The following is a 208,620-nucleotide window of genomic DNA, read 5'->3' on the forward strand; positions in this document are numbered from 1 at the left end:
AATCTTTTTGAAACTTTTTTTCCATAAACTTTCATCACTTTTGAATAAAGAAATGTTTAAAACCTCACATCTGCCATTTCAGGCAGGCGTGAGACTGAAAGATCAGCTCAATCTAACATGATTACAATTGGTCCCAGGTACTACCTGACTGCGATGGAGAGGTGGAAAGACGAGTGGGGGTGGCGGTGGGGGGCAGACACAAAGTATAAGAGAAGCAGTGCGATGATAAGTGAGCTGTACCATGTGGTAGTAGAGCACTAATCACAGTCTCCGGCTGAAGGAACACACAGGCACCTCACAGGTTATTGAAAGATAATGGGATTCTCGGTGCAACAGACACACAGCTAAAGACTAAGATGAAGTTTGAAGATAAATAATGCAAAATCCCCTTTCTCTTCTCCTGAATCTATGCCTGTGAGTCTCTGAATGCCGGCTTATACACTGATACTAAATGAAATGAAGTATTAGTCAATAAAGGATAAGAAGTAAACATAGATCTTGAAAAAGACGAACGTACGTAAAGGAATTTAATGTATTTTAGTGACATTCATTACTGTGTCATCTGGACTTGGTACTTGAGAAAGACTTCAAGGCAGCAAACCGTGTAAATGAATTTTAAGTGTGAATTTGCCGCTTTGCTCCACATTTGTCTAAATGCTCATTCTGGATGAGTTGTTTCCCATTCGTATGTTCTAATTATTAGAGTAACATATGCCATTTTTTTCCAAAAATGATCAATACTCAAAATTTGATACTGAAAGAGTTGGTGTGCAATGTTTATAAATTAATAGATATTGTCGCCTTCTTAAAATAATCAAGTCATTTTTTTGAAGTTTTTCAGAAAACACAAAAAATTGGAGTAAAAACATCATAAAAAGTTGTTTTCGCCCCAAAAAAACTGAAAAAAATGACATAGGCAAATATTTTAAGAGGGTTACGACATTATAGTGGTTTGGATTGAATCTATTGATTGATATTGATCTATCTATTTTGTGAATTTCTCCTGGAGATTGATAAAGTATCTATCTATCTATCTATCTATCTATCTATCTATCTATCTATCTATCTATCTATCTATCTATCTATCTATCTATCTGTCTATCTATCTATCTATCTGTCTATCTATCTATCTATATCTATCTATCTATCTATCTGTCTATCTATCTATCTATCTGTCTATCTATCTATCTATCTATCTATCTATCTATCTATCTATCTGTCTATCTATCTATCTATATCTATCTATCTATCTGTCTATCTATCTATCTATCTATCTATCTATCTATCTATCTATCTATCTATCTGTCTATTGTAAATTATGTGTTGTACTGTCGATCCTCAAAGTAAAGATTAATGAGAAAACGTCCATGTAAAAAAAATTATGCCCAACCAAGCACAAGTTAATTTAAATGAACAAAAGTTTTCAATAAGAAATAATCACATCAGTATTTTCTTTTACATTTCAGGCAGGCCACTCCTGTTGACCCTCCCGTTCTAAGAAAACACTTGGTTCCATCCAGCCATCACCAACTCACCCTGTTAGCTGTCACTCATTCTCTGCTTCAGTGACCCCTGTCTGGCCAGTGTCACTTTATGGAGGGGTTACTCACAATCACGTTTCCATTTGTTTATTTATCTTTTTGTCTTGCTTTGTTTTCTTGTCTGCCTTGTCTGTTTCTCTTACACACCACTGTGATGTCTTGTCTTTGACATGTCACCTTGGAACACTTTGTGCAGAAGTGTCTCTGAATTGTAAGGTGTTGAGCTCTTTGTTTCCACTGAGTTGCAGTAAACTTCGTGTAAACTTTTTTTTATCAACTCTTCTTTTCTGAACTCATCTATTGTTGTGCAACTTTAACATCCTTCATTCAGAGCATTGAAAGGAAATATTGAGAAATTATGAAACAGTGAGTCAAGAGAGGTTGTTCCTCAATGTTATTGTAGTTTGATTGCGAAGAGGAATTGTTTAGCCTCTTGAACAGTATGACAGAGCTCATTCTGACGAAATGTTATTTTATATTTGTGTTCATATTCATTGCATATGGACGAAGTTTGCCTAAAAGGGTGTCTGCCAGAAAGCCTTATCTAAAATTCAATGACCACCTGTTCCCTGCTAATTCAAGTACTTGATCCTGGTCCATTGTACCTATGAAAGGTTTAACCTTTTCAACTGGCAGATACTTCAATATAGGTTATTCTTTTTTAGTTCTGAGCTACTACAGGATCCCCCAACTTACATCCCATAAGTTTCTCTAAAGTGACAACATACATAGTTTTTAATTCTATTTGCCACACTGACGACATGCAAATCTATCTCCCAACTAAACCAAATGACAAAAACAGCCAACAAACTCTACATAATTGTTAAAATTAAAAGCTGGATGACTGACAGCTTTCTCAAGCTTGATCTTACCAAATCTGGGGTGAAATAGATGCGGGTCTCCACTATAAGAATATGGAGTTCGAGTATAATTCTGCCACTTGTACCTGCAATGTCACTCTCTCAGTTACAAAATATGGAAAATAAATTAATTGACAATGGAAAGGATTCTTCTGCCTGCTCATAGTAAGAAAGTAAGCATTTCTTTCTTCCTACAATAGATCTGGACTACGTGTTGTCTGCTCTTGATTTGAATGCATCTTTTTAAATCACCTTCAGATTGTTCCTTTAACCTGCTTATTTTTGTTATCAGGGCCATGGCTGTTCTGTCCCTACATCACTCTTACAGTTCTCCTCAGCAAGCAACTGTTTTCATGAAAAGGCTATGAAAAACGAGTGTACAACTTATGTGTCACACAAGTCACAGACTGGCAGAATTAGCAACTGGCTGATAGAAATAGAGGAAATCAAATCTGAGCTAAACAGAGAAGGAACACGGTTGACTTGATATACATACATAACATGTTGAAGACACAAATAAGCAATGCCTTGCTAACAAGTGTGACATGCAACTTAATTAGAGGATATAATAGTATGCTCATCTTGTGTTTATAGATTGTTAAAAAATACATTCTTGCAGCTTTCAATTACAACTTGTCTCAACAGTTCCAGTTATTTTAGGGCCAACAAAGGATGACCACCAGACTTACTTTTTCTGTTTTTATAACTTCTCACTCATATCACAGATTATTTTTTATGTCTACTGGTACAGTGAGTCACAAAATGTGCATAGCATGAACTGAATTCAAATTCACACTCTACTGGACATCCCAGCCAGCTTGACACTTAACATGCCCGTGCTGAATTTGTGTCAATCTAAACTAAACGATGGTCCATCATTTTTGGCTGAATATGAATGGTGACACTGAAGATAACTAAAGATATTGTTTTCAAACTAGAGCTGCACAAAAATAATTTTATTGACCACAATCAAATATCTATTTATGATTATCGCTTGTTAAACTGTTATGGGAGTGTGTGTTTCTCTACAGGTTGCATTATGCAATGGAGGATGTTTCAGCCTCCTGTCTGGCTCACACTGAAGATTGTTTATATTTAAGCCATCCTATTCCTCACACATTAGATATATGATGCTGACTGGAATACTAATTGTTCTGAAATAACAGAAATAACTCATTTTAATATCTGAGAGGCTGTGTGAAAGTTTATTAAAAGAAAAGGTGTCATCTAATCACAGCCTTAATGATAAAGGAAACTATTTTCCTTTCCCAAATTTGCTTCATTTATGTCATGAGAGCAAAATGAAGGGCAAAATAAATCAATGTGTGGATGCTGATGAACTCCGTCTTTTTTGTGTTCATCTGAGGAAATCCAGTGTGAAGAGGCACTAGCAAATTCAATTCTTTTCAAAGTAACAAAGTTAGACCAAGAAGCAAACAAAAAATAATTCAACTTAGATGTTCCTGAAGTGTTCCCTGCAATACTCTCACTGATTTGACCTTTTGAGAAAATATTGTTCCACTTCATTTTAAAGAGACGGGTATTTTCCTCACAAAAGTTATCAACTTTACATTTCAATAAAAAGCAATCATAAAGCATACCGAATGATTTCCAGGTTGATATTAAAGGCTTCAACAGCTGACTTGGTGGAAGTCCAAACTGGCTTGAAGTATTGAACATGACAGCACAGTGAAAGCAAGTAATCACAGCATTACACACTCAATTCAGTTCACACCAGATATTCACTGCTGACTGTGGGACTACCCAAGACTTCATTGAGACTGTGGAAAGACTTCACATGGGCATGCATAGATGATTTAAAGATCTCACGGGTAGTAAAGAGACATTTCCAATTCTCTACTCTAGTTCAGTGGGGATGTGAGGTCTAAATGAAATCATCTCCTATTTCCAGATATTCAATAGTCCACTGTCAATGATGTCATCAATCTGAATGAGAACTTCCCTATGGTTGCAAACTGCAAGGAGAAGTAGACACCAGTGCTCATGAGGAAGATACATGATAACAACTGAGTAAATTTGGGAAAGAAAATTGTTTCCCTTATCACAAAGGCTGTGATTAAATTACACCTGCTTTTGTTTGGAGTCACTCTACATTGTCTGAAAAAATAACACTAAGTTTTTTTGTAAAAGCTACATTCATCTAATATGCATCCAGATACTTGCTGAACAGTTCCCATCAGACTATCCAGCGTGCAACCCAGGAGCCTGAAACATTTACCCGTTTAACAATTAAACAAGAGATTAACACAATTATACATTTGATAATGTTCAATAAAAATCATACTCCAGTATTTGATACTGATACTGCATCATCGACCCAATGTCAAGCTGAGAAAAGTGCTGAGCATTTATATCTACTTCCATGTCCTCATGTTTGTGTGGAGGTCTCAAGCTGGCACACTTCCTTCTGCAAGAAAAGAGAATGATTTTCAACACAGCATGCATCTGTAGACACATTTAAAACTGAGAAATCAAACCATCTGGTTTGAGAGAAGAAATTAGTGACTGTCCCTTGGATCTACCATTGTTAAGCCTAAGTTTCCAGTATTACTCCATAAAATCCTGTAACTGCATGTATCAACAACCAAATCCAATTCAGTTGAAGTAACTAACCAGTAGACATTATAACCTTTAGATTTTGTTAAACTATCCATACTTGTCATTCAGCATAATCTTAGTGCTGAAGTACAAAAAAAAAAAAATCAAAAACGAAATGCGTGAATCATTCACAATTATTTTGGTCAAATGACGGAATTTAGAGTAAGGGAATTTGAAGAATTCCCAATTCTCTTTATAATGTAATAGTGTAATAGCACCTGCTGTCGGTCTCAGTCGTTTATTTGTTTTCCAAATGACAAATTTGGTAACCTACAAGACACCGAAATCCAGTTGCGCACGACTTTGTGACATCAATGAAGACGAAGGATCCTGAAAAAAGTCTCCAGCGTTGGTATGACGACAGTCGACACCAGCGAGTAGACTATAAAAGATGAGACGCAACGTTATCTCCTCATACCTCTAGACTTGGCCTTTACGGGTCACCGACCGCTGCGAGAGACTGAGAGCAACTATCATCCGTGTCGGTAGAGCGGTCAGCCTGGAGAAGAGGAGAATTTGGAAACTTCAACGGTGAGCCTGACGCACTTAAAGATAAACATTTGCACAATTTTATCGTATATGTGTGAATCGAATTCCCTTCATTGGAGATTTTTTTTCATTTCAGCCTCTTAAGTTCTTTCTTTAAAATGAGTTTGATACGCTGCCACTGCTGAGATATGATTCCAGTATTTATGAAAACTGCGTCTTCATGTTGCGCTAAATCATGTTGCGCTAACAAATGTCTGCAGATGTATTTAAGTAATCACATAGCCAAAGAGTAAGTTTATTTTCCATTATTTGTTTTCAAAACTTTCATTCCAAAAGCGTTTCTTCGATCGACCACAATCATTTTCTCCAACAGACCACAAACTACATTACAATGAAGTCGGCAAGTCTGCTCCTCTTGGTTTGTGTTGTGGTCTGCAACTTGATGATGTCCAGGGGACAGGGCATCCCTGCAGAGGATGAGACGGATCCGAGGTCCATAGACGACATCATCCTACAGAAAGCAGAGAGTCTTCTGTTACGGTCTATTCTCACTAAGATGCAGGAGGAAGACGGCAGAGATGGTGCGTAAAATGTTGGACATATTTCCAGGCAACCCTATTACGATTTATTCGACTTTGACAAAAGTAGTGATCAAACATTCGATATGCAATTTTATAACTGCATCATATTTACTTTGCGAGATTTCAGCTATGGTAGAGTGGCCGTCTAGCAACCGAAGGGTCGCTGGTTCGATCCTCATTTCCCCATGTCTAAGTATCCTTGAGCAAGATACTGAACCCCTAATTGCTCCTTGTGGATGGATTTCAGCTATTTTTTTAAATTACATTTTCTAAAAGGAAAACGTTGATTAGAGACGGTTTAAATGGACTTTGCATTGATGTTCTACAACAAGTTTGGAGCCTCTATTTTTTGTAGTTACGGTTTAGTTATAAATAAAGATAATACCACAAACGTACAAAGATAACCAAACACTAACTGTTTAAAACGATTCAAGCGGCCGCGACCACTAATGGCACAAATTTGTGCGCACTTGACGCAGGAATACAAAAACATTTTTTGCAGAAAAGTGATTCGGAGCAACTTGACGTAATAAAAGTTTTTTTTCCCTCTTTCTCCAGGAGGAATTTCCTTTCAGCGAGAGTGGATGACAAAACGACAGCATCCTGGTAAACGCTACCACGAGGATTTGGAGAAGCGGCAGCATCCGGGGAGGAGAGAAGAGGACGAGGACGAGCAGTACTTCGATGTTCAAAAAAGACAGCACCCCGGTAAACGCGAAGATGAGATGCACTCGTTCATGGAGCTCCAGAAAAGGCAGCACCCGGGAAAACGGTCCGCGACGGGACAACTTTCTGAAAACCCCATATTACTCATGAGCGAACTTTCGAAACGGCAGCACCCAGGCAAGCGCTATTTGGTGTTGCACAGCAAACGCCAGCACCCAGGTAAGCGGCATCCTGAGGATGTGGATGGCAGTGAGGACTGGGATAATGACGAAGAGGAAGACTTCCCGGAGTTGGAAAAGCGCCAGCACCCCGGGAAACGGTTTTGGGATAATTCGAATCCGGATATAGGCACAAACAGTCCATGTGATGTATTGGAGCCTACGAGCTGCGCCAAGACCAGTCTGCTGCTCGATTTTTTTGACAACATTAACATGGGTCACGCGGAGGAGAAGAGACAACACCCGGGTAAAAGATTTGCACCAGAAGATGATTTAGTAGTGGAAGGAGAGTAAAGTAATGGGGCTCTAGAGTGTGTGTGCGTGCGTGTGTACTGCTGTATTGTAAACAAATAAATGTGTAAATTCAGTGAAGAATTATTAAAAATGAAAAAATACGTACATCATTTAACCTTTTGTCCCACAGTTTTAAACAGTTATAGCACCATAATCTCAACATGTATCTGCTGTTTGTTTATTTTGAGAGCTTATTCGTAATTGTCCTCTCAACACTTGGACTGTAGGCTTTAATTGGAGTGGGTGCCCTGTGTTGATCTACCATGAATTATTATAATGATCATTATTTTGCCATTAGTTAACTGGGCTGTTGATAAGGACTCTGAGGATGAAAGCGTTAACCGCCTCTGTGAGGCATCACACGCTTGCCACTACATGCATGATCTATGAAAGTCTTCTTTGACAAATTTGTGTTTTATTCTTTTCTACGTATGTACATTATAATAAACACCATGCAAATATAGTTTGTCATTGCTTATTTTTCAATTGCATGGATTTTCCCCCCCAAATTTAACATGAGTTTTGTCAATATTTTGTTGAACAATAAAATGCATTGGTAAAAGTGTATGGTTTGCATTAGTTGCACTATAAACTGTCGCCTCACTCTAACCAGCTCTAATTAGTGTGTTATCCAACAAAGCAAATACTCTGCCTCTACCTTATCTGGAATCATTAATGACATTCAGTAGCAGACAGAGTGACAGGTACCCTCTTTTCTGCTTAATTAGGCTCATTCCATTACAGCCTTGGGACCAGCTGTCTGCAGACTGGATCGATATGTAAATAGCATCAAACAAGTGAGTTGAAGCTAGAGACCAAAGGTAGAGATGCCACCCACATACACGACTTTTAAGTCCAGCTATGCTGCTTGGGCTTTCCATTAAGCAGGAAAATGAGTAACATAAAGATAATCCAAAATGATGAAAAACAATCATGCTATTTGAAATGGAAAATAAGCAAAAGACAGGAGATATAATTTGAATAATTCACTGTTAGATCTTTTTTTTATAAAGTGTATTGTACACAACCGTGATAATCGGTGATCATCTCAGATCCAGTACACATATATGCGCATTTTGGTAAATATCACTGACTCTGTGCAGGATTCAAACCTTTTGGATCATGAACCCTTAAAATAAAGCTACTTATTAAAACTCATTCTATGAACTTGAGTTTTGAACAGCTCAAACACAAAGATTGTTTTCTCTCATTTGACTCTTTTGTTTAAAGGAGGCCAGAAAAAGTAAAACTGTAAGGGAGTTCTCAATAATTTCATCATGATAGAATGGCTATTTTTCTTCATTGATGAAGACTGCACAACTAATCTACAGGACAAACCTGCTGTAGGGTCAATTTGGCGCAAGTTACCTGTATTCTCCATGCATGGCATATCTTTCCATTTTATATCAAGTAAGGCACACAGGTTTCACAGAAGTGCTAAAATTCATTGCAAATATATTTGTAGTATCTCCTAATTTTTCAAGTGGACAATGAGGTAATTAAATATCTATGCAACTACTACAGATTATGAAGTCAGAATAATAATTAGAATCAGAATACTATATCGTCTTCATACTCAAGTTACAACGGAATTAAAAAGACAACTCTCTGGTTAGAATACAGTCATAGAATATATATATAGAAAAAATTGCTGTTGTGAATAGGTGTGCAGTCATGGGTATACGAGGTGTACAACATGGGACTGAGCACACAGCCCTGATGGGGCCCCAGTGCTCACTGTCAGGGCTGAGGAGTGATGGGGCCCCAGTCTGACAGACTGAAGACAGTCAGTGAGCAGGTGCGGTGCTGCAGGTGTGCTCGCTGATACCCAGACTGTGCAGTTTCAACAACAGTCTACTTGGGATCAGTGTATTAAAAGCACAACTGAAGTCCACAAACAACATTTTTGCATAAGTACCTGGTTGTTCCAGATGTTTACACACTGTGTGGAGGGCTGTGTTAATGCCGTCACCTGTAGACCTGTTGGCTCAATATGCGAGTTGGTGCTGATCAAGGCTGGGAGGCAGTGAAGATTTTATGTGCCTCAGCACCAGTCGTTCAAAGCACTTTATCACAATTGAAGTAAGAGCCACAGATCTGTAGTCATTGTAGTCAGTCTGCTGACTGATTGCCTCTTGGGCATGGGTACAATATCGGCAGATTTTAAGCAGCAGGGGACTGTGCAGGCAGCCAGTGACAGGTTAAAAATGGTAATAAAAACCTCTGCTAGCTGGTCCGCACAGCCCCTCAATACCCTAAACTGGATGCCATCGGGACCAGCAGCCTTTGATGGGTACACATCCCGGAGTACCCTCCAGACCTTGTCTGTGCTCACAGTGAGGGCCAGGTTGTCAGCCCTTGCTACAGACCTAGCAAAGACCTGATTTAGCTCCTCTGTTAGGTTTATGTTGATGTTGGTGGTGGAATCATTGGAGGTATTTATGTTCACTAAGTCCCGGATCTAGGTTTCCCCTTTGTGAAGTGCTCCTCGATCTTCCTTCCACATGCTGTCTTTGCTCCCTTAATGCCCTTTTTCAGGTTGGATCTGGCTGAGTTGAAGAGTAACGCTTCCCCAGACCTCAAGGCAGAATCACGATCCCCGAACAACTGCTTCACCTCACTGTTAATCCACTGATTTTTTTTAAATTTTGTCTGACCTTCTACACTGTGACATTATCCATACATAAAAATTTTAAAAATTCGGTAAGGATGGGCCCACAGTGAAACTGTAATGCGTATTACTGAACACATTTGAAAGCACTGTGACCTTAAAGAATTCTTGCACAAATTTGTGCCCTGGTGACAGTTGCCAATCCCCTCCTCATATCTATCTTTGCATTTACACTCTTAAACTATCTTTGGGCTGTGCATGACAACGCTCGTTTTTTTTAAAAGTCAGTGTGAAGAATTTTCAATCATCATTATACCATACGAAGCAGCAATAGAAAACAGACAAACATAAAGCACAGGAAAATGCATACAAGCTTTATTGGCAGTGCCCACCGAGTGTTACTGTTTGATTTTTGTACTACTGTTCCTCCTCCCTTCCCGTACATACTGAATGTTCGTCACATGACCAGGCAGGGCTACTGCAGCTGGTGTTGTCGAGCTGTCAAAAAAGAATCCAAACAGTGAACAATATAGATATTTTTCGAATCATTTGTAAGTACTACTAACCCATTGTGGTGATTATTCTTCAGGTCTCACGTTATTTACCCCGGGTTTTTTTTTAAAAAGAAAACAATAACTGAGAAACGGTGGCTAAAGAAAGCGAGAACCGTTATTAGCATTCTCAAGCTAACATCGCATCTCTTCACTGCGACCAACCAACATTAGCCTTATATCAGATATCTCAGGCGTTTGAAAGCTAATTCATATAATTTTTGCACCAAATGAGTAACTGGTTCCTTGTAGTCACTTTTTTTTATTTACGTTAGTTCTGCATTGACTTGTATATTCTTTTGGTCGATTGTTCGATAACACGTTTACGTTTAACTAATGGTAATGTTAACAGACAAGTTGAAAAATAAAACTGAAATAGGACTGCTGTTTAATTAATGTGCATATGGCCTTAGAAACTTGTGTTGTGTTAAAATCTGTGTAAAATGAAAGTTCTTGTAAACTTTTATATGAATGTTAAATATAAAACACGAATGTAAATATAATAATCTTGTTAGACACACACTACAATCATGCTGATAACCTTTTAAAGTATTAGTCTTTTACATGTTACTGCAAACTTTGATGCAGGCTATTATCATTGGCATTCGTCCGTTCTCTCCTCATGCACGTTACAGTTTGCATGACCAGTTTGGCATACATATCTCATAGTGTATCCTCATTGGATGTTCTTTGTTTGTCTGTATCCCAGGAATTTCTGTGGTATGATGGAACTAATATGGTGGGGTTTCCTATCCCCATAACATGAGGAGTGAAGCAGGATCCTTCCACCTCGCATTTCTCTTGAAAATTACAGCCAACCACTGCCATGGCCTCTAGCTATCCGCCCCCTTTTGAAGGCACTAATGAGGTGAAGGAGGGTTTTCTTTGCCCTTTGTGCCTAAAGGACTTACAGTCATTCTACCAACTCCAAGATCACTATGAAGAGGAGCACTCAGGGGATGATCGCCATGTTAGAGGACAGTTGAAAAGTGAGTCCCCTTTTTTGTGCTTTGCGCAATTTGAGTATAGATGTAAGGACATTGCCGTGTTCGATCTGGGGAGAATGCCACTAGGATGAATTTGATCCACCTCCTACTTTAACTTCTCATAAAGGGACAGTTAATAAAATAGGAAAATGTCATGGTTTTAAGAGGAGGTATTTGGAAAACATCCCTCTAATTCGTGTGTAATTTTTCAGATTGATATTGAAACTGTAGACTAGTGGATGACCTAGTAGGTTCGATGCTCACTCTGTAAATGCGAGAAGTCAAGTGAGCTGTGGATTTTATTTTATTTTTTCTACATTTTTCATGTTTTAATATTTTTCCTAATTTCTTGGTGCAAAGGTTTGGTTCAGAAGGCCAAGAAAGCCAAAGACAAGTTACTGAAGAGGGATGGAGATGATAGACCTGATACCGGCAGTTATGAATCATTCTACTATGGGGGAGTTGACCCATACATGTGGGAGCCTCAGGAGCTGGGTAAGATTGGAAGAAGGAACTGTAAATTGCAATAAATCTGTCACTTTTTTGGGCTTTTTTCAGCACATTTAAATGAAAACAAAACAAAGAATTGTCTGAATGTTTTCTAGGTAGCAGCTGAATAACTCTTTGGGTTGCTGTTCTTTTTTGTATCAAAGGAGCAACTAGAAGTCACCTGGACTTGTTCAAAAAACACCGGGCAGCCAGAATTGATCATTATGTTATAGAGGTCAACAAGCTCATCATCAGACTGGAAAAGGTGTGCTTACATCAGCAAGAGCCATTTAAATCATGTTATTCTCCCCACAGTTGATAAAATTGGCCCTGAACTGGTCTGAACTGCTAAACCATTCACGATGAAATTTGTCGTTTCAGTTGACGTCCTTTGACAGGATGAGCTCGGATGCAGCCAAAATCAGAGGTTTGTGTGCAGTTCTTCTTGTATGGTCAAACTGTAAATATTAGTTCATTATGATAAGTTCAAGTGTTCTCTTTTATAGCCATTGAGAAGTCAGTTGTGTCCTGGGTGAATGACTCGGATGTCCCATTCTGTCCTGACTGTGGAAACAAGTTCAACATTCGGAACCGGCGGCATCACTGCCGTCTCTGTGGCTCAATCATGTGTAGGAAGTGCATGGAATTTGTCCCCTTACCTCTGGCCCGTATGTATGGACAGAAGTCTTGCAAACTGCTAGAAATCATGTCATGTCAAGTAGAAAGACTATGGATTTTAATTTTCATGAATTTATTTCCAGAAAAGCTTATTAATGGGACAAGAGAGGCCCTGTGTGTACATGGAAGCCCTGGTCAGTCCCAGTCTCCCCCTGCAGGGGGTGGCAGTGGAATGGGCTCCAGGAGGGGTAGCCTCAGCAGCCTGAGTAGTGTCACCTCCATGCTGGAGGAGAAGGACGATGAGAAAATTCGTTGTTGTCACCACTGTATGGACACGCTGTTGAAGAGACAGCAGAAGCTGGAAGAAAAAGACTTTGTGCCTGATATAGTGAAACTTTATGAGGTTGGTAATGAAACAGAATAGAAATTATTTTGGAGGATTCACGAGTCGCCTCCTGGTCTGATGAATTTACTCTGCCTTATCCTTCCTGTCATTCTGTGGGTTTTTTTGGTGTTTCCTGTAGTTCACTCATACTCATAACTTGTCTTCCTGTCAGAGACTAAGGATGTGCATGGAGAAGGTGGATGAAAAGGCTCCAGAATACATCAGAATGGCTGAGTCCCTAAAGTAAGTCTAACTTAAGAGTCGTTACATAAGTATTGCTTTTGTCATTTTTATGCCTCCGAGCCAGGGAAAGGCAGCATGATACTTCAATCACACATTGGATTTCTGTAAATTTGGTCCAAATGCTCACTTTGACAAGGTCCCAGTGACCTCAAAACATTACATACGATATAATATAATTAGTTAAAATAAACATGGATGTAAACTGCAAGTATTTCTAGACTTCTGTTTTCATCCTACCCACCCGCAACCCTTAACAGATAAGCTGTATAAAAAATGGATAGATGGATGGAATATTGGCTCACAATCATTATGAAAACAAGATAATCATGATGAAATTATTATTGTGCCACAATTTTTCTTGTCATAAATCTAGCATTAATGATAAAATATTTGAAGATCAATGAAAGTTACTCTTACAAGTTCGACACATGGATTTCCAAAATCTGTTAAGTAAAGTAATCACGGTCTCAATGTTAAGCAAAACAATTGTGGTAATTATCTTTGTTGTAACTGAGCAGCCCTTTTGAAGGCTGTGATTGGTAATGCTATTGAACTCTACTGGGTTATAATCAGGGTTTTTTTCCTAATACTAAAACTGTCACATCTGTCTGTTTTCATAGTGCCGGAGAAACCACATACAATCTTGACACAGCGGGCGGACTGAGACTTGAAGTACAGAAATACTACGAACTAATTGATGCTCTGAGGTATGACTGTTTAAAATTCTGTCAAATATGGAGCTCTTAAATATGAAACTTAGTTGTTTTTCATTTTCAGCAAGAGGATTTTGACACTGGGATTGAAAGATGATCCACAACCTCATCCCAGGACACTGCAGTTACAGAGGATGATCCGCTACACAGCCACATTGTTTGTCCAGGTGAGTTCTGGTCCTGACATGTTCCAGCACTAAAAACTCATCTGTTTTTCCTGATGTCACCCATACCTGGTGTTCCAATTGTAGGAGAAGCTGTTGGGGCTCATGTCTTTACCAACCAAGGAGAAATATAAAGAGCTGAAAGAAAACAGAAAACAGGAACAAGAGAAGAGACTCCAACAGGAGAGACTGGTGAGATGGCTCACAGATTGTTGAGCTTTCATTTGTGGAAAGAGTTGCTTAAGTTGAGTGTGTCTTTCCCTGTTCAACAGGCAGCCCAGGAGGCCCTGAAGAAGAGGCAGGAGTCTGAAAGGAACCGTCCACTTGCCAGCACCAACGGACAGCTGCCACAAGCCGTTAGAGCGCCACGAATGACCAAAGCAGGTGGTTGGTTGCCTTCAGCTGACTCTGTCCATACACGTAGTGAGCTGGAAGACCCCCTCCTGCAGCAGATCGAGAACATTCAATCATTTCTTCGTCAGGCACGGGAGGCCCAGAAGACAGATGAGGTGGCAATGCTAGAGGAGAATTTGCGTCAGCTGCAGGATGAATATGACCAGCAGCAGACGAGCCTGGCCATCGCACTTTCCCAGAAGCTGGCTGAGGAGGAGAACTTGCAGCAGGGGGAGCTTCATCGCCTGGAGGCCCGTGAAAGGAAGGAGAGGGAGCACAAGGGCCATGCTGTAGGCCTCGCCCAGCCTCCTGTCACTTGGGAGAGAACTCTGGATATCAGTCCAGCAGGTGTTTTTTTGGAAGCAGAAGAAACTGAAGAGGACTTGATCCCCAAAGCTGAGAGGAGCCCTTCATCTGTCAAAGAATTCCCTGCTCTCACCAGCCAGGAGTTGTCACCTCCACGGCTGAGGAGCTTAGGGGGACATGTCACCCCCCCTGGTGGAGAAGAACAGAACAGCGCTGCCCTGAACCCTTTTGATGAAGGGGAGTCAACTCCAATTGAGGAGGATCCATCCAATCCTTTCGCTGAGGACATAAAGAGGGAACACAAAGAAATAACCAATGGAAAGAAAGAATACAACCCTTTTGATGAAGAAGGAGAAGCTGTGAACGATGGCGAGCAGGAGACTGAGACTGTCCCTGGCAACCCATTTGAGGAGGAGGATGACACAGACACAGGGAACCCTTTCATGGAGGCATCTGGGAGTCCTCCAGGCACCTCAACCAATCCCTTCGAGGGGGAAGATGATGAGGTTTTGCCAGATGTGGAGATGATTGAGGAAGAACTGTTGCTGCAACAGATTGACAACATCAGGGCCTATATTTTTGACGCCAAGCTAAGTGGCCGGCTCGATGAGGTAGAGCTGCTGTCTGAGAACCTGAGAGAGCTACAGCACACACTACAGGAACAGAAGAAGAAACAACATTGACCCCCTCCCCTCAAATTCTCCCTCGCCACCTGCGGATATAAAGTTTTGCATGGCTAGCTCTTAGCCTGCTTTGCTGTAGTTTGGTTGAGGCCTTTGGCACCACAGAAACATGAGATTACTTCCAAAATGAATCACTAGTGTCAACCCCCTTTCACGTCCTCCAGTCTCACTAAACCAATGGTCTTGTACAGGGATGCAAGATTCTGGAAGCAGCACACCGGCAGAACTGGCACCACAAATACATGTGCACAGATACGAGTGACCATACTGAACAATAGATGACAAGAGAATGCCGCTTCAACGATTTTTAATGGAACTATTGTTGTAGATGGTTGTTGATTGTCTTGGGAAAGACAAGATGTTTGATGTTATTCTCTTTGTGAACTTAAAGGGATGGTTCACTGAAAAAGGAAAATTCTGTCGTTATCTACTCACCTTCATGCTGATGGAGGGTCAGATGACTTTTTTTAGTTCATAATACACTGCTTGAATTTCACTGGAAAAGGTTTTGCAGTAATCTCCATAACTATTGAAATGAATATGACCAATTTGCAAACGTTAAAGAATACAAAAACCTATAAAATGCTTCCATATTGCTCGTCTGAAGTGATGCAAGTATCCTGAAGGCTCAATATGCAAAATTGGTTTGGGAAAACCTGACAGAGGCCATGTTTCTAGCCTGTAGCTCCCAGGGATAATGTCTTGTTTTTAGTGAGGGTGAGTAGTTCATAAAAAAAAAATCATTTTGGGGTTAATTGTCCCTTCCATACAAACTTAACTTAGATTGAACAAATGTGAGCAACTGTTTCAACATCAAGAGTTGATTGAAAATAATTTCAGGGGTTTTCCAGCCAAATGATCCCACTGATATTACAGCCACCTTCAAAATTTCTTACCAAAGAATGGAATGTTTATCAGTAATTACACAGTTAGGACCATATTTGGGTCGCCTACTCTTTGATCATGAAATAAATAGATAATGTTTAATAACATACTCAGAATACAGTTGCAGTCATATCGCAGAGCCTAACTGATGGGGGTCTCTGAGTGGAATTAAGGCACATTACAACAAATCCGTTCATATTCTCAGTAACACTGGCTGTACTTCTGTGATGGCATGCTCATTTATCAAACTGTTAATAACTGCATTTGTAATGTCCATGACCAGTTTTAGGACAGTATTTGTTCTCACAGTGGTTGACTTCTGTTTCAATGAACGTGTCTGTTTTAGTATTGTTAATTTTTCTGTGTCGTTTAGATCAACTCAGCAGATTCTGGCCGTTTTTATGTTTTCTCGTCTATCTCGTCATGGTTGGCCTCAGCATGGTTGCATCTTCAATTTTTATTACAAAAACAGACAAACAAACAAAAAAAACCTGAAACGGAAATGCTTTAGTATGCCAAGTGAACAAAAGATGTTTTCCACATTTTACTGTGCAACCCTGATAAGTTTTATTGTTTACCGTGGCACTACTGATCCAACTGAGCACTCTGTGTTGAGCTAGTGTCTTCCTGCTTCTGATATCATCCCTGCACTCTTGTTATACGCTGTGAGCCAAGACCTGTATAGGACTGTCAGTGGTTTCAGACAAAGTAAATCCAACAAGCTTGTCCACCATGTTGCACAATGCTTATACTAACTTTGTTTTTGCGATGCATTTGGCTGTAAACTTTAGTAAATAAATACAATGCCAGAATTTATTTGAGTTAGGGCTGAACAATTTTGAAAAAAAAAGAGGTGTAATTGCACTTATTTTGACTGATACCCCATTTTCATTCAGAGTATTTCAGAATATTTGAAGGAATTATCATTCTTGAGTCATAATTCACATTTTAACAGAAAAAAAATATTGAAAAAATAAAGGGATCTTGCAGGGATCCGTACCAAACCAAGAGACTGTAAAATACAACTGCATGCTGGGTTATCGCTGGAGCACAAGAGTGTTTCCTCTAGAATGGTATTTTAACACGTTGGTTTCAAATATTGCTTTGTGATTTTTATATATTTTTCAGCCCTTAACTTAAATCCCTGTGTACACTGAAATGATCCATACTGGTAATAGATCAACTACATCTTTAGGTCAAAGCAACATTATGACAGAACTTGTCAAACACTAATAGAATGCCAGCAAGTATTATGATTCAGTGCTGCTAAATCATCACATGAATAGTCCTCGTGTTGGCTGTCCATCTTAACATCCATTTTTCTTTTCATAGACAGAACATTGTTTTGTGTCATCAGCTGTTTTAACTGCTTACCTGTGATGTTCACAGCATATTTGAAGCTAAACAGGACACTAAACATTTTATGGCTAAGTGAATAAATATGCAGAGCTTCATGTGTTTGCTGTTGTTTTTAGCTTTGAATGTCAGTGAAATTACCAACACTTTGGACACACAACAACTTACTAACATTTGAAGTCTGTCTGAGCACCAATAAAAAAGTTGTCTACAGTAACATTTTTGTGTTTGCCATTCTTTTTTTAAATCCTGACAGGGTGTCTACTACGTTTAAACCATTAGTGTCCAATGAATACATGCAGATTATGGTTATTTAAAATATACTTGTAGAGCCTGATGATGGGCTATCACCGAAACGTCGCAAATAAAAGATACGAGGCAGGTTACTGCAGATGGTAAATATTTTTTATTTGGATATGAAAATTGCAACATTAAGTTCAGGGTTGACACTTTAACTCATATTCAAATAGGTTGCATCAATTACAAATAAACATGAAAACAAGCCAAATTAATCTACCATCTGAAGTCTGTGTCATGTGTCCTTTACATCCTGTTGCTTCAAGGTGGAACTGGTTTCAGGTGATCAATACAAACTTAACAAGAAATCACAAAATGATATTGTCCAAAGAAGTCAACAATGCTTCTCAGCAACTCACTCCTGTGCTGCTTTCATCTGGGTGTGATATTTGCCCGTCAACTCTTTTGGTAGACGGGTGGTTCCAGGACAGGGTACCTGACCCTCCACCTCACAGATACACTCTCTCAGACAGTACTTCTTTGGCCCAAAGTTGGCAGGGTTGGATGTCTGCATCTTGGCTTGTGCTTCTTCCTGTAATATGGCCCTGGACAAAGAAGAAGTAAATACAATGTGAAGAGTTAGTCCGATCACTATGGAAATTGTGAACTGGATAGAGTATATCATCTGAGATTTGTACATCGAAATTACTGGACTAAGGTGTTGGCGTTACATTTCATCAAGTTGTAATATAGCAAAAATATAGAGATTTTGCATAATGTAGAAATAAATATCTTACTCTGTTTTGCCAAGAATCTTCTTTACATGTTGTGAAATCTGTTTGTGGTCCTTCCCTTCCACATCCACCAGTACTTGCTCCCCATCTTCTGCAGGATCAAGAGGCAGATGAGATCAACTCAGCCCTGCCACAATACTGATAACATTGATAATATCTAATGTGTTAAGTAGCAGAGCAAATGTACAAACCCAGGTAGAACTTCAAAAATGGAGATGGTGTCATATTTTTGAACATCATTATTTGGACCCAGGGGTTTTTGTACTGAATCTGGGGGATATTGAAGAATACAAATTTTCTGGAAAGCAGGGAGAGGGTGGGAGAGGGATAGAAAGAAATTAAGAATTCTGGCACGACAAAGCTGATCAAAGATGCCTGAAGCTTAAAAAAAAAAAGTTGATTTGAACTGAAAGTTTAATTTGACCCAAACGCTTATTTTTTCAAAAAGTCTACAAATAACATCGGGGATTGATTTGGAATGACTGACTCACAAGACCCGGAAGCTAAGAAGAACTTCCTATTCCGATATTATTTAAATCGAATTCATAACACATTAGCAACCAAAAGATGTGGGTTACATTTTTGTTGCAGCTTAACTAATACAACCAAGACCGCACTAAGGTTTTGAAAATATATATAATAATAATATAGATAATAATATATAATCATTTTTGTGTAGGTCAAACAGTAATGTACTCAGTCCAGCAGCGCTAGCTCCTATTAGCTCTGACCTTGCTCCATCGCTCAGCTCTCCGTGGGTGTTGTAATTCACCGTCATGATCTTCACCCTGTTTTTAAAGACGATATCGCCTTTCTGGAGGTATTCCAGTGTTCTCCTGATCGGAAACCTTCCTTTCATAGGCATTGTAAAGTCCTTAATTAGTTACAAAATACCATTTGAAAATAAAACTGTGCTGCAAGTCTAACGAAAGCACACGTTGTCGCGCTTAGATGACGTCGTGGTCTTCAATCGAGCGACATGGTATTTGTATTCTTAAAAGAATAATGGCCTTTTTTCCACAAGTTTCCTGTGAAACATCTTTAAACTGTTTAAGAATGCACAAAAAAATGAGCTGAATATTTGCTTACAGTGTATTTTTCCTATTGAAGTTTGGAAAATGATTCTTAAATGACACATCGGTTTATCAAATTCAGGCAATTTTTTTAATGAATGGAGAATATAAGTGCCAGCATCCATGAAGCAAAAGCATGTCCCCATAGCCATCTTTACAGAGGCATCAACTTTCATGACATCAGGACAGCATTTGAGAGGACTTTGATGATGATGTAGCATCCTAGTGAAAGACAAGACATTTCATGAATAAGGAAAAGGTGTGTGCATGACAGACAAAGCCTCAGTTATGCCACATGTGATGAATAATTGTTTATTTCTTTTACAATGTGAGGCTTTAGAGAAGCCAGCCTCAGAGACTGGAATGCTGATACAGGAACTCAGTCATACATTTGTTTTACATCTTCATCTGTGTGAGGTAGAAATGTAACATTGAGACAAACTTGAGCAAAACGTGAATAATGTTGAATCACTCAAACTTAATGATTGGAGACATTTTACATAGGAAAAAACAAATTTCTGAATAACAATGTTATTTTATATAACATTTGAACTATAAGATACTCAAACCATAAAGCTGGAAAAAAAATCTGATCAAATATCTTCCAAGTTGAGCTGTTGATATTAAATATCTTAAAGCACATTTAAATCAATATTTTTCATACAGCATTTAATAAAATGCAATTAAGCAACTTCTTCATGCACTGCAATGCACTATAAAAAGGAAAACAATGCTCCTTATTAGGGTAGACAGCGACAAGATTATAAAACCGCTTAAAAAGAACATGCACTCATTTTAATGAAATTACATGTACAAATGGCATTTCATACCAGTGATTTATAAACAGTCCTTATGGGTTTTACCCCAATTACCATTACCACTGACAGTTATTTCACAAGACATACTCACTGATCACTTCAAAGCCATAATACAAATGGGTAAGCCAATGCATCCCCTCATGTGGTCTTCAAGTCTCCAACATTCTCGAGACCTCGGTAATCTCTTTTCTTTAAAACCAGGGAAACCTGCCCAAAATGGACCTTAAGTACACTTTGTATGCAACGAGCAAAATTTGTTCAAAACAAATTGTAGTTTTTAGAAAACACACAAAAACATAAATTTTTAGTCAGCATGAACTCAGTGGAACATCACAAAAGCTGATTGATGTGCATTTAGCAGAGTACAAATGCGGGAAATAGTACAAACTTGTAGCATAGCTACACAAAAGTAACAGTTTTGAACCAAAATATTCCTTTAAAGAAATAAGTGCCCTCCATAAATACACACAAAATGCAGACAGACTATCATGATATACTGTAGATGAGACAAAAAGAAACACCAAATAATTGATTGTCATAAAGGGAAAAGTGATGAGGTGATTGCACAGGAAATTTTTTCAAGATACGCCAGAAATATGTGTACCAAAACATAAAAATATTGACAATCTCTGAAATGTCAAATAAGGAAAAGGGACAGAGTGAAACTAAGAGACTTTAATGAGCCCTGTGAATACAGGGTGAGGTTTGATACCATTAGACCGATGTTATGCTTCCAGCAGTTTGATTAACTGAAAGTAAAGAGTTGTATGTTCAGGTTTTACACTTCTATGAAAACCCTAATTTTCTGATTATGGACTACATTTCTTCCCCATCATCCTCCATCTCATACCAGCAACAACCTGAGTGCCGAATTATGTTTGTAATAAACATTAAGGTATGGTGAAACTTAAATAAGCATAAAACAATTTTAAAGGCTACGGTCAGAAGTTAAAGTTGACATTTTATTAGTTTGTATCTCTAGAATGACAAGAGGAGATGAGCAAAGAATCCTGTTTCACTAACCAAATTCTGGCTGAAACTCAAGATTACATCCACCAAAGACTCCAAATGTTTTCCCGGCTTTTCAATGCCAGATTGATCTGCCAAGGATTCCTGAATGATTTTGCATCATGCATTGTAAGAACACAAGGGGACACTGCAGGATTCTGGACAGGGGTCTGACTGAAAAAAAAAAAAAGTACCTGAAGAGAAAACCCAGTCTTTTTTAATTGACAGTTCTGGAGGGATGAGGTGTCATTCTGTGGGGTCAGATTCCTGACTGTTGTACTCAGCCGTCTCCATCTTCAGGATGTAGGGAATGATGCTGTCAATAGAAACGTTACCTATTAAGCCAGTGAAGAAGAGCTCCTCTGTGATGTTTGAGTTCATGAGGCGCAGAGCTGGGAGACGAGTCAGGATACGAGTCAGCCTGGAACAGCAAACGTACTCAAGTCATCTTGGTATTTAATAGCTTGTTTTTAGGAAATAAGATGGTTTAAATATCTGTCAGAATATCTCTGTTATCAAGGTGCAGAAACTTAGGAACTGAATGATTAAATACCCTACATATAGGCAGAAATCCCTTTGTTAATGTACCTGTAGGTGTCGTCTGGATATGTTTTTTGTACATAGTCCTGCAGCTCCATCAGGGCTTTCTCCTGGAACTTCTCAATCTGTCCACTGCTGTCGACACCTGGATGATCTGATGAGTCAAACTCACAAAAGTCAATCTCCAAAATACAATACTGGTCTTTTGTATTGTCCTCATTTCATTTAAGAGCTAAATTGTCTGTCATCAACTCACCGGGACTGAACAACACTATAGCCTTCAGGTAGGCATATTCGTAGCTGTCGGTCTCGAACCTTGTCATGCTGTTGCAGAACTCCTGGAGCTTCCAGATGTGCTCCATCACCAGCTTCACCCTCTCTCCGGACAACTTGTCTAAGATAGAGGACAATCCACAATAGTTCTACTTTATTTTATTTAAACAATTCTACTAATTAGAGAGAAAATTCTTCTCCTCTTGCTATATCAGCTGGCACCACATCATCTATAACCTCAGAAACCTCAGAAGCAGCTGTAGACCCAGACATATAACTGGATAGCTTTTCTTCCATTGACTTTCATGAACTTAGTACAATAATTTCCTCCTCTAAACCATCCACCTGTCTTCTAGATCCCATCCCAACTAAGCTGCTTAAAGACTCTCTACCCCTTGCTAGTGCCTCTCTCTTAGATATGATCAATGTATCACTGTTATCTGGTTACATCCCACAGTCCTTTAAAGTAGCAGTAATTAAACCTTGTCTCAAAAAATCAACCCTGGATCCAGAAGTTTTGGCCAACTACAGACCAATATCAAATCTTCCTTTTCTCTCCAAAATTCTGGAGAAAGCAGTTGCTAAACAGCTCTGTGACTTTCTCCACAGCAACAGCTTATTAGAGGATTTCCAGTCAGGTTTCAGGATTCATCATAGCACAGAAACAGCACTCGTCAAAGTTACCAATGACCCCCTACTAGCATTAGATGAGGGACTGGTCTCTGTGCTGGTCTTATTAGATCTTAGTGCAGCTTTTGATACCATTGACCACCATATCCTATTACAGAATTTAGAACATTTCATTGGCATTAAAGGAACCGCACTAAACTGGTTTAGGTCACATTTACTGGGTTGATCTTGTACTTGCTAATGATTATTCCTGTGAAACCACTACTGTCAGGTATGGTGTTCCACAAGGGTCTGTGCTTGGACCAGTCCTCTTCAATCAGTATTTGCTTCCACTAGGTCACATAATAAGGAAACACTAATTTTCACTGTTATGCAGATGACACACAGCTGTACTTATCATTGCCTCCACATGCAATAAATCAGCTGACTAATAAGTCCCTAAAGACTCTCCAGCTGGTCCAAAACACTGCTGCTCCCATAGCGACTAGAACTGGTAGAAGAAACCATGTCTCTCATGTACTGGCTTCTCTGCTTTGGCTCCCTGTTAAATTCAGAACAGAATTCAAAATTCTCCTTCTAACATACAAAGTCCTCAACAATCAGGCACCTTCATATCTGACAGAGCTCCTAGTCCCCTATTATCCAGCTAGAACCCTTCGCTCCCAGGTTGCAGGGTTACTTTTTAGAATGGGAGTCAGAGCCTTCAGCTATCAGGCTCCCCTCCTGTGGACCTGTCTCCCAGTTTTGGTCCGGGATGCAGACACCCTCTCTACCTTTAAGAGCAGACTTAAGACCTTCATTTTTGATCAGGCTTATAGTTAGGGCTGCTTAGGCTGGCCCTTAGTTATGCTGCTATAGGCTTGGACTGCTGGGGGATGCACCATTATCTGTCTTTGTCTCTGCCCCGCTCTCCTGCTCTCTTTCCCCCCAGATGGTCAAAGCAGAAGGCCGTCCCCATTGAGCCTGGATCTGCTCGATGTTCCTGCCTGTTAAAAGGAAGGTTTTCATCACTGCTTTTGCAGGATGTGCTTGCTCATGGAGAATTGTTGGGTGTAAATTCATTGAAGGAGTGTGGTCCTAGACCTGCTCTATTTGTAAAGTTTCATGAGATAACTTTTGTTGTGATTTGGTGCTATACTAATAAAATTGACTTGACTAAGTAAATTTAAAAAAAATACAATATCTTCTCATTCTCTTCATTTCCTTTGTCTGCACTAGTTTTCATTGAGAGATCATAAGAAGAGGTGTGGTTGAGCTGTATTTGGTAAAATGAGTACCACTTATACCTTTTTCCTTATTTTACATACTCTTGTATATGCAGGTTTTTTTTTTTGAAGCCATGTAAACTCACCCAAAAAAACAAACTGGTAAAGCAGACTGACTGAAACTTTTTGTTTTCCTGACATCATTTAACACCAGAGATCTGCACACCATGTCAAGCTCATGAACCCTAACAAACTAGCCTTTTTTGGCGCATGAATCCCTTAGCCATCAACCTATTCAACAAGACTAAGAACCAAAAAAAGGACTGGCTTTCCTGTTGAGGTTACTGTTGTAATCTAACCGACCTCCCATAATTTCTACTGGCTTTGAAACCAGTTCATGCTAACCTGTTTTGTTCTCCTGCTTTTCCACTTTATTAGCACAAGGTTTGACACAGAACCCTACTGCCTTGTCTGTAACACCATTTCTGTTGAGGAAAGACTTGAGTCCACTTAAGTGATGTTATTACACCAGCGTAACATCATTTCACAGCACCTGTGACCTCATGTATGACACACAGATAATGCAGTACCACATTGAGTCAGTCAGTATGCAATCACAGTCTAATCAGCAAAGCAATGAAAACATTCAACCCCAGTGATTTTTTTTATTTCTAGCATATTCTGTTGAGACAGCAACAACAAATCACATTTCTTCAACTCTTTTTTTTTTCTTTGTGTCCTACTGTGAAATGACGAGGGCTGGGGTCCATACCATCCTGTATGCTGCTCTGAAGGTGGTTAATGATGGCAGCGAGAATGGTCGACATGTTCATCACATGAGCACACTGAGCAAGACCCAGAGTGAATAGCTCATTCCAGCAAGCCCGTACCAAACTGGTGTTTGCCTCCTGACTGAGAGACAGACACAGACACAGAGAGAGACAGAGAGAGAGAGAGAACAACAAGACACATGCCCATTCATTACTGTTCACAAGCACATACTGTATGAGCTTGCAGCATTATCTCTCAAGGGTCCAACTGGAGTGTGAGTTCTCACCCAAGAGCAGAGAAGGCAGGGATGGAGCGTGCCCAGTGCATTGACAGGAAGAGAAGTCTGGATGCTGACTCACAGATGTAGTGTACATTCAGATATTCAGGCATGGGGCTGGGCATGGTCAGCTAGGAAGAGGTGGAGAACAAGCCACTCAAACACTGGCTGCATCATTTGACAGACATTTTTTTTTTTATATTTTACAAAAATCGTGTGATTTTGTGATTCAGTTTCCTTTCATAATGCACAATTGAGTCAATCTTAACTATAATTATAAGTTGAATTCATCAAATACGTTTATCATTTGGGATGGTCGTTGTATAAGTCACCTATACCCACCTTAAAGCTGACATGGCAGTCTGTGAGCAGTGGCCCTTCCACCTCAATGATTGGGGTCTCCTGGTCACGACCAATCAGCTGAATGGTTGTTCCACTCACACAATGAGACTTGTCTGCCAGACCAACTCCTATTTCAGGAGGATTGAGGACTTTGGCCAGGGTGTCAAAGGCACTGTGAACAACACACACATATACGAGATTTTTGAAAATCTGTCTACTTTTTGTGTCTATATCTTCATTATGAAAGTATTGTATCATATTACAATCATAAGAGGGGGAATAAATAATTAATAACACCGCATACTACATACTACAATCCAAAACTTGAAAATGTCTTGAGTAACAAGTTAAAAAAAAAAAAAGTTTAATCTGTAACAATTTCATAATGTTTATAAGGTAACATTATTTAATACAGTCCACAGCATTCAGTTTTCTTTGGTGACTACTCTAAAAATTCTTTGAGTTTTTGTGTATAATTTTAAAGCACAAAAGGAATTCTATTTATTAGAAGCTGTAGAAAATATCATACAATACAATTAACAACATCGCCATCTTTTGTAGTCATTGTCAATCTCAGGCCACTCCTTTTTTAACTACTCATGAATACAGTTACAGCTCAAGTGTCAGTGTTAAAATACGATATAGCCACAGACTTTGTGTACACCTAGAGAAATTATGTAATATCCACAAGGGGGCAGACTGGGACCGAGTCAGAACTATCTGTCAGCTGCTTAAGAACATCCAGTGTTATAAAATGTAAAAAGAAATCCTAACTACATTTGAGGAACTGACTATAATCCTGATATTGAGACCACAGCTGTAAGCAACAGCACCCATCTCCCGTCTCTTCATACATTCATATTCATCCTTGTGAAGCAGCATGAACATCATACAAATGCGCGAATTGTGCAAAAACTGCAAAAGTTTTCTGCTGATGTTATTTTCCAACACTTCCTCAACAAGTCATGTGCTGAGGGATAGTGTCTGGTGAAGTGGAGTAGTGTTAACTTCTCAGTACATGCATTTCTCACAACCAGTGCTCTTAAGACAAGACTTATGAGGTTTCATCACGTGCAGGTAATTGCGCCTTTTGGAGTTCTGTTATTATCAGCTTTACAGATGAATGTAATCAGTTTCACATAAACTACAGCTTACGAGGCCACTAATGTTACATGGTCAGGAAATCATGAAAGACCTGTTCATTAGAGTCAGCTGACTGACCGTGTTATGTCACTGGCATTTTGCTCCTGGTGTTGGCTGTCTGAGGTATCACCGTTGTTCAGGTTTTCTTTTAGTGAATCACTCAGGTTGGCCAGTGATGTCACCACACTGGCAAGTGTCCTCAAATCTCCCTGCCCAGAATCCATCTGAAGACAAATGAAGAAGGGCAGATTACAGAATAGAACAAGAAATGAATGATCCAAAAAAGAGATTTGCCCTTCCACAACAATAAGCAAAATATTTAACAGCCTTGCAATGAAAGAGCATCAAGGCCTTCCAACATCTTTGCCTGAAAGAAGGAGACAGACAGCAGCAGAACAATCATGTGCTAAGTGTCCTGTACCTTTGACTCAGTGGCCAGCAGTAAAGTTCCATCAGTCTGCATGACAGGCTGCTGGATGTTCACCAGCATCCCCTGGTCCAGTAGGCTGGATCTACAAATGACAAAGTACATCACTGAAAACTACCTCACTAAACATGATATCATTAGACCTGGATCAAGACGTGGAGCCTAACCTGGAGCCATCTGTCTCTGTGTCAGAGATAAAGGTCGGTGTGGCGATGAGTGGACTGTTAAGGTCTTTGCGAATGTAGATCTTTTGGGTTGAGGCAGCACAATTGGCATGCTTCTCTCTGGGCACTACATCGATGGGCTTCCTCTCACTCTGTACAGCTGAAGACAAACAGCAGACAACTTGTTAAAAAGGCGGCAGAGCCAAGGCAGTGTTCTTATAATAAAATATTTTTATGTCAAGGCGAGTCCATAATTGAACTGATAAAATTAGGCCAACAAGTGTCTGCCACACACAGTCTGCCTCAAGGCAAAACAAAGGCCCAATCACCCCAGCCCTGCAAACTCTGTAGAGGTCTTATATATCAGACATCGCAACCAATGAATACAAAATTATAGTGACAATGGTGCCAAATAAAAAAAAACCCTCCTACCTTTTCTCAGTTGCATTTGTGGCAGACAACTTGTATTCTCTATTTTCTAATGTTATAAATTCATTATTATAAGGTGAGTGATTAAAAGCATAAAAAGCTTCATGCATGAAATGTGCAAAGATTTGATCTTACATCACATAAGTCTGCTGCCCGTACATGAGTTTACTGGGGTGCCTCCTTATCCTAATTGTACAATCCTGAAAAACGGATGTATTAACATGGTTTGTAAAAAAAAAGGGCACTGACCACAACCTCGGGGTTTGAACTATACACCTGTAGATGCTGGTCAATTTTGTCCTGTGTTATTTGACCAGCGCACCGAGGTCATTACTGTAAAAGTTACTGTTAAATGTAGCCCGGTGTTTACTTAAAGAATAATGCTTTATAATATGACAATAATTACATCCCATCACATCAGATAAATAATATTTTAATTATGGAACTGAATAAAATTTAATAGCTTGTTATCCAAAACAAACATGTAAGAAATCAAATGAATGTAACTCTGCTTTTTCATGGGAATAGACTCATAAAACGATAAAATCCTTAATAAGAAATGTTTGTAAATGTCAACACACTTTATGTCTACATAAATTCTGACTCACACTCAGTCTTCATCCCCATCTTAAGGCATTTCTTCAACCTGCAAAACTGACAGCGATTGCGGTGGTGTTTGTTGATGATGCAGTCCTGTTTACTGCGGCAGCTGTAGGTCAGGTTCTTCCTCACACTCCGTTTAAAGAAACCTTTACATCCCTCACAACTGACTGCTCCATAGTGACGCCCTGAACACAGAGGGGGTTGATCAGAGGGTGCTGGGGTGTATCTGACACAGTTGACACACAACATACTGTTAGATTTGTGATCAATCAAGCACCTGAAGCCTTGTCTCCACACACCACACAGTACTCAACTGGCTGGGTACGACTCAAATCCCCTGATTGCCCAAGCAACCGCTCCATTGACACTGGATCTGTGACAATCTGAAAAGCAAAGTAAAGCAAACACCCTCAATAATGTGTTTGATCTCACTCTCTGACAATTAGAATAAATAGAGACATTTTGCAGATGATGTCATTGCACATCATTATGCAATAGGAGGGATAATGTACCTGTATCCTTCCTGGCATCAGATGGTCTGCAGAGGTAAAGATGAGCTGCTTGGTGTTCTGGCTGTCTGGTGAGGCCAGAATAACCTTGTCTGCCCCTGAGCTGTCAGCTGTGGTCAGAATGAACTGCTGCTTGGGAACGCTGGACGGGTTCATTGCTGTCACTATCCGAATCTTCTGACCTGTCTGCTGGTCAGTTACAATCTGAGGAGAGGTAGAAATGACAGATAGAAACAGAGACTGGCACAAATCCAGGCCAAAAAAATAAATACAAAAAAACTGACACTTAACGTGGGAGACCCAAGTCGCATTTTGTAAAAAATTGTGTTCACAGCTGGTCTAGTAAAGGGGAACAGCATTAACATGTAACAGCAGGGTCAAGTTTTTTGATATCAGCTATTGTTGAGAGTACAACATGCACCTGTATCTGATGTGGTGTAGTGGCAGGCTCATTGGAAATGACCTGAAAGCGCTGTGGTGACTCACTCATGGCTGAGTCCGATGGAGAGGATGACACCTACAGGTGGAAACACATGTCGACCTTCTTAAAAATTGATAAACCTGAAACACAAATACATTATACTTGCATCCATGAACAATACACAGAAAAGCTCATACAAATTTGACTTTCAGAGGGCACAGAGAATAATATCTACTGAGGAAAGGTAATGACAGCATAAATTGTCTTAGTGAGGTCATCACAAGTCACCAGTGACAGTTTCAGTCTTAACAGGATTGAAATTGAGAGACTGCAAAAGCCATATGGGTAACAACCATCAAATCATTTAGTGACTCCTTGTGTCATGACTCATATGGAGCAGCGGCTGGGTGTCAAAAGTTGGCTTTTCCTTTGGCCCTTTTGTACACATACTTCAACACTCCGGAATTATTTTTTTTTCTATACTAATAAAAATAAATCCTAGTCAAATGAAAATTATATTACATATTACGACACAAATCTTGAGGTTTAGTGGTCAGCTCTGTGGCATCTTCACATACTCAAAACAGTTCCATAATCTTAAAAAAACATATCTTCATGTTGGCATTGTTTACCTCAAAGTATATTTACAACATTGAAAGGTGTAAACCTTGAAAATTTTCTTCTCAGTATTGAAATGTGGCACGAAATAACACATTTTTTGAAGCTCAATAGTAGCGAAGCCATTCAGTCAGTAAGGTAAAGTCTCCCTGTTCAATACCCAGACCTACCTATGCATGTAGGCATTTTAATCTTGTTTCTCCACTCCTGTATTCAGTTCTTTTCCTCCTTTTAATTTGGGTTAATTAAGTCTGCATGTAATTATGGCAACAAATGAAGGTAATGTCATATATATATATATATATATATATATATATATATATATATATATATATATATATATATATATATATATATATATTTTTTTTTTATATATATATATATATAAAAATATATTTTTATATATATATATATATAAAAATATATTTTATATATATATATATATATATATATATATATATATATATATATATATATATATATATATATATATATATATATATATATATATATATATATATGACAAGCAAGACTATTGACCCTAAACACTTCATGCACACTCACCTCTGCCTCATGTTCAAAATCCCCTTTCTGCTGAGAGAGCAGATTCAGGTTGGTCGTCATGATGATATAAGGTCATTAGTGAGGTCTGTCAGACATTAACCCGCCACAAAGGTGCACACTGTCACGAAAGAGAAGAGTCACACTCAGACATTCACACCATTATAAATACTATATTGCTGCATTGCAGAGGATGCATTAGGTTTTAATTATCATTTAATTCTTTTTTCGGACTTCATTTGTTATTGTATTTATTTAGACAAGGACAGTGCACACTACAACATTAACCTTGTATAGAAAAATCTTTAATGAAACCACACATTATTTGTGATAGAAACTTGTATATAATTTATCTCACACTCCTTTGTATTATTTTGCTCTATGCATCTCTTTAATTTCCACTGTGCATGCCTTGACCTTGTGGAGTTGTCTTGAAACCGCAACGAGACTCAGCTGTCTGACCCACACGGATAAAGAGGGAGTCAGAAACTGCTGAAAACTTGAACTAAAGACTGAAAGAGGAAGATAAGTACAAGGCCTACGTGATCACTGAAATATCAATATGTTCCACACCTTAAAAGGACTAAAATGAGGTGCTTATGCAAATTGCTCTCCCCCTTCCCTTAGCTGACAACTTTTTGTAACCAGGAAACACCTCAAACGAATAAATAGCAAGAGGCACTGGACTGAACCTCAGAGCGGGTGCAGACTTTGTAACTGAGGTTTCAACTCTGAGCGCTCTCCTTGCAAGAATACAGAAGAACTCTTGTCTGAGTATTCATTGTGTTTGTCTGATTGTTTCTTACAGAGTGTTAGTCTGAACCTGACAATTTTGTTAACATATTTCCATTCCAAGGCAGCACGGTGGTGCAGTGGTTAACACCGTTGCCTCACAGCAAGAAGGTTCCGGGTTCGAGTCCCGGCTCAGGCACAGGATCTTTCTGTGTGGAGTTTGCATGTTCTCCCTGTCCCTGTGTGGGTTCTCTCTGGGTACTCTGGCTTCTTCCCACCATCCAAAGACATGCAATTGGCGACGAGGCTGATTGATACTCTAAATTGACCGTAGGTGTGAATGTAAATGGTTGTGAACCTAAGGCTGCTGGGATAGGCTCCAGCCCCCCGCAACCCTTAATAGGAACAAGCAGAAGACAGTGGATGGATGGATGGATTTCCATTCGATCCATATCCTGTTAAGGTGTTAACCTTAACAGGATATCGCAGGGCCAACACATATAGACAGACAACCATTCACACTCTCAGCCACACCTACGGTCAATTTAGAGTATCAATCAGCCTAGTCCTCATTTGTATGTGTTTGGAGGAAGTGGCTGGGTGTCGGTGATACGGTTGCAAGAAGCTGGAGTACCCAGAGAGAACCCACACAGGCACAGGGAGAACATGCAAACTCCACACAGAAAGATCCCGTGCTCGAACTCTGAACCTTCTTGCTGTGAGGTGACAGTGCAAACCACTGCACCACTGTGCCGCCTTGTTAGCATATTTACTATTTGTTTATTCTATTTAAAATGACAAAGGGTATCACTAGTTCTTAAGTATGTGATTTTTACACAAAAAAATTAACAGGATAATGGCTTTAATTTTGTAGACAGGATCATGTTCTGTTTAAGACTTGATTTTGGCCTGCATTGCATCACGCATTCTGTTATTTATACATTTTTATCAATATTTATCTTAAAGTGCTATTACAAAAAACTCCGAAAAAACACATTAAGAACATTTGACGGTCAAAAATCGGTACTAACTTACAACATGAAAACATTTTTTTTCACAGTATAGGGTTGCCAAATGTTTCGCAAACGATGTTTTCACTACATGTTTGAAAAGTGCAGAAAAATGCATGAAGCATGACAGAAATAATTCAAAGTGACGTAAGTGCATGTGAAGTCCTGATTACTGGATCATGACCTTTACAGCATCAGGGTCTCAGACGTCAAATGTACATCAAGGAAAGTAAACCGTTTCCCATATAATTAGGCATCCAACGGTGGAAATCTCAGTCCATGAACCCCTCTGTACCGCGTATTTGAGAACCCGTAATTGTCCCTGACCAATATTCGAGACACTATGAATCTGAATCCACCAACAATAACCTTGTTTCACTCAACATCTCTGACTATGGCGTTTTGTCTTACGAATAATAAGAAAGATAAACTTGGCCACTAACAAATTCCTGCAACCGTATCACCGACACTCTAGCATCCCTAGCACATCAAAGCAGGGACGGGATATTGGGCTTCGTTTGTTTCGTGATTGGTATCACAATTTGTCAATCAAATCACATTATTGGTAACAACACACACAAAATGGAGAATTTGGCGATCGGCCAATTTCGCGAGAGGCTAGTTTCCAACAATAAATATCTTTCTGTTTGAGCCTGGTCATCCCCTGACAGCACAGTTAGCTACTACCTACGTGCTTAAAGACCATGTGAAATTACACTTCGACGAATAAGCTCAAGTAATTTCTACCCAACCCTGTCAACGGGATGGCAAAGGTAAAAGGGTCGAGTTCATCAGAATAGCTGCTGCAGCTAGCTTTGAACTAGTAAAGGCAATCAGAGCAGCCGTAGCAAGCATTGTGAGACCGCATGTCCCCTCGGCCCAGTCATTCTAACAGTCGTATCATATCAAATAACATATCAATAACTGGTAATAGATATAACACATGACGGTGTCGCTGAACAGTGGTGTTGGTGCCCAGTTCCCTAGCTGCTGAGGTTGTGCAGGAAGAGAGCTTCGTATCGGCTAGCTAAGCTAGCCGGGAGATTAGCAGCGCTCTTTTATCATCCAGTATCTCAGAGCGCTTTCTATGGTTTTCATTTCAGGACCGAGACTTACCTCAGAGGAAGAGCGATCGCAGATTTCAGGCTGTCTGCTAATTTATAAAATGTTTTTTTTTTAATGTTTTTTTCTTCTGTTAAAGGTCATAGTTCGTGACCCCGCACCGACAGCGCGTTGATGTTTTTTTTTTTTCTTCTTCCTCCCGTGTCCCCGCGCGGCTCCAACACATCCATGCCCTACCCCGGCTCGAGCCAGACAGGGCTGACGTCATGATGTCTGCCTGTTCAGGCACTTTTGTTGACAGGTTATTTATGTTTTCTCACGTTTACACTGTAAAATACAATTACAGAGATCCTCGAGAGCATCGTTTTCACTATGTTACCTGCTGTATTTATTACATCATGTCGGACAATGGGATATGGTTAACGGTTTGCTTTAATTATTAAGTTTGCTAAATGTAATGTTTATAATATAAATTTGTATATAATATAAATATAATTGTAATTAACTAGCAGCATTTAGGTAATCATTAAAAATACATGCATGTTTTTATTCAATCTGAAAACAGATGCATTTTAATCAAAATTTGTGCTGACATGAGTCCTCTGGTCAAGATATCAACAACACCTATGGCTTACAAAACAAATAAGGTTAACCCCTAATATATATATATATATATATATATATATATATATATATATATATATATATATATATATATATATATATATATTAGGACAACTAATAATTATTTGGAAAAAGGCTACCTCAGTACTACCATCAGCAAAAACTTTGTGGTTGTTTGACAGACAATTATTAGGGCCCAAGCACATGTTAAATTTACATCCATGTATGTCCATTTAAAAACATTAATGGTACTGTAAAAGTTATTTTGTGCGCACTTGTGACCCATAACGACAATTGTAGTGCAGCATGTTGCAACATGAGGGACTGTGGCAGCAGGAGTTCCCGGCACCATTCTCGCCCAGGGCACCACTTAAGTCAGAACCGCCACTGCAGGACTGCATATGGGGTGGCGCAAAACGGCAGTGTCACACCCATTCATTGCAACCCCGCGGACATTTTCTGTCCTCTATCCGTAAAATGTCATCGGTAGTTTGTCCTCTTTTCTTTCGATTTACAGGCTCCGGTTTCATAATACAGTAGGCCTCAACCTCTGCTTCTTTCGTTATAAATCGTTGTATGTTCGTCATCATTTTTCCGATCCTATAGTTAAAGCTTGATTAGGGCTCGAGACAAGAGTATCCTCAGTGACATTACCAAATTCAGGAGAAAATACTGTGAAACTTAAAAAACAACAACAACATCGGTCCAATTTAACAACAGAGGAATCGAAGTCAATGCAAATATCAGAGTCATATAATATAAAACGATTAAACGGTGGAGTGAATTCTTGGCACCCGTTTCTGTATCGCTACCAACCTCACATGGTTCCGCCACCGTACAGTTGGGGGAGTATGTGGGCTACTGCTGAATCGACCGTTTCATTTGCGCAACTGCATATCTCTCTTCAGTGACGGACAGGGACCAGATCGCAGCATCACCGCATCGGCACCGAAGATCTCCTCCCGCATCGCTGAACTTTGAGTTTGAAGGAGCAGGAAATGAGAGAGGGGTGCCTCTAGCCGTGGAGACCCAAGGAGCATCGCCGCGTAAAGGAGGCGATTTATAGCTGCTACAGCTGTCTTCAGTGCTGCGTTGGAGGTTGGTCATGGTCATCCGAGGAATGTGGTTATGTAAACCACGATTTGGAAAGCGAGGGAGCCGGCTGTGGATATTGTCTATTGTGTGTGCGGTAACAACGAGCGCAGCACTGTTGGCTTTGTTCTTTGTGGACTTCCTCGAGGCATGGGTCACTTCCATGGGCATGAACAGGGTGGTAGAGCCGCACGCTGGCAACATCCCCCCTCAGAGCGTCCCTCCGACCAGAACAGAAGAATTTCTGCTCATGCCCAGCCCGCTTGTATGTCAACGTGCCAAGCCTTACCTCATCACCATGGTTACCTCTGCCTGCGCCAATCAGAGGGCCCGCCAAGCCATTAGGGACACCTGGGGTGGGGAGGTGGAGGTGAGGGGCCTTAGAGTTATGACCCTCTTCATAGTGGGTGTGGCCTCTGACCCTGGACTGGCCAAACTACTGATAGTGGAGGCCAGAGAGCGAGGTGACCTGATTCAGGGGCGTTTTCTGGACACCTACTCCAACCTCACCCTTAAGACATTATCCATGTTGGGCTGGGCCCGCCGCTTCTGCCCGCAGGCTCACTTCATGGCCAAAGTGGATGACGACGTCCTTTTCAATCCCAGCACCCTTCTGAACTTCCTCAACAAAAGCCGAAACCCCTATGAACAAGGAGACTTGTACCTCGGTAGGGTGCATCTCCATGTGGCTCCAGACCGTGACCCTGACAGCAAGCACTACCTCCCTGCAGGGGCCTACCCTCCATCTGTCTTTCCAGACTACTGCAGTGGTACAGCCTATGTTTTGTCCCGCTCTGCATTGCTCAAAATATCCCTGGCAGCTACTGCATTACCTTTATCCACCCCCCTTCCCCCTGAGGATGTGTTTGTGGGTCTGTGTGCCCGAGCAGCTGGGGTACTGCCTGAGCACTGCCCCCTCTTCTCTGGTGGCCCAGGTGTGCCATATGGACGTTGCTGCTATCAGGCCATGATATCCATTCACCACATCACACCCAGGGAGATGCTGCATTACTGGGCTGACATCCACTTATCACCTCCCTGTTCCTGGGTGAGCTTGCGTGCTTCTCTAGGGGTGTGCAAAGTCAGGGCAATGCTGGGGTCTGCCCTGGGACTGGAACAGGGATTGTGAGTGCTAGTAAGTGGGTCTGTACCTCTCCTCAGTACTGTGAACAGCACAAGTGCTCTTCGGGCAATGAAAAGAAAAACCACTATTTTTATAGTATTTATTTTCTTAAACACATATGTGTTTAACAGTCTGTTATGTAGAGAAAAAGTCATAAAGATTTGTCACTCTCCTTTCCTTCAACTGTTTCATTATTACAGCTGACGCATAATATTAGAACAAGGAAATACACATTGGAAACTACATTTCTAGTCACACACAAAGTAGGATATCTGCAGGCTGCTATCTTAACATATTTAACCGGCTTCAAATGTAGATGACATCTGAATAAGATCCAAAAAAAAGTACAATATATTGTATATCTTATCCGCCAGTGCAGGATGTATGACAGAAGTTTTTTCTTCAACAGGAAAGCTGAAATTTCACACAAATGTGCACTATACAGTCGGCTCTCTTTTGAGGCTGAATTATTCTGCTCTTTCACATCACAAGACATCAAATTAATAACAATAAACTGGATGTGCTACACAGCTATAATAAAAATGAACAATAGTGTTTGTAATCTGTGTGTAATAGTGACATGAACCATTAGGTAGAGTGAATGATAACTTTGTGTTGATTTGATTGGACTGGATTTGGTCTCTGCAAAGCCAAACTGAGATGTTTTACAATTAAATAATTAAGCCTCAGGTGGTGCTGTTACAGCTATAACAAAGAGAAAGGTGTTTAAACTCAGGAAATATGTGTATATTGAATAATGTCCCCAATAAACCAGTCACTATTTTACCCTTTGTTCAGATTTTGTGCTATGGTTTACTTTCACACCCTTTCATGATGGGTCATTTTGGGTTTCTTCACATTGCCTGGCCAAATGACATTACTAACAGCTCAATGTGGCTGTGCACAAGGAAATGAATGTGAAGGAACATGTAACTGGTCATGTTAAAAATTACACAGTTGTGTCCTTCCTGACTTGAGTCAGTGCACACCTTTCACATTTTTCAAGTCTGAGAAGTAATCTCTACAATTCTTGCTAAATAATATAATTTGATCCATTTGAGTAAACCTCTTAAGGATAACAACCTTAACATACACACATGAATAATCACACTGAGTCTCACATCAAGACACACTCATCAGAGCGTCCACAAAGATTAAAATTTCAGCCTTAGCACCTCTGGAAAAGGAGTGAAATCCCACAGAGGAGCCTTCATAGTTACGCTATCATGTGATATGGTAATTTAATTCAGTTTAACAATGTCACACACTTGTTAGATCTTACATGATCCAATACACACACATACATATATATACATATAAATATATATATATATACACACATATATATGTGTATATATGTATACTGTATACATACATACTGTATATATACATACATATATATATACACACATCTACATACACATAATATATATACATACATATATGAATTCTGGCTTTTTAAAGGTCTTTTTCACTGACTTCATATCCATATGTGAGAGGAGCAGTGTAAATGCTATGACTCTTGGTATCAGTGTTTGGTTTATCTAAAAAAATAAATAGGGAAGGGTACAGGTAGGACATTCATAGCAAGAAGGCTCCGGGTTCGAGCCCTGGCTCAAGCATAGGGTCTTTGTGTTGTTTGCATGTTCTCCCTGTGCCTGCGTGGGTTCTCTCTGGTACTCCAGCTTCTCCCACAGCCCAAAGACACACAAATGGGGACTAGACTAATTGAATATTTTATGTGGCTGTGAGTGTGAATGGTTGTCTGTTTATATGTGTTGGCCTGCGATGGACTGGCGACCCATCCAGGGTGAACCCTGCCTCTCCCTTGAAAGCAGTAAAAAATAGATGGATGGAATATGTACATTATGCAGCCCTGATTCATGACCGTTTCACAGAATCAAACCAAAATATTTACAAGTAAGAAGTCACAGCATTATCTTTAGAGCTGATATTTCCAAGTACTCATACATTTAGCAGGCTGTGCCAACATCACATTATAATGCGAGATATTCCATCCATTCTGTGAACTCCTGAAAATGTATCAGCATAATTGAGAATGTTTTGCATTTGAGCAGAATATCAAATAATACGACAGAAATTAGGAACTGGTTTTGTTTATTTTTAGAACATATTCCTATAAAACATTCGATAGCCACTTGAGCCAGAGAAAGTATGTTTGAAAAGATGAAAAATCAAGCAACAACATCAGAGAAAAAGCTGCGAAACACAAATCCTTGCCGAGAGGCAGCACACATTTGTGCATCCACCCATGTAGAGAGGAAGTGCTTCAGGCTGCAGGCATTCAATAATGTTGCTCTGCTGCCACAGCACTGAACATTGATTATTGATGAGTGTCACTCATCAATAATCAACTCCTCATTGGTTGACTACATCTAGAATCCCTGCAGGACTAGATCTGTCCATGCAATATGTCATTTACATGAAGTTCAAAAGAAACTGCCACGCAATGTCACTCTTTAGTGGCAGCACCATGGATCCTCCTCTTCTACTTTATGAATCTGTCCAGAGCCGATTTCTGGCCAGCTATTGCTGCCTTCTTTTTCGCCCTCTCATTTCTCTCTTCTTCCATCTTCATTTTGTCCTCAACAGTTTTTACTACTATAGCCTGTAAACAACATACAACATGAGCCACAGCTGATATAGCAGTGGGATTGTTATGATATTGGCAAGACTCTGGCGCTCTTACCCTCTGGTCCCCATGGGCCACTTGCTTCTTTCTCCTTTCGATACTGCCAGCAGAACTACGACCTTTCTTTTTGTACTTGGGGATGAATCTTGTTTTAGCAAGTGGGTCAAAGCCCTGAGAAGACAAAAACAACAGTGAGACGGCCAAGTAAGCACAAGTATTTCAAAATGTATGGATCCACATCTTGATGTACATTAATAAGATGTTTCCACAAACTGACCAGAGCTTGGACTCTGTCTTGATGTCTTTGTTTGAAGGTGGCCTGGTCAACTTTTCCCAGTTCTGTAGGATCCAGGCTGATGAGGTCTGGCTGGATCTTGTCCAGCAAGGCTTTAACCTCCCATTCCTGCCTCTGTTTTGCACTGCGGTATGGATTTGCATCCAGACCATCAAAATTAGGCTCACCCGCACCTGTGGATGTATAGGAAAGAAGGAAGGATTGATAGGAGAATGCACAGATTACTAAAAAACAAAGCATACAAACACATGGTGGCAGCTCAGGAAACAAACACCACACAAAGCTGAACCCCTACTTTCCACAAAAGTATTCAATAACAAAATTTGTCTACTTTTAAATATGTACTCCAAGTGCAATTTGACATCAGGTCAGACCTGGTACAAGCATGCTGCTGAATCCATCTCCATGTCCAACCCCAAGGACATCCTCAAAGGGACAGAAGTTCAGCCCCCACACTGACCCGTGAACTCTGTGAGCCATGTAGGGTTTAATCACTGGAGAGTTCCACACATCCCTGTACACCTGCAGGAGATTGCATAAACACAAATTAATAAGGTTACAAATACATAACGATGAGAACAAACTCTACTGTATTACCAGTCAAGGAAACATGTCAATCATAATATGGAGAAACATAATGTAAATATCTTTGCTGAATGAGTGAGTAACTTGTGACATTTAAGCTTTTTTTTAAATTTGTTTTTCTTAACCCCCTGTTGAATAACACTTTATTTTAAAAATCTTTTCCATCATTTTCTTTTCTCCATTTTTTTTTTTTTACTCAATGATGTCATTTTCCTGTATCATAATGGTGAGAAAATGGGTAATTATAAAAGGGAGACGAGCAGAGCATCATAACCTAGGTTCGTGAGTGGAGGTCTTCCCTTTAGAATGGCAGATAAAGTGTCACTGAGTAGAGCTATAACACAAACACCCAGCAATTGAACAAGGTAAATATTTGTATACATTTTACAACTGTATATTTTTACAAAAGCTAAGTAAAAATAACCTCTTAAGTCATTCTTAGGAAATGACTGACCTCTAAAATAAGTGTTGTTGCGAGTATTCTGTGGAATTTGCCTTTTCAGTTGCAATCAATGTGTCATTAATTGTAGATACAAGGCCGTATTATGGCTTTAAAAAAAAATAAAAATTCTGAAGTCAAATCACTTGTCATGCAATGCGGAGGTTCTAAAGACCTGGACGATATCCCCAGTGGCAGCAGACAGCAGCCCCCTCTGGCTCAAAGACAGACAGGAGGCTCCAGCAGGGAGGAAGTAGGACTTGAGTGGCTTGAAGGCTCTAATATCATACACCTTTAGCTTTTTATCCATGCCTGATGTAACCATGTAGCTGTGAAAACAGGACAACCATAACAAATGTGCTCTCTAGTGGACATTGAGGAAACTGCAGGTCACTGGTCATACCAGAAAACAAATGGTCACCTTCTTGAAATAGTTGCCTAAGTCATTTTTTAACAGGTTTTTTTTGTTGTTGCCTGAATGAAATTGTCATGTTTTAGTTCCAGTTTTTTGTGTTTTCTGAAAAACTTCAAAAAAATTACTTGGTGATTATGGAAGTGATGAAATTCAAACCATAAATCTAAAGATAATTTAAGACTTCATTCTGTCATTTTTCAATTCACTGCTCCACCTGAGAATGCTAGCCTTATGATACTGAATATTTGTTATATGTACACACACTTTATGAAAACTATCAAAAGTACAATGTAGTCGTCAAATAATAAAAACACCCCAATATGCACACGTTGCTCCTTCGGATACTGTCCTACATTATATGTTAATGGATAAGCGAGACTCACGTGCCCGTCTTGTCCACAGTTACAGAACGCACGCCACCTTGGTGACACAGCATCTTGACAAGAGCTTCTTTCTGGTTGGGTGACCACATGGTGACAGTGCCATTCGGGTGGCCAAGGCAGATGATGGCATTGTGCGGGTTCTGGCACATCACATTGAGGCGGCCAGTCTTGGTGCAGATGGCTGCTACCTCTTTACCTACAGACACATCGAGGTACTGCAGGAAACCTGTGGCACTCTGAACACAGAAGCAAAAACATGAGGCTCTAACCACAGTATATCACTGCAGTGCAAAAGCTGGATTCATACCAGATAAAGTGTCGTTGTTGTGGTAATATAATTAGCATAAACATTAAAATCACCATGTTTAAAACCTAAAAATGTTTTGAACCCACCGCCGTGGCGAGCAAAAAGTGGTAGGGGAGGAACTGCATACTGAGGACATCGTTGAATTTGCGGATGCAGTGAAGCTCGATTCCATTAGAGTCATAGATGTGCAGCCACTTCTTTTGAGCCGCTGCAAACATGGTTTCACTGTGGAGCCATCTGAAATACAATGTTTGTTTACAGGAAGGATTGCACAGTTGCTGATCAGAGGGAGATAACTGTTCAGCACCAAAGTCTGGGCTTTAAGGGATGGACCACAATGAAAGTTTGTCTTACTTGATGTCATTAACGGTCTCCATGACATTTATCTCACACATCAGCTGTTTGGTTTTCCAGTCTATACAAGCAACATGGCCTCTCCTCCCACCAAGCAACAGGTGACTGAATGAAAGAACACACCACATACATAAAAATATCTTTAATTTATATAACTTCTTTAACAGACCTTTTCTAAGTATGATTACAAACCAGAGGACACCCAAGAAAAACACAGGAGATAAAAGAAATATGATGATGGAGAGTATATGGCACTGACCTTCCAGTCTTGCTGTAATCTACTCGATATGGTCCAAACTGAGACAGTTTCAGATTGAAATACTGAGGAGGAAGTGGGAGAGAGGAAAACACACATGAATAAAACTAACATTCTGAGTGACTATAAGACACTTCTTTAAATGAAATTAATGTATCTGAAACATTTGCCGTGGTACAAAGCAGTTGGGTGTGCACCTTCCCTTAGAATATGTAAAAATAGAAGTGCTTGCATCATTTACTGCTTACCTTGAAAACAGACCCCCTGTAATGTCCCTGACAATTCTCCACACTTTTTTCCCACCTTTGAATCTGTATTGATCTAATTTGGTCTAACCAGACCCCAATTAATGAAAGTCTGTTGTAAGTGGGACTTACATTCATGGGTTTCATAAGGGTAAAGTCTTTTTGTTTTTGTCTCTTCTTAAAGAAGAGACAGAAATTAAAGATCCTATTAGAAGTGTGAATTTAAGCCCTCATAAAAATGAACAGAAAATGAAGATTTGCCTTTTTATTTTTTAAATCACCATTATTAATATTTCATAGCACAACACACAAATTAGCTTTTGTGTATTGGTTATAGAGAACTTTTTGCTCAATAAAGCATGAAAGAGGTGACGTGGTATTTAAAGGAATTTCTGATCAATAAGTTAAATAATTATGACATCACATATTAACAATCTGAAACTATATCAAACAGGATTAAAAAGCATCTTGCATGCTTAACGATTAAATTGTGCTTGAAGAGAACTTGGAAAGGGAATGAATTTTAACAGACCTGCAGAAACCCTGAAATAAGATATCAGAAGAGGCTCCCCTCTTGTCCATAAATTTCCTCACCTTTGCTCCTGATGTTATATCCACAGCATCAGCAATATCTTCCTGTGAGATAGTACATGTGTCTTCACCTTCATCTCCTTCTAGAAACCTGAGATAAGGAGGTTAAAAAGACTTTTTTTCCCCCAACATAACAAGCAAACACATTGACAAAAAGAAGCTACTGTTTTGAATAAGGTACCCTGCATCCTCTGGGAGTAGAAGGTCAAAGCGGGCAGCTTGTTTTTGAGCCATATCTGAGGCTTCCTCTGTGCGAGTGATCATATCTCTCAGTTTGTAATGCTGGCGCCAAGACTATTTCAAGAAGAAAAAAGAAATTAAGCTAAAGAAAGTTAACTCAATTACCTTTCCAGAAATGCCAAACAATTAATATTGGTACACTTACCTTTTTGACTTTTCCTTTCCTCTTAAACTTCTGCACCCTGTCGTTTGGAATAGGAGCAGGCCCAGGAAAGGGGTCCACTTTCTGAGGTTGAATGAACAATGATCAAAGAAAATACATTGGTTTTACAAAATTAGGAGGCCAAAAGAGACTGATTGTATATAAATAATGAAGCAGCAAATTTGAAATTCTGGTACTGCGATATATTGAGGGATAGTTTTGCCTGATGGTCAGATGCCTATCACAAGAATTTAAAAGCTAATATCAGCAAATTCACTTGATTTTTTAAATAAGTCTTAAAACAGGCCATGATAAATGCAGCAATATTTTCTTCCTATTTTTTTAAAAATACATATATTCAAAGGGGGCTGCATGGTGGTGCAGTGGTTGCACTGTCGCCTCACAACAAGAAGGTTCTGGGTTTGAGTCCCGGTTCGGGCATGGGATCTTTCTGTGTAGAGTCTGCATGTTCTCCCTGTGCCTGCGTGGGTTCTCTCTGGGTAATCTGGCTTCCTCCCACAGTCCAAAGACATGCAAATGGGGACTAAGCAGATTGATACTCTAAATTGACTGTAGGTATGAATGTGAGTGTGAATGGTTGTCTGTCTACATGTGTTGGCCCTGCGATGGACTGGCGACCTGTCCAGGGTGAACCCCACCTCTCGCCTGTAGCCGCTGGAAAAGGCTCCAGCCCCCCTGCAACCCTTAACAGGAATAAGTGGAAGACAATGGATGGATGGATGGATATATTCAAAGGCCTGATCAGTGATGCTGTCAGCTGAGTAAGATAATTAGAGATGTTGATATTTATTTGTCTGTGGGTTGTCATCAGATGCTCAAATCAACTTCATGCCTCTACCAGTTTGACATAGCATACTAACATAGAGGCACTGTGGTGAAAAAAAAAAAACTTAATACCATGAATGTGCACAAAATGTAAAATGTTAATGTTAGATATTTTGATAGTTTAATGTACGTTTATGGATATCATTATGAACTTTTATAATCCTAAAGCATGGTTAAGAGAAACTAATTTTCCTTTTAATACCAACCCTCTGGAAGATCCCCAAGGCCTCTATGGAGTCCCAATACCCTACCCTTTCCTACAGGATTTCAACGATTATAAAGTACAATGTCAGTAGAGCGAGCGTTTACAGGAGTAAACGTGAAATGTAATGCTGAGCACACCAACGCCTAAATGAGCTTACCCCAGATATTAATATCTTTCCATCTGCGGGTCCATCTTCTCGCTTTCTCTTCTTTGCTTGTTGTGTTTTTCTTATCTTCTGCTGTGGGGCAGCTTTAGTCTTTCTTTCAGCTTTATTTCCATCTTTCTCTTCACCTTTCTGCTCCTGCCAGTATCGACCTGGAGGCTATCAGAAAGTAGCAGGTTAGCAGGAGCGAGTATCTGTGCGTACCAATAGCTCTCTCTTCTGTGCTGCTACTACTGCCAAAGCTAAACGTCAATTTGTGCCTGTCGGCCCTATATTTTATACCATAGCGGACAACATCAGATGATTAACAATATTGTAAAAAATAGAATATTACGTATTTTTCGTACCTTTTTCTTCTTCCCCACGTGTGAATCATTTACCACCAGTTCTACGGGCGCAGCCATTTTCCTTGTGTACGTTTTTCTGTTCCGGGAGCTCGCGTACGTGACTTTGTTTTTATTTTTTTATATTGATTTTAATTTAGTATTTTCAACACTTATGTAAAAGTCTGGATCTTATAAAAAATATTACTTCAAACAAGAAAATATTGTAGAAATTTTAAAGGGGCCTACAGCTTTGTGTGTGCCCATTGTATGTTTTCTGACGACTTTTATTTTGAAGGCAACATATTGTGGTGGAAGTGAGTTCCCTCAACATTACGACACTAGATTGCGGATAGAATTTATCACATGGATGAGTAAAGAAACATTTAGACAATGTTATCATGTTGCAAGATTAGTAACAAATTTAACAGCGCCAGCTAGCTTTTTAATTACTTTTAGATAACAGTTTGGGCATGCTGCTAATCAATGAAACGACTGTTAGGATACAAACAGAAAGAAAGAAATTGTTGATTGATATGACGAATAAATGTTAGCATCTTAACAAGCTGCCAGCATGTGTGCATGCAGCTAATATGTTAACATATTAAAATACTAATATAACTCCTTCCAAGTCAATCACGTACAAGCAGTTCTTCATAAAAGGGAAATTATTCCTCATAATTAATCATCATAGTGCCATCAACTTTGCAGTGACAACTAAAATACAATATATAAAAATAAATAATAACAATAACAATCAATAATACATTAACATAAAGCATTCTCATAGAGAGCAATATGACATCACAAACCCAACATACTTAAGGCTACCTCTGCTAACACTTGCTTCAAAAAATGTTACAGAAGTTATACATCGCATTTCCAACAAAAGTTTACAATGAATAACCATCCTTCCATTGTACTGTATAATAATTCGTTATTTTTAAACTCAAAACAAAAGTAGAATAAGTATATACAAACCAATAACTTGATTGAATTTAATTCCTTTAGGAAGTCAGGTTATACAAATTAAAATTGGCTGTACAAATAACCTGAACTGAAACTGTTATCACTGGCAGTACTCATACTACTAGTTAGTATTATATGTGCCTGAGCTTGTGACACTTCGAAGCACATATCGAGTCTTCCTCTAAATGTCATTTTTTGAGTTTCTTTGCATGACATGACTTGGTAGAGTGTTCCTCTATGCAAATGCTTCTAGGAATTTGTCCCATTTTTGTATCTTTTTTTTCCTTTTTTATTTTTCTTTCTTTCTTCTCCAACTCCCTCCCAAGACTCTGAAAAGTATTTTCCCCACACACATGGGGAGAAGGGAGCAAGGAGGGGGAATTCATTGACATCCTGTTTTTATTCACCAGAAGAGAACTGTAGATACAAATTGACAGCAGAGACAAAGGGTTTTTTTTTTATCTTCTTGCTGAAAAACTGTGAAATGCATCAATCATGTTTGCCACTATAAACATGTCTCTGCCTGTGCATACTGATAAATGAAGCAGCATTTACATGTACTGTGAATGCACAAACAAGAATAAAGACCCATGGGAGTCGAGGGAGGCTGGACTTTCAAATCACTTCTGGGACTCGCACGCATTGAAAAAGGGGTTAGTGTTATGCAACAAGTGGAGAGAGGAGGAAGAGATTGCTGTTCGGAGAAAATCCTAGAAGAGGAGAAAACAATCAGATAGTAGCAGGGATAAAGGTATGTTTGATCTGATATCCAGGTTTTCTATATGAATCTGAGAGCTAGTGTATTTTAGGTAACAGGGTTCATTATTTGTTAAACATATAATGCAGAACTGATGAGAAATAGATTGCATTTCTAAATTTGTGTAATTTTTTTAAAAATTCCCATTCCATGTCTTAACCACTGCTCTCTCTTTTTTGGTGCAACCTAACTATTTGTGTACATCAATGTCCTTTAAAACTATTTGTCATTTCAAATACTTCACTTGCAATTGGAGGAAAAAAACAGTTATATCTCTGGGAACTGCAGAGAAATTGAAGTTATGATAACATTTTAACTACAGTTGTCTGGAATGATACATCCATTGTGCATTCATTATTACATTTGCCTATAACACATGAGAATTTTATGAACACAGAAGCAAGCGCAGTGTTAGCTCACACCCTAAGATGCAGATCATGTTGGAGGAGGTATGTAAAGATGCATTACATAAGACATCAGGCATTAGAAGCAGTCACTTTCATGACTGTGAACAATGTTATTTTCTGTTCCTGTTCCTTTTTTCTTTTCCCACAACCAAACTGCTTCACCTGATGATCACATATTTCTTTTTTTGTTTTTGTTTTTGAAAGATGGACATGAGTTCCCTTCGTCCAGAGCTGTTTGATTTCCATGGAGTCTCAATGACCCACTACTTCACAGAAAACTGGGAGAATGTTCAAAAATTTCAGGCCAGGCCAGATGATATACTGATTGCTACATACCCCAAAGCAGGTCAGAACGCAACCCTGTTGTGTGTCTTGAATAGGTTTACTGTACAGATGTGAGGGGACATGATCTGGGTTCTCTTTCATCCAGGGACCACATGGGTCTCCTACATCCTGGATCTGCTTCTTTTTGGCCACACATCCCCAGAGCGTCAGACTTCTTGCCCTATCTATGAAAGAGTCCCTTTCTTGGAGATCACGACCCCAGATTTGATGACAGGTTTGTTTTAATTGGTCAAATATACCTTATAATCTGGATGGATGAGATTGTATGTTAGGGTGGAGTAACTGGAGTTACCTCTTAAATTGGAGTACATTTTCCTCATTATTATATTCCAAAATATCTCATTACTATTGGTTTAATCAGTTTGAGTATTTAAGAAACAATTTATCTTCTTCACCTTCTCTCAGGTAAAGATCTGGTGGACAAGCTACCCACCTCTCCTCGACTCATTAAAACTCATTTTCCAGTCCAGTTTGTGCCAAAGTCCTTTTGGGAGCAAAACTGCAGGGTAAGCATATGTTTTATTAACATTATCTGAAGAGGACAAACCCTGTGACGGACTCGTGACCCATCCAGGGTGAACCCCGCCTCTCCCTCAATGTCAGCTGGGATAGGCTCCAGCCACCCCGCTACCCTTAATAGATAAGGGGTATAGAAAATGGATGGATGGATGGATGAATAGCACAAGTGACTTCAGCAGTATGGATGTGTCATGAAAAAAGAAAAGGAAACTCCTTTTTAATGTCTTTATGAATCTGGCATGGTCATATTAAACCTTTAAAAATCTCAAATGCTGTTCAGCACCAAGCTTTCATCATGGAGTCAAAAAGTTGGACCAAATGGCCTGTATTACACAAATACGACTCTTCCCACAAGCAACATCGTGAATTAAAGGGGTTTTTAAAAAAATTTTTTTTTTTTTAGATATACAGTATATGTTGACATCTTTATAACTGATTTGGTTCATATTCAGAAACGTCACTATTATCTATATCAAAACAAGTTTCTATGACAATCACATTACGTACATTTTGAAAAACATGTAAGCATTGTTTATTTGAAAGAGTTACTTTGTTTTTGCATCACAAACATTTTAAAAGCTCATTTATCTACGGCTTCGCTTCTTCGTCATTAATAACAGATGATAACCACAAAAGAAGAGCCTTGAAGAAAACTGGCCATCAGACCAAAACAGTGTATATTTACAGAATGATGAATATTTGCAGATCCTAATTACTTGCCTACATTATTTTGTTTTCTTTTGGAAGTGCAATAATAATAAAAATGATTTAAACTATAGCTGTGATTAAACAGGGTTACAAAATGATGCTATTTGTTGGCTTTATGTATGTCTGTAAGCCACAGCACTTTATCCAGGTGGAAGAGAGAGTGTTTTGAAGTTTTCCAACCTCAAAAAAGCATTTCAATCTAAGCCATTTCTGTAGGAGAGATTCACGAACCCTATACCCTAGGCTATACATATGGCCCTGTGCTCAAAAAAAATGTTTATGAAAGACCAAACAATCTTTTAGTCACTCTGATCTCTTGTATAGTATGTCTCAGTAACATTGGCTCTCATATAACCTGAGGTGTTTTCTTCCACAGATTGTGTATGTGGCTCGCAATGCCAAAGACAACGTGGTGTCTTTTTTCCACTTTGATCGTATGAACATGATTGAGCCAGACCCTGGAGACTGGAACAGCTACCTCCAGAGATTCATGCAGGGAAAGAGTATGTAAAGTATGCTCTACATTCTTATCTTTTTTCTCATTGGAACTGAGATGCACAGATTTCCTTCACTCCTCTGTTGTCTTATCATCCCAGTGGTGTATGGATCCTGGTATAATCATGTGAACATCTGGTGGAAAAAGAAACAGACTTATTCAAAACTTCATTACATGTTTTACGAAGATCTAATTGAGGTAAAATGGGTTTTTGTGGGTTGTATATGTTTGTATTTATGCTGTTATAAGGTCATCATAGTTGTTCATTGTGTTTCTAGGAAACTGGAAGAGAAATAGACAAACTCTGTTGCTTTCTTGGTTTGTCTCCTTCTGCCAACGTGAAGAAAATAATCACAGATAAAGTGCAATTTGATGATATGAAACAGAATGACATGACCAACCACTGTGCACTCTCATTTATGGATTTCAAAATTTCTCCCTTCATGAGAAAAGGTACAAAATGACAATGACAAAATGTGCATGAAAAAAAGGATAAAATACTAAAGTGATTTTTTTGTTGTTCTACAGGAAAAGTTGGTGACTGGAAGAATCACTTCACTGTGGCTCAGAATGAACAGTTTGATGAGGACTACAAGAAAAAGATGAGTGACCCCTCTCTTCAGTTTCGCACGGAGATTTGACTGTAATTTCTTTGTACCATTCTGACATGTCTAAGAAGAAAATAGAAAAAAACCTGAGCCAACAACCAAAAAGAAGGGCAACCAACCTTGCAATATTTTTTGAAGAGGATGAGGTCAAGCGACGATATAACATTTGGAATGAATTTACAGGATAAGAATGATGAGCTCTATTGTATTATAATTCTACATTTAGCCAAGTTTTTTTTATCCAAAAGAAGGAAGTCCTGAAATCATCCCCAAAATTTAGTGTTTTCTTGAATGACTTCAAATTATATATGTAATCCTTGAACCTATTAGAGGGACCAAAGCCTCAAAAGATATACAGTAGCTTACATGTTGTTGAATTTTTCGTTTTTTTTTTTTTTTTTTTTTTTTAGATTTTTTGTTTATTTGTACTTTAATTCACACAATAAAAACATTGCTTTTTATTTTTGTGAATTGTGTTTCCTGACACACTGCACCATTCTGCAGATAACTCTGCTAAGCTTACTACAATTCTCTTTCATGTATGTATTTTTTGCAGTGTAGTTCACCAAGAAATTTGTGTCATTTGTATCTTTATTTGAATTAATAATGTAGAAAGAATGCATGTGTTTGCTGTTTATTCATTCAGCAGGTTTATGTCTCTCACTGTCAATTTGTAATTTTTTTATTTAAAAGTTGACTTCTGCTTCTTAAGACCAGCCTTTGGCTTTCCAGCGCTCTAAGATATTGACATGAGCTGCTGACAAACTCACAAACACTAGTCTACATTGATCATTTTTAAACTTGACTGTAAGACTTGTTTTTGTTGTAATAAAAAAAAGAAACTCTTTCAACACATCCCATTTCTTTTTTTTAGAAAAAGTAAATCAAATCACATTGACATTTTCAGGACAAATATTTGTAATGATTTAGAATATTTTTCATTACGAACAAATTATCAGGTTTGTAAAAAGTACAAAAAATGAGTGAAAAAAAATCCTTGAACTGTCTGTTAATGTAATAGAGATTTAAAAAAAAGATTAAAGTAAGACACGAGTTAAGAAACCTGTTTTAGACTGTGCTGAATATGGAAACCTGTGCATCAGTTTCTGAGCTCAAGCGTCCATTCCATGCTGTTGATCATCTCTGTAACACACCAACACTTCCTACAGCAGCAGAGGAAGAAACACTAATGGTTTTACAATCCAGGTTTTTTTTTCACTTGTCTGTGATGATATGAAGCTGGTTAGAGGCGTTGAGATGCAGGGAGACGTCTTGGGCCTCATCCAACAGATGCACTGATATAGAGTCAGCATGTGGATGTTTACTCCCTCAATTCAACAAATCTATCAGGGTTTTTTTTCCTTGGAAAATAAAATTTTGAATTAAAAAAAATGAAAAAATTCACTCTGCTGGAAGGGTATGCTTAAGGGTATTGTAGCGCCATCTTTATGAGTTGAATGGAACCAAATCAAATCATTGGCTGCTTCAAGTCAACACTCAAAGTGTGCAGATGTCAGCATGAAAGAAAACTCTAAATGAGCAAATAGACCAAAAGGATAGCCTCTGGTAGCAAAAAAGCAGACAGTGCTGGATGAAGCACACTTGGCCTAAATGGATCTGCAGAGCCTCAAAAAAGTGAGTTCAACTTGTGTCAAAAGGTAAAATATGAATATCTTCATTCTAAGTTTTCAAAGGACTGTTTTTAAGCACTACATGTTTATTTGTGTCTTTCCATCACTTGGACAGTAGCAGCAGGAGGCCTCTGCACAACAGAACACTTAAAAGATGGAGCAACTGGAGGCCCAGAATAAGGCTCTAACTGAGCTAATGAAATTAAAGAAGCAAAGATGGGCACATGGAAATGAGAAGTTGCTGGAAGAAATTGAATTGCTGAAGGAGTTATAATAGAAGCTAGAAAGGAAGGAACTGCAGGATTAAGTAATTATTGTTACAAAGTAGGGTGAGCCAATGGATACTGCAGATGTTACAAGAACAACCAAGAAACAAGTAATAAAATGTCATTATCCATGCTAAGAGAAGAAAGGAGGAGGGAAAGTCCTCATGTCACACCATTTTATTTCTCTTCATTCCCTGTTTGTTGTTGTTGAGTGGAGCACTGTTATGAACAGAATTTCCCTTGGGGATGAAGAAAGTATTCTGATTCTGATATAGCGTGTCCAACAACGTTCTCTGATAGGCAGCTGGCCTGCCAATCACACACAGTACCTTCCCCTAGACAAAATCTAGGAGGTGGAACTTGATGTGGTTTCCTCTGTCATCACACAGAAGAGCGACACATTTCCTGGATGCCCAGTGCAGATAAAACTTATTGTATACAGAATTCACTTCTCCCACTGCTGTTGGCACACTGTTTATGATTTATTTTGATATCCATCGTCCTCTGTTTTTAGAAAATAACAAATCAGTAGAGTGCTGTAGCTCAGTGGGCCCGGTGGTTAGACATGCGGAGTAAAGGTCGGCATTTTTTTCTCTCCTTCAGATCATGCGCGGGGTTACATGCTGTTTCTTCGATTACATACATGTTGGCCAATATAGGTTTTTGTCTTAGTCAATTTTTGCAATGGAGCTAGTGTGTGTAGGGCTTTGATACTTTTTTGTGGCCCTGCGCTCTTCACAATTACTCTGCATGAACTGGTTCTATCATTTTGATTTTTAGAAGTGTCTCTTTCATTCCTCTTTTGAGCTCAGAATGTCTACTATGTCTGTAATATAATTTGGTCTGAGCATGCATGAAACTCCAGCTAGCTTGCACTTTTGTTTTAAAATACTGGAAGTTAGTGCTGAAATTTTTTCATAAAAGAAATGATGACAGAATTGAAAAGACATAAGGATATTTATGGAAAAGAAGAGGAGCAACCTTATCTACTGCTAGTCAGTGTTACATATGCTGTTAGCAACAGCATTTTACTCAGCTGATGTGGTTGGTAAAGTGCCTGTTAAGCTGTTTGAGTGGACTTCACTCTTTACATGCTCCCATTAGGTGACATAATCCGGAAGCACTCGATCAACTTCCACTGTTATGCAGATGACACACAACTTTACTTGTTGATGGAGCCAGACGACACAAGCCAGTTTACTCATCTGCAAGACTGCCTGAAAGACATTAAATCCTGGATGTCCTCTAACTTCTTAATGCTCAATTCAGATAAAACTGAGGTAATCATTTTTGGACCTAAACACCACAGGGACACACTCTTGAATGGGATCTCTACTCTAGATGGCATCACCCTAACTCTGAGTACAACTGCAAGGAACCTTGGGGTCATTTTTGACCAGGACCTTTCCTTCAGCTCCCACGTAAAGCATGTGACTAGGACCGCCTTCTTCCATCTGCGAAGTATCGCTAAGATTAGGAATATCCTTTCCCAGAGTGATGCTGAAAAACTGGTGCATGCATTTATCACTTCTCGGCTGGACTACTGCAACTCTCTCCTGTCAGGATGTCCTAAATACTCCCTAAAGAGTCTCCAGCTGGTCCAGAACGCTGCAGCGAGGGTTTTGATGGGAGTTAAGAAGAGAGAACACATCTCTCCCACTTTAGCTTCTCTCCACTGGCTTCCTGAAGGATCTAGAATCGACTTCAAAGTCCTTCTGCTGACTTATAAGGCTCTCAATGATAAAGCTCCATCCTATTTGAAAGAGCTCATTAGTCCCTACTGTCCGACCAGAGCACTCCGCTCCCAGAATGCAGGTCTTTTAGTGATTCCCAGTATCAATAAAAACAGACTGGGAGGTAGAGCCTTTAGTTACCGGGCTCCTCTTCTGTGGAACCAGCTCTCTCCATGGGTCAGAGAGGCAGACACTTTAACTACGTTTAAGTCCAGGCTTAAGACCTTCCTCTATGACAGAGCCTTCAGTTAGGACTGGTTCAGGTAGCTCTGAACCATTGATAGCTATGCTGCTACAGGCTTAGACTGCTGGGGGACACATCAGGTTACATGGAGCCCTTCCCTCCTCTCCTCTCCTCTCCTCTCCCCCTCTCTCCTCCTCGCACATTTTTGGAACTGTCATTACCATTACTTGTTGCACTTTGTAGTTTGGCCTTGGTGTCTCGCAGTCTCTCTGTGTTTCCACAGATCCACCAGAGCCCCAACCGCCGCCTGCATCGCCCCCCCCCCCCCCCCCTCTTATTCCCTACTGTTACACCGGCCTGCGCTCCCCTTCCATGAACCAGTCTGCCATCCAGTCCCCCATCAAGCTGGCTTGCTCTCCCTGCCTCCCCTTCCAGAAGCTTCCTTCTTCAACTGTTATTAACATTTCCGTGTTTCTCACATTCTGCATTGTAAACTGTTTTCTTGTCTGTAACAACATCTACTGCACGTCTGTCCGTCCTGGGTGAGGGATCCCTCCTCTGTTGCTCACCCTGAGGTTTCTCAGATTTTTCCCTGTTAAAAGGGTTTTCTATGGAGTTTTTCCTCAGTCGATGTGAGGGTCTAAGGGCAGAGGATGTTGTTATGATGCCATGTGAAGCCCTTTGAGACAAACTGTTTGTGAAAACAGGCTATACAAATAAAATTGCCTTGCCTTGCCTTCAGCTGGACAGACAGCCGCAACTGCACATTTGCCAATGCGCTGCCTATGGTGGATTACTGACTATGTTGATGCCACTGGCAGAGAGACAACAATTTTTTTATTACTTTATGATGGAGGGAAACCGACTGGGTTGGTGGCACGGTGGTGCAGTGGTTAGCACTGCCACCTCACAGCAAGAAGGTTCCGGGTTTGAGCCCCAGCTCGGGCATGGGGTCTTCCTGTGTGGAGTTTGCATGTTCTCCCTGTGCCTGCATGGGTTCTCTCTGGGTACTCCAGTTCTCCAACTCCACAGTACTGTATTGCAATTTGTTGGTTACAATTTTGGTTATTTTCAATTTTTATTTGTACATAATGGAGAGGAAAGACCCAGTGGTGCAGTGGTTAGCACTGTCACCTCACAGCAAGAAGGTTCTGGGTTCGAGTCCAAGTATCTTTCTGTGTGGAGTTTGCATGTTCTCCCTGTGCCTGTGTGGTTCTCTCCAGGTACTCCGGCTTCTTCCCACCGTCCAAAGACAAACAAATGGGGACGAGGCTGATTAATACTCTAAACTGACTGTAGATGTGGCTGTGAGTGTGAATGGTTGTTTGTCTATATGTGTTGGCTCTGTGATGGACTGGTGACCTGTCCAGGGTGAACCTCGCCTCTCGTCTGAAAGTCACTGGGATAGGCTCCAGCTGGAGCCATTGATAAGCACAAACTATATTTGCCAGCGAGAAAGAAGACACACACACACACACACACACACACACACACACACACACACACACACATATATATATATATATATATATATATATATATATACACACGTATGTATGTTTATAATTGCATTTGACAAAATATTTAGTATACTATATCACAAGAGTATGTCTAGGGAGAGGGACAAGGTCCACCCCCCCCCCCCCCAACTCATGGTCTTCCACACTGACGTTGCTGTCATAACTTCAGCTAACAATATTGGACCCACATTCGAGGGACACAAAGAAAGACAGACACTGACAGAGTGACACTGAGACATTAATTTGAGGCGAGTACATGCCTAGTGATCCGGTCAAGGCAGCTTCCTGACTGATGTTAATGATCTATTATTATATTACAATAAGATTAAATGAAGCCTATCATATGAGAGATGGCCAGTGCCGGCTAATGCATTAAAATGTAACAATACATACCTTAATTTCAGCTTTTTTCTCGCGAGCGAACCTCGGATTCACTGCAAATGAAAGGGGCTCAAATGTGGAAATATGCTGTATGACACTATTGGAAGTTTCATAACCAATATATTACCTTCTTAAAATATGCGCCTGCGTAATTTTTAACATTTCTTTAGCCTGAATCAAGTCCGTATTGTGTTTCGTCTTCATTTTTTTTTTTTTTTTTTTGTGTTTCAGGAAAAAAAAATGGACAAAGGGTGACTGTTTCAAGAGGGCGGCACGGTGGCGATCTATACAATGTTCTGTGTGGTTAGCACTGTAGTGTCACAGCAAGAAAGTTACGGGTTCAAGTCTGTCTGTGTGGAGTTTGCATGTTCTCCCTGTGCCTGCGTGGGGTCTCTCCGGATACCCCGGCTTCCACTCCAAAGACATCAAGAGGGGACGAGGATAGTCGGATACTCTAAACTCACCGTAGCGGTGTAGCTGTGAGAGGACGGGCTGTGTGTTTACATGTGCTGGACTTGTGACTCGCTTCCAGAGTGAACACCGCCTCTCGCCCGAAAGCTGCTGGGATAGGCTCCAGAGGGCGACGATATGGTATGGAACTGTGGGCCTTTCCGCATTCTTATGTTACAGCGGGAGTGTATAGGAGAGTTAGAGCTCATTAACAGCACTGGCCATTGGCCGCACATGTCCTAAAAAAACAACGACAAAAATCTGTGGCGACCTGTTCAATCTTCTGTGTGGAGAAGGATCATCAAGGTAAGAAAAGGCTTTTGTATTTTGTGCAGCTCCGACTTTGGGTTGTTTATACTGCTTTTACTACAACATCGTTTCAACTTATGGCCTGACAAAGGTCGCTTTTACAGTTTGACAAGAAAGCTGACGGTTCCCTCCAATGGACCTATTTTCATGCAGGAAGTTGTACAATGAAACAATATTTCCCAATTTTGGCTGTATTCTGTAAATACTCCTGACACAAACCTTGTGCCACTGACTCAGCAGGGTGAGAGGAAGTGTGCCGTACACGATTTTGACCTTTAATATTTCCCACTTTTAAAATATTTTTTTAACTATGTTGTGTAGATAATCACCACAGTAACAGCACTTTTCTGATGTCATACACCTAGAGATAACATTCTATTCTATAAATGTTTGTTTACCTGCCTGGATTAATAGTTGAACCACAAAGGAACACCTCCTTGACAACCTGGAGAGTATTTGAGTCGGAGAGTGGACCAGAAAGGGAGGGTAACAGTAAATCTTTTCATTTTGTTTTGTTTTTTATTACTTATAAAAGAGCAAAGGTTAAAGGTAAAGGTTTCATAGGTGTTTTTGTTACTTTACTGTTTAACAAATCAATAAAACATAAATACCATTGTTCTCACTATTTCAGTGTGTGTTTTATTAATGGGGGTGGGGAATATATATTCCAATTACAACATAATGTTGTTGAATCTTCTGAATTGTTGTTTTTTTCTCTCTGTAAGTCAGCATCTGTCCTTTTTTCCTGCTGTTTTTTTCAGCTGCATTGGCATGTTTTTGTTCAGAAAAGAACAAATACTATTGATAAGCCATATCCATTACTCTTTTTTCTTAAGTTTATCTCTTATCTGACTTGGCTAGATATTGACTTTGAGTTTAACCAAGATGGAGCTACCACCGCGAGCAACATTGTATGACTTCCATGGTGTCTCCATGACCAAATACTTCACTGGAAATTGGGAAAATTTACAGAACTTCAAAGCGAGACCAGATGACATTGTTGTAGCTACGTATCCTAAAGCAGGTGAGGACATAACAGTAAAGACACCCTTTTTAATTTGTTATGTTGATAACCTTTCTATCTTGATAGAAGCCTTCATGTATTCATTTTTTTTTTTACCTTAGGAACCACTTGGGTCTCTTACATCTTGGATCTTCTATACTTCAGGCAGACACGTCCAGAGCGTCAGACTTCTATCCCTCTACGCACTAGAGTGCCATTTCTGGAGATCAGCGTTCCTGGTTTCCCAACAGGTGGTTTTATGTGATCACTTAATTTTATTCACCTATCAGTTCCTTGAGTTTAACAGTGAGAAATCAAGTTTCTTTTTTGTCTGCATGAACAGGGTTAGGGGTTGCATGCAAACACTCACTCACTAATCCTTGTCTTCATAAAGGAACGGAAGTGGTTGACCAGCTCCCCAACACTCCTCGTCTTATTAAAACTCATCTGCCCGTCCAGTTTTTACCCAAGTCATTCTGGGAGCAGAACTGCAGGGTAATAGCTACGCACTGTAAATACACATCCTGTAATTATTCACCTTAACCAGAGGATGTGACAGAGAGAGATTGCGTTTTCTCTGTGTAGGTAGTCTACATGGCTCGTAATGCCAAGGACAGTGCTGTGTCTTACTTCCACTTTGGCCGGATGAATGTAATACAGCCAGAACCAGGAGACTGGAGCACCTTTCTTCAAAACTTCATGGAGGGAAAGGGTGATTTTAAATGAGTCTTTTTGTAATGGAGGTTTATTCCCCTTCAACTCCTGTCTAAATGATTTTCCGCCTGTGTCTTCAGTGGTGTTTGGATCCTGGTATGACCATGTGAATGGCTGGTGGGAGAAGAAACAGACACATTCAAAAATTCACTTTATTTTCTATGAAGATCTGATAGAGGTGAGTTGAGAAATGTGTCTGTGTTTACGTGTCTTTTCGTTGGATGATGAGTATTTTGTTATTAAGGGGACAACTCATTAAATTGGAGTGTTCTTCAATGCTAATCTTGCTACTCAGCAGCCGTGTTGATAACAGCCTGGGCAGTCATATTTAGCTAATAATACAACATTAATTGATGTAAATTCTCTCCGGGCACTCCGGCTTCCTCCCACTGTCCAAAGACATGTAGGAGGGGACTAGGTTAATCGGATACTGTTAATCGGATGTTTGCCTATATTTTTTGTTGGCCCTGCGATGGACTGGTGACCCATCCAGGGTGCTTTTATGCCATTTACAAAGCCCAAGCTTTTTATGAAAACCAGAACAGGCAACTAGTGAACTATAAATATATTAGATTAAAGTCACTGTCTGTACCTTTGATGTCTGCAGGACTGTGGACGAGAGATAGACCGACTCTGTTCCTACCTTGGTTTGTCTCCCTCAGCAGAGGAGAAGAGGAGAGTTCTAACTGAAGTCACATTTGAAAATATGAAACAAAACAAACTGACCAACTTTTCCAATGTCCAATATATGAATCACAATGTGTCACCATTCATGAGAAAAGGTACAGTTATCATATATCAGCTTAAACCAGCGATCAGCAATCTTTTTATGAATTCTAAATATGAGTTTTCTGTCTGTTAAGGCAAAGTTGGTGACTGGAAGAACCATTTCACTGTGGCTCAGAATGAACAGTTCGATGAGGATTACAAGCAGAGGATGAAGAATCCCACTCTGGAGTTTCGTACTGAACTTTAATGAGGTCCTCAACTATTAATATTAGTGTGTTAGCTATAATCTTAACTGTTGATCCATAGATAGGGGATTACTTTTAATCATTTTTTGTTTGTGTCATTGCTGAATCATATTTTGATGAACTTTGAAGGACTTGCTCTATACTGTTGCCATCTAGAAGCAAGAGTTAAGAGTTAACGCAATGTGCAACCTGTACTTCAAAGTATAATAGCTTAGTGATATGTCACCCAAAAAGGTTTTTTTTGGGCTTTTTTTTTTTCCTGTTCAAGCACTCACAAACAGGCATCTTGAGCTCACAAAGACATTTGTCCTTCCTGCATTACTGCGGTGTATATTTTTTCACTCTCATAAAAGTTTTTGTGGTTTTATTGAGGGGCTGCACAGTGGTGCAGTGGTTAGCACTGTGGCCTCACAGTAAGAAGGTTCCGGGTTCGAGTCCCGACTTGGGCGCAGGATCTTTCTGTGTGGAGGCTGCATGTTCTCCCTGTTCCTGCGTAGGTTCTCTCTGGGTACTCTGGCTTCCTCCCACGGTCCAAAGACATGCAATTTGGGGACAAGGCTGATTGATACTCTAAATTGACCGTAGGTATGAATGTGAGTGTGAATGGTTGTTCGTCTCTGGCGACCTGTCCAGGGTGTACCCTGCCTCTCGTCCGTAGATGCTGGGATAGGCTCCAGCGACCCTTGCTAGTAAGGACTAAGCGGAAGATGACGATGGTTTTATTGAGAATAGATATGGTTTATTCACTTGAGAGTATGTACTCAGATATTTTTTGACTGTTGACTGCTGCTGTCAGTTGTAATTTGCCATCAGCTTCAAGCTAAATACACATGGCTGACTCTTTCTGCATTCTGGAAGAAGTAATGCAGAAGGGAAACATGTCTTTGTCATCTCAAGCACTTACTTTTGAGCGTTTCAAAGGTAAAAAGCTTTGCATTATTTCTTGGAATGCCTTTTCTTAAGTCCCAGAAATACCCAGTGTAGCATGGAACTACCTCTCCAAACAGGACATATAGGTTGGGCGCCAGACAGGAGAATCCAAGACTCAACAGTCAATTTCTATTTCCTAATAATCCATAGGGAGAGGAACCCCGGCAGTTCGTTTCAAACTACAAAATTCCCCATAGAATCAATTGCACAGTTCCAGTATAAAAAAAAAACCCACAACCCAATTTAAGTAACACAAAGTTCTTTTTAGTCCATTCACCCGCAAAACATTATTTAAATAAAGCAATCAATCAGGCAAAACATCACCATAATATATAACTCAAAATATCAACAGTTCGTTTAGAAACAAATCAGGCCATAAATCAACATAAATATACGGGTTATTAATTAAAGTCTCTTTTTAACAGTTCAAAAAAAGTCCAGGTCTGCCAGAGTATGACAGGAGGAGGGAAGGAGAGGGGGGGAGGAAATCAGTCCAGGTTCATGAAAGTTGTGCGGTTGTGGGTGTGCGGGTGTATGTGGGTGTGTGTGTGTGTGGGGGGGGGGGGGATGGAGAGAATCCGGTTCTGTTTGGTCAGGTCAGAATGAAGTGTCTACTCCTGTTCCAGGAGAGTGAGGGGGGTTGTCAGATCGGGAGGTTGTGAGGCCAGACCGGGTGAAGCCAGGAGAGATGATAGTAAAGGGGGGAAAACTTATCTGGAACGGGCTAGTGTCACCACACCGAGGTCCTCCAACCCAGAAATGACCAGGGTTGTCCGAGCAAGAGTTGTCCACCTGCTCCTGGGATTCCCCTGTTTCGTGGGTCTTGGTATCCACCTCCAGAGCTTAATCACTGTTCTTAAATTACCACTTTCCACTTGTATATTTTTTTCCTTCTTTTCCTCTTTCTCTCACTTCACCTGTAGAGCTTCTTCACTCTCCCTTCACTGCCTCCTTTGTTATCATTTCCCTCCTTTTTTTTTTAGTGCACAGGTGGAGCTTAAGTTACTTCCACTTCCTCCTTCCCCATGCAACCTTTTCCAACACACAACGCCCTCTGCTACACCAGCATATCAAATGATTGGCTATTAATCCTTCAGAATTGTGCTATCTGTTCCTTATAGAAACCCTCATCCTTATAATAATGTCAAACATTAAGAATAATTAAAGGTATACGGACAATAATTGGATTTCACGTACTCATTTTTATTTGGATCCAAACATGAAATGCTTCAAGAATTAAAAGAACAAAAGTTCAGTGGGCAAAATAAACAGATCTAATGCTGAATTTCTATACTTTGACTGATCACTGGAGGGGGCACGTTGAATGTTTTTTCTATGGCACGTACTGTTTTGTGAAGGGGACGTCAGTAAGGATGCTAGAGGTATGACTGGCCATGAAGCAAGGGAGGTAACAGCAAGTACAAATACAGTGAAATGTTACAGTCATTGGAATGTAGACAACACAAGGCCATTGTTCTGGAAATATTAAACACTTCAAGCGTTTCACATCACTGGAAGGTACTGAAAGTCACCTGGGGACAACTGGAAAACAAGTCATCCTGGGATACATTGATTGAACAGAGACATAAATGCAAAGGTTTTATTCCAAAACAATGTTTATCCACCTTTGAAGATTCTTGAAAAGTATCTCTCAGTTTTTCATGACAGCCTCCCAAGATAACATTCCAGTAACCATTCATAAACACAAAATATTATTGATATCTAATGTTGGAAGAAAACCTGTCAAATTCAAGACAGGAGGGACTTGTTGGGATATTTTCAAGGTAACCAAGTTGAGTTATTAATAGTCAAGTTCCACTTGTGTTTTGTATGTTTTTAAACTCATACCTTCATTATTTAATAACTAAAAATAAAATCCTGCAGACCCATGGCCATTTATTAAACATTTAGCGACACCTGCATCAATATTCCAATCCTGAGCACAGCCCAGAATGGTCTTAACAAAGCCTGCCATAGCTCTACATGTCATAAAAATAACAGCCTGCACAGTTCATACTTCCCGATTGTCTTTCACAGTAACAAGTAGAACTATGTTTGAAATATACCTTTATTCATGAAACATCAAAAAATACAGTATTTACATTGTTGCTTAAACATCATATATTTGAAAGATGCTTTCCTCGAGTAGTAAAATACTTCAGTCTAGTGCTCAGGCATACAGTTAAGTGCTTTGTTATTGAGTTCAGTCAAGTCTTGAGTTCATGCCAAGCCAGGTTTTTTTCTTTTGTGGTGCTGCCCTGCAAATGTGTTATTTAATTAAACATTATATCAATGCATTTGATAGATATAGGGCCTTGACTATATTCTTAAAAATTAAATCAAGTAAAAATGCAGTCAGCAGCTTCAGTTGTTCATAACAGAATGAGCTGCATCAACCTCAAAGGTGAATACAGCTGAGAGCACCAACAGAAATTTTACTTGCAAGCACACTATCATGTCATCCCTGTGTCAGCTGTGTCTCTGGCTGTTGTTGACTGACGACCTCTTTATGTAATCAGCTTCACATTTACTGTACGTACAAAGCAGACTGGACAACAACAGCAACATCAGCAGCATATTTAGAGCTTAGAAGTAGTAATCCATAACTGAGTCACAATGACACCGGTGAGACGCTATTGATAGTTAACCCAAATAATGGTTTTATAAAAAGAACATCAAAGTTACATGGCACATCTTTACATCACAAAGCAAAATGAAAGATGGAAGACAGCGAATAATGTTTATGATAGCAATGAATTTCACTGTTGTAGATAAGAAGACACAGGAAATACAGATTATGGGACCTACAGGACCTTAGGGACACATTTTTTTCTTTTAGCTATTTTTTTTATTTGATCTAAATACATTTTCTAAATTATGGGAATTTGATCTTTAATGCCACAAGCAGATACTGTCTGAAAAGCCACTTTTAGGACTGAAATGTATGTTTTTCCCTTGTATGTATATGTTCTGTTAAGGAACTATGACTGAATATCCCCAGTTTTACTCTCAGAGTAAAAGGTACACTAACATTACATCTGTTCCAGAAATTATTGAACCCTTTAACAATGTAAAAGGCAACTAGGTGATATTGTTTTAGTTCATCACCCAGAGATGCTTTTGACATTTTCCCTCTTTCAAAAATAACACGTCTATGCACTTCAGGGATCAAATTTTCCCAATAGCTTTTGAAGTTATGCTTTTTAGCACAATTCTCGGTTAGGAATTGTATTGATGAGTGGGTGTTTGATGTGTTGTCATTGGTCCACATGTCAGGATTAGTTTCATAAGTCAATAATTTCACTGCTGACACTGGCAGAGTCATCATGACGGCTGACTTCCAGGTAACTCCGTGACCCAACAGGCCTTCCAGCCATCCCCTGTACCCTCTCTGAGTCTGGTGTGATAAACGGCCGTGTGTCGTCCACTCCATCCTCCCCAAGATACCCTGTTGATGTTCTGGAGGGACGGAGTGACACAGGGCAGGACACTGATGAAGGGACACTTCCTACCGCACTCCCAGCCCACCTGTGGCCCTGATGGGAGGGTGTGGGGGGAGCAGTCACCTGTCTACTAGGTACACTACTGAGAACACTGCCCCCCAAAGGCATGGAGGACTCTGTTGCAGCCTCACTGCTCTCAGAAAGCTGAGGATCACTATTCCTGCGCAGCCATGGACCCTGGCTGACCCCTGAGCCCGGGGAGGGGGATTGTGACATTTGATTCAAAGGATGAAATAGGCTACCACCTTCAAGCAGATGCTCTCTGTGCAGAGCATTGTCAATACTGCGGGTCAGGTTAATAGGAGATGGGGGCCGTAGATCAAACTCGTATAGAGATAGGGAAGTGTCTCTATCCGGATCCAGACTGCCACTCAGTGAGCGCTGAGGAGGCCGGCCTACCACCTGCAGTCTCAATAGGGAACCCGTGGAACCATCAGATATGCCACGTTCTGCAGAGTGGCCCCTATGATTGGATACCCGGTTGCTGTCTTTGATGGAGCGTGACTGGGTAATGTCTTGTTCATGATTCTGGTTCCTGATGAGACTTTTGCTGATGTCTGCTCCAGGACGCTCCTGACCAGTCCAGTTGTTAGGGACCTCCCCTGGACCTCCTCCTCCAACTCCATTACTATCAGACTTCCGACAGGGCTTCCCTCTCAGGCTCTGGACTATTTTGGACCAGCAGGTATGTCTATGCGAGGAGCCTACAGACTGGCCTGGAGATGGCAGGTCTCCTGTTGCTCTGCCATCTCCTGCTCCACCCTCCTCCCGTCCTCTGCAACTTTGAGGCTTCCAAAATACCCAAGAACTCAGGAGTAAGAGGGAGAACCCCCAGGCCAGTTCCAGGAGCCTGGCCCAGAAGTGAACCAGCCACCATCCCCAGTTGAAGCTCATCCAGTCCCCTAAAAGTCCATACAGCCAAAGGGTGGCATGAAGATGTAGCCCACAGCACAGTGCTCCCAGAACTGCACACACTGCCAGTACTCGCCCCAAAATCACCCTAGTCCTCCTGCTCCCTACCCAAGCCTTTCTCCTGATGTCCTCAGCAACTCCAGGGTGAGGAATGGGAGGGCATCGTATGCGTGGAAAGACATAGCAGATGAATCCTAGACAGAGACCCACACCCCAGCAAATGGACAAGACCTGCAGGGTGACAGGCACCACAGGTGAGAGGGCTGGGGATAGCAGGTCAGCCGCTAGCAGTAGAGTACACTGCAGCACAGCCAAAACAGCCACAAGGGGAGGACGCTCCAAAGTAGAAGGTAAAACACTTACCCCCGCCACCCTCAAGGCCAGCAGTGCCAGGGCAGCCTGTGCCCACACCAGCATATGTACAGGCAAGTTGTAGAGGGCTGTAACTGCAGGCCGAGGGAGAATTTTACGAGTTCCATAGGGGTCAATAAGAAAGAGAACTGACCTAAGGCTTCCAGCCAGAAACAAAAGTGCATTAGCTAATGCAAGAGCCCCCCGGTGAGGACAATTTGTGCTGGGGGACAGGGTGATGCCTAGTGCAGCTCCAGCAAATAAGAGGAGGAAGAGGCAAGCTGATCCATAGACATGTAGCTCCCAGGCAAAAGCCAGTGTCCTACTCAGGTCACCCCAGTAGAGAAGTGTGCCATTGATGGGGGGTTTGGCACTGGGAGGGAGAGTTGGATTAGAAGTGGAGTGAGGAGCTTGGTGAGGTTGTCCCAGGAGAATGGAATGATTCCTCTGACCAATACCAGGCTGATATGTGGGGCTAAACCTTGTGAGGGCAGCAGGTATGTCACTGGTAGGAAGCAAAGAGGAAATACCTGGAGACAGAGAGAGAAAAAAAAATTGGTTTTCAAATTTTAAAATATGTATGATGACAAAATACAGATAAAAAAAATAATTTCCTCTGACCCATTTATCCCAGAGCAACCATGCTAAGGTACACGACCTGCTATTTTGAAGCCACTAGAGGGGTGTAGCTCACCATCACTATAATGAACTAGAACCGTCTGGCCCTCTCAGATAATCATAGTAACATAATCTGATCTGCAGTGACATGTTGCTGCAGGTTTAAATATGATTTCTAAATAGGAAAACATCTAACCAAATTATGGCTGTGTGAATAAGATTAGTGAGAACTACAGGCTTTAAAATATAAAAAATACAGGCACCCATTTTGTAACAGCATACAAGACCAAAAAAATTTTTTAAAAATTAAATGCACTGTCAGTCATCTTGACATTAGTATTTAATAAGAAAGTTTAATTGTGTAAGACATACACAAACATCTCAATATTACATGAGTGACAAGCATTGCCATCTAATCATGGTAAAAGACACATTAGAAATGCTGAGCAAAACAGCTTTGGATAATGTAGTTATTGTGTGTGTTAACTGGCTTAGCTTATGTAATTAAGAGTTACATAACACTGTGCAGTGTCACAATGTAGTATTGCAGGATTATCTAAAATGTAACTGCTTCAATGGACAAGACAACATTATGACAAAATGGCGTCTCGCTCTTGCTGTCGTTTTCTGTCATGTTTGTTCAAGGCACACCACTTTTTGCCAGGAAACACCCTGCAGCATTACAATCATTGGACCATTCATCACTGATGCTTTGTGAGCTAACCAACTGTAAAGATAACCAGCATGTAAAATGATACCATACTAAAAGTGATAGCATTGTGTGAATTGTATGTCTTAGTGGCTGATGGGGAACTATCCATTCCTTTTCTACTGCTTATCCTGTTAAGGGTCACCGGGGGGCTGGAGCCTATCCCAGCTGTTTTCGGACGAGAGCTGGGGTTCACCCTGGACGAGTCACCAGTCCATCGCAGAGCCAACATATATAGACAGACAACCATCCGCTCTCACAGCCACACCTACAGTCAGTTTAGAGTATCCAATCAGCCTCGTCCCCTCTTTCATGTTCTCCACTGCACCACTGTGCCACCAATGGAGAACTAAGACACACTTCAAGATTAGGGGTTCTGATCTAGATTTTATTTCTAAAGAAATAAAGTGTGCACACACACGTGCCCGTGCATACACACACACATTTAGCTTGATGGATGGATGAACACCACGATCAGCTGTATAACACTAAAACCATCAGCCTTATGGAGGACTTAAAGTATACCCTCACCCTGTAGAACACCCCCATAAAGCTGACACACTGACTAATGACTCACTATAACATGTATTTTACTCCCCGGCTCTGTCCTTATCTTCTCCTTCCTATGATTCAACAACACAATTTGCTTTTAGCTTCATATGGGCGTGCAGGGCATAAAGATCCCAGACCCACTTCTCTATTTGTATAAAGGTATGTTTTACTTCCGTCCTTCATTTTTTTCCTCTTACAAGCTAGATCGAGACACATTCCAGATGTGCTGATCACACTGCACAGCTGGATACACTTAACTTACCTCTTCCCTTGAGTTTCCTTAAAACACACACAAACTACTTACATTGCAGGCCAGTGTACATGTGGCAATGAACTAAAAAAAAAAAAATTCTACTCAAGCCAATAGGAAATGCAATTATGGCCATATACAAAAGAGGATGGATATAAGAGTATAGTATCAAACTGGTTCTTTCATGAATGGAGACAGTTTATCCTCTCAATGAGCTGCTAAAGAGTCTACTTGAAGGCTTTAAATGGGGCAGGAGGGCCTGAATGTTTCAAAGTCATTAAGATGTTGTTCTCGTGGTATCTAAGAGACCAGTTCATGTGCCCCATGTGTCATGCTTTCCCTTTTCCATCTACTTTTCTCTCCTCTCCTCCCCTCCCTTCATCCCTCTCTCTATGCATCTGGTTTTCATTACCATCACACTCCCTGCATTTCTATGCCTGTACCTTTCCTCTACCACACTTCCATGCAATCAGTCACTTTTTCAGACCCTACTTTCCTCTTGTCTATACTTTTTGTATGGCTCTGATTCTTAACCCCTCAAATTCAACCCACCCTCTGAACTCAACTCATATTTTCTTCACTCTGTGTGTCTTCCCCACTCAGCTACCACACTGCTTTCCACAGAAATGTGTCACCATTTCCGCCATGTTTAAAAATTATTCCTGTAAGTATGTCCCAGCTCCATTTACAATCATCAGTCAAAAGGTACAGCTTCTCAATTAAGGTGACCTTCACTTACTTGTTTGTGCTGACTGTACAGTTGGGCTAGCTGTATTTCTTCCCAGTGGTGCAGTCTTGTTGTGTTGATTTGCTATTTTGTATGATGTTTTCACAGCCTTCCCTGTAGTCGTAGTAGTAGTAGTAGTAGTAGTAGTAGTAAGTGTACTAGCTGTATTCATCACTGCCATTTTCTCTGTCATGTTGGTTGAATGCGACCTGTTCTGGATGCCGTCTGCAACTGGTAGTCCTCCTGATGGAGGCTGTTTTGCAGTGGAGCCAACTGTGGTAGATGTGGATTCAGGTATTGTAGCAGCAGCTGAATCTTGCTTTGGAGAGACTCTGGTTGTCTTTGCTGTAAGTTTGCCTAAATATTAGTTGAAAAAACATATTTGTGAGATTAGTATGCAAAGCTTTGGACCTGGTAAGCATCAACAAAATTCTAGATTCTCACCTTTTAATACTGTAGCATGAGGTGTTTCCTGTGTTCCTAAAGGAGACAGTGTTGATTGCGATGATGTTGAGATTTTGTTGAGTGTTGTCAGTGCAATCACTTGGGGCTTTAAAGTCTGACTGTGAACTGGTGAAGCATTAGCATCAGATGTGGATGCTAAACCTTCAGAGATCATGGTCCGTTCCTGTGGTCGATATTGAGCCATTTCATCAGTAACTGTTGGTAGAGGAACAGGTTGTTCCTCCATGACTGTTGGAGAACTACCCGACCCCCACCACTGTCGATCACCATCATCTGGCTCTTTAAAAGATTTCTCCTCTGGATTGCTTGCTGTTGTTGGTTTATCACCCCCAGGAGCAGCAACAGCAGTGGAGGGTAAAGTGGGCAGAGGTGGAGTTGAGCCTTTTGTAGCAAAAGCCCTGCTAAGACTAGCTGTGTCAGTCCTGGGCCTGGAGACAGTTGGTTGAGTTAAAATTGGACCACTGCTTTGATTCTGAAAAGAAAAGGCTGATATAGTAGGAGTCAACTGTGCACTTGGATGAGCCATTTTTTGTCCCTGCTGCACTGAATTTGTGGTTGTCAGCTGATCCTTGATGGTAACTTTGATAGGCACATCACTTCGTCCTCTGGGGGGTAAAGAGGGCCAGAATCTGACAGGTTGCTTGGTTGGTTGAGCTGAATTATTAGGTAGCTCTGGAGGGGAGAGGGAAGAGGCGCTGATGATGATCTGGGCATCTGACCAGTGGAGGGAGAAGATGAGGAAGCTTAAAAAAAGAAGGGATATGGAAGCCATGGTCTGCCTCTGAGTGGTGAGCAGTGCCTCACACCTTGAGTGTTATAACATCTTTCCACTGTGTTTCTGTTGACAGAAAAAACAGGAATTTTAAAGTTTCTTCAAACAGACTGAACAAGCTCAGACATAAAAGTCATTGTAAACAGCACAGCAAAACCCATGTATGTTCATCCAAACCATACAAAAAAACCTTTTAACATCAATATTTGATGCTGGTTGTATTTATTGCATCAATGTTAGAAAATAATATTCCAAGGAATAGCCTATTAAAAAGCTGAGAAGTTCTAATTGCAGGCTTATTCTGCTGATTCAGAGGACAGGTCAACAAAACTCTCCCGGGGTTTTACCGCCATGTTACAGAAGGACACAAAGGGGCGAGTACGGTGTATGGTTTCAGAAGACACTGCACATATGCTGACACACACACAGACAAACAAAAAGGCAAGAGTTCAGCTTGTAATTTATACACACTGATCTTTGCAAAACCAAAAGGAGTCACAGATGGTTTCATTCAGTGGCAGATGGACACTTTTTTTCCCAAGACTCTCTCCCAATTTATGTTCTTTGGATGAGTCCCAAACATACCCATGAGTCCCAATCGCTCACTTTTCAGAAGTCTATAGTTATTTGTTCCAAGCAGGAGAACTTCACTCACATTTCTATTGGTTCAGTTTAAGTCATGGATGCCAGGAGCTGACAGCTGTAGCAAAGAGTCGAGTGATGCCCAGTGACATGGAGACCCCCACCCCCGCTCTTCCTTGAAGATTACACAATCCTATCCAGCCAAACAGATGTCCTTAACATGTGCATCCCTCTTATTAAAACACCCTATTCCGGACACTATTTTGCCTGTGACTTACATATAACTCTCATGTTCACATTGGCCTCTATCTATGACTCACAGTGGGAGATGCCCCCAAGAAGATGAGTCAGGTTCATAGTGAAACTTCAGCCTGAAACATTAGGAGGAAAAATCCCAAAACAGAAATCAGTGCCTGCAGAATACATTTTAGTTTATGACTCAACTCGGCCTCATTCACAGCTGTTATTTGTTCTCTGAGGAATAACTGCAGCTGCACTCAACGGTTGGCATGTAAATTTCATGCTCATGAACACTTGTAGCATGGCTATGTGAGTAATCTGTGCGTCTTTGGAAAGAAATGTGTGAGCATGCATAGGGGCAGTCATCAAGCAGGAGGTCACCGAACATTCCATAGGTACATGAGAAAAATAGACTAGCAAACTTCTTTTTAAAACCATCTTGTCAACAAAGTGCTATTCTTGAGCAGCTTTATAGAAAATTGGTGCAGTTATATAAATAGTACTATACCTAAATCTCCACCCAATGACAGTAGCTTGAATGTTTATTTTCCTTTCTGTCTCAGCTACCTCTTCTGCTTTCAGTCTAGTTGGATGCTGGCCAATTCAACCTCTTAATCCTTGTTTTTCCTTCTCTTGTCCTCTGGTCCCCAATTTAACTGGTGTTGTCTCAACCCAGCAAAAAAAAAAAAAAAAAAAAAAAAAAAAGCACGCTCCTCAGGAAACAAAGAAAAGGAGCAGTGAGTAGAAAGATAGAGCGATAAGAAGAAAAAGAGGCAGTAAGAAAGTTGAGGTAAGAAAGGCTTTATGTGCCCTTGTGTCGATCCAAGGTATCATGATCGATTATAACTGACAGAAGTAGTGGCAAAACTAGCTTATAGCAACTGACAAAAATATGAGATAGAATTTCTGGGATAAAGTATTTCAAAGGAATTACATTATAAGACAAAGTGGTTATAAGGTCCATGCACAGATACACACATATCTACTTAGTTTCACTTTTCTTGTGAGGCTAGCTAATCTCTGACAGACAAAAATAAACGTGCCTTTTGAGAAATGGCTATTAACACACAGAGCTATCTTGAACCTAAGTTATCCAGCATGCATCAACCATAAGTGTTTGTGTGAGAACCTCAAAATGAAGATGAGAATCAAAACTTTAGCGAGAGCTTTTATGGTGGCAAACTTTTTTGAATTAGTGCAAGGGGATGTCCAACAGTTTAGTTTCACAAATTCCTTTTTTTGTGGTCAAAAAGTGTTAAGATATCCAAATTATTAATCCCATCCTCCATGTTGGTCTCACTTCCTTTTCCTACGTGTCTTCTATCCTGTGAGAATCTACAGTATGAGAAGCCAAATCAATATGGGCAACAATTTATACATCAAATTAAATATTATATCTGAGAGTTGTTGTTGTCATCCTCCGCTAATCCGGTTGGTCCAGGTTGCAGGGGCAGACCGAGGAAGGCGTCCAGGAGGCATCCTCACCAGATGCCCGAACCACCTCAACTGACTCCTCTCGACATGGAGGAGCAGCGGCTCTACTCTGAGTCCCTCCCAAATGACTGAGCTTCTCACCCTATCTCTAAGGATGAGTCCAGCCACCCTGTGGAGGAAACTCATTTCGACTGCTTGTACTCATGATCTTATTCTTTCGGTCATTACCCAAAGCTCATGACCATAGGTGAGGGCTGGAATGTAGATTGACAAGTAAATCAAGAGCCTCACCTTTTGGCGAAGCTCTCTCTTCACCACAACAGACTGGTTTAGCATCCGCATCACTGTAGATGCCACCCCAGTCCGCCTGTCAATCTCCCGCTCCATCCTACCCTCACTCGTGAACAAGAGATACTTAAACTCCTCCACTTGAGGCAGGACCTCCCCCCCGACATGGAGTGGGCAGGCCACCTTTTTCCGGCTGAGAACCATGGCCTCAGACTTGGCAGTGCTGATTCTCATCCCAGCCACTTCACATTCGGCTGCGAACTGTGGTCTGATGGAGTTAAAAGGACAACATCAGAGATGACATCCTCCTGCCACCAAACCTGACCCCCTCCACCACCCGGCTGCACCGAGAAATTCTGTCCATAAAAGTTATGAACAGAACCCGTGACAAAGGGTAGCCTTGGCGGAGTCTAACCCTCACCTTGAAAAAGTCCGACTTACTGCCGGCAACGCGGACCAGACTCTCACTCCTCTGGTTGAAAGACTGAGCGGCCCTTTGTCAGGGGCCATCCACCTCATACTCCCAGATTACCCCCCACAGGGTGCCCCTGGGAACACGGTCATAAGCCTTCTCCAGAACCACAAAACCCATGTGGTCTGGTTGGGCAAACTCCCACGCCCCCTCCAGCACCCTAGCAAGAGTGAAGAGCTGATCCACAGTTCCACGGCCGGGATGAAAACCACACTGCTCCTCCTGCCTGTGGAGACCCACAGGGCAACCATGCCCTTTAAGCCTCCTTCTTCAGCCTGATGGCTCCCCTCACCACTGGTGTCCACCAGCAGGTTCAGGGATTACCACCACAACCGGCCCCAGCAGCCTTACGGCCACAGCTCACAACAGCCGCCTCAACACAGAGCGGAACATGGCCCATTCAGACTCAATGTCCCCCACTAACCCCAGGATGTGGTCAAAGCTCTGCCAGAGGTGGGAGTTGAAGATCATTCTGACAGGTTCTTCTGACAGGCTTTCCCAGCAAACCCTCACTACTCATTTGGGCCTGCCAGGTCTGCGCTGCATCTTCCCCTGCCACCTGATCCATCTCACCACCAGATGGTGATCAGTTGACAGCTCAGCTCCTCCCTTCATACCCCAGGTTAGGGGTATGGGCCTGGTGCCCCTCCGGGCTGGGTACACAAACTCATTTTTTTAACTTCCACGAAGGGTCTGTTGAACCGTTCTTTGTCTGGCCCTGCGCCTAGGACCAGTCTGCCTTGGGTGACCCTACCAGGGGCAAAATGCCCCAGACAGCATAGCTCCTAGGGTCATTAGGGCACTCAAACTCCTCCACCACGATAAGGTGATGGTTCCAGGAGGAGTTACCGAGAGTACTGACTGTACTTAAGCTACTATGGTGCCAGGCAGTTGGGGAATGGCGCTATGTGTGCTGTGCTTTTGGTGCATGTTCAGCCTCAATTTGGTATTTAGAGTGCACATTATCAGAGAACAGACCACCCCCACTGGGGTGCAAAGAGGCAGTCATTAGACAACTAATCACTCATTAAATGTGTTTCAGGTGGGTCATCAATCAAACCAGTCAGAATGTCCCATGTCATTCCCTTTAAAGGCCAAGTTGGACCAAGACCTAGTGTGTTGCTATTTCATTGGCACATACATTTTAACTCTGGAGAAGTGAGCGCTTCTCATCTGAAGAAATGGACATCCTCCTGTGCCAGGAGAAGGCACGCAAGCACATGTAATCTTCAAAGATAGAAGCAGGAGGCATCCATTGAAGCCACTGGAGGATAAGTAGGCCTGTGACAAGGTGGTGGCCAATGTCTTCCAATTTTTGGACATCAAAAGAACTGTATTGCAATGCTGCACATGTGCTCATCTGATTGATGCACCATTTGAATAGCAGTTCACACATTACCAAAGACCAGCTTCGTCTTGTTCTATGGTGCAAATGTTTTCTGGTGTCCCAAAAATAGCAATGCACCATGGTTGTGCCAGACCATGCCTAATTAAGCAACATCCAGCGTATCCATAGCACAAGTTTATTTGTTGGTTAAAGGTGAGGACGCTTGCCATTAAAATGACTTTTGCACTGCTTAAAGGACGGATGGAAGGAGAGTTTGCAGTTTAAAGCATTGAACTAAATTAAATGGAAACTATGAACAATGTTTAGCTTCCCTCAATTTTTCTATATCCCTGCTCTCACAGACAGTTGGATCTGATCCTCACTGCTCCAAAATCAAAACAGCCTGTGTGCCATGCCAATGCCAGCAGGACACACTGACAGTGTTCTGCAACAGCAATGTTTACAGAAGCATGGGAGTGATCTTAGAAGGCATTAAACCCAGTAGGATTGGGTGCAGTTCACATTAGAACCAATATCGCTACTGGTAGCTGCACCTGGAATTCAGAACCCATGCTTAACTGTACTTTTTTTATCCTTTAGGGTTTTTTGGTTTTTTTTTTTAATGATAACAGAATTTGTATTGCATTTGTAAAAATACATCCAAACTTCCAGGCAAACTGATATCATTAGCTACTGCTGCAAGGGACTTGGCTTTCTGGCTGAAACACATTACATTCTTAATTGATAGACATCTTCTGTGTTGACCAAGTCTTTCCTCAAGGTAGCATTGTTGCCATGGCCAACTTTAAATGTTGCCTTACAAAAATTGCAGAAAGGGTTGTCTGCATCAGGATTTGCAAGGCGTTACAACATTTTGAGCTCACCATTGGTCTGACAGTGTGTTGGGGTTTAATATGATGCAGGGATAATGTCACCCTTTTCACTCTCTTAAATGTATACTCTCTTGTATCTCACCCAGATGTACTGATTGATTCAATGTAAAATGGTACTAATGTACTTTGTTCAGTACTCTTAAAAGTGTAGGGTAAAACCTAGTGCATTTTAGGTGTTGTAGGTTTTCTACCATTGAGAAAAAGCTAATAAAACATTTTCGCTGCTTTCTCTGATCATGTAGCACCGGTTTAAAAAAATGTGCTAAAAGACCATCTTTCAATCAACAAATTAACTAGTTAATCTCATCTTTAAACACATAAGCCTTTAATACACACACTTACACATCAAAAGCTTTTTCTTGTTTGGATTGGGATGATTTAGGTTTCCATTGATATAATACAAACAGAGTACATTTGGGAAAATTGGCAGCTCCTCTAAGCAGTTTGAATCAGGCAGGCAAAAATGTGCTGTTGGATTTGACTTCCATCCATTGCAAGAAGACCAGACCAGTGTAATCAGATAGTTTGGTATTTTGTTAAACTGCATCCTCCACACTGCATCTTTACACCTTGCATCTTTTTGTCCTCAAATTAAGGTTTATAATCTCACATAAAAGACAGCAGATCCCTGTGTAACTGTCCAAGTGGAGGAGGCAGATGGATGCACAGTCAGTCAAAGTATTTTTATCATGTTAACCCCTCAGGGCTGGGGACACATCATCCTGTAATCCATTTCCAGTGGGGTGTGCATGTTATGTTGATGTCGTCACTCTCTCTTGCACAATACATCCTTTCTCCAAAGCAGGAAATGCCCGTGGATAATATTGTAGAACAGCATGAAACAATCTGAAGATTACTATAAACCCCTTGCCTACAGTATAGACCTACATTGGTTATACAATCACATGACTCAGTGCTGCAGCAGCTGGTACTTATCAGTTAATCTTTGCAGTAGTGATGTCATGTCTACGCTAATGTATTAATTAGACTAGCTCATGTTGGTAGCTACATTAAGAACCCTGAGTATTTGGGAAAATCTTCCTCTTCCTTGTGAATGTCTTTTTTTTTGCTTTTTTTCCCCCAAGAGTCTGGACAGCGAATATTTCCAAGAACAGACATGCATTTGTTAGTGGACAGAGGTCTCTGTGTCTTTTCAACAAAGATTTTTCCAAGTATACTTGTCTTGATCATGGTATTTAAAACTAAAGTTTTTTTGTTATCAATCAAAATATACCACCAAGTATTGAAAACTGAATTACTGAAAGCTAAATTCTTCAAAGCATTTGTGGCATATTTCCTGAATTAAGTTGTTTTTATCTATGTAAGGCTGGGATTTATTTAATTTTTTTTTCTCATCCCCAACTCTAATGTTGTTTCAGCTAGTTTGGGCAATAAAACAATATTGACGTCATTATTAACAGCATGAATAATTTAAAATGATTGATAGCATATTAATTGTGCCATTTAAATTAAAGAAGTGCAAAGGACCCTGACAAAACCTAACAAATATTGTTAGGTTGCACAAACAAAACAGAAGCAAGCTTTTTGAGGATTGAGAGTGCTACAAGGGACACAACCTGTGTGTGTGTGTGTATGTGTGTGTGTGTGTGTGTGTGTGTGTGTGTGTGTGTGTGTGTGTGTGTGTGTGTGTGTGTGTGTGTGTGTGTAAAATCACAAAAGCTGTGACTCTGACCTGAGTTGATGATCCAAACTTTCCCATATCAAAGTGTTGCCTTAATGTGCAGGATCAGAAGTCATTGCCAGAGGCCCTCATCTGAAAAGGGGAGCTGGTGAGTAGAGAAGAACATTTATAAGATTCAAAACTTTGTGAAAGAACACAAGAAATTTATGATGAAATATGATTTCAAGGCACAATTTAAGAAATTTCTGCAGTAAAAATGGCAAGGTTGATGAGAGGAGTAGTAAATATGGAGGGAGACTGAAATGGAGAGGATATAGTGGAAGAGACAGGAATAAACCAGTGGAGAGCAATGGTTCCTCAGTTCAACAGAGCAGTTAAGTATTACTGCTCGCCATACAGATGTATAACTTGTTTGTACTGCGTTATGTGGCAGAGCGACACAAGACTGTGAAGCACTGTATATGAATTTGTGTGTGTGTGTGTGAGACAGCTAAAGAAACACAGTAAGGGGGGGTGGGAGAGGGAGAATGTGTGGTTATGATGGTATGTGTGTAGTGGGGGTGGTCACTGGTGTGACCGTTGAAAATTCCACACCTTGAAATAACATGGATTACCTTCACAATATTTCTTTGCTTCTTTTATTTACATATAGCTATCTTAAACTAATCAGGCACAGAACAGTTTCACTTTATATTAATTATTCTAATACATAAAGCAAAATATATCCCAGCAGAGGTCAACGAACTTCTTGCCTTCAGTCCATTCAGCTCTTGAGACAAACCAAATCCTGTCAAAGATGCCTCTCTGGGGGTGCTCCTCTGTCTGGGGGAGGTGTAAAATCTTGGTGAGGTAACTGGCCACACAGACAGGTCATGCTATATGAAGAGAGGAGGCTCCAGAACCAATCGTGGTGGCTTTTGATCCACCAGTCGAAGCAGATTTACAACTTAAATGTGCTGAGCCCCACAACATCTTTGACTTCTGCTCTCCCTTCATTCAAACCACAGATCAAAGGCTGAAGGTCAGCGTTGGAGGGTGAGGCCCTTAGACTGCCCTTTGGCTCTACCACCAATACCTCCACCACACACATACAGACAGACACATCCCTCTGCACACACAACACAAGCTCACCCATTTTATAACTACTGCCACATGATGGAAAATGTAGAGCAAGGTTTTACCCAAAAGTTTACATGGTCTACACATGTTATTCAGGAATAAGTAGTTCAGATAAGGAGTCACACACGGAAGCCACTATGATAAGACAGTGACCCTGCTGACTGATTGAGACAGCTGCTAAGCAACCTCAAGCCACAAAACATTTTCAGGAAAATAAATAACACACATCACAACTCATAAACTGTTAGCCTGCAACAGGGAGTTAACCACATTACTACTCAAAAGTCTTGCTCTGTTGTAGCTGTTGCATAAAATTTAGACTGCCTTAAGTGATGTGTTGTGTGTAAATTATTGATTTTGCAAATATGTAAAATACAGAGCAGTATCTTATCTTGTACACAGATTTCATAAAAATGCAATATTGGATTTACGGGAGTGCTTGGTCAACCCATAGAGAAAATGATCCTGAGCTATAAAAAGAAAATGTTGGGATCATGTCTACTTCAATATTCAGTGGATTGGTGCTCCAGTGATATAATGATGCATATGAATTATGCTTTATTTTCCAATGTTCTGACAGTTGAGAACTACTTGTTCTGGAATGGTTGTTGTGTCTACTGGAAGGTATTATTTAACTATCCTGCCAGTTAAATGCGTCTGGCCTAAAAAATGATTCAATGATTACACTTTTTTACACAATAAGCCATTAAAGTACGCAATTTAGGCGCAACTTAATACTAAGAAATGTTGGCATGGGTTATCTTGTGTTCTGGTACACCCTTGAACTCTTCACTTCGACATGAAAGCGTCATCAAAGCTGTCAGTAAATCTTTCCTGAGCTGCTTTGGAAATAGATGAAGCCTTTTTGTCTTGTCCGTAGAAAAGGGTGTGCTGTTATTCTTTTGAATTGCAGTCATCTGGAAGAACTCTGCATAACATCCCATAGCACTTTTGGAAAACTCTGTCTGTGTGCTCCTGCTGAGAGGTGCATTGCTGGGGTTTCCTTTCTTTTGCCTTTTCCTCGGTATGTGTTTGAATGAATCCTGATAAGGAACATGTGAATCCCGGTCTGTCCGAGGGTATCTGCTGCTACATGTGGAGGTTGGACAATCCTCATGAATAAACACACAAACACAACAGGTTGTGCACCTGCCAGCATTGACCAGATGGAGAAATAAGACTCTACTTTGTGTTGACTAAAGCACTCACTTTTTGGTAGTCAAACCTTTCCCGTTTCTTAGGTTGTTTGGTGAATTTTGTACCTTTACTCCTTTAAGTGTCCTGTATGTGGCAAACGAAACTACTTTGGAATTTCCCAGTGATGTGTTTGTGAAACTGAGATCAAGACACACAATGACTACGCATCTGGAAGCCTGGGGTAACTGATTGCTAAGATGGTGGTGACATGACTGGTCCTGTCAGTGTTTGGTTTTGCAAGACTATTTTCACCATGACAGCCCTGTTGCAAACATTTTCATTTTACAACAAAATTAAAAAAAAATGTTTCTGGAAACACCTGAAGTGACAGATGGGAGATGCATTGACATAATCTTTTTTCTTTTTTAATCAGTACTGCCTAGTTTTATGCTTTGATCTGACTAACGTGAGTAGGAATTGAATAGAAATAGTTGTAAAGTCCTGATTTGCAAGAAAAGTGTACATAAGGATTAAAATTTGAACCAAGGAGGAACAAAAGAATGTAAAATAAATATTGTGACATATGACTGTTGGGGTTTTGTTTTTGGCACGGATATTCAAACACCATTTTTCAAAACAGGTGGCAGCCAGTAAAGTGGATGGAGGCAAGAAAAAACCTGATATACAAGAGTGGCCAACACGGGATTGTAGCCAGGTCAGCTGTACACGGGACCTGGCTCAGAGTGTAGTTTAATACTAACAGAGGGACTAGAAGGCTGCCTTTAAATAGAAATTGTGAGGTCGCATTCATGACAAGGGAATTCATAGACATGACTCCTGAATTCTCAGCTTTCAGCAAATTTCCGAGCTAGTGAAAACTCCAAAATGGGGGCCATCTCATGAACATAATGAACACCCCATTTGAAGGCAGCAAAGTATACAGAAGGCTCTCATTCTCCTCTTCGTACCTTCCTCCAAAACTCTTTCTCTTTTAACATCTGCCATGATGTAGGCCATTCTGAGCTAGCCTCTATCGTACATGAAAACAACATAAGCTAGCAGAGTACCTCGCCAGTCCAAATTCAATTTTTATCATATCAGGCAGTTTGCTATCAATGATGTTTACAGCGTATGTTTCAACTAAAAATACACCACAGTGCTGCTTGAATTGATTAAAAAAAAACAATTATAAAAACTCAATAGGGTCTTCGCCTGAAGTACCTTCTGGCTCAGGCCCTAATTATAACAACCTATGAGAAAATGTTAAGTAAACACACACTGACAGCGAAAGCTGTCCTGCAAGATGCAAACCTATTCCTCTGTATCTAGCTGTCATGGACACTTCTACAAAGTCTCTAGGGAAAGAGAGGATCGAACCAGCCAGTCTTCAGATACCAGAGGGCCACACTTCCTAGCAGCGCTTTTGTGATAACTATTATCTCACACATGCATTAAGGTACAAAAAAAACCTCTTATAATTGGCATTGTTTGAAAGGAAGCAGAACTATAATTAACACATTAAACTCCTAAAGACATACTTTTCTCCCTCATTTAAATTCCAGATTATGTGAAACTACCAATATTCTTCTTTCACATCATCAACTGCAGGACACAATATGCCTCCTCATTCCCCATAAAGACCATTCACATTGTTTGTGCATTGGAGGCTTCTAAGTTCCACATTTTCCTTGAAAATTTTGGACCAAGATCAGCTTCCAAAAGACTTGTGATGTCACAAATCATGCTTATTGATCTGCCTCTTGAAATCAGATTATTCATTATTATTCAGAAAATTCATATTTTCACCAATAGATAAGGACATCCTTCCAATTTCAAACTCTGCATATTTCTACACAATGAAAATAAGAGAAACACATCTGACTGGAGGGGAACTTTAAGGCACTGCTCTAAGAAGTTTGACTTGTATGTCAGCCTGTGCATTTTTTTTTACAAAAACAAACAAACAAACCTGCCATTATTATTTGGAACAGTACTGGGCAAATGTTGCAAAATTGCTGTATCTTTATTGTCACATGTTTAATTTTAGTATAAAAAACTATTTTGAAAAAGGTACTGTACAGATGTGTATTTTTGAGTTTAAGTTTATATTTTTAAAAAGAAATAAACAATTAAAAAATTATCATGTTTTTTTGGGGCATTTTTCTTGATAACCAAGTAAATACACAATATACTATGCTTACTACATCGTTAATATATCGTTATAATGTTGTAAACAATAATGCCAAAATTACTTTTTCAACGAATCGTGCAGCACAAGTTAGAAGGCTTTCCTCCGTCCCTTCTAAATTTGATGCAACCTCGTCACGTTAACGTTACCATAGCGACCGTGGCTTTGTCCTGAAGATGTCTGAGGAAGCTGTTTTTGCAACCACTAATGCACGCAAAGTAACTTCAGTAGTTGCAAGTAAAAGTCAAGGCAGTACAGTAACATTCCGATGTGTTAATTGACGTTGGGGACCGATGTTACCGCGCAGGTACTAGAGGCACCGTCTTCACGGTAGATCACTGCGCAAAGAAGTACCACCGCATAGTCAACACCACTCCAGCAAAAATATTCAAGTCCATCCTGGCAACGAACATACCTGCAGGTCTGCGTGGTCCCTCTCCGTCCGATGGCGTCCTCTGCGGCAGGACAAGGGCTAGGACATACTGATCATCTGGAAAGTAAAGCACCTCTATTCTAACAATAACACAGCTCCCGTTGGTAAAGGTGAATCGTAATTTGTCGACACACAGAGAGGTTCAGCCTGCGTGTACCACCGCCAGCTCTCTAGTCATGAGTTAGTAAGAAGACGCCCCCTCCGATCGCTCCATCACTCCACATTCCTCCCTCCCTCTCATGTTTTTTCCTCTCACGAGCGGATAAACACGATTGCTTACCTATCAACCTTCAGCTCGGTACGTCGGTTACGCAACAGCCCAGTTTTACTTTGAATGCCTCTCATTTAACAAAGCAGCTTGTTTGGGCAGCGCCCGGAGCTAATATGACGACAGTGGCTCTGACATCATCATAAAGCACAAAGAGCCACCACGATTCAGGTTTCTTTGTTTATTATTATGGCTGAAAATAAGCGAAAGTGACGGTGAGGAGACAGGTGATGGGGCACCTGACAGTGATGCAGCAGCAGAAAGGACAATGAGCTGAAACTCTAGCTCTTACCTCTCCTGCACTCTAATCAGTTTGTTTAGAGGAGCTAAAATGATACTGCACCGCATCATCATGCACTGGATTGTCTCTGCCATACATAAATACAGCAGTCTTGTTTGAACATGCAGTTTGGACGCCAGCTTGGCCTTGAATTAACCCAAAATCTTCAGTATAATTCTCCAAACATCATTCTGTATCATTCTCTTTTTGTCACGTTTTTAAGACCGCGTGTACTGTACAGCATAATCCCAAAATAACCCGGCTATCTTAGAGGATTGTCTTAATGCAATTAGGGCTCCATTACAACTGAGCTACTTGGAGGGACAAACCGGGGTTTTGACATAAGACAGGAGGATACTTGAGGATCATAATCCCATCACACATTATGACACATTTAATGTGCGCGTAGGGAATGAGTAAGGTTGCTTATAATTTGTAGAACATTCATCAAATAGATAAGACTAAAGAAGGTATGTTGGATCTGGAATGTGAAGTATATGTCTTAACACAGAAAAATTTGGTACGAGATGTGCATTCATCGATCTGCTAATCACCTCCTGAGCGCAGCATTTCTACTGTGAATTAAGTATTCTGCTGTAATAGGATTACTGTAATCTGGTCTAACAGTGGGGGATTGGATTCATTAAAAAGAAATATAAAAAAAAGGACTTGAGTGTTTTTAATGCAGTTGTGCACTCTAATTTAGTGTTTCTAAATGTGTGTGTGTGTGTGTGTGGGGGGGGGGGGTATAGACTCCCATGGGGGTCAAAAGATAGTTTCTGGAGGTCACTAAGTGGTTGTGTGAAAAAATACATGGAAATATATGTTAGGAATGCCATACCATACAAAAATGAAACAGTGTGCTTTACCTGTGAACTGCAATTTTGTTGGTCAATGTAAGCAAAAGTTAAATTTATTCTTTGTATGTGCGCACACACACACACACACACACCTTCTGCCCAATCCTATTATAAATAACAGCAAAATGCCATACAGATCAGGTTTGTGTCATTTATTCATTTCAAATCATGTTTGGATGTCTATCTTCTCCATCCATCCATTTTTCTTCCGCTTATCCTGTTAAGGGTCGGGGGGGGGGGGGGGGCTGGAGCCTATCCCAACGGCTTTTGGGTGAGAGGCGGGGTTCACCCTGGACAGGTTACCAGTCCATTGCAGGGCCAACACATAGAGACAAACAACCATTCACACTCACAGTCACTCCTATGGTCAATTTAGAGTATTCAATCAGCCTCGTCCCCATTTGCATGTCTTTGGACTGTGGGAGGAAGCTGGAGTACCAGAGAGAACCCACACAGGAACAGGGAGAAAATGGAGACTCCACACAGAAAGATACAAGGACTCGAACCCCGAACCTTCTTGCTGTGAGGCGACAGTGCTAACCACTGCACCACCGTGCCGCCGGTATTTCCTCTCCAATACGTACAAGTAAAAAATGAACATAAACAAAATTGTAACCAACAAATTGCAATACCAACTGACCCCTGGCCTTGCTGACCTGTTCCAACCAAAGTGTATATTTTATACATTCTATCAACTGTGCATGATATAATTTGTCCTGGCAAAATGTTATTAAGCGTGTGAGCGTTAACGTGTGCTTGTACTTTAAAATTGTAAGAACTAGAATTAACTTTAACTTAGTTATTTATTTATATGATATTTATTCATAAAAATGAATGAAAACAGATCTTAAACTAATGTTAACTCCAGATTATCTGGTTTACCGTTTGATTTAGACGTGTTAACAAGCCCATAACCTCAGTAATATCAAAATACATTCTTTATTGATGTAATTTTAGGCCTAAAATTCACGTTGACTGTGATAATACAATTATTCAAATAAATCAAAAACACTTAAACTGAAATTGAACTTTTTATTCTGTCCGTAGGAAAAAAAAAGTGTTGGGAGCAGGGTTTTATTAGCATCAACATGATTATTCTGGGAGGAGAGCTCCACTGCAAAGAGGTTGCTCTAATTTACCCCGAGCAGGAGCTAAGTGAGGCCTGAAAGCTTCATAAACTTAAATTTTAGTAATTGAAAAAAAGAAATCAGAAGTTGAAACTTTTCTCCAAGATGAATGCTTAGTCTTGGGTAAAATGTATTTTTCTAAAGGTTCTGAAATGCTACACAAAATGCCGTCACAGGCACAGTTTCAACAAGAAGTCAACATACTCAGGTAACTTTATATTCCCATACTGTCAAGCTTGAGTGGATAAATTTTTTTTTTTCCTCGGAAAAGACTGGAAATGCTTTCTTAAACAGGAAGTCAATCAAAATTTTATTTACAAAGTAGACTAAATTAACCTAAATGTTTACCAGTCCCACTTAAACTGAAGCAGGTCAACCACACATTTATCACACTTGACTGACAGCGATGGATTCATATGGGAAATTTTTAGCAGACTTTAAATAAAGTGAGAGGGGAGCAGTATTTCATGCCAAAACAAATTCTTAAAAAGGAGGGACGCGAACATACACCCAAACCACATACGCACTCATGGTATCCTACGCCCACATATACTGTGGATAGTGTTTCTATACCGTCTTAGTCCAGGAATGTGGTAAATACATTCCACTTAGTCACTTGAATTGATCCTGGTCAGTACTCTGAAATTCAACACCAGAGCAGACTGAACTGTTATTTCCTCACAGTCTATGACACTGAATCTCAATAATAACCAAGTGGAATCCTATCAGATGGTAGAGAGTATTGAATGTATCCACAAAATAAGCCTCTTTAATTAAGAACACCCAAGTCCTTCATTCTAACATCCATATTAATCAGAAATTTTAATTTTGTCTCTGTGCCCTTCACCCCGATGTTGTCTAGACACCAAAGAATAACCTACCCGACTATGGGCCCCAAGAACACACTTCCATGTGGAGATCGCCTTCCCAATCTCTCAGGCTACCTCCAGCTGCAATGGATGTAACCACATCCAAAGTGAATCAACACAAGCTCTTTATATTTAATCAATCATGTATTGTATCATTAATACAGACATTAAACCACAGAGGGTACAATCCTAGCTGATGGAGGTAGAGGACACCCCAAACAGCTCAGCAGTCAGTCAGAGGGCTGACACATAAAGACAATTATCTACAATCAAATTGTCATTAAAGCATAAAAATGTCCATCATTTTTAAAGATTTTCAGGCTCACAGGCGAAAGGAAACCAGTGCACAGCCATAATGTATAATAAATGGCAGATAACTGATAGGACGAATTGTTTCTCCTCTTAATAGCATAACTTCAGACCTAAATTGGAATATAAATTCATTGGTGTTATACAGCAAGGTCAATCTGAAAGACACAAATATGGCCAAGACTTCAAAAAGCAAAAAAGAAGGAATGTGTTTCAGTATTTTGAATTGGTCTGCCAAACAATGTTGAGGGTTATTCTCAGCTCAAACACTAACCTTCTGGTAATATGCAGCCCCCTACTGGGTTGGAGTGCATAATATGAGTTTAATGTACTATGAGCGTTATATAACTTCTTTGAATCTCAAGACACTACCTATATTTTTGTCTTCAATGATCAGTTTTTATTTATTTAAATAAATACAGTGATGTTGGGTTTGTTCAACACTTTTCAATGATGTCATTTAGTGTTGCAGCTGCACATCTGGAAGCAGAGGGACCCCAAATTGTGGTGCCCCCTGGTGTATGTGGAAAGCTTTGAAGCTCTCCAAAAGAAGGTGGCTGCACAGAGAGCTGTCCTCTCAACAATATGATTCCCCAGGGCATAACTCAAGCTGAAACCCATCTCTTACATAACACACTGGCTACTCTTCTGTTGTTAGTGTTTGTGTGTGCATCTGCACGTGGCTTTCATGTTACTGCTTCCAGCACACTTTCACCTTTCCCTCACTTTTTGTTTCATTTTCTCTTTTTTCTCAACTCTATTTTTACTCTGGTTTTGTTCTTAATCATGACTCTGCCCTAAAGCTGGGCCCCAGCTTCCGTCCAGTGCAACTGGAGTGGGGATGAAAGCTGACTCACATATTCATTAACATGCACAGCTGCACAATCTTCCATACATGAACAGCATCTATGGATGTAAGATATGCAACTACATGCATGAAGCATATGCTCACGAGCCCTCAACAAAACAGACCTTTGATATCTATGTATGCTGTTTCCAAATTTATTAAATACTTGTCTCCATATATTTAAACCGACCAGTCTATTGAGCTGCCAGTGTGGTAAAGGAACAGTAACAAGCAGAACCCTCCAAAAGACATGTCCATCTTGTCACCCGAGACAGTCACACAAGCCCAAAGCAGTGACAGCAGATAACTGCAATCCCAGCTATAAAAAGAATAGCTGAGACAGTCAACTAATGCCTATAGATGAACATACAGACTACATGACACCATACAGCTACCCACTATTTCATGCAGGGCATACAGTGAAGAAACACAACATACGATAGAGGTGCCCACTGACCTTTTGAGACATGCAAATAAATGCCAGACGTGTTGGTACACTGTATAACAGAAACTAGGTGGCCTGACAGAGTATTCACTAAGGGAAACAGTGCAAGCAGCTCGCAAATTCTTAAAAAGGCAAATGACCCAAATGTGACATTAGCGTGCAGAGCAAAGAAAGCAATATCCTCCAATGTATACTCCCACCTAGAGGCCATTCCTGGCCTGTTGTAGTTGGCTTGATGGTCCCTGTATAAATAACTGAGCTAAAATGGGCATTTTCTCTCAAAATAAAGTACACAAAACAGTGTATAAGCTATTTTGTATTTATCATAAAAATCACAAGTGTACTGAATTTGTGGGCATAAAGGTCATGGGAAAGTAGACACAAGAGAAGATACAGTGAACAACATCAACAATGTTAAAAAAAAAAGACCTGAGAAGCTTTTAACAATGATCAGTTGTATTATAAGTTTAAAAGCAGCCTTTTTTCATTTAAGTAACAAATATGGTAAGATGCTAGGCAGTTTGTTGAAAAATGTGCAGAAAAATTCCAGTGCTGATGTGAGTCCTGATGAATGAAATTTGTTTATTTCATAAAACTCTCTCTTCTTTAACAGGCATTTTAGATTTCCTCTTACACCTGCTTTTCATGTTCATTTGAGTCTTAACTTTTGTTTTTTTACATACTACCCTCCATTCATCTTCACTGCCTTCCTCTGTCTTTGGCCTCTTCACATTTGGCAAGTCTTTCAGCTTTTGGAACTTCTTGAGATCAGCACAGAACAACACCTAAAACGAGGAAAACACACCCAGTGGTTACAGTGGACTCCCCGCAACAGAGACTGACGAATGCATGAAGATGTACTTACCGACTGCGCCCAACCAGCATAAGGGCCCCACAGATTTCTGAAGAAATTCCCTGTGTAGAAATTTAACATGATTAGGCACCGTTGCAACCAATAAAGAGAAGCCTTCTTTGATGTGACATATGCCTGAGGAGAAAGCTGAATACAAACCAATGTCTTTGTGAACTTTATCAGTGAGGGTTTTCAGTTCTCTACCAGCAGCATATTTGTAGTCACGCTTAGCAATCTGCCACACATGTGTGTCAATGGGTACCGCATCTGCCTTATCCAGGGACATCAGACATACACAGTCTGCCACCTGTTGAACAAGAAAAAAATCTAAACAATATCTTCATCACATTTACATGTTGTCCGCTCATAAATAAATCATTAGTACCTTGGTGCCCACACCAGGGAGAGTACGTAGAGCATCGCGGGCCTGCAGGTATGAGACACCACGTAGACCTTCCAGCCACTGGAGCCCATGTTTGTCCAGAATCTGCTTTGCACTTTGCTGCAAGTACCGTGCTCTGTATCCAAATCCGAGTTCCCTGAGACTTGCTTCTACACTGCTGTCTGCCAATTTCAATGTAGATAAAAACACAACTATGACAATATGTAGGTATAGAAATGGGAGTACAGAGGTACTTTTGATCCGAACATCTAAATGGCTAGTAAATAGCACTCTCTATATTGTTACATCACTCTGTGGTTTCAATAGATTTTCCACACTACTAAGTGTCATGTTAGATAAACAGCTGCATTAGATATTTACAGACTTCAAGAAAGAAAGAAACCCAAGAAAAATAGTAATAATGTGTCTCTTTTGAATCTGAAACCATTTAACACTCAGCTCACCAGTAGACTATACCGTCTTACTATTATCATTTCAGTGACCCAGAGATTGAAAGGAAATAAAAGTGATAGTAGAACTGCTAAATGTCTCCTGTAAAATGTGGGCATGAAACACTGATGACAGGCATGTGACAGGAATTTCAAAAACAACGCTTCCTGTTTGGCAAGATCACTGAACCATCAATGGGTAGAGAAATATAGAACCTGCAAGTGCAGACAGGGAAGGAAAATCGTTGTAAGATGTTTGATCTAGCTGGCACAATGGGGTGCCCAGAGCCTGGCAAAGCCTCTCCACCATGCCCTGGATACGAGAGATATGGTTGTTTGAGGTGCATATGAAGGAAAACAGGCATTCCGTGGGCTCCTGGCGCAACATTCGCACACCTGTTTAAAAAAAACAAAACAATATCATCTCAGTGTGGTGATTGACTGTGGGATGAGGAGTGATATCTTGTGGGCACAAACACACACTGACCAGTGAAGATGTCTGCAATATGCTTGAGGTGGGGGTCTACTGCCCCCCATTCCCGATACAGATCTCCTAGCTTTACATTGAGCTGGAAATAATCTCTCAACATCTCTTCTTCCTCCTCAGCATCATGCTTGAGAGTCGTAGCCAGTGGCATCTCCTCTTCCTCCTTTACACTTCCTATAAATTTAATCTCTGGCATGTGAGAAATACCACCTCTCCCCCTCCTGTCACTTGCCTCCACCTGCCTGTTGGTTTTTTTGTACACATGGTACCACAACGTGTCATCTGTCTGGGTTAGAGTCCACACTCGTCCTCCCATGACTCCGGTCCAGTGGCCTTCTGCAGTCTCTCTCCAGCTGTGGGTAGATACATGTGTTAATCTTAATGAGGATAAATCAATTCTAAGCATATTTCAGATCATGTATGGAAACTTTGTGAAGTGAAAAACAATCAGGAAAAAGGTCTGAATCCAAAAATAGAAATAGACAAAGTGTTGTTTGGAGTGAAAAGATGTCAAATGTTAAGAGTTTGAGATCACAAAGTTATTCAATTTCCATGATATCGAGACATGATGGAGACATGACAACATAATAGGGACCCAGGGAAGGTGACATCTGAATCTCATAGTACCAACATACCGGAAAGATTGTCCACAAGCAAGTGTGAGATCCAGACGGAGTTCTGTCTTTGCACAGGCCAGGGACTTCCATATGTTTACCCCCGACGACAGAACCGCGTGTGTGGCCATAACTGTTGCCTTTCGTGTTTACTGCATCGACCTGAGGCAAAACTTTAGGCATTCTGCCATGTAACGGTATAATAAATCATAATACAGGCTACAAGTTAAAACATTCGATGGAGTGGCTCTGACAAGTGTACATCCAGCCTCATTGCGGAGCTCAACGTTGTTCAAAGCAGACAGAACACCGCGAATCAACTTTCACGGAGTTTTGGCTACCATCTATTTTTGATGGACAACAAAAACTTACACAGCGTTGGACAGAAGCGCGTATTAAAAGGGAGGAAAGAGTTACAAAACTGCAAAGTTTATAGGTTTTGAAATTCTAATTCTGTCTAATCTAAATAAGCACTTGTTCTGATTCAAAATATATGTAAAGCATTGGTTATCATTTAATGAAACGCAAATCTGATGCAACGTTTCTGACTACACTGGCCCCTCCCTCGTATATGTAAACACAATTCACGATTGGTTCTCTTTTTCGTATTAGGCGGTATCTTCATTCAATCTGATTCACGATTGGTCAAGACCATGGGAGTCTACCATCTCTGATTGGCTCATATCTTTGTGCTCCTTTTTTCTCTTGAGGTGTACCGGAAATCGACCTCTCCGGGAGGAAATTCAGCGTGTGGGGCTGTTGGCGTGTTTGTGTGGCTTCGAAGTTGTCGGCGAAAACAGTGGAAAAATGGCTGATACTTTGGCACTTTTCGCTTCCATTGGGCTCAGTGAGCAGAAAGCGAAAGAGACGATGAAAAATGAAGCGTTGAGCTCTGCCCTGAAGGAAGCCATTTCTCAGGTCTGACCCGGCGTGTTCTTGTGAACTCGATTAGGGCAGCTGTGACAGCCACTTTTCAGCTTACTTCATGTCGGAACCTTCTTTCAAAGGCTCTTCTTTGATGAGTTCATGTATATCTGTATCCCTCCAGCACACATGTTGGTGTCTCTTTTAACCCCTAGTAGCACGTTAATCAGGGTCACTCAGTTGTCTTTCATTTTCTCTTTTATATCCCCTCTTCTTTGGGCAAAATATTCACTACTCTCGAGATGTGCGAGTCATGATAATTGATTTTTTTCGTTAATTTCAATAGGCTCGTTGTGTCCGGGGAGCATCAGGAGTGGACAAAGCCATGGGCACTTTGTTGTATAATATGGCTTCTCGCCTTAAAGACACGAAACGTCTGACATTCCTGTCAGACAACATAGCTCAGCGCAAAATCTGCACAGAGCTACAGCTGGCAGGTAATTTCTTACATGTTACAACCTGGCTTTTCTAAAGGAATGACTTATTGCTATTTTCTGAAGCCATTGTCCAGACTGATAATGACAGAAGTTCATTAAATTACATTTAGGAGAACCAAAACCATTGTCACTGACTACAGACAATATTATATTACATACCCAAAATTGAGTCATTCAGGTTTTTTTTCTCTGCAGTGCTCCATACATTTTTATATACTTATTCTCTCTCTCTCTCTCTCTCTCTCTCTTTTCTTAAAAGCTGCTTTGGATTTTGTGAAGAGTCATCCTCAGGACCCCCTCAACCAGAAGGAGTTTGAAGATACATGTGGAGTGGGTTTGGTTGTAACACCAGAGCAGATTGAAGATGCAGTAAGTTCATAGACATACGTTGACCAGGAGTATGTCGTTTACAAGCAATACTGTGAGTTTGCTGACAGTTTGATGCTCTTTAGGTGGAGTCTGTGATAAAGAAGCACAAGGATCAGCTATTAAAGGAGAGGTACCACTTCAACATGGGACTGCTAATGGGTAGGGTCTCACACATGGCCAGACAAATATAATTTAACACCATTAAGGCTGCGCTTACACTGAGCAACTCACTGAGCTATCATGTTTGTTGCAGGTGAGGCACGAGCTGCTCTAAAATGGGCTGATGGTAAAATCATAAAGAATGAGGTGGACATGCAGGTCTGTTTGAGAAAGAAAATGCTGTTTGAAGGAGATTTCTGTCATTTGACATATTTTTGCTAACTGGCTTTTTGTTTTTTTAAAGGTCCTACACCTCATAGGGCCCAAGACAGAGGCTGACCTAGAGAAGAAAGCAAAGGTAATTTTCCAAATATATTGTTCAAAGGAATAGAATGACAATGCTGAGTGAGTTTAGATATGTTAATTGACAGAGCTAGGGCAGATGTTCCTTCCAATTTGCGGTCTTGTATGCTGAGTTAATGCATACAACAGCTGCTTGTAACTTAATGTTTATCATATAGATGTATCTGAATATTTTGATTTTATTGCAGCCCCAGAAGGCTAAAGTTGCAGTGAATGAGGGGAAGGTGAAGAAAGAGGAGGTGGCAGTGAACGGTAAGCATCAGGCTAAATGACTGGCTAACAGGAGTGGTTTTCACTGGTAGTGTCTGGCTGCTTGTTTGGTTACTGTCTATATGTGTGTTGTTTAGGTGAAGTGACGACTGGTGAGGGAAAGTCACTCATGGAGCAGCTAAGAGGAGAGGCGCTGAAGTTCCATAAGCCAGGCAAGAAAGAATTACCTGAAAAATAATGTGCAATGGCCCACTTCATAGTCAACCAGTAAATTAAATACTTTATGTACATTATGCTTCCAATTATGCAGGTGAGAACTATAAAACTGAGGGCTATGTGGTTACACCAAACACCATGAACTTGCTAAAAAACCACCTGGAGATCAGCGGTGGTCAGGTAAAAAACATCAAATGAGTTAACTTTTGGAGAAGAAGCATGCTTACTTCAAAATTATTGCTAATTTTTCTACTTCCCATGTCTGGATTCTTGTAGATACGCACCCGATTTCCTCCTGAGCCCAATGGTATCCTACACATTGGACATGCCAAAGCAATTAACTTTAATTTTGGTTATGCAAAGGTGTGTTTTCCATGCTCTTAAACCACCATATATAGGGGGGAAATGGTACTCACCATATATGGTGATTTGATAAATGGTGCAGACTGTCTTTAATCCTTGCTTATTTTATAGGCAAACAATGGAATTTGTTTCTTGAGGTATGATGACACAAATCCAGAGAAGGAGGAGGAAAAATACTTCACTGCCATCAAGGACATGGTGGAGTGGCTTGGTAAACTTAACCCTATTTTCCCTTTTGTGTGTGTGTGTGTGTGTGTGTGTGTATATATAAATATGATGAAAGCAGTGTAAGGCACTTCACTCACAGGAGGACTGTTTCTCATCTGTATTACTGCGTTATACAGGCTACAAGCCATACACTGTCACCCATGCGTCAGACAACTTTCAGAAACTCTACGAGCTTGCGCTGGAGCTCATTCGTAGGTGAGTGTATTCTGTATTTCACACTGTGAAATTTTATCCACTCATTGATGGGTTTCAGAGCTTGCAGACAAAAGCCCCTGATCAAAGGCAAATTGATGCTGAGCAGTTTGTGGGTTTGCACCTGGACATTACAGATATCTAGTATGTTGCACATCTAATGTAGGAATCGCAATCGCTCATTGCTTAGCACTGTTGCCTAACAGTGAGAAGGTCCTGGGTTCAAGTCTTGCCCATCCCAGGTCCTTTTTGTGTGGAGTTAGTTCTTCAAGTGTCTGCGTGAATTTATGTTGGGCTAATGCACCAGTCCTCCTCACCAAGGCACTGGGAGAAAGATCTGGGGTTGATCCCCCATGATACTGCAAATCAGTCTACAGCCCACGTTGATGGCTTGTCTCTTGGTGACAGATATTTGTATTTGTTTGATTGATGTTTGTACTCAATCATTGAGTCTTTTCACCTCAATATCCAGAAGTTGTGTAGTGTTAAGACGTTTGTATTGATGTAGCTAAGAGCATTACATTCCTCTCATCTCCTTGTCAGGGGTCATGCATATGTCTGCCACCAGAAGGGGGAGGAACTAAAGGGCTATAATGTTCCTCCATCTCCGTGGAGAGACCGTCCCATGGAGGAGTCACTGGTGCTGTTTGAGAGGATGAAAAGGGGCCTTTTTGCTGAGGGAGAGGCTACGCTTAGGATGAAGATGGTCATGGAGGATGGGAAGATGGATCCTGTAGCATACCGAATCAAATACACGCCACATCACCGAACAGGAAATGAATGGTATGAACACCTGGCTTGTTATTTTCCTGTTGTTGAATTTCTTCAAATAACTTTTACATTTGATTCTGTTATCTTTCTCTACAGGTGCATCTATCCCACCTATGATTACACTCACTGTCTGTGTGACTCTATTGAAAATATTAGTCACTCTCTCTGTACCAAGGAGTTTCAGGCCAGGTATGATTTTTTTTTCTCTTAATATTTTTTTAATCATAACCCTTCTTGGGGCTGCACAGTGGTGCACTGTCGCCTCACAGCAAGAAGGTTACGGGTTCGAGTCCCGGCTCGAGCGCGGGATCTTTCTTTGTGGAGTCTGCATGTTCTCCCCGTGCCTGTGTGGGTTCTCTCCGGGTACTCCGGCTTCTTCCCACCGTCCAAAGGCATGCAATTGGGGACGAGGCTGATTGGACACTCTAAATTGACCGTAGCTATGAATTTGAGTGTGAATGGTTGTTCGTCTCTGTATGTTGGCCCTGCGATGGACTGGCAACCTGTCCAGGGTGAACCCCGCCTCTCGCCCGTAGACGCTGGGATAGGCCCCAGCCCCCCCGCGACCCTTAATATATAGGAATAAGCGGAAGACGATGGATGGATGGATGGAACCCCTCTTGGATGTGCAAATGAATGATTTCTCCTTTTGGGTTTTTTGCAGGCGTTCATCATACTACTGGTTGTGTAATGCTCTGGATGTGTACTGTCCTGTTCAGTGGGAATTTGGCCGCTTGAACCTCACCTACACGGTTGTGTCGAAGAGGAAAATCATCAAATTGGTGGAGACAGGTGTTGTTAGGTACAATCGCATTTCTTGTAGCTATTTTTTTCATGTCTGTTGGTTGTTATTTTTCGATAGTTAAATTTTTAATCATATCAAGAATATTAAGTGTGTGCCAGATGATTTAAGAAAAAGGAGGATAAATGAATAAATAAACAGCAGATTAGATGATAATGAAGTTGAAGTTGTAGCGCCCCTCTATGTAACCTTGCAGTTTTAGACCTAGTAAGCGGCAACACTTCTAACATTAAACATCACAAGCAAATCAATGTTTCTACCATCTGGAGTGAATTCAAACTATACAGAATACAATACACAATGTTATTTGTTGTGCACACTTAACTGAAGATTTCCATTAGTCGTTAATAGGAAATAAACAACAGGGTGTGTTCTTTCAAATTACAGAGACTGGGATGATCCTCGCCTCTTCACTTTAACTGCACTGAGGAGGAGAGGTTTCCCACCAGAGGCAATCAACAACTTTTGTGCTCGGGTACGCAGGCTGGGTGGAAGGATGAATGATTTGCTGGAGGGGTTAGTAATGACATGTTAAGAGCAAGGTGAGGTTGTGTAATAGTGTGTTATATCTGTTGGTAGGTGGGAGTCACAGTTTCCCAGACGACGACAGAGCCACATCTGCTGGAGTCATGTGTGAGGGATGTCCTCAACTGCACAGCTCCTCGAGCCATGGCTGTGTTAGAACCACTCAAAGTCACCATATCTAACCACCCTGAGAACTCCAAGGCATGGCATATACAAATACACAAATGGACATTACACATCCAGCTATTAGAGAACTTGTCAAATCCTCCATGTTCAGTCAGAAATGAGATGTAATATCAGCAGTGTTGAATCATTCCAGTGCCATTCTCTTTCAGTCAGAAGTGCAAGTACCAGACTTTCCTGCCGATGATGATAAAGGCAGCCACACAGTGCCTTTCACAAAAACAGTCTTCATTGAACAGAGTGACTTCAGAGAGGTTAGAGATTAACATCCTAACTATGAATCTGTTTATTTCAAAATAATGTGCTCAACCTTTGAAGATAATTCATAATAATGAGAAGATAATTATGGACTCCTGTGTTTTTGCAGGTGTTGGAGAAGGGCTACAAGCGTCTGACCCCAGAACAGCCTGTTGGCCTAAGACATGCTGGGTATGTCATCTCAGTTCAGAAGGTCATCAAGGTAAGAATCCTACAGTGATTTTGACCTTGTTAATGTGCTTCCATAGTGTAGTTTGGGTTTGTGGTACTGTTTGCTCCCTGAGGCGGAGGGTCTCACCGGGGGGAGTGACGGAGGACGGGGGGACCAGGAGGAGGAGGGTTTTTCCTTAAGTCTGAATTCTTGCTTGTGTTGTACGTCGCTTTGGACAAAAGCGTCTGCTAAATGAAATTGTCGAATTGTAGTTTGCTTCCCTATGATGATCTTTTATCATCTCAGAAAAGAACAGTTTTACCGTACTTCCTCAAATAATTGAGTGCGGCAGGGGTGATTTATTTTGTTAGCCATCCTAAGTTGGCGTCACCATGGACTCCCTTGACCAAAAGCCGACTGGATTTTTACATCAGATTGTTGTCGAAAATGAGTAAGTTTTGCAAATTTGAGTCTTAAAAGTTTTGGTCATCATAATAATTTTCATAAATGAACACTGCTTTAAATTTTTTATTAAACGTAACCTAAATTTTTTGCAGTTCAAAGCTAACATTAAGATGTGAATGAACTACACAATTGACTCTTGACTTCAACATTACCACAACTACCGTTGTGCTTCTTATGTGTTCTGGGATGACGCTGTATGTCTGCAACAACCTCCTGCTGTATAATTTAGCTACTTTTTATAAACCACAATTTTGAAAACATTCAATCTTTATAAATTCATAAGTGCTGTATTTTATGAACAAAACATGTAAAGTATCTTAAACCATTGTGAACATGACCTTATTACAGGCATTTAATCGATAAAATCCATTGACTGTGAGAAAAGATAATCGACAGTGCTACCTTATTTTAAGACTTGTTCCTATGGCACTCTATAGCCATTAGTCAGTAAAAAGTAGAGTCTTTCATTGTGGTGGTGGTGTGGATGGGTGGCATTGATTGTTGAATGGAACAGATAATGGCTGTTTAAGTTACTGGCTGTCATGGCAAGGGGGCAAATAAAGTACAAACAAACGAAAAAAAATGACAGTGGGATAGGGTGGACCAGGATGCCTCATACTGGTTTATGAGCAAATATACTTGTCAACACGGGAATTATGAATAAAGGCTTCTATAATATAGCCCTGTCTGCAACAGAGGCCTTCCTGGCAATATCTGCAGCTGAGTTGTATGCAGGCCTCTGTTTTCGGAAATATTGCATGCAACGTGTGTTCCGTTTCCCCAGAACATGTTCCATTCTCTTCCCTCTTTTTCCCAGAATGCTCAAGGTGCTGTGGTGGAACTAGAGGTGACCTGCTCTAGTTCCGATACAGCAGAGAAACCAAAGGCTTTCATCCACTGGGTCAGCCAGCCGTTGGTGTGTGAAGTGCGCCTCTATGAAAGACTGTAAGTCACTATAAAGGCATTCATAACAAACAATGCATAATAAAGGCTTGTTTATCAAAACCTCCTGCTTTCTTTATAGATTCCTGCATAAACATCCAGAAGATCCATCCGAAGTGCCCAATGGCTTCCTGAGTGACATCAACCCAGTGAGTGGCATTTTAAATTAACTGAGATGTGTTAATAGTTTGTTGTGATTGCTTTCGCTTATTGCTGCTTTTGTCACTTAGAATTCCCTGCAAGTGATCAGCAGTGCCTTAGTGGATACCTCAGTTAGGGGAGCAAAAGTTTTTGACAAATTCCAGTTTGAGAGAGTAGGCTACTTCTCACTGGACCCTGACAGCACCACAGACAAGGTAAAGACACACATTCTAGTCAATTCGAGGATTGATTTCCATCACCCTCACTAAAGAAGTTTTTAAAGAAAAACACACACATACATGTGAACTGTAACCATATTTCTTTTTTGTTTCCCTTCAGTTTGTCTTCAACAGGACACTCACACTCAAAGAGGATCCTGGGAAGATATAGTTGACTGACCAGGATTAAGCTGCGCTTCCTGCTTCCCTCGAGCCTACAGATACATGTTCAGATTGCTTTCATCACTTAATGTGTAAAAACTGCAAAGTTACAGCTTGAGTCCAATCAGACACTGTAATAATAGGTTTTTCACTTTGCTAATTGCAGTTCCTTTTCATTTATCTAATGGAAATTGGAAAATCTATTTCTATTAATTTGAGGTTTTAGTTTCCTTATTCTCTTGGAATTTGTCCTTTTTTTTCGCTCCTCTTTGATGAATTTATGCAGACTTCACCATTGTTCATCAAGGACTTTTTGTTAAATTAACTGTAAATTGGCTGGTCTTACACAGGAAATACTCTCAAATGCCGTAGATGACTTTCTTACAAAGGCAGTCACTGCCAAATTGTAATTTTTTTAAGTCAAAAGGGTGCAAATATGCCCTTTTCACAGGAGACAGTAATAAATGATAAAAGGAAAACTGCAATGTTTGTGTCTGGTCTTGAGAATGAGGTGTAATTTGTTGTGTTGTCTGATCACAGATGCTTCATGCTAACAAGAATGCTGATTACTTTATACAGTACTGGTACTAGTTGAGGGTGACTAATTGGTTGTATGTATAATGACCTAACTGGTATTTTGTATTTTCCAATCAAGGGCACAGTTTGGAAACTGCCCTATTACTGTCATAGAAGCTATTATATTTATGTAAGATAGTGTTGATCTTGATCACATTTATCTAAAAAACCCCAACTGCAGCTATATTTGGGCTAAAGTGTTAGCATTCTATGTCGTGGTGCATTAATTACCTGTGGTTTATTTTGGAGTTGTTTTAAACTACTTAAATTGAATATAAAACATCTGACAAATACAGAGGTTTCCCAGTAAATATAATAAAGTGCATATTCATTTTTTTCATAAAAGAGGGTCATTTTTAATGTTGAGGAAAAAGACATTTGTAGATCAGTTCTACACTAAATAAAACGTGCTCCCTGTCCTTTCAGGCAAGCAGATATTTGTTCCATAACAACAAACCAACTCAGACTGTACAGTCAGTCTATATACAGTCAATGCTACAATGCGTGGGAATTAACCCTCAGCTGCCCAGCGCTTACGAAATGCCACCTCAATATCCAGAGCGTCTCGTTTGGACAACCTTAAAAGTTTCAGAAGCCAGTCAACCACTAAGAGCGTTGGTCTGGCATAACTGGCTTTTAAGGTGGACTGACATCTAGCAAATCCTTACGGACACGATGCCTCTCGGTGTCTCCTTTAAGACACAATCCGCCGAGAGGTAGTTACCGCGATATCATGCGGTGGAAATACCGCGACAGCAGGGCAGATTAACACAGCGCTTGCTCATTGGTCTGAAGGTACTGTTGTAAGATGGCGCCCAACGAAATATGAGTGGTTAAGAAAAAGGAAAAATACAGCTAGCTACTCAACGAAAATTGCGAAAAGGAATAACACATCGGTCACAGGGGAACATATATAGAATTTCGCCGCCCTGCTTGCTGGAACAGGGGTACTGTTTCGAGGGCAGAGAAGTACTTGTGGGCGGCCCAAGGCTCGGCCCGGTTGAGGAAGAGAGGTAGCTAACCCGCCTGCTAATTTAGCTTTGTAGATAACAGAAAAGATTGTCAGAATGGTAATACCAATACCGGATTGTCTCATCAGCATGTTGTTATACAGTCTTAAAACCCGTTATGTAGCAATAAAGGTCTTTCTCCGTTGCCCTTAAGCTTGGTATCTCACTTTGAAATACGGTTGTGGCTGTATTATATTTGCAAACAACACGCGGCTAGCTAGCATTGTACTTGGCTAACCTAGCTTGTTGTGTAATCAGCTGTTAGATCAGCTCTTGTGCTTCAGTTGTATCTGGAATACAATTGTAATGTAAATGCTGCCTACAACCTCTACATTTCCAGCATCCATTACTTTCCTATGCTGGATTGAACACTGCGTCGGATTTGGAAAGTGACCGCGCTTTTGTCCCATCTCGTACACACGCAGCTTGAATTAACCCTTTCGTATTATCATCTGTCTGAGTCGCCATCGGACACTGAGCTATGGGTCAAATGGAAAACACTGGAGTATTAATTGATACCTTGAGTCCTTTGTTTGCACTTTCGAACATTACCTCGCCAGCATCATGCTTTTAAAATACTACTGGGATTTAAAAATGTTTGACAGGCTTATTGATACGATACATTATTAGTGTTTTAAGTTGTTAATGTATGAGACTGAAACTTGGTGAAGGCAGTATAAAATGAGTCAGAGGAGCGCCATCGTCATGTAAATCCTGCTAAGACCGTTATATATCATATGATGAAGGTACATAACACATGTTTTATGGGCATGTCCAAATTGTTTGTGAAAAAAGTTAAAAAAAAAAAACATTTTCCAAATTCAGTTTGTACAAAAACTTAAATGTAACTATCATGAATTTTTTTATACTCATGGCCTTATTGGTATAACAATATACTAGCTATTGTCCATAACTGTAATGTCATTATCTGCCAAATTCTTCATATCTGTGCATTCCTATTTTCCCTAGATTCTCCTAGATACAAGACAAAGTTGGCAGCAATGAACAACTCCCTGGATGGTTCAGGTTCCTATGAGGAACTTGTGAGACAGAAAGCTCGAAGTATCCCGCAGCATCGTATGAAGGAGTTCCTGGAGTCCTTGGCCAGCAAGGGACCAGATGCCCTACAAGAGTTCAACCAGCAAAGTGGAGATACTACAACAACCACCACCACTATGGTCTATCAACAAGAAGCTAATTGTATCTATACAGACAGTACTGAGGTGGCAGGGTCACTTTTGGAACTTGCTTGTCCGGTAAATATTTTAATTATTATAGTGTTCTGTTAAAATGCCTGCCCTTAAAACTGAGTTTTCTTAATAGAAATTGTCATGTGATACAGGTTCAGGTGCAAGTCCAGCCACAACAGCAACAGATACAAGAGTCAACATCTCAGCAGCAAAATGTTCAGCAGAATACAGAGCAACAGATAGTGCAGGTTTGCCACTTTTTAGTGCTCTACTGTTTCCAGTTTAATCTGTATAGGTTTGTTTTACCTGTTTCTCAGTGCCAGATCCCTTGTATGTGTACACATACTTGGCCAATGAAACTGATGCTGTGTCTGATCAATTTAGCCACTCACATTTAATTGTGGATATTCCATTTAAGGTGCAGATCCAGGGCCAGCAGCAAGGTCAGATGCTGAGTCAGGTCCTCCAGGTGCCATCTGGCTCCCATCAACAGTTACAAGGTGTGACTACTGCACAGCTGATTCAGCCTGGGGAACTCACTGAGGAGCAGCACCAACAGGTACAACTGTGCTCACTCACATTCCACATTCATGGCATGATAGAAAACCTGAGTATAAATCAGGTTTCTAATTTAAGTTATGAATTAATATGCAATTCTTTATTATTTAGCTGCAAGCCCAGCTAGTGGCAGCTGTTGCTGGAGGACAACAGATTCAAATTCAGACAGTTGGAGCCCTCTCACCAACTCAGCAGCAGGAGAACACAGAGAGAAGAGTACTGGGAACCACTGTTGCCACAACTCAGGGAGCAGGTGTCCTCCAGCCAGCCAAGAAGCGTAAGGTGGACATGCCCATTACTGTGTCCTATGCCCTGCCTGGTCAGCAGGTAGCCACAGTCCTAGCTATCCCACAGGGACAGGGTCAGCAGCAGAGTTATGTGTCCCTGCGGCCAGACCTGCTAACAGTGGACAGTTCCCATCTTTACAGTGCAACAGGCACAATCACCAGTCCAACAGGGGAAACCTGGACCATTCCTGTCTATTCTGCTCCTGCTGGGTCCGGAGGTCGGGAGCAGGTCACACACATTGCCATCCCCCAGGAGGCGTATGGGACAGTGCAGGTTGCTGGGGCGAATACTACAACAATGACCACAATGCCGACACAAGTTACGGTTGAAAATGACAAGCTGAAAAACTCTACCAGTCAAAGTCAGACAGCACAGGCTGTTTCTAGTATAACGAGTTCTGGAGGAATGGGGGGCCAGGAAGAAGTAGTCCACACACTGGCTGCAAATACACTTTTCCCTGCCCAGCTGATGAATGGAAACATCCACATCCCAGTTGCAGTCCAGGGCTACTCCAACACCACCCAATCCCTTATTTGGGACCCACAGCAGCAGGTGCTGCACACACAGGGGCTGACAGGACAGGATGCACAGCAGCTACAGGTACAAACCTTATTGTTGGTATTTTGGTCTTTAATCCTTTTCAGATATAGTGTTACCCTGGACTGAGGTAAAAATAATGTGTTCATGTGTGTGTAGGGTCAGACAGTGGTAGCAGAGGTAGATGGCCAAGGCCAACAGCAAGTACAGGTGCAGGAGCTGCTGTTGCCTGCCACTCTCAAACCAGAGGAGGGGCTGGATGTGTGGCGGGCTTGGGCTCAACAAAAAAATGCAGAGTTGGACAAATCTGACAAAAATAAACTGGCCCCAATTGGCCGTAAGTATACATACACATGCATACACACGATTTATTATTTTTGTGACTTCATCTCATTTTCCATCTGTTAACCCAGTTACTGATTGGTGTGTTTGTGTGTCCTAGGACGCCAGGCATTGCGTTTCCAGGAAGACTTGGTGTCATGTGCTGTTGCTGAGCTCTGCATGGGTCTGTCTTTGATGACAACAGAGGCTAGGGGGCTGGAAGGGGAGACTTTTGAGGCTGATGTCCTCTACTATGTATTTCTTTGCATACAAAAAGTAGGTTCACTGAAATCACTAAGCCCACACTTGACACATCCATTGATATCGACCAGACTGATGGACCACAATTTTTTTTTTTTTTTTTTTTAATTTTCCCTACAGTATCTGTTTGACAATGGTCGTGTGGATGACATTTTCTCTGACCAGTACTACACACGTTTTGCTCAGAGTTTACACCACATCCTTGAGCCCTGGACTCCAACTATTCATCCACTAGGTGAGACTTAATGCTATTGTTAGGGGTCATTTCAATGATTAGTTCATTAGGAACATATTACTCATAATAGGCTGTTTTCTGAGGTTCTAAAACTTCGATATCAATGTAACCACAATAAAACTTTTCTGGATAACATAAAGTTAACTGAGTTTTTACACAGGCGTCGGCATGAACTGTTCCTTATCTTTACTAACAATTGGTTGACTGATAGGCTTGTATTTGTCACAAGAGATGAATTTTCATATCACAGAATGGCTGTATTATGGTAACTATTTTTAGCATGAGCAAAGCAATGTGATAATATTACATTGTTAGTTACTCTGTGATTCCCACCCTTATTTAGAGATATGAATATAGATCAAAGTTTTGATATAATTAATCACGGAGCCCTACTATGTACGCCTTTTTCCTTTTACTCCATCAGGGTTGTTGAAAATGTGTTAAGTGCTTCAGCAGTTTTTCAGTCTCTTTCCGTAGCATTCAAATTTGGGGCTTCTCTTCATCAATGTCCCAATCCATGCCCTCTGAAATGTTAACCAATCCAGTTATTACTATATGTCATCTGCTTTTCTTCTCCCCCTCCAGGCTATATTATCCCCAGTCATGTGACAGAGGAAATGCTGTGGGAATGTAAACAGCTGGGAGCTCATTCCCCTTCGACACTGCTCACAACTTTGATGTTCTTCAATACTAAGTGAGTTGCACCATGCTCACATACTCTGTCCCAGCAAATTCTTTGAGGCATTGAATCATAATGTACTAGATTTACTGCATTCGATTTCAGAAGCAGAAAACCTCCTTTTCTATACACTGACTGCATCAAAGATTAAATCTGTTATGTTTTTTGCAGGTATTTCCACCTGAAAACAGTGGATCAACATTTGAAAGTTGCCTTTTCTAAGGTGTTAAGACACACCAGGAAGAGCCCCAGTAACCCCAAAGACAAGAGCACTAGTATCCGATACCTAAAGTCAACAGAGAGGTTCATAGGGCAGAAAGGTAAGAGCACAGATGGGTTTTATTTGTTCTGTGACCAAATGTATTTCAGGATAAATAACCATATTTTTCTTGTAGTCACAGATGACATGTATTCTGAACAGCTGGAGGACCCGGAGAACCCACTGCGATGCCCCATCAAACTCTATGATTTCTACCTTTTCAAATGGTAAATAAAAAAGTAAAGTAAGGATAATAAAGGATGGAAGTAATTGTTATTCACAGTCATTATTTTTTAATGTAAGTTAGAGCTCACATTTGTTTTTGTAAAATCTGACAGCTGCCCATATTTATGATGGTTTAGAATTACTGAAAGTGAATTGCCATTACTAGTTATGCTCCTAGGGAGGAGCAAACTGGTGTCAAGGGATTTTCTGCCGAAGCCAAGTGTAGTGGGACAAGGAAGTCGTGGTCAGAGTCTTGTCAACTTCTGATCATTCCCAAGAAGAAATATTTTGTGATTTCAAAGCTGTTGTAACTGTTCCTGGTAATTCCAGTTTTAGTGAAGTGTGAGTTCATCCTTCAGAACACAATATATACAGTCAACGTTAAGTGTCCCACTCATAGCTGGAGCAACTGCTGATGGTGTTGTTGAGATGAATTGTGACTTCATAGTGACAATTTCTGTTAATCCTGTTTCTCCATTTTTAAATTTTTTTATTATTTATTTTTTTGAGAAATTGAGCCAAGGGGCATTGGCTTGCAGTGTAGATAAGTAAACATTCTCAATGAAAACAGATCGAATCAGAGACAGTGGCTGCATGTGATACACACATAAATGAGCAACACAAGATCAAACAGTACACACTGGCAAGGCCTGTAGTCTATTAGTCAAATAATTGGTTGATGTGCTTTTGATGGAAAAATATCACAGTTGTCAGACAGTGACTGGTGTTATTTTCATAAAGAGAAAATAGCTTCCTCTAAATAGCCCTCAGGACCATAAACTCTCAGTTGAGCAGGTAAGATGCTGAGGAAATGGAATATCAGTAGCTAGGAGATTTTTTAAGATAAAGAAGATAAAGGAAAAGCAATCTTCCAACTATACCCTGCTAACTAGTCAAGAAAAGGGAGGAAAGCTAGCTGCTTCAACTCATACAAATTGATATAAGAACCAACACATTATTAAGTATTTGTATCGGTGCTCTGTCTCGGCGGGTACCCATGTTCAGTCTGAAAAAGTGGTATTGTTGAATGCCACTTTAATCACTTTTACTAATCAAGGGGTGTTCTAAACATGTCCATTCAAAAACATCAGCGCTTGCTTTTAAATTTGATACATTTACTTAAACAAAGCAGCATAACTTATGCATTACGGTCCTTGGCTTTTTTTTTCTTTTTTTTTTTAATCTTTCTTCCCTCTAAAGTTTGTCCTTTTTCTTAGTCCTCAGAGCGCTAAGGGACGCAATGACACCTTCTACCTGACTCCTGAGCCTGTGGTCGCTCCAAACAGCCCCATCTGGTACTCGACTCAGCCAATTCCAAAAGAGCAGCTGGAGCAGATGCTTGCCCGCATCCTTGCTGTCCGTGAAATCCAGGAAGCCATTAACATGTCAGAGAGTGTACACTAGTTGGATTGGAGGAGAGTGATGAATGGACTGGACTGTTTCTCTCCACACAGCCTTTGGATTGCTCATAATCAGTAGTTTTCTATTCTCTCACACCCTCTAGTGGTCTTTAAGGGTGACATGTATATGTTTATATTCATTAAGTGTCAGCGTACTATACACATGGACTGTAAGTGCACATACAACCAATACAGATAATTATTTGTCTTATTTGCAGAAATTGCAGAACTTCAACACACATTTTTTTGTGTTTTTGGCCAAAGGATGATTGGACCTGAACTCTTAATTTAAATGTTATTTTAACTGTTGGGTATTTTTACCAATAGTCTGGAACAATTGTTGATATGCTCTCCATTTTGTTTTAATCTGTAATATATTCCATATATATATTTTCACTGTGGTTGATCTCTGCTGCTTTTCATAGACATCGTTTTGTCGTTTTCCGTCATCTGCCTTGGTCACTGTTAAATCACAGTGAAAACCACCAGTTTAGGGTTCACTTAAAGCAGGGGTGTCAAACTGATCCAGTAAAGGGCCGGTGTGGCTGCAGGTTTTCAATCCAACCAAGCAAAAGCAACACTTGATCCAAGAAATGAGCTGTGTGGCCACAGCTTGATTGATTTAAGCTGAATCAGGTGTTGCTTTTGGTCGGTTGGAATGAAAACCTGCAGCCACACCAGCCCTTTACTGGATCAGTTTGACACCTGTGACTTAGTCATTTTCAAATTCTTTATTTTTCCCCTCTTTGTTTTTACTGTTTTCTGTCTTGAACTGCACCCATCAAACTCTGGACATTGCTTTTACTGTTGAATGCTGCTGGTGCTGTAGCACCATTGATCAAGCTCAGCAGCACTGAATCATGTTGGGACATTACTGTTTCAAGTCGAATTGCAATAGTGACTCCACTTACACTGCAGTTTCTAGCACTTGCCACATGGTGGAGATTTGGCAAAGCATGTGGTACAGATATTTTTGTTCATCTTAAGTACATCCACAACCCCAAAACTCATCTGAAGAGCAATGTATTGTCATTCATGTTTATTTCATGACTTTTGAGAGACTCAACCAAGTGTTTGCCCTTAATGTTCTATAATGTAAATTACTCATAGCTCCTTCATGTACTGTAATCTGTCTCAGTCATCCAAGGAGAATGGCAGTGCCTGTGTGTTTTTGAAACATGACCTTTTTCGTACAGCCACTATTATCATGTGTCTGCCTTTCTAGCAAGTATGAAATCTGCACATGCATCCTTAACTAGTTGTCCCCATTGTGTGATATTACAATTATTTTTTTTTTTTAAAAAAGCTAAATAAAAGTAATCTTGCAGCATTATTGACATCTGTAGAAGACACAAGCAGACTTAGTAAATGTACACACAAACATATGTATATATATATATATATATATATATATATATATATATATATATATATATATATATATATATATATATATTGTCACATGCCAAAAAGAAAATGCTGCATTAACGTGAGTCAGCCTGGGTCTTATCTGCACGTAGCAAAGGGATTAACCTCGATGTCCTCTGTAGCAGAACAGGTTTGACCTGAATGGCAGGTTATCTCTCTAATCTTTCTCTGGTAACAACATGTACTGCCACGTCTGTGGTTTCTTCACCATTTATTTGCATGTGGTTAAACTAGTTTAAAGCTCATCATCATGCAGTGTCAGCACATTGCATTTGTAGTTCTCATTTGGTTTTTATTCTCAGCTGCAGGATGTAAGTTTATGAAGTGTGTGAGCCTGATGTTAACGGTGATGAGGAAGGCAGTAACCTCCTTATTAGGTTCCCCGGATGGAATATCTGCTGCAGTGTGTTCTGTGGTTGGTCTGATGAAGGTTTTCGTCCGTTTGTGTGAGATCTCCTCCTCTCTCCTTGGTCTCCGGGTCCAGAGGACCTGGGACGTCTATCCTGGATGTGGTTAACGTTTGAAGTGGCACCTTGATTCCGGGAGCTGCTATGGAAGGAAAACAACCCCAATTTAAATTTTGTTGCCTACAACTCATGTCTGTGCTGGTATTAAGGGGCTACTTGTTTCTGTCAACTCACCCAGATGAAGTTCCTCCACTGAGCCAGTGTAGCAGACACTGATGAACAAATATGTACTGTGCCTTGGAATACACAAAGGAAGGAGCAAGTATTACAAAAAAAATCCTACACTGAAATAAAACATTTTGTCACCCAGTGGTTGTCAGAATCACAGAATTCTGAGTTAGGGCTATGGGGCAAAGGGGTAAATTTATTTTAAAGATGTATTTTGTTCTGTAATGAATCAAAATTCATTTATTTTGAAGACCCTAGGAATTATATTTTAACCAATATTTCAATGACATTGTGATGCAAAGTAATCGAATGGAGTTGCTATTTTAACAGCATGTAATACAATTTTTTTTTCCTTGAGGCCACAGAGAGGCTCTTTAAGAGTCTCCAGTCAGACCAAATGAACAGAGGATTTGAAAAACTGACCAGACATTTTTAGGTTGCAAATAAACCAATCCATATACTGGGAATATGCTGCTTCCTATTGTTGGGAGGGAGGAAGAAGTCAGTTGGCCACAGCTTACATATAGTACCTTTAAACAGCCAAACTCTTACAATTTAATATGCAGACATAACATTATTTATTTATTAATGTATTCACTTTTCATCAGTGTTACAATGCTGAATCCAAAACCTTTATAAAATTGTGCAATTGCTACACCATTATCACTAAATTATGCTTTTGTGCTGGTAAGAATCAGTGGACTGACCAGATTCTGGACCATCCACATTCGATGTAGCCGTAAGTCCTCTACAGCAGCACGGATATCAGGCCGGATACCCCTCACACACAGCTGCATAAGCCACAACAGTGACACGAAGGTCCCTGATCGCCCAACACCTGCACTGAAACATAGACCCACCATCTGATTGATGAACATCTGGAGGAGGGGCTTAGCTCTAAGACAGTGATGATCTTCATAACAGAGATCAGACCTGCAATGCACCACTGCTGGCCCCAGGTGTGGAATGGCTCCCAAATGCTGTCGCACATGCTCTGTAAAGGCACACAGTGATGATGGGTCTTTGGGGACACCCCGGTCTGGCCAAGAGGGGTAGTGGTAGTGAGTTATTAGCCTGTCTGTTGGACAGTCTCTCTGAAACACAAACCACCCTCATTTAGTCCACATGATTGATAACAGGTAAGCCCAGCAAACAGAAGTCAACAGCAACAATTTCATGCTACCAAAGGGGATGAGGAATGCGTCTTGCTCTCACCTGTCTGAGGTTAATGGTAGAGATAAAGTAATCTGGACCTTGTTTTCGGGTCACTGTTGTGACTTGGATTAGTCCATGATGAACTGTCCCTCGTTCCAGACGCCAATATCTGTCACAGAGCACCTGCATGCACAGAATAAAAATTAAGTTTGTTCATCTCAAAGGAATATTTCAACATTTTGGGATATACACTGATTCAATTCCTTGCACGGGGATTAACTGGAAAAAAAAAACACTTATAGAAATCTAAAATTTAAGTTTTAAGTTTATTTTTAAGATTATTTTCTTGTGGTGTTTCTGTTGGTTGGTAATATAAAAATGTCTCCTTTTTATACTTTCCTTTGTTAAATCTTTATTCAAAAATTGATAGGAAAGCATTTACAAATATTTCCATTTCATGATAAAAGTAAGAGCTACATGCAACAGGCACACATACACATCAACATATAGACCAAATGTGTCTTTCTCACTATGTCCTTGTGTCTCAGCGCTGTCACCATGATGATTATCCGAACATTTTGCTCCCACACCATCCTCCAGAAGTCTGCCATGGTGTTGGGTAAAGGACCCTGGGTGCATATGAAGTCTCTCTCTGATCCTCCACCCTAACAACCAACAAAAGGAGCCAGGTAGCAAGGTGCACAGAAGTCAAGAAAATGACAAAAATAAAAGGCTAATTTTAAGATAGTAGATGTATTCTTACGGGGACAAAATTTGCGTTGATGTAGTCAGAATGTGGATAGGAGTTTTGAATGGACAGCCTCACTCTGCAGTGGTCATCTTCAGCCAGATGGAGTTGAGAAAATCAAGTCTTTGCCAAACAATAAACACATACTGGATATTTTTTTAATGCACTTACATGGTAAAATGTATGGGTATCTGTTCTTCTCTTTGTTGGCCTCTGTGTCCCCTGCTCTGGTTGGAAGATCTTTGCCAACGTCGTTCAGCTCCTTCACAAAACCAACAACACAAACAGATATAGCTTACTGTAGCTTGGCAAATCGTCAGTTATGGACACTAAATAAAATTTATTTTAGAAGTATTTTTGAGTATCACAAACAGTGTGCAAATTTAACTTTTTGTTTGACTTAATTACTGGTGGTTGGTGAAGTTTTTAACTCATATGTCGTATTTAAATTTAACTGTGGATCTATGAGACTGAAGAATGATTGTCACCAGAGTCTAAGAAGAAAGGTAGGCGGAATGAAGGCAATCATTCATTCTATTTAGACTGGAGTGATAGAGTGAGAAACAAAATACTAAATCTGCCTAAACTTGCTTCATAAGAAAGTATATTTCCTTTACTGAAATCACATTTTAAGTAAAAAAAAAAAAAGAACAATAATTTAAAAAATACTGTAAAAATTCAAATTCCTTCTGTAATTATTATAATTTTTTTTTTTACTTTACCCTGGTTACTCTGGTCAAGAAACAATATTTTTACATAAGAACAGTATTTAATCTACCTCTGGAAATCAGCCAATCAGTTCTTACTATTTACCTCAAACTCAAGCTTAAAACCTCTGTTGTCACAGGCAGCAAGTGCCCGGCATCGAGACTGGAACTCCTGCAGCATCTGGGCTTGTGAGACAGTCTGCACCCTGCAAAATCAACCATTTTTCATAATTTTTTCTACTTTTATGATTCACTTATTAACAAAGGAAAAGACTAAACCGACAGAACATCTTGACAGTCTGTCACTTTAGCTGAAGTGAGATATACAGCTGTGTTTTGAGGAAGTATTAATACATCCAAGTATAAAACCATTTAAATTTACTTTGGCAGTAAGAACAAATGGTCTTTGGGCCGATGCTACAGATCTAGAGGTACCATAGAATTGTTCATGACTTGTTGACAATATTGAAATATTAATCATTCAAACATGTAATAATTGATTATGCAATCCTTACCGCATGTTTTTTCTTGAAGTTGACCTAGATGTTGAATGATTATAACCAGGATTAATGTCCTTTTCAGTGTTGATGCTATAGAAAACATCATAAATTGAATACATCAATAAAGCAATAAGTGTTCAAGAATGGGATCAAGATGAACTCTATAGTCCTAGAGTGTGGGAAATTTGTCTTGGTTCAGCCGTGTTACAGCCACTGACACCAAGCAGACAAGCCTTCCTAGTTAAAAAGGAATTTCACCTCATGTAATGTGACACCCATGAAAATGAAAACACAAAGCTGAGCAGATTAGTTTGGTGCTCTCTTGGCAGGTAATTAAGAAAATTATGTTTTCAAAATCTTCTCGTAGTATCATTATACTCACAGAGTGTAGCCAAGAAAAGAAAACTGCGTACGAAACAATTTGTAACACTGATCTGACAAGAAGGAAAAACTGCTCCAACAAGTTCCCAACCCAAAACACTGAAACACTAAAGCAAAAGGACAAAACACGCTCAGAGTAGTGTGTGTGTGTTTTTTTCAGGATTACCTCTGCAGATCAGCCACAGTCGAGTGTGTTCAGTCTGCTACAGGTTGAAGACAGACATCCACACATGTCCAAGTCATCTTGAAAGATGTCTGGTATCAATAATTCTCTCTCTCTCTTTCTGAGTCTTTCTGTCTCTCCAGTCAGGAAGTGGTGTAAAGGGTGGAGACAGTGGGTGGAGAGAGGAGCACTAAACTTTAGAAAAGGTCTTGTGATGTCATGATGCCCTCAGCTATTCTTTGGATATTCTTTATCACTCCCAGGAAATCTCTTCAACTTTCTCTAAACAGCTGTTTTTATTTATTTTCTCATAAATTCCTTTGCATGTGTTACAGCATGTTGCAACAGTTGCTGCAAACAAATAACATGTTTGTTTGCTTGGTCAAATTCCTCAGAACTTGTTAAGCAAAATCAGACTAATATAAAACCACAACCCTTATGTCTTACACATTACAACTGGGCCAAACACCAATAAAAGCATTGATCTTAAAAAAACTAACTGTGCATGGATGTAAACTGTTTTAACGTTTTGTAAGTTCACACTTCCTTGAGCTTAACTGATTAAACAAGACATACAAATGTCAGTGCGTGTGCATGTGCGTGTGTGTGTGTTCTTGTACTTGCTACTTGTTGAGGACTAGAATACATATTTAACTAACAGAGTGAAGACATTTTAGTCAGTCCTCACATCTTCAAAGGGCCATTTGAGGTCAAGACTCGGTTTTAGGGTCGAGGTTAGAATTAGGTTCTGGTAGGTTTAGGGTCAAGGTTAGGGTCAGGCAGTCAGTTGAAATGGTTAGGGTTAGGGTGAGGGGCTAGGGAATACATTATGTCAATGAAAGTCCTCAAAAATGTATAAGTACATACTGTAGATGTATGTGTGTGTGTGTGTGTGTGTGTGTGTGTGTGTGTGTATGTGCAAAGCTCCTCATATATCATTGTCCAGAGATTTAAATCTAAAACTGATTTGCAAGCCAAATAGTCAGTTTCAAAATCTTGATGTTTTATCTTATTGTTACTATCTCGTTGTCCTATCTCCACTCTCAGTTGTCGGAGATATGTGCCACCTTTTGGTCAAACCACAGAGCAAATAATGTTGCCAAATTGTAAAATGTTCAATATGTGAGAGAGAATGGATTCATCCGAATTTCATAAAGGATTCATACAAATGTGAAGAACACAGACAAAAGACAACACACTGAATTTGTGAAAGGCTTATAACAATAAAATGTACAACATAAGAAAACAACCAAGGTTTTTTTTAATGTTTTTGTTTTTTCTTTTTTTTCCACAGGAAAGGAAGGTAAGGAATTTAGCCAACAATTTGGGCATGGCCTATACCTGACAGGTTAATAAATATATCCGGATAAATATATGACGTTGAAGTTGATTTGCATAGTGACACTGTAAGGACCGGCCCTTGTGACCGCATTCAGACTTGATTGGTTGCTTCTTTATAGGAAGTAAAGCCTGTCTATTTCCCCGCACAACCATCTTCTACGGTTCGTAGGTTGCTTCTGACATACTCACTCTGAAACTCTGATGTTGTCTCTCTTCAAAACTGATAAACCGGGAGACAGAAATGCAGACTGTTAGAGGTCATTAACGCTTCTGAATGTGATTTACAGCGGAGTAAAGTTACATGGCAACAAGCGGAAATGTCTCATGGTCGACCGCAGGAAACACACCAGAGCAAGGTAACAGTTAAAAAAAAGGTATCGAACGTACATTTCAGGACATTTGTATTAGCCTCTTTTTAAACAGTTTGAAACAATCATTAACTCAAGACCAGCCACATGAACTTTGGATCTAATACATGAGTTAAGTATGCACAGTGACATTTTTCAGGCACAGAGGATTTCTAGAGACATGATAGAAATATAGTAATGTTTGGATAATGTATAAACAGCTGAGTGGTTGTGGACATTTTTAGCTATCTACAGTGTTTCTGACAGGCTGGATGATAATAGTGGGTTAATTGTTTAGACATGTTAATCTCTCACTCTATTTTCACAGCAACTACACGTAGACAAGGTTTCCTTGATTTGCTAGTCCTTGGCCTCACACTATGTTTAATGTGTACAGTTGATTTTTAAATATTAAAAACATGTTCAACCTCAGCTCATGTAATAAGTTTATAATACAAACAAGTCACTGTTGGGACAAAAAATTGTTCATCAAAATTACTGCATAATATTTATCCATGGATTATACAATTGCTTCATTTAATAATCATTCAGCTATGCCATATCATATCAAATATGTTATAACATATTAACTGTTAAACATTGTATTCCTCCAGGGCTCAATGTTGCGGCTAAAGGAACACAGAGTAGACATGAGACCCACTGATGATTCTGTGTCTCCCACTCAGGTACATCCCATTCTAAATTATGTTTCAGGGATAGTTTTATAGACTGTAACATTGTCTTCCTGTTCTCACTGTGTGATATGCCGCATTATCCGTGTTGATCCAGCGTGAGAACCGGCCCATCAGAAGAGTGCGAAGTCCATCTAAGCCAAGGGCAAGGATGACCAGTTCTCACAAGCTGACATCTGGAGGACGATCCTACAAGCCTGACAGAACTGACAGGTTGATTACCAAGAGCACAAGGTGTTGTGTTTCATTCTCAGCACGCTATTCATTTTCACTGTATAGAAACCTTTTTAGGGGCTGCACGGTGGTGCAGTGGTTAGCACTGTGGCCTCACAGCAAGAAGGTTCCGGGTTCGAGTCCCGGCTCGGGCATGGGATGTTTCTGTGTGAGTTTGCATGTTCTCCCTGTGCCTGTGTGGGTTCTCTCCGGGTACTCTGGCTTCCTCCCACCGTCCAAAGACATGCAGTTTGGGGACGAGGCTGATTGGATTCTCTAAATTGACTGTAGGTGTGACTGTGAGTGTGAATGGTTGTTCGTCTCTGTATGTTGGCCTGGCTGGCGACCTGTCCAGGGTGAACCCCGCCTCTCGCCCGTAGATGCTGGGTTAGGCTCCAGCACCCCCGCGACCCTTACTAGTAGGAATAAGCGGAAGATGACAATGGATGGAAACCTTTTTAAATTGAATTACTTTCAGGCGGCACGGTGGTGCAGTGGTTAGCACTGTCGCCTCACAGAAAGAAGGTTCTGGGTCTTTTTGCCCATAAGGATTTGTAAAAAGAGGTTATTTTTGCTTGATGCGAGAATGTATTGTCGGGGGGGGGGGGCCCAGCTACACGTCATTAAATGCTCTTAGTGAAATCATCAGTCTTAGCAGTATATACTTTCTGGATATTGCTTGGCTAAATAACTATGCTACCCAACTAACATAAGTTATGACCGATCTTTGCCCGTAACATATCTCAAAACAGGGGTGGCACAGTGCTGCGGTGGTTAGCACTGTTGCCTCACAGCAAGAAGGTCCTGGGTTGGAGCCCCAGTTTGAGCCTGGGGCTTTTCTGTGGGGAGTCTGCATGTTCTCCCTGTGCCGCTTCCTCCCACAGTCCAAAGACATGCAAGAGTAAACTAGGTTAATTGGATACTCTAGATTGACTGTAGGTATGACTGTGAGTGTGAATGGTTGTCTGTCTATATATGTTGGCCCTGTGATGGACTGGTGACCTGTCCAGGGTGAACCCTGCCTCTCGCCCGAAGGCTGCTGGGATAGGCTCCAGCCCCCCCGTGACCCTTAACAGGATAAGCCAGGGGTAGGGAACCATGTGCCATGGAGAGCCGTGTGTATGCAGGTTTTCCTTCCAACCAAACACTTTAAAAGGTGATTCCACGGATTAACACACCTTCAGCCACAGAAGAGTGTTAATCAGTGGAATCACCTGTTAAAGTGTTTGGTTGGAAAGAAAACCTGCATACACATGGCTCTCCATGGCACATGGTTCCCTACCCCTGGGATAAGCGGTAGAAAATAGATGGATCATATCACCACCATAGCCACACTCAAAACATATCTTCAGTATTTTTACTGTTTTTCACGGTTGTGCCTCAAATTGTTTTCACCCAAAATGGTGATATTTGCCCTGAAGGAGTTCTGACAGAAAAAGTCAAAATGTTCTTTCATTCAGAAAGAGGTTAGGTTTTGGAAAATGTTGGGGTTCTGCCCTAAAGCTAACTGTTTTTAACACCTGCTTTGACATGCCAGAATAGCTGATGATTGAAGGGCCTGTTGATGATTGTGGGTGACTAAATGCCTTTTTCCTTTGAATGATTTAGCTGCACAAGAGATTCATTCTACAAACATTGCCGCCTTGGATACCAGAGGTACCATCACTTGAAACCCTGCTCAGGCTTCCACCATAGAGATCGTTTCAAGCCTAAACTTCACCAATATGCACTGAGGGAGCTCTATCGAGAGACTGAGCTGTATGAGCAGAGAGATGATGGAAGTTCACCTTCTAAACAAATCGATGGTGAGTGTTTTAACATGATTACAGACAAATAAATACACACTTTACTCTATATAAACTCAACATCCACACTTGGAATAACTAACTAGACACCACATCCAAAGTTGAATTTGGTTTAACAGTTTTTAATGTTTTGGCCTGTGTGCCATGGGGAGGTATGTTATAAAAATACCTATGTAATTAAACAAGGAAAATGCATTGAAGGCAGGCAGAGTCAAAATGCTTTTTTGTACATGTCTGAAAAAAGACTAATTCAAAAGACAATCATATCACGTAATAACAAGAAGTATTTTTAAAATGTTAAGTTTTAGGCATGCTTTTACAACTCTAGAGTTATTTACCCATCAATTATTTGAAATGAACATAGGTTTGGCTAGACTGTACATGAACTCTAATGTTTTTAGCTTCACACACATCTTGTGTAGATGCCTTAACACCTAAACATAAGATGAGACACCATAACAGGAACTGATGAACGATGGAATAGAGTTCTGTAGAAGTGACAAGAAAAGTACTAATATAAAAGCTTATTTATCATGGTTTCTACCTATTGTACACAGACATATATGTACATGCATAAATAGCACCTTAGTGTACATAATGTACTATTCATGCTTTACAGTAGGGTGCACTGTTTTTCATGGCCATTTGGTGGCAGTGTAAGCAAACAAAGCATTTCCATTACCCATTGCATTACAAATGTTTCGAGGGCATTTGCTCACCATGGTATCTGGTGGTTGGTAGGCAGTCACATTCTGGTAGGAGCAAACCGGTGTTGTGTAATGCTGGAGATCCTTTTCCTGGACTCAGTAGATTGATTATGTCAGCATTCTAAACAATTAGTTGATAGTAGTGAAGCTGGGGAACAGTATATGCTTCAGTAAGGAAAAATTTCTCAGGGAAAAATGGACTTCAATATCGGGTAGATTTAGGAGAAATATGAATATGATGTAACTCAGTTTGGTAGTAAACAAGAAAGATTTAAAATGTGTTATGATTATGTTAACATTGGTTTGGCACTTGTGAAGTCCAGATTTAGGGTTGATCTCTTGCTATAAAATGGCTCGGTATATTGCTTTTAACGATTTTACCGTTGGTAGGGTATGTTTTTATCATCTCATGCACACAGGCACTGTATCTGCACACACACTGCAGCACTGTGGAGGTGTGTGTTTGTGTATGTGTGAGTGTGGAACAGGTTTTATTTTCTGTGCCTGAGTGATGGCGTGATCATGGTGAGTCATCGCTGATTTGTGTGTGTATATGTGAGAAAGAATGACTAGCTTGCTGTATATAATGAGGCATAACAAAGCTATTGCTGTATAGCTGTAAGCTATTGTAAAATGCTTCAGTCCAATATTGCAAAGCAGATGTTTCAGTTACCATCAGATTTGGGTTAAACTCATGCTAATTCCTTTGGAAACAGTTTCTCAACAGGAGAAAGAATGGTTGACAGGTGACTTCATACTTCTGTAGGTACTGCTTGATATAAGCATCCATAGATGTGTTAAACAGAAAAAGAAGACCCTACTAATATGCTTTTGCTTCGGATTGGACCGTCTATGTTGTGATGACATTGTGGTTTGTCTCTTTTCCAGCTACTAGAGCCTCCAATTCCAGCTCAACTTCCAGCAGAGACAAGGACACTGAATTCAATGTGAGTTTACAAGCTTATCCATCTGATGTTCCCTTTCGTCATGGAATAAATACCTTCTTTCCCTATGATATATTGATCTGTCAGAATTCTTGCCATGTTCAACATACGACCTTTATCAAACATGGTACAAATGAGAGTTGCAGATGATGATAATTTTTGTAATCTGTAAAGCAGCTGAGGATTTTTGAAATACATTTTTTAGTCAATAAAGTTCATCAATCTGAAAGTTAGTAGAGGGCAGAACCAAAAACATATAAAGTGCATGGTGACATATTCTTTTGCAAAAACTGATTTGTCAATATGGCCTTTAAATGTTGAAATCATTCATTTGGATAGGGGTAGGATAATGTAACATAATTTGAAAATCCTGTGTCGTGGTAGATATAAACATTCATTCAGAACAAATTTTTATCAACGCCTTATGTTGCAAGTTGAGATGTGGGACTTCACTTTAGTCATCTTTTGGTCATTTGCAGCACAGTCATCATTGACGTTTCTACCTGTGTTTGTAGTCACCTGTTAAATTAAAACAGTCCAAGTGATATGTCCCAAATTTTTGCAGCTTTTTCAAAGCAGCAGGAAGCAAAACAGGGCGAGAGATCACAGGGGGACAGCGTGCAAAGACCGAAAATGCAGCGGAGATGGGGAGATCCCTTCAACTGCGAGCCAGGCGGCGGCACGAGACAGAGCCATCAAGCAGAAGAGGAAAGAGATAGATGAGGTAGTCTGTTGTTGCACACATCTTTGTGGAAAAGATGGCTATGAACAGATAGAGGGGAAAAAGCAGCAAGGGGATTACAGAAAGATGTACAGGAAAGATCTAGGAAAGTGCTTGGAGAGATGCGACAATGAGAGAAAGATAATAGTCTTGACCATTAATTTTGAAATTTTGATCTTGAAGGAAAGATTTCTTTTTCCTGTTTAATGCATTTTTGTCCTGTTTATCCTGTTAGACCTGTTCAACATGTGCTTTGAATGCTTTCTTTAATGTGACAGACATCACATGATGCTCGTCTTATCGGCAGTGTGTGTTTGCGTTTTTCCACCCACTTGTCTGACAAGATGGCCTCCTTTTCGTATCTCCATGGTTGCAGTATATCTGAGGCATTGCATGTGAGGCTGTCTGGTAACAGGTAGCTGATGCAAACTTATTCACAGGGCTCTGTACATGCACAGGGAATACTTGAGAACAGTCTGCATGTTTCCAGTGTCTTAATCCATTCAGTGGTAATTGGAAACACAAGATTTATCACTCATTTGTTTTGCTCTCCTCCTTCTCCTCCATTACTCCCACCTCCTCTCCTGTTTTTTCTTTTCCTGCTTCTTTCCAAATGTTGTCTCTTCATGTTATTGTACTTCTTTGCTCTCACTAAAACCAAGGGTGTATGTGTCTGTCAATGTTACAGGTGTACTATCAGGAGTGTGAAATGTTTGGCCTTGTGGTGAAGATGCTGATAGAAAAAGACCCATCCCTGGAGCACTCCATCCAGGCCTCGCTGCAGGAGAACCTTCGGGAAATTGGCAAGCGCTGTCTGGAGGCCATGGAGAGATTTATAGAGGAATATGACTCCAAAGAGTCATCTCACTAATCCAACACGCTCCTGTCCATCTTCATAGCATAGATCCCCTTCTGCGAGTGTGAAGAATCTTTTTCTTTTTTTTTGGATGATCTTTGTGTTTGTGCAGGAAGTAGGATGAATGCTAGTACTAGCCTACTAAGTCCTGCTTTGTGTTTGGTCAAATCGTGAGCAGCTGGAAAAGATTTGAATGTTGGAATTTTTTGTTGTTTTTAATTTTGCACTAATAATGATTATTGTTAAACAATACTGTGGTTGAAATGCTGTAGGCAGGAGGAGTTCAAAGAAGAGTAGCAGTGTTTATACAACTGAATGCAAATCACACACAGACACACACATACATATATATACATATATGTATATGTGTGTGTGTGTGTGTGTGTGTGTGTGTGTGTATATATATATATATATATATATGTACACACATGTACATACATATACATACATATATATGTATGTATATGTATGTGTACACACATACATATATGTTATTTCCATAAACATCACTATTTAGAGCAGTGGGTGTTAGCCATGTTAATGGCCACTCAGTAATAGTGATACCATATTTTTCTCTCACACATTTTTTAAAGTAATTGATTGCCATCTCATTGTAATTTTTTCACTTAGTAATCTAGAGGACAATATTCTTTTTTTGAGTATCTTTATAGTGATTGAGATTACTACTGTATGACTCTATGAGTGTCACAAAGCTAAGGTGTACGCTAAGGTCAGACAAACTTTCACATGTTCATTTTTAGTTGTTTGTTTTTACCTTGCACTGAATAAGCCAATTTCCGAAAACATTACATAGTTTGATTTCTGATTCACCCCATATTACTTCAAAATATCAGGAAATTACATCTTTGGAGATTACATTGACTGAAAGACCCCTTCCTGTAGCAATTAGGTCACACACTTTTTAGGGTTTAGTATTTGTGAAGTTAAAGGTAAATGTGCAAATTTATTTCAATATTTGAGCAATAACCAAACAAATATTGTTATCAATTTGGGTTTGAAAAACGAATTCCAGATTGCTGAATATCAGGAAATTTTAGGAGGGAAATGGTAAATATATGAGATCATTTAGGAAACACAGCATCGCTACTCACGTTTATTTTTCAGCAGTCAAATTTTGCGTACATATCTTATCACAACTGATTTTACACACTTTTTTCATGAGGAGCACAACTTCGTCAAACAGTTGGAAAATGTCCTCTATTGCTGGAATGTAATGTCGAATACAAGATGCAGTGTCATTTACACTAAAGATGAAAAATCTGGATAATTTGAGATTAAATTTTGTATTATTTAATTTAACTTTAAATCAATCCCTTTAATCTTCGCTAACAGAAAGTGTATTGTATGGAGATGGATATCAGTGAAACTTTTGAATTCTACAGACAATCTAGCAGGTCTAATGATTGTTTTGATATTTTGTGTTTTTTTTCTTTGAAATTTAATATTTTGAACATATCCTACCTACCTGTCCAGGGTGAACCCCGCCTCTTGCCTGAAAGCCGCTGGGATAGGTTCCACCACCCCCCCTCCCCCCCGCGACCCTTAATAGAATAAGTTGAAGAAAATGGAGGGATGGATGGATGGACATATCCTACATCTTTGTGTAGCTGTCATACCCCCACTCCTGAACAGCTTTTTTTGTGATTTACATTGTGGGTCAACAGTGTACATACTGTAGTAATGTAAAAGTACATGCACATAAGTTAAATTTGTCTTTCTTTAACTGATAAGAGATGAGTCAATATCAGAGAACTCAACATGAGATAGGACTTGTCGATTGTTCCTTGAAGTACACTTTATTTTCAGTATGAGACAACAACAACAAATCAACATGCAAGTCTCCCTATCTCTACATCATGTTATACAAATAATGATTCTTTAGTTACAAAATATATAAATATTTAAGACCATATGTACATGACATTTACATTACTATATCCATTAATTTATTAAGTGTAGTACTATATATATACATTTAACAGGTATTATTCTTTAATATTACTATCATAATTATTATTTGCATTAATATTATTAGCATTATTATTTTTATTTTTACTCATTTATAAGTAGCTCTCCACAAAAACAAAGCATGTTGCAGAAGAGAAAACTGGACCATACCTAACGTTACTGTGCCTGAATGGTCAAGGAGCAGAGGCTGTCCAGCACTCGATCCTTGGTAAAGCATGAGAGTTGGCTATGTAGAGCACAAGGTTCAACAGACTATTTTGTACAAGGTGATAACAGGGCTTGCAAGCCAACACTTCATTCCAGGAGTATTTGGATTCCACTGAGGTAAACAACGACACTGCTTGGAATCTAGCACGCAGCTTCCACTATCCCAACACAATTTCCTGTTTTTTTGTTCACATAGTATATGTTTTCAGAGCTTAGGATCTCTGAGCTTCGACAGTCAAATAACTGCAGTTGAGTTTCCCTTTTCAAACTGTAACTGAGTCGCCCAATCTCCCTGTAACATGGACACACACACAGACACGCACAAAAGTCATGTTATATACCCTGACTAGTAATATTTAGTAGTCAAATTCATCAGTGGTACCATCAGCAGATTTGATATCTATCATTGTAAACATTTCTGTTGTGTAAGCCAACTGAGCTTCCTCTTATGATTAGATCATCCTGTGTAGGTGTACACAAACACTACCCGAGTTGTGTAAGCTCAAAAGCACAAAAAATAGGCATTTTTTTGTCCCTTCAACATGCATGCACACACACGCACGCACGCACGCACACACACACACACACACACACACACACACACACACACACACACACAATTTTCCCTGTCAACTGTCTCCCTCTCACCTTCCCACTCCCTCTGTTCCTCCTCTCCTTATCTTTCTCTCTAATCTCTCTCCTCCTCATTCCTCTCTACCTTTTTGCTCTATATCTATGAAATAATGCAGTTTTTGCTCTTCCTTCTCTGGCGAGAGTGCAGCTGGCCATGAATTGGTCCGTGAAGAGGTCCGTGATGGCCACCTATCCCAGAGGGGCTGTAGCGATGGCGAAGCTCCTCGTTGTTAATATAGCACAATTGCACGGGCCGAGGAATGGGTTCACCCAGGAAAAAACCCTCATCTCCCTCAGATTCAGAAGAAGATGAGCAGCTGGAGCACCACGGGTCAGCAGCCTCCATGTACCCATCACCATAGCATGGCCCACCCAGCCCAACAGGCTGCCAGCCAGCATTCTGAAGTGTGAGATCTGAAGTGGTGCGGGGACAAGGTCGGTGGGGCTGCTGTCGGTAGCCTCCTGGGTCCAGACCAAACAACTCTCGAGCGGCATGGCCAGATGGAAAGCGGTCATAATCCTCCTGAACACGGCGGTACGGCAGCTCTACCATTTGAGCTGGCTGGTCTGCTACCAGGTGCAGGGCATTGTCAGAACGAGAGCGACGTGAGCGTTTGTGGTGGCGGCCACTGCGCTGCTGCCCATTTCCATGATGATGTTTGCGACGTCTTGGTTGTGGCTGTTGTATCTGGGATACATGTTCCTGTCCATTAATGCGCCGGCGGGGCATTCTGTCGCTCATGGGAGCCATCCGCAAATTCCCACTGCTGCCCATCACTCCAATGCGACCTTTGCTGTCAAAACCCAGAGGCTGCGGGCCATCCCAGTACTGTAGTGGGTAGCCCACTCTCAGTGGGGTGTACATGTTGTTGTTGTTGTATGGGCGAGAGGAGGACAGTGACTCTGTGCTGTGGAACTGGACAGAGGAGCTAAGGGTTCCCATGTTGCTCTTTTCAGACACATTTACACCAGAGTCCTTGCTCAAGTCAGGCATAGAGAACCTGGACAAATGCTCCTGACGCTTACTGACCCCATCCAGAGAGTTGCCTGTTAACATTAAAAACCTCATGTTACATTTTCATACCATTTCAAATTAAATCACAATATATCATGCTATATAATGTGAAATGCTGTACCTGTAGCATTGGACATAGTCAGGGAGTCCATGGATCCACGAGGGGTCTGTTCCAAAGGGGTGAGTGGCTCATTGAAACTCATAGCATTGATGGGGTTCCTCCTGGTCAGCGGGGGCCTTCCATCTCTTTGGAATCCATGCAGGCTGATGCTCCTCTTGTCAGAAAATCCCTGGTTCTGGCTAGACATCTCATTAAAGCTCATTTGGGTGCGAAGCTTGTTAGGCCTAAATTCATCCTGGCTGTGGTGGATCCAGTTTTCATTAAAAGAGTGGCCCCTAAGGGCAGCCATAGGGGTCCTCTTGGCATTGCCTTGCTCCTTCCCCCAGGAATCAGGCCTCTTGCGTGGGTTGGCAGGACTCTGGGCTGGAGGATGAACATTTGCATTGGGATTGTAGCCCTGTCTGGTGTTACACTGACCCAACATATGTATAGATGTAGGGGTGGGAGAGTGTTCCCTTTGGGGGTCTTCAAAAGAAGCAGGAACATAAGGGTCATCTCGGCTCATCCAGACCTGGTTAAGGCTTGGGGCGCGGCTTGGAGCACGGCTTGGGGCACGGCTTGGGGTGCGGCTAGGTGTACGGTTAGGTGTCCTGCTTGGTGTCTGGCTCGATGAGAGGCTTAGGCGGTCCATCTGTACAGACAGAGGTTCAATGTCAGCTGACAGACGGTCAGGCATGGGTGGAGGAGCTGACTGGCGGGCTTCTGCACTCCTCCGCTCCTGTTCAGCATTCCTACGCTCCTTTTTACCAATCTTGGTGCTGTGGCGGGACTCACGGGAACGCGCACTCTGGAAAGCTGAATCTGAGGAGTCAGACTCATCTGGATCCTGATGAAACACAGCAGATTAGAAGTAAATCAACTGTTAAATATATGTACCTAATCTGTAAAATCTAAGACATAAATTAGTCATCTACCTGCCCAGCACTGCAGGACCGTGAGCAGAAGATTTGGCCCTGCTTTGGGAGGAAGGGACGGCCCAGAAGAGAACGTTTGCAATGGGCACAGCAAAAACATTCCTCAGTTGCATGCCAGTGCTGCCCATCATATGTCATCTGGCCTTGGTCGATACCTTTGATAAAATACACAAATTTAGTGCATACCATATCAGAACACAACATTCATAAGCACTCAGATATTTTAGCTCTGTAAAATTACAACTCTAGGAAGTCTCTGCTGCAAATGATCACTTCCCATAAATAGTAGCCATTAGGTTACGCTCTTGAGAATATCAGTGCTATAATGGAGTGAAATTTATACAGAGCTTCTTTCAATTTTTCTATCTCTGAAAGAAAAACATTTTGCAATTCTTCATCCAAACATGGATTTGTAAGAAAGCATGAATATATTTCACCAGCTCTGCAGCTGAGCTCAAGGAAGTAATCATGTTTCACATCCCCCATCTGGATACGACACTGGGCCATCCTGTGAAATGCACTCACTCACTGTTAGATGAGTTTGGGATGATAATAACCATCTACATCTGACTGCACTGACTCCACCTCTCCACAGCTGCACCACACAATGCTCACAGGGCTGATAATACCCACACTTGCAATGGATAGCTGTTTGAGGTGTTCTATTTAGGAAAACACAACCATATATTGTGAAAAGCATTTAAGCAACAATAAAAACCTGAAGGCAATGTGCTTTACCTATGTGTTCTCCACATGCATCGCAGTACTCAGCATAAAGGGACTCAAAGCAGTTGCAGCAGTGTGGTCGTCCATCCTTCATGATGTAGCGCTGGCCACCAAGGGTGGTCTCACATTCATAGCAACAGAAGTGCTTCATGTGCCAGTGATGGCCCTCTGCCTCGGTGCATTCATCAGCAAAGATGATCTGCATGATCCAGACATTATACTCATCAGCACATATATTTCATGCAGGTAGTCAATTGAATTTCTCATTTTATGACTTAATATGACATGCCGGCATTGCTCAGAGGTAGCGCGTGGCCATAAACCAACACAAGGTTGGTTCGATCCTCCTTTCTCCTGGTGACCATATCAAAGTATCCTTGAGCAGGATACTGAGCCCAAAATTGCTCCTGATGGCCCTGCGATGGACTGGCAACCTGTCCAGGATGTACCCTGCCTCCCACCCAATGTCCACTGGGATAGGCCCCAGCCCCGCCCCCAGCCCCGCGACCCTAAATGGATAAGTGGTATAGAAAATGGATGGATGGATGGACTTAAAATAACGCAATGACGAGTTAAATACTAACTAGTTTTACATCCATTTCCAAAGATTAGATAAATGTTGCTCTAGAAAAGCTAGATCATCCTTTTGGGGCAGGGCTCCATTGTTGGTCCAATTTTTGTTTCATTTTTCTATGTTACGCTGAGGACCTCTCAAACTAATGTGTATATGTGTCTTTTTAGCATACTAATGTACGATACAAAGATTATGCAGTGACATACTCAGTATTTCATAAATATCAGTTACTTTACCACCAATTCACTGATTCGTAATAACACATTTTAAATTGCTAATTTTTTGCTTATTTATTGTTATTGTCTTTATTGTCTATATTTATAACAACTTATTTATACTTCCTAAACTAAACACTTACACAAGAATAGAATCTGTTATTGATTCATGATTGGAACCAAGATGCTTCAATCTTATTCCTCACTCATCATTCATTTCAAAGATAAAACCAATTTAGTCTTATCAAATAAAAATAACAACTCAGCTTCTGTGTTGTATTATTCATTCAGTAAACAATATTAAAAGACTATTGCCATGCAATGTGGCCAAACTTATTTTTACTCTCCTGTCATGCCTGCTTGCCACACAATATGGTAACAAAAAAAACAACAACAAACAAAACAAGCAGACTTGACACATGGCAAGAATACTGAGCCATGTTTTCACTCCAGACCAGTTCCAACCACGTCCAAGTCTCTGAAGGGCTCCAGGCCCAGACAGGCGCACCTCATCACAGGCACAGCAGCGGGGTTTCAGCCTCTCGGCATGGTGCCGGCCACAGTAGATCTTGCCGTCCTGGTAGAAGTAGATGAGATCCACCAACAGTTCTTCACACATGCTGCAGACAAAGCAATGAGGGTGCCAGCATTTTCCATGACCTGCCCTGGCAGCAAAAACCACAATGTCCCCTCCATTTATCTGACTACCACACTGAAGGAGATAAGAGGAGACGAGAGGAGGGAAAAAAGCACAAAGACAGAGAGAGAGACATAAGAGAAGTTTATTAAATATAGTGTGTGTATGAAGAGAGTAAGAGAGAGAACATTGCAGTTGAAACTATGATCCTTAAAATTCAAATAATGATGGATTATACAGGAAAGCAAAACTATTTTTCTATTTTGAAAAAGTTTGTTACTGAGTAGCTGGGTGGCCAAGATGTATGTTTGAGTTACCCATTGGCTGCAGATCTTTCAAAATGCAGTGGCAAGGAGGTGAAGTACTCTGAAATGGAGCTAAATGCTGATCTAAGGAGACAACAAAGCCAGATTTGGGCAATTTTGAAAAATTTGAAAAAGAGAGTTGCTGAGTTCCACCTGTTGCACAGAACTGCATGAAACTCACAGGGATGCACAACAATTAAAGTATTTGTGGGCAAAGTTTTGCTTTCAAAGACAGAATCTTTCTTCAGTGGTAAAAATGAGGAAATTCCATCGATTATGGATGTTTCAAGTCATAAAAGTTTGATTAGACTCATAGTGGTAACATTTCTGTGATATATCTTTCACAATCAAATAATATATGAATACCAGTTTGATTGCTATCAAGTTTTAAAATATCAGAGTGTTATTCATTGGATTATTCATATGAAGGAATGTTGAGAGGGCTGTTGAGGGGGAGAGTGCATCCACTATTATTCCAGTTAAGGTCATTGATGGCCCCATAAAGGGTAATATAACCCTCAGTGTTCACAGATAGATTAGATCAGAGGCCTTTATTGACCACGAGTGGATATTTGTCATGAATAAGTCAATTGAAAACAAAATCCTTACATTACTCCATTGCCACTACAAAATAACAGCAAAAAAAAAAAAAAAAAACATAAATAAATAAAAAACAGTAGAAAGTGAGCATTACTATAATATTGTGCTTAAGGTCAAATTGTAAATAAATCTATATTCTATCATTTCTGTTTGATTCACAGATGACCAGTCATCCAATGAATTATTACTGGGACCACTACAGAGATTGAATGGTCCAGCCATATACAAACCATGTTTGTAAGAGAGAGAAAGGCCCTCTCAACTGCATTAAGTAAGTGATATGGACAACAAGCGAGATGGAAACATTGGTGGTTAGAAGCTTTACCTTGTCACAGACAGCCCCATTAATGGTGAGAGGAAAGGGACGCACATTGCCCCTGCCCAAGTTGTCCTTCTTCCGTTGGTTGCTGAACAACTTCAGCTCTCTTTTCTCCTCCTCTTCCAACGCATTACAATAACGTACCTGAAAAACAAGATTCCTCATTAAGTCAAGCATGTTTACCTCATTATCTTTATTCTAAAATGCCATTGACCTACGGTAGATCCAAGTAACAATAATAAGCTGTTCCTGAATAAAGGAGCAAGATATGTTTGCTGCTAAAAACCTTTTACCTCATTGTCATGTGGTGGCAACTGGTGAAGTAATTGTTTGATGCGATATTTCTCTCCAGGGCTGTTAATATAGGGGACCTTCTCTTCGGGTAAGGAGTTATAGTACTGATGCACCTGACAAACAATACAAAACACATGTAGTTTCCAAAACATTTTCAATCACTAAGTACAACTGTCATTATGTGTCCATCGCTTTGAGGAAAGTCTTTTTTTACATGGTATACTATATGTCATTCAGTAGTTACCACAAACCGAGGAAAATTAATCTGAGATTACTTCCAAATGAATTTATAAAGGTCTCTATGCAAATACAATTTTTTTTGTCTAGCCATTCCTCATTGCTGCCCTTGGAAATACGTACATGTCTAGAATTTAGGTTGTTGGCACAATGAGCTCAATGACACGGCGGCACACACAAAAGCGTCTTGATCAATGTATGTTGGAAAGATCTATTTTGTACAAATTTTTGAGATCCAATTCATATAATCAAATGGTGTGAAGAATAAGGGGGAAAGAAGGTGTGTCTGCGAGTGCTGTATCGGATACTCGGTAGCACACCCACTCATATGTTTTTGAGAATGACATTGAGATCTCTGCTAGATTTTCTGCTTGGGGTCAGATGAGGGACTTTTCTCTGAATCTCCAGTTTCAAGCAAGAAGCGCTTGAACTGGAAGTGTACAGGAAAGCTCTCAAGAATGCTATGTTACTTTGTTGTTAGGACTTCAAAAAACAATTTTACCTCCCTTAAAATCATCTTGTATTTTTAAGTTTTAGAAAATGACAAATGAGGAAAAAACATACCTTCACATTTTTAGTTTTCTTAACTTCAATAATTCAGTATCTAAGACAGCTTTGCCTACATACATTGACTAATGTATGACTACATTAGTCATATTTTGTAAGACATATGGAGAATGAACATTTTCAAAGAAACAAAATAACCTTGTCGTTCAAAATTGAGGATTTTAGGTTCTGACAATTCAATGAACTACACCATGATGATCTTTCAAAATGTGAGTCTCATTAATGCCATTGTTTGTTGAGAAATGAGTAATGACAGGCTTAAAATCATTATTTTCATGTACTTTAAAAAAGCAGCAAACTGTAGACACCTCTTGTCGGATGAGGGAGCCGTAGCATCTTTCATTATACTGCCAAGATGGCCGACTGGAAAACGTGACAGTTATCAGCCCATCCTGTCATCTGTTAATCTGTTCTCGGCTGCCCATTACAGTAGAGTGTTGCACTCAGAAAATGAAGACAGTGCTTACACCTTATGTGTTGAGAGAACAGTGTTAATCTTGAGTCTCAACAGGCCAAAATCAAACAAACAATACGTAAAATATCCTCTTCCAGATGTGTACAGTTAGGGTTAGCACAGTGAAGGATGCAATTAAAATGCAAATGAATCTGGACATAAACACATTGCCACACATTTTCGATTTGATTCACCTCAAATCATTCACTGCCTCCAACAACTTCCTCTGGGTTTAATTTTTTAAAGGATTAACTATTAAACAGAAGCAATCTGATATGTACACTAAACCTAGCTTTGAAGAGAAAATAGTATACTCACATTTTTTCAGTTTCTTATATTTATATACTTAGAGAATTATACACTTAATTGTTGTCACGGGAATTGTTTATTCAATAGGTTGCTGCATGACTTCAATTGAAAAAAATTATATCCAACAAATTTATTTTTCAACAGTTTCAAACAAAACTATTTGTTAAAATCCAAAATATTATGGCTATCTAACTCAGATGAAGGAAAAAAAATTGAACGTAACAAAGACTAAACTGAAAATTGCATCTGGCAAGACATTCGTTTCAATACATGAAATATTAATAATTATAATACCACAATCAAGACTACATAAGCTGATTCATCCACTGCACACATTTTTTTTCTTCAAAAAACAAATGATCTGCTATTCAGTCTTTGGTTGCTGTTAATGATTTGGCCATGCCTGTCATTCTGTATGACTATGAACTTACACAGGGTTAATGTGAACACTGACAGCTAAAAAAATGTTCTTACAATTATTCTTCCATGAAAAGTGAAGTCAAAGTGATTTATTTGCCACCCTTTCCTTATCCCAAAGAGTCTAAAACAACATGAAGGGTATTTATAAACAATAATGATCCATTATCTTGTTTTCACATGAGCAACTATGGAACTAATAGGAAAATGTCACAAATATTTTAAGTGTTCTGATATATTCAGTTCAATTTGATATGGCCATGACTATGGAGGACAAAAAGATATATTAGGTAATGTAGGGACAGGAGAGTGATGGGACAGGAGTGTCCAATATGAGGTCAATATATGTGACTTGAAAGGGAAGAAAGAAGATCTTGTTGAAACTTTCTACCTGCTCAGGACTGATGCCCGGGGGAACCCAGGCGTACTCCTCCAGAGCACATCCAGAGTCATCATCTGAGGTTGAGTTCCTCTGGAAGTCGTACATCAGCTTGGTGATGGTCTTCTCCATCTCCAGAGACATGGCTGTCACAACATGCTCCTCAGCACAGATCACTTCAGAGGACTCAGGTATACCTGATGAAAATGCAAAGGCATTCACTTTTAAAATGACCATGTGTAGTAGTTGTTTAAATTAGTCTGTTTCTAGTTATAGTATATAATATTTTTCCCCATAGCAAGTCTACAGTGTAATCTGTTGAAATAAATGTACTCAAAGAATGAAGATACATGGGCAAATAATGCAATGCCAAGTTGAATGGATCCATAATTTTGTAAGCACTGACAGGCATGCAGACATCCAACATGAGTGAAGACATACAATATTGAGTTTGATGGCTTTTTTAAAAAAGAAGTTAAAAGCATTCAAGAACTTCTACAGGCAAGTTATCAAAAAGCCTTTATATAAAGGTTAAAACACTACAATGCTCATGCATTTTAAATTTGGGCTGAGGAGGACCCTACACATAGGGCTTGTCTGGCCTGCCCATTCCCAAAAAGAAATATTGAAGGAAAATTTTTCAAAGGGACGCAAAAGTTAGAATGATGGCTGCTTTCAAAGAACATTATTTTTTTAATATGTCAGCTGGGATAGGCTCCACCCCCCCTTCGACCCCTAACAGATAAGTGGTATAGAAAAGCGATGGATGGATTGATTTTTGTTAACATGGTCATGGTGGTAAGTTATTTCATTTTTGTTGTCAAGACATTTCACACAAGATCAGTTCAATGGGCTCCATCCTTTCGGACCTTGAATATCTGTACCGTATGTCAGTCAATTTGTTGTGTTGATATATTTCAGACCAGTGATACATTGACCAACTGACACATAGACTTTGCCAAATTGCCATTATATCAAAATGGATTTGTGAAATATCAAACAGTAAAGCAATCCAAAAACATCCTGATCATTTTACATTGATTTTATGGATTGGTGATCAATTTGATTCTCTCCTCCTTCTCTCTGACTGACAGGAAACAGCTGCACATATTTCTGACACATGAGTATTTAACAAGACTAGGTTTTGCCACCTAAGTATGAAAATGAAATGCAACTCACTTTGCAGGCTACTTGTATATTTCAAGCAAGAATGAATTCTTTTAACATCAGATGGCTTTTTATTTTGGTGCCTAATATGTCACAAATATTCTTCGTGATAACTGAATTTGCTTCGGCTGTTGAACACACAGAATTGTCGATTAGATCTTTTCTACAGGTGAAGAATCAAGCTGTTTCCTGGCAAAACAACACAAGTGTGAACAGACCTTGACATTTCTGAATCAAAATGATTTGCAGCAGGTATAGTCTGGTTGTTTCAGACAGCAACACGATGTCAAAATTAGATTAGAAATCACAGAACAACATAGCTTCAGCAGAGGCCAAGGAACAGCAGACATTTCCATGACTGAGCCATTGAGTCAGCTTCCATCCCAACAGAGTTGAGTACTGGTTATCTCTCCAAGATGGATGCTGCTGATATCTTTGTGAGGAGAGATTGCAGGTATCTAACCTTAAGCAGTTAGCCTGGCCTGGCAGGAAAGAGCTGCAAGAGTTTACACCCCAACTTCTTTTGCTGTTTATTTCACACCAGCACATTGTTGAATTCCTGCTGAAGCATCATTTACTGAACTGTTTACCAGGACTATTTGTGTCAGAAAGGTGGGATAAGACAACTGAAGTTCATTAGGTGAGTCATATTTATACTGTGTTGTTATGTTGTGATCAGTCAGCAATTTAAAGTAACATAGTTGAGAAAGTAATGCTGTTCTAATGGACCAACAGTAGCGGTGACATCATTACAGTGGAGAGAAAACTGGTGCATTTTTAGATTAATTTTAGGTCGAAGACAGTTCAACCTTGATGTTAACACTCAGTGCCTCAGCAGGGATTTTAGATGGACTGAAGACATAAATTAATCACCCCTGAACAGATACCAATCTTTGATTGTGGTTGGTCATAGTTCAGTCATTGGGTTAATTGGGGTTTTTTTTGGTCCGATATCAGTTGTTTTTATGTTTCCGTCTCCATGTAATGGTTTAAAATCTTCTTCACCATGGCAAACATAAAACTATAGTGGGGGAAATATTGATAATTTCTGGATCAATACGATGTAACTTTACAGCCAACTTTGGTTGGGTTACAAGACAGTATGCTGTGCAATGATAAGACAGAAAATGTGTCATCGGTTTAGATTTGGCAATCCTGTTTCATGTAAAGACATTACAAGAATGATGTGTTGGTTATCCATCCGTCCATCCATCCATCCATCCATCCATCCATCCATTTTCTACTGCTTATCCTGTTTAGGTTCCAAGGGGGGCTGGAGCCTATCCCAGCGGCCTTCGGGCAAGAGGCGGGGTTCACCCTGGACCGGTCGCCTGTCCATCGCAGGGTCAGCACATAAAGACAGACAACCACTCACACTCACAGCCACACCTACATCACTTTAGAGTATCCTCTTAGTCTAGTCCCTACTTACATGTCTTTGGACTGTGGGAGAAAGCCAGAGTACCCAGAGAGAACCCATGCAGGCACAGGGAGAACATGCAAACTCCACACATGGAGCCTTCTTGCTGTGAGGCGACAGTGCTAACCAGTGCACCACTGTGCCACCCGTGTTGGTTATCACTATTATTACATTTTTGACAAATTTCCCATTTACAAAGTAAGAATATACATATTGCAACACATGACACACAAAAGGGGATTTACAAGAGGGTATCAATGTCACACAGAGACCATATAGGGCAAGATTCTCTCAAACAGTGCCTCTACACATTTAAGCCATAATTGCCCTGTTTTAGACTTGTAACTAAACAGAACATCCTGAGCACACTGGGCGAGTTTATTTTGTTAGTTTATGATGATATATTGAATTAGAAAATTGCAGGGTTTACCTCTCTTCCTTAACATCCTACTCTCATTTAACATGGGAGTCAATGGGGCTGAAGGACGTTCTTCCTGACAGTTGGATAAAAAGCAAGCAAAATATGTGGCGCTCTCAGGTAATACAACTAGATTGTAGGAATAAAAAAAATGTCTCCTGCAATTTCTTGCCCATTAGGTTAATTGTATACTCTAAATTGACTGGAGGTGTGGCTGTGGGAGAGAATGGTTGTCTGTGTTTATGTGCGATGGACTGCCGACCTGTCCAGGGTGTACCCTGCCTCGCGCTCAAAGGCAGCTGGGATGGGCTCTAGCCCCCCATGACCCTTAACAGGGTCAGCAATAGAAAATGGATGGATGGAATTTCTGCCTGAAATTATGAGCTTAAAGTGAAATTTGTAGTAAATTTAGGCAAAAATCCTATTCATTATTGACATCACTATCACATGCTGGTTGACCACAAACATGGAGCTATCGCTCACAACAAGTAATATCAAAACATCAGTACAAGTAACTAAATAACGAACGAACGAACGAACGAACTAACTAACTAACTAACTAACTAACTAGATCGAAGCGAAGTAAAATCTGGTCAACTGGACGTAAGTTTATCTTGAAATCCTCTCTGGTGAACTTGAGGTTGACGTCTACCGAGTTGATGTGTGCTGTAAACGGTTGTACCTCCTGAACCTTAATCTTCACCCAGGTGTCATCAACGTATCGGAACCAGTGGGTGGGGGAGGGTCCACTGAAGGAAGTCAGGGCCCTCTGTTCCACCTCTTCCATGTATAGGTTGGCCACGATAGGAGATACGGGAGAACCCATGGCACAGCCGTGTTTTTGCCTGAAAAACTTCCCTCTGTACTGGAAGTAAGTTGTGTTCAGGCAAAGGTCCAGAAGTTGGCAGATTTGGTCCGGATTGAGGTTGGTCCTGTTGCTGAGGGTGTTGTCCAGCTGTAGGCGTTTCTTCACTGTTTCCACAGCCTCCACGGTAGGGACGCAGGTGAACAAGGAGGTCACATCGTAGGACACCATGGTCTCATCTGGGTCCAGCTTGAGTTCTCTAACCTTGTTCACGAAGTCCATGGAATTCTGGACGTGGTGGGGGGTTTTCCCTACCAAGGGGGCTAAGATGGTGGCGACGTGTTTGGCAATGTTGTACGCCACGGAGTTTATGCTGCTGATAATGGGTCGGAGCGGGGCACCTTCCTTGTGGATTTTGGGGAGGCCGTAAATCTGTGGAACTGCGTCTCCGGGGTACAGGCGGTGATACTCCAAGCGGTTGATGATTTCCCCTTTTGCAGCTTCTGTAGGTGTTCCACCACTTTCTTCTTATAGCTGCTGGTGGGGTCGCGTTTTAAGGTCTCATATGTGTGAATGTCACTGAGAAGAGAACTGATCTTGTCCTGGTAGTCAGTTGTGTCAAGGACCACCGTGCATCTTCCTTTGTCAGCCGGAAGGATGGTGATGTTCTCATCTTTGCTCAGTGCATTCAAAGCCTTCCTTTCCTGGACCGAGAGGTTGGCAGAGGGGACCTTCGCTTCGGAGAAGGCCACTGTGACCTTGAGTCGTAGTTCATCTGCTTCTGTGGTGGAGAGGTTGTTCTTCTTGATGGCGGATTCTGTGGCAGTGATGAGGTCCACCGTCGGGAGATGTTTCGGGGTGACAGCAAAGTTCATTCCTTTGGCAAGGACGCGTTTCTCAGGACTGGTGAGCTCCCTGTTGGATAAGTTCCTTATCCACCTGTCCTGTGAGTCCGCTGGGGTTGGGCCTTCTGCTTCTCGTTCCCGGTCGAGGCGAGACTGGAGGCGCGCGAATTTCCTTTTCTGCCTCTCCTTGCTCTTCTGATGTTGAGATAGTTGGGCTGTCCCAACGAAGGAGGTGACCTTGTTCAAGATAAACTTACGTCCAGTTGACCAGATTTTACTTCGCTTCGATCTACGATGACCTGGATGAATGAGAACCTACACAGATAACGAACGAACGAACGAACGAACGAACGAACGAACTACTAACTAACTAACTAACTAACTAACTAACTAACTAACTAACTAACTAACCAACCAACCAACCAACCAACCAACCAACCAACCAACTAACTTCTGGTCAGAGGCCATGCCCACTTCCTGTCCATTATCCAGAAACAGATACTATTTGTTTTGAACACCTCTGGTGATGACTATTTGACTTTCATAACATATCAGCACAACCCCTTACAAGACAACAACACTAATTACATCCTCCCAAAAGGCATGTTAAAGTTAACCAAACATCCCCATGGAGGATCAATACTCTTGCTGAGTTATTGCTTTATTAGGGCCTGAGCCTGAAGGTACTTCAGGCGAAGACCCTATTATGTTTCTACATTTGTTTCGGGTTCACTGAATAAATTGGAAAGATAGTGTATGTCTTTCATATAGTTTAAAAATCATTACATTAAGTATTGGAAAACTCACTAAAAGAAGACTTGTTGATGTTTTCTAGCACACCTATAAAAAGTACCAGGGTCTTCTTATTAACAGCTCTACAACGCAATTAGCAATCATGTGCCGTGCAAGAGTGAGAGTCCATTCCTACCAATCAATGCATCTTCAAGCAACCTGGAAGAACTAATCAGTGAAAGCAGGTGTAGGAAAGACTGGTTGGAATAAAATGTGGCAGATGATTTGCCCTTCTCTGAACATCTTTTTTACTGACATTATAGACAAAAATAAAATTTTTATCTTTTGTATCAGAGCTGCTGATTGTTTCAATTTGTGGATATGAAGCAGCTGAATACACAAAAAATATTTAATATCTGTCTCAAGAGGAAAAGTACCATATCTGGTCTTCATGTATTTTATGACCTCAAATGTTTTAATTGCAGAGTTGATAGGTATAATACTGTTCTCTCTGTGGAGTTGTACTGCAAATGTGCTTGATTGCATTAATGTTATTACAGAACAATATGAATATTGCCTGTAATGAGCAGACAAAGACTTAATATTGTCATATGCTTATATGGACCTAAAATATCTTCATTGTGCAGATACAAGTTTAACTTGCCAGGTACTGTAAAGGCACATTTAAGGCTAATGCAATACTTTATTGTTGCAAAAAGAAAACATATGAAAGTGGTGTATGTATGAGCAATAAAGAAAAATTGTACATTGTTGACATTCACACATAATTTAGACTAAACCATTGGATTGGGGGTTGGATGAACATGATTAAAAGGAGAGTAAGGAGTGAAAGCATTGAAGAGAACAAATCTGCGACAGTGTTACTTTGACTCGTCAGCCTCATAGTTGGCAGCATCACTGTTGGCATTGTATTAATTGGGGAAATTTGATGGTATTTTCACACAAAAAATTTATGTGAAAGTGCAAATGTTTGAGAGCAGATGTTTCAGAATGTGACACACTGAGTCATGACTGGCTATCCAGAGATATAAAATGAGAGAAACTACACAAAAATATACACAAAATTAACCCATTTAAAATGACCAAATACCTATTTTTATCAGGGGCAATGTGCTGTGCCGAGAGATTAGGATATTAACACCAGTCTGCGTTCATTTAACAAATTATGGTTCCATTAAAGTCAAACAGAAGATACTAAAGGAAAGCTTTATAGGTGAGACTTGTGGTTTACAACGTGCAACCACAGCAACCTGTCTGTGTCTCAGTCAGATCCACTTTTCCATTCTCCTTAGCTCCCCTGTCTTGTCCGGATGTAGTTGCCTCCATTTGCAAAAACCCAAGATGAGTTAAGCCAAAACGCCAAAATCAAGGTTTCAAAATGGGGGTCTACAAGCAATGGCTGTATCCTGAGTGTGCATGTAGGTCATAAATACAAATGGTGAAAAATAATGAAGAAAGCTGCTTTGATGATAAATCAAGCATGGCAGTTCAGGCAGGCCATGGATGTCAAGCTGTGTTTACTTTCTCAGCTGATAGCTGCCAAGCTAAACTATCCCAAGTCAGTTGATGGCTCAATTGACTCCACCTACACTTCCTATAGGCTAGTTGTAATCAGAGTGCTCTTTTAAACTGCTCTAGCCTGTCTACATATTTTGTTCCCTCTGCTGCCTGTTTTGCGGGCTCCTGTGTGGGGAAAACCAGGAGGGCATTGCTGTCTCTCCTCGCCCTCCTGCTGATCATGCTGGGCCCGGTCCACGACGGGTGTCCATGGCGGACAAACTATGTCATGGAGTCACAGTGGAGCTCTGGGGCTTTCATCTTGCAGATGGAGGGTTTGGACGTTCCAGGGATCAGTGACAATAGCCAGTTCCCAGGTTTTTGGAGCTCTTGTTTCTGGGCCACATTGCTACCCTAGTCAGAGATTTTCACAAAGGACTGTCTAGAATATCCACTACTCCCCAAACCCAATGGTATCGCAATTCCACGCAGACCTCTGGGAAGAGGAGTCCAAATCTAAACCGGGATGCCATTCTCCCTCCCCTGCTGATGCCATCTCACCCAATTTGAGAAGTCAGATCCTTTTTCGTAATAACACTGATTTGGTGAAAATTTTGCTATGGTCAGATTTCATCAGCCCTATAGGTGTAGCTACCCATAAATACTCTGGATAAAAGTGTCTAATCATTGGTTTATCTGCTTCTTATGTGACAAAGCCCAGAGCTTTACTGTGCTACCAGTGTTGCATCCATTGATGATGCAATTAAGGTCATCAAAAAAGCAGGTGGAGGTGTGTGGCTATCTAAGGCAGACATCATCCATGAATTTAGAGCAAGGTTATATCTTTACCTCCTTCTCAATGGCACGTCTTTGGAATTAAGTGGAGAGACAAATGTATTTCTCAGTTAAACTCACTTTTAGTTGTAGCAGCAGACCAAAAAAATTTGATAAATTGTCAGATACACTTTGTCTGATCCATTTAAACAACTGTAAATTGCCTTTTGTGCTTCACCTTTTCAATGATTTTCTGTAAATGGATTACAATCAAGTTTGCCCTACAAGTCATTCCCCAGGGAACATTACGGCTTCCCAACCTCTTCAAACTGTTAAAAACATCCACATGACATGGTAAATTGTGATGCAGGCTCCAGATCTCAGCTCCAGTTGTGGTCTTTGATGCTTAAAAAACTGAAATAAAAAAATTAAATGAATAAATCAATGGATGGTATCTCATTCTTCTATTAGGAAAATTTTAAATCCTCATTAGTCATTAGGTTGTACACAGATGCTGACCCTATCATTGTTTTTGTTTTGTTTTTTCCAATAACCAGTGGTTTGCAGACATATGGCTAAAGAACTGTCTTGCCAGCCATTCCTCTTCTTCTGCTCTGATGGACCGTACCCAATTGTCATAGTATGTCTCCTCTGAGGGAAAACTGGTCAAGGCAGCAAATTTTGTTTTTTGTGACCATGAAGCTACTGTTAATATTATTAAAAGGGGGGGGGGGGGGGATTCCTTAATTCCATTCTTCAACATATCTGTAAGTTGCTGTACCTGGGCATCTGTGCTGGGGAACTTCATTGTTTGAGTTGCTCACATTCCAGCATTAGACAAGAAGATTGCTGAGGGCTTGTCTGAATATGAATTTCAGGATTTCCGCCAATTGTGTCCAGTAGCTGAACCATCCAGTTTACCCTGCCCCCCCCCCCCACACACACATCCAGTTAGTGTTAGATTAAACTAATCCCTGCAATTATGATCCTCACGATATGCTATTTTGGATTAACAAATCTGCATTAAAAGTGTATGACTCTGCATTATTCTTCTTCATCTCATTCTATGCCACCTTCTCCACTGCTATTATGACCACCACCATATGTCCTATATGGTACACTGTATTAAGTCATACAACAATTAGCCCTGCTCAATTAAAAGCCTTGTGTCAAGTATCCAGTTTCACCCATTCTGTATGGAACCATCCACAAGCAACCTGCTCGAAAACCCATCCATTCGTCTTTTGCTCAACGGTTTCAAAAGAGAGAAACCACAAGGCAATACCTCTTCTCCCATTCATTCTATCACTATTGCACTAAATGATCACACATTTAAAGAGTGGGTGCTTTGGTTTATGTTTTACTTTTAGAAACACAGCTTTTACAGCTTTGTAAGAGGTGGAGAGTTCATCACATGCACAAGACCTTTAAGCCCTTCACATGACCTCACTATAGCCACTGTAACACTTAAAACTCACTACTTCTCACTATTCTTAAAGCATTCTAAAACCAAAAGGGTTGAGAAAGGAACACACATTTTAATTTCTGTCCACTCTCCTCTATGATCCGCTATTTGAGAAGCAGAACTCAACCCAGCCAGCAAAAGCCTCTAATCGCTACAAAGAAAGGAAGACCCCTGTCTTTGGCGTGTTTCGCCACTTGCCTTCCTCTCCTCTGTCAATCTTGTGTGTGTTCACCTGATCCCTACACCTCTCATTCCTTCTGCATAGGAACAGCATAAACACAACAATCATTCTCCTGTTTCAATGCTGAAAGCAATGGACCACTGATCATCTGCGAATATTATCTATATCCTGAAGCTCAAGCTATCCTTGATGCTCAAAAAGGGCACCCCATAATTTGAAACAATAGTGTGTAGCATTTGTTGGCTTCACTAACTCATTGCATATATTAGGATTGGCTTAAAAAATCTTTCTGATTAGTTGCCTAGCTAGCTCCTCCTGCAAGCACCTTCTTGTAGCTTGTAAGACTAAGTAAGGTTTTGCATGGTCTGGTCCTTGTTGGGGTTTTTGCTGCTGCTCATTCTGCATTAACTTTTCATGATGGTGCATCAAGCGCTCTTCCTACCTCTGGTTTTTCCGTGCATGGTATGGTAGTTTTCAAGGTCTTTGCTGCTGCTGTCCTTGCTATAGCCTTCATGATGGCTCATGAAGAGCAGAAAGGTGTGCTCTTCCTGCCTCAGGCTTTCCACATATGTACTTTCAGTCCCAGAATAGACCTGTACCAATTATAACTTATGGGATACAATAAAGATTATTTGGGGAAATTAGTCCTGACTGAACTACACAATCGCAGTCAGAGAGCTACAATGAAAAATTACCCAATACGTTTTATCATGTGACATCACCATAGTTAAGGCTTGGCAGTTTGAGCCCAAGACTAAGCTCATGTTTTGGATTAAAGTAGGTATTTTGATAAGGACAGGAAACCTTCATTGTCATGATTAAAATCACAACCACAAAGAGTATGGTTGTGGTCAACACTTGTGGTTACTAGTAGAATAAAACCACACTGAAAAGAAATGGGAAGTAGACGGTGGGTTCCTTTATTTAAGTAGCACACTTTGTCAACTTGCCCATCGACCCTGATTTCCCTCTGTGAAGTACTTTACTCTATAATCATGTCACCTGACTGCTTCATTTGCTCCTGACAAGACTCACAATTACACTCGTGACTAGAGAGAATTAAACACTATATAAAACAGATAATCTTGTTTCTTTTTAAGTAACTGAACAGATATTAAGGTGGTATTCATCCTCTAACATGCTCCCTCTCTTTCTCTCTCCCACACACACACACAAACACACACACACAAACACACACACAGAAATATAGACAGACACACACACACACATACACAGATATGCTGTGTGGAATCTCTCATATAATCAAATTAAAATGAGATGAATTGGAGGAAATGTTTCTCAGGCATACAGAGATTTTGTTGAGTCACTTAAAATTAATCATTTGACCTGAATGACTATTTTGTTTTAACCATCTGCAGTCACTGGTGTTGGGAGGACAACATAACTCATCTAAACACTCAGTGAGAAAGCAGAGAACTGTGGAGCAGTTCGGAAAAAAACTTAGCGAGTTGCCATGGCAACCAGTTGGTGTGCATAGTCTTGAACATCACCCATTTACTAGTATCTGAAGATGTATGCTTTTACTGTTGTAACAATAAGCATAGAGAGACCTGTGAATTTTTTTGACTGCTGTCTCTGATTGGAAGCATCTCTTCTGAGCTGAATTATATAATGGACGACGTACAGGCTGTAAGCATCTTTTACAGAGCATAAATCATCACTGACTGTTTTTAGTAGTCAAGATTTGCCTCGCCCCCATTTAGATCCCATTAGTAGAATCTTAATTTACACATGAATTAACTGAGATTAATCAACATCTCTGTGCCAGATGAGGCAAGATCTTCATGAGATATCAGGTAATTTTGAGAACAAAGAGGCTCTGTGGGTAAAAAAATAAACCCTAAAATATCTTGTATTTCTGTGCGAGAAAAATAAATTTGAACATACACAGCATTTGGAAGCAGAAGGAGAGAAAACATTAAGAGAAACAATAGATAGAGGGCTGTAGATGCAGTGTTAAGAGCAACGCTTTCCCTTTTTCACGTGTCATGCTTCACCCACCTCCCTCCTTCCTCCTCCCATCCTCATGTGCCTTTCTGACAGGCTCTGTGTGGGTGAGCATGGGAGAAAGAAAAGGAGAGGGGGTGATGGAGAAAAAAAGCTCTTATTTATGTAAAAGCTGGCATTAGAGGAGGTGCTCTGCTGAAGCACAGAGCCTGACCAAGGCTGTATTAACGCTTCAAAATGAGAGCAATACCAATCAAAATCAACTATGTGCTCTCCATGACAAAAAAAAATTGTGAATCCCCTCGTCTATTCCTAGCATGCAGTATGTCAGCAGCCCTTTTAACTTCCCTCAACTGCTAAATTCCCTGTGTTTGCATATTTAAAATTCTCCTTTCAAATATAAAACAAATAGAAGGCGTGAAAGTGCTTTCCACATATATTTCAAAACTCGTGTTTAAACATAAAAGCAGATGTTAAAAGCTGCAGTTGTTAAAATGTGGAGTATTTCAGTGTATTCATTCCTGCCTTTCCCACTAATCCACAAAAGTCATATAAAAGAGGATGTAAATTGTTTCAATAGATTCTTGGTTGTCAGCTGTATCTTGGGAATTATTTCACTGCAAACAGCCGCTGTGTATTGTTATTTCTCCTGTAATGAAGCATCCTTCGCCTGTTGAGGACATTGCTGCGGAAGTATTGTCGAACCTCTTTTTTTAGGATTTATGAATGCTGTAAAACCACTGACTACGTGCATTAAATAACTTACCCCTGTAATCAGATGCAACATATTTCAAGTCATGTCATTCAATCCTCTCTGATGGTAATGGCAGCACTTTACCACTTTCGACTGCATCACATTCTCAAAGACTCAGCACATCCGCTGAAATATTAAAGCCAGAGGACAGTGGGAAGTTGAGGCTTTTCATGCATACATTTTATGCTCACTCTCACTCTTGTTCTGTGTGTTGCACATATACTCTGAATGTTAAAGAGGTGGCAGGGTTTCAGTTCGCCCCCCCAGGGCTTCGTTACAAAACTCTAAAACATCAAGCCAGGATCATTTTGTTAGTATCTCATATATTCGCTTTACTTGACAACAGAAGGATTACATCTAGTATCGTTCTCTCCATTGCTACCAGTTTCCTGCTGCAAATGGCCTCTGAAAGCGCTGGTGTGACTATATTCAATAAGGGTGAGAGCTAAAAAGAAAAAAGATTCACTGAAGAATCACACTTCTTACCTCCTACAATTCTGAATCTATTCAAAAATAAAAAAAAAAATCGATTTTTTTATGTTAATAAAATGATTTTGATGATTGAAAAGTGTGGAATTCAGCACCTTGTCTTGAAACACATCTTACAAATAGACAACAGTTGCAAGCATCCATCCATCGTCATCTTCCGCTTATTCCTACACATTAAGGGTCGCGGGGGGGCTGGAGCCTATCCCAGCGTCAACGGGCGAGAGGCGGGGTACACCCTGGACATCGCAGGGCCAATATACAGAGACGAACAACCATTCACACTCACATTCATACCTACGGTCAATTTAGAGAATCCAATCAGCCTCGTCCCCATTGCATGTCTTTGGACTGTGGGAAGAAGCCGCAGTACCCGAAGAGAACCCACGCAGGCACAGGGAGAACATGCACACTCGACACAGAAAGATTCCGCACCCGAGCCGGGACTTGAACCTGGAACCTTCTTGCTGAGAGGCCACAGTGCTAACCACTGCACCACCGTGCAGCCCCCAGTTGCAAGCATATTTTTTTTATTTAATGACTTAATCATTACCTTTGCAAATGTCACGCTCAATGAGAGACCGTACGTAGAGCAACCAACTAAGCAGGAACATGGGAGTCTGGCAGGCACACTATGGCATTTCATCTATGAGGTGGGTAAAATAACTTGAGCTTCAGTCTGTTATCACCTCAAAAGCTCTCTCTTGTTTTGTTATTCTCATGCAGACAGGTCAGTTATTCACGTATAACAATATTATAAAAATGAGTTCATTGATCATGTGATTAACTTTTTGAAAGAAAAAGGCTGCCATTCATGTTTCATCTTGTATTTGAAACCAGTGAATTGAGTGGAAAACAATTTACTGGGACAAAAGACTGCAAATAGTGCCTCCGGTACTGTTCATTCAATCACAAATTGATTTTGAATGTAATTCACTTGAACTGAGAATCAATTGTCAGTTGATTCGTGACCCTATGAATGGACAATCCAATCAAATTGTGCCATACTGAAAGATTCACACCCCTTTTCATACACACCCATAAGCAAATGTGTCAGTTGACAAATGTTGAAGAGACAATGATGACGTCACTAGGCTCTGTGGGCAGGACTGAGACAGTAACCTACTGCTTCACTGTCCCTCCCTACTGACACACAACAGCCCAAAATGTCAAACATCCCCATGTCCCACTCTCCTGCTGAACACAGTACTGAACGCAATTATCCCAGATTAAGAATAAAGGTTTGCACACACACACAAAGACTGCCTACTTACACTCACACTCCCTACCCTCAGACCTCCAGCTTTTCTAGCCTGTCCCCCAGTGGCAGGAGAATCATCTCCTGCAATGGGGAATACGTGTGCCAGAGCACAGTAACCTTCCATACAGGATAATGGCACAGGAACCCGTCACCATGGAATCAGCCTGGTTGAATAAATAGAGCAAATCCTGCCCTCCTCTCACATACACACTCATGTCAGTAAAGGAGGACTCAATAATAGAATGGTACATTGTGCCTAGGTTCATTTGAAGAAGAGAGAAGATGGCATACTTGATAGTAGGTAACAGGTTTCTTTATCAAATAAGCTCTAGCTGAGAAGTAGTTGAAAAAAGTTCAAAATGATAGCTTCCAAGCAAGTTCATTGTGCTTCATTCCTCCATCTTGTTTCTTAATCCTCGTGAGCACTGAAGGGGAGGTGTGTGTTTGTGTGTTTAACAGCTCTCTCTGTAGAAAATCATTATCAAGAACACATAGAGAAGCAGCCAAGATAGTTTGATCTTGTCTTCTGTCAGAAGCTACAAATTGTCCTCCATTTTGCTAGGGTAAATTCAGATTTTAATAACTGCTCATTAAGTGATCAGTTGGGATTGGGAGTTAATACAAACCCAGAAATACGTAACCCTTCATTTCAACAACAAACAGCTCTCATGTATCGCTAATCAGCTCATAATCCAGTTATGAGGATTAAATTCTTACTACAGCTTATTTGGATCAGGACTAGCAAGAAATTAATTGAAAGGGGTTGACCCTATAGGAATAAAGCTCTGTGGTTCAGTTGGCAGAACAGGCTGAGAAAAGCTCAGAGTGAGTGACAATGCTAGTGATATAATTGGGAACATAATGCACTCAAGTTGGCCATCTGCATTATTCACATGGTGTTGTCATCAATATCTACAGGGACATCAGTTTCATCCGCTATAGCTGAATGTCCTGAATGTCAGATAAAGCAAACGCTTAAATCAAGTCATTTTTTACCACAATATGCTAATTGCTGGAAGTGTGTCTAAAATCCAAAGTAGGACTCTCTTACCTACAGATGCACAAAATTTCACAAGGACCTGAAAAGCTGTAATTAAAGGGTGACACATATCTGCTGCTCCCCCACTATGTGTGGGATGGCCTGAAATAGAATTGCAGGGTTTCAGCAGGCAACAGGCACTCCACACCACTGCAAAGGCACCATCCTCTGTGTCACTGAAGGAAATGGATGCCACCTGTATTCATTAGCCTCCTCTCCTTGTGGGAAATTTATCAGATGATTGTGATCAGGTGAATTGACAGCCAAAGCTAAGGAGCAGTCAGCTGCCACGTGAGAGCAACATTCTGAAATGGCAACATTAACACAGCGGATCAAGTTTCCAGCCCGAGACCATGACCTGTGTGGGGAGTATGTTCTACCTCGACTGCTGCCGGTGATTCACAAACTGAAACAAATCCTGTTGTGTGGTTCCATTTACATCATTTGCTTCAGGGTGTAATCTTTAATAGGGGGCTGTTTTTATTCCATGGAGCCTTATGTTGGGGGGTGGGGTGGGGTGTGTGTTAACTGTGCAGGCATGTATTTATTTTATCCGTGTGTTTGAGAGCGAAAGGACAGAAGAGAAAGAGTCTGTTGCTATGCATTTTTTACAGTTCCTCCCACTAGTCTCTTCACATAAAACATCATAGTAGAGTGGAGTTGAACACATATAGGTGAACCATTTTCCAGTGATGCAACAACACTTAAAAGTAAAAGCTTCAGCATAGCACTAGAGGTCGAGCATTTCCCCTAAGCCATCTTGATGCTATGAGTGAAAAGGGCCTGAACCTGTTTAAATGGCATGTTGTTTCGCCAGTATTGGATTCCAGTATTAGACCAATGAGAAGTCACGACTGAGTACTATTGTTGAATCAGAATACAGTGGTCCCTCTGAGTTACGTTCTAAAAATAACCCACAATAGGCGGACAGCTTTATTTTTTTTTTACAGATATTATAGCTGCGTAACTTCTACTTTCCTTTAGCATGTCCAGAAGTCCAACTTTTTATGCGGTGGTTAGCATCTTCCTCTGCCTTTTGTGTGCTACCGCAGGTGTCTTTGACGGTGCAGAACATTTCGTCGACATTGTGTGGTTTGTTGGGGAGAAAACTTGCAAACATACAGTACAGCACTTCAGAGTCACACTGCTAGCGATTGAAGATTTATGTAAATTTGGCAGGCTGAACACATTCTGTACTGTACAGAAGACACCGCACGGAGGAGATTGTTTGACAATGGTCTACAGCCAATCAGGACGCAGAACACAATGCGCTGTTAAAAAAAAAAGCCTGCAAAATTGCACTAAAAAAATCCATGAAACTGCGAGGCCGCGAAAAGTGAACTGTGTTTAGCGAGGGACCACTGTACTGAGTTATTTTTCTATTTTAACCTCGGGTGAGGTGTCATTTTGTAAGCCTTACTATGCAATGGTAGAGTTTTGTATTTGCTCAGAAACTAGATGCATATTTAATGAAAGCAAAGTTCCATAAATAAACTATCAGAAGTACTTACAATCAATATTAAGGAAACATTCCCATTACTTAGATTTTTACAAGAAGTGAGATGAATACAAAATCAAATCACAGAGACTCTTTCAAAGTGCAAATTTCATCAATGTAACAGCAGTCTCATGAATAAGAGGGTAATAAATTGAATGAGGCCAGTATATGGTTTGGCAGTGATGATCCTGGTGTTGATTATATTTAATATCCAGAAGAACACACTATAGACAAACTGACCACTCTTTTACTGTCACAAAACTAGACAGAAATATTTTTTACCAACACAGACGGACTGACATGCTGCCATATGGGAGGCATTTACTGCTCTCTGTGCATGTGCAGCATGCCAGACATATGAAAGCAACGTCTTTTGGTGTTCAGTGTGGAGATGACTTATCAGAGTCCTTTACAGAGTGCATGATTAAGTATTAGTGATATGCAAGTATTCAAAGTGTTTTCAAAGGAACAGCAGATGGCCACAGACGGTTGTTTGGATTGAGCATTTTAAATTGTGCTTCAGCACCACACATGCTGCTTCATTGTGCTGTAAACAAATCCAAAACGAACACTGTCAAGTTGGGTACCAGCTCAAATCAAAAGACTGGAGAGAGTAGCCACTGCAGGCATGATTCATTTGACACCCTCTATCATTGGAGCTTTTTTGAAAACCAGTGCTTTTGTAAGGCAACGTAATCAACAATGGACAAGCAATGACTCACATCAGTTGTTCCGAATTGAACAAAGACATATAAAGTGAATGTGATTACACAAAAGAAACACACATAAAAAGGGACAAATGGACCAGATCGCCAAATTCAAATCAAATTGAAGCAGACAATGATCGAAGGTGAACAAACGTGTGTGAAAGCTGTTGCAGGTTTTCTAACTTAACTTAAAAATCTGCATCACTTAATCTACAATTACCAGAAAACCCAAATGAGAAGATGAGAGGCAAATTAATCTTCTAAGAGTATGATTATGGGAAGACTGGTGGGTGCCACCAGTATTTCTAATAGAGCCCTTTTTACTGGCATCCGACCCCTGTCATAAGGGCTTTTGTAAAGTTCAGGGAGTTCAAGAAGACAAATGTGAGCTTGCCTCTCAGGGTGAAAGAATAATTTCAAATCAGACATAATGGATGGTCAAGATGATGAAAATGCAAATGCAGAAAAAGTCCGATTAAGGTCAGTGCACAGAGGTGATCAGTTAGTTTCGTGCTAATAGCCATTTAGCAAAAAACTCAAAGCTGAAAATAATATCACACAATATAATTAAGTCATGTGGAAACCTGGTGGCCATTAGAGGTTAGTCTGTACAGCTGAAGGGCAATGACAAGATGTTGCACTGAAATTGGTTGTGGCACAGCACTACGGATGACAATAATGCATTTGTGTATCTGGGTGTTTTTGTGTGCATGTATGTGTGTGTTGGGCTGAGCCTGGAGGTATAAAGGATAAATTATGATAACAACTAATTTGGTGATTATATATATGTGTAAAAGGGAAGGGGAAGATAATAAAATAACAGACAGAAAGTGAGATACAGATTACAAGGAGAAACATGAAAAGTATAAAGGAATAACTATGGAGGGAAAGAAACTAGGGGTCCGGGGGGGAAATCTCTGTTCCTGACTGAACTATAAATGGAGACCAGTCATCCTTGACGTTGCTGGAAGTTTCACATTTACAGCGAGAGCAGCTTCATAATTGTCCAGTAGTCAGATGCCAAAGACAGGTCTATGCTCAAGCTAATTCAAGGATTAAATATGCAAGTTTATAATTTTATTCAGTACTTAATATATCATGAATACATGTTTTAAAGCTACAGATGAGATGTTAACCTGAGACATGAGTATTTATGGTTTACATTAGAAACAAGTCTTGGACTGTACTGTCAGTCTTGAGAGCCAAGTTGTCAATGCTTCTATGTATCAATTTCTGGATATTAATTGCTCTTCTGTAATTTTCTTCAGTGTTCCCAGTAATACTTTTTGTTTAAGAATTTTAATCATCATTGCAGTTCACATAATTGCTATTGAAATTTCTTTTTTTTTTTTTAAAAGCTTGTCATATTAAGTAGATTTCTTGGACTATGAATGATGTAATTGATAAATGATCAAGGGAACACTTTGAATTTAATTCACTTGCTGCTGAGACTAAACATTAATGACTCTAATCATTCAAATCTATAGACCTGAGATTGCTTACCATCACTGATGAAAGAAGACTGGGTTATTTGAAAGTAGAAAATTTGGCTTGATATCATTTCAACATTACGTCACATTAGTTGTATGGGGTCCCATTAGGGACATGTAGATCAAATCAGGCAGTTGGAATGCTGTGTAACTTTCAGCCACCAGCTAAATGAAGATCCAGAAATTTGCTTTAACTTGGTTTTGTTCGCATGTTCGACTTGCATTACAGCATTGCATTACAAGTGGTTTATCCTCTAGGCAGGAGGAGAGCTTTGCCTCACTGCTGAACTAGTCTCCAATGTACATCACTTCACCCCATTAATTTTCAAAGAGCACTATCCAATGGAAAACTCCAGAACTGGACCACTGCACCATTGGCAACAAACCCTTCTACTAGTGGCTTGTCCAGCTAAAAAGGTACAAATCACTCATCAAACTAATTGCTCTGGTCATGGTCAATTGAAAACTAGGGGCAAACATGACAAAAATCAGGTAGATGCCATTAGACTGAATAAATGGCTTCACAAATTCCAGTGACATACTGATTCTTATGCAAATGTATACTGTGCCCTCTGAAAATTATCAGGCCCATTTGTTACTAACAATGAAGCTTTGGTCCAAAGTAAAATAGTTTTATATATGGTCAGTGAAGCCCTTAACTGTACAAAATGGAAAGCTGAGTTATTGTATTAACAAGTAATATTTAATCTGCCTGTTTAGAGAGTGAGAGGTACTTATTTTCTCCAAACCCATTATTGGATGATGACTTAGGCCTTGACTGTGCTATGTACTCTGCAGGCCTTCAATAATATTACAGACTCAGTAGCAAGAGAGGGGAAGGAGAGGAGGGGGCAGATGAAGTACTCACAACAATATTTAGGGAGCTGATGGGGTATCGAGACAGAAAACAAATACAAATCAAGCTCAGTCGACGGTTTTGATAGGTTTTGCCAAAGAACTGAGTGACCACAGCAGATTTTGGACTTAACCTGTGGAAAAATGTTCTTTTTGTTAGAGCAAAGTTGACCACTGACTATATGAATTCTTCAGTTGCTTGTTGTGTTGAGTGTTTTGTTAGGTCCCCATGACCTTGACCCTTGGCCAAAAAAGTAAAATTACTTCATTCAAAACTGTGTTGTGCCGAATTTAAAACTTCTTTCTAGGCTTTCCCGAGATGAAATTTTACCAAAATACAAATGAAAAATGTTAAAATAAACACGCTCTAAACATTTGGCCTCTGATTTTGCAAATATGAACTCTAATTAATTGGTCATCTCTATAAAGGGGGTGGCATGGTGGAGCAGTGGTTAGCAATCTCGCTTCACAGCAAGAAGGCTCCGGGTTTGAGCCCGGGCTTGAGCACAGGATCTTTCTGTGTGGAGTTTGCATGTTCTCCCTGTATGGGTTCTCTCCGGGTAGTCCGGCTTCCTCCCACAGTCCAAAGACATGCAAATGGTGACAAGGCTAATTGGATACTCTAAATTGATCGTAGGTGTGACTGTGAGTATGAATGGTTGTCTGTCTGTCTGTGTTGGCCCTGCAATGGACTGGCGACCTGTCCAGGGTGAACCCCGCCTCTCGGCTGAAGGCTGCTGGGATAGGCTCCAGCCCCACCCCCCTGCGACCCTTAACAGGATAAGCAGTAGAGAATGGATGGATGGATCTCTGTAAGGGTCAATCAGATGATGCAAAATCTTTAAGTGCTTATTGATGTGTGTGGAAGAGATAATAGAATTGCTATTTACAAGGTGTGCTCGAGGAATGTCCCTTTTGGAGGAACAAGAGGAAAGATATTTCACACCACAAACCTTAGGCACTTGAAGGTTGGTCATGTTCACAATTTCACGTTTTCAGACATAGTGGGAAATAAATGACCACTTTGTAGCTACAGTGGAACAATAGTTGGTACTGAAGTCGGTGCAACCACAGCAACCCTACAGCAAAGACAACATCAAACCCAATGAAAAAGGCAAAGTAATGGAATTTTACCATCTTGGTCACCAACTGCTAATGTGGAAGACAAGTGCTTCAGACCACTGCATGCATCAATGTCAGTTCAGACTGCACACATGGACTTCACTTCAATCCACTTCTCAAGTGACATGTAGCTTTTGCGTGTACCAGTATAAAATGGAATGGAACTGATGGTTGACTGACCTGAAATGATATTTGGATCGTCATTTGTTGATGTTTTCATATCCTCTGTTGTTGGAGTAAATTGATTGAAGCCCTTATTTTTTTTTCTTTACATGGGAATTGTTTTTTGTTGTCTTAGTGTATATACAATTTGTTCTAACTTGCAATTTGTTGTAACTTTAAATTGTTACAACCTTTTTCTAATTTGTGTTTGTATGAAGACTTCATTTATTTTATTCCTCAGACACACAAACTTTGTTAACTAAGCTGCTCTTAAATATGAACCAGGCAGTTGTAGGTTAAGAATAAGATTCTAAAAAAAAATTTAAATAATGCTATATGATAAATGAAATATAAAATAAACCCAGTAATCAGAGATGGTCAATCATATCATTGATGTCAGTAATATTGCTTTCTGTGATCTATGTTTGGTGATCAGCCACAAAAATCCTGATCCAAGCACCGAAATGTAATGCCTCTGGTCACAGCAGAGTCACCTGTACAGTACAGTAAAAGTAAAGACCAACAATGCATGTGTATGTTAAATGAAAAAAAAGAGAGTCCGAGTGTGTAGGCTGCAAACACTCTTGTTTACTTCTGACTTTGAGGGAGCCCTGAGGGAGCAGCTTAGCCCTGCAGAGTGTGCCGATGGTTCACAATGTGCAAAGACAAGTGGATTAACAGTGATCTTATTCTGCTTGATGGGGGGTGGTGAGAGGCAGGTGGTACCGCAGTGGAGAGGATATGTTAGTTAGAAGTTTTTGAGTGTGTGTGTGTGTGTGTGCGTGTGTGTGTGCGTGTGCACGTGTGCGCGCGCGCGTGTGGTTTTCACCAAGGACGTCGAATATTTAACAGCTTTGCCAGTATCAAATTCTCATCTCATCAGAGCCATTTAGAGTGACACAGATCTCAAGAGGAGTAACCAAAGATTTTTATATGTGAAGTAATTCCCAAGTCTCATAGTAATTGACAATTTGAATAGATTGCCCTGCTATCATTCACTTTTTCTTGGCTTTCACCATTAGCACAATGCTACAATGCCTCAGTGCAACCTCTAAGAGCCACTAGTATCCCTACAGAATATTAGTCATATCCCTCACAGCACAATTGAAAAAAAAAAAAATTTATGACTCTGCTTTCAGTTTAAGGTAAAATCAATACATTCTGAAGTGGCAGTGTTTTACTGGTGGGATAACAGTACCCACACACCCTATTGTGAATCCATCTGTGGGATTTTTCTTTTGCATTTTGTCTCAGTCAAATGAATCTTAAAGTAATCAACTACTGATCCCAGCAACACATTATACAAAGTTTATTCAATTGCTATAGCGGTCATACCATGATCGTTTTAAACATTTTTTGCCGAGATGGAATACCCATTCATCTGTGAAAAATTCTGCTTCATATTGTTACATTATATTGTTGAATTATATTAGGGTTGAAGATGGCTGCAGATGAAGTCCTAGTGGAGGAGAGAAATGGAACTGTAGAAAAGATAAATGGATAGAAAAACTGAATTTTCATTTGTAAGAGAATACGATTTTATGATGCAACCCAAAGCAATACTGTCTTCTTTGAAACGATAAACCTATATTTCACGGGTTTGTATTTTTCATCTTTATACTATAGATGACATTGGAGAGTAGCAAGATATGCGAATGAGGCTTGGTAAGATAGAAAAAGGCTCCCTCTACTTTTGGATCCAACATATCAGGGTGATACTTTCCAGTTTATTACCTGTGCATCCTTGTGCTTTTGTTTCTCTGTGACTTGTAAATGGATTGAGGTCTGCCATCTGTAAAAATTGTTCCAATAAGTGAAATGCCTCTTGGACCCAACAAAGAGCAAGAGGTCTTTTTTCATCATCGAAGCAAAATACAAATTAATAAATAATATTCATTTACTATACAAGTACAATCTACCAACATGCGTTCCCTTTAACAAAACAATCCCATATATGGTGTTTGATCAGACAGTAGTTTTCAAGCATTTAAATTCAGTTGTATAATACTCACAGTGTATGGCCTTAACCTTCAACTCTTACCTTTATCCAAGACTTGTCATAAACACATATTAAATATTTTAATTTTATGTCTTCCACAATAGAAAAAAATGATAATAACAAACTAACATTATGTCTGTTTTTTTTCTTTGGGTTTTTGTTTGGAAGGTCAATAAATTTAGAACTAAGCAATGACAACTTAGGCCATTTTTTTTCAAGTCACTTAAAACATTGCCCATAAAAAAATAAAAAACAAGTTTCAAGCTGCCTATCCCAGCTGAGTACAACCTGGAAGGGTTGCCAGTCCGTCACAGGGCTGGACAGTATCAACCTGCAGAAAACCATCCAGTCTTGTAAATGTGAGGCTATTCAATTGAAGAGTTTTGAGACATACTTGAAATGTCAAATAGAATATCATCCACAATGCAAAAAATGCAAACAGCACGGGGTCCAGAACAGGACCTTTGGGAACAAAAATGAACTTTCATTGATGAGGCATGATTATGAACACTAGCCAAGAAAGTCAAATTTGACAGAGCTGGCAAGGTACCCCATGTACATAAAATGTATGTGCATTTTAATGTGTTCACTGTTGAAATTGTTTATATTAAGAGTGTTACAATCCAAATGTCATGAAGAATCAGTCTAATGGGAAACAATATCCATGCATTGATGAATGAATACAACATCTGCATCGTCTGTAGTGAAAAATTCTGATGCGAGGTGGCAGCCCTCCGTGTTAGCTTGTTGCACATGACCAAGCAAACCCTTGCTTTTGTGCTAGTATGCACTTTATGTCACACACTTGTATTATGGACATGCAAATCCAGGAAACCATGTTCACATTTTTAACTGAAAACTGATAAGTTGTTTGCTGCTTGTGGCTCCACATGCTCATATTAAATTTTGTGATATTTCTTCATGTTGTTTCATATTGACTGCAGTATAGAAGATAGTATCAAGATGAATTGCATTGCTATAACTTTGAGGTATCAATAGCCATTACATAATTGAGCTTCTCTAAGTATTCTGCCTCTCACCTGTTGCCACTCCCTCAGAGCCCCCCTTCCTGTGTTTGTTTGCAACAAGCCAGAGCAGAGCCTCACCAGCTGCACTATATTCAGTAATTAAGAGGCCTTCAAATATTCTGCCTGTCACATCTAGCCTGCCAGTTTGTAGTCCTTGCTGTGTCAGTCTACCTTCAAGCCACTTTTATATATTTACTTGCTTGCCAGTGCCTTCAATCCTGACCATGTATATTTCTTACTTGCAGTTCTGTCTGCTTTGCTCTGGGTCTTTCACTCACCGTATCAGCTCAATACCCCTGCTTTTGGATTTCCACCCATCTCAGCTCTTCCCTGGACTTTACTCTGACCTACGCCATCAACAAGCTCACATTTGCCTCATTTTCAAGAATGGAATAAATAAAATTTGCCAACTCCTATAATTGCCTTTCTGTGCTCAGCATTTGTGTCGTTTTGCCTCACATATTTTATATGTACATCTGTGCGTTTTTGCATGGGTGTGTGTGCTGTCCTGTATGTGTGCTTATGCATTCGTGTTAGGAAAATGCTATTTTAGAATCCCACTAATGGTGCCATTAGTATGAGGACAGAATAAACCTCAGGGCAGAGCAGCACTGCAGATCATTCCCCCAGGGAGTGACTACCCCCAGACTCCCAGACTCCCCTCATATCCATCAGTCAGTGAGGCCAAACAAGCATACAACACCAGCAAAACCAGCAGCACGATTTACTTTACACAGTTACTCTCCCCTGGCGGTAATCCATACATCTGTTTTTTGTCTACAGCATCTATTTGTCCCTGTTTTCTGAGTTTATCTAAACTCCTCTCTTGATTTAACTTTTAATCTAAGGGTAACAATCTCTTACTAAGCACAAACTGTACATTATTCTATTTGTGATCCCCATTGTAATCCTGTCTGCAGTTTCAAGGACACACAGAGGCCAGATGAAAAGTGCTGAGATACACAGGGCCACACCATTAAATAACATGGTCAATCAAGTTCAAAACACAAGCTTTATGTATTCTGTGCCTCTGTGTTATCCTAATCAATTCTTTTCAGGTCACCTCCTTTCTTCTATTCATTTAACAAAAGTGTGTGTGTGTGTGTGTGTGTGTGTGTGTGTGGGGGGGGGGGGGGTTCAAACTAGAGACCTCATGACTGTCAATGAGTCTGGCCAAAATGAAAGCAGAGGAGCAGATTGCTGGAAAAATAGCTCCAGATGGGGATTTCTGATCAGAACTGTGAGGTTAGTGCACAAACACCCTGACACTAAGTGCTGAGGACTCTTTAAAGAACCAGATGAATCACAATGCTGGTTCTGATGAGACCAAAGTGATGTCACAGACAGGATCACATTAGCTTTGGGAAAATTTACAAAGGTTTCCTAAGTTAATTGTACGGTCTCAGCACTACAGTAATCTTTGACGAGCCAGCTGATGATTGGTTTATCTAACCAATTAATATGGAAAACATTAGTCATCTGACTAGCACAGGGGTCATCCAGGATTCACTTCAAGAGCTGCTTGATTGTGGTAGGGACGTTGTAGAGGGATGAAATGTAGAACTGACTACCCAGAGCCCCAATCACAAATAGCACAAAAAGGTTTAACCCACCCAACTGCCTCTGCACTTTGGTGATCAAGCCAAGTGTCTGCTGGTGCTGGAGCATCTGCTGGGGTGTCTTTCTACAAGAAAGTCAAGTCAACAAAAAAGACAAAAGAAAAAAAGGACAGAAACTACAGCAAACCAAAGGGAAACAACTTTTGTATATTTCTATTTGAGTAAAGATGGACATTACTAAAACAGGGCGGCACAGTGGTGCAGTGGTTAATGCTGTCACCTCACAGCAAGAAGGTTCCGGGTTCGGGTCCCAGCTCGGGCATGGGATCTCTCTGTGTGGAGTGTGCATGTTCTCCCTGTGCCTGCGTGGGTTCTTTCCGGGTACTCCAGCTTCCTCCCACAGTCCATAGACATGCAAATGGGGACTAGGCTGATTGATACTCTAAATTGACTGTTGGTATGAATGTGAGTGTGAATGGTTGTCTGTCTATGTGCGTTGGCCCTGCGATGGACTGGCGACCTGTCCAGGGTGAACCCTGTGACCCTTAACAGGATAAGTGGAAGAAAATGGATGGATTACTAAAACAGTTAAGCAGTGGTTTAAGCTAGTATCAACAGGCAAGTGGCCAATAATCTAACCTGAAGTATATTAACATTGTATAATAAATTAACTCGTATCATAATTTAACATCATCAAGCACATGGCCTTCAAGTTTAGAAACAGCCATTGTGAGGGCTGCAGGAACAGGTCACACATTTACTGCAGAGGATAGTCCACATAGTGAAATTCTGAATAAAATACTCAAATGTATAGCAACAAAAATTTACAACAGGATGTTGCTGACCTTGTGGGAAAGACTTTTCTAATTTGGAGTGATACTTTGCCTTTTTAAGTTATGACATATATAGTATCATATTCATTGCATTTTCAAGATTAATTTATTCAGATACACCATCATTGTCAAAGTAAAATGTAGGCCAAGGGAGGAGAAGAGAAGTACCAAGAGTCAAAGCATTCAGATATAACATAATTTTGTTGCAGTAGTCAGTAAAGACCAACCTGCTGATTCCCTGCAGTAATCAACTGAAGAACATAAGAGGACAACATGCCAGACATAGACAGGTAAATAAACATTTTCTCTGGGCACTTAAACATGAAGAAAATGCTCTCGCACAATATTCAAGGTATCCTCCCTTAACCATAGTATATAGCACACCAATGTAAAGCAACAGGCAACAGTATGTTGAGAAAATGTGTTGAAATGAGGTGAGATTTGACACTACTTTCGAGGCCTAGAATCGTATGCTACACCCCTGGGGGAAACAAAAAGTTGCAAGCTAAATGTGCAACTTTCAAATGTGACCATCAAAATATATTATGCCACAGAAGTTAGATAGAAGTAGTTTCACCCCTGATTTCCTCTCAGTTTTTGCTCAACACAAAATACATTCCTTTAAGCATTTATGCTGCAAACATGCATTTGCTTTTCACACACAGTGAGGCACACCAGACAAGAAATCTGCATTCATTTCTTAGTGAAATTGTTTTAAGATATTCTGGAGCATCATCATCAGCCAATCCTTCACTGGAATAGTTCAGTTCAAGTACAGTGCAGATATATTAAAAAAATCAATCTTGTTGGCTGCTGAGAGAAGTAAGCATAAAATCAATCAAGGAAGATACATGCAATAATCATTAATCTTGTCACCCAAGCAAAGGAGAAGGAGCTCCATTCTGTGCGTATCTTTGAACCATTTTTGTGAGCTGGCTATAACCTATTTGGACATTTGGATTTTCATCTCCCACAGCAGAATAAAAATATCTACACATATGAGGTATGCTGGTTGTTCTTTTAGTAATACTGTTGATCCTGAACCTGTGTGTGTGTGTGTGTGTGTGTGTGTGTGTGTGTGTGTGTGTGTGAGAGAGAGAGAGAGAGAGAGAGAGAGAGAGAGAGAGATTGTTAGACTTGACAGAAATGTTTTCCTTTAATAACTTTCAAACTTTTTTAAACATAACTCTCGAACTAAAGTCACATGCAGGTTTTACAGAAGCTGATATTTTTAAAGGATAAAGGCTGGCAATGTTTCTGCTGTTAACATTATTTCATGAAGGCCATGCCAGAGCATGTGTTGGCACAGCGAAAACATTTATTCAACCAATCAATAATCTAGGTTGGTCTGTATGAATATTTTGGGGAATTGCCATGGCAACCTCTCTTCTCTTAGTGAAACCTGCAAGCAGTGACTGCAACAGAGGACGGAGGAAGGTGTGTTAGCATGGCAGCATTATGGCTAGCATGTTCGAGTCTGGCTGAATGGAAAACTCATGGAGAGTCTGAATTGGACAAATGGACATGTACTGATTAGCGAGAAAAAAATTAGCTCTCAATCTAAAAAGGAATAATGGGTTAACTTAAACTGACTAATTTAAAACATTTTTTAATCATTTTACATGTCAGTGGCTCATTTCATATTGTTGAAAATCAGTGGGCCTACTTTGAATTACCAATGCTTCTTGTGTGATGCTGTTTTTTTCATTTTCATCTAAATACCCATTATTACCAGCTTTAGAGTTTCAGTCATTTCCCCAACAGGAAACCTCCTTGATCCTTGAGGAGCTGGTGGTATTCTGTTTTGTTGATGTCATTGTTATTGGTTGTGAAAGTCACTCAAATATGAGACTCATTGATGTAATAGAAAATTTAGTGAAGATCTATGTCACAGAGGAGATTCAGCAGGCAAGGGATCACATTATAGTTTATTCCATCATTTTTTTTCATGAAGAGTTGGTCTTGTAGTTTTCTCATTTTCTAATATTTCAAAACTTTGTTTTCATACATGGTTGAGACTTTTAATTAATATAGGTAATCAGGTTGACATTTAAATTATAATAGTTAATGTTTCTGCATTGCGTTCTTTCAAGGAAACCAAGTGAGTGGGTTTGTGGTATGTGTAATACAGTAGGTATCTCCTTCTATTATCATTATTATTTGTAGTGACAGTAATGGCAGTAGTTGTATTCTATTTATCCGACAGACAGATGCATTCATAACAATTCAAATTTGACATCTTAGTGTAACAAAAACCATCTAAAGAAGAGCCTACCAGTCAAGTATGTCCAGGGATGATCCATCCAAAGTCAACCAACAGCACGCATATTTTCATTTTTTTCATAATTATATAATAATTCATTTCTATTGTTCACAATGGAGCACTCAAATTTCATGGTTGTAGTATGCAAAAAAAAAAACCCCAACAAAACAAAACAACAACAACAACAACAGCAAAAGTGAGACTTGGAGGAGTGGCTTATCACTCAAATGTGAATAGCTGGTCCAACTTTAGGGCAACTACCTGGGCCAAAGCTGTCACTTGCTACTGGGCTAACCTACTGACTTCATCAGCAGTAGGCAAGCAAGATAGGGGATGTTCACATGAGGAGTTGTTGCACTGATTCATGACACTCAACCTCTAAATGGTCACTGTGCTACATTCACAGCTACAGCACTACTGCTAACCCTCACTCTTGACAACTATTTGTAACACAGCCAATGGATGATGATGAACACACCAGTTTTGAAGTAAATACAAGCCTTATATTTTGATGGAAAATGTACATGATTAGTGGCCAGTATACAAACGCAGTTGACATTTGAGTTAGATAAAAAGCACTGTAACTATGGTTGGAATTAAAAAAAAAAAAGAAGAAGAATATTTTCCACCATTTTAAATTGTCAAAAACATGCTTGGCTTCATGGTTTGGCCCACTTCTTTGCTGTAGCTTTGTGGAACCGTCAGGGACAGGCTGTTATTTGAAAAATGTAAGCACAAACACCAAAGTGCCCCAGTGACACAGAGGTGCCTCAGGTACTGGGGACAGTATCATTACAAAGTACAATGTACACTGAGGTCTCAGACTTTGGCCACATTGTGAATGTCACAGCCCCCCCCCCACACACACACACACAATTTTTTGATGTATTGCGAAAATGCCTCTGTGTTATCATCCATGTTGAGTTTTCCTCTTAGATGACAGTGTGTGCTCTTTGTTCTGGCTGTATCTTGTGACGGGTCTGCAGTGTGCTGTGTGAGTCTTGGGCTGCGTCACCGCTGACTATTATGGCTGAACACTGCAGGGGGGAAAAACACTGCAGCTCCAATACCTTTCAACTCTGTTGTTAAAAAATGAAAAGAAAACACACAACCTGGAATATTTTCATTAATATACACATATACAAATAGTTTTGGGCAAGTTGGTGTTACTGATTTCCATCAAAAGAGGCATGAGGAAAATTCCACCTGGAATATTAAAGTGAAATAGCCACAATACTTCAGTTAATTTGGAAGAGAAATGTTGTTGAAAGACTGTGATCAATGTTGTGTGTGTGCATTGAGCACAAACTTATTAAAAGCACAACAGTTTACACAGAGCTGGTCTCCACCATTATCTCCTCAGTGAAAACAAATTCCCATTTTAATCTAATCAGACACAGCAGGGCAAGCTCACGGGTCCTGCCTGGAATTGACTGCGATGCAACACAGGTTTCATTTCCTGTTCAGGAGTCTTTCTAAAAGACTGTGTTTTAAGCTACTGTACAAACTATCACCATGGTAACCAGAGATTTCCAAAAAAAATTGCAATAAAATGGATAAAGCTAATGCACAAATAAAAAAGAAACTTCTGACAAATTTATCTGTAATTACAGGATATAATCTATTATTTGGTATTTGTTTTTGAGTGAAATTTTAATGATACTCTTGGTTTGGGGGGGGGGCGGCTTTATCATAAAATAAAGAATTCATTTTCACATCCACAATTCATTTCCATTCATTTAATTTTGTTCTGTTATGGATCACTGCCATTTTGTTCTATCAACCTTATGTAACAGAAAGGTCATAGCATATCTATTATTAAAATAGCTCAGTCATAGTATATTACATTATTAATCACCTCTCTAAACACGCACAGTGTGACACCAACTCAGGTGTCATATATGTTCAGGAAAAATAGACCTAAAATCTTTCTTTATTAGTATACCAGTGAAGAAAATGATATTCATGTCAGAATCAAAAATGATGTCCTCACAAAATCAACACAGGAAACTTGAAAATAACAATAAATAAAAAAATAAATAAGTAAATAAATCTCTGCTCACTAGGGAAGTGTCACTGGGTAATGAAGAGGTTCTTTCACTGTTAGAGGAAAAACGCAACATGAACGCCAATGCAACAGATCGCCTTTTTGTTTTTATTACAATTGCATAACATCTGACTGAGCCACCTGAACTGTCAGCATATCAGGGACATAAAAGCAGCACACAAGCAGAAGCGTACTGTGAAAGCACAGTATGGGGCAGAGCAGCAAGAGCTCTGAGACATCCGCCCACCCTTCCTGAATCAGCCGTTTCTGTGGCGACCAGAGATGAGGGGGGTTGGAGAGAGGTGTTTGGTGAAAGTGAAGAGATAGACATTTGAAATCTGGTGAGAGACACATGAAGGGGTGGATGGATGGATGGATGGATGGATGGATGGATGGATGGATGGATGAATTGATATATGATGGATAGGGAGGTAGATGTACTGAGGGAGGTATGGGTGATAAAGGGACTTGGGGCAGGGTCAGTAGGGAGCAGGGGCTGTTTCATCACACTCAATGACAGATAGACAGTTGGAGATAAACAACAGCTGCATCGATGGTGACTGACATAAACACTGAGAGTATCTTTGTCTCTCAGTGTCAGCCGAGATCACGGTTATGGCTCAGGGGTTTTAAGCATCTACAGGCAATGTCCCACTGTGAAATCTCGTTCAGCCATATGGTACTTTTCAAACCCTCAAAAGTCTCCGTCCTCCACATCATGCAAGCTTGATCTGAATCATGGCAGATAGAGACCTATTTCACAGACAAAGTTAAAAGAACTTGGGCTGATTCAACAAGTGGTGCTGGAACTGGAAGAAATAATTATAGACCAACCTGCTGATTCCCTGCAGTAAAAATTCATAAGCTGCCATTACACACAAATTATATCCCAGGATGCAACAGTACAAGCAACAAAGGTTACATATTAACATGGAGGAGAAAGAAGCAGATTTCTGCAATGTTTGACTTAGATGAGAGATTAGAAATGAGACTTTGTGTCAGTGATAAAAAACATAATATCAGTCATATCCGTATGTAAAGTATAATACTTGTTGACACGCTGTTGACACAAAATCCATCTCCAAATTAACATTCTGTGTTCTGCATGCATGATTGATAGTGAAAAAGAACTGGCATAATTGACTTATTAGATCTATCTTTGCTTTGTTGACAGATCTACTTTGAAATCAAGCCAGTATCTCAAAGACCTTATTATGTAACAGATTTGACTGTGAGCACAGATCATTGTCACAATCTTTGACTCGCATCCTGTCGATGCTACATCAATTAGGGATGGATGCAGTCTTTAGCAATTGAGACAAACAACTCGCTATAAGCCTTAGGAAAACAGCAAAATCATAAATGTAAACATCTTCAGATTTTCCTGACTTTTGTCAGTAATCTCCTGTGTCCACATGCTGTAAACTGAAATGTGTGCAGCAATTTGCATTCCTTCAAATACTGTAGATCGCCTGAAGCATAGAATCTGAAATGGCACAGTCTTCTTGTTTTTTTTTCTCTGTTTCCAAACAAGACAGAGATAACTGTAGCAGAGCCACTGCTGAAACGGTTCCCAATCCACCCACTTTTCTCTTTCAGGGACACATGGATTTACACATGAGGGGGAAAGGGGAAAATCACAAGGATCTCTCCTATCAGAGACAATGCTTCTCCCTCATTCTCTGTGGTCTTTCTCACTTGTCAGTCAAGAGGTATACAAGCCAGCATCAAAACAATCACATGCAAACATACATGTACGATCACCACCACCCTTGTCATCCATACACCTGATTTCATAATGAAAACTTTGAGCAATCAGCACTGGAATTTCTTGAATCAGCGCTGCAGATACTGTAATAATAAACATATATTATCATGAGACTGTTGAGACTCACCTGTTTTTGTGTGTCTGGAGTCCTAGTGTGAAGCTGCTCAGACAGCGTCAGAGATGCGCAGGATCTGGATTGCGGCGCACACTGGACACATAACAGTGGACTGACTGGCGTCTGCACTGCACAGCTCGCAGCACACTCCTCTTCTCCTCTTCAGTGACAAACACCAGCTCTGCCTCTACTGCCTCTCTCTCTGCCTTTCACACCAACAACTACAGAGGGAAGGCTGGGGGCTGCAGACTATGATCAACTCTCTCTCTCTCTCTCTCTCTCTCTCTCTCTCTCTCGCTCTCTCACTCTTTCTCTTCTCCAGGCTCTGTGTCTCTCCTCAAGTCTAGCTACAGGCAACCACGATGAACAGATAAACAGAGTGGAAAGTGTACATAGATTAAGTTGACTCCTTTTGCATGTTAGTAATGTGTGCAAGTGAGTGATACAGGCTGTGGGAAAAGCTTTTACTCCCACCCTCTGCTCCCCCTTTTCACCACCACCCACCCTCCGTCATCTTGCCAGCCCCACACCAGCCTGTTGAAGTGAGTCATCAGCTATCAGCCAATCGTGTCGGCACACAGCCTCTGATTAGAATAACAAGAGTGTTTATGCACTCCTGTTCTGAGGAGATGAAGATGAAATGGAGAATTGGACTTGACATACTTTGCTCTGGGTGGGAAACATCAGGTGACAAAAATTACAAAAAGGTTTATTTACAGAATCTCATAGCAAATGTTTTACTTTAAAATTTTTCTGATATACTGGTGACCCGTCCAGGGTGAACCCCACCTCTCGCCTGTTGCTGCTGGGATAGGCTCCAGCCCCCTTGTGATCCTTAACAGGAATAAGCGGAAGACAATGGATGGATGGATGGATTTTTCTCATATAATAAAGAAGGTCTGAAAACAGCCTATAAAATACAGTGTTCATCACTGCATCACTTGTGATGTAATTCTGTCAAAATTGCAGTCATAGTTGTGTATTGATGAGGTCAGCCATGACAACCTTCCTAGGAAAATGAAACTACATCACAAAAATAAAGCAAAAAGTCACAAATCTTCTACCACACTGTGCAATCTCTATCACTACTGTACAGTGTGTACTGCTGCAGTAAGTCCCCTGAAGCGGCCTCCAAATAACAAAGTACAATGACTTATTTTGGGTATCCAAACTTTCAGCAGTAAATATTCTGTACATTTTCTGTATTGACAATATATGTTTACTGGCATTTTGAGCAGGGCATAATTGCCATGATGGTGGGAACCTTGAATCACCAATACAGCACCTAGTATAAACCACTTGATCATGTTGTTTGAAAGTAAAATGATGATGACTGATAGTAGGGTTTATTTCATGCGTACCAGACATCCTTCAGGCTGTTGTGTAAGGGCTTGACACCGGAAGTTCTGGTGATGTGATATGCTGTTGCCGTCTGGAGTAAAACCACACTGAACTGCATGCTCTGCCTTGTTATTGACAATAACGTAACGTGGTGTCAGAAGTGGGATGGACACGAAGGAAAGTATCTGAAGCCTTCTGCCTCCGGGTGAAAAGTGGTACACTTCATAGGAGGAAACGGACTGCGCGAGCGGCGAGGCTGGCAATGGGAGCCGATGCTAACTGGAGCTACAAGCTAGCAGGGTTTGCTTGCGAGGTTTGCTAGTGGTGCTTGCGGAGGAGAGCCGTAACGAAAGCACGTCAGAACCGGAGGAAACAGACGGCTGGGAGGTTGTGAGCTTGTAACGGAAAAAAAAGGGAGAGGGAGAGAGACAGTGTGAAGATGGCTACAACTCCAGTAAGCAGTGTGCAACTGACTCCACCAGACAAATTTGATTTCAATGATGCAAATGAATGGCCAAAGTGGATAAGGCGGTTTGAGCACTTAAGGATAGTATCACACCTGGACAAATAGTCACAAGAATATCAAGTTAATACATTGATGAACACACTAGGAGATGAAGCTGAAGACATACTCAATGTCCTGCCTTTGGATGAGGATCAGAGGAAGTCTTTTGAAGATGTGAAAAATGCTTTTGAAAAACACTGTGTGAGCAAGAAAAATATTATTTTGGAGTGTGCACGGTTCCAACAGGCGCAACCAGGAGCCTGGAGAAAGTGCTGAAGCATTTATTACTGCTGTCCATAGCCTGGCTGAGCACTGTGATTATGGAGATCTCAGAGAAGAACTCATTAGAGACAGGATTGTCATTGGCCTCAGAGATACAAAGCTGTCTGAGTCATTACAGCTGGACTTTGAACTGACATTAGAGAAGACTGTTGCGAGAATGCACCACAGTAAGGAAATAAAGAAACAGCAGCCAATGCTGCGTGGCAGCTCAAATGACAGACAGCCAGACAACCTGGACGCAATAAGTGCGAGGCGATGGACACAAGAAGACACAAAAGGACAAAAATGGAGCTCGCAAGGCTAGCCAGAAAGTAAATTCAAAGACGCAGGATGTGGACGGTATGGACATGTTACAAAGCACCCCTGGAAGGACTGCCTTGCAAGAGAGGCAGAATGTCGCAAATGCAAACGAAAAGGACATTGTGCCCGGAAATGTCGTTTAGCTGGTGGCATCAATGACATCACAGAATAGTCTCCAGACTACGGCGAGGAGATTAATTGATATAGACGATGCTGACCATGAGTGGAGAGAAACTTTGGAGCTAAATGGAGAGAGAGTGGAGTTCAAAATAGACACGGAGCTTGAGTTTCATTTATTCCAAGCCACCAATACTCCAAAGAGAAACACGGGGCATTACAGCTGCCAAAAGTACCCCTGTATGGTCCAGGCAGGCAATTCCTGGACGTGCAAGGACACTTCAAAGGAAGACTAAAGATAAGGGACAAGACAAGCGAACAGGATGTCTATGTGGTGGCCAAGCTTACGAGACCCCTGCTTGGGCTTCCAGCCATTGAGGCCTTGACACTTGTGACAAGAGTGCACACAGTTCAGGTGGGTGAAGAAGAATATCATAGTCATAAAAAGGTACCCCAGTGTGTTCAAAGGGCTGGGAAAGCTGAAAGACCCATACAAAATTAAACTGGAACCAGGGGCCACACCGCATGCTCTATCTACACCACGTTGAGTACCCCTGCCACTGCGGGAAAAAATGAGGGCTGAATTGGATCGCATGGAAGCTATGGGGCTGTCATCTAAGGTCACTCAACCCACTCCATGGTGTCCTGGCCTAGTTGTACCAAAAGTAAACTCAAAGGACAAACTGAGGCCATGTGTGGACTTGACACCTCTGAATAAGTGGGTTATGTGAGAGAGACATATCCTGCCAGCTGTGGACCACACACTGGCCATGCTCACAGGAGCGAAGGTGTTCACCAAATTGGATGCTACGTCAGGGTTTTAGCAAATTCCCTTGACTGAAGACAGTGCCTTTCTCACCACTTTCATAACCCCATTCGGTTGCTATTGCTTCAACAGACTGCCGTTTGGAATCTCCTCAGCCCCAGAACATTTCCAGCTGCGGATGATACAGATGCTGGAGGGCTGTGAAGGAGCAGTATGCCACGCCGATGACATACTGGTGTTTGGATGCGATCAGGCTGAACATGACAGCAGACTACACCAAGTTCTCAAGAGACTGAAAGAAAAAGGGCAAGAAAAAATGTGAGATTTCCAGGAGCAACGTTATGTTCCTCGGACATCATATCACGGCAGAGGGAGTCAACCCATACCCAAACAAGGTCAAAGCCATTCTGGAAATGCCAGAACCAACCAATGTTGCTGACAACAGAAGAGTGATGGGCATGGCTAATTCCCTTGGCAAGTTTCTCCCTCACCTCTCGACGTTCACGCGACCTCTGAAAGATCTTCTGTCTGATAAAACGGAATGGTGTTGGGAAGCACCGCAGCGAGAGGCTTTTCAAAAGCTGAAGACAGAACTCAGCTCACCCAGAGTACTTGCTGTGTACTTTCCCAGTGCAGAGATGCACGTGTCAGCTGACGCGTCGTCCTACGGTCTTGGAGCCGTCATGGTCCAGAAGCAGCCAGAGAGTGGTGACTGGAAGCCAGTTATATTCATCTCAAGAGGTCTGTCTGAGGCAGAGAACCATTATGCTCAGATCGAGAAGGAAGCACGAGCAGTAACCTGGGCATGTAAACGCCTGCAACCTTACCTGCTGGGCATGAGGTTCACCCTCGAAACGGATCACAAACCTCTGCAGCCATTACTAAGCACTAAAGCACTGGACGCACTTCCTCCTCGAGTCCTGAGATTACGCCTGAGACTGTTGAAATTCACTTATGACATCGTGCATGTGCCTTGAAGACAGCTCATTACTGCAGACACGTTGTCACGAGCACTGGTGGAGCACACAGCCACTCAGGCTGAGACAGACTTGGAAACAGATCTTTGTGGATGCAATCATACAGTCTCTTCCTGCTACTGAGGCTAGACTGCAGCAGCTTGCAGAGAAGCAAGTGGGAGACAGCATCTGCAGTACACTGATCCACTACTGTAGAACAGAGTGGCCTGACAAAGTCCACCTGCCATCTGAAATGGGACCTTTCTGAAAGGAGAGACAAAACCTGACCCTGGCGGGGGATCTTCTCCTGAAAGGACAGAGGATCATCATCCCCAGCTCGTTAAGGGAGGAGATGCTCAACGTCCTTCATCAGGGGCACCAAGGCATAGTGAAGTGCCATGCCAGAGCCTGTCAATCAATCTGGTGGCCAGGGCTTTCAGCTGACATTAGTCAGAAAGTTGGGCAATGTCTCATTTGCACCCAACATAGAGTGACACAAAGGGAACCCCTGCTGACAACCCCTGTGCCTGAGAGACCATGGCAACGTGTAGGGATGGACTTATTTGTCTGGAACAAGAAGACCTACCTTGTAGCTGCTGATTATTTCTCCCGTCACATAGAAGTTGCCCATCTCAATGTTGCAACGGCCGACGAGGTCATAGAGGCTCTGAAGCACATCTTCAGCACTCATGGGGTCCTGATGTCTGACAATGGGGCATAGTATGCCTGTGCTCTCTTCAAAGACTTTGCCAATGATTATGGATTTATGCATATAACAAGCAGCCCCAGGTACCCCCAAGCCAATGGAAAAGCGGAGCGAGCCGTGGCCACTGTCAAGGGCTTGTGGAAGGAGGGAGGAGATCATTTTCAAGCTCTGCTCAGTTATCGAGCCACTCCACTGGAGAATGGCTATTCTCCAGCACAGCTACCCTTATGGGGAGACAACTGAGGACAACCCTACCTCAAGTGCCTAAAGCCTTGTCTCCACATTGGCCCAACATCAAGCAGTTCCGCAGCATGGAGATGCAAGCAAAGAGAAAAGAGACAAACAAGAGATACTCTACAACAACCGCCACAGAGCACACTACAAACCAGATCTGCGCCCAGGCCAGAGTGTGTGGATTACTACGGAGAACACCAATGGCACAGTTGTACAACCGACAGCAGACCCACGGTCTTACCTTGTCAGAAAGGAGAATGGACTGTTGAGGAGAACCAGCACGCACCTGCGTGCAACCCATCAGCCACCATCTGATGCACAGCCACACACTCCAGTTATCACAGACTCTGGTAGTGTCATCAACACTGCAGGTGACACACATGCCACACCACACCATGTTACAAGCTCAGGGAGACATACGTGTCCGCCCAAAAGACTGTACTTGTAAAGATAATCCTATGAAAAAAAAAATAAAAAGAAAAGGAATGACTGTGAAAAGCAGAATTTGACTTGTTGCCTTGTATTGTTTTGTTGCTGCTTTGTAAAAGAGCAAAGAAAGGGTCTGATTTGATTTGGTTTACAGTAATTGCAATGTGTGTGTTAATATGGAGTTACTGATTAAGAAGATTGGCATGTTCTGTTAATTAGTGGGAAGAAAAAAAAAAGACAATTCCATGCTATTTTACTGTACTTAATTCATGAAGGCCAGCCTGTTACCAAAAATAAGCCAAAGAAATAAATTCTCCTTTGCTGTAGATGTTCTCCATCCATGAAGAGGTCAAGGCAGTCATGACGGAACAGAAAAACACTTAGTGTTTTGTTACTGAAACACATTTTAACTGGTCACATGTTACATTTATGGAATGTCACGTCTCTAGCGGGGAAGGAGCTGGAGCTGGTGGAAGAGGTTGAGTGTTATGGGCTAGATATAGTCGGTCTCACCTTGACACATAGCTCTGGTTCCAGAACCCATGTCCTTGAGAGGGGTCGGACTCTCTCCTTGCTGGATTTGCTCTGGGTGAGAGGTGGAGGGCTGGTGTAGGCTTTCTGATAGCCCCCAGACTCTCTGCCTGCACGTTGGGGTTCACCCTGGTGGATGAAATGGTTGCTTCCCTGCGCCCTTGGGTTGGAGAACAGGTCCTGACTGTTGTCTGTGCTTATGAGCCAAACAGCAGTTCAGAGTTCCCACCCTTTTTGGAGTCCCTGGGAAGGGTGCTGGATAGTGCCCCAACATGGGACTTAATTGTCCTTCTGGGAGACTTCAATACTCACCTGGGCAATGACAGTGTGACCTGGAGGGGTGTGACCTAGAGGAACGGCAAGCCTGACTTGAACCCAAGTCGTGTTCATTTATTGGACTTGTGTGCGAGTTGCAGTTTGTCCATAACTGACACCATGTTTGACCATAAGGATATCCATCTGTACACGTGGCACCAGGACATCCTACGTCGTAGGTCTATGATTGATTTTATGGTAGTATCATCTGATCAGCAGGTGTATGTTTTAGACACTCGGGTGAAGAGAGGAACTGAGCTGTCAACTGATCACCATCTGCACCATCTGTTGGTGAGTTGGATCAGGTGGCAGGGGAAGATGCCGCGCAGACCTGGTAGTACTGAGGGTCAGCTGGGAACACCTTGCGGAACAAGCTGTCAAGATGATCTTCAATTCTCTTGTCTGGCACAGCTGCGACCGCATCCCAGGGGCAGTGGGGGACATTGAGACTGAATGGACCCTCTTCCACTTTGCCATTGTTGAGGCAGCTGTCGTAAGCTGCCACTGCAAGGCTGCTGGGGCCAGTTGCGGCGGTAATCACTGAACCCGCTGGTGGACACCAGACGTGAGGGGAGCCGTCAGGCTGAAGAAGGAGGCCTACAGGGCGTGGCTGGCCTCTGGATCTTCAGAGGCAGCCGACTGGTACTGGCAGCCGTTGCAGTCACTGTGGTAAAACTTGGGCATGGGAGGAGTTCAGTGAGGCCATGGAGGATGACTATCGATCGGCTTTGAAGTGGTTGTGGAAAAATGTCCATTGCCTCAGGGAGAAGGTTGACTACTTGCTCACGCTGTCTTCAGTGGGGACAGGAGGCTGCTGACATCAACTGGGGAAATAATTGGTGAAAGGAATTACTTTGAGGAACTCCTCAATCCCATCAACACGTATACCATGGAGGAAACATACTCGGAGGAGGAATTGGGGAGGGGTCATCCAATTTCTGGGGCAGATGTTGCAGAGACAGTGGAACAACTCCACGGCAGCAGAGCTTGTGGGGTGGATAAGATCTGCCCTGGGTATCTCAAGGCTCTGGATGTTGTCGGGCTGTCGTGGTTGCAACATTGCATGGACAATCGGGAGCAGTGCCTTCTGAGTGGCAGTCCCCATTTTTGAGAAAGAGGACCAGAGTGTGTGTTCCAACTATTGGGGGATCACACACCTCAGCCTCCTCTGAAAGGTCTACACCAGGGTACTGGAGAGGAGGGTCAGGTCAATGGTCAAACCTCAGACTGAGGAGGAGCAATGTGGTTTTCATCCCAGCCATAGAACCGTGGATCCACTCTTTTCCCTTGCTAGATTGCTGGAAGGAGCATGGGAGTTTGCCTAACCAGTCCACATGTGCTTTGTGATATTGGAGAAGGCTTATGACCATGTTCCCAGGCAGCCGTGTGGTACTCCGCCCCTTACAAAGAGCCATTCAGTCTCTCTACCAAAGGAGCGAGAGCCTGGATTGCGTTGCTGGCAGTAAGTTGAACTTGTTCCCAGTGAGGCTTGGACTCTGCCAAGGCTGCCCTTTGTCACTGGTTCTGTTCATAACTTTTATGGAGAGAATTTCTAGGCACAGCCAGGTGGTGGAGGGTGTCAAGTTTGGTGGCAGGAGGACTTTGTCTCCGCTTTTTGCAGATGACGTGGTCTTCTTAGATCCATCAAACAGACCCCCAGCTCCTGCTGGGGCAGTTCGCAGCTGAATGTGAAGTGGCTAGGATGAGAATCAGCACCTCCACGTCTGAGGCCATGGTCCTCAGCCAGAAAGGGGTAGACTGCCCACTCTGGGTCGGGCGGCGGGGGGGGGGTCCTGCTCCAGGTGGAGGAGTTTAAGTATCCCGGGATCTTGTTCACGATCGAGAGTAGGATGGGGCGGGAGCTAGACAGACGGATTGGGCGTCCGGAGTGATGCAGGCATTGTGGTAATGTGGTATACTACTCTGGAGTAACCCCCCCCCCCCCCCCCCCCCCAGAACACTTAGTCTAGAGAGAGAAGCAGAACTTTTCCCTCTTGATCTTTTTAATGGTAATTAACCTTTACATGAGCCAAGAACTTCTATTCCCCCTTTTTCTTTCAAAGACTTCGGTCATCCACTCTCAGTCATCCTGACCCAGGAACTCCCAACTCCAGTCAGGAGTGCTAACCGAAAGGGGTTTCTCCTCTCTCTGCAACCTCTACCCCCGCAGGGTGTAATCAACACTTGCCTTGTGGAAGAGACCCAAGATCATGGACTAAGGATGCATCATGTGAAGATGCACCCTCTTTCTTGGGATGCATGGGTGCTTAAACATTCCAGCATCCAATTGCTTACGTCAATGAGAATGTTCATGTGATTGAAGGGTTCTATGTTACTGTTAAATGAAGTACAAAAGTAAGAATATATCAACGTCCATAGATGAAACTGGACTCTGAGTATTAAGTGATACTACCTTGAAACTGATGTCTCTGTCACAGAATTCCTCGCTTAACTTCAATCACACTCACACACACACACACACACACTTGCATTCAAATACACTCACATAGTCACGTACATCACATCAAGAATATTTCACTGTCTGTAGTTGTTAAGTTCCTTGCTTTTCACTGTTATTGTCATAACTGAGCAATCTTATTCTCTACATGATCTATCTGTGATGCATGATTGCTCTCTGTTTAACCAGTTTAATACGGTAATATCTGAGAAGTATTGAGGACAGCAAAGAGTGCTGATTGGCCAGACGCAGGTCAAAGGTCACTCCCTCGAGGCGGACCAGTTTACTATAATAGTCGCGACACCATCCGCTTTCTTCTTTGCGCTCGTCTTCCCTCCCGTTTTCACACTTCTTGCTTTTTCTTAGAGCGGCTGCTTCGCCTATTTCTTTTTATGACCATCCACTTCATGGGTTTTTTGTTCTTGAGACAAATTCTTTTACCTCTTTCAATAATTCCGCTTGTAGCAAAGTTTGTGCACGGAGTCATACGTGCCTCTTTTTCATCTAAGTTTGTGAAGGCATCAATCTGTGTAACACCTATGGTATTGATTTTTCCAATGTTTGTAAATTGTCATCGATCGCGGCTCACGATCACAGTACTATTGACCTCCCTTGAGCCTCGCATCTCCATCCTGACCAGTGGAGAGAAGCCACCTTGAACCTAAGAAGAGCATCGCGTCAAGCCAGCCAGCAGCCTGAGACCAGACAGTTGCGAACCAACGTGCTTCCCTTCTCCATCCAACGAATCCCAGTGGGAGCCATGGTCGCTGAGGTGGAGGCTGCTGGCCAGCTTGTTGGAGAGGTATCATACATCGAGGGAAGCCAACCAGCTGAGAACGTAAGCCAGTTAAGTTGGTTTTCGCACTGTCGCAATATCAAAGATCAGTGCTGCATCTATTCAGGCCTCGATCGCTCTCTCTCACTGCCAACTCGTAAGACTCCTTAGAGCCTGCTCAACCTCCATTCAGTAGTTCTCTTTTGTTTGTAGGTCACTAATCATTCACACCTTTTTACCTGCTACTTTTGCCGCCCACTTGATTCCCACATATATTTTATAATTCGTCTGATACTCCACATCTGCCTTAATTGCTTTGCTGGAATTATTACTCTGGTTCCGTGTTTTCTTATTTGTATTAAATCCTCTTAAAATTCCAAGAAGTCTTCCAACTCGTTTTATATATTTTTATGCAAGCCATTGATCCGCAAAGAACTCATTGATAAGCTATAACCTTAGACTGATTGTGTCGCATAGGAAGAAACTAAATTACAATGAATGGTGCCCGGAGTAACAACTCTGTAAAACATCCTAAAGATACGCCATCATCATCATCAGCTTATCAAGTCACTACAGTAAAGAGGAGCCAAGTCAAAAGGCGAAACTTTCAATTTACCGGTCAATTGACATTCCAACCTCTCGATTTACTGGTCATTTGACATTCCAACTCTCATGGTCATGAGCTCTGGGTAATGAATGAAAGAACGAGATCAGGAATACAAGCAGCCGAAATGAGTTTCCTCCACAGGGTGGCTGGGCTCTCCCTTAGAGACGGGGTGAGAAGCTCGGACATCCGGGAAGGACTCAGAGTAGAGCTATTGCTCCTCCATGTTAAGAGGAGTAACGTGGTGGTTTGGGCATCTCATGAGGATGCCTCCTGGGTGCCTCCCTTGGGAGGTTTTTCAGACATATCCAACTGGGAGGAGGCCTTGGGACGGGACGGGCTGGAAGGATTGTATATCTCTGCTGGCCAGGGAATACCTCACGATACTCCAGGAAGAGCTGGTGTTAAGTGGCTGGGGAGAGGGCAGTCTGGGTTGCCTTGCTGAGACTGCTGCCCCTGTGACCCGGACCAAGATAAGCAGAAGATGACGAACGAACGAATTAACGAACATCCATCCATCCATCCATCCATCCATCCATTTTCTTCCGCTTATCCTGTTCATGGTTGGGGGTGATGGAGCCTCTCCCAGCAGCCTTCAGGCGAGAGGCGGGGTAGACCCTGGATGTGTTTCCAGTCCATCGCAGGGCCAACATATATAGACAGACAACCATTCACACTCACAGCTATGCCTATGGTCAATTTAGAGTATTCAGTTAGCCTAGTCCTCATTTGGACTGTGGACAAAGCCGGAGTACCGGCCAAATTACCTGCAGAGAACCCACACAGGCACAGGGAGAACATGCAAACTTCACACAGAAATATCCCAGTGACAGTGCTAACCACTGCACCACCGTGCCACCCGAACAAACATGTCACATTTTATTTACATTACTACAGTTGTCTTCTTGTTGTACTCATGTTGTTCCCCTGTAGCAAAGGCAGAGGCTTACAAAATAATATGAAATACAAGATACATTTGAGGCTCTGTTTACTTTGGATTTTAATGCTTGAGAGTGTAACAGAGAAAATCTTTCCCCCGAGGGACTTCTAACACTTTTTGATGTTTGTCCTTTAATATGTGAGTTCTTTCATATTCCATGCCATACCTTCATGTTGCAACATACATTTTCCATTTTAAAAAGGACAAAAAAATATGTTTTCTAATAAACCATCATATATTTACTGCTCTGATTTGATGAGATTTCTAAAGGGTTCTTTTCTCACCAAAAACCACACTTCTAATCATTTAAATTATCTCCACATTCAAGCATCAGAATGTTGATTAGTAACCTTCCTCTTCAAAATTTTACAAGGAAAACTTGTTGGTGCTACAACCACTGAATACATACAAATACTCTAGTAACAGTATATTCCGGTCTCTTTTCACCTGATAGGATTTGCTTTGCTACCTCCTTAGGAACTGGAAAATATTGACGTTATATGCTTAACTTGAATCCTTCAAACATAGCTTGTTCATGTCACCTTTCATGACATCCCACTTGCTAAATAAATGGGTCATTTTCAAGGATTAAATCAATTGTGAACTGCTGTTATGGCCAAGGCAAGATTTAATTTGGTCTCAGACTTAAATAAGATGGGGTGATGTGTGTGTGTGTGTGTGTGTGTGTGTGTGTGTGTGTGTGTGTGTGTGTGTGTGTGTGTGTGTGTGTGTGTGGTGGTGGGGGCCATCTGTGAAGTCTGGGGCACACAATCCAGTAATTGTAACTCAATAACTATTATCAAAAATTGTTTTAATCACGGTAGACCCCAAACAAGCAGGGTCATGTCATAATGAATTTCTTTCACCTCTGGTCCAGCTGGAGGAATGATTGGATCCAAAGGGTATGAAGGTGAGAAAATACAGACAAGGCAAAAAAAAAAAGGATGAAGAGATCAATAGGTGGTCATCTGTGAACACAACAAAAGGAAAATGAGAGGTCTGTCAAGAGAAGAAAATGAGCTTATTGCATTTGATTCAAAGGAATGCTGCAGTATAGCTGTTAAAGTCATTTCCTCTCCACAAATTTCACTTGCAGGCTGAAAATAGAATTTGCCATGAGATGCGAATCATAGAATATGGCGATGATTATACAGCTGAGCCACACTCATTCCTAACATGTTATTTTTCTTCCTCAAATTTCCATTATCTCTACAGAATTACTGTAATGGAGGTAAAATTAATTCATTTTTGCGACTCAGAATGAATGCATCCAATGTTAAAGTTTGGTTAAGTGTGTTTGTGTGTGCGTGCGTGCGTGTGTGTGTGTGTGTGTGTTTGCACGCGCCTGTGTCAGGGGATTAAAAATTGGAGTAGGAGTCTTCATTTAGAAAGTGTACATAGAGCAGTTATACAGTATACTTTCAAAATGATTGTGACCTTGACTGGTCTCTCTATCTCTCTTGAAATGTTCTAAATTTGTCACAGAGGGTTTATGCTTGGCATTGCATGTTGTCGTGTCACAATGATTGGTCTGTTCCACACTCAGTTAACTTTTACTCCAGAATCCCTTTTGTTTTGTTTTTGCAAGTGTGATCTCTCCATGAATGAATCACCCTAAAGTTAAGTTGAGAACCCATATGTTTGGAGTCCAATGCAGGAATGCCATATGCTCCATCGGTTAATGATTTGGGGTACCCAAGACCACTTTTAGAATTAAGTCATGTTAAGTAATGCCTCTTTTTGATAACTATGTTGCAGTGGTGTGAATTTTTCATCTTTTGGTGACGTTTGTGGTACTATGTGTACAGCTTAGTGATGTAGGTCAGGTCTGGCACAATTTTACTCCAGAACCACACATGGCAACCAAGCCAAGTGTGAGTTTGCCCTTGGCAACAGATTGCACTTACTTGATGCTCAGATAACAATTTCATTGACTGATTTTGTTGATATGTGGCGGACAAGTTGTTCTGATTTGGAGTTCTATGGAGCTTTTCTGATGCAAAAATATGATGTTTAAACAAGGGCTCAAAAAGTAAGTAAGTAAGCTACACTGGGACTGGGCAGACAAGGGGGATTTTAAAACATTTTTTCATTTACGCATGCAATCCACAATGTAAAATCCCAAAGATTTGATGAAAATCACTTGTAAAATCAAAACCAGTCTTGCCAGTGTCAGATTCTTGGACAACTTTCTTGAGGTTGTGTCAGATTTTGAGAAACTACAGTTTCACAGTTGTTTTCTACAGTGTTATTTATACAGCAAAGAATGTGCACAGTTGGAATCTGTACAATGACAACAAAGGCTTTCATGTTCTGAGAAAGATAAAACACAGATCCTAATCAACTGAAGGTTCTTCTTTTCGAGATCAATTGTCAGAGTTTGAGGTAGTAGGACCCCAGAGCAGACACACAGAACACAACACTCAGGGGTCAGTGCAGCAAAGGTGTTTCATAAACCATAAAGGTGGCAGGGTCTGGTGCAAGAGGCTCCCCAGGGGCAAGGTGCAGCAGAGTTCAGGCAAAGGGGGGATGAATCCAGATGAGCAGGGGCTGGGTGACAGAGGCAAAGTGGCAGCTGATGGGGTGGGTAAACAGTGGATGAGGAGAATACAAGGTCACGAGGTGAGCACAACAAGAAATGATCCAAAACACTTGGTTATAAAAGGAGAAATTTAGCCGAACATTACCACATGGGTGGCGGAACTAGCTTGGAGCATGTGGTAGGTTGGACCTGGCAGGGCTGGCCTGAGGCATAAGCAAACTAAGCAGCTGCTTGGGGCCCCCTGGCCACCAGGCCTTATCAAGTGTTTGTTTTTGTTTTTTTGTAAATATATTAAATATCTTAATGACATGACAACAGAATTCCATGAATGAAAAAATAATTCAATACAAGAAAATTCTGATTTCATGACGAATATGCCTGTGATGTTGGGGGGGTGATCAATTTCTGCTTAGGGCCCCCTAAAGGGTCGGGGCGGTATGTGGACCAGGTTTTATACAGCAGTGATAAAGTGATGAGAAGCAGGTGTGCCAAGGCTCCACCACCTGTGCCCTGCTTCTGCCAATATATCATGCAACCAGGGGAGGAGCAACACAGACAGGATAACACGAGGAAACTCAGGGGTCACAGCTAGGGCTGTGACATCAGTTTTATTTGACATCAAATTGAATCTTTGGAAAGTTATTGAGCTTAAAAGTGTCAAATTCCTTAAAGATATTACTTGATTCACTACTGCCAAATTGATGAGTAAATACAGATTATGGAAGCCAAGGGACAGATTTTTTGGATTGTAAGAACTAGTTAATAAGGGCTTACCGTTCTTTAGTGTGATCACACTGATAGTGCTGGGGGCAGAATGAGATAGAATTTGTTAGGCCAAGAATGAATAAAAGGAGGGGCAAGTCCTGCTTCTGTACTCACTTTACTGTAACACCGTCACCTCTCAAATCTTACATTGGAAAGGTTTCTGAAGCTCTTAAGTCCTCAAACAAGCACTTCTGATGGGACTATACTGGCCCTTTTGCCTTTTCCAGTAACACCACCATGCACAGTCACATTTTCATTAGTGGCTATTGTAAAAATACAATAGCACAATCATCTGAGTGTCTGTATCACTGTGGTCCCAGAATGATCACTTGCATCTGTAAATACTGTAGATATCCCTTCTCTTGGTAGTTTTTGATCAAATTTCTGGATGATGATTCATGGATTTTAATGATGACTTTGTGTCAAAATGACTCAACAATAATGAGATGAAGACTCAAAAGCAAATAAAATAGCACAGCCCTGTTAAACAAAAATCAAAACAAAACAAAAAAAAATTAAAAAGGTTATTGTGATCTGTTTGTCTAGGTACTTATACACTACTGTATGTGACTTCTCTGTCTGTCACTGTCATGCTCTCCCTCTTCCATGGTGTCCGTTCTTATTCCCTTGATGATCTCCACATATAATACTAGCATACTGATGGTAATGCTCAGAGCAGGGGCATCTCCGTCCTGCTATACTCTATTTACATTGAGGACTCCGGCAAACTATGAATAGGACACATGGGGTTTTATCGTCCCCAGCACTAAGTGTTGTCAGGGGATGAAGAACCTGTCAGGCATCAACCCTAAAGGCTTTTCTTTTATAGGTCTGAGGTCTACATGTCCAGTGAGATAGACATCCCAGTTTGTGTTCAATGTGATGCTCTATCTCGAGAATGAGACCCAAAGTCTCAACAAAAATACATGTATAAATAAGGGTCAAATAAAATACATATCAAAGTCCATGCACTTTCTGTAGTCTTTATGTTATTTAAATGAAATGTCTGGTGACTTCAATATACTGTACTTTGGGCACACTGGATTGATTTAAACGAGTTCTATTAAGTAATTGTAAGAACACATACACACACCAGATTATTCAATCAAGATGCATAAAAACACACACTTGGGCATTCATATAAAATTTCAGAGAGGGGATTCCAGAATCTTACGGAAAAATGCATGATAAAATGGGACTCCAGAAAAACAGTGTCGGCAGGGAGTCATTGTAAAGTAGCTACACTTGTGTGTTTGGCTTAGGAAGGCAGAAAAAGGGGGAAAATGTATATTAAATCATTTCAGGAACAGTGAACATGGCTGACATATTTTTCAGTGCAAGCTAGAGGTGAGTTGGAAATTATTTTTTTTTAATTGTAGGACTGTAATGGGGTTACTCCTAGCTACAGCTACAAGCTTAAGCATTTCCTATTTGGTTTGTGAGGCTTTTTCATCAACTTGATCTCACTGGCTTATCAGTTTCAGTTACATATTTAATTACAGTTCAATTAACACTGTAGGATTTCACACTTCAAACATTAATTGTTAAATGTTTGATTCAAGATTGAGAATACACCAATTTGGGGACATTAAAAATTATATTATATTAAAAATATATTATGTTATGATGAACCCTCACACTGAAGGATCATTTGAGCAGTTAATCTGTGGAACGGAATTGAAGAATTGAGCACCCTTCAATTGTCAGAAATGGAGAATTGAACCCTTTCCTCTTGTGTGGCCAAATTAAGGCAAACCTGTACAAGGGTTATGACTGTGTTCCCAAGAGCACCCTGTGGGGGGTACCCTGGGAGTATGGAGTGGATGGCCCCCTACAAAGGGCCATTAAATTTCTCTGTGGGAGGAGTGACAGTCTGGTTTGTGTTGCCAGCAGTAAGTCACACTTGTTCCCAGTGAGGGTTGGACTCTACCAAGGATGTACTTTGTCACGGTTCTGTTCTTAACTTTTATGGATAGAATTTCTAGGCGCAGCCGGGTGGTGGAGGGGGTCGAGTTTGGTGGTGGGAGGATGTTGATTCTGCTTTTTGCGGATGATGTGGATCTCTAAGCTCCATTAAGCCACGACCTCCAGCTCCTGCTGGGGCAGTTCCCAGTCAAATGTGAAGCGGCAGGGATGAGAATCAGTATCTCCAAGTCTGAGGGCATGGTCCTCAACCGGAAAAGGGTGGCCTGCCCACTCCAGGTTGGGGGGAGGTCCTGCCTCAGGTGAAGGAGTTTAAGTATCTTGGGGTCTTGTTCATGAGTGAGGGCAGGATGAAGTGAGAGATTGACAGGCAGATTGGGGCGACGTCCGTGGTGATGCAGGTGCTAAACCAGTCCGTTGTGGTAAAGAGGGAGCTTAGCCAAAAAGCGAAGTTCTTGATTTTCTCGAATGTATTTTCCAACCCTCACCTATGGTCATGAGTTTTGGGTAATGACAGAGAGAACAAGATTGCAAATACAAGTGGCAGAAATGAGTTTCCTCTGCAGGGTGGCTGGGCTCTTCCTTAGAGATAGGGTGAGAAGCTCGGTCATTCGGGAGGGACTCAGAGTAGAGCCGCTGCTCCTCCATGTCGAGAGGAGTCAGTTGAGGTGGTTTGGGCATCTGGAGAGGATGCCTCAATCGGGAGGTCTCCCAGGTATGTCCGACCGGGAGGAGGACTTGGGGCCGACCCAGGACACACTGGAGGGATTATAGCTCTCGGCTGGCCTGGGAACGCCTCGGGATTCCCCCGGAAGAGCTGGTGGAAGTGGTTAGGGAGAGGACAGTCTGGGCTTCCTTGCTGAGGCTGCTGCTCCCGCGACCCGGACCTGGATAAGCAGAGGACGACAAGGACAAGGACTGTACAATGAATTGCTTTCCAATAGAACAGTTCTGTTATGAGCTAGATTTTCCACCCTTAAATTATTTCATTTTCTATTGATATGGGCAAAGAGTAATAGTTCAGCTCCCTGGTTATTGTAGAGATAATATTATATTATAGAGATTATATTGTAGATTTATAATGAAAAAAAGCGCAAGTCTCCTAAACTTTGTTAGCCACAGAGTCAAGTCAAGTCAATTTTATTTGTATAGCGCCACATCACAACAAAAGTTATCTTATGACACTTTACAGATAAAGCAGGTGTAGTACCACACTCCTTAAATGAATTTACACCCAGCAATTCTCCATGAGCAAGCACATCCTGCAAACAGCGGCAATAAAAACCTTCCTTTTAACAGGCAGGAACGTAGAGCAGATCCAGGTTCAGTGGGGACAGCCTTCTGCTTTTACAGGTTGGGGGGGAAAGAAAGCAAGAGGGCAGAGGGCAGAGACAAAGACAGATAATGGAGGAAGACAGATATTCAGAAGGAAAGAGAGGGACAGAGATAAAGAGAGACAAAAAGGGAAGAGACTGATGGACGGACGGGGACGTGAGCAAGTAGTGCTATGGGTGGCAGCTTGAGCCTCTTCAGGTCTGTAGCCTCCTCCAACAGCACCCGGGATCTGGGATGAGGGGAGGCCAAAGGCTCTGTAGAAGAAGACCAGTTAGTAACACATATGAGTATGATTTATGTATTGCACATACAGGAGGACAGAGAGGAAAGGGAGGAGGAGAGAGAAACCCAGTGCACCATGGGAGATCCCCCGGTAGTATGAGCCTAAGCAGCCCGAACTATAAGCCTGATCAAAAAGGAAGGTCTTAAGTCTGCTCTTAAAGGTAGAGAGGATGTCTGCCTCCTGGACCGAAACTAGGAGATGGTTTCACAGGAGGTGAGCCTGATAGCTGAAGGCTCTGGCTCCCATTCTACTTTTAGAAACTCTAGGAACCACAAGTAACCATGCATTCTGGTAGCAAAGGGTTCTAGCAGGATAATAGGGGACTATGAGCTCTGTCAAATATGAAGCAGTAGCCTGCTTGTTCAGGACTTTGTATGTTAGGAAGGACAATTTTAAATTCTATTCTAAATTTGACAGGGTGCCAGTACAGAGAAGCCAGTACAGTAAAGACATGGTGTCTTCTCCTAGTTCTAGTCACCACGTGGGCAGCAGTGTTTTGGACCAGCTGGAGAGTCTTTAGGGACCTACTGGTACAGCCTGATAGGAGGGAATTGCAGTAATCCAGCCTGGAAGTGACAAAAGCATGGACTAGTTTTCCTGCATCTTTTTTGAGACAGGATGTGTCTGATCTTAGCAATGTTACGTAAATGAAAGACAGCAGTCCTAGAGATTTCCTTAATGTGGGTTCCATACGGTAGTGCTGGGGGCCAGGGTAATGCCATCCAGGGTACCTACCTCATTAGATGGGGTGTTTCTGGACCCAGCACAATAACTTCAGTTTTGTCAGAGTTTAGTAAAAGGAAATTATGGGTCATCCATATTTTTATTTCCTTTAGACAGGCCTCCAGTTTACTCAGCTGATTTGTTTCATGTGGATGCATTGATAAGTACAGCTGTGTATCATCTGCATAACAGTGAAAATTAATAGAGTGTTTCCTCATAATGTGACCTAGAGGAAGCAGATATAGGGTGAAGAAGACTGGTCCAAGCACAGACCCTTGAGGAACACTATAACTGACTGTAGTGGTTCCAGAGGGATTATCATTAGTGAACACGAACTGAGATCAACCTAGTAAATATGACTTAAACAAGTTTAGTGCAGTTCCTTTAATGCCAATGACACGTTCCAGTCTGTGTAGAAGGATATGGTGGTCAATGGTATCAAAACCTGCACTGAAATCTAATAAGACCAGCACAGAGATGAGTCCCTCACCTGATGCCAGCAAGAGGTCATTGGTAACTTTGACTAGTGCTGTTTCTGTGCTATGATGAACCCTTGAAACCTGACTGGAAGTCCTCTAATAAGCTGTTGCTGTGGAGAAAGTCACAGAGCTGTTTAGCAACTGCTTTCTCCAGAATTTTGGAGAGAAAAGGAAGATTTGATATTGGTCTGTAGTTGGCCAAAACTTCTGGATCCAGGGTTGATTTTTTGAGAAGGGGTTTCATGACTGCTACTTTAAAGGACTGTGAGATGTAACCAGATAACAATGACGCATTAATCATGTCCAAGAGAGAGGGGCTGACTAGGGGTAAGGACTATTTAAGCAGCTTCGTTGGGATGGGATCCAGGAGACAGGTGGATGGTTTAGAGGAGGAAATTATTGTACTAAGCTCATGAAGGCTAATGGGAGTACAACTATCAAAGTGTATGTCTGGTCCTACAGCTGCCTCTAAGGCTTTTGAGGTTATAGATGCTGTGTTGTCAGCTGATGGCAGGAGAAGAAGAATTTTCTCTCTAATAAGTAGAATTTTGTCATTGAAGAAGTCCATGAAATTTTTGCTACCCTGTGAAACAGGAATACTTAGTTCAATAGAGCTGTGTCTCTCTGTCAGTCTGGCTACAGTACTGAGGAGGAACCTAGGGTTTGTTCTTGTGTTCCTCAATTAGTGCTGAGTAGTAGGCTGCTCTAGTTCTACGAAGGGCTTTCCTATAGGTTTTAAGGTTATCTTGCCAGACTATATGTGAATCCTCCAATTTGGAGGAGTGCCATATTCTTTCCAGTTTCTGAGTTTTGGGTTAAGCTGTCTGATTGTGGAATTGTACCAAGGTGCTTGTTTCCTTGGATTTATCCATCCATCCATCCATCCATCCATCCATCCATCCATCGTCGTCTTCCGCTTATTCCTTACTAGTAAGGGTCACGGGGGGGGGGGGGGGGGGGCTGGAGCCTATCCCAGCATCTACGGGCAAGAGGCAGGGTACACCCTGGACAGGTCGCCAGTCCATCGCAGGGCCAATATACAGAGACGAACAACCATTCACACTCACATTCATACCTAGGGTCAATTTAGAGAATTCAATCAGCCTCGTCCCCAAATTGCATGTCTTTGGACGGTGGGAGGAAGCCGGAGTACCCGGAGAGAACCCACACAGGCACGGGGAGAACACGCAAACTCCACACAGAAAGATCCCGCGCCCGAGCCGGGACTTGAACCTTGGATTTATAGTTTTCTTTTTTAGTGGGACAGTCAAGGCCAGAGTTGTTGGTAGGGTGTATGCTGCACTATTGATAAAATGATAAATTTAGGAGGGACTAAGGTTCACAACAGCGTCCTCTGTTACAATGGGACATGACACTGATTTTAACGCCAATGGAATCGCTTCCTTAAATGTAGCTATAGCCTGATCAGAAGAACATCTGGAAACAACAGTTTTCCTTAGTGGAGTGTAGTTGATTAATACAAATTCAAAAGTGATTAATTGATGGTCAGATCAAAGCGCGTTCTATGGAAATACAAATCGAGCGTCAGCGTTAGTTCTGTCAGGCCGTGGTAGTCAAGCGCTATTGGCTTTCCCGTCCATCAATCAAACTGATCAATCAGCCAATCTACAGCTGCTCCACATCAGCTGATCAAATCCCTCGCTTCTGATTGGCCCCTCTCAACTTAAATGTCACCCGGCCTCAACTACCGCTCTGCTAGCTTCTGGCTGTGCTGCTCTGCCCGCTGTCATCTGCTGCTATCTACTATCTGCTATCTGCTGCCTGCTGCTGCTGCTGCTGCTGCTACTTGCTGCTACAACTTGCTGCTACAGTTGCTCCTGCTCGCAACTTGCAACCCTCCACCTCCCCAGCTCCACCTTGTTGTGTATACATGGCATAGTTCGTTCCATGTCATGTTGCTGCTCTGTTCACGGAGGTATGTTTGCTCTTCCAGTCTTAAACTGGGAGAACCTTCTCTCACGCTCCTGGTCCCCTGTTTCATGGTGCTCATGAAAAATTATCAGGGGACTCCTCTGAACAGAGCCATACTGCCAATTTGTACCATCATAAACAAATTAAGCTCATTATCATCTCTTGTGTTTCTTGACATGAATGGACCTGACAGAACTAGATGTTCAGCTTCAATTCCATATGTTAGGACGAGGTCGAGGGTGTGGTTGTGAGAGTGAACAGGTTCGTGAACAGATTGATGGAAACAAATTGAGTCTAGACGAGATATACTGTAAATGCAGTTCCCAGACTGTCATTATCAACATCCACATGAATATTGAAGTCACCTACAATAATGACTTTATCTGTTTTGAGAACTAAACTTGATATAAACTCTGAGAATTCAGATAAGAATTTCAGCGTAAGGACCAGTAGGACGGTACACAATAATAAATAAGAGTGGCTGTAGAATTTTCCAGGCTGGATGAGACAAACTGAGAATCAGGCTTTCAAAATGAATTGAAACTTATTTTGGGTTTGGGATATATAAATAAAATTGTCAAAAATGGCAGCAACTCCACCTCTTTGGCCAGAACCTCGAAGGAGGGAGTGAGTGTTAATGTGACTGGGAGGAGTGGATTAATTTAGACAAACATACTCATCATCATGCAGCCAGGTTTCAGTGTGACAGAACAGGTCATTCATCAATTCAGTTTTTGGCATCAGAAATCTGATATTTAATAGACCACATCTAATTTTGACATTCTTTTGAGATAATTTAGTGGTTGTGTTAATTTTGATTGTGTTTTTCTGACTTGACTCCTCTACAAGTAGAACTGGAGTGAATAAACTGATGTGGTCAGTCAGAGCTGTCTTCAATGATTATAGAAAATCCTATGTAAAAAACATATTGGCTTTTGGAAACCAGTGGGGATACTAACTGGATTAGCCAGCGGCACACTCTTATAACATGCAGTTCTAACCATCAGCAACATATTTTTACTCACTCAACAAGCAAATAACACAGTTTGGGTTCAGACAGCCAAAGAACACTGACAAAAATCCTCTCTACTACACCTCCTCTATTCAGCTGGGAGAATCGACAATGACACAATTCACACTCCTCTCCTAAAGGGTACAGGACCTGCCATCGCCTGAAAATACAGAAAACACAATATACACAAAAACATGAAAAATACTTATTTCCTCTGGGTGAAAACACTTTCTGCAGTAAGTGTGGCCAGAGACACCATGTTCCATTATGCTAAACCCTACTTTTTATAGATAAACCTCTGTATCAAAACAAAATATCACCATTTTCACGTAGTGCTATTTGGTGCAACCGAAGTGTGAATATTTGCAAGCCAATCCATTGCTGTGATGGAGTGATTATGTCCCAGTGTCCCTTTTCCAATTACCATACCTACTTTAAGCTGACATTGGCCTGTTGTTCTTTCCTGGAAATGTCATCCTTCAGTGAAATCCAATAAAAGGCAAAAAACAAAAACAAACAAAAAAACCAAAAACAAAATAACAACCAACAACACCAAAAAAACAAAACAAAAGCAAAATTAATAAATAAATAGGTAAACACTGGGACACAGAAGAAGAGGATCATATTTCCTATCTTAATTATTCTGTCAGCTGAATACATTTAGGCCAAATATTTGGATCACTGATGCAATTCATTAGAGCTACATCCATTTTCATCCGAACTGCAGAAACCTGACTTGAGTGGTAGATGTTGAAGGGTAGAGATTTTAACATTTTATGATTTACTGTCTTATATGCATGTTTTATATATAAAGAAATACTCAATAAAAAAAATCATTTTCTGTTTTAAGGTTTTGTCTACGGATCTGTCACAGACAATGTGCATGTGAAGGGTTAACACTCTTCACAACTACTCATGCTTAAGACCTCTCAGAGCTTTCAGGAGATGAGCCATTGATTCCCTGGTGGCTCAATGCACAACTGTACAGCCACTGTAAAGGAGGAGAGGAGAAAACCAGCAAAGATAATCCACTTTCATGGACCAGAAAAAGCATTTTGGAACACAACATGCTACTCAGAAAGAGGATTTAGGAATGTAATGTAATGGTTCTTTGTGCCAAAGTCCAAGATGATGTTTGCTCAATGAGCAACAATTTAAGTGAAAACTTTTATCATGCGTGTGGTCAAGATAAGTCACACTTGAACTGTTCCTCTCTTTGTTGTATAAATGCAGTTTTCTCTATTAACATTGAAGGTAAAGAATATTTCCATGTCCACCTGTTCGTTTTTAAGCATGAGGCAGATAAACAGTCCTCTGTAGCATGACATGAATGTGTTATAATGTAAAGAAGACGATGTCAACCTTAAGACATTTTTTCCTTTAGTACAGAGCTCTCATTTTTTACCTTAACAAAATAAGCACATTAAACTGAAAGAATAGAACAACATATTTGGCACATGAATGCAAATACAGACGGATAGCAGTGATGGGAAATAATAAAGTACAAATACTTAGTTTTACTTCCTCGATTTTTCAGGTACCTGCACTTTACTTGACTATTTTTCTGACATCTTACTTTTACTCCCCACTTAACTCCTTACCATTTAAAATTGCTTTAGTTTCGATGCACTACGAACAAAACAAAAGCGTACAAGATAGAGTAAGAGAAATGGACGACCGTTTTAAGTAAGCAAAAAATGTATTCACCCTCCAACATAGATGATGATCATTACTACCTGCCAAAGCGTATTAAGGAGGGATGAGAAGATGGTCACCGATTGTTAAAAATCTTTGAAAAGCTTTTATTGTCACTTAAAAATTTGAAAAAAAAAACACAGATGAGTTAGACATACTTAGCCTCAGAGAAATTGTGTTCAATGAGTTAAAGACTGTGAAATCATGGACGAAAGAAAACCAGCTGACAGTGCAGATGGAAAAAGAAATACATTTTAATTTCTGAGAATTTTTAAGAGTCTGTTCTCAAATAATTGTATTTGGGTAAATAGTACTTCTACATTCTCCAGTCTTTTTATTTGGTCCTCAACTCATCAATACTGACTGTGTATAGTTTTGCCACCAACTGATGGACACACAAGTAATACCACAAACACAACAAAGTTCAGTTTGACAAAAGGATTGATACCAATGTGTAAAATAAATAGCATCAAAACCCTTATATTGTTCATCCTAGCTTGGTCAATTTTTGTCTTTTTCATTGAAGCAAAAAACAAAAAACAAAAAAAAAACATGTTCACAGTGATATCTCATTCAAGAAAGAATGAAAGGAATTGGAGAGGATTGACAGGCAAGGTCTCTGGCTGTTATTATTTCCTTGTTTCATCCCGTGCTGCTTTCCATCTGTTGCTTTTAAAAAGATTCTGTCTACATGGAGCTGTTTTGTTTTCTTCATTCATGTTAATCTAAAGAAAATAAATGATAATGAATAGGATTATTGGCTAAATTTCAGCCATCAGCTTCTTGCAGCAGGTGTCAATATCTATTATTGTATGCTAGATCACTTTTGCCACCATACAGTACATGGTTTGTAAGTCCCTAGGCGTTTCAGCAAGAGTGTGGGGCCCCTGAGACAAGCCCTCTAGATCTGCCACATCCACTTTGGATAAACGTAATTAGATAAGACACTTAATGACATCACGTTGAGGAGATGAGATGGGAAGCACATGGGCAATGTGTGCAGTCTATATCCCTTCCATTTTCACAAGATCTCACCCTTAGGAGAAACATGGGGTGCAATTAGATGTTTGTCAGCCTAATTCTGGCCAAAGTGCAACCCTAATATTAAACTATAAATGGACAAATATATTAAAAGCTAACACAAGCTTATATAAATGTCTATGTGATGTCAAATAAATCTGCCATGCTGCAAAGTACTGTCTTAGTTTAAAGAGAAAGTCACATTTGAGGAACTGAGAGCTTTTTTTTATAACTCACTCATTTGCTAGTTCTGAGGTGGCAGTAAATCAACTCTGATAGGGTCTCACATGCAGCATGAGTTTCGAGACTTCAATCCCTCCAAATCTCCTTTGTGGCACTGTATTGAATAAAACAAAGAAACAAAACCCAATTTGAAAATTGTGCCTTCAATGAATGATGCAGCTTTCTTACACTTTAAGCTTTGTTCAGCCTATCAGTGTTCTGCTATAGGATAGTAAACGATTTACTTGCTCAATAAAAAATGTTTTTTTTTTTAATGCTGCATCACACAGAAAGATGTGGCACATAAAGGTAAGCAAATCAGGATATTGATTTCTACGTGAGATGTTATTTAATTGTCACATTTCTATTTACATCTACTTTCAGGCTTGTCTGTATTCTGTCACGGATTAACAGCTTTAATGTGATGTTACCTCACCATGCAGGAGGGGCAGGTGACACTATCATTCACAGTGGAGGGGGTCTTGCAAGACGGTTGGCAAAGAAAAGCTCGTACAGATATATTTTCTCCATCCTGCTTCTTCCTAATTGTAATTATTGTTTCAGCACAGAGATTTAATAGAGGCAGCAGCCCAACATTTTCTCCCTCTCCCTGGCACAATATTGCCATTTGTCTCAGCCTCTGTATAGAGCCTAAAATACAAAAAATAAATAAATAAATTTTAAAAAATGAAGTTGCAAATAAAGTGAATGGACCCTAGACCTTTTATCTACTAATGTTTTGCAAACAGAGCTACAACTTTGCTTCTAAATGCAAGCTACATATCAAACTGCTTACATAATTATTTCTGCTTTGAGTGAGCTCTCTTACTGTATCATTCATATTTGGAACAATTTCTTGGTATCAGTTTGGACTGAAGAAATAATTTTAGTGCTGAGTAAATGTTTTATTTTGTGCTAGTTGAGATCAGAGGACAATAAAACCCCACAGGGTAAGGTTGAAGTAAAAACTAATCCTTTAAGAAATTCTTAAAAATGCTTGCCTCTAAGACTCCCCCATTTGTTTTTTCAAGTGTACTGTACAGTGCATAGAACGAAATTAACTATGTCAAATGGCTAATCTGTATGTTAATTAATAATTAATTAATTATGTTTGGGTATCTGTGGGCAGTACAGTGGTGTAGTGGATAACACTGTAGCCTCACAGCAAGAAGTTTCGATCCCCAGTTTGAACCTGGGGGTTTTCTGTGTGGAGTTTGCATGTTCTCCCTGTGCCGGCGTGGGTTCTCTCTGGGTACTCCAGCTTCCTCCCACATTCCAAAGATGACCAAGTTAGGTCAATCAGTGACTCTAAGTTGACCAAAGGTGTGGCTGTGAGTGTGAATGGTTGTTTGTCTATATGTGTGCTGACCCTGTGACAAACTGGCGATCTGTCCTGGATACCTCGCCTCTCGTCTGAAGACTGTTGGGATAGGGACCAGACCCCCTCCCCCCGTGACACTTAGAGGATAAGTGGTTTAGAAAATGGATGTTAAGGAATCTTACATAATGCAATTTCCCATAGCTGTTTTCCCTCTGTCAAACATTCTCTAGCTAAGTTTGCTCTGACTTTGCTTCATTTTTAGGGGAATTAAATCAACACTCCTCAGCCTGATGAGTAAGAGTAAGGCATGAATCGAGTCTGGCAAGTGCCCATATAGCAGGTTCCTGGATTATTAAACTGGGCAGACTGGTCTCTGTAAGACTGAGCTCAGCATGACATGGGCACAATGTGTGGTTATGATCTGTAAGTCATTTTTTTCAGAAAGCAGGGAGCAATGTCTCCTGGATAAGCACATGCTTTCGGGTGTGTGTGCCAGCAAGCAACAAACAGATCTGAAAATGCAGAGATTAAACTGTGTTGCAGCAGAATCACATGAGCTGAGTCAGAGGGAGAAGAGCAAGGGTGAAGGCCAGTGGTACTTAACCACTCTGTATATGCGAGTCAGTACCAACACTTATGCAACTAAGTACTGGATGTTCACGTTAGCATTTGGGTTATTCAGTTCTATTCTGAGCCTTGCAGGGATTACAGATGCAATGGACCATATTTTTGGCAACACAATTTATGAGGAATTATCTAATGTGGTCTGTTTCATTAAGAAAATAAGTAGGAGGAGATGAGAGAGCCAAAAATGTGTTTACATATAAGAAAAATGGTTGAGTGATGTGTATACTGCATAATTTCATATATATATATATATATATATATATATATATATATATATATTGTCTAAAATAGCAGGCTTAAATATTTTTATCAGTTGTTGTGCACGAGCATGGCAAACAAGCTCACAAGCTCCCCTTGGAGTCGGTCTTTCCAACATGCATAAACATACAAAAAGAGACAAATGCACATCATAAACACAAAATATTTATTGGATCCAGCTCTGATCAGACACCACATGTAAATTAGTGTGACAAAAGTTAAAAATGAAATCTACTTCCTTTCTGGTTGGAAATATCAACTGGACAAGAATAGTGACTCTGTGCACATCTTTTCACCAGTGCTGCCTTAGCTCAGCTCAGTGTGACTTGGGGAGTTGTTGCACTTGTTCACTGTATCCAGTGCTTGGACATGTCCATGACTGAGGACCTGAATTGCTGGCTGAAAAAAAAGTTAGTTTTGTGATGAGGCTTTGATGAATTTCAAATTGTGTTTTTAACAGAGATATTGTTACATTTCTGCCTGTTTAATCAAACAGCTATGATGTTTGGACAAGGATGTGCACTTCACTATCATTTATTTGTATGAGAGACTCGATGCATGATTACAGAACTGATCATTATGATGGCCTGGTATATATTAGCAATACATGTTTACAGACTTTAAACATGTATCCACAAACATTGTGAACCCCTTCAATGCATGGCCCCTGGAGATTTTCAGATTACATCCAGTATTTTTTTTTTATTAGTTCTTGTAATTAACTGACTCCCCCACCATTATTTTTTGTTGTTGTTGATATTATTTAAAACGCTTTGTATCGCTGTTAAAATCTCACCTGCTCCACTTCATTGCAGGGCAACACCCATTATCGCCAGAAGGTCACAGTATAGCTGTTGTAATATGAGTGACTGACACTTGAATCCTGGCGTAGAAGGAAGTTAACTCAGTCGCACAGCGTGAACAGTCAGGATAGCAGCATAGAGAGCCTATACTCATTAAAGACTGCCTTTCATGTTATATTTGCAGGTGAGAGAAGTGCACAAGCGCCCAATACATTTCGGTTAAACTTAGTCCTCATTTTTCCATGCCATTTGTGTATGTTTACGAGATCATTAGTTTCATAAAGCAATAGGCATGTCCCTTACACGAGCTGTAGGTTGCGAGCGTTGTGTTGGTGTAACCAAGATGTAATGGCGTGGCGCTGTAATGATAGTAACGTTACCATTTTGTTTTATAGTTTTAATACATATTAATGTAGTGTTCTGAGGGTTGTAACATGAAGCTGTGGATATAAGTGTCATTTGCAAAAACTGGCAGACCCAAAAGCAGACAAACACAATGAAAGTTCAAGGGTGTTTATTTGAACTAAAGCTGAAGATAGGAGGTGGCGGTGTAGACCAGGGGTGGACACGAGCAGGCAAGGCAGTTGGTGGTGCAGTCGCTGAGGGGAGGCAGAGAAAGAATTCAAAAGTCACAGGGATAAAAAAACTGGATTTCCAAAAAATACAAAAAGAGCAGAGATTCTCTAGAGCTAATAGGCTAAAACTAGAATTGGCTAGTAGCATTACCACACACGGGAATTGGTGCAACGAGCTGACATCGCAGGCAGGGCAGATCAAACACTTATAGGCTTCCAGTGACGAGCTGATGGCAGGCAGGTGAGGACGATGAGGGAACTGGAACCAGGTGCGCCTGCTGGAAGCCGGAGCCAAGCCACCGCCCAAAAACACACGCCCACTCACAAAACACAGACACTGACAGGGACTGTGACAATAAGCAGGCATTATATTTAGTGTACAAGATATGTGGCTTACACAGTAAGGTCTCAGTTTATAATGAGTTAAGGATAACAACAGCTATTGAGTTTATTAGAAGTCTGTACATGTTATGTTGTGTATCCAGTATTCATTTGATATTGGGTGAGTAACAGATGTATTATGTATTACTTGATTGGTTTTCGCTGTAATCCTGGCATACAAGGAAGAAAACTTAGTCGTACAGCAAGAGCAGTCAAAACAACAGCACCAAGAGCCTGGTCTCATTCAGGACTGTCTTTCTAGTTATATTAGCAGTTTTCTGTGCAAATAAAGTCTATGGAACCTGAACATATGTCGTTATCATTGTATATGTGTAACATAACTTAGCAAGCCACCCAGGAGAATACTGTTTGGAGGATAAAGACACAGTACCTTCTCAAGAAACGAACCAAGACTGATTGAAGTCAACATGACAAACATGGAACAGCTCAAAGATGAGATCAGCACAACGTTGTGGACATTTGGGAAACTAGAACTCATCAATGTGTGTCAACATGTACAGTGCAGTGAACATCAGGCAAGGGATTCAGAGAAAAGTCCCATTGGGCCCCGATTCAGCTAGCGGAGAACATTTAGGATAGAAGTGAAGAGGATGAGGAATCACAGATTTTCCAGCAGTTCATGAGTGATATCCAGGTGTTCATACAGAACATCACATGAACACAACACTGACAAGGCAGAAGGACCACAAACAGACCGTAGTGAAATAAAGAAACTACAGCAAGAGTATGAACAGCTTAAGCAGGCTCAGGCAGAAACACGTAGCATTCTGGAGAAAAAGATTGAAGCGCTGGGATCCCAGCTTAGCAGCACAACACCAGTAAGAGAAAGAGAAGTCAGAGTCAGCCTCCACCCCTCACTGCACCAGAAGGGACACTGAGAAAAGATTTCTGGATCTGTGGTAAGATAGGAGAGGCTTGGCAGAAGGACAAGTTATCGTTTACCAGCCTGACCAATCAGATCAAGTCTGGGGTCGGTAAGGGCTACTCAGAGACTGAAATCATTGAAGCTGTGATTAAAGCAGTAAGCCCTGGCCTTCATCTCCGAGACCTACTGGAAGTTAAGCAAGACCTCACACTTCCCACATTAAGAACCCTAATGAGAGGAAACTATAAAGTAGACTCTTCATCTGACCTGCTTCATGGACTCATGAACATATCCCAAGATCCCCAAGAGTCAGTTTAAGAATATCTTTTAAGAGCCATAGAGCTCAGGGAGAAATTGCCCTGGAAGTCTGGTGATGACATTGAAGAGGAAAAGTTCAGCTCAGACTTAATCCGACGAAAGTTCCTGCACTCATTAGACTGGTCTGCTTAGTGCGGCAGTGAAGTTTCAGTTGATGTCTCACCTTTGTGACTGAAAAGTTACAGATGAGGCTCTGATTGAAAAGATAAATGAGGCTGCCAGTCTTGAGCAATAGTAAGGATGAAACACAGATGACAGGGGGTGTGGGAGCCATCACAAAGGAAAAACCAAGACAAAGCAAAAGGCCAGACCCAGAGACAGCTAAGCTGACTGAGGGCCTTAAGGCTGATGTTCTTAAAGTGGAAAAAAAAAAAAGTTCAATGTGGCATTAGAGGCAACAAAGCCAACGTCCAGTGCAGTCACCCAGCCATCATCAGCTGCAAGATAGGCAAGAGGATGCCAGGCATGCAGAGAGGCTCTGGTTGGTTACACATGCAGGCCTTGCTATCGCTGTGGGCAGGAAGGCCATCTCCCTTGTGGCTGCAGGCAGAATAGGTCAATTCAGGGAAACAGGAGGCAGCTGCTGAGGAGGGGCCCACAGAAACTCATCCACTCTCCAGGTCCCAAGTAAGGTCTGTGTTTCTGCAAAGCACTTCCTCACCTCCACAAGAACCATCAATGACCTCAAAGACACTCTGTCTACCTCACAACCAGACAGCAACAAGCCCAGCAGTAATCCACCTAGTGTCTATGTGCCTTCACAATGCCAGACCAAGCTCATCGGCCTCATTGGGAGAAGATGCACTGTCCTGTGCCACCTCAACAACAGACTAGCTGAGGACCTAGTCAGGCTCAGGTAAGTCTCATCAAAAAGGATTGGCGGAAACAACACCTTCCACACAGCACCATCAGGCCCCTTGCAGAACCTTGGACAGAATCACTAGTAGCAGTAACTGCTAATGGGAGTGAAATCCCATATGATGGATGGGTAGAAACAGAGTTTTATTTGGGCTGTGACACATACCCTGAATAGACACTCCTAGTTCCCACGTTAGTATCCAGTGATCCAAACATTGCAGAACAACCCATTATTGGATACAACGTGATTGAAGTAGTATTGGGCAAATGGGGCAAGCGGCAGTCAAAAGCACTCAACATTCAGAAAATAAGCAGGATCTTCTCAGTGTCAGTGTGAACAGCAAAATCAATGTTAAAGGTAAAACAAACATCAGACTCAAATCTAAGTGTGGGAACAGCGCAGACAGGGAAGACAAGGAATAAGTCTGACTGCCGAGCAGATAACCACCACATTTGTTCATGCACATGTTGGAGTGCAATTTGCAAGAGAAAGCTTGCTGTATGTTACCAGTGTTTCATCGCAGCTGCCTGAGGGTCTGGTCTTTCAAGAGGGACTGGTCACTGTCTCAATTGCAAACACAATCATGCTTGATGTCACCTTAATCCCTTGCACTATTTTGGGACAATCTGGAAGATATCAAAACAGTGTATCCAGTCATCGTGGAGTCCTCTGACAAGACAGCAGAAACAGAGACAGCTGAGCAAAACACTGTGCAGCATCCAATCCAGATAAATGAAGTAACCGGCGACCCACAGCCCATCCACAAACCCCTTTAGTTGGATCCCCCTGTCAAACTAGACCATCTCCATGAAAACCAGCAGCAGGTTGTGAGACAGCTGTTATGAGAGGAATGTCATGTTTTTGCTTATGATGACAAAGACACGGGATGCATCTTCACCTTAAACATGCACATCACACTGAATGACACCACACCTGTTGGTAAAACCTAGATCTCTGTGCCAAAACCTCTGCACCAGGAGTTGAAAGAATACCTCCAAGATCTCCTGAACCCTGGATGGATTCAGAGTTAAGGTCACCATACTCCTCTCCAATTATCTGTGTCCGGAAAAAGTCATGTGAATTGAGGCTGTTCTGTGATTACAGGGAACTCAACAGAAAATCCATACCAGACAGGCACCCTGTTCCCAGGATCAAGGATATGCTCAACTCCCTGCAGGACAGTTCCTGATTTTCAGTCCTTGATCGGGGAAAAGTGTATCACCAGGGGTTCCTAGACCCTGAGAGTTGTCCCCTCACAGCCTTTACTACACCTTGGGTTTGGTACCAGTGGAACCGCATACCCTTTGGCCTAAGCTCAGCTCCAGCGGAGTTCCAAAGGACTATGGAGGATTGTCTGAGGGGCCTTTGTGATGTCATCTGCCAGCCATATTTAGATGACAATCTAGTCCTCTCACCATCATTTGACAGTCATGGGGACCACATCTGTGCTGTCCTGCAAAGATACAAAAAAACATGGTGTCAAACTCAGCCCACAGAAGTGTGAAGTCTTCAAGCTGTACGTGCGCTTTCTTGGCCAGATGGTATCAGAAGAAGGCTATTCCATGAATCCAACCGAGACAGCTCCTGTTCCAGCCCTCAAAGACCGACCACCGTCTACAGTGGGAGAGTTGAGCAGAGTCCTTGGTTTCTTCTACTACAGGGTCTACATCCCAGATTTCTCTAAACTGGCAAAACCACTGTACCAACAGCTGACCCTACCTCCAGGCTTAACTCTAACACCTGCATCTAAAATGAAAGAAAAAAGGTTAGTTCAAAGCAGAGGGGCTGGCCACTGCCCAACACACCCATAAACTGGTCTCAGAGCCACAAGGATGCTCTAAACATGTTGACTGGCTGCTTAACAGAACCACCCATTTTAGGCTATCCAGATTTTGCTGAGCCTTTCATACTCCACTGTGATGCCTCACCAGAGGGCGTGGGGTCTGTGTTACACCAAAAGAAGGAAAGATGAAGGGGAGTGCATATGGTTCGCAGACTTTGACACCTCCTGAAAAAAATTAGCATATTCATTCTGGAAAACTGGAATTCTTGGCTTTAAAGTGGTCAATCTGCAACACTTCTGAGACTACCTTTACTACGCCCCACAGTTTGACGTCTTCATGGACAATAACTCCCGAACATATGTCTTTGCAAAAACAAAACTGAACGCAACAGGCCATCAGTGGTTGAATGAAGATGAGATAAGATAAGATAAGATAAGATAAGATAAGATAAGATAAGATAAGATAGAATAGAATAGAATAGAATTCAACTTTATAGTCATTGCACTTGTCAGAGCAACAAAATGCAGTTTGCATCCATCCAGAAGAGCTTAGCAAATATAAATATGTTTACGATGTACAGATGTAGATATATACATGGGTATATCACGGGTATATATAATTGTTATGAATATGCTATAACTAAGTATGTACAGGCTATAAACAGATTATACATGGATACATATGGTTATAAACATGACAGCTATTAACAGACTATAAATATAAGTATATGACAGATATATATATATATATATATATATATATATATATATATATATATATATATATATATATGTTATAAATATAAGTACATGACAGATAAATTATGCAGTAGTGCAATGTTGGATGTATTTACAGTAGTCAGTGAGAGTTGACAGGTTTAAGTTGGTTAACAGATGTAAAGTCAATTAGTATTGATGTGGTTCAGATGTCAGGAGGCAGAGTTCAGGAGTGTGACAGCTGTGGGGAAGAAGCTGTTCCGGTACCTGCTGGTCTTAGAGGCTCCTGTAGCACCTCCCAGAGGGCAGGAAGGTGAAGAGTCAATGTGCTGGGTGACTGGAGTCTTTGATGATCTTCCCAGCCCTTTTCAGACACCACTTCCTGTAGATGTCCTCTATGTCAGGAAGTGGTGCTCTGGTGATGTGCTGGGCGGCTTTCACCACCCTCAGCAACCCCTTCCGGTCCAAGGCAGAGCTTACTGTACCAGACTGTAATGCAGTTGGTCAGGATGCTCTCGATTGTGCAGTGGTAAAAGTTCACCAGGATGTCTGAGGACAGGTGGTTCTTCCTCAGAGTCCTCAGGAAGAAGAGGCGCTGGTGAGCCTTCTTGACCAGCTTGGAGCAGCTGGTCATCCAGGTGAGATCCTCGGAGATGTGGACTCAGTGGAACTTGAAGCTGTTCACACGTTCGACCGTTGTCCCCTTGATGTGGATGGGTGGATATGGGTCAGCGCTTCCATCGACAGGTCTGCAGTCAAGGGTGAGGAGGGAGTAGAGGAAAGGACTCATCCTTGTGGTACACCGGTGTTTATGGTGATGGTAGATGAACAGTGGTTATTCTTCCGGACATGTTGGGGCCGGCTGGTCAGGAAGTCCAGTAACCAGTTGCACATGAGGGAACTGATGCCTAGGTCTGTGAGTTTTGTGATGAGTTTTGAGGGGATGACTGTATTGAATGCTGAACTGAAGTCAATGAACAGCATTCTGGCGTAGGTGTTTTTGTTGTCCAGGTGTGAGGGGACAGAGTGCAGTGCTATGGAGACTGCATCCTCTGTGCTCATGTTCTGACGATATGCAAATTGGTAGGGGTCGGGGGGGCAGGATTTGAGGTGTGCTAGGACCAGCTGCTCAAAGCACTTTGTGAAGATGGGGATGAGGGCTACAGGATGGTAGTCGTTGAGGCTTGATGGATTCGAGTTTTTGGGTATCGGGACAATGGAGGTGAACTTGAAGCAGGTCGGTACCACAGTGCTGGCTAAGGACAGGTTGAATATGTCCGTCAGCACTCCTGCCAGCTCCCCAGAACACGCTCTGAGAACACGTCCAGGGATGCCATCAGGGCCCGCAGCCTTATGTACTTTAGTCCTGCTCAGCACCGCTCCTACATCGGTGGGGGAAAGAGTCAGTGGTTGGAGGTCTGGAGTCACATCTGCCTTGGTTGCAGCTGTTAGGTTCTCCCTCTCAAAACGAGCATAAAAGTTGTTAAGCTCGTTGAGGAAGGAGACATCAGAGGAGGCGGGGGAGGGGTGATGGTCCTGTAGTCTGTGATGATCTGGAGTCCTTGCCACATACGTAGGGGGTTGGAGTTGAAGGAGTGTTCTTCTACCTTCCCTTCGTAGTGGAGTTTGGCCTTTTTGATGCCCATCTTCAGCTCAGCCCTGGCTGTACTGTAGGCCTGTGCATCCCCTGACCTGAAGGCGGTTTTGCAGGCCTTCAGCGGGAGACGGAAATCCCGGTTCATCCAAGGCCTCTGGTTTGTGTACATGGTGATCTGTTTCTGGGTGGTGACGCTGTCTATAGTGATGGAGATGTGGTCTAGTACAGACGAGGCGTACTGGTCCAAGTCTGTGTGGATGAACATATTCCAGTCTGTGTTTCTGAACCGGTCCTGGAGTACAGCATATGTTCCCTCTGGCCATACTTTTATTGTACTCACAGTGGGTTTCACACGTTGGATGAGTGGTGAGTACCGAGGTGTGAGGAACAGGGAGAGATGGTCTGATTGTCCAATGTGGGGAAGGGTTTTGTTTTGTAGGCTCCAGCCAGGTTGGAATAAACATGGTCCAAAGGCTTGTCCCCTCTGGTGTTACAGGAGATATGTTGGTGGAATCTGGGGAGGACTGTCTTCAAGTTGGAGTGGTTGAAGTCACCAGCAACAATAAAGGCAGCCTCTGAGTGTTTGATCTGGTGTTTGCTAATGGCTGCATAAAGTTCTTTCATTACCAGCTTAGCATTAGCACCGGGGGGATATACACTGCAGTGAGTATGATGGAAGTGAATTCTCTGGGGAGATAGTAAGGTCTGCATTTGACCATTAAGTACTCCACATTAGCTGAGCATTGTCTCTCGGTAGTAGTAGAGTCCGTGCACCAAGCTTTGTTGATATAAATGCACAAGCCTCCACCTCTGGTCTTGTGACGTCCTGCTAACTCAATAGCATTTTCTGGGCAGCTGTTGTTTAGCCATGTTTCAGTGAAAAACATGACATTTGAGTCCATAATCCATTTGTTAATGGTGATGGAGAGCCGTATTTCATCCATCTTGTTTGCCAGAGAACGGACATTGGCGAGGAAAATGCTGAGTAAAGGGAGCCGGTGTGGTATTAGCTTCAGCTTAGCTCGTAGCCCTCTGCGCCTACTTCACATTACGTTCTCGGTGCCATCTGTGTGCACTTCCGCCGAGCCAAGAACAGTGAACAGCCTCCGGTGTTCTGGAGATCTCTGGGATGAGTCGGAGATCGGTGATAAAACTGTCTGAATTTTGAGTCCAAATGTCCAGAAGCTCCCGTCTGCTGTAGGACAGCAACGCAGAGCAGTTCTGGAATAATAATCCAGTTAGGAGCAGGTAGAAAACCGCTAAGTAGCAGATTCTGGAAAGACACTGAGCCTCACGTTGTTCATGCCGTCATCTTGGTCATTTGGTAAAGATAAGATAAGATAAACCTTTCATCCCTCAGTGGGGAAATTGGCACTGTTAAAGCAGCAGAAACAGAGAAGTAGCAACATAAAGAGTACAGAACAATGAATAACAGAAACTGTAATAAACTACAGAAAAAAAACTATAATACACTATAATTCACAATAAACTACAATCAACTACAATGTATACTAGCCACATAAGTGTTGGGCAGCTAAGGCATAATTGGCTGACTTCAACTTCACAGTCAGACACCGACCAGTTAGAAGAATGCAGATGCCCACGGCCTGTCCAGGTTGCCTCTCGATATCCATCAGTACATGGCTCAGTGCAAAGCAGAGATACAACAGGATATAAACAGGGCTACTGTGGAGAGCGCAGTGTTACTGAGAGAGGATGTCTCTCTTGGGATGACTGTAGTCAACCAAAGTGCCATCAGCCTAGTGGAAGAACCCTCACCACTGTCTACTGGAAAGTCTCTTTCACAAGAGGAAATCAGAGTAAGTCAGGAGAGGGATGCTGTGATTGGTCATTTTCTGAACTTCAAAGCCAAAGACTATCAGCCCAAAGGTTGTGTCCTGAAAGCAGAACCATCTGATGTCAGAATCCTGCTGAGACAATGGAACAGATTGCATGCAAATGAAGATGGAGTTCTCTACAGGAGAGCAAATGGCAGAGATCAGCTTCTGCTCCCCAAAGAGCACCATGACTCTGTGTTCAGAGAACTACACTAAGAAATGGGACATTTGGAGTGGAAAGAACTCTGTGGCTGATAAGAGACAGGTTCTACTGGCCCAGAATGCCAAGTGATATGGAACATTTTGTGATGCATGTCTGTGAATGTTTAAAGCGGAAACAATCAAGCAAGATCACCAGAGCCCTGCTGATTTCCGTCACCACAATCCTACCCCTTTGAGCTCGCATCCATAGACTTTTACATCTTGAGACCTGCAAACATGGGTATGAATACATCTTAGTGGTAATGGACCACTTGATACGCTTCACTGAATCATATGCAACAAAAAATAAAGCAGCAAGAACAGTCGTGAATAAAGTCTTCAATCACTTTGCAGCCACCTTCAGCTTTCCGGTGACAATCCATCACGACATGGGGATAGAGTTCAAAAACCAGATGTTTCCCAGATACAAAATGTTTGTGGTATGTGTGGCTCTCATACTACACCATGCAAGCCACGAGGTAATGGACAAGTGGAGAGTTTCAACAGGATGCTTCTATCCATGCTGAGAACTCTGACTTAAACCGAAAAGGCAGACTGGAAGAAATCACTAGCAAAAATAGTACATGCCTACAATTGCACTAGGAGTGAGGCTACTGGGTATTCTCCTTACTATCTGCCGTTCAGCCGCACACCCTGACATCCTGTGGATGTCCTGTTCAATTTACCATCACAGGAGCAGCAAACAAGTTTTGAGGAGTATGTGGAAAAGTGGTCGTCATGAATGAAAGAAGCCTATGAAATTGGCTCAACAGTGACTCAGAATCAAGCATCGATAGGTAAAACACACTATAGGTAAAAGTCCTATGGCGTTCAACTTCATCCTGGAAACAGTCCTGCTCTGTAAACTCTCTGAAAGAGTTATGTTTACGTGATCATTTGTGTCGTAAAGCAGTTAACTACTGCTAGCCTTAGCTGCTAACATATCCATGTCCTGCATGCGAGCTGTAGGGTGAGTGTTGTGTGCATGTAAGCAAGATACGATGATGTCGCACTGTAATGATAGTAACCTAACCATTTTATTTTATAGTTTTAATACATATTAATGTTGTGTTCAGGGGTTTGTAACGTTAAGCTAAGACCTCACTGTATAATGAGTTAAGGATAATAACAGCTATAATACTGAGTTTCTTAGTGAGAAGTCTGTACATGTTATGTTGTGTATCCAGCATTCATTTGATATTGGGTCAGTAACAGATGTGTTATCTATTACTTTTTTTTTGTGTTGAACCTGGCGTACAAGGAAGTAAACTCAGTTGTACATCGTGACCAATCAAGATACCAGCAACGAGAGCCTATACTCATTCAAGACCGTCATTCTTGTTATATCTGTAGTTTCCTGTGCAAATGAAGTCAGCGGAACCTGAACATATGTCATTGTCATTGTAAATGTGTAACAAATGCACAATGTTACAAACACAATGTCAAGTCAAATCAATTTTATTTGTAAGTACCAAATCAATAAGAAAGTTATCACTTGACACTTTACAACAGACGTGGGCATTTTATGGCATGCAGGCTACATCTGGCCCTTTGGGCATCCCTGTCCGACCAGCCGACCACCGACCAGTGTCATAAACACAAATGAACAAGTGTTTATGCTGTGCATGCAATACAACTGTGTTGCTTTTATTTTGAAAAGCCTGGATTTTTAATTATTTACTATTGACATTTGTATCTGCATCTGTCTGCTTGCACAGCGACTGGTTATGCTAGCCAGCTACCCCTGGCCCCCTAAAAATGCTGGCTCACATTATAAAAAGAAAGGTTGTTTCTGAATGCTATGTTTTCAACAAGACATCCATCCATCCATCCATACAATACAACTGAAAATGGTATATAAGTGTATTTCTTGGTACCGGGAGAGAACCCACGCAGGTACAGGGAGAACATGCAAACTCCACAAAGAAAGATCTCCTGCCTGAGCTAGGACTCAAACCTGGAACCTTCTTGCTGTGAAGTGACAGTGCTGACCGCTGCACCAACGTGCTGCCTGCCCAATAAATATTTTTTGTAAATTGTCCAATATAAATGTTTATATAGGGAGAACGTGCAGATTCCACACAGAAAGATTCTTTGCCCAAGCTGGGGCTTGAACCTTCTTGCTGTGAGGCAACAGTGCTAACCACTACACCACCGTGCCGCCCTTCAACAAGACATGGACTGCTAAATATTTCTTTACAGAAGTCAAAAGTAAAGACATGTTCTTAGTTTGTGGTCCGCAAGTCACTGTGTTTAAGGATCACAATCTGAATCACAATTACTACAGACTGGATTTTTCTCACTGAACGAGTAAAATGAACTGAAAACATCAAAAGCACTTATTGCTTTTTGTATGAAGTTGATCATTTGCTTATTTTAAACATACTGCAAAACACCCTTTTCAGTATTTGTGCACATTAACAAATTAAAAATAAAATGAAACAGTGATGGATTGATTGTTTTTGTTTAAAACTATTTTTTTAACTTTTATCGGATTATTTTCCTCTTAAACTGACACAACAATTCATAAATTTGCATAACTATTTACAGAATATTCTTATACTTATGATTACCAGCAGCAGCTAATCAAAATATGAATTTTTCTGCTTTTTGAGCAGAATTTAGTTCAAGTTATTGTTGATTTGACCTGCCAACACAGTTCAGATTTTTCATGTGGCCCCCTGAAGAAATTAATTGCAGTGACCTGCTTTACAAGTAGAGCAGGTCTAGCACCAGACTCCTTCAGTGAATTTACACCCAACAATTCTCCACAAGCAAGTAAATCTTGCAACAGCAGCCTCCCCAAAAACCTCCCTTTTAACAGGCAGGAACATCGAGCAGATCCAGGCTCAATGGGAAAAGTAATTTGTTTTGACCGGTTGGGGTGAAAGAGAGCAGGAGAGCAGTGCGGTACAAAGACAGATGATTGAAAAAGACAGACATAGAGAAGGAAAGAGAGGGACAGATAAAAAGAGAGAAAGGGAGAGAGAATGATGGACAGACAGGGACATGAACAGGCTGAGTGAAAATGAGAGTGGACATGTGAAACAACCAAGAATTGTGACAATAAATGATGTTAATCTTTTATGCGGCTAATGATGCCTTGATATTAAGTTTTTGTCTGATTGGTTCACTTAAGATATTCCCTAATGATGATGTTGATGATGATGATGATGATGAAGTGCTAGCAAACATCTTCAAAAGATTTCAGTTTGGACATTTGTTGACTGTGAAGGCGTAGCATGTGGTCCACATCATTTACCATTCATTCCTGTCCTTTATGTGGAAACATCTTACCTTGGTATGACTGTTAATTAATTTGTCAACGCCTGTATATTCTGCATTCTAATACATTGTTTGTCATTATATTTATTTTTGTGTTTGATTGTATCCTCAGTCAGCTGCTTATAGGATCCATGTGGACACATCTTACATGCAGTAAATATTAAAAATTGAGGAGCACTTCAGTCCAAGGAGTATTCAAGCAATAACAAAGGCAGAAGATGACAGCCCAGCAGATACACATCACTGAGTTCTAATCATATACAGAATGCACAAGGAAGGAAATTTTGGGTGAATGTGTTATCAGAAACCAAAAGACAGGGCAAGAAGCTTAAGCAGAGGGTTGAACACCAGGTAGATTTAAATTGCAAAACCAGACAAAGCAGCAGTAATGACCCGTCAAGGGAGAGCATGTGCCTGTCAAATGGTGGTGGTGGTGGCGGGGGGGGGGTAGGAAGGACTGCAACTACGGATTATTTTAATTACGTTTTCCATTTTATTTACAAATAATCTAAACAATGTAGGGCACAAGTCACGATTCATCATTTGATTAAGTCTGCCTCATTTGCATTCATAAGCTGCACAATGCAGTTATTAAGCAGAAAAAAGCAAGGTCCAATATTAACTTTTTTACTCACCAGCAAAGCTCATTACAGGACAAGTCTTTAGCTCAATATTTTTTTTTACCTTGAAAATAATGAATCCCCTTTTTGTCACATCCTGAAACATCTAAGAAAACAGAGATAAGAACAAAATTTGCAGCAAAATAATTTTAATTTTTGTGTGCAGTTGATTTATTGCTTAAATTTTTTATATTCATGTTACAGCTGTCACAGATAGCAGAGAGGATATAACAAGGCCAGTGTTTTCTGTCACCGATGCGCAGAGATTTACTTCTTGAGATTTTTTTTTTAATTCCATAAACTTCTATATGCAGCCATTAACAAAATCTAATTCTATGATAAGTTGAATATTAAATTGATAACACCTCAATAAAAGTCTTCATAAAATCATTAGGATTAAAATGGGAAATTTTGTTGCCTGAAGTGTTGTAAAACTGGACAAATTCCTCTGAGATTAAAAAAAAGACCAAGAAAACAGGAAATGAGGAAAAAAGAAAGAATAAAGGTATTATTGATAATTTAATGTTGTATTTCAAGCCCCTTTTGAAAAAACAAGTAGCTAGTTAATAAGATGGCTGATGTAGGTTCACTCTACTCTTGTCAAGACAGTTTCTAAAGTCAAGTCAAGTCAAGTCAATTTTATTTATATAGTGCCAAATCACAACAAAAGTTATCTGATGACACTTTACAGGTAGAGCAGGTCTAGTACCACACTCCTTCAATGAATTTACACCCAACAATTCTCCATGAGCAAGCACATCCCGCAACAGCGGCGACGAAAACCTTCCTTTTAACAGGCAGGAACATCGAGCAGACCCAGGTTCAAAGGGGACGGCCTTCTGCTTTGACCGGTTGGGGGGAAAGAGAGCAGGAGAGCGGGGCAGAGACAAAGACAAAAGTCAGGACAAAAGACAAAATAATCTTGAAAACCAAAAGACACTTATGGCAAGGCAAGGCAAGGCAATTTTATTTGTATAGCCCGTTTTCACAAACAGTTTGTCTCAAAGGGCTTCACATGGCATCATAACAACATCCTCTGCCCTTAGACCCTCACATCGACTGAGGAAAAACTCCATAGAAAACCCTTTTAACAGGGAAAAATCTGAGAAACCTCAGGGTGAGCAACAGAGGAGGGATCCCTCACCCAGGACGGACAGACGTGCAGTAGATGTTGTTACAGACAAGAAAACAGTTTACAATGCAGAATGTGAGAAACATGGAAATGTTAATAACAGCTGAAGAAGGAAGCTTCTGGAAGGGGAGGCAGGGAGATCAAGCCAGCTTGATGGGGGACTGGATGGCAGACTGGTTCATGGAAGGGGAGCGCAGGCCGGTGTAACAGTAGGGAATAAGAGGGGGGGGGGGGGCCGATGCAGGCGGCGGTTGGGGCTCTGGTGGATCTGTGGAAACACAGAGAGACTGCGAGACACCAAGGCCAAACTACAAAGTGCAACAAGTAGTGGTAGTGACAGTTCCAAAAATGTGCAGGGAGGAGAGGAGGAGAGAGGGGGAGAGGAGAGGAGAGGAGGGAAGGGCTCCATGTAACCTGATGTGTCCCCCAGGTTATCTTATCTGTGTAAATAAATACTAGAAGACCAGAAGACTGAGTTTGCTATGGTATAATCCATCCATCCATCCATTTACTATCGCTTATCGTGTTAAGAGTCACGGAGGGGCTGTAGCTTATCCCAGGTACCTTTGGGCAAGAGGCAGGGTACACCTTGGATGGCTCACCAGTCCAACGCAGGGCCAACACATATAGACAGACATCCATTCACACTCACAGCCACACCTACAGTCAATTTAGAGTCACTAGTTAACCTTACATGCTCATTTTTGGACTGTGGGAAGCCGGAGTATTCAAAGAGAAGCCACACAGACACAGAGAGAACATGCAAACTCCACACACAAAGACCCCGTGCTCGAGCACCACTGTGCCAACCTCCTATCGTATGATATTACATCCAATTTAAGGTTTAAACTATGCCAGGCATAGTGGTGCAGTGGTTAGCACTGTTGCCTCACAGCAAGAAGGTTCTGGCTCGTGTATTAGATGAAAAGATGATCAATAGAAAAAAGTTAATAACTGTGGCCCCAAATTGCTTAGGGTCCCATGACTGCTTAGGCTGGTCCCGAGAGGATCATTCAAAACAACCACTGCCATCATAACAACTGATTGAGTAACTATCTGGTTCTTGTTTTTCTTTTCTGCCATGGTTTCTGTACTGGCAATTCCAAGCTAGAAAACGCTACAGTTTGTTTGCCAAAAATATTGTATAATGTTGCTTGAACTGTGTCCAAGTCATTCACGTAGCAGTTATTATCAATAATATCAACTTGAATAGTAATGTAAACCATGAAAAGTGTCAGCATAAACTGGAACAAAAAAGCTGTTGTGGAATGTTTGACTGGTTGTATAATACATGTGCTCTCAAGAGCAGTCAAATCAGGTTACCAAACTGAACCTTTTTTCTGAATCACACCCCTCAGGGACTCAATCTGTCATCTGGTAATCTGTCTCAGAGTCCCTCCTTCTCATTAAGAAAACAAAAGCCTTAATTGGAAATTTTGTTAAAAAATTGAAACTGCACCTTCCCTTTCATTTATCTATTCTGTTGTATGCATTCATATATTTTGGAGAGAGGTGCTGTCAGTCTCTTCTCAATCTGAGACTCACACGCTTGGACCGATGTACTTCTTGCCTCCTTACTCCATCCAGAGTCCTGGTCCAAATTGATCACTTTAGTCAGGTTTTTTTGTCTCTCTACATATTTCCTTGCAGTGGTGGTTCAGCTGCTCCGATCACCCAAAAAAAAATTACCCCTCAGCTCCCAAACTTCAACATCATTTCAGTTTTACTTGGTGTAGATGCATCTTTTCCTTTATTGTCTTTGTCTCTAAAGAACAACAGAAACTGGGGGTGTGCAAACCTCCATTTATGGATGTCTGAGCTGCTTGTGCTTTTTTTGCAGAACAACCACTTAATGACAGAGACTTATTTAAAAAAAAAAGTTTTGTAAAACTGAGAAAAATGATTTGTACGTCTCTGTCTTTTTTGCATACACACCAAGCAGATCTTGTAAAAATGTTTGAAATGGACACAGATATTAACAAGACTTTTTAAAAGCACATTATATAGTGGTATAAAATCTATTAAAATAATGTATCAACACAATGAATACAATACCACAAAAAGTAATGAAATTCCTGTTATTACACTATGTCTTTCACCATGTTTTCTGTGTGAAACGTTTTTATTTTTCTTCTTCAAAGTGATTGCCAGTAAAGAAAAATGTAATGAACTAAAAGTACTAAGTTCCCAAAAATATGAATACTCAAGTAAAGTAAAAATCCCTCAACATTGTACTTAATTTCAGGAATTAAGTGTGAATGTTTAGTTTCTTCTCGCCATTGTGAGACAACATTTCATGTTGTGAAATGTCATCATATAAACCAGAGTTCGAATGATACTCAAATACCTGTCCTACGCTGCAAAATAACTCATGCTGTAACAGTAACTGTGTGATGTTGAAATAAGGAATTCATGTGCTCTTCACCATCCGTTTTCTTCCGCTTACCCTGTTAAGGGTCGTGGGGGGCTGGAGCCTATCCCAGCGGCTTTCGGGTGAGAGGCAGGGTTCACCCTGGACAGGACGCCAGTCAATCGCAGGGCCAACACATATAGACAAACAACCATTCACACTCACAGTCACACCTACGGTGAATTTAGAGTGTTCAATTCTCCTCTTGATGTCTTTGGACTGTGGGAGGAAGCTGGAGTACCTGGAGAGAACCCACTCATAGAAAGATTCCATGCCCAAGCCGGGACTCAAACCCGGAACCTTCTTGCTGTGAGGCAGTGCAAATATTAAATAATTAAAAAATAATTTAAAAAGCAGCATAAAATTGTTTGTAAATTGTAAACTGTCCAATATAAATGTTAATAGTTTATTTATTTTATTAGGGCCTGAGCCTGAAGGTACTTCTCCTATTATGTTTGCTTGGCAGAGCAACACATTAGCAGCACTAACAACAGTGAACACACACACTAAACTGTGTCCCAGCCCCCTCCAACACCATGAGGCAGCTCGGCCAGACGGCCCGGAGCCGGTTTTCACATACACACCCATTCAAAACCTGGTACTAGACTGTTCTTGCTGTCAATGAGCATGACCTAGGGATTTGCCAATTACAGTGATGGATTCGGGCCGGCGTCAGCAACGCGGCCATAGGCCTCGCGAGGGCTCAGGCCCAAACAACGCTGCTTGTTTTTTTTCTTATTTTGTAATAAATATTTTCTTTCCCCTGTGTGGGATGAATAAAGTAAAGTATTCTTATTTAAACAACCCCAGAAACCCATCACTATTGATTTGAACGGTTAACATGTTGCCACATATTTCAACATGTCTACATATACCTCCACCACCAAGCAGTGCAGTGCTGTGGTCATTTCAAAGATGCTCTGAGAAATCACCTTGATAATCATTTTTACTCAAGAGTTTTTTTGCATGAGGCCCCTGGCTGATTCTGATACATCATTCAAGGTCAGTGAATTCAGCAGGCATTGGCAGGCACTTAGATTCAAGTCAATTTAGGCAGCCTTGTAGTCACGATACAAGGCTGAAATTCTATAAATGAAATACATACATACATACATACATACATACACACGTCTATCTTTATAGTCTTTATATATATATATATATATATATATATATATATATATATATATATATATATATATATCTTTTTTAAACAAATGTATCATAACTGAAGGAGAAAAATCTTCATCCACATAAATTGTACCACAGACAGTAGCGTTCAAATCTGGCCCAGGTGTACGAGCTGCAACACAAAATCCGTGTGGTTGTTATCATATGAATGATGATAGATGATAAAAGGAGTTTTGAGAAAAGGGCTGATGAATATGTGTGGCTTTGAAGCGGTTGTTGTGTGATCGTGTGCAGATGAGTGCGTGGGAGGTGTGTGTGTGTGTGTGTGTGTGTGTGTGTGTGTGTGTGTGTGGATGTGTATATTTGTGTGTGCGTGTGTGTGTGTATGTGTGTGTGTGTGTGTTTGAGGAAATGTTTGCTGATGAGGGTGACATTTGTGTGCGCAGTGAGGGGTTTAACCACAAGCATCTGGGGCTTCTTTTTCTCAACCCTAAAACATCAAGGAAGTAATGTTAAGAGACAAGCTTAGTGCAACAGTTTTTTCTGCATCCACCACCTATTCTGTGCATGTCTGTGTGTATGTGTTTGTGTCAAACTGAGGACCTCACTCACAGGATTTCAGCACTATGCACATACACAGTGGATTCATCACCTTGGCAACCAGTCGATTGAAAGATGTTGAATCATGTCGAAAGACTGCTAATTTCTTTGCCGTTGTCAAACAGGAACGATGAGCTGGAAGCAGTCAGAGAAATGTGACCATAGACCGAATGTTGAGTGTGCGAACTTGAAAGACCATAATGAGATAAGAAGAGAGGCAATGATCCCAATCCAAGAATGATCAAGAGAACAAAAGGATTTTCTGTTCACTGTTTGGCTCTGACTGACCATAGTAAAAAAAAAAAAGGCCCTTTGTTTTGATCCCCAACAATAACAATACGTGTTTTTAAAACAACTAAGGGGTCGATATGTAATGAGGCAAGAGGCATCTGCCAAAAGTGAAAAAAGCATAATATGTTTAAAATTTCCCAAGATTTACAAATAAACTCAGTGTAGTCCGTAAAAAACGCAATTGGCCTTATATAAGAACACGTTCAAGCTTGAATCACTTGTACAAGCAATTTCTGAGAATTGCCTTTTTCCCGTGCTCTACAATGGACTGGCGATCTGTCCAGGGTGTACCCTGCCTCTTGCCCAAAGTCTGCTGGGATAGCTTTCAGGATTTTTAACAGATAAGCTGTATAGAAAAATGGATGGATGGATGGATGGGCCTTTTTCCCATTTTCTAATTTTACAGTATCTTGAGCAAATTTCAAAAGAAGTCCCCCTTACATAACAGCGGGGGGCGCTATGATGTAATTTACTGTACCAGCAGAACAAACAGCTGCTGTGGACAAAAGGATGACTACATCCTGTCTATCATTGACCGAGCTAAATCAAGCAAATCATAAAGAGTGGCCAGGAAAAGAGAGTGGAGTTGATTATAATGAAGAATGAAATGTTTGCTAAACCTAACAAGAGTGCTCATAGTGGGAAATGGAAAATATTTTTTGGCCATAGGATGTAACTTGTTCCCAGGCTAGGATTAATTTGTGGCCACCAGATATAACTTGCTCACAAAATCAGATTAAAATGGGGGTAAGATAAAATTTAAAGCTCATGGCCATAAAGCATGGAAACAATTTATATCTCATGGGCAAAAAAAAAAATTTTTCCTCATTAATTATACTTCAACTGAAAATGGTATATAAGTGTATTTGAACAACATCCATCCATTTTCTTCTGCTTATTCCTGTTAATGGTTGCGGGGGGGTGGAGCCTATCTCAGTGGCTTTCTGGCGAGAAGCAGGGTTCACCCTGGACAGGTCGCCAGTCCATCGCAGGGCCAACACATATAGACAGACAACAATTCACACTCACAGTCATGCCTACGGTCAACTTAAAGTATTCAATCAGCCTAGTCCTCAATTGCATGTCTTTGGACTGTGGGAGGAAGCCGGAGTCCCGGCCCACACAACCCACACAGGCACAGGGAGAACATGCTGACTCCACACAGAAAGATCCCGTGCCCGAGCCGGGACTCAAACCCAGAGCTTTCTTGCTGTGAGGCCACAGTGCTAACCTCTGCACCACCGTGCCGCCTGTTTTTGAACACATTAAACAGATTAAGACACACTCACTTTAAAATCTAAACGTCAAAATTTGCAACCAATAAAATACATTTATAAAAATAATATACAACAGGACTTTACAAAATTATCCAGTTTAGTATTTAAGACATTTTCCTGATAATACACAGGGATCACTGGAACAGAGGGTTATAATCAATTAATTTCAAGGTTTTACTATTGAGGTAAATGTCTGTAATATGACACCAATATTGATACTTCAGTAATCTCTACTCGTCATTTCTTAGTTTGTTAATGGCCTTTTGTATTTGAAAACAACAGTTTATGTTGTTTAGTGAATTGTAAGGTGTCGGTACCACATGTTTTGTTGGTTTGAATTTTGGCATGAAATTATTAGCTTCCTAGTTACAGTATGTATTTGTGGAATTTTTGAAGACGTCAATTACATGCAGATTGCCCATCATAGTCTGCAGGCTACACACAGACATGAATACCAGTCAAAGCAGAAATCAGTCGTTTGAGAAATATTCCATCCCCTGATAACTCCAAGTGAGATTAGATGTGTTGATAGAGTATTATC

General features: G+C 40.9%; 15 protein-coding genes and 1 pseudogene across 29 annotated transcripts; 9 read left to right on the top strand and 7 right to left on the bottom strand.

Moving 5' to 3' along the window:
- Nucleotides 1-5,341: 5,341 nt before the first annotated feature.
- Nucleotides 5,342-7,765, top strand: trh (thyrotropin-releasing hormone). 2 transcript variants are annotated; one of them, XM_086212628.1, is made up of 3 exons: nucleotides 5,342-5,551; nucleotides 5,846-6,090; nucleotides 6,649-7,765. In XM_086212628.1, the coding sequence occupies exons 2-3, from the start codon at nucleotides 5,901-5,903 to the stop codon at nucleotides 7,266-7,268; spliced, it is 810 nt and encodes a 269-aa protein (XP_086068754.1). In that variant the 5' UTR covers nucleotides 5,342-5,551; nucleotides 5,846-5,900; the 3' UTR covers nucleotides 7,269-7,765. The 2 variants fall into 2 exon arrangements, with proteins under 2 accessions (XP_086068754.1, XP_086068753.1); XM_086212627.1 differs by having other exon boundaries at nucleotides 5,343-5,551; nucleotides 5,883-6,090.
- Nucleotides 7,766-10,333: 2,568 nt separating this feature from the next.
- Nucleotides 10,334-17,749, top strand: rbsn (rabenosyn, RAB effector). Its single transcript, XM_086213681.1, has 12 exons — nucleotides 10,334-10,430; nucleotides 11,140-11,419; nucleotides 11,777-11,911; nucleotides 12,070-12,170; nucleotides 12,287-12,332; nucleotides 12,412-12,573; nucleotides 12,667-12,926; nucleotides 13,081-13,151; nucleotides 13,772-13,858; nucleotides 13,929-14,031; nucleotides 14,116-14,220; nucleotides 14,301-17,749. The coding sequence occupies exons 2-12, from the start codon at nucleotides 11,257-11,259 to the stop codon at nucleotides 15,408-15,410; spliced, it is 2,343 nt and encodes a 780-aa protein (XP_086069807.1). The 5' UTR covers nucleotides 10,334-10,430; nucleotides 11,140-11,256; the 3' UTR covers nucleotides 15,411-17,749.
- Nucleotides 17,750-18,040: 291 nt separating this feature from the next.
- On the bottom strand, nucleotides 18,041-19,636 carry mrps25 (mitochondrial ribosomal protein S25). Its single transcript, XM_086212629.1, has 4 exons — nucleotides 19,414-19,636; nucleotides 18,874-18,980; nucleotides 18,686-18,773; nucleotides 18,041-18,493 (listed from the first exon to the last, which is right to left on the bottom strand). Exons 1-4 carry the CDS (start codon nucleotides 19,545-19,547, stop codon nucleotides 18,304-18,306), a joined length of 519 nt encoding a protein of 172 aa, XP_086068755.1. The 5' UTR covers nucleotides 19,548-19,636; the 3' UTR covers nucleotides 18,041-18,303.
- A 347-nt stretch (nucleotides 19,637-19,983) lies between these two features.
- nr2c2 (nuclear receptor subfamily 2, group C, member 2) lies at nucleotides 19,984-35,026 on the bottom strand. Of its 4 annotated transcripts, none has more exons than XM_086213683.1 (15): nucleotides 34,739-35,026; nucleotides 30,498-30,615; nucleotides 29,316-29,411; nucleotides 28,898-29,098; nucleotides 28,663-28,768; nucleotides 28,391-28,570; nucleotides 27,357-27,513; nucleotides 27,184-27,274; nucleotides 26,841-26,986; nucleotides 25,620-25,791; nucleotides 25,287-25,408; nucleotides 25,002-25,141; nucleotides 22,378-22,515; nucleotides 22,170-22,275; nucleotides 19,984-22,002 (listed from the first exon to the last, which is right to left on the bottom strand). In XM_086213683.1, the coding sequence occupies exons 2-15, from the start codon at nucleotides 30,555-30,557 to the stop codon at nucleotides 21,828-21,830; spliced, it is 1,890 nt and encodes a 629-aa protein (XP_086069809.1). In that variant the 5' UTR covers nucleotides 30,558-30,615; nucleotides 34,739-35,026; the 3' UTR covers nucleotides 19,984-21,827. The 4 variants fall into 4 exon arrangements, 3 of the variants coding, with proteins under 3 accessions (XP_086069809.1, XP_086069808.1, XP_086069810.1); XM_086213682.1 differs by lacking the exon at nucleotides 34,739-35,026 and adding an exon at nucleotides 33,353-33,784; XM_086213684.1 differs by lacking the exon at nucleotides 34,739-35,026 and having other exon boundaries at nucleotides 19,985-22,002; nucleotides 29,316-29,455; nucleotides 30,498-30,612.
- b3galt4 (UDP-Gal:betaGlcNAc beta 1,3-galactosyltransferase, polypeptide 4) lies at nucleotides 34,281-36,983 on the top strand. Its single transcript, XM_086213687.1, has one exon. The coding sequence runs from the start codon at nucleotides 35,028-35,030 to the stop codon at nucleotides 36,141-36,143; it is 1,116 nt and encodes a 371-aa protein (XP_086069813.1). The 5' UTR covers nucleotides 34,281-35,027; the 3' UTR covers nucleotides 36,144-36,983.
- Nucleotides 36,247-44,750, bottom strand: wdr46 (WD repeat domain 46). The gene is made up of 14 exons (XM_086213686.1): nucleotides 44,604-44,750; nucleotides 44,251-44,415; nucleotides 43,046-43,126; nucleotides 42,842-42,954; nucleotides 42,664-42,751; nucleotides 41,828-41,889; nucleotides 41,569-41,673; nucleotides 41,301-41,451; nucleotides 40,908-41,143; nucleotides 40,285-40,438; nucleotides 39,460-39,607; nucleotides 39,068-39,258; nucleotides 38,848-38,961; nucleotides 36,247-38,766 (listed from the first exon to the last, which is right to left on the bottom strand). Exons 1-14 carry the CDS (start codon nucleotides 44,658-44,660, stop codon nucleotides 38,647-38,649), a joined length of 1,785 nt encoding a protein of 594 aa, XP_086069812.1. The 5' UTR covers nucleotides 44,661-44,750; the 3' UTR covers nucleotides 36,247-38,646.
- A 1,440-nt stretch (nucleotides 44,751-46,190) lies between these two features.
- Nucleotides 46,191-50,450, top strand: LOC147255754 (cytosolic sulfotransferase 3-like). 3 transcript variants are annotated; one of them, XM_086212630.1, is made up of 8 exons: nucleotides 46,191-46,299; nucleotides 46,917-47,058; nucleotides 47,143-47,271; nucleotides 47,463-47,563; nucleotides 48,661-48,787; nucleotides 48,881-48,978; nucleotides 49,059-49,233; nucleotides 49,309-50,442. In XM_086212630.1, exons 2-8 carry the CDS (start codon nucleotides 46,917-46,919, stop codon nucleotides 49,419-49,421), a joined length of 885 nt encoding a protein of 294 aa, XP_086068756.1. In that variant the 5' UTR covers nucleotides 46,191-46,299; the 3' UTR covers nucleotides 49,422-50,442. The 3 variants fall into 3 exon arrangements, with proteins under 3 accessions (XP_086068756.1, XP_086068758.1, XP_086068757.1); XM_086212631.1 differs by lacking the exon at nucleotides 46,917-47,058 and having other exon boundaries at nucleotides 46,201-46,299; nucleotides 47,093-47,271; nucleotides 49,309-50,449; XM_086212632.1 differs by lacking the exons at nucleotides 48,881-48,978; nucleotides 49,059-49,233 and having other exon boundaries at nucleotides 49,309-50,450.
- A 4,892-nt stretch (nucleotides 50,451-55,342) lies between these two features.
- Nucleotides 55,343-59,971, top strand: LOC147255755 (cytosolic sulfotransferase 3-like). Of its 2 annotated transcripts, XM_086213689.1 has the most exons (8): nucleotides 55,343-55,859; nucleotides 56,724-56,886; nucleotides 56,988-57,116; nucleotides 57,260-57,360; nucleotides 57,451-57,577; nucleotides 57,660-57,757; nucleotides 58,187-58,361; nucleotides 58,443-59,970. In XM_086213689.1, exons 2-8 carry the CDS (start codon nucleotides 56,748-56,750, stop codon nucleotides 58,553-58,555), a joined length of 882 nt encoding a protein of 293 aa, XP_086069815.1. In that variant the 5' UTR covers nucleotides 55,343-55,859; nucleotides 56,724-56,747; the 3' UTR covers nucleotides 58,556-59,970. The 2 variants fall into 2 exon arrangements, with proteins under 2 accessions (XP_086069815.1, XP_086069816.1); XM_086213690.1 differs by lacking the exon at nucleotides 55,343-55,859 and having other exon boundaries at nucleotides 56,727-56,886; nucleotides 58,443-59,971.
- On the bottom strand, nucleotides 59,751-80,485 carry LOC147255756 (uncharacterized). The gene is made up of 5 exons (XM_086213688.1): nucleotides 80,080-80,485; nucleotides 75,272-75,365; nucleotides 67,550-68,408; nucleotides 67,118-67,462; nucleotides 59,751-64,779 (listed from the first exon to the last, which is right to left on the bottom strand). Exons 3-5 carry the CDS (start codon nucleotides 68,340-68,342, stop codon nucleotides 62,768-62,770), a joined length of 3,150 nt encoding a protein of 1,049 aa, XP_086069814.1. The 5' UTR covers nucleotides 68,343-68,408; nucleotides 75,272-75,365; nucleotides 80,080-80,485; the 3' UTR covers nucleotides 59,751-62,767.
- A 2,065-nt stretch (nucleotides 80,486-82,550) lies between these two features.
- On the bottom strand, nucleotides 82,551-88,404 carry ogg1 (8-oxoguanine DNA glycosylase). Of its 2 annotated transcripts, none has more exons than XM_086212634.1 (7): nucleotides 87,909-88,404; nucleotides 87,506-87,626; nucleotides 87,003-87,099; nucleotides 86,341-86,519; nucleotides 86,115-86,262; nucleotides 85,968-86,017; nucleotides 82,551-85,887 (listed from the first exon to the last, which is right to left on the bottom strand). In XM_086212634.1, exons 1-7 carry the CDS (start codon nucleotides 88,016-88,018, stop codon nucleotides 85,690-85,692), a joined length of 903 nt encoding a protein of 300 aa, XP_086068760.1. In that variant the 5' UTR covers nucleotides 88,019-88,404; the 3' UTR covers nucleotides 82,551-85,689. The 2 variants fall into 2 exon arrangements, with proteins under 2 accessions (XP_086068760.1, XP_086068759.1); XM_086212633.1 differs by having other exon boundaries at nucleotides 87,003-87,182; nucleotides 87,274-87,626; nucleotides 87,909-88,402.
- A 197-nt stretch (nucleotides 88,405-88,601) lies between these two features.
- On the top strand, nucleotides 88,602-96,779 carry qars1 (glutaminyl-tRNA synthetase 1). The gene is made up of 23 exons (XM_086212635.1): nucleotides 88,602-88,805; nucleotides 89,098-89,248; nucleotides 89,508-89,617; nucleotides 89,701-89,776; nucleotides 89,871-89,935; nucleotides 90,021-90,074; nucleotides 90,268-90,331; nucleotides 90,427-90,501; nucleotides 90,600-90,685; nucleotides 90,782-90,868; nucleotides 90,980-91,079; nucleotides 91,213-91,291; nucleotides 91,832-92,071; nucleotides 92,156-92,248; nucleotides 92,724-92,861; nucleotides 93,249-93,336; nucleotides 93,441-93,587; nucleotides 93,722-93,823; nucleotides 93,937-94,029; nucleotides 95,261-95,388; nucleotides 95,468-95,534; nucleotides 95,616-95,741; nucleotides 95,866-96,779. Exons 1-23 carry the CDS (start codon nucleotides 88,695-88,697, stop codon nucleotides 95,914-95,916), a joined length of 2,331 nt encoding a protein of 776 aa, XP_086068761.1. The 5' UTR covers nucleotides 88,602-88,694; the 3' UTR covers nucleotides 95,917-96,779.
- A 368-nt stretch (nucleotides 96,780-97,147) lies between these two features.
- Nucleotides 97,148-104,772, top strand: LOC147255759 (transcriptional regulator QRICH1-like). 3 transcript variants are annotated; one of them, XM_086213694.1, is made up of 12 exons: nucleotides 97,148-97,277; nucleotides 98,462-98,748; nucleotides 98,835-98,930; nucleotides 99,101-99,241; nucleotides 99,352-100,128; nucleotides 100,225-100,402; nucleotides 100,508-100,662; nucleotides 100,768-100,882; nucleotides 101,468-101,576; nucleotides 101,733-101,881; nucleotides 101,957-102,047; nucleotides 103,263-104,772. In XM_086213694.1, the coding sequence occupies exons 2-12, from the start codon at nucleotides 98,494-98,496 to the stop codon at nucleotides 103,447-103,449; spliced, it is 2,253 nt and encodes a 750-aa protein (XP_086069820.1). In that variant the 5' UTR covers nucleotides 97,148-97,277; nucleotides 98,462-98,493; the 3' UTR covers nucleotides 103,450-104,772. The 3 variants fall into 3 exon arrangements, with proteins under 3 accessions (XP_086069820.1, XP_086069818.1, XP_086069819.1); XM_086213692.1 differs by lacking the exon at nucleotides 97,148-97,277 and adding an exon at nucleotides 97,284-97,495 and having other exon boundaries at nucleotides 103,263-104,771; XM_086213693.1 differs by lacking the exon at nucleotides 97,148-97,277 and adding an exon at nucleotides 97,527-98,238.
- LOC147255760 (receptor-type tyrosine-protein phosphatase V-like) lies at nucleotides 99,427-109,317 on the bottom strand. Of its 4 annotated transcripts, none has more exons than XM_086213697.1 (11): nucleotides 109,166-109,317; nucleotides 108,634-108,708; nucleotides 108,225-108,324; nucleotides 107,583-107,673; nucleotides 107,427-107,503; nucleotides 107,194-107,328; nucleotides 106,724-106,846; nucleotides 106,442-106,602; nucleotides 106,216-106,351; nucleotides 105,515-105,576; nucleotides 99,427-105,419 (listed from the first exon to the last, which is right to left on the bottom strand). In XM_086213697.1, the coding sequence occupies exons 2-11, from the start codon at nucleotides 108,636-108,638 to the stop codon at nucleotides 105,191-105,193; spliced, it is 1,119 nt and encodes a 372-aa protein (XP_086069823.1). In that variant the 5' UTR covers nucleotides 108,639-108,708; nucleotides 109,166-109,317; the 3' UTR covers nucleotides 99,427-105,190. The 4 variants fall into 4 exon arrangements, with proteins under 4 accessions (XP_086069823.1, XP_086069822.1, XP_086069824.1 ...); XM_086213696.1 differs by having other exon boundaries at nucleotides 99,428-105,422; nucleotides 108,634-108,657; XM_086213695.1 differs by having other exon boundaries at nucleotides 99,429-105,422.
- Nucleotides 109,318-110,456: 1,139 nt separating this feature from the next.
- Nucleotides 110,457-117,229, top strand: LOC147255761 (uncharacterized). Of its 2 annotated transcripts, XM_086213700.1 has the most exons (8): nucleotides 110,457-110,664; nucleotides 110,791-110,859; nucleotides 111,465-111,536; nucleotides 111,640-111,776; nucleotides 113,364-113,560; nucleotides 115,156-115,214; nucleotides 115,777-115,935; nucleotides 116,621-117,229. In XM_086213700.1, exons 2-8 carry the CDS (start codon nucleotides 110,821-110,823, stop codon nucleotides 116,801-116,803), a joined length of 846 nt encoding a protein of 281 aa, XP_086069826.1. In that variant the 5' UTR covers nucleotides 110,457-110,664; nucleotides 110,791-110,820; the 3' UTR covers nucleotides 116,804-117,229. The 2 variants fall into 2 exon arrangements, with proteins under 2 accessions (XP_086069826.1, XP_086069825.1); XM_086213699.1 differs by lacking the exon at nucleotides 110,457-110,664 and having other exon boundaries at nucleotides 110,675-110,877.
- A 1,237-nt stretch (nucleotides 117,230-118,466) lies between these two features.
- Nucleotides 118,467-160,396, bottom strand: LOC147255762 (prickle-like protein 2). Its single transcript, XM_086213691.1, has 9 exons — nucleotides 159,992-160,396; nucleotides 127,713-127,897; nucleotides 125,337-125,450; nucleotides 125,050-125,187; nucleotides 123,691-123,894; nucleotides 122,406-122,592; nucleotides 121,668-121,822; nucleotides 120,754-121,579; nucleotides 118,467-120,664 (listed from the first exon to the last, which is right to left on the bottom strand). Exons 2-9 carry the CDS (start codon nucleotides 127,842-127,844, stop codon nucleotides 119,718-119,720), a joined length of 2,703 nt encoding a protein of 900 aa, XP_086069817.1. The 5' UTR covers nucleotides 127,845-127,897; nucleotides 159,992-160,396; the 3' UTR covers nucleotides 118,467-119,717.
- A 1,363-nt stretch (nucleotides 160,397-161,759) lies between these two features.
- On the top strand, nucleotides 161,760-162,411 carry LOC147255763 (uncharacterized; annotated as a pseudogene).
- The last annotated feature ends 46,209 nt before the right edge of the window (nucleotides 162,412-208,620 follow it).

This window comes from Aulostomus chinensis, chromosome 9, assembly GCF_037954235.1.
Source record: "Aulostomus chinensis isolate RoL2024-O1b breed Wild chromosome 9, RoL_Achi_v1.0, whole genome shotgun sequence".
Lineage (NCBI taxonomy): Eukaryota > Metazoa > Chordata > Actinopteri > Syngnathiformes > Aulostomidae > Aulostomus > Aulostomus chinensis.

Bases quoted from the DNA above. Each gene is read 5' to 3' on its own strand.
- LOC147255754 (XM_086212630.1), top strand. From the start codon at position 46,917: ATGGACATGAGTTCCCTTCGTCCAGAGCTGTTTGATTTCCATGGAGTC. The intron at 47,272-47,462 runs GTTTGTTTTAAT...ACCTTCTCTCAG, and splicing joins GACCCCAGATTTGATGACAG to GTAAAGATCTGGTGGACAAG. The intron at 48,979-49,058 runs GTAAAATGGGTT...TTGTGTTTCTAG, and splicing joins TTTACGAAGATCTAATTGAG to GAAACTGGAAGAGAAATAGA.
- ogg1 (XM_086212633.1), bottom strand. From the start codon at position 88,018: ATGGCCACACACGCGGTTCTGTCGTCGGGGGTAAACATATGGAAGTCC. The intron at 87,183-87,273 runs GTCAGTGTGTGT...TTTTTTAAACAG, and splicing joins TATTGCAGACATCTTCACTG to GTGTGCGAATGTTGCGCCAG. The intron at 86,018-86,114 runs GTTTGTATTCAG...ATTTCTACACAG, and splicing joins TAAAGTTCACAAAGACATTG to GGAATTTCTTCAGAAATCTG.
- nr2c2 (XM_086213683.1), bottom strand. From the start codon at position 30,557: ATGACGACCAACCTGAATCTGCTCTCTCAGCAGAAAGGGGATTTTGAA. The intron at 28,769-28,897 runs GTACATTATCCC...TTTGCTTTTCAG, and splicing joins TGATGCCAGGAAGGATACAG to ATTGTCACAGATCCAGTGTC. The intron at 22,003-22,169 runs GTACATTAACAA...TTGCTGTTCCAG, and splicing joins TATCCAGACGACACCTACAG to GCTGACTCGTATCCTGACTC.
- LOC147255759 (XM_086213694.1), top strand. From the start codon at position 98,494: ATGAACAACTCCCTGGATGGTTCAGGTTCCTATGAGGAACTTGTGAGA. The intron at 100,663-100,767 runs GTAGGTTCACTG...TTTTCCCTACAG, and splicing joins TATTTCTTTGCATACAAAAA to TATCTGTTTGACAATGGTCG. The intron at 102,048-103,262 runs GTAAATAAAAAA...CCTTTTTCTTAG, and splicing joins GATTTCTACCTTTTCAAATG to TCCTCAGAGCGCTAAGGGAC.
- LOC147255762 (XM_086213691.1), bottom strand. From the start codon at position 127,844: ATGTCTCTGGAGATGGAGAAGACCATCACCAAGCTGATGTACGACTTC. The intron at 125,188-125,336 runs GTAAAAGGTTTT...CTTGTTTTTCAG, and splicing joins TGCCACCACATGACAATGAG to GTACGTTATTGTAATGCGTT. The intron at 120,665-120,753 runs GTACAGCATTTC...TAATGTTAACAG, and splicing joins GACTATGTCCAATGCTACAG to GCAACTCTCTGGATGGGGTC.
- wdr46 (XM_086213686.1), bottom strand. From the start codon at position 44,660: ATGGCTGCGCCCGTAGAACTGGTGGTAAATGATTCACACGTGGGGAAG. The intron at 43,127-44,250 runs GTAAGCTCATTT...ATTCAACCTCAG, and splicing joins GAAAGATATTAATATCTGGG to AAAGTGGACCCCTTTCCTGG. The intron at 41,674-41,827 runs GTCAGTGCCATA...TCTTTCATTCAG, and splicing joins GATTACAGCAAGACTGGAAG to TCACCTGTTGCTTGGTGGGA.
- trh (XM_086212628.1), top strand. From the start codon at position 5,901: ATGAAGTCGGCAAGTCTGCTCCTCTTGGTTTGTGTTGTGGTCTGCAAC. The intron at 6,091-6,648 runs GTGCGTAAAATG...CTCTTTCTCCAG, and splicing joins GGAGGAAGACGGCAGAGATG to GAGGAATTTCCTTTCAGCGA.
- LOC147255760 (XM_086213696.1), bottom strand. The intron at 107,674-108,224 runs GTAAATAGTAAG...GGTTTTGTGAAG, and splicing joins GTTTTAAGCTTGAGTTTGAG to GAGCTGAACGACGTTGGCAA. The intron at 107,329-107,426 runs GTAAGAATACAT...GTTGGTTGTTAG, and splicing joins TCAACGCAAATTTTGTCCCC to GGTGGAGGATCAGAGAGAGA.
- LOC147255761 (XM_086213699.1), top strand. From the start codon at position 110,821: ATGTCTCATGGTCGACCGCAGGAAACACACCAGAGCAAGGTAACAGTT. The intron at 110,878-111,464 runs GTATCGAACGTA...GTATTCCTCCAG, and splicing joins AGGTAACAGTTAAAAAAAAG to GGCTCAATGTTGCGGCTAAA. The intron at 115,936-116,620 runs GTAGTCTGTTGT...TCAATGTTACAG, and splicing joins AGAGGAAAGAGATAGATGAG to GTGTACTATCAGGAGTGTGA.
- mrps25 (XM_086212629.1), bottom strand. From the start codon at position 19,547: ATGCCTATGAAAGGAAGGTTTCCGATCAGGAGAACACTGGAATACCTC. The intron at 18,981-19,413 runs GTCAGAGCTAAT...CCTGCTTTCCAG, and splicing joins GAGCTGAGCGATGGAGCAAG to AAAATTTGTATTCTTCAATA. The intron at 18,494-18,685 runs GTAAGATATTTA...TTCTTTGTCCAG, and splicing joins AAGATTCTTGGCAAAACAGA to GGCCATATTACAGGAAGAAG.
- b3galt4 (XM_086213687.1), top strand. From the start codon at position 35,028: ATGGTCATCCGAGGAATGTGGTTATGTAAACCACGATTTGGAAAGCGA.
- qars1 (XM_086212635.1), top strand. From the start codon at position 88,695: ATGGCTGATACTTTGGCACTTTTCGCTTCCATTGGGCTCAGTGAGCAG. The intron at 89,777-89,870 runs GTAGGGTCTCAC...TGTTTGTTGCAG, and splicing joins CAACATGGGACTGCTAATGG to GTGAGGCACGAGCTGCTCTA. The intron at 93,824-93,936 runs GTTAGAGATTAA...GTGTTTTTGCAG, and splicing joins AACAGAGTGACTTCAGAGAG to GTGTTGGAGAAGGGCTACAA.
- LOC147255756 (XM_086213688.1), bottom strand. From the start codon at position 68,342: ATGGCTTCCATATCCCTTCTTTTTTTAAGCTTCCTCATCTTCTCCCTC. The intron at 67,463-67,549 runs GTGAGAATCTAG...ACTAATATTTAG, and splicing joins TCATGCTACAGTATTAAAAG to GCAAACTTACAGCAAAGACA. The intron at 64,780-67,117 runs GTAAGTGAAGGT...CTCTGTCTCCAG, and splicing joins TGTACAGTCAGCACAAACAA to GTATTTCCTCTTTGCTTCCT.
- LOC147255755 (XM_086213689.1), top strand. From the start codon at position 56,748: ATGGAGCTACCACCGCGAGCAACATTGTATGACTTCCATGGTGTCTCC. The intron at 57,361-57,450 runs GTAATAGCTACG...TTCTCTGTGTAG, and splicing joins TCTGGGAGCAGAACTGCAGG to GTAGTCTACATGGCTCGTAA. The intron at 57,758-58,186 runs GTGAGTTGAGAA...TGATGTCTGCAG, and splicing joins TCTATGAAGATCTGATAGAG to GACTGTGGACGAGAGATAGA.
- rbsn (XM_086213681.1), top strand. From the start codon at position 11,257: ATGGCCTCTAGCTATCCGCCCCCTTTTGAAGGCACTAATGAGGTGAAG. The intron at 11,420-11,776 runs GTGAGTCCCCTT...CTTGGTGCAAAG, and splicing joins TGTTAGAGGACAGTTGAAAA to GTTTGGTTCAGAAGGCCAAG. The intron at 12,927-13,080 runs GTTGGTAATGAA...TCTTCCTGTCAG, and splicing joins ATATAGTGAAACTTTATGAG to AGACTAAGGATGTGCATGGA.